We start from the raw sequence: 288,358 nt of genomic DNA, 5'->3' as shown, positions 1-288,358 counted from the left end.
TCATGAGGTGGCAGGCACAGCCCATGAAGTAAATGCTAGGTTGTCGTCTTGAGATGTGTCCCATCACACCTTTACCTATATCAGACATAACTGAAGCATTGTCTGAAAAAAAAAACTAAGACAGTTTTCCCATGAAATTTTCCTCTTTGTCAGTTCATGGTCCAAAAGCTTGAAAATATTCTTTCCCGTTGAAGCTTCTTTCCATTCCACCATTGTCAAAAGAAAACAAACAATTTTTCCAAGCAAAGGGTCAAGATATCGTACAACCACTGGATACAGTTTTGAGTCATCCACGTCTGTGGATCCATTTGTGGCTAAACTGTAAACACTGTCAGTAAGTATGCTTGAAATAATTTTGTCATCTTCACAGCCCAACATTTGAACAATGGCTGTAGTTTTGATTCTAGCACAGCCATATGTTTTCGCTATATCAGAGTCTGGGAACATTTTTCTGAATAGATGTCCTGCATGATCGGCTACAGCTAGGGGTAAATTATGAGCAATGACGAATTGCGTGAACATTACTTCTACATTTATGGTTTCATATTCTGAATTCTTACTCATAAATGTCGTCATATGCATCGTTTTTGTCTTCGCCTCAGCCTTTTGTTGGTGAGATGCCAATTTTGTATGTCTGGAACAATCGTTTATCCCGCCATGCGCCATCGGGTATTTTGCACTATATTCTTTCCTAAATTTTTCATTCACAGTTTTAGTCCTTTTATATTTGCCAGAAGCAAGACAATCTGGTGAACGAGGCCTCTTTTTTTCCATCTTGTGAACGATCGCACTGGTGTTTCTATGCCGCTTAAAAAACGAGAAATACCCATCTTTGCGAGCGCTGATTGGCTGACAAGCACTGATGATGCAACTATGGATTCCCTCACGTACCCAGTATGGAAAAGCACCGCACTCAAACTATTGGTAGACGTCGGAGATACAAATATTTTTATTATTATTTCAAGCACAAACATGATTATCTCAAGTAGCCATTTGGACTATGTCTTTTATTTATTATCAAAATTTATTTGTATCTCACTAGAAATTTTCTTTTCACCCCTTTCAAGCCATGGGGAAACAATTTATCACATTATTGTTTAGGCCTATATAATATATAATAATTTGAGAGTTGCAACAAGTCGTATTATTTGTCTGTACGAGCGTATAGTCGTAATGTATACACCAAAAATCGTAATGGTTGGCATCTCTGAGTTTCTATCGTTGTTTTGTTGCGTTATATACAAAAATGTACATGAGCATCGTTGATACAGGGATTACAGTTGAAATGTATACGACTGGAGTTCGTGTAAATATTATTGTATGCGACTCAAGTTCACATCGAAGAAAACTGTTTTCATTACGAGTCGTCTACAAACAATAAATTACAAACTTGTCCACTGAACAATAATCAATTATAACGCTATAATCACACCAAAAATATTAAGTTATTAAAGGCCTTTGCATTAAACCCTATAAAATTCGTTATTATTTTAAGTGAAAGATTAGATATTTTCCCGTTAATTTTAACAAGTATTACGATTTTTATATTTGAGACATGTAGTTAGATACGAGAAAATGAACTAGTTTGGCTCACGAAACTCGTCCATGACAATTTCTTAACCAGTAGATATATTTTAGTAAACGTACATCCATAAATGATGGTTTTGTTTTTGTGAATTTCGCACAAAGCTACTCAAGAGTTATCTGTGCCGTCCCTAATTTAGTAGTGTAAGTCTAGAGGAAAGGCAGCTAGTTATCACCACCCACCGCCGCCAACTCTTGGGCTACTCTTTTACCAACGAATAGTGGGATTGACCGTCACTTTATAACGCCCCCACGGCTGAAAGAGTGACCATATTTAGTGCGACGGGGATTCGAACCCGCGACGCGACCGTCGGATTAATAGTCGAACGCCTTAACCCACTTGGCCATGCCGGGCCCTCCACAAACGAACTACCAAAAGTAATTTACACGTCCGACATATTTTTCCGAAGGCAAGTAACTCTATTACACATGCAATATCTGCGTATCTACTCCTGCAAAATGATGGAATAACAACAATTTGTTCAGCTGTTTTCTCAAATCACCCTTTAAGGTAAGTGTCTGGAAAGGATAACCCTTGTATATATTTAGGGAATTTTAATTATATATTATCATAAATTATGATTGTATTCTTTCCTTGTGCCTTTTTGTGGTAGTAGTATATTTTTTTCTGTGTGCCTTTTTATTGTTACAGTTGATTTTCTCTATCTTTTTATGATAACACTTTCTCTCCTCTGGGCCCAGCATGGCCAGGTGGTTAAGGCACTCGACTCGTAATCCAAGAGTCGCCGGTTTAAATCTCCGTCATACCAAATATGCTCGCCCTTTCAGCTGTGGGGGTGTTATAATTTGACGGTCAATTCCATTATTCGTTGGTAAAAGATTAGCCCACAAGTTGGCGGGGTGGTGATGACTAGTTGCCTTCCCTCTAGTCTTACACTGCTAGCTTAAGAACGGGTAGTAGCGCAGATAGCCCTCGTGTAGCTTTGCGCAAAATTCAAGAAACAAACAAAACAAACAAACTGTTCCTTTTCATTAAATAACTCACAGAAAACCGACAAATTTTCATTACGTAGCGTAAAAGTAGTTTTATTATTCAATACCATCCATTCAGAAGTTGGGTAACATATCATTCTGTTGTAACACAAAGCTTCAAAATTCCATAAACTTTATTAAACCTTGTAAATATCTGAATGAATATAATTAAATAGTTACTCTAGGAAGCTGCATGACTGTTGGCTAACAAAAGAAACCATCGAACATACTTTGAGTTACTACTTGGAAATATTAGCAATTTTGTCAATAATTATTACTTCAGCTTAATATAAAATGTTTAAGAATGACTATTACGATCTTATTTAATCAACTGTAACAATGCGCCTGTTTATAAAATACACTGAATACATGTACCACACAATTGTTTGTTTTGAATTTCGCGCAGAGCTACTCGAGGGCTGTCTACTTTAACCGTCCTTAATTTAGCAGTTTAAGACTAGAGGGAAGGCGGCTAGCCATCACCACCTACCGCAAATTATAAACAATTGTAAACAAATACAAGTGACTAATTCTTCTGATTGGTTGAAAAACACAGGTTTCTAACTCTTCTGACTTGTAGACAAATACAGACTTCTAATTCTTCCGATTGGTAGAAAAATACAGGTTTCTAACTCTTCGGACTGGTAGAAAAATACAGATTTCTAACTCTTATGACTGGTAGAAAAATACAGGTTTCTAACTCTTCTGACTGGTAAAAAATATGAATGGAAAATTTATGAGGTATTCGGCTATAATGTTAGAGTTAATTGAAAAATTGGTGGTAAATTTGATTTCGCGTTAATACATCTTGTGTGTGAGTATACGGTACATTTAAACAAAGTGTCACCACTTTAAAATTTACCACAAGAAACTGATAGGGTATTTGACCACATGTATAGAAGTGTTTAGAAATGTTTTTAAACAAAATATTAATCCAAGAATATTAAAGAAGAAGGGTTGATCAAACCTTGAAAGATGAATTCTTTTAATTTACTCTAGATCGAAATGCTTGGAGTCCGAGACACGCACCTACTTTCAGCATCATAAAAGTAGCAGTCGATCTTATTATTGAGCTCAAATAAACAGACAGAGCACATGGAGCAGGAAAGCAGGTGCTGGTACATCGCTGTATTGCCTTTGGTCAGTAGTTCAGGATTATAAAAATTTCTAATCTAATCGTTTACCTTCATTCGTTGTCTAGTTTATTTACTCCAACTCTTGCCTTTTACTTGTTATTTTTGGGTCAAGTGTGGCAAAATACGTGTAAGTTCTAAATGTTTGTTTTTTAAATTTCGCGCAAAGCTACACGAGGACTATCTGCGCTAGCCGTCTTTAATTTAGTAGTGTAAGACTAGAAAGAAGATAGCTAGTCATCACCACCCACCGCCAACTCTTGGGCTACTATTTTATCTACTAATAGTAGGATTGACAGTCATTTCATGATGCCCCCACATCTAAAAGGGCGACATTTATAATGACAAAGTGGACTGATAATACATTGATAAGTAGGCAAACAACGAATTATAGGCATAAGGTAAAGTTTTATTGATGGAGGATTGTTTGTTTGTTTTTGAATTTCGCGCAAAGCTCTCGAGGGCTACCTGCGCTAGCTGTCCCTAATTTAACAGTGTAAGACTAGAGGGAAGGCAGCTAGTAATCACCACCCAACTCCAACTCTTGGGCTACACTTTTACCAACGAATAGTGGGATTGACCGTCACACTATAACGCCCCCACGGTTAAAAAGGCGAGCGTGTTTGGTGCGACTGAGATTAAGTTCTAAATAACCATTTTTCTCTGAATACACATTTCTATCTTATTACACATTTTTTTTATTTTAAAAAATATTTCTTGTAAATAATTTTTAATGTGGCTTCTATCAGAAGTCTGGGACAATGTCGACAAACATTAGATATTTTGCATGAAAACAGAGATAGTTTATTTTAAGTTTTTTCCATGTTCCAAGAGCAGCTATTACAGTCGATTGCACAGAGTAGACCAAATATATATCAGTGTTAATTGAAAGCTAATTCACAAAAGTTATTTGCGTTTTCTATGATAAACTTGCATTTAAATGATAAGTCATTTTTCTTTATAATTCGTACTTTACACCAGAACACATAGATAGTTTCCCGCTAGTACAGCTGCAAAATCAGGGTTAGGATTCCCCTCAGTGGACTCAACAGATACTCTGATGTGACTTTACTGTAAGAAAACACACACACACGGATAGATATTCTAATGAAGTAATTCCTTTAAAACAATGTATTTGGAATACTAGTTTGTCAACTCATAGCAGTAAGTTATATTCCCAGGCCCAGCATGAACAGGTGGGTTAAGTCGTTCGACTCGTAATCCGAGGATCGCGTGTTCGAATCCCATCACACCAAACATGCACATCCACTTAGCCGTGAAGACGTTATAATATGACAGACAATCCCACATTAGTCGGTAAAAGACTACCCCAAGAGTTGGCGGTGGGTGGTGGTGACTAGCTGCCTTCTCTCTAGTCTTACACTGCTTAATTAGGGACGGCTAGCGCAGGTAGACCTCGAGTAGCTTTGCGCGAAATTCAAAACAAGCAAGGTCATATTCCAAAGTAAAAACAACTAGGTACAATTGTAATCAACTCGTTTCTGGCACGCCGGTATCATAACCAAAAACTTCGTATAATCATAATTTGGATCAACGACACACTTAATTCTTCATACTATAATACACTCCGTGATGAAATAATAATTAGTGATGTCGAGAAACCCACTTGTTGAGAAATTTGGAAACACTTCTATGTAAAATATTTTCTCAACCCAAACGAGCCGTTTTTGCATATAATACACTCCGATTGTGAGTCGGTTGTTCTATGAATTAAACTGAAGAATGAATGCTGTGAACGTTGTGACACAAGAGAATCCTCACAATTAACATTAACTTTAGATTAGGAGCAACTTGTGGTTAAGAACTATTAAATATCATATAGACTGTTATTCTTTTACAAAAGGTATCTATGATTTGCTGGTGATAAGTTTGAACAATAAACAGACGGCACACAAATCACTTGTTTTAAAGTAATAAATTCGAAACAAGTGAAACATATGTACAAAAATTCTTTAAACTATAGGATATCACAGTTGTATCTAAACATCTAAATTATTCTATTGTTTTTATTGTTTTGCCAAAAAATCCCCCTGTGGCATGTTATTTTAAACTGCATATCATCATGGGTGAAAGCTGTCTTACTGGTCTAGAAACAATACATTTCCAAACAAATAAATTTGCTAAAAGACAAATACAATACTCATAGTATGTTGCACATGTTTTAGATCACGTTTCACTTGAATGTAACTGATGTATTTACGTATGTACAAGTAAGTTTCATCAGGTTTATTACGGTAAGCTTATGAAAGATTTTGTGTAGAGTACATGTGTAGGTATTCAATGTACATCGCAAATGGTAGATTCTTTCTTTTGATTACAATAAATGATAGTAAATAATAGCCTTTCTTATAATTTTATATGGAATTAATTAATATTTCATGGTAGAATATGCACATAGTTGTCAAGATTCCCAACCAGACAGTATTTGTTCCAATTTATATATAATGTTTCTTTATGTTTGCTTTCATTAGATAGCAGCCCTCATTAAACAGTCGTTGTTATAATGTACTTACATGTGTCTAAACATTCATTTTGTGGTATCAATGTATGTTAAGCTTATGATTACAACAGTTTTTGAAAGCAACACAATATATGGTTTCGCGGTATTGCATTTTCGGTAATGACGAAGCCACAAAAATGATTTGAACATACATAAATGGCACAACTTTGGATTGTTGTTAGATTAGCTGCGTAGAAATGAATCCATACCCACTATAAGTCTAGTTTTTGTTTCTTACTTTATGTTTGTTTGTTTGTTTGGGAATTTCGCACAAAGCTACTCGAGGGCTATCTGTGCTAGCCGTCCCTAATTTAGCAGTGTAAGACTAGAGGTAAGGCAGCTAGTCATCACCACCCGCCGCCAACTCTTGGGCTACTCTTTTACCAACGAATAGTGGGATTGACCGTCACATTATAACGCCCCCACGGCTGGGAGGGCGAGCATACTTGTCTACAGTGATATAACCTGCTAATTCAACGAATCGTAGGCCCGGCATGGCCAAGCGCGTTAAGGCGTGCGACTCGTAATCTGAGGGTCGCGGGTTCGCATTCCTGTCGTGCCAAACATATTCGCCCTTTCAGCCGTGGGGGCGTTATAACGTGACGGTTAATTCCACTATTCGTTGGTAAAAGAGTAACCCAAGAGTTGGCGGTGGGTGGTGATGATTAGCTGCCTTCCCTCTAGTCTTACACTACTAAATTAGGGACGGCTAACGCAGATAGCCCTCAAGTAGCTTTGCGCGAAATTAAAAAAACTTAAACCTAAAACCCAACGAATGAAATGGTTTTGCCATTTGGTGAAAAGCATATCAAGTCCTACCAAAATAGGTTACAGACTTACAACACTAAAACGTAGGGGTTGAGTTTCCCATAGTGTACAAAGAAGATAGCTCAATGTGGCTTTGCTCTTAAACAAACAAACCTGTCCAAATAACAATAATATTTATTTAGTTTTTAAGAAGCAAAAGTATCCAACTCCAGTGACGGAAAATGTTTAAGTTAATATATTAATTGTTATCATTGCATGGACTTTCAAGATTTTGTTTCATTCCTGGTTTCACTTGAAGTCAAACTTCTGAGCTACTTATAAAACTCGGTCGCACCAAACATGCTCGCACTTTTCCCCGTGGGGGCGTTATAAAGCAACGGTCAATCCCACTATTTGTTGGTAAAAGAGTAGTCCAGAGTTGGCGGTGGGTGGTGATGGCTAGCTGCCTTCCCTCTGGTCTTACACTGCTAACTTAGGGACGGCTAGCACAGATAGCCCTCGAGCAGCTTTGTGCGAAATTCAAAACAAACAAACAAACGTATAAAACCCACTGCGGAAAGTAATTGTTGAGCATTTCAATTATGCTAAGAGTTACTTAACAATAACATATGATAAATCTTCATTTTTATTCCGTAAGTCACGTCACATTTTAAAAGTTTATCAATAGCCTGATTAATTCCTAACAATTAAGTGTAGAATATCCTGCGTGTGAAACACAAGTTGACATCAACATTATTCGTGTCTGTTGTACCAGCACTTCAGATGTGAATGTTGAGCTTTGCCTGCGTGGTCATCTTTTGAAGTGGGAGACAGATGAACACTCAGACAATGTATTTGATTATAGCAAAAACATATCGAGCAATCTGCTGAAACCACCGAGGGGAGTCGAACCGCTGATTTTAGCATAGTAAATCTGTAGACCTACCGCTGTACCAGCAAGAGAGACACTCCGACAGACGCTACTGTTTGCAACATATAGAAAATAACCATTATCCATAGTCATGTTCATTTGTAGGGTTTCTCCCCAGTAGTACAGTGGGATGTCTGCGGACTCGGACCGGTAAAAACTGGGTTTCGATACCCGTGGTGGGAATAACACAGATAGCTTGTTGTGTAGCTTTGTGCTTAATTACAAAGAAACAAACAATTACTTGTAGGCGTAATTTCAGAAATACACTTTTCAAAATAAACTGTCAAACTATTATAGGCCCAACTTTAAAATACAACGTTTGAACAAAAAATTCCGAGAATAACGGTAGTTACTTCTAATTTAGATCAATAAACGGCCCGGCATTGCCAGGTGGGTTAAGGCGTGCGAGTCGTAATCTGAGGGTCGCGGGCTCGCACTCCCGTCGCACCACACATGCTCGCCTTTTCAGCAGTAAGGGCGTTATAATGTTACGGTCAATCCCACTATTCGTTGGTAAAAGAGTAGCCCAAGGGTTGGCGGTGGGTGGTGATGACAAGCTGCTTTCCCTCTAGTCTTATACTGCTAAATTAGGGACGGCTAGCGCAGATAGCCCTCGAAATTCAAAAACATACAAACAAACAGATCAATAAACAAACATATTAACTGAAAAACAGCACTCGTTTCTAACAATGAATAACTTTTCTAACACTGAACTGACTTTATCATCGTCGATTACCCAGTTATACATGTATATATATCGTGACCTTTTTTACATATTGCATTACTGTTCATGATTCTTAATTTTTATAAATCTCCTAGATCCTAATATCACACGTACTTTAGCAAACATATAAACTGAAACACATGGGATTCTTTGGCAACATAATGAACCAATGTGTTATAATCTTGATGACTTGCTAAATGTGATATCTGAACTTGAGTTTTATCTTTCAGATTATTACTTGATGACTTGTACATTGAGCGAAATGTATCGTTGGTAATGGGTATGGCGAATATAGCGTGGATTAAAAGCTTGTTTGTTTGTTTGTTTTGAATTTCGCGCAAAGCTACTCGAAAGCTATCTGCACTAATCGTCCCTATTTTAGCAATGTAAGACTAGAGGGAAAGCAGCTAGTTATCACAACTCACCACCAACTCTTGGGTTATTCTTTTACCAACGAATAGAGGGATTGACCATCACATTATAATGCCCCCATGGCTTAAAGGGCAGGCATGTTTGGTGTGACGGGAATTTGAACCTGCAACCCTCAAATTACGAGTCAAGTGCCTTAACCACCTAGCCATGCCGGGCCAGGATTAGAAGCTATTATACACTCTTCGTTTTCCTGAAGAACTGAATAAAAAATGTAGTGTTAAAAATGTAATAGGCCTAATTTTGAGTGAGAAAGTGTTCACACCATAAAGTTTGTTATTGTAGCAAACGGCTTTTTTCGCCCTTTCAGCCGTGGGGGCGTTACAAATCTACAGTCAATCCCACTATTATATTGGAGAGTAGCCCAAGAGTTGGCGATGATGACTAGCTGTCTACCCTCCAGTCTTACACTGCTAAATTAGGGGCGGCTAGTGCAGACAGCTCTCGAATAACTTTGCGCCAAATTCAAAATAAACCAAAACTTCTCACCCCATCCATCTTCTTTTCGGTTTATATCTCTCGTAGAAGCCAGGACACTGACAGCACATTTTGTAGCTTTGTGCTTAATTGAGAAACAACAACCTTGCCTTATCACCTGCTGGAACTACTTCTGGCGGAGGAACAACTGAACGCGATGAAAAATAAATAATAAAATATTAATTATTTTACTCATATTGCCAGTTTGTATTTATTAGTTGAAATCTGATTTGTTTAAAGGTAAATTAGAAAAACATATTGCAAGCGCTTTTTCGAAAATATAAAATTTAGTGTTAATGACACTGTTATTTGGTTTGTGTTAAGTGTCCTATATGTACGGTGATTTGTCATGGTTTCCGTAGTCAGGGAATAAGAATTAGTACAGAAAAAATGTCGGGAAGGTCGCATCTTTTTGTTGGGCGTTTGCCTATTGATGTTAGGGAGAGAGATGTTGAAAACGTTTTTGAAAAGTATGGACGGCTTGTGCGATGTGATGTAAAATATGGTACGTATATACGCTTTCTTGTTCTTAATGGTAATTTTATTTCTAGCTAAAATGTAGAGTAAATATGTTAAGCCTAAAACTGATAAAAGTGAAAGGTTGTTTGGCGCGCACGTGAGATCAGTCATTAAGCCTAACCTGTAAAAGTTAAATCTGATTTCTGGTTCGTAATCTGACGAAGACATACAGTTGTGACAGTCCAAGTTTAAATTATGCTGACACTCGTATTGATTCATAATAAATTAATTCAGTCGTTTATTCAAATTACTGTTCAAGATTTAAGGTGTATTGTATTATAACAGATTTTTATAATGACCTACTGCAAAGGTAGTTTGTTTTATTAAGAAATACTAAAATAATGCTAAAAACGCCTCTTCCCCACAAATATATAAACTTATACACTTAAATTGTACCTATTTTTGCAATGAAACAGTGAGAATTAAACCTAGGTATTAAATTTTACTATATGACTCTCACAAGACAGACATCTTGATGAAGTAACATTTTAAAACAATCTGTACTACTAAGCCAGCAATAAAGAAAAATGTTACAAATTGAAAATCTGCACGAAATATTGTTGTATGAAAATTAATTATTTGGAACATTTAAGTGTGATATAGTCAACTGTACTCTACAAGGTGGCCCGTAAGTCCCTACCCATCCATATATTTTGTGTATCTGTGTGCTGTCCCACATTCTCGCTGCATAATATTATGCGACGCCAAGTTCTGTGAGACATTTTCCTCAACATAGCATTTGTTATAGTTCCAAATGCCGTAGTATCAGCTGCCTTTAACTCATCATTAGTATTATAACATTGCTTAGACACAACATATGGATGTGTAGGAACTTATAAGCCATCCTGTACAGTAGTAGAGTTAAACTTGGTGACACAATTTTAAATTTTTTTCTTTAACATTTAGTAGCATGACTTTTCTTTATATTTTCTCTTTTTTTTGTACTTGTTTTCATGACAATTTACCTTTGAAAAAGCTGCAGGGATATTTTTCTAGAAAACAAATCGTCAACTGTGGATATTGGCAAGTACAACTGGCTAGGCTTAGAGTGGCAAACTAAACAAATGACAAAATTCTTTCTCATATTATTTACAGTCTTACTGTTCTTGGTTATTATACGGAGACAGTAACACCTTATTTGTAGAAAACAAATTATAAATACAAGTCAATCTCAAAACATAAAAAAAAGACAACTGAAAAGGATAATGGTGATGGCATTTATAAAGTTGAAGTCATTTGCCACTAACATTTTGAGTTATGTTTTTGTGATTTTAGCAGGCTTAGCTTGTTTTAATGACAAATCAAGTTGAAAAGTTTTCAGTTAAGTTTGAATTAAAATTTAAAATAAGCTTCTGAACCATGAATGGCATAAATCTTTATGAATTAATCTATAGTGTCCTGTCAGACACAATGAATATATCATTCATTTGATCTGAGACATACAATTTTAGTGCTAATAAAACTTGCAATAATACTTAGTGTACTCTAGTAAATACATAGTGAAAGGTTAGTATTTTTACCAGTTATCTGATAATTAATTCTGTTGACCTGGTAACTTATTTATTAGTATCATAAAATAATTGAAACATCAAAATTATCATTAAATTGTTTAATGTCATTAAAATAATCAAATGAACTGTATTAATGTTTCAGTTTATTACTGTTGTTTTTTTATATATAATTTAAATTATACAAGTTTTGTGAGAATAATTGGTTAATTGAATGTAGTCAATTAATGAATTCTATGATTAATTGATTTAACAAATTCCACTTATTTCCCTTCACTAAGAGTCAATTTCAACCTCTTTGAGAGAGATGTCTTCTTGAAACTTGGCCCCTAAAGCTGCTGTCAGATTGTTAATTTTGTAACACTAATAAATTACATTGGTATCTAATGAGTAGATGGCACAGATTTATTACATACTTGGTTGGCCTGATATCTCTGTGTGTGTGTGTGTGTTGCATGCTGCTTTAGATTGTGCATGGTGTTGTATATGTGTAGACTTGAGAAAGAGAATTGCATATTGCTGGGTGTGGAGAATTGTCTCTATGGGACATTAAACCCTTATAGTAGTTAATAAAAGCATTCTTCTTAAAATATTAGCATGAACTGTGACGACCCTTGGTTCAAGCCCCAGTTAGGGTAAAGTTATTAAATTTCTTGTAGAACAAAGAAACATCTAGATAGGTTAACACCTGTTGAAAAGCCCATATTGACATGAAATTATTATTAAAATAACAGCATTCATGGCAGAAATTAAGGTTTTAAAGATTGGCAGTTCAGAGATCATGTGACCCCTCTTTACCCTACTCTTTGCAATGGTTTGTTGGAAATATTTCATGAGGAAAAAAGCCAAAGTGACAGTTTCAGGGAGGGGGGTGATTTCAAGTAAGTCTTAGATTATCGCTTAAAACTGTTTACATTCATTCATATTCATTTCATCATTTTTTGAAAAAATTCTGAAAAGTAATTGTTAATGAATTAGAAATTAGCATAATTTGTTTTTATAAATTATTGATAACTGAACTTTTATTGAGTAGTATTCCATATATACATGTACATCTCTTACATTGTTTAAACTGCTGATATACTTATGAAATTTACTTTCTTTAATTACCCTGAAATATGCAAATATGATTTAATGATGTGTAATAAGTCTAAGTAAATTATTGTTTAATAGGCAAGTATGGAAACTCTTAAAAACCAACACTAAATTCAGACTTGTTAATCCTTTCCAGACAAGTAATGGATCAAAGGCCATGTCATTGTGTTTGTTTACTTGCATTCAAATTTTTATTTAACTATTTTATGAATTTATATCTTTAAGTTTTGTATCAAGCTTTAGATTACAATCAAAATTTTAGTACTGTATGTTATTTAATTTCTTAATTTAAAGGTAAATATTGAAAAAAAATCCTAAACATTGATTTTTATGTTGCATGGTATGTTGAGAGCAGCAGATGCTTGTGTTGTTAAAATACAAGTAGTTTTGCAAGAATTAGAAACTGAAATTACCAATATTGACAAGTTAGAATATAAAATAAAAACATTTTACCTTTTCTATTTGTTGAGCTATCATTATATTTAGTGAATCAAACACTGTAGCCTTACTCACCTTTCTATTTTTGGAAATTTTCTTCTATACTAACATCTATGTATGACATGTAAATAACCAATAAGAAGCTCAACATGCCCCATCAGTGATTTCCTCAACAATTTTCAAATATAATGACATTTTCTCTCTCTTTTGAGATGATATTTACTGTTCTATGTTTTATTAAGAAAAATAGTTTAAGAACATGTATACAGTTTATAATAATTGAAATGTGGATGTACTTTACCAAATACTGCTATACTAAAACACAGCAAAGGTAGGTCAATTTATAAAAAATCAAAGATTAGTTTTATATTATTGAATATGGTAGCATGGTGTCCATGTGCTGCATCATTGTAATTTCTGTATTGTTACCCAGGCACAGCTGAAAGGTCAGTATTGTAAAAATAATAAACCTGTATAAGGTTATGAAACTTAATCTGTTTAGTGAAAAGACTTTTGCTTTTGTTTTATAATCTCTAGTCATTCTAGAAGAAAAAAAAAGCATAATTTTTAATTTCAACTTGTATATGATTGTTACAGGAATTTTCAAATTGACTCAACCCATACAGATATATGTTAGTGAAAATAACATAAAATATAAAGTTTTTTTTTTAAGAAACATTTAATAAAACTTTCTGGACATTATAGAGATTTCACATATGAAATTAGAGAAATTTTCTGATGTATAAAGGTATTTTTAATCTTAAAATGAAAATTACTTTGAATATCAGACAGGCAACATGTGAACAAAAATAAAAAGATATGAGAAAAACATTGCTTCTCAAACCTTAAAACTCTCTAAAACAAATCTGATTTTACATATGAAAGCCTTGTAATGCTTACTGATAATCTGCCAAATTTCATGAATATTCACTTCATTTAAAAGTAATAGAATGAAAACTATAACAAGCACAAAATGGTTACAAAGTTGGTCTCAATGACCAACCTGTATTGTAAAGGCTAACTGTATTTAGTTGATGGTATAGTGGCATTTCAAGAACATAGTGAAAGGTTGGAGTACATACTTGAGAATGAAACTTACTGTGTAGATCTCTAGACATTGTTTTGAACATCACATTAAGATGGTTAATACAATCAAGGTTATTCATGTCAAAATGAAGTTAAGAAAAACTGTTTCTTTCTTTTTTGCACTATGTCTGTACCTTATTTGAACAATACTTTAGTATTATTTGCCCCTTCCTTTTTTTTACTTAGTGATATCTTTGTATGGTAAGAAAACCACAGTGTTTAGTTAATCTGGCTGGTTTTACAAAAGTAGGCACTTGTGTGTAATCATGCCAAAATGCTTGATTTAATTTATTCTAGTAGTTATTGTAAGTCTTATTAAAAGAATACATACATCCTTCAGAAATTTATAAAAAAAAATTGTATTTCTCGTAGGCACTGGAACGGCATATGCATTTGTGGACTATGATGATCGAAGAGATGCTGAAGTAAGTCATTAAATAAAAATAGTCATGATGTTAAAGCAGTTATTGTATATGTGATAATTTGTATATGTGCAAAGCTGAAACTATGAAGTGTTGTAGGGGATGAGGGTGTTAAGATATTTGTAATAAGTCATAAAAATTAACTTGTAAGCAAAACTATGAGATATTGATACTTCAGTTATAAAACATCATAACCAGTGAATGTTATGCACAAAAATTGAATTTTTTTATGCCTTAAGTTTATAATCATATAAAATAAAGGCTATAGAATAAACCATTTTGCAAACTACTAACTTTTCATCTTAAGAGCAGGTTTCACATGCTTATTACCATTACTGTGTGATCACAGGCTAATTGATGTAACAAAACAAGTTTTACTCAGATAATTTGGAAAGTTTGTATTTTTTATTTCAATTAATTTTGCTAAAAATATATAATAAAGAAACAAAATTTAGCACCTCAGAACTGAGATGGTTTGCTCTCGGGCATTGATGTTCATTAACCATAACTTTTTCTGGAGTTGACTGTATAAAATATGATTCGAGCAGTTTTTAAATATGCATTGTAGAATGCAAAAAAATATCAATCACAAGAATGGATTATCCTTAATTCACTGATTTACTTGACTTTCTAACTAATGTATAAATAGGTTAAAACGTTCTGTTAGCTACTCAGAGTTTAACATTAGTGATCACAAACAAAGCATTTACTGCCAGCTGTTTACATGTGTCTGTTAAAAAAAAATCATCTGTACAATAAAAACTGATTCATGCATAAGGATACATACCATTACAGCTCACGTATCAAACTTTGAACACAAAAAGTATGTTGACTCCTTTCAAAAAACTTTTGAGCATAAACCCAGTATTTTCACAGATTACTGCAAAATCTTGTGAATCTTTATTATGTAGTACAGTACTATTGTATAATTTTTTGGGGCACACAGTACAGTATAAATTTGGCAAATGGTTGACCATTGATATCTTATTCTTTCCTTGTCTTGCTTGCTGGCCAACCAGCAGGAAAATGATTTAACATTTACCTTCTGGATAGTAAACATTCTGCACTTTTTAGAATCACAAACAGGTAAAGGAGTTGATCTCTAAGAAATACTCCTTGATTCACAAACTATACAAGACACTTCGACAGATAACTTGTTGGTAATCCGAGGTGATGTATTCATAAGTTTAGCCTTGATAATAGGGAGAGATTGTCACATGACACACTGTAAAATATGTACCATGTGGATATGGTTAGATCAAACTGTAAATAACATTGGCATCAAAGTGTAGTTAATAAATCAAATTTTAATACTATACAAGTTTTGAAATATTTCAATAAATTTTCAGTCGTGACTTTTCTTTATGCCATTAGGTACAATTCTTTCCTTTGAGTTCTACATTTTAAAAACCCTTCTATACCTGTGTGTACTTTTAACTTTATGGAATTTCACACTTATATTAGATTATTAATTTGTAAAGGCAGTTTTCTGTAAGTATTTCTATTTCTGTAGCAGAACTGTTTGTGTATGAGTTAGTCTCCACTTGTGTGTTTTAAACCTTGTATCTTATCAGTTACTTAATGTAACAGCCTTTTTATGTAGAAGAGTATTTGGTTACAGACATGTCCAGCACCTAATTACATGCAACTGTGTAACTGTCTTGAAAGACATGATAAGATGAGAGGGGTTTCTCGGGTGGGTTGGGTAAACTTGTTAACATTTCAGCCAATCCAGAAAGTATTTAGATCCAATTTTATATTCTTTCTTGCAATTATGTATATTTTGTTTCAAAGTTGAGACAAGACATTTGTGTGTTTCACAACCATGGTTTCTCTGGTAAAACCATCATTATGGAGTTTCACCAAGTACTGATGGGTTCAAGTATCAATTATACTTTGTTTCTGATTGTTTCAACACTGAATGCTGTATTTTTTTGTATTTCCTTTTCAAACTACAGCTTAGATAATATTTAAGTTATAAACTACATTTTGATGTCAATTTATTGACGGACATTGATAAATTATGAATATAAAATGTTTTAACAAGCATGCTGGCCCTGCTGGCATATCTCATTGAGTTTAATAGATTTGGAAAATTCAACATTTTAAAGAATTTTGAAGGTTTTATATCTTGCAAATCTTAAATACTTAAGCATTCTGAAAATTTCCTGGTATTTTTGGATAAAAATAATTATAATATTCATTATTAATTTCTATAATAGAGTATGTATTACGACTTTCTATAATCCATGTAGATAATTTCTAATCTTGTGTAAAAATATTGAACTCTGTATTACCATAATTCACTCACTATCAAAATTTGTGACACTATATGACAAAGCCATTGGAAAAGTCCTGGCATATTGAAAATAGTGTTGAATATAATGACAAAATGAATGCTAATCATAACAAAAAATTTGAAATTTCACGAAGATTTTAAGTGCATTTCTGTAACAAACCAAGGTCAACATCAAATCTCGAAAGAATACATCAGATGAAAAACAATGTTTCATAATAAATATTTAAAGGCACTGTTGGGCTCTAGCCTTTGATCAAGAATTAACTTTTCACTTAAATTATCAGTAATTCTTACATTTAATTAATTTACTTTAAATTATGATTTAAAATTAGAAATATAGTTCACTCTTGACGTGTAGTGTGACTTGCATTTTCTATTAGTATGTTTTAATAGCAGAAAAATATACTGAAATTTTATTTTAAATTTAAAGTGGTTGAACATAGCTACTACTTTTTGTAAGGTAAAGAGTATTTCAATTTTACATCATTTGAAACAAGGGTGATACCAGTATTTAAGAACAAAAGTATTATGATTCTTTTTCACTGAATGTTACTGCTCTTATACGGCATTAGTTTTGTTTTGATTTTGACTTCCTATAGAAGTTCAATATTGTACAGGTGAAATATGATAAAGCTCATGTCAGAGGTTCAACTTAAAAAACTGCCTCTATATTTATGATTTCATCAACAATATTTAACTTGTCTAAGTTGTTGTTGTGTTTAAATCTTGAGGAAAATGCTAGTCTCTTACCTCATGTGTATTAATTGTCATCATGTGGAAGAATTAACTTCAGGACACACTATTTTTGTGATGTTATTCTGATTACTAAACTTGCAGCAACATGCTGTTTTTTTCACTTGTGGACTCTGTCCCGATATCAAATGCTACTTTCATGCAGTTCTTAAATATTTAAGTGGTTAAGTAAGATACTTGCTTGTTATTTGTTATGTAACTGTATTTTAAACTCTTTGAAAAAATCTAATAGAGAAAGTGTTTTTTTTATTTTTCTGCTTTTTAGATTTTTATTTGGCCCTCTATGTCTGGAATTTTTGCTGTAGGTTTTACAATCTTGCATGACAGTACTGTTAATAGTTTTATTTTAACACCATAGTTTTCTATGGGGAGACTAAAAATCAGCTTCAGTTGCAATGTATCAAACACTAAGCTGGTTAGTCAGCTCAGTGTGGTAAGAAAAGCTCTTAGATATGGGGAAAGCTTTAATTTATTTATTTTTGGTGGGGAGACTGGGATTTTTGAAAATTATGGATTTGCACAAGGTTAAATGGGTTAACACAAATGCTATAATACCATTTAATGTCATATTTCAATGTGGATGACAGTAATGGGTATAATTTGTATTAATACAAAACTGTTTCATGTGTTAAAACTGTCAACTTGATGAATGTTGTGGATGATACATCTCTTGTTTCAGAGAAGAAACATATGTACTACAGATTACACATCCACATTGATTTGGGTTTGCCTTGTTCATAACAAGTTGCAGCTTGCTTTATAAATTTTATGAAAAGAATTTTTGCAGTTGCATTTGTTTGGAAAATGACTATTTTTTTTTTAGTTTTTTTTTTTTAAAGAGCTAATTCCAAATTTACCTTTAACTATAAATTGGATTAATAAGTCTACCAACATGACTGTTTATACCATGTTTTTATTATAGTAACTTCCAAATTTTATCCTAAGTCATTGTATATACATTTCTCAATATATAATAATAATTAGTTTTAATTGTTCTGATACTGTTCAAAAGTGGGAGAGCAGAAAGAGAGACGGGCTGAGTCCAATCTTTTCTGATGCACTCATCTGACCATGAAGTGCCCTGAACCAGTATTCCTAGTCAAGAGTGATTGACATGCCTTTATCCAATGAAAGTCATGACTAAGCCTTGTTCACCAAATTACCTTTGCGACCATGCTGTTTTGACCAAAGGGTTTGAATAGAGAAAGAAAGCCCCATCCTGAACCTTAAATAGAGTTCAGATAGAGCCACTAGATTGAAAATCACCACCAGTCCAGGCACACAACATTTTTCTCATACCTGTTGACTTGACTAGCCTTGCGTATGTGGTACTGTGCTTTAAACTTTTATAAACACTGTGGCTCCTTAAACTTGTACATTTAGTATGAGAACATAACTTAGTTGTTTGCTGTCATGTTCTTAAGAAAAGCATTCCTTTAAACCATTAAAATTTTAAGATAAGAATAATAACTGATAAAAGTACCCACTGAGTTTCTTTTTAAAATGTGCTTTTAAATTTCCTTTCCTTGTGGAGGAAATATGATTCCAGGTAGTAAGTACTTCAGTGAAAATGTTTAATGTTACTTTTTGGTACACATAGAAAGTGGATAATGTAACAAAATCTCAATGTATGCTCCTTAAGTAATTGCTATGTATATAGTAAATGTTAAAATCTTTAGAAAGTATATTTTCTCACACTCGGACAAAGTATTCAGAACCTATTGTACATATTCATTCCAAAGAATTTTTTGGGCACTAGTGTTACTTTTCAAGAGTAAGGAGGATATGGGTGTGGTTTTTGGCCAAAAAGTGGCAGAGGAAGTGTTGGTGACATATGCAACAAATTATTCATCCCATCCACAACTTGTATATTTATTTTTGTTTTATTGTCAAGGTACATGCATGTTTAATATTTCATAGTATTTTGACATTTTGCTGGTGAAATGGATATTAAATTTTAGTAGCCTTTGTAATTTACAGTAAAATTATTTCCAACAATGATCCACATGTACTTGAAATTAAATTGTCTTGGAAAACATTTACTGTTGTAGTTACCTTTTAGGATAATTTAATATCTTCACAGACTAATTTATTTATTTATATCCTGCTTATGTTTCAAAGGATGCTCTTAAGTATGAAAATGGGCGTGAAATTCGAGGTCAGAGTATTGTTGTGGAATGGGCCAGAGGGCCGTCTTATCGTCCATCTGTAAGTACTGACTTCTATAACTGATTTAATGCTAGTAATATATAAATGCTATTTAAATTACCTTTTGTTTTGCCATTTCAATTCTAGGCTTCATTTGTTTTTAAAAGCTCAGATTGTTAACACACAACATTGTTAGTTACAGGATTTTCATGAATATGTAGTAACAAATAATGTAAACAGAAATAACTTTAGCACTACAGTCAACCCCACTCATTATTCTGTGTTTCCCTATAAATTTTTTTTTGTTCCCCTTATGTAATGAGAAATTTCATCCAGTTTTCTGGTTTCTTTACAGTGAATATTATTAAATACAAAAGTTTAAAAATTACTAGGGAACATTATAAAAATAAGCCAGTAAATTTAAGCTTAACAGGTAGAAAGTAATATGTATCCAGTATACACATTGTAGATTATTCAGTTTACAAGTAATTATTGTGAAATTAACAAAAATGCTGCACTTTGCCTAAACAAGAAACATTATATTTTTAATCCTTAGATTTGGGCAGTAGTTCTGAGGTTATATTTCTTTGGTGGCATTATCATCAAATTAATAGTTGTCATTCTGTGTAAAATACACATGTCAGAAGTTATTATCTACAATAATAATATTCAGTTTTTGTTTGGCCTGAAAATAGGCTTGCATCTTACTATCTAAATGCACGTGTACACTCTTAATTTCAACAAGAATAACATTATAAGTATTATAGTGTTAAGTACAGTAAAATTTATCTCTATAAAATATATGCCATGCATAATAAAAGCTTGACTTATGTTAGCCTCAGACAAATGGCTTGGTGCAGATAGCCTAGTTGCTTTGCACCATAAAATGCCAAACCAACCAACCAATTGGACAAGTGGACATGTAGATTTTGATGTATGGAATTTGAAATATCTTGTGTTATTCTAAAAATCCTGTATTTAAAGAAATGCTCTTGTGGTAAAGGCACTAATGTGACTGCAGCTATTTTACGAGTGTCTGCTGGCACTTACTAAAGCCTTTCTCACAGTCTGTCATGGAAAGTGTTGCTAGTGGGAAAACTGAAAAAGCTTGGTAAGCATAAAGCTACTTTTTAAAGTTTCTTGTTTATGACAAAGATTAGTACAAAACATTATGACTGACATTTCATATACTGTCTTTTTTTTTCATAAATAACACTTTCCCACCTTCTTATGATCACTGCTACTACTGGAGTTATTCTGGGGTCTTATGGGGTAATAAAATATTATGAAATTTAATATTTTGTGCTAAAGTGGAATTAGCTTTTGAGTTGTGAAATTAAAGAATGAAAATATTTTTCAGTTATTGAAAACAAATGCTTTCCTACCATTTAAATACTTATTTGTATAACCCAAATAGTGTTTTGTTTTTTTTCTATCCAAAGCAGTATCAGCCTGGCATGGCCAGGTGGTTAAGGCATTTAACTCGTAATCTGAGGTTTGCAGGTTCAAATCCCTGTCACACCAAGCATTCTTGCCCTTTCAGCTATGGGGGCATTATGTGATGGTCAATCCCACTATTTGTTGGTAAAAGAGTAGCCTAAGAGTTGGTGGTGATAACTAGTTCTTCCCTTTAGCCTTACACTGCTAAATTAGGGATGGCTAGTGCAGATAGTCCTCATGTAGCTTTGCGTGAAATTCAAAACAAACCAAAGCAATATCCCTCAAAGAAAGACATTAACCCAGAAATTTTCACATTTCTTTCTAAGTGTTAATTAAAATGCCTATGGCATTTTTTACTCTGTAAGTGGTGGATATTTTTTAACACTACTGACTACATAAAGCAGCTACAATATCTTCTGTCAAGTGGATAAAAATTAATAACTTCTCCAATGTTAAAAGCCCTACTATATTAATATCCAACATGAATTATATAATAAACGTGATGTTAGAACATCATAATTTATATGAATGTGGAATACTTCTTCATGAAGAAAGCATCATCCAATATCAAAACTTTCTTTAGCTTTCACTTGAGCTTTATGTGTCTGTTACGTGGCTCTTAGAGCTCTCTTTTGTTTTGAAACCCCCACTCTCTTATGGTTTTGAGTTGTTTTGGTTTTTTTTTATCCAGCAATTTTTTTAATTTAAAAATCAAAGTGTTATAATTATGAATTTATTGCTTAGAGAATTGTAAACAATATTTAAAGTTATGTTTTTCTCATGCAGAAAGTATATAAATTAAAATTAGTTTGTGGTTTTCTTATAATTAAAACCATTTTCTATGGAGAAAAAACAACAGTCTCTAATGATATAAACACATTTCAGATTCATATGATGAAGTCGGGTGGAGGACGCTCACGTTCAGTAAGCAATTTTACGTGTGATCTTTTTAGTACCAGAAAGTTGGGTTTAGACTAGCTGGTATAATAAAATATAAAGAAAGATGAGCCAAATTGAGAGAATTAAGGCAGGATTAGACATTCTGTTTTCAGTTATTTCCAACAAACTATAACAAACATTTTAAGAAATGAAATTTGAAATTATACTTGATTTGATAGACATGACAGTTTTAGTTTTGATGGGTGTGTGTTGAATGTTTTTACGTAGTGAAAGTTACCAACCACCTCATGAAAAGTTATTATATGTAATGCCTTTCAATAAGGCTTAATGAATTTCTTTACTGATGAAGTAATTCACGAAATAAATATAATATGCTTTTATTATGAAGCATAATAAATATTTTTACATTGTATGTTCAGTGCATTGGAAAAGAGATGTGTAAAACAACAATATGTTGACGTTCTTTAAAAGGTAAATATATAGATATTTTCGATTGTTTATAATGCTAGAGAATGGTATCGAGAAACTTAGTTTTAAAATAACTGATTCACAACAGCAAATTATGTGTGCAAAGTGGCATGTTTGGAATTTTCTAATGGTGAAATCAACTCTGTTCGAATTACAGTAACACAAAAATTAGTTGTGAAAGTTGTTGAAAATTTATTTTGAAGGTTGCTTTTGGCTGCCATTATGAGAGATTATTCTGATTACATTGACATGCTTTGTGCAGATTCACGATTGGCTAAAATCTTTTGCTAGTTATAAAGTTGTTAATCTGCACTCTGCAGATCAAAACATTCATCCACTGGCCTAATAGAATTAAGTCTAATGATCTAAGCCCTTCCAAATTTTAATATTCCTTTGATTATTATACAATTTGTGTTCTCTTTTTGTTAATAAACTCTTTAATTTAACAATGTTAGAGGATAGCTTTGTAAACCAAACTGTATGGCCTTTAGTTTCCAACTTAAACAATCTTCTAATGTGTTGTCTGAACTGTAATTCTTATACAGTATACCCTCACCTGTTCGCGGTTCCCCATTCGCAGGTTAGGCTCTTAACCCTATCGCATCGTATGCCGGTATACCGGGCTAACGTCATAAAAACGAATGCTTGGTAAATCGGGTTTTTGTAGGTCATAGAGACTAAAAGCGCTTTTCGAGGGAATGTCTGTATTTACTCTCTCAAGCAGTTTTATCGATTGACGTCTTTATCGAACAATGGACTGAGCTGCTATTGGCTGACTGCCTCAGCTTCCCCCACAACGCAAACGGCAAAGCACAGCCGGTAACGCACTACACATGCACACACACACACACAGTGCTCGGTCCCGAGGAGGCTAGGAAATAGGTTTGAATTTAGCCAATGGCTGACAGCTTTAGTTTCTCCTTCTTGCTGATTGGCTGGATACGCGTGCTGCTAATCAGCTGTTTCTCTCTTTCATTCGCGCGTGAGTTTTCAACGTGGTTGTTTGGACTGTAAATTCAAGTGTTTATTTTACAATATTATTTACACCCTACAATGCCATTCAAACGCCCTACACCTCCAGCTTCTGGCAAGGAACCTAAGCTCAGAAAAGGTTATGACCCTGCATGAGAAGGTACAACTGCTTGATATGATAAAGGAAGGAAAAGGTTATGCTGCTGCAGGACACCATTATGGAGTGAATGAGAGCACCGTCGCGCTGCATAAAGAAAAATGAACAAGCAATCAGAGCTAGTGTAGATACAAATTTTTGTGGAAGTGCTAAGATGGTGAATGTTGTAAGAAACAAGGCAATCGTGAGGATGGAATCTGCCTTAGCATTGTGGATACAAGACTTGCGAAAGAAAAATATCCCTTTGGACACCAAGATCATTCAAAAGAAGGCATTGAAATTATATTCTCAATTCACTGAAGGACAACCAGGACCATCAACAGCAGCTGATGCCGAAGAATTTCATGCCAGCAAGGGTTGGTTCGATCGTTTCCTGAAACGTTACCAACTACGATTTGGAAAATCCCACAGAGAAGCTGCAGCAAAGTATCCTGAGGCCTTTACGAAACTCACTGAGGAGAAGGGATACAAGCCAGAGCAGGTCTTCAACATGGACGAGACTGGGTTGTTCTGGAAAAAAATGCCTTCCAGAACTTTCATCATGAAGGACGAACTGAAAGCCCCAGGATTCAAAGCACAAAAGGACAGAGTGACACTTATTATGTGTAGCAATGCTGCTGGCTGGATGATGAAACCTGGCCTCATTTATAAATCTGCAAAGCCCAGGGCTCTGAAGAACAAAAATAAAAACACTTTGCCAGTCTTCTGGATGCATAATTCCAAGGCCTGGATTACGAAGCTCCTGACATCCAACTGGTTTCATCAGTGTTTCATCCCTCAAGTGGTAGAATACCTTCGCAAAAAAGAACTCGAATTTCGAGTGTTGCTGATCATGGATAATGCTGGCGGTCACCCTGTGGATTTGTATCATGAGGGAGTCCAGATCCCAACACAACATCCCTCCTCCAGCCTATGGATCAAGGAGTGATTCGTGCCTTTAAGGCACTTTACACTGGCAACTGTCTTCAACAATTAGTTGATGAAATAGATGAGAATGAGGACTTCCAGTTGAAAGTGTACTGGCGCAATTTCACAACTGCATCGTGCCTGACAGTCATACACAAGGCACTTCGAGACATGAAAAAGAAACATTTAATGCATGTTGGAAAAATCTGTGGCCATAATGTTTTCATGATTACAAAGGGTTCTCACCGGATGAAATTCAACATGATGCTGTTAACAAGTCAGTTAAACTAGCAAAGTTAATCGGTGGTGAAGGCTTTGATGACATAACTTATGAAGAGTTCAATGACCTGATTAACGCCCACTCTCAGCCTCTAACGGACGAAGATTTGGCAGAGTTGACGAAATCTGCCAGTGAAGAAGAAACAGAGGGCCAGGAAGAACCATCACAAGAGGAAGAGGACAAGGGTCTAACTCTAGAATGGTTGGCTGAACTCATGTCAAAAGCAAAGGATTTGCAAGAGACTGCCAAGTCATGGGACCCTTACATGGTTCGTTCGCTGCAATTCTCAAATGCAATTAACTCTACCATGTCAACCTACAAAACTCTATTCATCACTATGAAAAAACAACGGAACCAGCTGCCAATAACCATGTTCCTAAAGAAGGTACCCAAAACGTCAAACCAAGCCACACCTGAAGAAAGTGCGACACCTCCTCCTGACTCTCCTGAAGAAATGGAGCTTTCTCCTTAAGTGCCTGCAGAGGAGGAGTAATTACCTAAAGTGCTGTAAAGCAGCAGCTAAGCTGTGCCATACTGTACATTAGTGTTATCATCATCATCGTATGGCACAGCAAATTTCATCATCATTTTTTCAATTATTATTGCAATACAGTAATATTTTTTTTATAAATGCATACACTGTATGTACAGTGCATATTTTTGTGACCGTGTATTAATAATGTCTAATTGCATATTATTACTGAATTGTACTGTACTGTATTATTATTACCTGAACTGTGCATACTGTATTTAACTGTCTAAGTTTGCCTTTAAATTTGTTCTACTTTCTGTCAATTCTAATACATGTGTTGTACGCATAGAAAATGACTTTACGGTACAGTAATACAGTATGGGTAACTATACTATGCGGTGTTAGTGTCTTCCTGTACTTACGTTTCTTTTTGATTAAAATATTGTTGCAGTACAAAATTAAAATGTGTTTACATTATCATTACTACATTGGTGAAATACATGACTGCATGCAATATTACTACATTATTACTGTATTAATGAGTAAGAGTGTCTTTAGAAAGTGTCTGGGAAGCAGTTTTTCGCTATTCATGCATAGATGTTTTAAAACTGCATCCAATATTCGCGGCGCTATTCGTAAGAACGTAACCCCCGCGAATAGCGAGGGAATACTGTAATGATTAGAATTCATCATTTTATCAAGTAGGATACCCTTATTTCATCTTGCATTTTGCAGTATGTATTTGTCAAAAATAGTAAAGTTTACACAATGGTATGTATCAGAATACTGCATATACTTAGATATGTAACATAGGTATAAACCTGTTGTTTATCTTTAAAAGACTTATGATCAATGTTACCACTGTCAACGTTCTGGACACTGGGCTCGTGACTGTCCCAAATTAGAACGTGACCGGTACTATCCCAGAAGACGTAGGTCAAGATCTCATTCTAGAAGGTAAGTGCACAAACTTTTAATTGTACATGTGTATGTGTGTGTTTTTGTTCTCTTATGTAAAATAAACTTGTTGGTTCAAAGCACCTAAAGATGCTAATATTTATTATAATAATACTCAGTTTCTGTCTGTCTATGTATTCTCTTTACTACTTACACTTCATTTCAACAAAAACAAGCTGTGACTGTTTTAGTAGATATTTTGTTAGGAAAACGTAAGTTTATTTATTGATACTATTAAGTATTGTAAAGTTTAGCCCTAACTAAACTGAAGCAAAAAACGTAAGTTACGGTGTAAATTAATCTCTTATTGAACATAGGCCTGTATTTAATAAAGGCTTAACTAACGTCAGACAAGTGGACTTAAAGAATGTGGTGTCTACAATTAAGTTCTTGATGAAACTTTGTAGAATGGACAGCAACTGCCTGTTGTGGAGACACGAGTGTAGAGGACAACGTTTTGAAAGTCTTCCGCCTTTCATTTTTAAGTCAGTGTGTGTGTGTAGGTGTTGTCGGTCTTTTATAGTATCCTGGTAGATTTTGGAGAGAGTGTTATGATTGGTTGGATTATTACTGTTTCTGACTGGAGGAGAGATTTCCTGTAGATTCAACCAATGGCTGTCATAGGTTACTTGCATCTAATCTAGAATCTCTGTTTTGCGAAGGTTTAATATGTTAAATAAAATTGTTTTTTGATTTTTCTTGTGTTCCAGAATTTTTTTATGTCAATGATTCTAGTTTTCTGTGCCCAGTTGATGTGGCATGCTCTGCAATGGCTCAGTTTTGTGTTTCCATGAGCCTTGTACTCTCTTTATGTTCTTTTATTCTTGTTGTGAGTTTTCTTCTCATTTCTCCAAAGTATGTATCATTGCAGGAACACAGGATTTCACAGATAATGTTTTTGAGATTCTTTTTGATAGGTCACTTTTTTTTTTTCACCAGAATGGACCTTAAGGTATTGTAGGATTTCCACCGGACTTCTATATTGAATTTTATTTTGGCTATGCATTTACGTTTTTCGCTGAAATGTAGGTATGATAGGTAAATGGTGGTAGCGGTGGTAACTTTCTAATCTTTTCATTCTGTCATGGTCTTCAAGGAGTTTTTGATGAAGGAAGAGGTGTAACCATTCTGTTTAAAACTCTACAATCTTTAGGCATTCTACTTCGATGGATGTCTTATTACAAATGTTTTTCGCTCTCTTGTTTAGTCATTGGATTATAAAAAAAATAAGAGAATCTCAAAAAAAAATCATCTATGAAATCCCGTGTTCCTGCAACGATACGTACATTGGAGAAATGGGAAGAAAACTCACAACAAGAATAAAAGAACATTAAAGATAGTACAAAACTCACGAAAACAAAATTCAGCCATTGCAGAGCACGTCACGTCAACTAGGCACAGAATAAATTGGTAGAAAAATAGAATCATTGACACAGACAAATTCTGGAAGACAAGAAAAATCAAACAATCATTTTATGTTAAGATATTAAACCTTCATTAAACAGAGATTCCAGATTAGAGGTGAGTAACCTGTGCTGCCATTGGTTGAATCTACAGGAAATCTCTCTTCCAATCAGAAACAGTAATAATCCATCCAATTATAACATGCTCTCCAAAATCCACCAGAACACTATAATAGACCGACAACACCTACACACACATTGACCTGAAGATGAAAGGCGGAAGACTTTTGAAACATCGTGTCTTCACTACAGGCAGTTGCCGTCCATTCTACAAAATTTCATCATGAATACTCTGCCTAAACAATCTATCAAAGAATTAAGTTATTGTGAGTTTAAAAGAAGTGCAGTTGCAGTAAAGATATACTAATTTGACTGTGGATGGTTTGTTGGGTCTTCTCTAATATTACTTGCAATACAAAGAAAAAAAAATCAGTTTGTATGTTCTGTATGTTTGTTTTTACTTTCTATTATACTTCACTGAAATTGCTAACCCTCACCAGTATGAACACACTTTTTGCTTTTGTTTTAAATTTTTGAAGGACCTCTTGAATGATTCTGGTAATGATTTTTATGTAAGCTTTATTTTATCCCACTCTATTGCTAACTGCAGTCAAATGTTATATTTTAATGAAATTAATACTACCTTTTTTTTATCTGAATGTTTCAGTTGTGAAAACTTTTCATGTAAATTTTAATTCAGTAGTTTCATTTTATGGTTCATTACAAGCAGTTTATTCATCTGTTAAAAAACCAACAACATCATAGTTAGAACACATTAATGGATTCTCATATTAGCAGCATGATGGCTCACCCTTGGACTGTGCACTGCATCGGTCGTAACCATGCAGCACATCTTTTGTGGACAGCTATCTGACTAGAATTTCCCTCATTACTATTCACATTAATATCACTCTGAATAATAATAAATTGGTGTGCATGCAAATCTTATTACTGAAGTATTAATTAAGATTGACGAAAATACGTGTAATTTTTAGAATCTAACACAAACACGTTAATCTGTTAAGTTTAATATCGTAAAGATCGGCATTATAATAAAGATTAATTAAGATTAACGTCCAAAATTCGTGTAATTTTTAGAATCTAACACAAACACATTAATCTGTTAAGTTTAATATCGTAAAGATCGGCATTTGAAACACTTGACAAAATACAAAATTAAAGCTGATAGCCATAGTGAACAGCTTTAATTTTGTATTTTGAAAATGTACACTAATATTTTTATGCACAACAACAGAAATGGCCAATAGCTGATAATGTAATTTTTCTTTATTCTGGTGCCAAGTTCATAGCCTACTGATATATAGTATATTTTTTGTATAAACTTTTGGTGTAAGAATACTGTATGGTAATTAGTTATTAGAAGTGTTTCACCTTCTGTTGTTAAGGGAAAGAAGCTACAGTCGATCAAGGAGTAGAGACAATCGATCTCGACGTAGGTCTCGCAGCCGTAGTGGAGAAAACAGTAAAAGATATCGCAGTAAAACAAGGAGTCGAACTCCTTCTCACTCTAGATCAAATTCTAGGTGAGTATTAACTCATTTTGTTAGTAGTATGTGGTTGCTTCAAACAATAAATAGTTAACTCTACAAATAGCTTAAATATACTGATGTGACTGAGTTTTTGGAATGAAACTAGGTTGGCTTAAATTAGAAGCAGTTTGAACTATCTTTAATTTTGAATATCCATCTTTAGATGTTATCACTGATATTTAGTGATATATCTAAATTTCTCACATTTATACTGCCTAATTTAGTCCATTTTCCCAGGGGCCTGGTATGGCCAGATGGTAAGGATGGTCGATTTGCAATGGGAAGGAAGTAAGTTTTGAAGCTTCCATCCTATTCAGTATGCTCGCCTTTTTGGCCATAGGGACATTATAAAGTGATGGTCAGTCCCACTATTTGTTGGTAAAAAGAGTAACCCAAGACTTTGAAATGTCAGGTGATGACTTTCTAGTTTTTCACTACTAAATTATGGATGGTTGGTGCATATAGTCCTTGTGGAGCTTGGTGCAAAATTCAAACCAAATTAAAATAAAACCTTTTTTCCAATGTAGTGTACTACATGCATCAGGAAGTTTTACAATAATTAAGTATGTACCAATTGCAATGGTAGGTGACTTATGGTTTGCAAAGTATCATTGAATTTTCTAAACAGTTTATTTCAATACTTGAAATCCTGTTAAAAGTCCTTGAAAGTCTAAATGGCAGCAATCTTCAATATTTCATTCATCTAAGTTTTTATAAAACCATTCTGTTAAGTAATACTTGTACAAGTTGAAATACAATGATTTGACAACACTGAGCAGTAAGAGGTTTTGAAATGTGTACCTCTACTTGCAAGCAAACAGATGTCATATGACTATTTTTGAAAATTGTAAAATAAATCTTAAGACATGTTTCAGGATAAGAGTGGTCATTTCATATCTTTCTAATTTTTATCTTCAGCTTAAACATTTCAAAATAATGTTTGTAGCTTGACTTCCTCATTTATTGTATAAAGTTTGCTAAAAAAATAATAAAAGTGAAATAAGAATTAAGACATAACAATATAATATAAAGTGTGATATAAACCTAAACACCTTGTAATTGTTATCTCTTTTGGACTCCATATTCTAATTAATTTAGGGACAATTTTGGCCTTCATGAAATGAACAGGACTGTGGATAAAGTGTTGTGATATGAGTTATTAACATATATCTATATTCTTGTTGTTGCTTAAAGATAGTAAACTAATATAATTCTGAAAGTAATTTGTAATTTTAAATGCAGTTGTTATACTTTCTATTGTCTAACAACTATAATGGCACTCTTTATAAAGAATAGGATTTTTAAAAACAATTATTGTTTTAAATATTGTTTAATATCAGTACGTATTATGCAATAAATCTTGAAGGCTAAACTGCACACACTGAAAGGAAATGATTTTATTGGCATATAATTTTTTCCAATTTCTTGAAAAGAGTTCTTTGTTTAGGTGACATTTTAGCAGTAAACTGAGAAAATATTTAAAAATAATAAAACACAATAGTGTTGGGGGGAGATATACAGCACTGCTCATACTTGTTATATAACAACATCGGTATCGTTTTAGTAGCAATATGAATATGAATGTTTTTTTGTCTGGCTGGCTAGTTGAGATAATATATTCATTAAATATTTGGTTTTGATTACATGCTAGTGGAGTTTTTAACTCTGGTCAAAACAGATTATTTGGGAATAAGTTGCAAGACTTTATAATTGTTTAGTAAATACAATTTTGAAAATATAAAAGTATATTTAGGGAATAGTAAATGACAAAGTATTGAAATAGAAACCTACAACCCAAGCACTTTGGTTATAAGATTTGTATTTCACCTGTCATTCTTGAACCTATGTGTTTCTTTAACATCATGACGAAGTGTTTGTCTCAGTAAATCATGTTTTAGAATTTCTTATAATTGTAATCTGGTTGTGTAATCTCATCCCAGCTACTCCTGCTTAAGTGCGTTTTTTGTGACTTGTGTGCTGCTATTATCACTAGAACATTTTATGTGACATTAATTCACATGACAATTTCCAAGTTTACTACTAATATATACAGTAAATTAGTTTCAACAGTGACAAAATAAGGTTTTTGTTTTACTTTTTATATGAAGACACCCTTTTTGTAAGTGTAGTAATTAATCACCTTTACTCATTTAGCATGCTTGTTTGCCTTTGATTGACTGTGCTATTCTTTTTGTACCTCTATAAACAGTAAACTACTCAGCTTTAGAAATTCTAGGCGAGGAAACTGTAATCTAATAGTTTACTATTTTACACTTTCGTATAATGATGTGTAAACACACAAAGTCAAATAAATTGTAAATTACTCTTAGTTTAGCTTACATTTTAACTTTTTTTCATCCTTTTGTTTAATTATAAAGAAACATTTTCTGTTTCTTAATTATTGAGAGGGAAGGGGGCTAACTTTCTGTCAGGTTGGTGCTTATTGTTCATTTGATTTTTGTTTTCTGTTAGATAAAACTTCTACAGTGATTTAAAATTAGTGTCTCATAGAGTCTTCAGTTTAGAAATGTGGTTTGTTTTACAGGGAGCAAGATGGCGAGAAACGAAATAATAGCGAACGTGATTACCGCAGTAAGAGTCGTTCTCCCAGTAAAAGCCATTCACCATCACCTGAAAATAATAGAGAGAAAAGTCCAAGTCCAAGTGAAGAAAACAGTCAAGAGGACAAGAAGGTAGGACAATGATAATCATTGTTTGGTGATACAAAGATAATGGATAAACCACAGGAATTACAAAGTTTTATTTATTTCTTAAGTTTTGTGGTTATTTTAAAAGAAATGTACATATACAACTGAATATTTTTGTTTTTAAAATAAGATTTTCATGGGTTATTTGTTCTTGAAAATAAAAGTAAACTGTTTCTTTTAACAATTTTTTGACTTTAGGCAAGTTATAGATGATGTCTGTCTCTCTTACTGGTGGAAATCTTGAAGGATTCCAAATAATTTAAATTTCTGTGCTTTTGTGTTCTTAGCCTAGTTCCTGTTACTTTTCTGGAGTTTTCTTGTCTTCTAGCAGGTCTGCATGGTAGCTGTAATGCGACTGTAATCCAGGTCGCTGGTTCAAGGCCAGCTAAACATGCTCGCCCTCCCAGCTGTGGGGGTGTATAATGTGACGGTCAATCCCACTATTCGTTGGTAAAAGAGTAGCCCAAGAGTTTGAGATGGGTGGTGATGACTAGCTTCCTTCCCTCTAGTCTTATACTGCTAAATTAGGGACGGCTAGCACAGATAGCCCTCAAGTAGCTTTGTGCGAAATTCCAAAAACAAACAAACAAATTTGTCTTGTAGCAGAGAGAATAATCCAGATATCATTAGTTGAAATAATATAAAATATTTGATTTTATTAGTCAAGAAATATTAAAAGAATAATTTAAAATGAATTATTTTAAATATCTATAATTTATGAGTAATTTTGTATCTGCTTGTTTTCATTTATACTTTTGTAAATTAGGTTTTAGTATAAAGATACAATTGTATTAACTACATTTCTCTTGGTTTATTGATGTGTGGTGTTTATAAATGTATATAATATATGCAGATGTTGAATATTATATTAAAATAATTTTGAATATGCAAAGCATCAAGTAATGTGACAGCTACACCTGATGTAATGTTGTTGTATAATGACAGGTACCAGAACTACATTTTTAGATTGTTTGATATTCTGTACTTGTCACTTCCTTAAGAATTGGCCAGGCATGGCCAGATGGTTAAGGCACTCCACTCGTAATCCGAGGGTTGGAGGTTCAAATCCCCATCACACCAAACATGCTCGCCCTTTCAGCTGTGGAGTCATTATGATGTGACGGCCAATCCCACTATTTATTGGTAAAAGAGTAGCTCAAGAGTTGGTGGTGGGTGGTAATGACTAGCTGCCTTCCCTCTAGTTTAACAGGGACAGCTAGTGCAGATAGCCCTCATAAGCAAACAAGCAATCTTTGAGAATTAATTGTTCAGAGCAATCCAGTAAATCTCTGATTTTGTATTGATTCACTAAAAAGAAACTGAAATTATCATTATAAATGTTTAAGTACACGATAATCAGATAGTGATTTTTACGTGATAAAGCATTAAAAATACAGAATTTATCACAGCGTGATAATTTTAAAACAGCAATTTAATTTCTCAACAAATACTTGGGTATTTTACTTTCATATCTGTTATAAATGGATGAATTTGTTTGAAATAACTAAACTGAGAGTTTTTAAAGTTTGTAGTGCAAAGTGGAAAGTTGTATTCATTATTTAAAAAAAGATAAATAAAACACAACTTATTACTCCAGAAAACATTTTTGGTTTCACTTAAGCCAGTGTTTTGTTGTTATAGTTTCATCAAAAAACACATGACACTTATCTGATTTAGTCTTAGACAAAACAAAAATAATTTAACAAGTGTCTTGTTTGACCCGATGAAGCCATAAGGCCAAAACATTGGCTTAAATAAAACCAGTTATGTTTCTTGAAGCAATACGTCGTGTTTTACTTACCTATTTAACAATTAACATGAATTGGTTTATGAACTTAAATATTTTCTTTTCTTAATATGACACCTACTGATGTTAATCTTTGTTGTGTATTTTTAACAGCTGTTCAAAACAGAAAATATTTCTGTATTGTGATAAGTAATATGAAAACTATGCATATTAAACATCTATCCAATGTTGAAGTACTATAAAAGATAATTATTTTCTGTCAGTTTATTTAATAGGAAATGTCTGACATAAATGAAAATCCTACAGTTCATTTTTTTTTTTTTTTTTTGTGTACGCATGTATATCGGGATTCCCACAGGTCCTGGAAAATTTGGAAAGGTTATTTTCAAGTCATGGAAAGCCATTTATTTGAACAAAAAAAGTCGGTGCATATTATCAAAAACATCAGTAACATTTAGTGCTAATCTCTTCAAACAAAGCTGAAACCAAAATGTCGTGATGTGATATTTTCCTATTGCATTTGGCTAATCAAATCCATCATACCTTTATTTAGTTTCTGAATTAAAGTGAGGCAATTATTTGTGAACCACAAGATTCCCTTAAGCTGATGAATCAGCAATAAGCTTGTATAGGACAGTTGCATTCACTGCTTTGTCAGACTTGTTTTGCTGTGCAATGTTCAAAATGTATGAAAATTGTTATAATGCATGAAAAGAACCATTTGCAATTCTGGAACTCCTGGTATCATACGATAATAATTTTAATCCTGTTTTTGGATTATTTTTACATTATGCCAAGGAAGTGTCAATTTCAGGAGAACTGGAAACAGAATGAACTCTGTAGAACGTGGCTTGAGCCAATGCCTACATTATATACACATGCACGTTGCAGCATAAGAAAAACGACTTTCAGCCTTGGGAACATGGGTGAACCTGCCATTAACTTGCACATGGATAGGGAAAAGCATAAAAACAACATGATTCACATGAACAGCAATCTACACATTAGTCATTCTTAAGTAAGCATGCATGTGCTGATGTAACAGGACATTTCATCTGCAGATGTACTTAGAGGCAAAATTATTTGGGCTGTAAAATATGCAACATCCCACTTTATCTACAATAGTTGTAATAATATTTCTGAAACATTTAAATAAGTGTTTCCTGATATCAGTGTAGCTCAAAAACTCGCAGAGGTGAAGACAAGTGTGCCTATGGTGTTTTCTTTGGACTTGGTCCATATTTTGGTTATCATCTGGCTACATGCTTGAAACAAGTGAATAAAATTGTACTCATGTTTGAATCTCACAACTGCAGCTTGAATAAGGAACAAGTTGCCATTAATGTTAGATACTGGGATTCTGTTGATGATTGCATTGTATTACATTATCTCTGCTTTCATTGGTCATGGAAAGGTTAAGGATCTGCTGCCTATGTTATTGGAATCCATTTCAAACATTGAAATGAAGAAAATTATCCAACTTTTCATGGCTGGACCAGCATGTGTTCCTTACTGTGTGATAAAGTGAAGGAGTTTGAGACTGCATCACATGAACTAATAAACATTGGAAGCTGTAACCTTCATACAGTTCATAACTCCTTTAAAAATGGTTGTGAAAACACAGTTTGGTGCAGCTAAACTAGTTAAATCCATATACTGGTTATTCAAAGATAGTCCAGCCTGAAGAGATGACCACATCACTATTACTGGATTATCAGCCTTCCCACTTCAGTTTTATGGCCACCATTGGCTGAAGAACAGACCTGCTGCTGCAAAAGCTATTGAGATATGGCCAACTGTAATTAAATAAATTAAAGCTGTGCAAGGAAAGAAGAATGAACATTCTAGCTATTCATATCTTACTGTCAAAGAGGCAGTATCAGATAAGTTTACCATGGTTCGATTGGCATTATTTGAGACCATAGAGAGTACTATGACACCATTTCTAGAGATACTTCAAAGTTCACGTCCTCTGGTACCATTTCTCTGTGGTTACCTCAAACCAAAGTATCAAGAAATTGATGAAATGATTAATTAAAAATGACATTTTACACACAACTAGCTGAAGTGTTACAAAACTCCTGAAAATGGATGTACAAGACTTTAGCAATCATGTCAATTACAAGATTGATCTTGGGTTTAAATCTCAGTCTATATTGCAAAACATGCAGGATGTTTCAGAGTTTTTAGTCATGCAGGTCTGTATGAAATGTAAAGAATTTTTGTACATTGTTGTGAAACATTTAATTGAGAAAACACCAATCATCTTTACATTTGCACAATATTTAAACTGTCTCAACTCTAACAAAATCGTTCATAAGCCAGGTGTTTGCAAACATCATTTCAAAATTCTGTTGGAAAAGCTGATTGAACTACAGGCATCTGGATGAAAAAAGTGAAATTTCCAAGATAAAAGACTGCAACTTTATAGACAGTGTAAAAACCTTGCATAGTTCTGACCATTTATTATTTTAAAGATTATGATCCACTGAAAAATGAGTCAGTGGATATGTAAGGAAAATAAGCTTGGGTCAGAGTTCAACAGCTTGAGAAGTTTTTAATCTTTTACTAATTATATCTCTTGGATAAGCCAGTGTAGAGAGGGGAGGGTTTTTCATAAATAAATACATTTACTAATTATATCTCTTGGATAAGCCAGTGTAGAGAGGGGAGGGTTTTTCATAAATAAATACATTTACTAATTATATCTCTTGGATAAGCCAGTGTAGAGAGGGGAGGGTTTTTCATAAATAAATACATTTACTAATTATATCTCTTGGATAAGCCAGTGTAGAGAGGGGAGGGTTTTTCATTAATAAATACATTTAGTAATTATATCTCTTGGATAAGCCAGTGTAGAGAGGGGAGGGTTTTTCATTAATAAATACATTTAGTTGAGAATATGTGAGACGTTTCTCTAGTTGCTCAGAGAAAAAATATAGAACATTGATTTGATTTGTTGTGTATCTAGTTTCAAAGTAACACCATCTATCCCAGAGAGTCCAGCAGCAACCTGACAGAAGTACATGCAGTATTTAGAAGATAAAAAAAAAAAAAAAAAGATTCAAGTGCTACCTTTGACCCAAAAACGGAAAGCCATTGAGGATCAACTACGTGAAACTAAAGCTAAAAGAGCATAGACTACAAGATGTAACTGCCTTGATAGACCATGCTGACCAAAAATCTATAATGGCAGAATCCAGTTGGAAACTAAAATCATTAATTGTAGAATCTAATGTACTAAGACAGGCAACAACTAAAAAGAAATGTATAATCTGTACATGTTAATAAAAAAAAACATAGAAAGAACTGAAAAACAAAAGTTTGTTAAATCCAGTCTGTCTCAATGTTATGGCAATGATCTGAGAGTGTCTTTGGGTGCAAAATAATGACTGATGTTACTGTTTGACTCTGAAGCTTGTAAATATGAATTCTATCTGCAATTTGGAAAAACAACTGAAAATTGAATAAAAATATCAATTAATATTGAATTTAGTAATTTGAGGTGAATGTTTTAAATAACAATTACTATGTGAATGTCAGACATTGAGTTGATGTGCTGTTGCTTAGTAGGTATTGACTTAATTTGAGGTTCTAATTTGATATTGATGTTAATTTGTCTTGAAGAATTTAGGCTTAAATGTACATATCATAGAGTGTTTTGAATGTTTTTATTATATGTGTTTGAGGTATATAAAAAGTCATTGATGAATAGATAGACAAATCATTGAATATGGTAGAAGAAAGTCATGGGATATAGTCCACTTCTGTGTGCAGGAATCTTGTATATGTACTTGTATCTAATATTATGTTATTGGAATCGTTTTTCCAGGTAAGTAACAGGGGCGAGGAAAAAGAAGAAAACGACTGGAACAGCAGAGACGAGAGCCGTTCTAGAAGTAGAAGCCGCAGTGCTAGCAAGTCTCCAATTGTTAGTCAGAATGGGAGCATTGACCGAGACCACAGTGATGGTGATGTTGGAAATGAACATCTTGACAGACAGAGCTCGTCTCATTAACAGTTAAAACCAGTTGCCCCTGTTTTTTTGGGTTTTTTTTTATTTTTTCTCACACTCAATGTTATCAGTGTTATCTTCATTTATTGGTTTACACCTATGGAGGACTGTCTTGTTCTCGTTTAAACTAGTGGTTTGTGCATAGTTATCATAAGCTTAACTTCATACCGGAAACATAATACAATAAATTAGACATTGTCGTAAACTGTGTTTGACTTGAAAGATGTAAATTCATTTCTATGGCTAACCAAGAGTTCTACAAGATATTGGTATTAGTGGTACCCAGTACAAAGAATCCAGTACTTTGATGGCTTAAATTTAAAACAAATTGGTAAGGATTATGGTAAATGAGAGCTAATGGTAAAAGTGTTAGAAATATCTGTAGAAGGGTGATAATTAAGAACTTCTGAAATCAAAGATTATAAACAGGAGTACTTATAAGTATGCAATAAATCCTTGAATGGATCGTGAATTATCTCTCTAGCCCATTTAAGAACAAGACTGTGTGGCTTTAATTGCTGCTGTTGTAATTTTTCTGTTTTTTAAAACACACACACACACACACAACAAAAATCATTAGAATATTGAACTTTAGTATGCATTCACTGGTCATCTTTTTTTTGTGTTACATTGAAGGTAGACCCGACTATATCGTTAGTGATACTTGGTTCAGATGTGTTAAATAAAATTATTGTTATTTTGTCTCACAGCACGTTATTTTGTATACTGTTTTTACTAGTGTGTAGATCTCTAACTCATTCATTATATGAGATGTCATTTGAGTATGAGACGTCTCTTATTTTATGAACTTTTATAACTGTGTTGATAAGCCTGTATAAAATCAAAACGTGAAAATGCACTCGCATAAAATGAGTTTGTTTTTTTTAATTTGGCTATTAGGATTTGATTTTATTGAAATAGTAAAGAAAATATTTTTACTCGTGTACAAACTGTTTTTTAAGGTTATCAAAAAGAAACTATTTTTTTTACTTGCTATGGTTTCTGTAAAAGTAAATTACTACAAAAAGTAAACTTAGTTTATCTTGTTTCAGTTAATTCCTTCAGGGGATGTGAGGAGTGAAATAACACGACTAATTGATAGTTAGGAATAATAGTTCACGTGAGAAAAATATACAACAAAGCTATGATATCACCAAACTTTGTACTGTACGGTAACGTGGTTTCACTCTAAGATTAATTAATTAATTAATTAAAAAAAAAAGATAAGCGCCATCTTAATGGCCATTTAATACACGAGGTTCAGATCACACGAGCTATGAAACTTGCAATTATTACCAGTAGACTAAATAAAAATGTTAAGTCACTATAAAAATAATATATAATCTTACCCTGTTGTTGCATTTAAATTTGTAACGATACTCTAGAAGATTTGCGTGTAAGTTGAACGTAACACATACGAATCTCGTTACCGATAATCAGTTTGTTTTTAAAATCGCAAAGTTTTAATTGATACAACTTTCTAAAACAACTGCTGAAAGCCAATATGTTAAGGGCAGGATTCGTACACACCTTAAACTCTTTAGATTTTTTATTAATCCGCTTCAGGATCTAAACCCTTAAAATATGTTAAATGTCTTGTCCTTGAAAATTAACGGAACTAATTAGCGTTTGAATTTAACTAGATTCACTATACATATTTTGAAAGCTATGTTATGATAAAACTTCGTTTTGCAACACGTGCGACAGACAAGACCAGTTTTATCTTTACCATTTGATTTGCAAATCATAATTGTTAATTGAGACGAATATTGATCGCCAGTACTGAAAGTCTGTTTTATCGAATTTTTTTTGTGAAAAACGGCTAGTCAGTTTGGTTTATTGAATTTCGCGCAAAGCTACACGAGTCCTATTTGCGATAGCCGTCCCTAATTTAGCAGTGTAAGACCAGAGAGAAAACAGCTAGTCAACTCATGGGCTACTCTTTTATCAACAAATAGTGGGATTTGGCCGTCACATTATAATGCCCCCACGGCTGAAAGGGCAAGCGTGTTTGGTGCGACGGGGATTCGAACGCCTTAACTCACCTGATCGTGTCGAGCTGTCTACTCAGAGAAAAGTAAGAGATCGCAGAAGAGGGGGGGGGTGATCTTACCTTTTTACTTCCTCTAAATTGTAATCTAAAAGTCGCGGACCCGTCACACCAAACATGCACACCCTGTCAGTCGTGGGTGCGTTATAAGCGAATGTTAATCCCATTATTTGTTAGTAAAAAAGTAGCCCAATAATTAGCGTTGGGTGGTGATGACTAGTTGCCTTCCTTCTAGTCCTACACTTCTAAATTCGGGACGGCTAGCGGAGATAGCCCTCTTGGAGCTTTGCGCGAAATTTAAAAACAAACATTCTGTAAATAATGGAATTTCTTACGCTGGGAGAATCGATTCCAAAATGCGACGTGAAAGACAAAAAGCACTGCAACTTCAACAGGTGTACAGGATCGACGAATGAGACTGGAGAATTATGTTATTAGTAACCAACCGATAATTTAAATGTTTCTGTGATATACAAAAATATTCGTGTTAACACGTAATTTACACGTTTTCATTCTTAAATTGGAAGATACGAGAGAAACTGTTGCAGTGATATCAGTTCTTTACGCTGAGCATCTTGGTGAATAGTGAAATATATGGGTCTTATCTGTAGTTGGTTGTGGTAATTCGAGAGTTAAAAAGTATTAAATATTCACTCTTCAATTCCCAACTGTTCTTGAAACCTCAATTTGTTATGACTCTACGTTTACGCGGTTATGGAAAATATCCATTTTAATTCAGGAAATGATACGAGAACCGTGTATCCCGAGCGCTTTTTAATGGAAGGTGTGCTTTTGTTATCTTTATCGGGAGTATAGTGGAAACATTAAGATTTGTTGAATCTTCGCGTTTTGCTAACCACGTGAACATTTCAGTGTATGATTACCTTTATTGTGGTCAATATATTACAAAAAAAAAAAAAAAAAGTGGCTTGTAAGAATTGAAACGTGATGACTGAATATTACATCACTAAATCTACGAAAGAAATTGAAGGTTGTTTGTTGTATTTGTTCATATTATTATCATCTAAGTTGTTTTTGGCACTCCACGCAAAGCTACTCAAGTGATGAACTAAAAAGAAAAGGGAAGGTACCTTGTCAAAACCACCACCTACTGACAACTTTTTGTTTTCTCCCCCAAAAAATTCGATTTATCGTCTAAGTATAACGCCTCCATAATATTTGTTAAAATTCAACAATTTTTGTGCCAAACTAAAATAATTTTTCTATGTAATGTTACAGATTTATTATCTCTAGTCGACGCAGTTCTGGGCTTTTTTTTTTTTTTTTATATACAAAGTATATATTGTAGCCACGTGGCATCATTGCCCTTAAAGTAATCAAATGTTGGTGAAAATACTTCCACACATGTTTCAACTTCTTTCAATCTGTTCACTAAATAGCTTTTGATTTTCTTTTTACCAATTTACCATATTTGTTAACAAAAGTTTGATTTTATCCATACGGTGCATATATAACATAATATGGGAAATTTTAGCCTCGTAGAAGTCCAATTTGTTTTATTCACTTGTTTTATTACGACTTACTCAACAATTATAGGATATACTAGTAGAGGGCAGCACCATCAGTTCCTCTCCGAGTTGAAGTACAGACGTAGCCACATAGTTCTACTAGGGAAACTTATTATGTGAAGACAGTTTCAACTGGCGAGGAAGTCGATTAAATTATTTTATTGTCTTTTGGCAACTAACCACAAAAAGAGTTAACAAGAAACTTGTACATATTTGAATATAGATGCTAATGCAGAATAATATTGAACGAGGCCTAGTGGTTAAGGCGTTCGACCCACAATTTGAGGGTTGCATCCTCAAATTCTCTCCACGAAACACGCTCGTTCTCACAATTGAAGGGACGTTATAACGCTACGTCCAATCCCATTATTCGTTGGTAAAAATGGCGGTGGGTAGTGTTGACAGTCTGTTTTTCGTATACCATTATAATTGCTAAATTATGGACGATTAGCAGAGATAATTTTCGTGTAGTTTTATGGCGAAATTCTAAACAGTATTAATTATTGTATACAGTAAAACAAAAATAGGACAGCACCTGCGCCTTAATAAGAATGGCGTCATTGTTATTAGTATACAATTCTTTATGTATAATTTTGGAAGAGATTATTTAACCTTTTTACAAATATTAACTTGATTTAAATACAGTGAGAGCTTGCCAGTTAAGGCGCCGCAAAAGGCACTTGTCTTAAACTTTAACTGTGTTGTATTGAAATAAAAAAACAGTTTCAATGTGTTTAAGTTTTTTTTTTTTTTACTGCTTTAAAGTCAAACAAGGTGAATTACAGGAACCCATATTTGGCCCCACAATACATTTTCTGGCGATTTTCTTACCTATTAATTGGTAATTAGTATTAATCAGTGAATTAGAGGGCACTAGTTTCAGATAACGACCAAAAAGACACTCTTCGTGATGTAACGGAAAAATGCAAGTTGTTTGTTTTGGAATTTCGCACAAAGCTACTCGAGGGCTATCTGTGCTAGCCGTCCCTAATTTAGCAGTGTAAGACTAGAGGGAAGGCAGCTAGTCATCACCACCAACCGCCAACTCTTGGGCTACTCTTTTACCAACGAATAGTGGGATTGATCGTCACATTATAACGCCCCCACGGCTGAAAGGGCGAGCATGTTTGGCGCGACGGGATGAGAACCCGCACTCTCAGATTACGAGTCGCACGCCTTAACACGTTTGGCCATGCCGGGCCTAAATGCAAGTCAAATAAGTCTAGATACAAAGGAATAAACACCCTGTAACTCGAGCGCTTTTGTAAGATGAACCTTCCTCGTTGAAGAAGAAAATGCACTATTCGTTGAACCTGGTTTCTAATAGCGCCACTAAGTGGCGACACTGTATGATGAACATAGGATTTGTTTTGTTTTTGAATTTCGCGCAAAGCTACATGAGGGCTATTTGCGCTAGCCGTCCTTATTTTTGCAGTTTAAATAAGACTAGAAGGAAGGTAGCTAGCCACTATCGCCCACCGCCAATTCTTGGGCTACTCTTTTACCAACGAATAGTGGGATTAACACATTATAACGACCCTACTGCTGAAAGGGCGAGCATGTTTGGTGCGACGGGGATTCGAACCCGCGACCCCTGGATTACGAGTCGAATGCCTTAATCCACCTGGCCATGCCAGGCCTCGTTGACCATAGGAGGCAATTCCGTTTCGTCCGTCTTTGTGTACGTCTACAAGGTGAAAGTTTTATAACTGTCGTTTTCTAATTACTTGTAAACATGAGATTATAAACAGAAACAAACGTATTTGAATATGAACTGGAAGCAAGAAATAGGTTTTAAAACAAATAATAACAGATTAACAAGACAGCAAGCTCGTATAGCAATTTTATTCAGTTTTACTCATTGGCAAACAAAATATTTTTGAAATCGTTTAATAAGAACCAATCCCCAATCTGTGGCAAGAACTGAGATTTAACATAAAATGGAATATTTAAAATATTATTTGTAGTTTAAAAACAATCACAACTCGTTTTTACAGCTAACAATTAATACATACACACACATAGTAATAACGTTAACAGACTTAGCCTCAACAATAATCGGAAAATAACATATCTATATTTATACTTCGGGTTCGCTAAATTCGCGTCACTGTTTTCATCTACTCTAATGGTTCGTATTTGTCCATAGTAATACTTGGTGTATTAAAAAATAAAAATCACAATAAATAGTTCTTACCTGTATCCTAATAGGTATTTTTTAGCATACAATATTTAAAATAGTTGTTTGTTTCTTTCTTTTTTTCGGCTTAAAGCTACCTAATGACATATCTGAGTTTGTAATTTGTAATTCGCTGCTTTATAAATACAGCAGTAAAGGCACACGAACTTTCCTTTTCAAACTGAATGGGCCCGGCATGGTGAGGTGGTTAAGACACTCGACTCGTAATCTGAGGGTCGCGGACTCGAATCCCCATCACACCAAACATGCTCACCCTGTCAGTCGTGGGGGCGATATAATGTTAAGGTTAATACCACTATTTGTTGGTTAAAGAGTAGCTCAATAATTGGCTGTGGGTGGTAATGACTAGTTGCCTTCCCTCTAGTCTTGCACTGCTACACTAGGGACGGCTAGCGCAGATAGCCCTCGTGTAGCTTTGCGCGAAATTCAAAAATAAACAAAACCTGTGGGGGGGGGGGCACATCACTACATTAATTCTTTGTACTATGATTTGGCAACTTTCAAAGGCCGATAACGTTGAATGATTTTATTTAACAGAAACAAAATTACAAATTTCACCAGTATGAATTGCATTAGGTCATTTTATAATAGGCATTTTCAAAAATCATTTAATTCAGTACAATGCACAGGTCAACAATTCGCCTAGTTTATAGACGAACGCCACTTTTGGCCCTAATTTGGTGTGCTATTTATAACGATAAAAGAGTTTACTCGTCTTTTATGTAAAATCGTAATTCGGAGGCGATTCCTCAACAAACCTGGGTTTCTGATGACAGCTGAAGAAAAATTATCTATCACACGACACTTCGTTTAAAACAGTTTTTACTGTCCAGTTGAATAACGATCGATTGATAAATGAACATATATTTTTCTTTTACAGATATATATGATAAAACATGTGTCTGCCTTATATCTTGTTTCTTTGAGAGTGCGTAACGTCTTAAAGGGTGTATGTTCGAATGTCTTAAAAGCGACTCTATGGGCTATCTGCTCTCTGTCAAACAAAGAGAGTCAAACCCTGAATTGTAGCGTTAAAAGTTCATAAAATTATTACTAATCTATTATTGGAACTAAACTGTACAACAAGGTTTGTTGTACGTGCTTACCAGGCCCAACGAAGTTAAATTATATTTGAAAACGTTGCGTGCAATATAAGCCCCCCGCTAATACAGTGGTAAGTCTACGGATTTACAAAGCTAAAGTCAGGGGTTAGATTCCCCTCGGTGGGCTCAGCAAATAACCCAATGTGGCTTTTCTCTAAGAAAAACACACATGTGTGCTATAAAAAAAAATTCCACAAGCATTTTTTATTTTATTTTCAAATTCCTATTCATGACTGAACTCAAATAGATTTCGAGATCTCGTGAGATCAATCAAACCATTTCGCTTTCTGTTTAATCTGTATAATCTCCTTGGGTATAGCAGCCAACGTGGCACTTTTTAAACAAACTGGCGGAAGAATAAACATCAAGGGAGAAAACAAATCGATTCGCCTGCGATTGCGCTTATGAAAAATTCATCTCTGTTTTTGTATTTTAACGTGAAAAATCATGTTAATAGTGGAATCTGTGTTGTTGTCAGTTGTGATAGTTGATAATCCTTGATTTCAAGCAAAAATTTGAATATGCTTCAACATAAACTGAAAAGATTAAGTCAGATGAACGGTAAAACTTTAATCTGAACTTAGTATTCCAGACAATGAATCTGCAGTTCTAGAGTTCGCTTCCCTTTACTATAAGAAATATTTTTGCATTCATGCTTTCGAGCCATAGGAATCTTACAAAGGTGACAGTCAAATCACGCTATCCCTGTTATACTTTGTTTAATTTTGGAATTTCGGGCAAAGCGAGAATTATCTGCTCTAGCCATCCCTAATTTTGTAGTGTAACACTAGAGGGAAAGCAGTTAGTCATCACCACTCACCGTCAATTCTGGAGCTATTTTTTTATTGTTGATAGGATTGAGTGTTACATTATAACGCCCCACGGCTAAAAGGCGAGCATGTTTGGAGCTATGAGGATTCGAACTCGCGACCCTCCGATTAGGTGTCGAACGCCTTAACCACCTGGTCATGCCGGTCCTCCGAGTATATCATTCCAAGAACTATATTTTGAAAAAAGTGTTAAGATAGCATTTTGTCTGATATAAAAAAAAAAAACGAAAACAGAGTCTTTTAAAATTGCGAGCTAGTGTAGTATTCCCTGTTTTTTTTACAGGTAAGAACAGTAAACGTAATACATAGAGGTAGTGTAGAGAAGTGCTACAAGGTGTATTATAGTAAACTAAGTTTGAGTTTTCTGCTGGACTCAATTTAACATGCTCGCCCTTTCAGCCGTATGGACGTTATAATGTGCGGTCAATCCCACTATTCGTTGGTAAAAGAGTATCCAAAGTCTACAGGAAGGACATCTAGTCAACACCACTCACCGCCAGTTATTGAAATACTCATTAAAACATTAATAATGGGATCGACCTAACATTATAATGCCCCAACGGCTAAAACGACGAGAATGCTTTGTGACGGGTTTTGAAACATGCAGAGATTGCGAGTCGAGCGCCCTTAGTGACTATCAAGCCCTGCTAGGCCTCATTGCCAATTAATAACAGGTTGTGATACAACTCATTATATGAAGCTAAAGAAAGTAAATTTGATAGTTTTTATAACAGGAATAAAGTTTTCAAGAATTTAAATACTTGTGTCATAAGGTTTGATTCAGGAAAACGATTTTGTTTGTAATTGAACACAAAGCTGCACAATGGGCCATCTGTGCTCTGACTTCACGGGTATCGTGACCCGAGTTATAGCGATGGAGTCCATATACAAGCCGCTATGCAACTGGGTTGCTAGGAAAGCGATATATAAATAACTTTTACATAAAGTTTGTTTGTTTTAGAGCAAAGCTACCATAAGCTATTTGCTGTGTGCACCTCGTGGAATCAAACCCTGGACTTTAGCTTTGTATATATGTGTGTGTGTGTTTTATCGCAAAGCCTTATTGGGCAACTTGCTGAATTCACCGTGGGGAATCGAACCTCTGAATTTAGCTTTGTAAATCCTTAATCTCACCGCTGTCCCACCACTGAACATATTTCAGGACAAGTAAGATTTAAAGATACCCTGCTGGCCAAAATCTTAAGGCCAATGAACACAAAGAAAAAATATGCATTTTGCGTCGTTAGACTCAACCATTTATTTGAGTAGAGCTTCGAAAAATTAAAAAAACTTTTCAGCATTTAATAGAGAAAATGTGAACGCTATGAAATTAGCCTAAATACTAGCTGGTCAAAAGTTTAAGACCATACTGAAATGAAGCGTTAATCGGTAAATACATAACGAAATTTAGTCATTTGTGTTCAAGCATTAACGTTGTCAACATCTCCCACTGACATCTTACGTGTCACATTGGGTAAAACATGGCAAAAGCTAAAAAGTTGACAGAGTTTGAAAGTGGCAGAATTGTCGAGCTGCAAAAGCAGGGTCTCTCTGAACGTGCCATTGCTGGTGAGATTGGGCGTAGTAAAACTGCTGTTGCAAATTTATTAAAAGACTCTGAGGGATACGGAACGAGAATTTCAAGTGGTCGGCCCAAGAAACTTTCGCCGGCGTTGAGCAGGAGGATTCGACGGGTTGTCCGGCAAGACACCTACCAGAGACATTTTCTACACGACACAGTGGAGGAGGTTCCATCATGATCTGGGGTGCTTTCCCCTTCCATGGAACAATTGAGCTTCAAGTTATACAGGGGCGTCAAATAGCAGCTGGCTACATTGGCATGTTGGAGAGAGCATCCTTATCGACTGAAGGCCCTCGCTTGTGTGGAAATGACTGGATCTTTCAGCAGGACAATGCTGCAATTCACAATGCCCGCAGAACAAAGAACTTTTTCATAGCGAATAACGTGATTTTTTGGACCATCCAGCGTGTTCGCCAGAACTGAATCCCATTGAAAATGTTTGGGGGTGGATAGCAAGTGAAGTCTATAGAAATGGTCGTCAAATCCAAACAGTGCATGATCTTCGTGAAGGCATCTTCATCACTTGGAATAATATTCCAGCCAGCCTTCTGCAAACGCTTATATCGACCATGCCAAAGGGAATGTTTGAAGTTATTTGCAATGACGGTCATGCATTTTCTACCCTGTTTAGGACTTCTTTTTATATGGTCTTAAACTTTTGACCAGCTAGTATTCAGGCTAATTTCATAGTGTTCACATTTTCCCTATTAAATGCTAAAAAAGTTTCTATTTTTCTTTTTCTTATTTTCATCTTTCGAAGCTCTACTCAAATAAGTGGTTAAGTCTGAGAATGCAAAATGCATATTTTTTTTTATATTCATTGGCTTTAAGATTTTGGCAAGCAGTGTCTCTTAAATCAAATATTTTTCTTAAAATAAAATTAGGTAGTGATATTACGTTTGCTGAACAGAAAAATTGGGTGAAATAATGTCACAGAAAAATATCAGTGTAACATAACAAGAGCGAGCATTTGTATGAAAATGTATTTTTTAAAACAGTATGTGTGTGTTTTTAATAGCAAATCCACATTGGGGTATTTGCTGTGTTCACCAAGGGGGCTCGAACTCTGATTTTAATGTTACAAATCCTAAGACTTACAGCTGTTCTACCAAGAGAACGTTTGAAATACAGATTTGGTAATTTTCGCTCAAACTGTACCTAGTACAGTAAATGGGCTAAAGGGCTGGGTCAGAGAACTTTGAAGCTGAGGCCTGTAACCATACTTAATTTAGTTTGTTTGTTGAAGTCAAGCACAAAGTTACGCAATGAGCTATCTCTGCTCTACCCACCACGGGTATCAAAACCTAGTTTATAGCGTTGTAAGTCCGCAAACATATCGCTATGCCACGGGGGAGAGCACCTGGAATAGAGCTTTTGAAAAGATAAAGTTCAAATAGGAAGCAACAGGATTGATTGTCAAAGGTATGGTGCCTCCATATCTTACAGTGTCTCCCATGGTGTCTTCACATTTTATGATGCCTCCATATTTTATAAAGTCTCTTACGGTGTCTCCACATCTGAAAGTGTGGAACGTGTTCAGTACTCAAACTGCGGCTCAGTACGTTAATTACTAGGTCACACCCAATCTCTAAGGATATAGAGTGTGTTAACAACGAAGAAAATAAAATGAGAAGAAAGATGTAGACAACATAAAAAGTAAGAAGGAAAAGACGAAACCTTTATCTCCAATAATAGTCCTCCTCTAGCGGTAGTTAGAATTATTTTAGTGTTTTTATGAGTCGCCTATGAGGAAACGTTCAAACATATGCACTGAAAACGTGTCGTGTACAGTAACTTATTTTGTCGTGTAATCTTAGTAAACGCTCTTACATATTTTACGAGATTAAAAAACACGTTGATTAGCTGTATTAATTTAACACGTTATCTGTGTAGTGATTCATCAGGTGGGTATTGATAAACAGTGAATGATTTTTTTTTCTGGTTGATTAGATATCATAAGTGCTTAACACCAATGTATCAACGATATATTATTTTATCTGTGAAAGTAATTACATATCAGTTAAAGGAAACCAAAAGAATAAAAATGAAAATTACAATAAGAAAATAATGTATTTATAGGAATTTAATTTATAATGCCCGGTATGACCACGTGGTTAAGACGCTTGACTCGTACTCTAAGGGTTGCGGGTTCAAATCTCAGTCACTTCAAACATGCTCGCCTTTTTAGCCATGGGGGCGTTATAAAGTGTGGTCAATCCAACTATTCGTTGGTAAAAGAGTAGCCCAAGAGTTGGCGGTGGGTGGTGATGACTAGTTGCATTCCGTCTAGTCTTACACTGCTAAATTAGAGACAGCTCGTGTAACGTTGCACGAAATTGAAAAAAACCAAACAAACAATTCACAATGCTCTCTAGTAGCACAATGTATGTCTGCCGAGTCATACCGCTAAAAATCGGGTTTCGATATCCGTTGTGGACAGAGCACAGATAGCACATTGTGTAGATTTGTGCTTAATTATAAAACAAACAAACAATTCGCAATAGCAGATGTATTAAAATATACGTTTGCATACATTGGTGCTGAACATGATAACCGTTTAGATTGCCTATCAATATGTGTGTGACTTTACAAACGCACTTTTGCACTGAACAAGTGAACGTGCATTTTAAGCCGGTTTTACAAACGTTAGGAATTATGAACTTGAAATTTGAACAGTACCATGTAAGATAAACAGTCGTCAAAGATCACTAGAATTCAGGCATAGCTACTTCTATTTTTTTTTCTTTGTTTGCTTGTTTTGAATTTGGCGCAAAGCTACACAAGAGTTATTTGCGCTAGCCGTCTCTAATTTAACAATGTAAGAGTAGAGAGAAGGCAGCTAGTCTTCACCACCACGAACTGTTGGGCTACTCTTTTACCAATAAATAATGGGATTGGCCAGAACATTATAACGCCCCTACAGCTGAAAGAGCGAGCATGCTTGGTGTGACTGAGATTCAAACCCGCGACTCTCAGATTACGAGTTAAGCGTCTTAACTACCTGGCCATGCTGGATCCTAACTTTGTAAATACTGGCCAATGGGTAGGCAGCTAGTCAGCAATACTTGCCTCCTTAGGGCCTTTGTTCAGCTCTTTTCAATCAATTAATTAAATTACTGACAGTTTTATAAAACAGAAAGTGTAGAGGGGATTTTATGGCATCATGTGTCGAACCATAGACCCTTGTAACTGCTGCCCGACACATTGAACACTAGGCCACGCCAAACTTAACAGAAGCTATAAACTTAATGTACGTTAACTCTAAATCTGTAATGTGGGTGTAAAATTTAATTCTGAAATCCTGAGTAGTTTTGCATGAAGTTCAAGACAGAACAAGAAACGATGCGTTTTTCCTACCTCATTGCCTCTCAGATACAAAGTCGTTACGTCTTGTTTCACGTAGTAACAGTGTTCCATCCATCAAATACCGTTATAGATATTTACGACACAGTTTTTTGTTATTAAAGTATATATATTTGATAATCTAATTAGGTTTTAGAATATGCTTTTATCTTAGGTCCACGAAGATTGATGAAAAATATCCTTATCAAGTCATTAATGAGACTTGAAAGACTCGTGAGGAGACGTTTTTTTTTTTACACTGTTATCATCTTCAACGCTGCTTACGCGTTTCCTCGTAAAATTCTCTTCGAATTTTAATCCATAAAAGCGTTAAAACCTTCGCGGGAATCATTTCAGTACTTCGTATAAAATCCCTAGCGATTTAAATAATTCCTCTCGATTTCCAAGCTCGTTTCAGTTTTTAAATTCAGCCACGTTATTCGTATCATGTCTTTCCAAAACCTCGATACTTTCAGGAAAACGTGATACGACTCCTGAGTTTCCGTTGATGGGCTCTAATGCTGATGAATAACATTTCTGAACAACGATTATGTGGATATTTCTGGAAATCGGGTGAAATTGTAAGGTGAAAGGATGTATGAGATAGGGGTGGGTGGCTACAGAATAACAAGAGGTGTTATCCTTCTGACGAATCACCCTGTCTATCTTGTCAGAATTTTTTTACATCAAACAAATAGAATAGGTAGAGGTGATAATCCATGTTTATCCTTTAAATAAAACGGTCCTAAGTATGCGATATTACGTACAAGTGCCACTTAAAGTTAACATTACTTCATTTATTGTGGTTTTAACTGATACCTAGAAGGAAGACAGCTAGTCAACAATACTCAGTATTCTCTTGGTGTGTTTTTATACGACCGGAAAAATCGATTTGACTATCGCACCTATAACGCACCGACGTCCCTGTAGAGATGAGTGCATTTTTGAGACAACGGGGAGTGAACTAGGGCCGTAGGAAGCAGTAAGGCCAGTCAGACCACAGCCTGAACACTTTTTCATGGTATGTATAGCTACAACTTGTTTCTTTCACTTCAGTACATTACGTTGTGTTTATGAAGTATTTATATTCAAAATGGCTGAAGATTCGCTTTATTAACTGTAATTTTAAAAACATTTTCTGCTGAACGTGCCACCAGACTTCTCCCTCCCTTAAAAATGACAATCTAACAATGACAAGACCATTACAGAATTGTTTCACAGTCTTCACTTACCTTAACCATTAGGCCATTCCAGGCCTTTGTCGATCAGCAAATAATATGTTTTAATGGAATTTTCTATACTTCAAAATGTCAAAAATCCGATGACGAAAACAAAACGACATATATGAAACGAAAAATATGTTACTAAACTATTTGAACTTGTTTGTGGATTACAAATAATCTAACGTTTTTATCTGGTTATGAACAAAATTATTTGTTGAAGATGATTTGTGACTCTCGAGACAAGGGGAAAACAGTGTCTCAGTATTCAGTGTACCTGACTATTACTCTGCGAGTCCATCATTCACGTCACATTGTCGCAGCTGGTCATCGCCACCCACCGCCAACTCTTGGGCTTCTCATTTACCAACGAATAGTGGGATTGACTGTCACATTATAACGCCCCCATGGCTGAAAGGGCGAGCATGTTTGATGTGACGGTGATTCAGACCTGCGACCTTCTGATTATGAGTCAAGTGCCTTAACCACCTGGCCATGCTGGGCCTTGTTAAATTCTATTTGAATATTTCATGCAAATTATTGCTATCATTGTCAATTTTTTTAGATATAATTGAATCACAAAATTTATCACCCTAAAGAAATGAGCTTTTACGTAATTTTCAGACCAAGTCTAGATAACAAGAAATACAAATTCCAAACACTCAGTAGCAGGGCGCCCGGCATGGCCAAACGTGTTAAGGCGTGCGACTCATAAACTGAGGGTCGCGAGTTCGCATCCCCGTCGCGCCCAACATGCTCACCCTCACAGCCGTGGGGGGTTATAATGTTACGATAAATTCCACTATTCGTTGGTAAAAGAGTAGCCGAAGAGTTGGCGGTGGGTGGTTATTACTACCTGCCTTCCCCCAGTCTTACACTGCAAAATTAGAGACTGCTAGCGTATTTTTTTTCGTGTATTTTTGCTCGAAATTCAAAATAAAACAAATCAGATAGTTTACGGGATAGGCTCTTTTGGTCTAGTCCCTATTTTTTAAATAAATTATTTATTATGCAGTTACTTTTAACGTTGTAGTAATTTTAATTGTATAAATAGAATGTTGAATCAGTCAATTGCAATAATACGTCAACCGTAAAACCACGGGTGCAAGATTTAATTACGTAATACCTGACTTAAAGGAAATAGTACAAAAACATCCCTATTATACAAAATGAATCAAGGCTCAAGGCACGTAATGACCATTTATTCAGCATGCATCAAACTCACTGTATAAACACGCTGCGTCACTAAAGCTTTTCGTCGTTGGCCCGGCATGGTTAGGTGGTTAGGGAGCTCGACTGTCACAGGTTGTAATCCCGTCACACCAAACGTGCTCGCCCTTTCAGTTGTGAGAGAGGAATTATAATGTGACGGCTAATCCCACTATTCGTTGGTAAAAGAGTAGCCCAAGGGTTGGCGATAGGTGGTGATGACTAGCTGCCTTCCCTCTGGTGTTACATTGCTAAATTAGGGACGGCTAGCGTGTAGCTTTGCGCGAAATTCAAAAACAAATTTTTTTTTTCGTTTTAGAACTGTGCTCGAAGCTGCAAATCCGTTATTTTACACTGAACAATTAGAGGCACGGCAGCTAATTAATAATACCCACTGGTATTTCTTCGGTTAGTCTTGAGTTATTAAACAGTAGAATTTGACTGTTGCTCTTATAGTGGACCCCCACAGCTCTAACATACATGTGTGCGGCACTTCTCTGGATAATGGGTCGTGAAACCAGATCTTTCTGACCAAACTGACCACTAACTAGTCACAACCAGTAAAACATATCTCACACGCAAAGATACCAAATTTTCCACTCGCTTGCACATCTTTGTCATTTTCATTTGTTTATAACAGCTCTGTAGCACAAACGAGAACAATCAGAGACTACATACTCTCGCCTCGCCGTTTCCTTTTAGGATTGCACACGGTTATATCGGATAACATCAAATCTCACCTTCTAAATCTTGAAAAAATCTTTCTTGTATCCAGGATGATAAACGATTCGAATCAATTTTTGTAGTGTGTTATGTGGAGTTTTGACCTCAGTGTACCCATGGAAGTTTGTACAAAACCAACCACAATTCACATACTTACTAATCACAAAGATGACCCATCTCCCCATAATAAAAAAAAAAAATGTTTCAAAGTGATCCAGAATCCAGGTCCGGATTTGGATCCAGATCAAATTTGGGGACTGCTGTCCCGTACTGATTTCCAATCACATGTAAAAGTTTCGTGTACATTAGTAAATTAGTTTTCGAGAAACGCTCGTCGGAACGCAAACAGATAGACACACATATATTATATGCGAACTCGATTGCTAAACTGTAACAAACGCATATTGTTTCGAGTACAGTTAACTGTTGGTATGTTTTTGAATTTCGCGCAAAACTACACGAGGACTGTCTGGGCTAGTCGTCCCTAATTAAGCGGTGTAAGACTAGAGAGAAAGTAGCTAGCCATCATCACCCACCGCCAACTATTGGGCTACGCTTTTACTAACACATAGTGGGATTGATCGTCACATTATAACGCCTCTACGGCTGAAAGAGCGAGCATATTTGGTGTGGCAGGGATTCGAACCCGCGACTCTCAGATCACCACCTGGCCATTATGGGCATAGTACAGTCAAATCTCCATACATTGGTCTTCCGTTTTCCCAACTTAGACGTAAGCAAGAGGGTGATACTGACAACAGTATACAAGATCAGGTTAAGTGACAAGATTTATATGCGCATTTCAAACTGCAAAATCAACATTTTAATTAGACGTCAAATTTTCTAAACGTTTTAAGGTTATAATTGGCAACCCATTTGATAAGAAAGCAATAAACGCGTTGTTTAACAAAAAAAAATGTTTGGTAATGTTATTTAATAACAAGTGCCATAAACCTAGGATGTATCTGTTGCTAATCGAAAAACTACACAATGGGCTGTTTATGCTATAGTATCAGCAAATAAAAAGAAAAAAATACTTCAAATGTGCAGAGAATGGTTAATAATTAGCTGACGAATTCCACTACACAATAAAACCCTGTTACGTGTTTAATGGTAAGATTATAATTTCTATCATTAAATTTCACTTTGGTCATCATTAACTCCTTGGCATTTGAATATTACGGATTTCAGTCAATTTGTTCTGTTGCTCACGCTTTAAATTCGTTATTATATGAAGAGCTGACCAAGAATGATAAATGATGAGATGAATTCGTAACATTTAACCCTGTAAATGGCTGAGAGTCGAAACCATCTTCTTTCCCTTATCTCCATATTCAGGACTCAGGAAATCCCCAAGTGTAATAACATTGGGAATGAAATGGATTCCAAATAACAGTAGAAACTAATACTACCATATGGACCATACTACCATATGGATCCGTGAAGGTTAATCAAATTGGAACTTTCACTCAGCCATTAACCTTAGCTAAATACGTGAACTACGCCGTTTCAAATCAACATTGAGATATTTAACTGAGTATTAAGCTGTCTCTTTACTTTACTTTAAAATCAATAAAAGAATTCTTGGGCAATCTTACGTAATTTTAGTTTCATCAAAGATATTTTTTTCGTTTATTGGTATGTTTTAAAAAAATCATTAGCTCGAATAGTAGTTAGTAAAAGAGCAGTTCAAGAGTTGGTAGTGAGTGATAATGACCAGCTACCTTCCTTCCCTCTAGTCTTACACTGCTAAATTAGGGATGGCTACCGCAGACAGCCCTTGTGTAGCTTTGCACAAAATTAAAAAAAACAAAAAACAAGCAAACAATTCACAATGCTCTCAAGTGGCACAACAGTATGTCTGCCGAGTCATACCGCTAAAAATCGGGTTTCGATTCCCGTTGTGGACAGAGCACAGATAGCACATTGTGTAGCTTTGTGCTTAATTCTAAAACAAACAAACAATTCGCAGTAGCAGACGTATTAAAATATACGTTTGCATGCGTTGGGTGCTGAACATAATAACCGTTTAGATTGCCTATCAATATGTGTGTGTCTTTACAAATGCATTTTTGCACTGAACAAGTGAACGTGCATTTTAAGCCGGTTTTACAAACGTTAGGAATTATGAAGTTGAAATTTGAACAGTACCATGCAGGATAAATAGTCGTCAAAGATTACTAGAATTCAGGCATAGCTACTCCTAATTTTATTTTCTTTGTTTGTTTGTTTTGAATTTGGCGCAAAGCTACACAAAAGTTATTTGCGCTTGCCGTCTCTAATTTAACAATGTAAGAGTAGAAGAAGGCAGCTAGTCTTCATCATCCACCAACTGTTGGGCTACTCTTTTACCAACAAATAGTGGTATTGGCTGTCACATTATAACGCCCCTACAGCTAAAAGAGCGAGCATGCTTGGTGTGACTGAGATTCAAACTCGCGACTCTCAGATTACGAGTCAAGCGTCTTAACTACCTGGCCATGCTGGGTCCTAACTTTGTAAATACTGGCCAATGGGTAGGCAGCTAGTCACCAATACTTGCCTCCTTAGGGCCTTTGATTAGCTCTTTTCAATCAATTAATTAAATTACTGACAGTTTTATAAAACTGTCCATGCTGGGTCCTAACTTTGTAAATACTGGCCAATGGGTAGGCAGCTAGTCACCAATACTTGCCTCCTTAGGGCCTTTGATTAGCTCTTTTCAATCAATTAATTAAATTACTGACAGTTTTATAAAACAGAAAGTGTAGAGGGGATTTTATGGCATCATGTGTCGAACCATAGACCCTTGTAACTGCTGCCCGACACATTGAACACTAGGCCACGCCAAACTTAACAGAAACTATAAACTTAATGTACGTTAACTTTAAATCTGTAATGTGGGCGTAAAATTTAATTCTGAAATCCTGAGTAGTTTTGCATGAAGTTTAAGAGAGAACAAGAAACGATGTGTTTTTCCTACCTCATTGCCTCTCAGACACAAAGTCGTTTCGTCTCGTTTCACGTAGTAACAGTGTTCCATCCATCAAATACCGTTATAGATGTTTACGACACAGTTTTTTGTTAAAGTATATATATTTGATAATCTAATTAGGTTTTAGAATATGCTTTTATCTTAGGTCCACGAAGATTGATGAAAAATATCCTTATCAAGTCATTAATGAGACTTGAAAGACTCGTGAGGAGACGTTTTTTTTTACACTGTTATCATCTTCAACGCTGCTTACGCGTTTCCTCGTAAAATTCTCTTCGAATTTCAATCCACAAAAGCGTTAAAACCTTCGCGGGAATCATTCGTATAAAATCCCTAGCGATTTGAATAATTCCTCTCGATTTTCAAGCTCGTTTCAATTTTTAAATTCAGCCACGTTACTCGTATCACGATGTTCTAAAACCTCGATACTTTCAGGAAAACGTGATATGACTCCTGAGTTTCCGTTGGCGGGCTATAATGCAGTCTTATGTAATTTGAGTTTCATCAAAGATATATCTTTTAGTTTATTGGTGTGTTGTAAAAAAAAATCATTAGATCGAATAGTCGTTTGTGAAAGAGCAGTCCAAGAGTTGGTGGTAAGTGATGATGACCAGCTATTTTCCTTCCCTCTAGTTTTCTGCTGCTAAATTAAGGACAGCAAGCCCAGATGAAACTCACGTGTCTTTGCACGAACTTCAAAACAAACAATTATTTCCTTTTACAAAGCTTTGCAGTGGCCCAGCGCGATGTCTGAATACTCAAACCGCTAAAAACCGAATTTCGATACCCGTGATGGGCAATGTACAGAGAGCCCTTTGTGTAACTTTGTGCTTAATTCCAAACAATCAGTCAATAAATTAACGTTTTACAAAAGTTCTAAGATTGCTTGTGGTTTTAGCAGAAGTCGAATGTAAAATAAATTTAAACTACTTTCCAAACTTCCTATTTATTTAAATACCTTATGGTCACTTGTTGTTATGGTAATTTCCTATCATACACTCTTGGTGACAGATATAAATGCAATTTGTCTATTTGTCGCCAGACAGCCAATCAAGGAGTTTCTTATTTCTGTAGTGTCCATTTATCACTTGAAGAGCACGTTCGCCGATTAGCGTTAAACTTCGATCTAAACATCGGCATATACGAGGTCTGTTTCACTGTGTCGGTATTTGGGTATTGATGTTAAATACCCAGGAGGGTCAGGTACATTTGACCTCTTCCTCCCTCCCGAACGATTATAGCGTCTGTCTTTAGGGTTTTTTTTTGTTTTGTTTTTAAGCTTTGGGCCAGAGTAAAAGTATAACATCATACTCAGGCCCATTTCGGGGCACTGTCCATGCATGGACGAACAAGAAGTTTTTGTTTTTTTTTCCTTTTATTATTTCTCTTGTGTTTTTTCTTCATTTTTTTTTGTATTTTCATATATATATATATTTTTTTTTTGTATTTTTCTCCTTTTTCTCCATAGAGAGAATGCTACTACTGCTTGTAGTAACACACACACACAAAAAAAAAGAAAGTAATTATTATTCAATACTTGAATAATAATTCAATAAAAGAGAAAAAAGTAATAATGATTAAAAATAATAATAATAATAATAGTAAAAAAAGAAACAAGGACTAAGTGTCTAGTGCATAGTGGCCAGCTTGTGTTACATTTCTTAAATATATGTTAAAAGGGGAGAGGTATTTAGGACTATTTACATCATGTACGTGATATCTGTCGAGATCACACATTAAGTCATTTTTATGCCAATTCTTATTGAAATATTTTAGAGAATTATGTAAGAGTCTTTCAGATATTGTGTCTATGTTTGCATACTTGTGCATGAATGTGGTTGAGGTGCTACGTGGTACTTTATATGCTGAAGTTAGTACTGAATTTTGTATACGTTGAAGTTTCTGTACATGTGTGGGTGGTATGTTAATCCAGGCAGGTGATGCATATTCTATTGTTGGTCTAATGTACGTTTTGTAGATTTTAAGTATGTTGTCTGGTGATGTTCCTTGGATTTTACCTGAAAGACTTCTTACATAGTTTGCTCTTTTCCAGATTCATATCAGTATATTTTTAATATGTGGTAACCACGTTAATTTTGAATCATAGGTTAGACCCAGAAATTTAGCAGAAGTAGCAGTCAGTAAAAGTGATCCATTCATATAGAGTTTTGGTGGATCTTTTTTCAGCTTATTCAGTCTGCTGAATAATATGACTTGGGTTTTTGGAATATTGATTTTGTTTCTGTATTTCTGGCGGTATTCTTCGATGTTATTTAGGACTGGTTGTAGGTTCGTTGCTGCTATTGACGGAGTGGGGGCACTTTTCCAGACTGCTACATCGTCAGCGAACTGTGATGCATAACCTAAATTTAGGTCCGACAGAGGCATATTACTCACGTACATGATAAATAATATAGGGCTAATAACCCCTCCCTGCGGGACTCCTGTTTCGGGTGAAAAGGACCCTGAGTGGGCCCCATTTACATTTACTTTACACATTCTGTTATCCAGGAAGTTGGACAGCCAGCGAATAGTTTCCTGGGGTAATGCCATTTCAAGTAATCTATGACGTAAGCCATTATGCCACACTGTGTCAAAAGCTTTTTCAATGTCGAGAAAGCAAGCTACAGTGCATTCGTTTTTGTTGAAGCTGTCGGTAATTGATTCTGTAAGTCGAATCAGGTGGTCTGTAGTTTGGCGGTTTTTTCGAAATCCGTTTTGAATTTCTGGTAATTTTGAATTTTCTTCTAAGTAAACTGACAGACGATTACTAATTATCCTCTCTAATACTTTGCCAATACAACTGGTTAGGCTAATCGGGCGGTAGTTGTTTGGTTTATTCGCTGACTTTCCTTCTTTCTGGAACATTAATATTATTGCTTCCTTCCAAGAAACGGGGATATATCCTGCTGATAGTGAGAGATTAAATAACGCTGTTAGGTGTTTATATAATCTCTGAGTGCCTTGTTTTAGGAGGATAGCTTGAATACCATCTTCTCCATGGGCTTTGATTTTTGTGTTGTTAATAGCAGTTACGACTTCTGTTACAGTGATATGTTTTATCAGTTGATGAGTGCTCCAGTCTTTTGTTTTTTCTTGGTGTGTAATAGTGTTGACTGGAAATTTAGGTGTAAAAATGCTTCTGTTTTGATCAATAAAGTTGGTAACTGTATTATAAAAGTATCTGTTCATGTCTGGTTCATGAAGTGTCTTGAACGTGTTTTCTAGGTGTTTTTTAAATATCTCGGCTTTTTCTGTGTTAGTGTATGCTGTTTCTCCATCCAGTTCCAGTGGTGGATATACTGTGTTTGTTGTTCCTGTATTTGTAAATCTTTTCAAGTGTGTCCAGAATTGTTTAGGATCAGTTTTGTGATTTAGATCGGAACAGAAGGTGTCCCAGTTTTCTTGTTTTTGTTGTCTGATTAAGTTTCGTATTTTATTCCTTATTGTGTTTATCTGTGTTTTAAGTGTGGGGTTGCGATTTTGAATGTACTGTCTGCGGAGTATACGTCTGTCTTTAATTAAGTGTATTATGTCTTTATGTGGTTGCCATGAATGAGTTGTTGTGAAGTGTTTTTGTTTCGGTATCGAACTGTTGGCTGCATGTTTTAGACACTCAGAGATGATATGACAGTATGCATCTATATCTGATGCGTCCGCGGCAATATGTAGTACTTCGGGAGGTTAGGTTTCATTTAATATAGTTTGGAAAACTGGCCAATTAGCTTTTTTGTAGTTCAGTTGGTCTCTCACTATGATTTTATTTAAGTGGGGGTTGAGATTGAAGATACACCAAACTGGGAGGTGGTCACTATCCAAATCGTGACCAACATGAAAATTTACGAATTTGCGACTCATATTTGACGAACACAGGCATAGGTCCAGTATTCATTGGTGCCGTGTGCGTACGAGATATGTGTCGGTGTTGCATCGTTTAATAAAGTCATGTTTGATTCATCCAAAAACTGAAAAAGTAAATTGCCATTTGTGTTTGTACTTCGACAGTTGAATGCTATATGTTTACTGTTTAGGTCGCCGATAATAATAAGATTAGAATTGCTATTATACAATATATTCAATAGATTTACATCTAACACTGTACTAGGCGAGCAGTAGATGCCCGCCACAGTAACGTCTGTATGATTTTGCGTTTTTACATTAATAACTATAGATTCATTACTGGAAGGGATAGTAAGTTCCTGAACTATAAGTTCAGTCTTATACAATAATAAAATACCTCTGTTTGGATCTCTATTATCCTTCCTGTCATGTCTAATACGATGTCTGTTCAAAAAATACGAGGACTGTTTGAATTGCGCGGCTCCAGTTGGTTCCAGGGGAATCCGCTTGGTGTCGCTAGGTTTGCACAGATCAGCTGATTGCGACGCCATTTCCCGATAGCAGATATCTTCATTTGTGTATTAGCTACGCGGTTTTAAGTGAAGTGCGATTTTTTCGTTTGGCGTATTTCAGAATGAATGACCTGAAGGAGCAACGACTTGCTGTCAAATTTTGTGTTAAACTTGGAAAATCTGCGACTGAAACTTTTGCTATGCTTAACACGGCTTACGGTGATGTTGCTATGAAGCGTACGGCATGTTTCAAGTGGCATGAATGTTTTAAGGATGGTCGACAGTCCATTGAAGATGATGAGCGTCCTGGACGTCCTTCCACGTCAACGGACGACCCACACGTCGACAAAATCAACACCCTGGTGCGGGCAAATCGACGTTTGACTGTCAGGGAGCTTGCTGAAGAGTGTGGGATATCAGTTGGATCTTGTTACGAGATTTTGACCGAAAAAGTGAAGATGCACCGCGTTGCTGCGAAATTTGTGCCTCAGAACTCGTGAGTTTTTGGCCAAACACTCGATCACTGTTCTTCCCCCCCCCCCTCCTCACTTGACCTTGCTCCTTGCGATTTTTTCTTGTTCCCCAAACTCAAAAGACCCTTGAAAGGAAGAAGATTTGAGATGATTCCCGAGATTAAGGCAAATGCGACGAAGGAGCTGGAGGACATTACAAAAGAAGCGTACCAGGACTGTTTCAACAAGTGGAAACACCGTTGGGATAAGTGTGTGCGTTGAGGAGGAGAGTATTTTGAAGAGGTTTCAGACCTGTAACTTTTAAATAAAGTACATTTTGTTTTATGACGTCAGTCCGCGTATTTTTTGAACAGCCCTCGTATATATATATGTACATACTTTTAAAATTATTTGTATACAAAAGTCCTTGTGAGAAACAATGTGCACCTTGGCAAAGTCTGAGGGTCGGAGGGTCGGTATATTTTAACTCGTTTTCTCTACTTAAAACATGTTTGTAAAACATCACTATGCAAGACAGCCGAAGTTCGTTAGTTCGTAAAATTATCAAACTATTTAACAAGACAGAAACGAAGCCGTTTTTTTTTTAATTTTTAGTGGTAACTGGAGGATGAAAATTCATTGAATTAAGATGACAAACAGGTCCAGCCAGATAAATGTTTTTTATTCTGCCCAACGTCTCAGCTCATGTCTTTTCCAAAAATGTAGATCCTAGAAAAAGGCGTAAGCCTAAACGTAGGGTAGAATTAAAAAAACAAGTCTCCGTTGGAAACAGGAATGAAAACGAGCAAATTAGCTTTTAAGAAAACGCACACTAAAAGTTTCTAATTTTTAAAGATATTTTTATGTATTGAAAGTTCAAACCGATATGTTATTTAGAACGATTTCTGAGCAGGTTTAATAAACGTGCCTTCAAAAAACGCCAATTTCCTCGAAACAGCACGTTTTAAAATATTATAGATTACTATAACGCTATAGATCTCTTAGAGCAATATAGATCGTGAAAGTGCTATAGATTATTGAAATTTACTAAATTATTAAAAAACACCGTATTCAAATATTTACATCGTTATCTCTAAATTTATATGTTTGACAGTCCCCATAGCAACAAGGAGAAAATCGCCTTGTTCCCTGGCTACTTTTACTTTTTTAACCCGAAGAATTAGGTCTCTTGAAAATTCCAATCTGGCAAGTTGCCAAGCTCCTTAGAAAGAAAAATTGCGACGGAGAGATCACTGATAAAAATCAGGAAATTTATTAAAGCAAGAAAAACATGTGAAACATTTGACGAGAGGATTCTTTGCTAACACTTTGGAATTCCATTTCAATTGTGTTTCCCGTAAAACCAACATATTTTTAAAAGTTAATAGCTGTCCATATAGAAGAATATATTAATATAGCATTCAGCGTTCAAGAAATGAAAACAAGAGGGGTTCCTCAATACCCGCGGCACTTGAAATTCTTTCAGGTATGCTGAGAATAAATGGATCTATGAAACCATTTTTTTTCTTTTTATTAGCTACTAGCTGAAGTACCCATCCGTTGGACAGATGGAATAAAAACTGGTTTGTAACATAGGATAGGAAATTGTGCTTCTACATTCTTTCTTCACGTAATAAACATTAAAAGTGCAATAGAGATCCTTAAGGGTAATAACACTGAAAAGAAAGGCACGCTGTTTTTAGGCATTCTATGAATGTAAAATTAGAGGGGATCAAACCCTCTCACGTCATCCTTTGTCAGTCTGTGCTGATTGATTAAGAAATGTGGAAACGTATAAGGAATAGACACACACACAAAGATACATACTGACATTGAGGGTCCCACCTTCTCATGACCTTTCTCATGTCAGCCTTTATCAATGTGTAAGGTTATAACGATTTGACATTTTTTTGAAAATTAAATGCAAAATTAGATGGGGTCACCCCAGGGTGTCAAAGCCCCACCTTCCAGAGAAAACTTGGATAACAAAGCTTTCATTGATATTAAGAAGTGATGTTTCAGATATTAAACCTGAGTTCGTTGATTCCATGTCTTGATAGGCCTACTATATTATAGGGTGTCAATTTCATCATACACACATATGTATTTACACAAAATACAAATAATTATATACAAGTTGAGTAGTTATTTCAATACAAGTAAACATTTATAGATAAACTAATCGATAGAAGGAAATAATAAATTAACAAGAAGCATAACAATAATCATAAAAACAAATATAATTTACAATCTTACAAACAACACGAAGACTATGTACATCTCTAATTAGACAGTGATAGACTAGAGAGTAGGCAACTGATCAACACCACCTGCCGCCAACTATTTGGCTACTCTCTTACCAACGAACAGTGGTATTTACTTGCTCGCCCTATGAATCGCAGCGGCGTTATAATGTGACGGTCAATTCCACTATTTGTTGGTAAAAGAATAGCCCAAGAGTTGGCGGTGGGAGGTGTTGACTAGTTGCCTTTCCCGCTAGTCTATCGCAGCTGAGATAGGAGTCGTTAGTGCAGAAAGCCCTGCGTGAATTTAAAAACAAATAAATCTGTGAAAACTATAACAGGCTGATGTCCTAATTTTCCAAGATCATTCTTTTTCTGTGTACTTAGCCCGGCATGGTCAAGTGGTTAAATCTCTCAACTCGTAATCTGACAATCGCAGGTTCTAATACCCGTCTCACCAAATATGTTCGCCCTTTTAGCCGTAGGGGCGTTATAACGCTAAGGTCAATCCCACTATTCGTTGGTAGAAGAGTAACCGAGGAGTTGGCGATGGGTGATGATGATTAGCTGCCCTCCCTCTAGTCTTACACAGCCGAACTAGAGACGGCTACTTCAGATAGCTCTCGTGTAGCTTTACGAGAAATTCAATAAATCAAACCAATACCCTGTATCTGTACTCATGGAGAAAAGACGAATAAATGAACCACTTTGTTGGCAGACAGCAGTGAAACAAAGGGAAAAAGGTTCGATAAAGTTTTTCAAGTCTCTTTGGAAGTATGTTCGAGAAACAGAATTACGAAGAGACAGAAGAGGCCTATTTGAGATAAAATCCTTGATAAAAATCCACGAGAAATGTAAGTACTTTCTTCACTGGTTTTGTCTTCAGATATCAATTTACCACCCTTCTTCTAGAGTCATCCATTTAGAAACTATGGCTACTGGATGACATTATCGACATTTTATGGCGAAATTATCTTTTTCGCTGCATTTTCCTTGGTAAAAGGCAATCCATTGAAAGGTCCATTCTCAAAGAACCAGAATCGTTTCTTAATCATTTCAAACCCTTCGGAAATAATGACTTTGTTACGAAGTAAATTTACGGTGATCTTATGACTTCTACAAGGTGGCGTTAACACTAGTCTATGGATATAGCAAATATTCAGACGCCAAAGGAAAAAATAATCGGCGATAACGAGAAAACAATTTGATTTTTATCTTTTTTTTTTTATATTTCCTGCAGGTAATGCTGAAACTATTTAATAATTATTTACTTGAATTCAATTAAACTTTGAAACAAAATGAATTTAAGAAATTAAATGTTTGAAAAAGTCTCACTTGGATCAAATTCTGTGATGCATTCTAATGATAAATAACTATTGTATTAGGTTAGTCTTTGACTTGAGAGATGATTGAAATAAATATCCATTGTTGTAGGTTATTCTTTGGCTTGTCAGATGTTTAAAACAAATAACTATTGTTCTAGGTTAGTCTTTGACTTGTATATGGTTAAAATAAATAATTATTGCTCTATGTTAGTCTCTGACTTGTCAGATGATTAAAATAAATAACTATTATTCTAGGCTAGCCTTTGACATGTCAGATGATTAAAATAAATAACTATTGTTCTAGGGCAGTCTTTGACTTTTTAGATGGTTAAAATAAATAGATATTGTTGTAAATTAGTATTTGACTTGTCATATGGTTAAAATAAATAATAATTGTTCTAGTTTTGTCTTCGACATGTCAGATGATTAAAACAAATAACTATTATTCTAGGTTAGACTTTCACTTTTCATATGGTTAAAATAAATAGTTATTGTTCTAGGATAGTCTTTGACTTGTCATATGGTTAAAATAAATAACTGTTATTCTAGACTAACCTTTTACATGTCAGATGACTAAAATAAATGACTATTATTCTAGGCTAGCCTTTGACATGTCAGGTGACTAAAATAAATAACTCTTGTTCTGGGGCAGCCTTTGACTTTTTAGATGGTTAAAATAAATAAATATTGTTGTAGGTTAGTATTTGACTTGCCATATGATTAAAATATATAATAATTGTTCTAGTTTAGTCTTTGACATGTCAGATGATTAAAATAAATAACTATTATTCTGGGTTAGTCTTTGACTTGTCATATTGTTAAAATAGATAACTATTGTTCAAGGTTAGTCTTTGAATGTTTAGATGGTTAAAATAAATAATTATTGTCCCAGGCTAGTTTTTGACATGTCAAATGATTAAAATAAATAAATTATTATTCTAGGTTAGTCTTTGACTTTCATATGGTTAAAATAAATAACTATTGTTCTAAAGTAGTCTTTGAATTTTTAGATGGTTAAAATAAATAAATATTGTTGTAGGTTAGTATTTGACTTGTCGTATGGTTAAAATAAATAATAATTGTCCTAGTTTAGTCTTTCACATGTCAGATGATTAAAATAAATTATTATTCTAGGTTAGTCTTTGACTTGTCATATTGTTAAAATAGATAATTATTGTTCTAGGTTTGTCTTTGGGTTTTCAGATGGCTAAAATAAGTAAATGTTGTAGGTTAGTCTTCGACTTGTCAGATGATTAAAATAAATAATTATCGTTCTAGGTTTGTACTTGACTTGTTAGATGGTCACTATAAGTGTGCAAGTATGAATATTTAAATTATTATATTTTTGAAGTAAAATTGAGAATATTAAAAATTCGTAACATATTTACCTATTACCTTGTATCCGCTTTATCTTTTTTATATAAAATAAAAAACTTCTTTCCTTTTGTTTGTACTGGTAGAATATTATTAATAATTCAACTGTAAGAAAGCAAACTAAATAAAAAACTTATAATTAGATTCATAGTTGGAAAATTGTTCTCCCAACGAACATTTGTAAGAATGTTTGTTTTTAAATTTCACGCAAAGCTACACGAGGGCTATCTGCGCTAGCCATCCCTATGTGAGTAGTAAAAGATTAGAAGGAAGGGAGTTGTTCATCACCATCCACCACCAACTCTTGGAATAATACTTTTTTACTAACAAATAGTGGAAGTGACCGTCACATAATAACAGCCCCTCGGCTGAAAAGGCGAGCATGTTTGGTGTAGCAGGATTCGAACCCGCGACCCTCAAATTATTAGTCGAGTGCCATACCGGGCCTCGTTTGTTAGAGAAGAAATAACAGTTACAAGCTCTACTGTAAGACCTATTACGTGTAGTGCTCTTTCTTTCTTTTGCTAATGTTTTTGATAATGAAAAGAAATAAACCGCTTCTCATAAAATTTAAATATGATTCACACCGCTACTTACAATCTTCTATGTACAGTAAGTAGTGAAAACTACAAATATTGGATCTTATAATGTAATATAGTGTGGCAGATACGAATCAAATACTTGAGTTATTGATAAGAGTATGTGTAATAAAAAAAATTCTCAACCCTCTATTTTCATTGGGGGGGGGGAGGAACTGAAAATACGTAGAATCATCCAGAAAGTATTATCAGAGAAGAACAGCGATCAGAAACAGGAAATGTCTCTTGCTATTTGACTCGGGTTTTGTAAGGCATCTTTGATAAAGATTATATTTAGTGGAAAAAAAATCGATGTCATATTGGCGAAAACCCATTCTATTTCCGCATGCAGTAAAAGAATAGACTCGAAAACAAAGGAGAGAATGATACATAGATTCCAGGTTTAAAAAAAAAAAATTGCTATTGACTTTAAGAGATTAGCTGGCGAATTCACTTACATTCTGTTGAGAAACATATACTGTATTCAACGAAGTGAAAAATAGCTACTTTCACGTTGTCTTTTTCTTTATAAAGTAAGGAAATCTTGGAGTGGACAAAGAGTTCTAACAACGAAATGTAAGACGTTATTAAAGCAACAGTTCTTGTTTAGGAAATTAGTTTTCAGCTAAGAGAGAGAGAAACAGTAAGAGTTTGATTCACGACTGGCACTATCTAGTGAAGAAAATGTCCTGAACAGAATAAAATATTCAATACTGAATAATGGACACTATCTAATGGATTGAAATATATCGAAAATGAAATAACTTGGAGAAATAACAAAGTGAAAGAGTAGCCTATGAGTTCGTGGTAGGTGGTGATAGGTTTTCCTGTACATAGGTTATAGCAATAAAATATTCCTGATTAGTTTTTCATACAGAAATGGTTTCGCTGATTTGTACATAAACTGCCTTTCAGTTCTGGTCAAAGAATATTTACAATGACAAAGATTTAATAATTATAGTTATGTTGCAAGATATTTTAGTAAGTAGTCTCTGACTGTATATTGTAGAAGTATCTTAATAAAGGTAGAACTGAATATATAATTTTTTATCTTCGAGGTCAAAATCGCAACTCCACAATGCGGTCAAGGCTGTACTTAATAATTGATCGTATAAAGGTATAATATAGGATTAAAGTGTAAGAAGTGTAGGCAAAAATCAATACTAATCACGAGAGATTTTGTGTCATTTCTATAGGATCTCGATTCCTTTCAAGAGGCCCGGTATGGCCAGGTGATTAAGGCAATCGACTCGTAACCTGAGGGTTCCAGGTTTGAATCCCCGTCGCGCCAAACATGCTCGCCCTTTCAGCCGTGGAGGCGTTATTATGTGCGGTCAATCCCACTATTCGTTGGTAAAAGAATAGCCCAAGAGTTGGCGGTGGGTGGTGATGACTAGCTGCCTTTCCTCTAGTCTTACACTGCTAAATTAGGGACGGCTAGCACAAATAGCCCTACTGTAGCTTTGCGCGAAATTCCAGAAACCAAACCAATCTTTCCAAGAACTGTGATTGGATAAACAAACAGAATAGGTTCTAATGGAATTTCTAGTTTCGGTACGTTTGTAACAGTTTTTCAGCTCCCACTTCTCATAACAGCAACTTCTTTGTTTAGGAAAAAAAACAACTCTGAAAAGTTTGTATTAAATACATACATGTAGATACTTACCTGTGTAGTGTCTGAGGTTTTTGGCGTTTGTTTTGCGGAACGTAGTTAAGGATGTTTACATAAGATCTGACGGTTGCATTTTCTCAACAATGATCTTATTTTCTCGAATTCTGACAAGGTTCGAAATATAACTCCGCGAGAACAGAAATTAGCCACCAACAAAAGAAGGACGAGACATAACACTAACTGCGCTACAGACGTGCAGCATTCTTCTTGTGAATGACTGAAAAACAAAAACCTTTCTATTTTGAGTGCTGTTCTTACTCTGTTAGAGCACATCTGACAATCATGACAGTCAGAGAGATGTTTCGAATTGTAAGGGTAACTTTTTTTAAGACTGATCTGCCATGCCATTCTACGGTTGCTACCTGTTTGAATGACAACCTTTTAGGCGTCTGATACTCCAAAATTGGTAGGGGATCTTAATGAGTCTGTTATCTTCTTGGTTGTCAACGGTAACGTTTCACGTGTGAGACTTTTCCTTAGCGTATTCTAAGTGACTGATCGCAGCGTGAACGTTCAATCACGATAAGATACTGTTTGAACTAAAAGCGCCCCTTTATACAAGAAATCAAACGCTGAATTAAGTCAACTGAGGAAGAACTAATGGATCATATATATCGGAACGTTCGTTAGTGCATTACTAAAGAGTTTCTATACTTATAAAACAGGGAAATATTATCATTCTAGTCTGATGATGAATGTGTGCGTTGTGGAAAACGATGATTAAAACACTGATGTAAATATTCGCATGTGTCCTTGCTGGGTAATATAACCAGCAACTATATTTTTCACGTCCTTTGATACAAAAGAGAAACACGTCACGGTCTTTTGTAAATATCACAGAAACAACATTTTTAGAAAGAATTAAAACGCGTTCATTGATCCGAGGTTCGACATGGCTAGCCAGGTGGTTAAGGCGCTTGACTCGTAGTCTGAGGGTCGTGGGTTCGAATCTCCGCATCAAACATGTTCGCCCTTTCAGCCATGGGGACGTTATATGTAATGGGCAATCCCACTATTCGTTGGTAAAATAGTAGCCCAAGAGTTGGCGGTGGATGGTGATGACTAGCTGCTTTTCCTCTAGCCTTACACTGCTAAATTAGGTACTGCTAACCCAGATAGCCCTCGTTTAGCTTTGCGCGAAATTCAGAAACAAGTCATTTTGTTCTGTGTTTGTAACCTGTCAGTTAGAAATAAAGTTAATTATTAATAGTTTACCCTTTTCAATTTAAAACACATTACTGTAAATTACGTTATCATGACAAATATAGAAATATCCTATACCAGCGCTCAGTGTTTAATGTATAAACAGTAGTGGAAATCATAATGAAAACTTTCGACAAAATAGATATAAAATACTAACACAAAATACGTATGGAAATTATCGATCTAAGGGTAAAGACACGTATTGACAATTTACATTCTGATTGGCTATCATCTAGCCCAATCAGATAGTGCCAGATCATTATAATGCTTTAAAACTTACATGGACTCATACTATGTAATATTCCCAGAAGAAATGTAATGAACAAAGTCATGGCGCGAAGAACAGAAATTTTGTTTGAGAAGCGTACAAAAATCAAGATTTTTAGTAGTGAAAAAAGCCCAGCATGGTCAGGTGGTTAAGACGCTCGACTCGTAATCGGAGAGTCGTGGGTTCGAATCCCCGTCACACTAAACATGCTCGCTCTTTCAGCCGTGAGAGAGGGATTATAATGTGGCGGCCACTCCCACTATTCGTTGGTAAAAGAGTAACCCAAGAGTTGGTGGTGAGTGGTGATCACTAGCTGCCTTCCCTCTCGTCTTACATTGCTGAAAATTAGGGACTGCTAGCGCAGATATCCTTCATGTAGCTTTGCGTGAAATTCCAGAAACAAACAATACCAGTGAAAACTACTCTATACAATACATTAAGGCAAGGTTTCACATTTTATTGAAAGTTGTGTGGAATTCTGAAAAGAGTTCGTGATTTGTTTGTTTGTAGAATTAGGCTTAAAGCTACTCGTGAGTTCTGTGCGATTGCTGTCCATTTGATGAGTCATACATTGGAGGGAATTTAGATAGTCAAAAGCACCGGCACAATTTCTTGGACTACTCTAATTTAATACTGGTATTGACTGTTACATTATAACATCTCAGCTAAGAGAGAGAACAGATTTGTTGATGTAATTCGAGTCCACGACCTCTAGGTTCTGTGTGATTCGATTGATCTAACCACTAGGTCATATGAGACCAATAGTACTCAACTATAACAAGACCAAGAGCATTTAAAATTATCACTTTTAATAATAGAACAGTCAGTGAAAAAACATTCTATTACTTCAAACATGCATGAAGCAACTCAAGCTATTTACGTGGTAAATGACAAGCTTTTAGAGATTTTGCCAATGACGTAACTGTACGTATAAGTGTGAATTCTACTCTCAGAGAGTAAAATACAGATTAGCTCAAAGATAGAGAAAAAAACACAGTTTAGGAGAGAGAACCATAACAAGAAATTGAAATGAGTGTCAAACCTCAAATAACGAGATGGAAGACGTTATCTCTGTTTTGAATTTTGCGAAAAAGTACATGAGGGCTATTTGTGTCAGCCGTCCCTAATTTAGTAGTGAAAGGCTAAAAGGAAGGCAGCTAATCATCACCACTCACCATCAACTCTTGAGTTACTCTTATGCCAACAAATAGTGGTATTGATCTTAACTTTATGACACCCCCACGGGTGAAAGAGCGAGCATGTTTGGTGGGAGGGGGATTTAAACTCGCGACCATCACGTTAATAGTCAAGAGCCCTAACCTCTTGGCCATACCAAACCCGATTTATGCGCTTTACAGATAATTTAAGTTCAACGTGTTTTTTCCAAAATGCAACAATAATGTGGTCGATATGGTGACATCAGTATCTGATACTGAGAATAAATTACCATAACTACAGGTCGTGTACAAAGATATTAGTGTAATTTCTCCCTTTTTCGCGAGTGTCTATAAATGTTGACCAGCATTTAGTAAAGTTATAATAACACATATTTTATTCTACTATGAAACAATCCACTTCATGTTTCAGAGTATAGACATAGAAACTCAAACACTACAGTTCTACAGTTAATATGAAGACAAATTAGCACCGCTGATTGATTTCTTCTACGCGTGGCCAATCGTTTGACGTGGGTGTTAAATACAGAACACATACGTGCATTTTAACAATTGTTGCTAAAGAACTTTACGCGTTAGGATTTTATTTAATCAATCACGAATCAACAGAAGAGTAAAAGATTTAATATCACTTTGTGGGAAAGGCGGAAGGAAACGTCAAGACTAAAAGGAGGCCCCCGCTGGTACAGCGGTATGTTTTCGGATTTACAACGATAAAATCAGGAGTTCGATTCCCTTCGGTGGTCTCAGCAGATAGCCCCATGTGGCTTTGCTGTAAGAAAACACACACTAAAAGGAAAAACACTTGAAATGTTTTAAAAGTTTCAATATGACACAGTCTTGATAGTTAAAGTCACAAGTACAATAAAGTAAATCGTAAGGATATTTTCTACAAATACTAAAACTGTTGTATGTTTTGGCTTATAACAGTAAACAAAATCAGTTGGTTATTGAAGCTTCTTACACATACATGCATGTACAAGTTTTAGTCTGTTTTGAATTTTGCCCAAAGCTACTCGAGTGTTATCTGCTCTAGCCTTCCCTAATTTAACATTGTAAGACTAGAGGGAAGGCAGCTAGTCATCACCACCCACCGCCAACTCTTGGGCTACTCTTTTACCAACGAAAAGTGGGATTGACCGTCACATTATAACGCCCCACGGCTGGGAGGGCGAGCATGTTTGGCGCAACGCGGATGCGAACCCGCGACCCTCAGATTACGAGTCGCACGCCTTAACGCGCTTGATCATGCCGGGCCATTTGTCATAGCTTCTTGACAGCTACTATTTTTGTGCTTCTGAGCAAATATAAACATTCAAAACAGCAACTCCATATCTATCTCAGTTCGATTTGAACTTCACACAAAACTACACATGAGCTATCTGAAAATGCCGTCCCTAATTTAACAGTGAAATACCAGAGGGAAGGCAGTTAGTCATCACCCTACATCCCCAACCCTTGGGCTAGTCGTTCACCAATGATTAGTTGGATTGACCTAATATTATATCACCCCCCACGGCTGAAAGGACGAGCGTGTTTGGTGTGACGGGGATTTGAACCCCCTATTCTCAGATTACAAGTCGAGTGCCTTAACCACCTGGCCTGTCAGGTAGTTATTTTTACCATAATTATATCTCATACCGTGGTGGTTATTTTCTCACCATAAAAGCTAGTTTTATGGTGGCTTTCATAATTTAAGTATCATACTTTTAACATTTATACCACCTACATCCACGACTAACATGTTTCCACTCAAACGAATCCCATAAATTACTCATCAAGATCTCCAAAAGTAAATAATTGTAAATATCTTAGACACGTCATCCTTTATTTGTTATTTTATGCTCTATTGAAAAGCCCGTATTTTAATCATTTTATCATAGATCAACTTATTTAAACAAATACTATCATAGTTAAATATAACCAATATTTATGAGATAAAATGCACATTCTAAATATGCTGCATGTGTTGAAACATTTTGCATAACATTTTTAATTTGTTTATTTATTTTAGAGCAGAGCCACACTGGGATACCTGGTTGCTTCCACTGTGGGAATTGATCGCCGAATTTTAACATTATAAGTCCGAAAATAGTCCAACATGGCTAGATGGTTAAGGCACTCGACTCGTAATCCGAGGCTCGCGGGTTCGAATCCCCGTCACACAAAACATGCTCGCCCTTTCAGCCGTGGGTGCGTTATAATGTGACAGTCAATCCCACTATTTGTTGGTAAAAGAGTGTCCCAAGAGTTGGCGGTGGGTGATGATGACTAGCTGCTTTCCGTCTAGCCTTGCACTCCTAAATTATGGACGGCTAGCGCAGATAGCCCTCGTGTAGCTTTGCGAGATATTAAAAATAAACAGCAAACAACTCTTTGTAAACTTGAAAAATGAGAGGAAAAAAATAAAAACATTCTCATCAACTAAATTACCAAACACCATGAAAGAGAGACATGAATTATTGTATCTATATCAACCACAATAAAAGACTGTGAAAGAGAGACAGTCCGATAAGTGAGAAGACATGATTTATTCTTAACATTAATTTGTATCTATATCAACCACAATAATAGGAATATATGTTCAAAGAAGTATTTTTCAATAAAGCAAACCTAAAACCAAAAACAATTGTGATATACAATCGAGTTGTTATTAGAAAAGTTACACATGTGATATAAACTACTAAATATTTTGTTTCACAGCAACATATATCTGTAAAGCTCGTAGTGTTTTGGGAGGTAAAACCACCTTCATGTTTGAGCATATGTGTAAGATCTGAGACAACGTGCATTTGGTTCGTTTGATATTACAAATGCTCAGAAAATGTAGCTTTGTGACTGAGATTCAAACCCGCGAACGCCAGATTTCGAGTCGAGTGCCCACCTTGCTTTGCCAAGCCAGCGTTTTTATTTTTAAGGCGGTTAGACAGTACAAAGGTAATATATTAAAATTGTCGAGGGAAAACATTATAATAAAGTTAGCTCGTTATGTGTACGATTTAGTAAAACTTGCACAGAAGGCATCCACGAGGATAATTGAGAATGACAGACACTTTCTGTACATAAGTTGGTTTTATACTAATACTGGCAACAAATGAGAAAGTTAAGCATGTGAATGGCGTAGGGGGTTTATTTAATACAGAATATAATGTACGTCGCGAACGTGGATTAAAATGTTAAGCAGATAATTATAATTTGATCTTAAGACGATTTCGCAGCAGACACGTACTACAAGCTTTATTGCACATTTTCATTATAATTTCCATTAGCTTGTTGAAATATGGAGTGGAGGAGTACTTGTGGTCTCCATGGAAGACCTGTTTCTCCGAGTTCGTTTTCAAGACTACTGACTTGTATCAAATCGCTTCCACTGAGTCGAGAAACCATTTCACTGATTTAGATGAAAATATATGTAGAAGCTTTTATAATCTTGGAAAGTTTGCGCTTTAATAAAAGTGGATTGAAACCACTTACAAATTTGGATTGGAAACTATTTCGTGGACTGCGTTTAACTGTTTCGGACCTAATACTTCCTTGAAACTCTATGTAGCCTGTGAACGTAAAATACGAGGCCTGCATTTCTCACGTAATGTAAAAATATACTTTGTTAAGAATGTAGAGCTGTCTGAAGGGTGACAGTGTCCCGAAATACAGCGCCTGATTAAGAAAGAAAGACGATTTATTTGAGTTGGTTTGAATAAAAATAGATAATAACGAAAATAATTTAACAGGAAGAGAAAATGTTAATACGTTTTTTTTTTTTTTTTTTTAATTGTAGCTAAAACGTGTTACGAAAGCTTAATTACTTAAATGTTTCTACAAGCATTGGACATTTTTATTGCATCATAAATTTCAAAATAATCTGTCGATATGGTAAAGCTTTCTGAATAAATTCGTATTTCTTTTTATTCACAGTATAAACTATAACATTTCAAAACAAATGTTATATCTACAGACAGAGAAATCACCTAATCTAACCTGGCATAGCTAGGTGATTAAAGCACTCGATTCGTAATCTGAGGGGCGCGGGTTCGAATCCCTGTCGCACCAAACATGCTCCTCCTTTCAGCCGTGGGGGCGTTATAATGTTACGTACAATCCCACTATTCGTTGCTAAAGTAGGGACGGCTAGAGCAGATAGCCTTCGTGTAGTTTTGCGCTAAATTAAAAACATAACAAAAAAACTCCACCTGATCTATTTGAATGAGACAGTAAACATCTGGTGAAAGGAATTAGGCAGGTATTCATGTGTCTTAAGTTTTCAATGTGTTCTAGATTTGTTATTATTATTTGTAGATGAGCCACAACTAAATTTTCAAAATATTTGTAACATTTCAGAGGACTAAGTTACAGTTCTTGTAGGATATCCCATATGTTTTCAACTCTCGAAAATTCGAAACTTCATAATTTCGTGTATGTGAGCACATAGACCTTCTATTGTATGCTTTACCTACGCTTAGTTAAGTTTTTCGTTTCATTAAATAGAAGTCTCGTTTGCTTGACGTTTACGATGTTACGCGTGCATTCCACTACACGTAAAAGGTTTAATACGTTTAAAAGTTTATTACCACAATAAACCGTACGTGTCCATTTCCAGTCTATGTTTCCTAGACGTAGGCTAATAATGCTGTATTCTTGTGGTGTAATGCTTTTCTAATAGGAAAGTTATTTGTAAGACGTTAAGACTAGTTTGAACTTGGTGTAAGGAGATAATAAAACGAATTCGTTATGCTACATTAGGTGGTTTAATGTAGAAAATTGATGACTGACTGACTGTTAGTGATACTTTTACACACATAAAGCAGCAGAGCTTTTGGCCCATATGGATAGCACTGATTCCTTAATGTACTACTATTTTATTTGGTTTATTTGTTATTAAGACAAAAAAACACTTACAAATTTAACTATCTGTACTGTGCTCACCAAGGATTTTAAAACTCTATTTTTAGTCTTAAGGCTCCGACTTTCCTGTGACCCACTGTGTGTGTGTGTGTGTAAGGGTGGTATTTTGAAAACTGAAAAAATACCAAAAAAATGAATTTTTTCATTTTTTCAAAATGAATTTCTCTTGAAAACAACTGAGTAATTAACGTTCGTGGCCCGGCATGGCCAGGTGGGTTAAGGCGTTCAACTCGTCATCTGAGGGTCGCAGGTTCGAATCCTCGTCGCACCAAATATGCTCGCTCTTTCAGCCGTAGAGGCGTTATAATTTGACGATTAATCCCACTATGTGTTAGTAAAAGAGTAGCCCAAGAGTTGACGGTGGGTGGTGATGGCTAGCTGCCTTCTCTCTTGTCTTACACTGCTAAATTAGGGACGGCGAGCTCAGATAGCCCTCGTGTAGCTTTGCTCGAAATTCAAAAACAAACAAACATTAACGTTCTCAAACGTTATTAGTGAGGTATCACACATATAAGTTTTCAGTATACTATCGTTTTACGCATTCTGACGAAAATAGAAATAAAACTTCTTTATAACTGGTATTCAAAATTTTGCAGGATGGTCCATGAAGAGTACTTGAGAACGTTATCGAATATAACTGTAAAAAAAAAGAAGTTTATCCTAACCCATCAAAACACCATGGATATTTTAAGTATTTCTCCGTGTAATGTGCGAACTGAAACTGACACCAAAACATAAAACAATATTTGAGTATCTCTGGCCCGGCATGGCCAAGCGTGTTAAGGCGTGGACTCGTAATCTGAGGGTTGCGGGTTCGCATCCCCGTCGCGCCAAACATGCTCGCCCTTTCAGCTGTGAGGGCGTTATAATGTGACGGTCAATCCCACTACTTGTTGGTAAAAGAGTAGTCCAAGAGTTGACTGTGGGTGGTGATGACTAGCTGCCTTCCCTCTAGTCTTACACTGCTAAATTAGGGACAGCTAGCACAGATAGCCCTCGAGTAGCTTTGTGTGAAAGTTAAAAACAAAAAAAATATTTGAAGTATCTCTATTTTTCTCTCTATTTAACATTCAGATAAACGCAATGAATTATGGTAAAAAATAATATAGATGTTTAGTTAGTCTGTTTGGTCGTAGTTAGGCACAAGGCTACACAATGGGCTGTCTGTGCTCTGCCCACCACGGAGTATCGAAACTTGGTTTATAGCATTGTAAGCCTGCAGACATATCATTTTGCCACTGGGAAAACATAGTGTTAAGCAGCAACACAATTAACTTCACCTAATTATATTAGGTATGTATTAGGAATTACAGAATAGATAGAACAAATAAGTCGCTCACAAGGAATATTGAGGTCAGTTAATATGGAATGTTTGTTTGTCATTCGCATAAACAAGCTTTTGTTCATTAAGTTACTTATTGATCCCTGTTAATTAGTAGCACGTTTTTATTTATTTCTTTATAGATTAGTCGTACAGCAGCGTTTCAGTAGAAACGTCAAATCTTATATACAGAAACTTTTAGAGAAATGTTAAATGGGAGATTTATTTGCATCGCTGAAGGCTTACAGTGCAAACTAGCCAAAGGAATAGTAAATTACTTCAATATTTGCAGAGTACTAGTTGAACTTTCCTTTTCGTCAAAAGACTCTTTCTCGCCTAATTAATCACCTTTGTGCTTTGGTTTTGCCTTAGGAGAAGTTGAGTCTGTCAACATCTCGAAGCTGGTATTAACTCTTCAAGACTCTAAGACTTCTAAGTAACCCTTCAGAAACTTAACTGGTGGTTACCAGTATCACAGCTATGCCTGCTTTGCGTCACTGTTCTAATTCAACTTCTATTTATCACTTCCCAACTAATTAATTATTACTGGAAGTCTTTACTAAAAGTAATAGATTATCATATTTAGGTTCTGAAATCTCATTATGAGAATATTGATCACAAAATTCATATAGTTGATTGATTAATTGATTCATCGGGTATTAGTAAACACATAACTACACGATGGGCTAACTGTGCTCTGGACACCACGGGTATGGGAACCAAATTTTTAATTTTTAGTGTCGTAAACCTTGGAGCTGAGCCACTAGGGAAGCACATCAAATGATACTTGTAAACTAAAAACATAACAAAGAAAACAAAAATAAGTTTAATCATTACATTGAGAAACACTTGAATTAATTAAAATTTAATAATGTGCAATAACTGGTGAGCTACTTTTACTACGGAGATGGCAGTATTTGAAACTACACATTGGTATTGTTGTTTGTACACAGAAAGGTTTGATTCTACGCGGTGAATTTAACGTTTGGAAGTTACTCGAGGGTTTTATAACAGTTTAAGTCAAATAAAAAGAACGAGTTAGGCTAGAACGAGAAAGTAAGTTTGTTAATCAACTGACTACTTCAGGTTTGTGGTTATTGAATTTGTGTTGCGACAAAGAAGTACAAAATAAACAGTAAACGAGTGAAATTTCATGTTTGCGTTTACCATGAAGTTAAGCCTGTCAATAAAATCTAATTAAACTAAGTGTATTTTTTTTATTTGCGTTTACTATGAAGTTAGGTCTGTCAATAAAAACTAATTAAACTAAGTGTATTTTTTGTATTTGCGTTTACTATGAAGTTAGGCCTGTAAATGAACATCAGTTGAGCTAAGTGAAATAGTTGTATTTAAGTTACTTTTACTCCAAGCCAATACCAGAAACTATGTAATTTTATAGCATTACATTTCCCACAAAAGAACCCTTTAACCCTATGTTACAATTAAGTGACAGTTAAAAATTTAATCTGACAAGTTTATCACCAACTCATATCAATAAACCTCGCATAAAATTATAGTTCATAATTTAAATATTAATTTTAATTTTATTTTTAATATCTAACTTAAAAAAGGGGAGCACATCGTCGGATATCAATTTTGTTTACTTATCGTTCAGTAGTAATTATCCGAGTTTGCTAACTTAGTGAAAATTACAGTAAGTAGACATATACCAATAGAAACATCCACAATACATTTTGTGCCACAAATATTTACAGGAGATGCCCAGAGCAGTTAATCTGAATTATTTCACATAATATTCAAAACAAAAAATATATAATATTTTACAAAGTTAAAGGACCATTACACAAAACTGGGTCAGGTCTGTCTATTAGTAATTTTTAACAATCTTCTCTCCTTCCCTAGGCCTATCATGGCCAGTAGGTTAAGACTCTTGATTAACAGTCCGAGGGTCGCGAATTTTAATCCTTTTCTCACCAAATATGTTCGCCCTATTACCAGTGAAGAAGTTATATGTGACAGTTAATCCCACTATTCGTTAGTAAAAGACAAGGCAAAAAGTTGGCGGTGGATGGTGATGATTAGCTGCCTTCCTTGCTAAATCAAGGACAAAAAAAAACCAACAAAACAGAACCTTCCAACCCGGTGTTTGAATTTATTCTTTTTGTTGATAATAATTTAGACACTTTGGAATATTCACGTTTCAATTTAATCAGAAAGCAGAAAGCAGAACACATGAACACTGACAATTTTCGTCCTCTTCTATGGATGTGCGCTCTTGTGAAGATGGCAGAAATGAGAAAACGTAGAGCTCCTTATCCAAAACATTGAATGGATTTTGCCATCTTTTCAACGATCCTTCATGTTTATCGGTACCTATGTTTTTTCATTTCCTTCTCAAACACACACATAATTTATTATGTGGCATAATAACTGTAAATATTATGCTTTGTGAATCTAGCATCTTTTGTAATCGTTGCATACAAAGAATTTTTAGAATATGGAGTAAAATAAGATATAGCTTCTATAAATAACCAGCTATTTTGAGACCTTACAACAGGACGAGACAATATGTTCGTTTGGTACAAAAGAGGTTCGGTTTGTAGGGTATAACACAAGTGTTCTTTATAATTAGAAAAAAATAAATACAGAAATGAAGTAACTTATCAGTCGAGCATTCTGTAGAATTATTCCAGTGGAAAACAAAATTCACTGAAGTGTCCACTAAAACATGAAAAATATGTTTTCATAAAAAAGATTTTGAACATGTAAAAATAATCTAACTCATTAATCTCCAAGAGTTAATATTATTGCAACATATTGTTGGTTTTGTTTGTTCTGTTTTCTTGAATTTCGCTCAAAACTACACAAGGACTATCTGCGCTAGCCATCCTTAATTTAGCAGTTCAAGACAAGAGGGAAGGCAACTAGTCCTCAATACTCACCGCCAACTCTTGGAGTACTCTTTTATCAACGAATAGTGGAATTGACCGTAACATTATCACGCCCCCACGGCTGAAAGGGCGAGCATGTCTGGTGGAACAGGGATTCGAAACCGCGACCCTGAGGTTGCGAGTCGAGTGCCCTAACCACCTGGCTATGCTGGGCCCCGCATATGATTGGACCAGCATTTGTGTTACGTATTATAACACTCTCATATAGATATTAAAATATCTTTCAGTGGCACAGCGGGATATCTGCTGACGTACAACGCAAGAAATCCGGTTTCGATTGCCGTGATGGAAAGAGCGCATATAGCCTATTGTGTAGCTTTGTGGTTAACTTCGAAAACAAACTAACTAACTAATTTACATTTGAGAGTGAGTAATTTCGTTTTGCAGTCTCAGTTCTTTAATTGGGCTGCATCAATAAAGATTTTAATTTACTTTAAGTAAACAATACAACTTTTGAACATTAATTCAGATTATTTTTCATTTTTTCATATTTCATATTTTAATTAATCAGTCAGTCAATATTGTAAATCAATAAACCTACCAACTTTATAGAAACTTAAGTAAATTTTTGAAACGTAGTTTGAACTTACTAGTTTTAATATGATAATAATCAAGTCAAAACCACCGGTGACCTTTGCTTTTTCATGACAGATATTGTAACGATGATGTTTCGTAGAGTATTTAGGAAAATCATACAAAGTTACATAAGGGCTATTTCTACTTAGCTGTCTACGATTTTCAAATGATAGACTAGAGGGCCGGCATAGCCAGGTGTTTAAGACACTCATCTCGTAATAGCCAGTTGGATAAGGTAATCCGAGTGTCGCGGGTTCAAATCCCCGTCACGCGAAACATGCTCGCGCTTTCAGCCGTGAGGGCGTTATAATATGGCAGTTAATCACACTATTCGTTGGTAAAAGAGTAGCACAACTGTTGGCGGTAGATAGTGATGACAAGCTACCTTCCCTCTAGTTTTACACTGCTAAATTAGGGACGGCTAGCGCAGATAGCTCTCGTGTAACTTTGCGCGAAATTCAAAATAAACAAATAAATGATAGACAAGAAGGAAGGCAACAAGGAAGTCAAATCGAACTGCTGCTAATTTTGAGCCTACTCTTGTGTGACCGGATATTCAGACTTGACTGTTACCACACCTATCTCTTCAAATGCGTGGCGCTTCTCTGTGGCTACGTATCATGAACCATGAAACTTCGGGGTACATTTATGGGACGATAAATACTGCCCTCCCCCAGCTTTTCTGAAATGAAACTAACCCGTTAAAGTAAAAACTTTCACATCGTCATAACTTTATTCTTCCTATATTGCCTTATTCATGCAAGAAAAAAAGAAGTTGAAATTACCAAATGTCCACTATTGTCGGTTTTTTGCCCACATGTATTTGTATGTGTGTGTATATATATATGTATATACACCTTTTCCTTATTTTTTTCGTGATTTTTCAGAGATTTAAAGCTTTTAAATTCCTGAAACTATATCTTCTGTGGTATTTTCAGGTACATTGATTTTCTTTAGGAGTAATTGGACAGGAACCGCAGTACAACTGGAAGGAAATGTATCACGAAATACGTCAGGGTTCTCTAATTTCTAACTGAGTTTAACAAAGAAAGTAAAACGATGTGAAATCATCTTTATTCAGATGTTCAATCAGAGTAAGTGTGTTTACTCAGGACAGCATACTTACTAAAGTTTCCAGCTACCTCTGTCAAGAAATAAAACTATCCCTAACTGAGTAAGTATAGCATTATATACCTGAAAACATAATGTAATTTTTGCTCGGAGTATATTCGTCACTGTTGGGTTTTTCCATCGAGAAATAAGAGAGGGTGTAACTTTAGGATATCACCCAAATTTTCCATAGGAATGTTCCATGCTTACTGTAATGTAATTTGCTCACTATTAAAGAAATATTTCCCATGTGAAGACACGCATAGTGACCCTGAAGAATACTGAACTAGGAATAAAGTAAATCCCCACTTCATTGGCCAACATTCTATATTACATCTAATATGCATAAAATTAGAGTTACGTGTGTGTGTGTTTTATTATAGTAAAGCCACATCGGGCTATTTGCTCAATTTTGCTAAAACCCATGATTTTAGCGTTGTAAATCCTTAGACTTACCGCTTTACCAGCGGGTGACCATTAGAGTTAAACCGAGTGGGTAGAAAACACCTACTATGCAAGGATATTACAATCCATCTTCCAACTTAGATCTCTTTCGCTATTTTATAAACATAATTGTTAACAACATATTGTTCATTAATTGAAAATTTATAACTGTCTATATTTTGTCTGTTTAGATAACTTTCCAGATATTAAGTTATATATAAACATTATTTTGTACGTTTTTGTTTGTTAAGAGTGTTGCAGTCACCAACTCTTCATATGGGTTTAAATTAATATTGAACTGTTGTCTTTTACTTTCATGTAAGTTATTGTACTGTTCTTTATTAAATATTTTACTTTCAGGTTCTACTAAACATAGCTTAGATCACGAGACTACAGATGATTTACTGTCAGTACCTACTCCGAATTTACTAAACATAGCTTAGATAACAAGACTACAGATGATTTAATGTCAATACCTACTCCGATTCTACTAAACAAAGCTACTTAAGTCACGAGACCACAGATGCTTCAATGTTAGCACCTGTTAGTTTACTTTACAAGGTTCGTGAGAGTTGAATCTCTTTGGAACATATCCAAAACTTACAAATCTTTTATGGTGTTCAGAGGTTGGAAAGTTCGAAAATATTCGTTACAAACAGACACAAGACATTTTGTAGTTAACAAGGCCACTATATTGTTTGTTTGTTTTTGGAGCAAAATCACTTTTGGTTATATGTTGTATCCAGCGCTGGGAATCAAACCCCGGATTTCGCTGACGTAAGTCTATTAACTTATCGCTTTATCACAGGGGGACCATTGTACAAAATAATCAGTATCAAGAAAGGAAAACAGGGTGAATATTCTAGAACTCCAGTTCACAGTTTAGTATGTCATTATCCAACTACACCAAAAAGAGGTAGATAAATGAACTTTCTACTTATCACAAAATAAAGTTGTTATATTTTATATTTGTATATAATATATGTTATTATTATAGGTATTTTATGCCAATAGTAAAATAAAAAATGCTTTGTTATTAAATGTATATTTCATAAACATCCAAACCATTAATGTATTCTTTCTTAGTTTCCTCTGCATTTCGCGCAAAGCTAAACGAGGGCTATTTGCGCAAGCCGTTCCTGATTTAGCAGTTCTCTCTCTCTCTCTCTAGGTGTTTGGGTATACATATTTGTTTACCCAGGAGGGTCAGGTACACTAGACCTCTTCTTCCTTCCATTATTTAGTTGGAATGGCCTGATTAATACATTTATAGTAAATACAGAATGGCTGAAGTAAAATCATAACTTTATATCTGGTCCTTTTCAGGGCAATGCCCATTTACATTGTTCTTTTTTAAAATTTATTTATTTTTAATAAGTCTAGAACGTAGGTGGCCTGTTGTATTTTAGCACTATTTTATTATTATTATTATTTTAACTTTGATTTTATCTTAAAGACCTGATGTACAAATTTAACGGGGAGAGGTGTTTAGGTCTCTCTTTATCATATATGCAATATCTGTCTAGTTCGCGTAACAACTCATTTTTTCTCCAATTTTTATCAAAATATTTTATTGTACTATGTAGAAGTCTATCTGGTATTGATTGTGTATTTGAGTAATTGTGCATAAACTTTGAGGAAGTGGTTTTAGGTACTCTGTATGCTGATGTAATTAGTGTATTCTGTAATGTTTAGAGTTTGGTTTGTATTTGTTTTTCACTTACATTGATCTATGCAGGAGCTTCATAGTCTATTACTGGTCTAATGTATGTCTTCTATATTTTAATGATGCTTTCTGGTGTTGTTCTGTAGTTTTTACCAGTTAGACTCCTAGTATAGTTTATTCTTCGCCAAATTTTGGATTTATGTGATTTACATGTTTTATCCAGATAAGTTTAGAATCATATGTTAATCCTAAGAATTTTGCAGATGTAGCAATTTGGAGAAGCTCTCCGTTCATGTAGATCTGGGGCTGAACAATTTGATGTTTCGTTGATTTTGAAAATATTAGTAATTGTGTCTTCGCTGTGTTTATTTTAATTCTATATTTTAGCAGTATTCACATAATCTGTTTAGTTGTGGTTGTGAGTTAGTGGCTGCTATTTCTGGTGTAGGGGCACTTTTCCAAATTGCTACATCATCAGCGAACTGTGACGAGTATCCATGGTTTGGATCTTTGAGTGGCATATTATTTACATGCATGATGAAGAGAATAGGACTAAAATTTAGCAGTGTAAGACGAGAGGATTTGGTTTAAATTTCGCGCAAAGCTACGCGAGGGCTATCTGCACCTAACTTAGCAGTGAAAGACTAGAGGGAAGGCAGCGAGTCATCACCATCCACTGCAAACTGTTGGGCTACTCGTTTATCAACTAACTGACCATCACATTATAACGCCCTTGGTTAAAAGGGGCGAGACGTCTGAAAGGGCGAGCATGTTTGGTGCTACGGGGATTCGAACCCGCGATCCTCAGATTATGATGTCAGTTGGGTTTTTTTTTAACTAATTGTCTTCCTTCTATCACTTCAAAATTAGGGACGATTAGTGCGGATAGCCCTCTAGTAGCGTTGCACTTAATTCAACAAAAACTGATATCTAATTTTGATCGAGTTGTCAGAAAGAAAAAGCTGAAAACAATGTAAGACACGTAAAAAACGTCCTTATTCAATTTTCAAAACAATGAAGAACAAGGAGGGTAAGGGAGACAGTTTCTGTATTGGAGGTTTAAGAAAAGTGCAAATGTTTGTGTGAAGATTTTATTTTTAAAAAATATTTTTAGACTAAAAAGATTACATTATATACACAGTTCTAGGATTCTATTATTCTTAGGGCACGTGCGCTACGAACGTCACTGCCAATCATTCTAATGGAAATTAATAGAGAGTATATAACCTCAAGGTATTACCATAGCCTCCAGTTCAAAAGTTCATTGATCTTTGGGCCATGTGTTCTACCTGTCAGCAACCTTTCCCACAGTAAGGCATTTGTGATACATGGAACAACTCAAATCAATAGATAATTAGGGTAAAAAACTGTAATCACTTTCTTGGCTTATATTTTGCTTTTATGCTTGTATGAGCGAACATTTTGAAAACTTTTAAAGTCTCAAATTAAGGAGATAAAAACGCTTAGTATGCCTTCGTATTACAAACATGGCTAGGTGGTTAAGGCACTCGACTTGCTATCCAAGGGTCGTGGGTTTGAATCCCCAAACTCTCGCCATGTCACTCCAAACATGCTCGCCCTTTCAGCCATGGGGGCGTTATAATGTCACGGTTAATCCTACTATTCGTCGATGAAAAAGTAGCCCAAGAGTTAACGGTGGGTATTGATGACTAGCTGCCTATCCTTTAGCCTTACACTGCTAAATTAAGAACAGCCAGCGCAAATAGCCCTCGTGTAGCTTTGCACGAAATTCAAAAATCAAACAAACAATTACAAACAAATGGAAATGCTATTTTTATTTCACCTTACATACATATACATAAATAACTGAATGTAAGTAAAAAATAAAAAAATGAAAGCTAAACATATGCCGTTTAAAATAAGTTTTTATTCCTATATCGTAAAAGGGCCGGCATGACCAGGTGGTTAAAGTGCCCGATTCGTAATCCAAGGGTCGCGGGTTTGAATTCTCGTCCTACCAAATGTCTTCACTATTTCAGCTGTGGGGGGTTTATAATGTAACAGTCAATCCCACTATTCGTTGGTAAAAGAATAGTCCAATAGTTGGTGGTGGGTGGTGATGACTAGGTATCTTTCCATTAGTTTTCTTGCACTGCTAAGGTAGATACAGCTAACGCAAATAGCCCTCGTGTAGCTTTGCGCGAAATTCATAAACAAACATATTTGAAAGTCCTAATATTTTATATTTACTGAATAAAGGTTAAAAACTGTTTATGGAGCAAAAGAAATTTGAAATAAGATTACTCCAAACGTATCTGTGTAACTCATAAAAAATATCAGAAAACTTATACGGAACTTGGAAGAATAATGTTCATAATTCTTTGGCTTACTGTATACATGAATACCTGATGATTCATTTAAAAGAGATATTGAATCAATTAAATCAGACTTAAGTCTCTTTTGGTGTATCATGAATATATTGATTGGAACTCTCTAGGAATTGTATTAATAAGTACATACGCACCACATTGAAACAAAAGTAGTTGAAATGGTACTTTGAAGTTGTTATGGAACTGGTTTTAACTGCTACAATAGACAACGTAGAATAAGCATACAAAAAGTAAAATAATTCACATAGGGATTCTTATTTAAAATTCAAATTAAAATTAACCTTGCAGACACACTGACATGGGTTGATGGTTAGTGTGCTCGACTCCCAATATTTCGGTTAGAGGTTCGAATCTCGTCACCGAACATTCTCGTCTTCTTGGTCATGGAGGCATTATAATGTGATGATCAATCCCTCTTTTATTTGGTAAAAGAAGAGCTCAAGTACTTGGCGATGTGTGGTTTTGATTTTCTGCTTTTCCTCTAGTCCATCATTTCTATATTATGGACGGTTAGCGCAGATAGCCCTCATGTAGCTTTGCACAAAATTCAAGAAACGACTATTGAGACTATATCAGGAAAGTTATCCAGATTTTTAACACGCTTCAAGTGTTACTCCGAGACTGAAAACAGAAGTATCTCTGGATAAGATAAGCTGCTTCAAGCGTAATAAGGGAGATTGTATCAATTACTGGATCTTGTGTTACTGTAATGAAATAGTACACTTTGACTGTCGTTATTATAATGCACACACAGTTCCAAAGTACACAGCAAGTTTTGGATGCGAACTGTGTATTTGAGGCACGCTAACCACTGGACCACTTCAAGCTCTATATCTAGTGGTTAATTTTCATGATTTGTTTGAAAATATTCATAGATTTGGTAGTTAATATATCCAACTGAACGGCACTTGATGCGATACACGAGCTAAATGAAGCAGGCTAGAGACATCAAGGCCCGGCATGGCCACGTGGTTAAGGCACTTGACTCATAATCTGAGGATCGCAGGTTCGAATCCCCGTAGCACCAAACATGCTCGCCCTTTCAGACGTGGGAGCGTTATAATGTGCTGTTAATCCCACTATTCGTTGGTAAAAGGGTAGCCCAAGAGTTGGCGGTGGGTGGTGATGACTAGCTGCCTTCCCTCTTATCTTACACTGCTAAATTAGGGACGCCTAGGCAGATAGCCCTCGTGTAGCTGTGCGCGAAATTAAAAAAAAAAAGATATATCAAGTAAAAGTCATTGTCGCTTCTCATTTAGGACTTGCTAACTAGAAGGTGGGCAATTTATAAGAACCATCTGCCGTTAACACAGATACACGTGACTGAATAAAGGGGTTGATTTTCAGATTCAAATTAGTTCTATAAAACCCTGTTTGTATTTAAAAAGAGAGATGGCACAACCTGTTTTCAGCTGAACTACAAAAATGTCAGCGAGGTCATAGAGATATATTTTTTGCCTATTAAGTATAAGTTTTATTTGTATACAGTTTCGCTTTGTTTTCAGCTGTGGGCTTGAAGAATTGGTAATGACAGATTGTTAGGCAAATGAAGCGGAAACAGGATATCATTTGCAACAGTTAAAAATTTGGATAGTTTTTGTATCAGTTAATATGTTCAGTCCTCTAAGAACTTTTGAAAGTTAATGTAGTTCAAACCTTATCTGTATTCCATCAAATAACGTCATAGTTTACCTTAATAAAATTCTAGTTCTTTTAAAGATTTTCATGCGGTGTAGAAAACATGTTTTGCAGATTATGGGAAGATGGCGAAAACATGAAAAATATCGTAATGTATCAATAAATCCCACTATTCGTTGGTAAAAGAGTAGCTCACGAGTTGGCGGTGGGTGGTAATGGCTAGCTGCCTTACATTTAGTCTTACACTGCTGAATTAGAAATGGCTAGCGCAGATAGCTCTCATGTAGCTTTGCGCGAAAATTCAAAACAAACAATCCTCATATCTACATTTGCATAAAAGCATGACAACATGGTCAGTATGAAAGGCGCATTGCTGGTTTTGTTCTTAGAAGCACTTTTAGAAATGAAGCTCATTAATGGTTTATCGTTGTTCAGAGACTTCACAGAAGAAGGATAGAAACTTATACTGTGTATCGTAACTGATTGTGTTAATCATTAATACGCAAGCATGTGAGAAACCTGGTGTTTGATGTTACGATTTTCTGAAATCAGATTATTAAAGCTTTTATGGACAGGAATATAACGTATTAGTAGCATCCCCTGGCTTGAAAAATTAGATTGCTGTACACTTGCTGAATATTTTAGAAGATTAGTGTAACGTTTTACGTTTCGTTTATTTGCTTTCAATGTTTTACGGCAAGCAAAGACTGTGATTGAAGCATTTCCTTTATCTACTTAAGTAGACAAATGTGTTAATATTAGCTTCGATATATCAACACATAATAACAATCTAATGAGAGACTTCTATCATATTCAGGGGTTACTGTACTGTTCAATAGTTTTCAACACCCTGAAATATTCCAGAAGACTGTAGTTAGTCCTCACTATATGAATATTTGGTTTGTTTTCAATTTCGCGCAAAGCTACACGATGGCTATCTGCTCTAGCCGTCTCTATTTTAGCAGTGTAAGGCTAGAGGGAAGGCAGCTAGTCATCATCATCCAACCCTAACTCTTGGGCTACTCTTTTATCAACAAATAGTGGGATTGACCGTCACATAATAACGTCCCCACGGCTGAAAGGATGAGCATATTTGGTGTGACAGGGATTTGAACCCGCGACACTCGGATTACCTTATCCAACTGGCTATGTCGGGCCTCAAAGTAAAGAACAAATAAAGAAAAACACTTTTCAAAAAAGAAAGTAATGATAGGGATGGCTGATATTAATCCTGTAAAACAATGAAAGCAAGATAGTAAGGATGGCATTCGCATCATCCCTACATAAAGACGACACATGTAACTATTCAGTCACAATTGGATGAACTTTATTTTATTTTTGTCTGTGCCCGTTATCGCTAGGTGGTTAAGGCATTCGATTTGTAATCTGAGGGTCGCGGGTTCGCATCTCCGTCACATCAAACATGCTCTTCCCTTTCAGCCGTGGGGGCGTTATTATGTGACGGTCAATCTCACTATTCGTTGGTAAAAGAGTAGCCCTCAGAGTTGGCGGTGGTTGGTGATGACCTTCCCTCTTGTCTTACACTGCTAAATTAGGGACGGCTAGCGCAGATAGTCCACGTCTAGCTTTGTGCGAAATTCAAAACAAACCAAACATTTTTGTCTGACATTTTAGACATTTTATTACACTGTGTGCCTGTGCTATTATGTTGGGATGGTGCAGTTACTATCCTAACTATCTTTCTTTCATTGTTTTAAGGATTAATATGTGCCATCCCTACCTTTACTTCCTTTTTTAAAAAGTTTTTCTTTACTTGTTAAAATAATACAAATTGAGTAGTGTAATAAAAAGCACGCAATGCTATTTTTTCATTTAATAAAAAGTTTACACTATTTTAAATTATATTTTTTACTCGTAACCCTTAACAGTTCTTAAATTTTGTCTGTTGGTTTGAATGTAAGCACAAAGCAACATAATAAGCTATATGGGCTCTTTCCACCATGGGTGTCGAAACCTGGTTTCTAACGCTGCAAGTCCGTAAACATACTGGAGGGAGAGGCACGTATTAAACACCAGTAAGTTAGGATAATTAAAAGTTTAAAAAATATGTGTTAGGAAACATTCTATATAAGTTGCAGTTGCAATATCCTTATTTTCTTCATCAACGATTGTTATATTACTCAGTGCAATTATTTAAAAAGTATTTTTAACATAGCAACACATAAAACTCAGAGTTATCCAAATCATTTTATTTAATATGGTGCTCAGTAGTTTTATTTTTTGTGTACACTTTAACTAAAACATTTTGAAACTCTAGAAAATTGTTTGTTAGAATTATAACGACGGCACCACCCTTCACTGATGTGGTCGAGACATGAAATAACTGTGCCCTAACGCGAGTGCGCTGTTATCTTAAAGCTATGAAGTGTTAGAGCTTTGAGTTAAATGCCATAGTCCTGTGCCATCTATGGGTAAGACTGGGTGTGAAAGTTTATAAAGTAGATGACGGTTGTGGAGATGAGGTCGTTATGCTATAACTACGAATGACAGTGTAAGGTAAATTCCTCTAATTTACGAATGCCACTTAGGGCAGTCGATTAGATTACGTTTTTTGTTTGTTTTAAAACTACTGTTTGTCGTTTTTTGCTCTTTCACTTAAATTGCTTAATAATTGCTAACAACTGATAACATTTTAAAATGAAAGATTCACCATGTTACATATATTGATAATGATGTATCCTGGCCATACGAGTATCAAAGTTGGAGAGTGTAATTGTAAATAATTTGATCCACGATACCAACATTAGAGTACTCGGAGTAAAAATATTCTTAGTATCCTATTATTAGTAGTATTACTATTACACTAATACAGCCGAATAATAGGACACTATGTATGTAATTAGTCTAGGCATATATTTTATTTATATATACTAATTTCCAATATATTACTGTATATTAAATAAGTTACTTAAGTAGAAAAATATCGGATATATTAATATAAAAGTTAGATTATAGTTTTGATAATAGTTATGTCGTTAGTGCAATTTATAACAGTAATACTTGTGCATTACCTTCAAAACTAAAGCTGGAGATAAGCCTGGTTGAAAATTGCCTATAATAGTTTAACAGATTAGTAATTATTAGATTTTTCGTTTAAATTAAAATATTTTAGAATAAGATGTATAATGGTACAATTAATTCTTAAAACATTTAATTAGAGGTATAACATTAATTTAATGACTTGTTGTGGGTAGGCCATAAAGATTGACATTATTCAGATTGTTAAATATTAAAATACCCCAAATATGGTGTTTTGAACTTTGTACTCTGTTTGGGTGTTGCTTGAAAGTATATAAATAAGAACAACTGTGATAAATTGCATGTGGCACCATACTATTCATGAGTGTTTCCTTGATGAAAAAAAAATAGTATTTTAAATTGTGCTATCAAAAATTTACTTTATAAGTTAGATTAAGGAATTCATTTAAATTTTTTACTCATTATTATTATTATTAAGATTTCAGTATGATAGTGATTGTTTGGCTGGTAAGCTAGCAAATGAACAATTCTGAATTAGAGCCAGTCCAGTAGTATGTGCATAAATGTCATCACTAAATAACACAATCCTGACCTAATTCTTGGACTAATAACATTTGTGTTAAGAAAAACCTACCAAAAACCTATGTAAGAAAACTGCTGTTTTTTAACTAATTTTATATTTCAACTGTAGTAAGTACAAGGTACCACATTATCAAACAGTCTCGTGAAGATGTGTATGACAGGCAGTTTAGGGTATCTTTAGATAGTTAAACCTTGGTTTAAAATCACTGTAACAAACCATGCTAAAGAAAAAGGTCAGATCTGACTGAATTGTGTAGCAATAAGTAGAGTAATTAGATAGTGGTTTTTCAACTGAGATATTAATTTATCATATGTCCTAATTGTCCTGTCTTTTTGTTCAAATTAAGATTAGTTCATTGTACACAATTAAATATGTTCTTTCTTACAGGTCAGTCTAGCTTAAGTTTAAACCTGCAATTCAAAAACCAAAACAGTAACCTAATGTTGAACATGGATTCCTGAGAATAGCTATAAGGAAAAATTAATTGTGGTCAGCATTTTGGACCAAAGCTTTCATGAGTTTAAGTGTTGACCACATAATTATCTTTTTGTTTCAGCAGTATTTGACAATTTCTTTTGTTTTTCCATGTGCTGTGGAGCAGCTGCATGTGATTTGTTATTTATTATTATAAGTTAAAAGAACATCTCGGCTCTGGTTGTTCCTAAAAGGTGAAAGAATTGCGCTGATTGCCAGAATAAATGCTCTAGGAGGTTAAACAGCCATTAACTTTATAGATGACCATTATTTCCTGTTAATTTTTTCTTTTATAAATATGAACTATAAATATTACACACAATTATTAGAAATAAATTCAACAACTTACCATCATACATCTTTCTCCAAGGTTTATAATTATTTTTGTACAATGGTATCTTTTACTAGATCCCTACTTTAAGATAGAGATGGAATTGCACTTTATTTTAATATCAAGATGTACTGTAGTACAGACAAACATAGTATGTTTCTTATTACTGTTATGTTTCAGTTTGAAGGTATATTAGAAGTACATGTTTGTATAATTAGTTTAGAGTTAAAATATGATCATGTTGGAGTGAGTTAAACATTGAAGTTTAGTACAAAAGTATACTGTGATGTTATTATGTAGTTATTTCAAAGTTCCTTCCAAGCTGTTGGTTTACTTATCTCTCACATTTACACACTGAATGAACATAAATTATGCCATCTACTAATGGACTTGCATGATGCTGCACTAAGCTTTCATGTGTGAGTAAATTACAACTAGAAACCAGTGCTTATATGATCAGATGATCAGTTCTTTTGTTTGATGAAAATGTATACATCTCTGTACATTACTGTGTACACTATTGTGTAAGAGTGGATGTCAGTTAGTGGTGCCTCCTTGGAGGAAGGAAGGGAGGCTGTGCCTCCTCATAGATTTTCAACAGATAAAATATTTCTTATTCTCTTTATTAGTACCCAACTCTGGATTAAGGCATGAGCTTACTAGGCTGGAGCCCAGGGTCTTACTCTTAATTAGGAGGCTTCAAGCTATTACCAATCCCAGATTAAGGCATGGGCTTACCATGCTGAAGCCCAGGACCTCAAGCTATGACTATAAGTATATTGTATGTAGAGGTTCTGTTTTGAGGGTCCTCTATAAATTGAAAAACTTAAGGCCAATAAAACCTTTAATCCATCCTTATTAGTACCTCTTTTTTTTTCTGTTTTGGGTTTAAATTTCATGAAAAACTGCATGTTTTTGTAACATAATATTTATAGGTATTCATATCCCACTCTGTGCCATTTTTAGAAGTGCCAGTTTGTGGAATGTGGGCTGAGAGTGGTTTATCCTTTCTTCTGCTTTCTTATCTGTACAATTTTTTACACTGTGATGGAAGCAGCTGAGAGGAACCAAGCCTCCTTACTGATTTTAACAAGCTAATGAGGTTCAACATTACCATGTGATTAAGGATGCTAGGGATTTGACTTACAAACTGAGGGTTATGGGTTCCCCATATTGCCAAATATGCTTATCATTTCAGCCATGGGACATTATAATGTGACAGTCAATCCCACTATTTATTGGTACAAGAGTATTCCAAGAGTTGGTGGTAGGTGGTGATGACTAGCTGCCTTTCATCTTAGTCTTTTGCTGCTAAATTAGGGATGGCGAGCACAGATAGCCTTTGTGTAATTTTGCATGAAATTCAAAAACAAACAAGCTAACAAAGCCAGTAAGAATCTAGATCCTAACAACAATTATTGAATGTCATTTTTAGATAAGTTTGCAGCCATGAGGAGTATAGAAGCCTCAAAAGGTTGCAGTGATCAAGGGTTAGTACAAATTTTATGATTCTGTGACTATTCAGTGTTTTAAGCATATAAAAGTGATCTTAAGTTTCTTTAAATGATGATAGTGACTCAGTTAAAAATTGCAACAGTTTATCTTGACTTGGAAATTTTTTTTGGATTTTACAGTGCAAACATTAGTTAGGCCTTGTCTGACATGATGATGTTCCCAGCATGTTTCTAGTTATGAAAGACTATTTATTCATTCATGTGTAAAGTAAGCACTTGTTTGGAGGTGGGGTCAAACTAATGCTAGTCTATCTTCTTTAATATTAACTGCAAGCCATCACTGATATGTTGAAAAATATGAATTATTCTATAAAGATAATGATGGCTGATGTTGGTCATTTATTATTTTTCATATGTCTCTTATTATTGTAAGTATGTTGAAATAGTCATTTTTACATGAACATATTTTACATGTTTTGTAACTTTTGGTATGGCACTTTATTGTCAGTTAAACATTATCTATCGAAGTATGTCTAGGTTGCTTAAATGATAGAATGACATGTTTTGTGAAATAATTTTATTATCTTATAACCAGGTTTGTTTAAAAGTATTTGCAGCAGGATGCAACATGTGTACATTTTTTTTTTAATACAAACTACCAAAAAAGAATAGAACACAAAACGGACATTGTATTCTAGTCTAATTAGAATTGTGCAATTTCACACATTGGTTCATTATTTGGGAATGCAGGCTTTCTATACCTTTATGTTCTGGTAACCTCCCTCTATAGTTAGTGGCAAACTGCGTTTTTCATAATTAACTAGGATTCGTGAGGATGAAAGACCACTAGCACATGTATTTGTTTTGTATATAAACAGATAGATAGAATGAAAAGTTGTTATAGAAGAGTTCTGTGTTTTTAGTTAAATAGATTGGTCATAAAAATCACTAACATTTGTATGAAAATGCTTAAACTTACATTTAGTGGCTACGTTATTAGGAACGTCTGCTCTTTAACACCTGTAGCCAAATGGCAAATTGTGTGGCTGCAGCTCAATATATAAAGCATGCATACATGGTCAAGAGGTTCAGTTGCTGTTTGACCAAATGTCAAAATGGGGAAGATGTATGATCAGGTGACTTTGACCATGGAGTGATTGTTGGTTCCAGACATGGTGGTTCTTGCATCTCGGAAACTGCTGACCTCCTGGGATTTTCACACACTACAGTCTCTAGAGTTTACAAATAATGGTGTGAAAAACAGAAAACATCCAGTGAGCAGGAGTTCTTGGACAAAAACACCTTGTTTATGAGATAGGACAGAGGAGAATGGCCAAACTTGTTCAAGCTGGCCCCAACTAAAGTAAGGCCCCAAATACTCAAATAACCACTCTTTACAACAGTGGTGTGCAGAAGGGCATCTCTGAATGCACAACATGTTGAACCTTGAAGCAGATGGACTATGGCAGCAGAAGACCTTGCAAGGTTCAACTCGGGCTAGCTAAGAACAAGATGAGGCTACAGTGGACACGGGATCACCAAAACTGGACAATTGAAGATTGAAAAAAATAGTTGCCTGGTCTAATGAATCTTGATTTCTGCTGCAACATGCAGATGGTAGGGTTATAATTTGGTGTAAACAGCATTAATCTATGGATCCATCTTGCCTTGTGTCAACAGTACAGGCTAGTGGTGATGGTGTAATGGTGTGGGGAATGTTTTCTTGTCACACATGATGCCCCTTAATACCAGTTGAGCATCATTTGAATGCCACACCATACATGAGCATAGTTGTTGACCATGCAGATCTGTTTAAGACCACGATCTACCTGTTTTCCAATGGCTACTTCAGTAAAATAATGTGCCATTTCACAAAGCATGCATCATCTCTGGCTGATTCCATTATGTGACAATTACTTCATTGTACTCCAATGACCTGCACAGTTCACAGACCTCAATGCAGTTGATCACTTTTAGGATGAGGTGGAACAGCATGAATGTGTGGCCGACAAATCTGCAGGAACTACATGCTGCTATTGAGTCAGCATTGACCAAAATCCTTAAGGAATGTTTCCAGCACCTTGTTGAATCCATGCCACAAAAAATTCAGACTGTTCTGAAGGCAAAAGGGGGTCTTACCTGGAACTAGATTGGTGTACCTGATAAAGTGGCCACTGAGTGTATATTATACTTATTTCTGTACATCCAGTAAATCACTGCAATCATAATTAAAAGAGGTATGTTTTAAAGTAATTACTTAAACCACAGCTGCTGGTAGCTTCTAACATAAGTAGTTTTCAGATTAGATTGACGAGTATAAATAAATTTTTTTTTAAGAATAGAAATATTAAATATGTAGTGATATGTAAGGGGTAAGAACATCTTTGAATTAGAATAGTGTAATGTCAAGTGTATGTTAGATAGTGTCTTGATAGTTTTAATTGTTCTTAATATTTACACTGTAATTCATGATTAAAGAACGTACATCATCAACTACAGTATTAGTATTGCTGTCTATGCATGTTGATAAAATCTAAATTTATGTACATGAAAATTTATGAGAATGGCTAAACGTAAGAAGTGTTAATGTACACAAAAATTCTTATTAAATTCATAATCAGGTTACAAGAAAGATTAATGTAATGTATGCACTTTAAATATCCTTTGAATTTTGTGTGTATGTGTGTGTGTACAGGCTGTGTAGCATTACTGTACATTAGAGTAGGATATAGAGCTGTACATAGAAACAAAAATTGTTGGAACATAGCAACAGATTGATATCAGTGTGTATTGTATTTATGACAACACTGTGATAATAATACTCATACAAGTGATAAAAGTATATTTTATGCCTCATTGCAAAGTAGAGCGAGTCATTAGTTTTCTATTCATAATATTGGGATAGGCAGAATATCTCGAGACTGGATGAATTTTGAACAAGCTTGTGAAACGGATACTACCAGCAAAATTCCAGACCTATTTAACGTATCCAGTTCATATGTCATGGTCAAAGTAAGGTTGCAGGTGCTAATAAGTTTTCACATGCTTAACTTTGTATTGTCAAATTGTAAATAGATCTAAATGTTACGTGTACAAAATAAAATGTGTACTTAACAAAAGTGTTTGTGTGTGTGCATGCATAAGTACATGTATATGCCAGTGAAAACGTTTTTAACAGTTATATTTTCTAAAAATAAGTTTTTACAGGAAATTTGGGTAATTATCCAGGTTCTTACAAAGTTATCAATCAAACAATGAAGGTTAATTGGAATCTCCTGTTTTTATTGTTTTTTTTCAAATTAGCATATAAAAAAACTGATTGTTTAAAATGGTCAGTATTCAAAGTAATATTAGTGTCAAGTCATTACCTAAGTAGTTTTGACTTCCAGAAAGTATATAGGTTTATCCTTGAGTGATCTAAAGATTCATGAATTATCTGAAAATGAAGTGTATGTATGAAATACCCTATCTTCAAAGTTGAAACTAAATATATTGATATATCACTTTTTTTAATAATGTTTAGGGACAGTGAGGAATGTTTTGCTCCATCTCAGCTGTTCCATCCTTTAACCTAATCCAAAACTATTAAATAAATACATTTTAAAAGCAATCTTAAACCCAGTTGTCATCATTCATATAGTTATCAAGCTTTCTCATCAATTTACTGCCTTTACAACATCCAAAAAAACCTATTCCTAAGACCAGCCACCCCACTGGAAAAATAAAACTGTCTTAGCTGTAAATGACTCCTACCTTACCAAAACTTTATATTGTGTCTCCTAGTGTGTTTATTTATATATGTAATATATTTACATATGAAACAGATTGAGCATGATATGTCAGACAGTATTAAGCCCTATTTGTGCAGAAATGTGGTTATGTTATGATTAGTTTAAATGACAGTTGGTAAGACCAAGGATTTGTTTTAGATTTTAAAGGGGTATGAGAGCAAATGCCTATCTACTTGGAGTGTCGAATCAAAAATTATTTTCCAATTTGTTAAAAAACATCTGTTACCGTAGTCCATCACAGATGAAAATCAAATAGAAATACATCTACTGTTATGGAAAATTGTGACTGGTAATCACTGCCATCTGAAAGAAAAGAACAAATGGGTAGTATTGCAAAATGCAGCAGATGATCAAGTTGTGAAATAATTTATCAGTTCCTTTAACGTCGGTCCGGATTTTATTAATCAACTCATGAGAAAGATATTTCAAACACTGCCATTGAGCATACCAACAATCAGACTGAAAATTACTTATCTTGTAATTAAACAGTAGATTGTGACTTCATAGATTAACTTAGAGTAGTGTAATTTGTGGACAATAAATGAGTGGAAGCATGTCTTCCTTTGCTATACTAAAAATGAGAGAGAGAGAAAATAAAAAGAGGTGGTGTAATGGTATGGAGCATTTTTATTTCATATATTGTAGCCTTTGATTTTCTTTAGAAGAGTGAATAATATTACTTTGATATATAAACTGCAATTAAATGATGTGAATGTATACCACAGAAGAGTCCAGACTATTATAGTAGAGAATGTTGTTCTCATCAATATTAAGTAGACATAACGATAGTGGAAAGGTTTTAAACAAAAAAAAATATTTTCTTATATTCAAAAACATTTTTTATAGATTTAAGAATGGTAGGCAGGTTAATTTGGTTTATGTTAGAAAAAAAACAACAAAGAATAGATTCTAATCCTGCAGTTTGTTGTACAACTCCACAGACACTATGGATGAGATACTGCATTAAAATAGTTAGCTGTAAAATTCGGTAATAAAATCATTTGTGTTACATTTTATAATTGATGTATATTTATTTATGAAGATGAAAGTACATTAATAGTGAGAAGAAAAGAATCGACATGGCAAGGTTTATACAAAGTTAAAACAAAACAACTAACATTTAATAGGGAGTCGTCATACTGAAATTTCAGTATGTCATTAAGGATGGATGGATGTATTCATCTTAACTCTTTGGTAACTAACAAAAATATAAACTTTTTTTTTAATATTAACAGGTTACATCAGTAATCCTATGTGAAATAATTTACAAAATTCATATTTTGTTTGAGGCACAAAAATGTTGTGCCACAATTTGCTTGCATAATATGCAGGGTAATACGTTACATTTAAATTTTTGTTTTTTAATAGTTGTTAGAGGTGAACTTGGTTTTGCATACTTTAGTAGATGTTGGTTAGTTGCTCATTCGTCATGTTTTTGAGCATTTGTAACAAGCAAACTGAGAAAGAATAAAAATGAGACGGGATCTACACACCATGACTCAGTATTGTAATGATCAGCCAAGAACATCTTATTGAAAGCCACCTAGAGAATATACTTATTTTATAGCAGTGGTTCTAAGCCTGTGGTATGTAAACTAGAGGTACATGGAAACCTTTCAGGGGTTATGTGACAGCCTTTGAAGTACATTAAAAAACAAAACAAAATCCAAGCAACTGAGGTTGAGAATTAGTGGTTTCTGGTATGTAGTTCCATTTGGTTTCCAGATCTTGGTGTAACACTGAATATTTGGAAAAGTGTTAAACATAGATCTCCATGTGCTCTCAGAGCTGACCCTTAGCTTGTTTGAAGTAAGTTTTATGTATCCATGCTGCAACGTAATGGTTATCTTCATCTCAAATTTCTCTTCGTCTGAATTATGGTATTGAAAGAAAGGCCTCCTACTGGTAATGGCTTCGAGCAGAAAGAAGATAGGCCTGAAGTGTTATTTTCATATTTATGTGGTTGGAAATTTGTATATAAATATAGTTAAAAAGTGTAGTATGTGCATGTGCAGAAATGTTTTCAGGGGGTTGGGGGCAATGTTGTGTGAATTGTGAACTTGAGGAAAAATTTATATGTATATATATATATATATATATATATATATATATAAGGTGGGGCCGATGATACAGGTCCACAGTCCCGTATCCGAAGCTCCGAAAACCGAAGTTTCTTTCGTGGAGTGTGGAGCATAAGTATAACAACTAACCCAACTCCACACTCACTTGACCCACGTCACTCACGTGTGACATGGCGGCATGGCCCAGCCGCCCAGCAGTTTGACAGGCGCGTCAGTTGTGTCTCAGCGTTTCTACTAGTGACACGTATGTCTGCTGTTCGCTGATATTATTTTCTTGCTTTTATTTTGTGACTTTGTGTTTTTATTTCACTGTGAAAATGTCAAAACGAGCTGCAGATACCCCTATGTGTAACGGTGAGAAAAGGAAACATCTAACGTTATCAGTAAGGCAGAAAGTGTAGTTATTGTAGAAGCTTGATCGTAGTGTGTCTGTGCGGTGTCTTACTGAATTATATGGTGTCGGAACTATTTTTATTCCACAAAGTCATTTACTGGTTTATTATTACAGCATATTAATAAACTGTAATACTCTTTATAGTTTTTATTTATCCCACTTAGTATGAATATTCATACGTTTCTCTGCAGAAATATTAATGTATGTAATTACTGTTCGTTTGAAGTTGTGTATGTTTAAGTTTCACCTGATGCTTTTGTTGGAAATAAAATGTTTTAGAGAATTTATGGTCTGTAATTAACCCATTATTTCTATTTATCAGTATATTAGTGTATTGTTGACGCCCTTGGGTGTATGAAGAATAAAGATCTACAGTCACGTGTTTTTAGTTACCTTTTTAGATCTTTTAAAAGCCTCGGTACCTCCCCAATTTTAGTATTCTACAATACCGCAATAAATATCTTGTACAGCGTACACACAATATTTCATGTACAAGTGTAACTGCTATAGATCCAGTTTATCAGATAGGTTGGATGAGGCTTCTTATTGGATGATTTGTGGCACGTATAGAATAAGGCTTAAAATGCTGTTTTTAACAATTATGATTAAATTATGACTGAAAATTATTTATTGATAGTTATATGAATAAAAACCAAAACATTTGCAATCAAACGTCAATTTATTCACTTCTGGTAAGCCCAGAAGACAGCGTGCTACATCTTGCCATAGCATACTTGATTACGGCCACCACTTCCCCTGCACATATCCAGGTGAACTAAACTAACGTTAGAGTTACTGATTAGTAATTTAGTTCGCTAAATAACTGGAGATTTGTTGTAGTTATCGATTATAAAATAGTCCTAAGTCTCGTGCTTAGGTGGGTTGATGATAAACGTTATAATGGGCCTAAGTACAAATCATGGTAAAAAAAACGTAATCATTCTACGCACTAGACTCGATCCTCTTAAGATATTTTGCACTATTTTTAGGTATTATCGTTTCTGGCAAAAATTATAATTTTACAAAATGAAATTGTTGGGTAAGGAATTTAATGCTGATTGTCCATAACGCACTTGCCTTTGCTCATTAGGACTTATTAAGGGCTTATGACGCTGATATTCGGAGATTCGATACCTGAAAAGGGTGCATTACAAGTCAAGTTTGTTCCCCCCGCGAGTACAGCGGTAAGTCTACGGATTTGCAACGCTAAAATCAGGGGTTCGATTCCCCTCGCTGGGCTCGGCAGATAGCCCGATGTGGCTTTGCTATAAGAAAAACAAACAAGTTTGTATTTAACAACAATAAAAAAAATTACAAACTTACAGAAAGAAATTCTGTCTTTGTTTCTTTGGTCCAAAGATAAATATGCGATAGAAGTTTTCATTCTAGATTATTCCCGTGGGATTTTTTACTGATTATTAGTTTTAATTTGCTTTTCCTATTTTTTAAATCCTTCATGATTTTCATAGTTTTAAGTTCCATTTTGTTTTACATATAATATAAAGAAGTCCTTGGCTGTTAGCTAAAATATATTTCTTGTCATTGCATATTTGTATGAACATGTTGGTTACTAAATAGGTAAAATACGTTGTTTTTATACAAATTAAGGAGATGTGCGTTTAGAATGCCTTGTTAAACACGTGTTTGAAACCTTGCTTTGGTAGATCGATGTTGTTATGTTAAAGAAAAAATCATTGAAGAAGAAACTGAAAATTCGTGTTTTATAACTACGTTCATCACGCATGTAAACATTCGTGAAACATTTAATAAAGTTTTAAGCAGTTTCTTAAAGTTGATCTCTATGGTTTTATTGGTGAATAGTTAGTTACCTTGGACTTTTTGGAATTGTTGGTATACATTTGTTTTGGAATATCGTTATCTATGCTTATTTTTCTTTCTTTTCTTTTACTTATTCAGCGTACATATCGTGTGTTTGTGTATATACACAGAATAAATTTCTAATTTCAGACTTGCGTTATTCAAGACATACTAATATGTTATGAAACTATACTTGGGTAAATCCCCGCACACCTTTTAAGTGGGAAATTATCCGTCTAACGCGCACTATTTCATGTTATCGGGAGTTTAGTTTGTTTGTTTGTTTTGAATTTCGCACAAACCTACTCGAGGGCTATCTGTGCTAGCCGTCCCTAATTTTGCAGTGTAAGACTAGAGGGAAGGCAGCTAATCATCACCACCCACCGCCAACTCTTCGGATACTCTTTTACCAACGAATTGTGGGATTGACCTTTACATTATAACGCCCCCACGGCTTGGAGGGCGAGCATGTTTGGCGCGACGCGGGCACGAACCCGCGACCCTCGGATTACGAGTCGCACGCCTTACGCGCTTGGCCATGCCGGGCTTCGGGAGTTTAGTCAGTTTTATTCTTTTCATAGCATATGGTGGATATTTATATAATGTTTTAAACCTTTTTCGGGAACTGGAAGTGAAAATGACAAAGGAAAAGAGACGCGCACACACACACACACATTTTCTTATATTATCACACTGACATTAAGAAGGTCATTTGTTGTACAAAAGTCGAATAGTACATTACGTCACTATGGCCATGCAGAGAATGTCTGGCAAGGCCCGATAATTAGGGCATTCCACTCGCAAGCTGCAGATCGTGGCATCGAATCTCATCACCTAAAGCTCTCATCCTTTTTTAACCGTAGAGGCATTATAATGTTACGGTGAATTCCCCTTTTTGTTGGCTAAAAGTAGTCCCAGAGTTGGTAGTGGGTGGTGTTGACTAGCTGCCTTGCCTGTAGTCTTTCACTGTTAAATTAGGGAGGCAATCAAAAATGCATTTATAGAATTCGTACAACGGTACAGTAACCCCAAAAAAAACAATACGTAAGGCCTCCCCTTCTTTATAAAAATAGCCAAAACGCACTTTATTTTTGTTATGCCACATATACACTTATTTGCAAGCCCTAACTCCACAAAATCAACTAGATGCATCTGTTGAGTAAAATCGAATAAAAATTATCCATTACCAGCTTCACCTATACCAGCCATAAGACAACATTCGTGGACCTAGTCCTGAAAAGGAATGAGTAGTAGAAAATTTAAAACGGTTAATCAACCAATGGTCAAGGACAGTGGAGCCTGATCCTTCCTGGTTATCCTGATCCTTCCCATCCCTAAATCCCGATTATTACATTTGATCGATGTAGAAACGGCCAGCGGAGATAACACTATTATGTTCGGCTCATCAAACAGCTCGTGCATATTTTAAATTCGTACTAGACTATTAGCGACAGCTTTTTTTTTTTCTCTACAGTTGACATTTAAAAATAAATGTTAAGTCGTGGTTGAAAGTGGAGAGTGTTGTAGGCAATGATAAAATCAGCTGTATGTGTCAAACTTTCGTGCGTGTTGTATTATATAGTAGAACATGGTAAACTCTTTGTTAGCGTAATTTCGACTTATTCAAGCTTTTATTTGTTCATTAAATTAGCTGGTTTTTTGTGTGTGTATGTATGTGTAATATATATCATTTCAATGCGTTTATTATGCTGTTAAAAATTGAGAGTAGTTTACTTCCATTAGACGTATGTTTGGTAGTGCGCAGGGGGGCACTTCCCCATAGAAAATCTAACCTATATAAAAGCCAGTATGTGTCATGTCACGTTTGATTTCTGGAAATACGAAGTCATAAAAGCCAAAATGCACTTGTACAGTAGAATAATTTGTTTAGTGTCTGCCCATTACAATTTCAGTGAATAGAGTAAAAGTGTAGCCTACATACAAATATTTTGGTGATACTTTACCACTTTTTTTTCGAAAACTTGGTGAGAATTTTCCGAACATACATTGCCCGTATTCCTAAGTAAAGACAGAGTAGTGCATCATCTATTTTAGAACTAAATGCGTAAAATTTATCATGAAAATAAAAATGTTAATTCAATTTTAAATTTAAATCGATTTTGAATTAAGATATTTTCTGCTACATTATCAAAGTTTTTAATAAAAATCAAACTTCTTTAAGCAAACGGGACTGAAAATTTTTTTTCCAGTTTTGTTGTATGTACATGTTATTTTATACACTCGGTACATGGACTAACAATAATATTAGGTTGAACTTTTGTTGCCAAGTCACATGACATAAAAGCCATTGTTGGAACGTAGTTTTACAACACGCAAAGGCTTTGCTATATATATGTATTAGAAGTTAATGTAAATTATTTTTAACAATAATTATTCTATGAATGCGCCACGAATTAATTTCGTGAATGATTTTAATTTTGATTGCTCGCAAAAGAATTAACCGATGATTGACTGCCTTAACTTGATTTCGTAATACATATTTGGGCCCGGCATAGCCAGGTGGGTTGAGGCGTGCGACTCGTAATTTTAGGGTCGCGAGTTCGCATCCCCGTCGCACCAAACATGCTCGCCCTTTCAACTGTGGGGGCGTTATAATTTACGGTCAATCCCACTATTCGTTAGAGTAGCCCAAGAGTTGGTGGTGAGTGGTAATGACTAGCTGCCTTCCCTCTTGTCTTACACTGCTAAATTAGGGACGACTAGCGCAGATAGCCCTGGAGTATCTTTGCGCGAAATTAAAAAAAGAAATAAATTAAAAACATTATGTATTTATTTCGGTTATCTGTAAAACGAAATGTTAGGGTGTATTGTAGAGAAATTTAGTGTGTGTGTGTGTGGTAGTACTTGCCCCGTCGTTTTTGACAGCCTATGCGCTGGTGAGAAACAATTCTTTCATTAGTCAATGTATATCGATCCTTCCTTTATTTCGACTTTGCCTCTTCCCCCACCCCGAAACAATTTCTGCCCATGAAAGTGTGTACAATTTTGTTTAACGTTCGAACCTGGGTAGAAAACATCATAGGACAGGCTGTTTTGTTTTGTTTTTACAGATTTTTTTGTTATTGTTTGTTTTCAAGCTACCCTTCATAACTATCTATTGCATGCATTACAAAAATACAGCGAAAAAAGAAATACTTCCTTTGCGTTTCTTACTTAGATATTTTTACGAAATATATTTTGGTAAGCTGTAAATGGGTATGTATTATAGAAGTAACGTTTGTCAACTCGGGGAACCAAAAAAGTAATTCCGTGGTTGATTATATATGTTACCCAGAAATAAAAAGAATATTCAACTGTAGAATTAAAGCATCTATGTGAATATTAAGCAACAAAGAGAATTTGTTTTCTGTACGTGACACAGCGAAATACGGGAACTGCACTTTCGGAGGTGGTTTAATTAATAGGACAGAATATACGTCTGGTCATTCTCACGTTCTATGTTTGCTGACATTGAATTATCTACGCTGACAATGTAAATAAAGTTTGTTTGATGATTGTGTTTGTTGAATGTATGCTTTGTGTCTCTTTCCAGTAGTATATCGGGTAGTCATTTTATCCAGTTACCTGTATTGTTCGATTCAGTTTGAGGCGTTCACATCTAACATTGTTTAGTATGAAACTACCAACAACTACGCTGGAGATATTACGTGTAGTTTAAAACACATACAGTTGTGCGCCTATGGTAAAGAATAGCGTGTACTCAATTTGATGACGTGCTCTTCACGTTCTCTTGTTTTTATTTTAATCTTGAAAATAGCTGATGCTGTTCCGAGATAACATATATATTATCGCATACAAATAGTTACTTAATCAAATGGAAAGTAACGGAAACAGCATACGGTAAAAAGGTTTTATAGATTTTGTAGAGAAATTTAGTGTGTGTGTTGCACTCGGTTATCTTTCATAATTCTTTAAACAATTGTTATTGACGTAAGTTTATATTAAAATACGTCAAGCGCAGGGGCTTAAGTAATAAGTAGGTTAGTTAGCTTACGTGTAATTATTTTTAAAAGATAACTCTGTTTCAGTTTCTAAGGAAGATTTATCTTCATCTCTTTTCTTTTACCACAAAATTGTCACACTGGAAATTTATGTATAGTTTACTTCGTAATACGTTGCTTAAACTTTTAACAGTAGACCACATTTGTATCGTTATCGGTTGCCGTACATATTTGATCAGACATCGCTATGTAGGCCTAGCGTGGCCTGGTACAGTGGAGCGCCATTAAGCCGCGGACCAGTAAACTGCGAAATCGCTTAAGCCGCTGTAGCAAGTCTTGTGAGCGAGGATTATCGCGGCTCACCGCTAATTTAAGAACGTGTAAAAACGCGGCTTACGAATTTAATCCTGGCTTTATAACTTCAAGGGGATATTTAAAAAGGATTTGCTTTAATTTGGGAAATAAATAAAATATATTACAATAGAAATCGACCGTTAATCTACCTTAACCGCTCTCTATGTCAGCTTTATGGAGGCCGCCATTGCTACCGAATCACACCTCTCCATACATTAAAGTTAATCCGCGGTAAATCCGTGAAAAAAGTGATCAATAATTAAAGTATTATTTTTAATTCGATAATCCGATATTTTTATGGAATTGTATAAATATTGGCCACAAACCCAATAGAAATCACTTCAGTTTCTGAATTAATAGTGAGCATACCATATTGACAAATTCCTGCCCCATGAGTACCAAACGTAAACATGCATCGTATGACGTTCAGCAAAAGCTGAATGTCATAGAAAGAATACGAAACGGCGAAACTCGCGCTAAAGTTAGTAGAAAGTTAGGCATACCTGAGTCTACATTGCGTGGGTGGATTAAAGATGAAAATAAATTAAGAGCATTTCTTGATGAACTTGATGAGGGTGGTTTGAAACGCAAGAGAGCTAGAACAGCACAAGATCCTGAGTTAGACAAGGCAACGTTCAATGCATTTTGTGAAGCCAGAAACAATGGAATTCCCATATCCGGACCAGTTATTCAAGCACAAGCAGAGAAACTACACAAGGAACTACATGGCCTTAATGCAGATCCAGAGTTTACTGTTTCAAGTGGTTGGTTAAGAAGGTGGAAGCAGCGACACGGCATATTGCAAGTAAAAATCAACAGCGAGATCAAGTCACAAAGGTTTAAGCCGCGGTTAAGCAGGTTGATCCCCCTAAATACCGCGGCTTAACGGCGCTCCACTGTAGTTGAGGCACTCGACTTGCAATCTTAAAGTATTGGGTTCGAATCTCCTTCAGCAAACATTCTCAACCTTTCAGCTATTGGGGCGTTATAATATTACGGCCAATCCCATTATTCATTGGTAAAAAGTAACCCCAGAGTTGGCGGTGGATGGTATTTGACTAACTTTCTTTTGATCTGGCCCTGCCAAATTAGAGATGGCGACCACTGATAGCTTTATGCGAAATTCAAATCGAACTGTCGTTGTTAATGTTATCACCAAATGCGAGTGCTGCATTTTTTTGTAAGGTGTAGATTATTTTTAGCTGTCGGTATGTATGTTTGTTTGTTATATTGGCTTTTTTATGCTTCGATCTTGTGTGTGTTTCAATGTGAACCTTGTTTTACCTTGCAAATGTGTGCACGTTCCTGACACTAACACAAGTCACTTATGTCTACATTTAAGAAAATTGAATGGATTTTTCACAATCTAGCGCGTTGATTGACTGGATTTCGGAGATGGACTCAAATCTGTTTGAAACCACAAAATATACCTCCATTTTAAGTTGTGGATGCGTTATAAAAGTGACAGTCAGTCCTTAGCATGTGTGGTAAGGTGCTGTCTACTGGGTCTGTTTCCTCATTTCAGTAATTAAAAATTAGGGATAGCAGCGAATATTCTCGGTTGCTTTACCATAAAATACAAATAACACTATTTATATATAAATAAATAGAAGAACAAGAACAAATAAAAAGCCAGTGTCAAGTTTTATTAGTTTTACGTTTGGGACTATATGGACATAAATATTTTGAAGTGGTGGCAGTAGCTTGGAACTTCAGGTATGTAGTTTTTGTTCATAATTTGACGATGTGTTGAGAAATACGTTACTTTATTCATATCAATTTTTGTATTTTATTGCAAATAGAAACAACATTCGTCATTTACATATTTTTTGTACATTTTGTTGCGGCCCCCCGCTAGTACAGCGGTAAATCTACGGATTTACAACTCTAAAATCACTGGTTCGATTCCCCTCGGTGGGCTCAGTCGATAGTCCGATGTGGCTTTACTCTAAGAAAAACGCACATTTTGTTGCGAGTTTGGTTTAATTGTGTATGTATTTAGTCTGTTTTTAACATTTTAGGCCAAACGTGGCTAGGAGGTTAGGGCGGTCGACTCGCAATCTGCGAGTCACGGGTTCAAATCCTCGTCCCATCAAATATTCTCGCTTTTTCAGCCGTGAGGGCGTTATTATGTGACGGTCAATTCCACTATTCATTGGTAAAAGAATAGCCGAAGCGTTGGCAGTGGGTGGAGATGGCTATATGCCTACTAGTCTTTCATTAATAAATTAGTGATGGCTGGCACAGATAGCACTCGTGTAGCTTTGCGCGAAATTCAACCCCAACTTAAATATTATGCGTTATCGTAATACAGTGCGCAATCACGATTTTCTGGGAATCCAGTATGAACGTTTTGTTTACCTATAGAAAGATTGGATACGTGACAAGTTGGTATAAATCATGGTTTATTTCTATGCATTTTTCTGGCATCGTATGTCTTTTATATATCTCTCGACTATTGGCACTGGATCACACACTTGGAAGATATTGGAACGCAACAATGATAACAATCATAATGAAATTATTAGGATAATTCTTCTAAAATTTCTCTCTCCCTTCCTAAAATATCTAATATTAGTTTTCATGTATCCTAAATAGTGAATATTTGACAGAAGAAAAAATCGTTTTAGAAATAAAAACGATTGAGCTACAAAAACTGCTTCTCTTATCGACATTTCAGCTTGCGTCTTCCTGTTGTAAAACTTTCACATGCTGTATCCATAAGAAAACATGTGAAATTCTTTTCTCCGTTATTTAACTATTAAAATTTAATACTTTTCTTTTGTTTTATGTATGTGGCAGTTTTCGCGTAGCATGTCGTCAAGGAAGTTAATTAATTTTATCATTTTAACAACTTTGTTATTTTTAGTTCCCTTGAAGATAACACCTGTGGTTTGCATGCAGTTCGACAGTGTTGTCTTCCGGTCACATGGCATTTCGAGGTTAAAGTCTCCCTAATATTTGACTGAGAATGACCATTCACTGAGTAGCTAGTTGCTCTGCGTCAAGCTTGTGTTATCGATTCAGTGCAGGCCCAATCTTGTCAGGTATTCCTGGGTTAAGGGCCAAAAGCTGCTAGCGGCGATGGTACCCAAATTGATGGCTTAGGGCAGAGTAGCCATAGAAACATTTAGTTTGCCTGTAACTCACAATTAAGACTAACTATTTAACATTAATCGTTATTATTATTGTAGACTTTCAGCAGCTCATCTTGCAGAAGTTACCACATAATTGGACATCTAGTCTCGAGTGAGTCTGACATCTCGGAAATAAGTCTTCAAGTAGTTGATCAACTCCAGTAGATAGGATAGTCCAGCTTCCATAAAGTGAAATATAGACATACTTCATTTCTGTAGCGTTTAAATAAAGATTTTTTTTTCTATGTAGATAACACTTTGTCTCTGGTCCATTTGTTTCTTAGTTCAGACCCAGTGGATCTTTGTACTACTTATCAACACATCATGCCAAACCTCCGTTGAGATATCACAAGATAATTCACTATTTTGGGAAATCGATTTTCCTACAAATATCACAAGTTGGTAAAATAACTTTTTAATAGAGTTCGGGTTATTTTTATTGCAGAATGAATGATAGGGTCTATATATCAGTGATAGAGTGAATACTGGAGATTAGCAATCGAATATAAATACGAATACTTTTATGGATATGAAAAAAGGGGAACAAATGCTAAGTATTCGAATACTAATATATGGGAATGTAGTCACGAACTCTTTGTCAGGTAATATGGAATAATGATAGAACAGCAGATGATGAGATTTCAATATTTTTATTTTCAAAGTGCAATAACAAAATTTTAGAACAAAAATATATTTAAAAATGCTTAATATAAATACCCATTGTTCTTTACGAGGATGTCTTGTCAGTGACGCTGTAGCGATCAGGTCTAAAGGTTTTGCCTTCGATACAAAACAAACGCTCAACAGAGACAGAAGAAATTGGAACACACAGATAGTGTTTGGCTGGTATAGGTATTGTAGGAAATTTGTTCTCGTAGGTCGTTCAAAACAATTAGAGGGTTTCTTTCTTCAGAAATCCAAAGACCGTCGAAGTAGGTGTTGATTTCTGTGTCTTCTGAAGATTAGGTAGCTGGTTTCTTGGAGGCAGCAAAGAAAGAGCTTGCGTGTTTTGCAGGATAAAGGGGTTAAGTCATCTTTTGATTCTGTAGTTGTAGGATTATTTGCTAAGGAAACTTTCTCGATTTATTGCTGCAGGAGAATTTGATTGGATTCATAGACCATAAGTCTAGTGATATAACAGTAAAGTTGAAACCTAGGGTCCAATTCAATTGCAGCCAACTAGGAGACATTTTGCTCATACTGAGTCAGCTGGACATGAACACATTTCTTCAGTGCAGAGACGAGATTAAAATTATATCTGGACTACATGCTGCCAGTTTTAGTCAGCAGCTCATAAACACATGATACTACATAACTGGAAATACAAAAATATTGTCTCTGCGTGAAATCTGTTGTATTTTCAAAATATGTCTGTATTATCACCAGATAAATCTGCTATCACAGTTCGATCGTCAAAAGTAAGCTTCGATTTACCAGTATCTAGGTTATTCAAGTATATCGTTGCATGTGTTGATTTTAGAATGTCGGACATGATGGCTGACGCTTTGAAAATTACTTTCACCAATGGTCCAGCTGTTTTCATGCCATCCTTGAACACAGACTTTAGCGTGTGGGGGGGAAAAACAGAGGTCACGTTAGGGAATAAACTCGGATAAATTGTCTGATTTAGATTCATCCAAAAGTTCATCTTTTGAGTTACTATTATCAGTAGATTTGCTGTCAACCTCTCTCACGGTATGAAGTGTTTTTGGTTCAAATCCAGACAGGTAGAAAGCCTTGTTCGTGTTAGATTTGTTATCAGATGCCACATGCAACACCATGTTGTTGAGATATTTCATTGTATTGAGATGCAGTGTTATAAGATGTATAATGACCCTTGAGTAAACGCCAACAAGATTTCCCAGTGAAGTGTAAAATGAGCAGTGACTCCAAGAAAAAAAAATGCGCATTTCTCTGCTACTTCGGATTTCCAGCAGTGACATTGATTTGGGTACAAGTTACAGTAGAGAAGTGACTCCTTTTATTTTTTGGACTTCATTGAATCTGCTCTCGATCAACATTGTGAACAGATGCTTACGAGTAGAAAAAATATACTGGAAATCCATGTCTGCCATTAGATCTTCAAAATCCTTTTTACTGCATCACTGAGGATGGTTGCAGTGTACCTGCAGTGGTATTGACGAGTCTGTTAGTTATGTGCTTCTGACGAGGATATGTAATTGGTTTCGTACAGTACGCTACTGCACCTGTGCGGAAGTACCAGGACCAGATATAGGCTACTGTAGCTGTACTTCGTGGTTATGCTAAAAATACAAGAGTGTATATCAGTTATATAACACAGAATATAATGAAAAAAAAAAAAAATTGTTTAACACTCATGAAAAATTCATCTTACCAATGTTATACTTTATATTTTACATATAATGTAAATCATGTTAACAAAATAGACCCGGTATAGCCAGGTGGTTAAGACACACTAGTCGTAATCTGAGCGTCGCGGGTTCGAATCCCCGTCACACCAAACATGCCCTTTCAGCCGTTGGGGCGTTATAATATGACGGCCACTCCCACTATTCAATGATAAAAAAAAAAGTAGCCCAAGAGTTAGCGGTAGGTGGTGATGACTAGCTGCCTTCCCGCTAGTCTTACACTGCTAGATTAAGGATGGCTAGCACAAATAGTCCTCGTGTAGCTTTGCGCAAAATTCAGAAATGAATGAAGTGCTCATATACCGCTAAAGGCACTGTCTTAGCCATCTCTAATTCATTTAAGTGACTTAAATGGATCAATAATCTTGTAATACAATAACTTTTAAGGTGATTGGAGAGTACTGACCTAATTTAACCCCACGGACATCCTTTAATGTGCATGCCACGATGTTTTTAGTAAGTCGTATTCAAAAATAAATTAAAATGCTTTTTTATGGTATATGAGGTGGTATAGCATAAACTCGTAACTAATAAATATTTTAACAGTATACAAATCTTAAGTTCTCAATTTTGTAAGGTAATATTTAAGAAAAAAAGTATTAAATTTCTCCTGCAGAGAGAAGTTTTTCTTTTGTCTAGGCATCTCCTCTTCATTAGTTTACTTACCACTCCTCCGAAAAGTAAGATATTTAAGTAAATATAAAGTATAATTTTCGTAGTGTTCAATTTTATTTGGATACACAGCCATCAAATAGAAAATTGAACCCCTCTTTCCACATCCACCTATCATATCTTCTCGTTAAGGATTTGTCCGTAGTTTTCTTTGTAGTTGAATATCATGCTATTAATAACCAATAGAAATTCAGGGTTTTCATCTATCAAATGACGTATTCTGTTACGTTGTTTTCTGCACAAAAAGAGAAGTTAACGTGCTGCGAGTGTAATAATGACAATCTAGAAAGCCGAGTACCAAAGTTGATATTTACTCTCACTGTATAAAGTTTTCAGTAAATGGGAATACTATTCCATTGAATGCTGATACTATAACTTTCCCTGCCAAAGTATTTGAATAAAAAAACAAATACTTCAGAACCTATGTTCTATACACGGACCGATAATAAAAATAACCTCAAATTTAAAACGATATTATCGATTTCATGACTTTGGGAACTACATTGTACTAGAAACTCATTGACAATCAATATATTTATTTTGGATATCTTGGAAATGGCACAGTGTATATCGGAACTACTACAGAAGGTGTTCAACATGCTTTCAACCACTTTTAGCGTATCAAGCACGTCTGAACAGTATTTATTGATTATGAACATATTCTACACGTATGAAACACGATTTCTTTCAACAGTTCTTCAATCATGAATCGAATCCCAGTCACAGCAAACATGCTCGCCCTTTCAGCCGTGGGCGCATTATAATGTGACGGTCAATCCCCACTATTCTTTGAATAGTTGGCGGTGAGTGGTGATGACTAGCTGCCTTTCCTTTGGTATTACACAGCAATATTAGGGACGTCTAGTGCAGATAGCCCTCGTGTAGCGTTGCGCGAAATTCAAAACAATCTTCAATCATTATTGACCACATGTAGACGTATTTTATTTAAATTTCTAATCTCATACTGTCGAAATAGAGGACTAATGAAGACAGTATAATATAATTTCGATATACTGTGTACCATATCTGTACTTTATTAAATAAAACTTTTAATTATTTCGTTGTATTTATGGTGAAATTTCGCCCTAGGTAGAGTACTTTAAAAATAACTGTTTGTTTTTTTTAACCGTAATGCTTCAATATAATTTTTCACGAAAGAATTAAATAGAATTATATAATGAAAAAAATTAGTCAAAGGAGGAAAACGTAGCCGTTCCGTTTAAAGATAACGAATTTATTAAATTCGCCTGAACGTGCAGTCAAATATTAATACTTCATTACCTAAACAACGAGTATACATGCATCTGTCACTAGCATCATGCGTCTGAGCCAATGGAGTCCTTAAGATATACATGAGATTGAATAATGTATCCGAATATTTTCTATTCCTCAACAGGATAGAAAAAAGTACAATATTTAATTATCTTCGTTTTCTGCAGTATTTTAGTTCCATTAAATACAACCCTGAAATAGAAACACATTTCAGGATTATTGATATTTTGGTGTGTTCGTTTTTTTGTTCTCGCTAACCGTGTCGCAGATGACTTTTTCTATAGAACGTTACACGGTTGAACTGTTTTTACGTTTTGTTATTAAAATACCAATGAACGTTGAGGACCACTTATTCTCAAAATTAGCCATGCAGTTAAATTAACGTTTGTGTGGTGACTTTTTACAACCAGCGCATTAATATATATTATTTTTTCCTCAGCTAAACTAACATTGCATATTCTAAATCAGAAACGTTCGTGAGAAACGGTACATTATTGTTTCTTTTCCCCTTCTGGCCAAAATATAGATGTGTGATATAAAGTGAAAGCTTTCTGTTTCAAAAGTTTACTGCTTGTGCAGTGGCAAGTCTTCGGATTTACAACGCTAAAACCAGAGATTCGATTCTCCTCGGTGGACTCAGCAAATAGTCCGATGTGGCTTTGCTATAAGAAAATATACTGTTTAAAAATAATAAAAAAAGGCCAACTGATTATAGCGCTCTACTTGCAATCTGCAGTTCGTGGGTTTGAATTCCCGACCCACCCAACATGCTTGTTCTGTCAGCCGTGGGGGTTTCATAATGATACGGTCACTCCCACTATTCGTTGGTAAGAGAGTAGCTAAACATTTGACAGTGGGTGATGATGACTAGCTGCCTTCACTCTAGTCTGACACTGCTAAGTTAGGGATGGTTGGCGCAGATAGCCCTCGTGTGTCTTTGCGCAAAATTCATAACAAACTAAACTGTTTCAACACTTCCCCCAAAAAATCAACAATATAAACCTCTAATTTACATTTCATATTTTTCGTTATATTTGCATTTCCATTCACAGTAAATTTTGTAGGTGATAAACTGCGTTCAAATAACATAAAAAATATCTCCCGAATTTTAAGCTGTGTGTGCGCGTTATAAGAGCGATAATCAACCATTTAAACAGGTATTTCCGATTGGCTGCATTCCCGCTGGTTAGTAGGGACAGCGAAATATAATAGTAGCATTGATATGAATGTAAGTAGAAGAAAGTAAAACTGTGAAAAATAAATACTTCGTGGATTTTCAAATAAACTATTCTGTGATTTCGATTATGTGCATTTATTTAAAGTGCGAAATATTGTTTGGGCCCGGCATGGCCAGGTGGGTTAAAACGTTCGACTCGTAATCTGAGGATCGCCGGTTCGAATCCCTGTCGTATCAAATATGCTCGCTCTTTCAGTCGTGGGGGCGTTATAATGTTACGGTCAATCCCACTATTCGTTGGTAAAAGAGTAGCCCAAGAGTTGGCGGTGGATGGTGATGACTAGTTGCATTCCCCTTAGTCTTGCACTACAAAATTCGGGACTAACCACCTAGCCATGCTGGGCCGAGCGACACGTGCTAGAAAAACTTTTTTACCAACGAATCATTGGATTGACCGTCACATTATAACGTTCCCACGGCTCAAAGAGCGAGCACGTTTGGTACGACAGGGATTAGAACCGGCGATCCTCAGATTACGAGTCGAACGCTTTAACCCACCTAGCCATGCCGGGCACGAAACACTAACACGTGATGCTTGTAATACCCTACAACTATATGTTACTTGTTTTACAGCTCAAGACGTAGTTACTCTAGAGTGATTACCGTACCGAAATGTGGACCCAAGACTTTTTTTTGTTTGTTTTTTCCGTGCCACGTTGCGGTAAAAATCGTACTTCTCACTTAACCAAACCCAATAATTTGTTAGAGATGCCCAACAGGTGGCAATGGTCTTGAGTAATCAATCTCCTGTTCTCTTGTTTATCTGTTTGGAATTAGACATGGAATATCTAGTTTTTCACGAGTATCCAAAACAGTCATTATCTTAACTTTGTCAGCTTTTAGTTTTCCTACAGCCGTAATATTTTAAGATAACCCTGAATTTTTCCCTAAGAGTGATAAGGTAGGTTAGCAGAGTAACAAGATTCCTTCAGATAGTTACTGCAAAACTATTTTGTATTGTATGACTAATGCGGCCGGGTATGGCCAGGTGGTTAAAGCACTCCACTCGTAATCGCGGGTTCGAATTCCCATAACTACAAACATGCTCGCCCTTTCAATTTCGCTATAACGCGTGGCCTGGCATGGCCAAGCGTGTTAAGGCGTGCGACTCGTAATCCGAGGGTCGCGGGTTCGCGCCCGCGTCGCGCCAAACATGCTCGCCCTTTCAGCCGTGGGGGCGTTATAATGTGACGGTCAATCCCACTTTTTTTTTTACTACTCGTTTACGAAGGAACAAAATCTATTTAAACAAATGCAAAAAGTGACAATTTTATCCACTTGCAACAACAAATAGACACCGTTACGAAAGAGTTGGCTCTTTACTCGATTTAATACAACACCGAACAGTTAAATACAATGAGGTCGTAAAATCTTCCTGTTTCGTCTGCTCGCAATTTTTTAGCAAATTTATGGGTTCTCTAAAGGAGTCTTAAGTTGGCAACCATCGATAATAATTGGGAATGTCATGTTTGGGCAGGAATTCTTCAGTGTTTTGTTTGCGTTTCTGTGTTCAGAATGTGGCCTGTTCATTTGTCTGTGTCTACTGAATAAGTCACATGTTACTCAATTCGTTAATGTCGGAATTGTTCACTGCGACCCATCTGTCATGTTACGTCCTTGTTAATATTAGAATTACTCATTGCAACTAGTGTTACTACGTGACTGGTTATTCTCAATGAAATATAGGAGAGATCACAACGTCAAGAAATCTCCGAATTGGACTGCCAGCAGAAACGAGAACTGTCTAATTTGACATATTGCAGGCGATATTACAGATGTCTTTTCCATAGGAAGATAAAATGTTCTAATTTAAGAGAATGACACAGAACAATAGGCTGTTAGACCAAAAGTAACTGAAAAAAACCTTTGACCAATGTGTTATTTGGACACTGCACATGCATAAATAAATAAAAACATTGTATATTAAAACGTGAGTAGAACACATATGATATGCATATGCACCACTATACAATGATACCAAAATCAATAGAGAGGGTCAAGACATTGCTTAAATGCGTGTTTATATATTCGTTGTTATTTGAAATGTAGAATCATATATATATATAAGATTAGTTCGTGGAGAGAAGCTCAAAATGAAAAAAAATATGCAACATTTGTTTAACATGAGTAAACCCTGTAAAATCTTGCACATCCATAGACAAAATCTGCGTAAAACAAATATAACATGTTAACAGTGTGTAAAGTGTATAATCTTCGCGTAAAGTTCAAATTTCTTGTATTTAGTGTTTTTTTTATAAAGTAGTGTAAGAAAGGATTATGTGGAGGACATTTACCACCATTGACTGAAAGCATATTTGTATCACTGGTTTCTGTTATTTGCATTAATTTTTAGTTACAGCACTTGAATATCATATCAGAAAATATACTTATAATTCCAAGGACTCTAAACACTGCACAAAATATTGAAAACATAGTTAAATATTTGGAGAAGCTTATATTAAACGAATATACCAAAGTAATCTAGAATGTGTTACAATGTCTTTGCGCAAGGCTGGGAAACTAACCAAGCATCTGTAGTGTGGTGTTTGCGATTTACTGCATAGAAATTGATATAGTGATATACCGTACTGTTAAATTAAAAGTGGGCTGTGTTACAAACCACGATTCTGAAGCTTAGTAATCTTCGGGTCGCAGGTTCGAATGCCCCATCCCACCAAATTTGCTCATCCTTTTCAGCTGTGGGAGCGTTAAGTTCCAGTCAGTCCTACTATTAGTTGTTAAAAGAATAGCTCAACAGTTGACGGCGGATGGAAATGGCAATCTGCTTTCCTTGTAGTATTTCATTGCTGAATTGGAGAATATTAACGCAAGTAACCCTTGTTTAGCTTTGCCGAAACGTAAAACTCATCTACGATACTGTTAACGTTTTACCTGTGCTATAGACCTAGTTTTCCGCTGCATAAGTGGCAGGACTGTTGAATCTGTTCATATGATAGCGGCTCGATAAACAACAGTTTATAAGTATAATGATTTTCTTTATTATTATTTGGAAGTTAAAGCACTTTATTACATTTATAAGTCGTTATTTGTCAATTTACTGTATATTAGCGTAATGTGTCTCCACGTGCAAGCATGCTTATATGCTTATGTGGAATGAACTTCTATTTTTTTCTAGCAATTTGGAATACCGTGTGTCATGCCTGTTTTTTTCTAAACTACTACAATCACAAGTTTTGAGAAGGCCTAAGAAACTTCAATATTAACGGGGAAAAGTGATGATTTAATAACTGTTTTGGTGGGAATTGTTCAGTGTTTTGTCAGCATTTCTGTGTTCGCATTGTGGCTTGTGCGTCTGTCTACTGAATAAATTCTATGTTACTTACCTAGTTGTTAATGTCAGAATTGCTCAGTGTGACCCACCTGTCACGTTATGTACTTCTTAAACTTAGAATTAATCAGTGCACCAAATACTGCTACGTGACTGGTCATTCCGAATATGATATAAGAGAGTTCATAACCTCAAGCGATCTCTAAATTGGAGTGCCACTGTACTGTCAATAATTATACGTGCACATCCTAGATCACTTGGAATTGTATCGGCAGTGGTATTGCTAAAATTATCAACCAACAAACATGAGTCCGACCAATTTCAACACAATAACTACGTTTTGCAAACTTGGCAAAATGACAACATTTTGAGTATATTTTACCCAGTTACGTACTTTATTTAGTAAAATATTTTTTCATCTATTATACAACACAGCTTATTATTCTGGGTATAATTTTCCTTCACAGTTGTGTATATTTCAGTATTATTAAGTTATAATTCCCTCTTCAGTTGTCTATGGGTACACTCGTCAGCTGGCTGTTTTCCCAGCTACGTATTAACTTCAAACAGTATTATGTATCAAATGTTGCTCAAGTCTGTCGCTGTAAGATTTAAGACAGTTTTAAAGAATAAAAAAATAAAACAAAACTCACTGACTTTAACATTTATTTGATGAGCATGTCAAAATGTATAACTTCTATCATATGCGTGAGTGTCCGTGAGGAGGCACTTGCCCCTTATTGGAAAATGAGAAACGTAATTTTTTCTTTTCATTTACATATAGCAAATAAATATTTTTTATCAGTTTACAATTTCACACTACTTCGCCTCTCGTGAAAGAATTTCTACAAACGTCCCCGATCAGAGATGGTTTATCGTAGGTGGCTAATAGTTTAATCGAAGCTCTGATCTTTGTATGAAATGTCGCAAAATTTATAAAGCATGTGAAAGTATATATGTTTTAGGTTTGATTTAAATTGTTATTAATGTAGGAATGTAACTTAATTATTTAAGATAGACACAATTCTCTATATTTTTTGTTTCAGAATTCCGAAACGTTTATCTGCATCTGTTTTTGTTAGTAATTAACATTGCTGTTCATCCTAAGTATTATGATCCTTCTTATTGTATACTAGCTGGAGTGTGCGCCCCCTGGACGGAAGTTGTGTAAATTCATGATTAATGAAAGGCTATCTTATAACATGAAAAGTTGTTTCCCTTACGTAATTGTAAAAAAGGACCATAGAAACAGCAAAACAAAATTTTGTTTTTGTTTTTGAATTTTGCACAAAGCTACTCGAGGGCTATCTGTGCTAGCCGTCCCTAATTTAGTAGTGTAGACTAGAGGAAAGGCAGCTAGTCATCACCACTCACCACCAACTCTTGGGCTACTTTTACCAACGAATAGTGGGATTGACCGTAACATTATAACGCCCACACGGCTGAAAGGGCGAGCATGTTTGGCGCGACAGGGATGCGAACCCGCGACCCTCAGATTACGAGTCGCACGCCTTAACGCGCTTGGCCGTGCCGGGCCTAACAAAATGGGAAACCTCAAGTTTGCACGTATCTTCGCGTTGATCCAACAAATCTTCAGGCCAAATTTATTAAGATCTATCAACAGGGAGGCGAAGTACTGGTTAAAAACATCCATTAAAAAAAAAACGCTCCAAAATACAAAACTGAAAATTCACATGTGTCTCACCATGGATTCAATGAACCTTCAACCAAATTTGGTGAAGTTTCATTTTCAGGGGGCGAAGTAATTACATGGATATACTCGTACGACAGGCAGCACTGTTATATTTGTATGTGAGATTGTATAACGGTGTTATATCTGAGAAATACAATTAGAAAGTAAATTTACATATATTTTCTACGGAAAAAATACTTTAACTAACAATGTCATTATCGTCCTTTGTCTCTAACCAGCGTAACTAGTGTTAAGGGTATCTGGTATTAGGGTAACAGCACAGTGTTACAAAGCTGACTTAAATGATCCACACCATTTCAGTGAATTGCATTCGTACACATATTAGCATGTATGTAATTGTTAGTTGATAGATATTTCAACAAATAATTGTAGGAAAGAAGCGCAATACGTACTAGTTGATATTTTTTATTAGGAGGGGGATGTTTTTACAGCCTGAAATATTTTCAAAGATAGACCCATCAAAACAAGTTTCGAACTATGAATTATAAACATAAAACCACCTATGTACTTAGGGTATAAACATCAGTTAGTGGCCGTGGTAAATTGTTAAAAGGGGAAAATGCTGTTTGTTCCTATTTAAATATAAAGCGGCTCTGAGCTGTATAAGTTAATTTTCTGTTTTATTTTTTAATTTTTCGTGTTTCTTGTCTGTAGAACTGCAACTTGTATATGATTGAGCCAAAGCAGAGATAACTTCTCCTTCATAGCCACTTCCGCCGTTGCTGTGTGGAATCGCAGGATGCGTCGACGACGGCTTAATGTTGTAGCTTTGTTTATCCTATGTTGTGTTCCCGCATTGTTGTTTGTGTACCTAGCGTCATCTGACCGAGGTAAGTTTTTAGATCCTGCAGTGTACTAAAATCTAAAATAAAAAAAAAAAAAAATCGAAACTTTTTATGTAACTTCAAATTAGAAAAAAATATATAGTTTCAAAGTTTGATAAAAAGTCTAATTCTAATAATAAATGTTTTGTTGGTTTGGAACTTCGCGCAAAACTACACAAGGGCTAACTGCACTAGCCGTTTCAAATTTAGTAAAGACTAGAGAGAAGGCAGCTAGTCATCAACCGCCACTCGCCGCCAACTCTTGGGCTACTCTTTTACCAACGCATAATAGGATTGACCGTTAAATTATAATGCCGCCACGGCGGAAAGGGCAAGTATATTTGGTGTAATGGGGATTGGAACCCACGATTCTATGATTAGGAGTTGAGCCCCCTTACTACCTGGCCATGCCGGGTGTAATAGTAAATATAACAAAAATTATTTAAACATTTGTTTGATCAGTTATACTTTGGCTTGTGGACCCATAGTTACTCATTTCACATTTCATTTATGCATTTGTAATTTTTATGAAAAACTGACTTGAGAATTTTGAGCTTGACTTCTTTTTATATATATATAAATTTTTATATTTTTGAACCTGAGGTTACAAACTGTACTTTTGTGTTGGTCAGCATCTCATAAGCCTTTTAGGATTTCTTTAACAAATTTACCACATTATTTTAAAACACGTTTGCCCTATTGTAGACCGAGTTTACAAACTTAAGAGTTATAAGATACAAATATGCTATACTGAGTTACTTGCTCAGAAATATATCGACAGTAGTGGGGGCCCTACCCCCCTTTCTTTTTAATCTGTCCCAGTGAAAGTACATCAAAATTCGAAAAATTATTTTCAAGAAAAATAGGATAATGCCTAAAATTCACTACTAAACTTGAAAACTTGTAAGGCCCTAAGGCAAACCTTGGACCCCAGCCATAATGAGAGCACCTCTCTCACATGTTCCCTTGCTTGCCTCAGTCAAATAAAAGTTACCTCACTTTCTTTAATTTGCCTCCTACACCTCTGTTGAAGTATTACAAAATAAGGTTTCAGTGCGGTACTGTAAACCAAACCAAAACCCATTTTGAAACAAAAATAATTGGGCCTGGCATGGCCAGGTGGTTAGAGTACTTGACTTGCAATCTAGGGTTGCAGGAGTGAATTCCTATCCCACCAAAGATGCTTGCCTTTTCAGCCAAGGGGCATTATAATGTGATGATCAATCCCACTATTTTTTGGTAAAAGATTAGTTCAATAGTTGGTGGTGGGTGGTGATGACTAGCCACCTTTCGTCAAGTCTTGCACTGCTAAATTATGGTCAGTTAGTACAGGTAGTCCTCTTTTGGCTTTGTGCAAAATTCAAAAAAGAAACATCAATCAGCATAATTACAAATATTATTATTCACCCAGCCTTTCTTAACGGGATGGCATTATCTTTAGGGAGGCTAGTGACATCCCTTCCCAATCACCGTTCCTGAATTTACCTAAGTATATTGTTGTACATCAAAACCACATGTGACTGTAAAAACTTCAAAACTGACAACAGATTGTTAACAACAACTAATGCTGTTGTTTGATAAATCATAACGATTGCAATAATTCATAAACTTTCAAAAATCTTTGATTTATGTTGAAATCTCATGACTGATATCTCAAAACAGGGTTTGAATGTTGTGTTTTATACAAACATCATGACACTGGATGATGTGCATGTTAATTTGAAATACTATAAACATCCAACTAATGTTCCTCTAGTTATACAGCATTAGAACTGTTAATGGTACAGAGCTTGTCGTGAAAGCTTTCCTAAGGAATTTTTTATATTTGCAGCTGTAATGGTAAGTTAAGCATCCAGAGAAATATAAACAAAATACTTCAAGGTGAACTTTGCACCCTATTGGGCAAAAATAATGGCTCTGCCATTTCTTAAGGAAATTCCACCTTCTGTATAGACTTGATGGCAAAAAGTTATGGCTCCATCAAATCAAAGCAACCAGCCACACATCAAGAAGATTGGTATGACCATTAATTCCTGCTATAATACTTGGACACTTCCTATTGACCTGTGTCATTGTTTGCTGAAACAAACCTTTGGAATTAATCATCTGCACAAAATTGATGACTGCATGTAAATGGGTGTGACCTTAGTGTATTGCACAAATACCTAGTTCAGCACAATTTATACAGCAGCATAATGAGGTAAGAACTTCTCCTTGCCATGTGTTTTTTAACAAATCTGAAGTTGTATATCACTTACACTTGAAGGGTTTTGTTATTGAATTAGTGATAAATTTTTATGAATGAAAATTTGAATATCTAAATGTTGTACTTTAGGGTTAATGTTGTTGTTGTCATTTGCTCCCTAAACACAACTGCACTTGTTTATAACCAGGGTTATCATTTAGAAAACCAAAAATATTGAAACAAAGAGGCTTGAATAGTGGAATTCTTTGTAATTGATGTTCATAGTGTAAATAAATCAAATTGTGAATGTGTATGAACTTTCACCCCACTTTCATATTTAAAGTCCATCTGTAGCCTCTGAAAAGGAAAAAAAAAGAGCTAATTATAGATGAAACTTGTTTGTCTTTTTTTACATTTTTTTTATTCTTGAATGCTGAAAAGTTCAATGATATTTAGTTCCTATGGAGAATGATTTTTAAAAGCTTGTGATTCGAATATGACATATTTCAGTGAAGGTTAAATTAATATTTATTTTTATTTATGCATTTGACATTCTTCATTGTGTGTAATATTTCCACATTCTGGTATCCAAACTGTAGGAAAATTCCATTGTTGAAGTCCTTACTAAATACAGATGAAAATTATAACAGTTTTCTTCCATTTAACTTTGGAGTTATTCATTTACAGATGTCACCACTGACAATCTGTTGGGGTTTACACGGCGAGAGGCCAAACTGGCAGAGAGAGTGAGAGAAGTTGAGGCGCAGAACCATTTGTTACGAAGGCAGCTCAGGCATGTTTTCAAAGATAGTTTTTCATTCCACATTTACAATTCAAAATAATGTTCTTACTCTTTTTAAATAGTGTTGTTTTAATTTTACTAAGCTTACACAACTGCAGAGAAACTTGGTAAAATGGGTTTAAATGTTATATACCAATTTTAGTATCTTCTGGCTATGCTAACTTCAAATGTAATGTTCATTTTTATTACTTCTTGGGTCTAGATTTTCTTTTGCTTTCAGATATTCATACTTTGTTTACTTTTGATATATAAACAATAGTAGTTCTTAGTTATCTATTTCAAGAAAAAGGCTTAAATTGTTTTATCATGTAGTTAATAATTATATTTTAGCCATTAGAGAATATATATAAAATTAAGAGAGAGCCAAGTTTTTCCACGTTTATAAACCTAGTAAAAATATTGGGTACAAAAATATTTGAAACAGCTAAAATTTTATTTGTATAATTTTTTTTTATAAAAATTTTTTATCTTTTTTCTTGGATTCTTTTCATGGGACAAAGAATGTATTTTTGTTTAAAAAATGGAGATTTAATAATTTTATTAATTTTGTGTAAACAATTCCAAATTCATCATAGTATTTCTATTAAAAAAAAGAAAGAGAAAAGAGAGAGAACTATTTAAGTGTTTTTATTTGTTAGCATAATCTGTATTCATGTTAAGTAAATATTATGCTAAGCTGGTTAATTTCACATATTTGCTGCAGGAGTATATTTTAATGTATGCAGCATCCAAACAGTGTTTGAGTAGATGGCATGCTGCCCCAAGAGATAAATACTACAAAGATGGTATAATTTGATAACTGTCTGTCAGGAAAAAAAAAATTGTATGAACCTAATATGAGTAAATTTAGGATTTTTTTTAAAAGTATTTATTTTGACTGTTGTGACTTTCCATATGTGTCTGTCGTATCATGAAATCAATTCGGAAAACTAATGTTTATAAAACTTATAATGGTATGTCTATATAAGTTTATCATGCACTTTTTATGAAAAAGGGGCAAAAAAAGGTAACAGTTGTCTTCTGTTACCAGCTGCATGTTCATTAAGTGAAAACGAAGTCTGTTTTGTGATATTTTAAAGTCATTGATTTCTCATACAGCAATAAAATAGGTAACTCAGTTCATGGGAAGGAAATAAAAATAATGGACACAAATGTACAAAAATACAATTTATATTATTTGCAAACAAACACATAGTGTGTGTACTTACATAGGGCCAATGGGCAGTTGATTTTACTGGATTGAAACTTTGTCTCTAAACTGCCCTTTGTGAGATTATGTATTCTAGACTTAGCTCTCTCAAGAACCATTTCAGAATGACTAAAGTTCTCCATATTTAGCTAAACGAATAACATCAGACTTATTCAAATTTGTTCATATTACCCATGTAACTTGTTCACATTCTAATGTAAAGAAGGCTGAAACCTTAAGGCATTGCCTGACGTACCATTTTATTGAAGGTACTACTGTCTATGTTTTTGCAGAGGATGCAGCTTTACAAAGGAATAATAAATAACAAAAATAACACTATGCAACAAAAGTTTTACTTTTTCTTGTTCCTGGGCAGAAAGTGTTATTTCCCAATTGCTTATGCCTGAAGTAAATGGAAAAAGACCAATTTTTCTCTTCAAACTTTGCTTTGGTGACCTGGGAGTGTATAACAAAAACATGATGAGACTCTATTTGGGGGTTGATATGTGAAAGTGATTTACATTACAATTGCAAGTCTGGATAAACTACTCACTTCTAAACATTTTTGTATAACTTTAGTATAAATACATGTAAATCGTGATTCATATGTTGCTTTATTCAGACCTTATGTAAATGAAAATGTGCAAATTTGTCCGTTTTTACATAAAAAATAGGTTAATTTCTAAATTTCATTATCCAGGTCACAAAAGCAAAGTTTGAAGGGAATGATGGCCATTTTCTGTACTTTTAGAACATAAGCAATTAAGAAATAACACATACTATTCAGGAACAAAATTTGTGTTACATAGTATAATTAGTAGGAAAACAACTTAATGACTTTATTAACCAAGTGTTGTATGAAGAGTGCATTGATTTAGGAAAATTCCACATTACAAGAAAATGGCATTGTTTGTCTGCATACCACAATGTTGCTGTGAAGATATTGCATCCATGTGAATGAAAATGGACACATGACTACATTTTTAATTGCTTTTATAACTTGAATTTGCTAGGGCTACAGTGTAATAACATTGACATAAAATCTGTGTAATAAAGATTGTTAGAGCAAAATTAAAAGTTTTTTTATCATTATTATTCCATAGAACTGCTTTCAGAAGTGCAAAATATACTTTCAATATTTTGCTGACATAAGATAGTAATGAGAAGCTCAGTCAGCATCGTCCCTTGCTTGAATTTTTTTTAGTTTTACATTGTAGGTACTACAAGGAATTGCTCTGAGTGTTGCATTAGAGGCTTTAAAAGTAAAGTGTTCTATACTGAAGTGATGTGATTGTTACGTACATACACTGTGATACTATATTAAAATCAAATGCCCTAATTCACAAAATTTTGATATTTGAGGTGATTTTGTTATAATTTAAGAAGATTGAATGTGCTGTTAATAAAATTAGAAATGTAACTTTATTTATTTATTTATATAATTAAGAGGTAATGAATGCGTTAAGAATTATCTTCACTGAATTATGTTTTATTTGAAATAATTTATTCCTTTACTGTATAGTATTTCTCAAAATCATCTCATGAGTATTATGGTTAAAGCCCAGCAAAATGGAAGCAGCATCCACACAGGCAAAGAATCTCTGGAGAGTACTGCAACACAGGAAAGTGAACAAAAGTCATTTGTGTGTGTTAACCCTGAACCTGAAGTGCCAAAATGTGAAGTGATACAAATATCCATTGTTTGTGCTGGCTACAATTCTAGTAGATCTGTTGTGACACTTATAAAGAGTATTCTTTTCTATCGCAAAAATCCTCTACACATTCACTTTATCTCTGACTCAGCAGCCCAGCTCGTACTACAGACGCTGTTTTTTACGTGGAAAGTTCCTGGAGGTATTGCATTTTGCTTGTAATGTTCATTTACCTAGTTCAGCAATCTGTACTTCAATTAGTGTTTATTATTCTAATGTTTGTGGTACCTTTTATGTGCCGTATGTAGCTGTGTAGGTAATTCTTCATTCATCCAAGTGTAAGTCAAAAGTGAATAAATTGGAACGTTTGTATTGGTAATTATGCACATGCATTTAACTGTTATGATTATATTGAGTTATAATAGTACTACAAAATTATTTTCTAAATATTTTGAGGGTTTTAAAATTATGATAATGAACAATCTAGCATTTCAGACAACATTGATCATATGAAATAATTTGATTTGAAATTAATTTCAAAAAATAATTCAATTCTTTTGGAATTTTTCTAAGAGTACTATGGATTTTATACGTGTGTGTGTGTGTGCCTACTTTTTCTGAGGAATATTGAAAATTTAAATCTCTGTATTTTTCTAATTATATGTGTTGTTAAGAGTACTCCTTTATAGAATTGTATTTGCCTTTCTTGAACTTATTGTTACACTTACACATAGTGCCTTAGATTATTTCTTTCTCCTGGAAAGGACCTTTGCATGTAGTATACATACATTCAAACATAAAAGTTCAGATTATAAAGTTCTTTGGATTTCATCACATAACAAATGTTTTACATCATGAAGCAGAGTAAAAGGAATTAAGTTATTCGTTTAAAGTGTCAGTAATCAAAGTGTCATTCCTCTGCTAGTTGGATTGAACCTATAAGTAAAGAAAGTTTCATACAGACTGATCTGAGTTAAACTACCACAAACTTTCACTCTTAAGAGTAAGGCTTAACCTTGAACCTTATCTCAAGATCATGTGAAATATTCACTAGCTGGTCACCAATTTTTCTGAAACAATGTCGTTTTTTTCTTTTCATACATCAAGCAAGTGTTCTGTTAGTTAAGTTAAAGGGTTATCTTGTTAGCTACTTCTAATTAGGCACATCTTAACAACACAGACTACCATATTAGTAAAAGTATCAGTTGTGGAGTGAGAAGGATTATTTTCAGTAACTGTTTTAGTGTTGTTGTTTTTTATGAGGTTTAGAACATATTCTTACATGTCTTGAAATTTCTGTTTTTAATTGTTACCAGTGGACGTTAGTTTTTACTTAGCTGACAATGTACGAGGAGAAGTTGCATGGGTTCCCAACAAACATTATTCGGGTGTCTATGGCTTGATGAAGCTGATTTTAACAAAAGCTTTACCCGACATATTAGAGAAGGTAAACCTACACTAATGTAACAGTTTGTTTTTTATTACTCAGTGCATTTATATGTAATTTGAAAATGAACTTTGATAGAGTAAAAGAAATATTTTCAAAGTTATATTTTTAACTATGCTTCTCAAATAATTTTAATTTTTCAGTAATGTTTCTATTGTAACACTACAAGTAAGCAGTTTAATAGAGCAGGTGTTATTTTTATTTTTTAAATTATTGCTTCAATCCTTTGTGGAAACATGGGCATTTTATTGAATCTTACTTCTTTTCTTACAGATAATTGTTTTGGACACAGATGTAACATTTGCCACAGATATTGCAGAGCTTTGGAGAATTTTCCATAAATTTTCTTCAAAACAGGTATAGTGAAATTTTAATATTTGTAAAATTCATTTCATGACAGTTGTTTTTTTTCTTTTGGTATACTTTATGGCAAAAACAAGAGTGTCTTATACAAAACTATTTATGGAATTTGCTTCTTTGAGTAAGCATAAGCAAAAGAAAGAAAAAAAATGTATGATGGATCATTTCAATTAAATCCAATAATCTGTAAGTGTATGGATTTACAACACTTAAATAAGGGGTTCAATTCCCTTCTGCAGACTCAACAGATAGCCTGATGTGGCTTTGCTATAAGAAAACACATGCACCTGGCCTACAAGAGATATGGGTAAAATGGTTATGTGCATGGAATAGCCTAGGCCCAACTTTACCTGATGGTTTAGGGGATGGCTCTCCAACCCCCATTTAATGTTGGGGTTGGTAATACCTATATGTGTGTAGCTCTGAAAGAACTTCTTGTGAGAAAATACCATACAATCCAGAAAATGGTACATCTGTGCACAGTTAGTTTTTCTGGCCATTAATATTTCATATTTTCAGCATTTTAGGAGAACAATATCTTAGTTATTCCTCATACCGATGATGGAAAATTTTCTTTATTGTAAGTTGTTTTGTTTTCTGCTTAGCTCATTAAGCAAAATTTTTATTTTTCATTATAAATATGAATGTACTGTAGGCAAAGCAATGGCTCTGAAAAATCTTCTTCCTGGTGTTTTACAATCTAAAGTTATAAAACAGATGCAGTCCTATGCAGGAAACCCACAAAACTTGATAAAGAATGTATCCCTTTGTTTGCACACAATATTTTATTTGTTCATATATTAATTTCAAATCCTGTTTACTTCTTTAATAAAGTAATAAAGTAGCAAGCAAATAAAACAAAATTGATACTATAATATTAGTGAAAACCGTTATGAAAATAAAAAACCAACACTAAAATCTAACTAAAAAAAGAGGTACTTAAGTTTTAAAACAAGTGAAACTAAAATGTTAAAAATGGAGTATTTCATTAACTTTATGTTGCAGCAGCAGATAAAAACAGTTTTGTCACTAATACAAGTTCATTGAGCATATACTGACATATGCATGAATATTTGATGTTGCTAATTATTTTCTTGTGTTTTTACCTTCCCTAAGGCAATTGGTTTAGTAGAAAATCAGAGTGATTGGTATTTAGGAAAACTGTGGAAAAATCATCGGCCATGGCCAGCTCTTGTAAGTCTCTGCTAATGGTTTTCAGCTGCTTTTCAACATAGGAACATTTTAAAGTTAAAATGCTGGTTTTAAAGAACTTGTCGAAATTTGAAAGCTTTTCCTCTTTTTTTTTTTTTAAATGAGTGCTAATGAATTATATATGTGAAATCTACATCTTTTTGTAACCATGGTTAAAGTTTACAAGTTTTATGTAACATAATAAAGTATGTTTTTGATTACTATAACGTAATAGTTTCATTATTCATATCAGACATCTTATCATTGTTATATCATGAGATTGAGTGTAATTGATGTATAGTCTCAGAAATCTTGATGTAATATTAATGTGCTGAGTAACTGAAAGAGTAAAAACTACCCTTGTTTAAAATGAATAAAAAAATTGCAAATTCTAGAATAGTGTCTAAATTTCAAACTATTATTTTTTTTGCTCAAAAACCTACCACTTAAAAAGAAGCCATATTTCTTTACATTGTGTTAATTCATTGTGATATGTATTTACATGAAAGTTCCTGGCTCCTTTTAATTTTTGTACAAACAGTTTGAGCAAAAAAATATAACGTCCCAGAAATTTCTATTTCTTACATTTGATTTAGTACATGCAGAATTTATAATTAAGCAAACATATAGTGTAAACATATTTGCAAAATACCCAAAAGAATTTTTAGATGTTGTACTCACCATTATAACGTTTTGTAAAATTTAGAAAATGAACTTTCAAATGTCAACTAAAAGATGCTTTGGTGTTTTCCCATTCTGTTTTACAGATGTATCATTATAACATTTTCTCTTTGTGGACAGGGACGTGGCTTCAACACTGGAGTCATTCTTCTCCATCTGGACAGGCTGCGAGAGGTTTCTTGGATGCAGATGTGGAAGTTGATAGCAGAGAAGGAATTACTGAGTATGTTATCCACTTCGCTGGCTGATCAAGTGAGAATTTACTGTTCTGTCCTTCAGTTTAACCTATACTGTTTTGTAACTTCATTAGGATTCATACCACATTGTAGATAAATTTTCTATGAAATAGTAAAATAATAGCATTACTAGTTTTCCTTAACTTTATTTTATCTATGCTACATGTGTGTGGATCAGGCTAATCCTTATGTATTTTTTTACTTTGTGTTTCAGTTTGATTTTTAGCTTATCTTTTAGACTTTTTTCCATTTCCGTTAAGTGGTATGGAGAGATAAGGTTATTAGTTTTGTAGTAACTATGTTCTTTTTGTAACATGTTTTTTCTGTAAGTTTTAATTGTATTTGTTATATTTCAGTTTTCTTTTCATTTGATTTGTTGATCTTGACTGAAGACCATGGCTTGACATGGCAAGATGGTTAAGGCACTCGACTCCTAATCCGAGGGTCATGGGTTTGAATTCCCATCACACCAAACATGCTTGTCCTTTCAGCTATGGAGGTTTTATAATGTGACAGTCAATCCCACTATTCGTTGGTAAAAGAGTAGCCCAAGAGTTGATGGTGGGTGGTGATGACTAGCTGCCTTTCCTCTAGTCTTATACTGCTAAATTAGGGATGGCTAACACAGATAGCCCTCATATAGCTTTGTGCAAAATTCAAAACGAACTGAAGACCATATTGGTGAAAGTGATAGTGCCAAGTTTAAAGAGATTTAATCATCTATAAATTTTTAAAACTTATAATTAGCTAACTGTACAGTAGTTGAAGAAAGGGTTCACTGGAAAAAGAATCATACATGCAGAATTACTTTTGATGGATCGTTTGGCACAAAATATAATTACTGGTCGCTTTCCTGACTTTGATATTAAGTCAAATAATTGTGATTTTATTCATGCCTCATATTGAGTTGCCTCACTGCCTTCATAATTACTATGCCACAATTAAACATTAAACAAACTGTGGCAGTGTGGATAACAAATGAAATATCTCAATGAGTAAAGTCTAATTATTTCTATAATTCATTTCGTACCTTTACTGCAATCAGAGTATATGGCAGCTCATGATTTCTTGCATCTGGTGTTCTCAAAAAATAATAATGTGTGTATAAGTAAAAGTGTGTGGTGAGATCTCATTATCCAGATTAAAAAAATGGTGCATTTCTCTTACAGTGTTGTTCCTTATTATATTTCTTTATCTTTCAGTTTCAGATGAGATGGTGCATTTCTCTTACAGTGTTGTTCCTTATTATATTTCTTTATCTTTCAGTTTCAGATGAGATGGTGCATTTCTCTTACAGTGTTGTTCCTTATTATATTTCTTTATCTTTCAGTTTCAGATGAGATGGTGCATTTCTCTTACAGTGTTGTTCCTTATTATATTTCTTTATCTTTCAGTTTCAGATGAGATGGTGCATTTCTCTTACAGTGTTGTTCCTTATTATATTTCTTTATCTTTCAGTTTCAGATGAGATGGTGCATTTCTCTTACAGTGTTGTTCCTTATTACATTTCTTTATCTTTCAGTTTCAGATGAGATGGTGCATTTCTCTTACAGTGTTGTTCCTTATTATATTTCTTTATCTTTCAGTTTCAGATGAGATGGTGCATTTCTCTTACAGTGTTGTTCCTTATTATATTTCTTTATCTTTCAGTTTCAGATGAGATGGTGCATTTCTCTTACAGTGTTGTTCCTTATTATATTTCTTTATCTTTCAGTTTCAGATGAGATGGTGCATTTCTCTTACAGTGTTGTTCCTTATTATATTTCTTTATCTTTCAGTTTCAGATGAGATGGTGCATTTCTCTTACAGTGTTGTTCCTTATTATATTTCTTTATCTTTCAGTTTCAGATGAGATGGTGCATTTCTCTTACAGTGTTGTTCCTTATTATATTTCTTTATCTTTCAGTTTCAGATGAGATGGTGCATTTCTCTTACAGTGTTGTTCCTTATTATATTTCTTTATCTTTCAGTTTCAGATGAGATGGTGCATTTCTCTTACAGTGTTGTTCCTTATTATATTTCTTTATCTTTCAGTTTCAGATGAGATGGTGCATTTCTCTTACAGTGTTGTTCCTTATTATATTTCTTTATCTTTCAGTTTCAGATGAGATGGACAAAATTGTCACTCAGTATACATTTTAAATCCAATGGCTGTGAAAGATTGTCAGAGTGCAGAGATTTTGGTATAATCATACTGAGCTGATCAAAGTCACTGAAAACATGTTATTTTCACCTCCTTTAACCACTCGCACCACAGTCTATCAGTCAGTAGACACTAAAATGTCATCACATGAGGAATGCTTAACATTGCAAGTTGTACTATCATTACAAATGTTCTACAGTCCTTGAACGTTTTATTAAAGAATTCCTAATTATTGAGGACCACCTAGATCTACAAGTAAGCACAGCCCTTCTCAGGCCTTCCCTCAACACCATAGTAGAAATGAAAGGACCACCTGGAAGGGGTCACCTCTTTTAACCACTTGCACCATTATACAGCAATGTATTGTTTGTCAGTTAATCAGTAGACTCAAATGATGTTGCATAAGGGACACTTAACATCACAGTTTGTGCTATCGTGACATCAATAAAATGTGTACATGCCATGAATCACGAGAAGAATTATACACTCTGTAGAATACAACACAGCATGACACATAAGTTTGAAAAGCATGAAAAAATATGTTTACCACTCTTAATTTTTGTTTTATTTACTCTTGAAACAATTCTGTGGGGGGACCCTGCAAAAGTACATCTAGAAGATACTCTTTGGTCCTTCAGCTCAAACAAGGACAAAATTGAAGAGCTACTGCAAAAATGGACAGTGAACAATGTTCCCTTAAAGCTTACAAGTTCATTTTTTGTGGAACTGCAAGGACACTATCTGGGTACACAAGAAGAGTGTTCATTCAACAGCAGAATTACATTCAGCTACTTCATGCAGTGATCACAACAGAATTGTTGCAATGTTGTACAACACTGAAGTATTGATTACATTGTTGTTATTTTGGTGTGTTAACAATTGGCATGATACTTGGGAATGGAGAAAGTCGTGTTGATGACTCTACATTATACCTGCCCCTACACCTACACAATGTATTGCAAATCTTCTAATGTCTAAGAAGTGCTTCGAGCAAGCCACATGCTGATTGCCTGTGATTCCATCAAGTGAATCTGAAAGTAAATCAGTCACACTAAAAGTTGGTTCGAAAATTTATCTGAAATGTTTTGAGGATGATTCAAATTACTCCAACATTGAAGGTATTACTGTTAAAATTTGGGAATGTCTGGTTTGAGTGTATGAAAGCAGTTAAGAAGACTGTCAATTCAAGTTGAGGACTGAATTCTTGAATTCTGAAGTGTCATAACATACCAGTGATTGTGAGTAAAGAACATATTTTGAAAGATTAAAGCAGAGCATTGACTGTGTACTAGTTAAATAACTGTGAGCTATTCTTCTGATACTGAAGCCATGCTAGCTTTAAGATATGAATATGGAAACATGTTACATTTTATGATTAAATAGTGGTGAATTTACTCTGGATACATAAGTATTTAGTGTTTTGTAATTGTACTCAGAATTACATAATAAACTGTGGAGATAATTCATAACATGTACTATGTCTGGTTATACACCATGTTCCTTCATTAGATAACCATATTAACATAATTTGTTTGGTATTTTGTTATGATATAGTAACTTGGAAGGCACTCAGACAACTTGACAAAGGATGTTAATGAAATTGCAATTTTCTCGCTTACTGGTGGAGTACAGCAATGGTACCCTCAATTTTGTCTGTTGGCCATGATAAATCAAAATAGTAATTCTCTATACATGATTTTCTTTCTTTTCACAAAACCCCTCTGCACCCCTCAGCCACTGCATTGAAGAGATTATTAGCAACAGTGATGTGTAAAGAAAAGTGTTTGTGTATTTATCTTTTCCACAAAGTTTATAATATTAAAACTTCTTCCCACTAAAATACTTGATAATCAGCAATTCAACATAATTTTTTACTAAGCCGATGTTTTTTTTGTGTAATGGAAGGAAAGAAAATATCTCAAAATTTCTAGTAATCACAAGGGCAAAATTTATCTTAGATAAAAATGTATTAATTTTTTCTGTGAATAAAACTTGTTTAATAATACACTTCTGGTAAAGCTTTATTCTGCTGGGATTAATTTTAAGATACAGTGATACTTTATTTTATACGTAGGTATTATGTACTTGTGGAAAGTATTAGAAGTAGATAAAGTTATGTGAAAGGTTTTAGTTTGTAACTTCTTTTGAATTAAAAGCTGTTGCTGTTAATAATGTTGTCATAGAGAAATGATATTCTAAAAATAGACAGAATTATGTGAAAGGTTTTAGCTTATCTCTTTTTAAATTAACAGCCATACATTTTTTGATGCTGTTGGTAACTTTGTTATTTATAAATAATATTCTTGTAGTCTGTTTGCAAATAATAGTCATTAGTCTCACAACTATTAAGTTTTTAATTGACATGTACATGTGTGGTTTAGAATATACATAATGCGACTTCATTTCCCTTAATTCTGTATTTTTTACTGAGAAATACTTTTAAATCACAAGCTAATATAATATTATAGTTCTTAAAGTATTTTATTTAAAGTTCCTCTCTCACTGAAATTCATATGAATTTCAGTAATATAAGGGTTAGTAGTATATATTAATGTTCATAATACAATTTTTACTCTCTGAATTCAGGATATAATAAATGCTGTGTTAAAGCAGCATCCATATTTGATTTATCGTCTTCCTTGCCAATGGAATGTGCAGTTAAGTGACAACACACTGAGTGAGGTGAGTGGTGTTGTTCAGCTCTTCTAATTTAGCTGTTTTAATCACCATTTAATTGAGTTGAAATCTTCTAATTTAGTTGTTTTAATCACCAGTTAATTGACAACACACTGAGTTAGGTAAGTGTTATTTTTGAGTTCTTCTAATTCATTTTTAATTACATTTTCCTTCAGCTGAATTTTAAGCCATTTCATTTCTTTTTGAAATGCATTGAAGGTTATTGCTATAGAATTGACCTTAAAAATAAATATTAGAGATGAGATCTAAACATTTTCTAGTTATTTCCTTTACATTTCATGGTTTATTTCAACTTTTTTTTTTCTACCAGAAATGTTTCCATTTACTGGAATTCACAATGACACACAATAGTAAATGTATCTGCATATAACATTTATTTTGTAGGATAGCATACAAGCATGCCATATGCCAAGCAGTTGTACTGAGTATAGGCCATTGGCAAAGGTACCCATGATATGCTTTAATTTGGTTCATTGTTGTAAAAGTGTCATTCTCTGCTAAATGTGAAATGTTTGTTCAGTTGCTTATCTTTATAAATTTGATCTCTAGGGTGCCCAGCTGGGTTTGTTTTATTTACCACATTTCTTTAATGTTGGTTCCTCACAAACTTTTGCCAAGATACTAAATAAATGAATAACTTCTTTAAATGTTGATATAAATGGTATAACTTGGTTTTAAACTATGCAAAGGTAAAAGGAAGATCCATTGGTTAGATAAATATTATTCTACAGTTTTATCAAAATGTATTCAAAGAGTAAGTGGACATGTATATAAATGTATTTCATGTTTAACCTTTTCAGTTAGATAGAGAATATGTTAACATCCATTCCTTTGTACTTGATTTTAATTAAAGTTTTTAATATTCTTATGAACTGTCTGTAGAATATGAAAGTATTATATCAGTTTTAACAAAGATAGTGACTATTTCTTGTTATAAATGTACATGTTATCAGGTATGAACATTTCTGGCATAACTTTATTGTCAGATAAGCATCATACTAAGTTATGCCAAATAAGTGTATTGAAAACTTTTTTCAGTGTATATGTATGTATTAATTTTCTTATACTCTGCATAATCATTAATTTTGTATACTGTTACAGCTGTGTTATACAGAAGTTCAAGATTTAAAGGTAAGTTATTTCTAAAACACGTGAACTGTGCATTTTAAAACATTTAACAGATGTACAAAACCTTCCCAGTTTGGAAGTTATTGTGTTTCAATTTACAGATATAATTACTGAAAATGTACATTTGGTCCAGACTTTTCCTGTTGACTGTTAAGAACAAAAATAAACTATGACTTCATACTCATAATAAAATTTATAAAATTGTCCAAAATACTAAAATAACCAACACAACCATCAACTTGCCAAGTTTGTTGTACAACTTAATTCACTATTGTTTTCCAAAAATCATATTTGTGGAAAATTTAGTTTTCTGTAATTTGTATAAAGTAACCACATATATTTGAAAATTCAAGTGTCTGTGTAATAGCCATTCTTCCAACAAAATCAATATGGACAAGGTATGTTTTAAAGATTTTCTGGAGTACAAAAATTTAATATTTTATATCTAAAACACATAATATTAATTATATAACCTTAGATCTCTCAATAAAACATTCAAAAGCTATAACAGTCTGTTTTTTTTCCTTTATTTCCTTTTTCAAAATGCATTAAAAACATTTTAAAAATCTATAATTTTGAAGGTAAATTTGATAAATTAATGTGTTTATCATGATTGGCCATTGTATAATGTATTTCTCTCCATTTTTGAGTTGGGACAATAAATTCAGTTTTCGTTACCATAATTTTTAAAACTTGCATAGTAAACTCTCAGTCACACAGAAGGTATTGCATTTCTTACAAACGTTTCATGGACTGTTAGAGAAATTCACATTTATTTGTGGTCAAATATAAATTATTTAACTATATTTTGGTCCTTGAAACCACAGTTTGCTGTAACCTGGGTAGTGGTATACCTGTAACCATGATGAAATATTTGGATTTATCATTTCCATGTTGTTATGCACCAGTATACAAATGAAGAGATATTTGATAGCATATCTTTATTTTTATTATTGTTTGGAATTAATTGATCCAAGTATTTCATGATGTTGGGTAAACATTGGTTCAAAAGTACAAACTCCTATAACCCAAGAACTTTCAAAAGATGAAATGCTCTACATCAGAGGCATATTGGGAAAGTTTGCCTCTGATTACAGAAGGTTTTTCTCTTTTAAGTACCTAGATTATAGGGTTTTGTTTTTTGTCTTAAATTAATCAAAGTAGTGAGCATACAGCAAAGTTAAATATGTTAGATTAGTAAGTTAGAAACTATGGCTCTTATTTATAAAAACAAATGTATGAAAAACTTTTTTTTTATTATGTTTTTACCATATTTTCTGATTACTGATTAAAATTGTAAAGATAACATACAAAATAAAGCTGAATACATACACTAGGGTTGGATGACAAAATAATCGAAAGAGCTGTTAATTGATACCAACATTCTTCTCATTAATATGGAATTTGTCTCCAATGATCAGACAATGCAGCATTAAGATGATGTTTCATGATCATCTGATTGTTGAGATGATGATGTTAGTGTTGAAAGTAGTTTAGTTTCAAGAACTAATCAGAGAGGCTTAGTAACACTTAATTTGTTATCTTTGGTGGCCAACATCTTCTTTGTATTAAAGTCAGTGTTTAACAATGTTAGCAGCATGGGGGTGAATAATGTGGACTAGGTGTACCCTCTTCGTAATTTATCACTTCCATATTAGGGACGTCTTTTGCCATCACTTGGAGTTGGCTAACTCAATTACCATAATGTGGTAAACTGGAAACTGTCTGGTGGTGTATGTTATACTTATTTCGTGTTTCAGTTTTTGCTCAAAAAGGGGGCAATAAAAACCTCTGAAAAAGGGCACATTTCCATTTTTTTCTCAGCACATCTCCATTTTTTTTTTCTGAAAATAAACTTTTGGCTTTTAACTTAAAGACAAGTATTTAATTAATTATTACTTTCCAGGATAATGTTATCTGAAATTGTCTTTTATACAATTTTTTTTTTAACAGGTACCTTCACCTAGTGTATGTTTGTTGCATATAGTAAAGTCTCAAAAGACAGTCTTTTAAGCATTACAATTGCAATTTAAATATTATGTTAGCTTATCTTTTTGCAGGTGATCCACTGGAACTCTCCAAAAAAACTGAAAGTGAAAAACAAGCATGTTGAATTTTTCCGTAATCTTTACCTAACGTTTCTTGAGTATGATGGCAACTTGTTAAGGCGAGAGCTGATAGGTTGTAATAATACCAGAAATACACACCTGCAAGACGTGGCAAGTGGTTTTTAAATTTTTTATACGTTACTTGCAACAATTGTCAAATGATATTAAAATAGCACTTTTTTTTTCTCAAATATTATTTACATATATGAAACTATTTTAGGTTTTAATTTAAATGCTTCTATGTTTGTTTAGCTCTAATATATATTAAAAAGAGCTGCTTTTGGAACTCATTCAAACTTGACCTAAACCTGTTTGAGTATGTATGAATGCTGTCTCCAGGAGGGTCACAGGGGCTAGGGCCTACTCACTTTGCATTCCGATTTTGCACCCTCACATTTATAATGTATTAAAAATATATATGTATATATAATAAATGTTTTAATTTTTTAATCAACTCTAGAGTCTGCCATAAGTAACAAACTGAGTCACTGCTTATAAAAGCATTGCTTCAGTGGAGTGATATGTAAACTATGATTTATGCTGTGTTATAAGTTCTGCAATCTAAGGATATAGAACTTTTATTACTTTTCTATAGGAACTCGTAAATAGTCATTCTCTCTTGATGTGTTTTGTGTGTTTCAAATGCAGAGGTGTTCAACCACATCTATTTTAATTCCCATCTCTTTTATACATAGAACGTATTTCAGTACATAGACTCAGATATACACTTGATGTTGACAATTCACTGTTAAATTATTTTATTTTGTTACTCTTGGTTGTTTGTGTGCTTGTAGAATGCTATTGTTATAAGCCTCTTTTTGTTGTTGTTTTAAATTAAATTCCATTAACCCTAGTTTTTGTGTGTTACCTGATGATGCCACCTAAACCTGTTGAAACATTGTGAATAAAATAAACGAAAGTTTTACTACATACAACTGAAAAATTTGACTGAAATTTAAAAAAAATGTAGTTCTTTTCAATAATTATTTATGTGAATATTTATATACAACAGAGAGCAAGATATCTCCAGAAAACTTCTTTTAAATTTAAAGTGAAGATAACTGAATGATTTTTTTGATTTTTCATATTTTGCTGTTTATTTGTAAATTCATATGCAGCCATAAAATGGTTTTGATCTGTTTTTTTTTTATTTGTTACTTGCTATATTTCATTTCATAGTTGAATGCTATTGATGAAGATGACCCTTGTTATGAGTTCAGAAGAGCAAGAGTGGTAGAGCACAGGACCCACTTGTATTATATTGAATATGATTATGAACCTGTAAGTGTACAACATAAATTATGTTCTAATGAACATAAATAATATAATCAAATAAATGATCTTGCTATATGTTTCTTACCCTTTATACTCTAAAGTTATCAAATGGTTTATTCAATATGAAGAGGTAGCATAAACTTGAGTTGTGCAAATTCAGGCAAATGAGTAAATAAGATATGAAAGTAAAACATAATTGAATAAATTTTGGTTGTATAAATAAGCTAAAAAAGTTAAGTTTTAAATTAAATTTAAAAAACAGTGCTTAATTTGTGGATCAGAATTCATAATCTTCTTTTTTTGTCAAGCTATTTAAATGTTAATTTGTTTTTATTGCTAAACATAGGATAAAATTGTATAAAATGTGTCAAAGGTCAATGGGCATAAGGTAATTTTTTGTTGTTCAACAGAGCAGCATAGTACTGATTCTGTTAAAGATGTCACACTGTTAGAATTGCAAAAATTTGCATTTCTTAATCAATACTACTTTATAAAGAACAATTATTAATAAATCAATATTCTCAATTTTTACTGATCACTTATTGATTTTTGTTCCATATATTGAAGAATAGGCTATTAGTTTATATGTAAATTATTTGTTCTCAGTCACCTGAAGGGAATGATGTCACTCTTGTAGCTCAGTTGTCTATGGACAGATTGCAGATGGTAGAAGCTCTGTGTAAACACTGGGATGGTAATGTATCTTAATTTGTGATGTACCGAATATCTGTATTACTATTCATAGGTAAACAAAATTAAAGTTTGTGTCATCACTAACTATGTGTTTGATGCTTAGAATCTACATTTGTACAACTTAGACACACAATATTGAGGTGATATGTGATAAATGAAGTTGTAAAGGCATTTGGGCATTCTATTTTCATGTTTTTGTGGGGCATGAGATAGCAAATACAGAGTTATTATGACTTTTGTTTATGACTTCAGGCATCAAGTATTTTTTACTTTCAGAGATTTCATTTATTAAAATTCTGTTTCCTTGGTACAATTAATTCTTAACAAATATTAAGTATTAATACATTTGTTAGTTTAAAATTAGTTTGTTATATTCATGTGTTTTATGTATATATATATATATATATATATATATATATATATAATGTATGTGTATATCTGTGTTTAGAATGTAATATTTTTCAGGTCCAATCAGTTTAGCTCTGTACATGTCTGACTCAGAAGTCCAGCAATTTTTGAGTTATACTCTGAATTCAGAGGTCCTTCGAAATCGCAAAAATGTTGGTTATCATATTGTTTACCGAGAAGGGGTGAGAATGTGATCTTTTATTTTAGAATAATAATTTTTATTTTCTCATTTAGTATTGGAATGTAATGAGGCTGTCATATTGTTTACTCTGATGAAGAAATGTTATTTGTCTTTGGACTTGTACAAAGAAAAGTTTAAAATCTGCCTCTGATTTTGTGTATCAAGAATATATTTAATGCACAGTGATACATGTTTTTAAAATATCATTGCTTTTAAGTTCTTATATTCTATCATAAAACTCAAGATTAAAATCAGTCAACATCTGATAAACTGTTAGAATTCTCAGTATCCTTGTGGAATGAGAGAGAATTTTGAAAAATATATCATATTGGCAATAGGCTTAGAAGAGTAGGGCTAAACATAAATGGCTTTTTTATTTCATTAGAAGATGTTAATGTGATATTCCATATGAATAATTTTTCAATTATTACAACTTCTATCACAGTAATGATTTTTAGCTTTAAAATTAGTGTTAAATCATTTTTGTTAATAGTTCATGAGAGAAAAACAAAAAGTTTATGTATCATGTTACATTTTCACATGATGGATGTGTTCAAGTAACGTAAATGTCAAGTCTCTACAAATTGTTACTTATCTGAAGTAACCTGTTCAGGTCTGTTCAACATTTTTAGTTGAATGTTATATTGCATCCTGAAAAATTAAAGCATGGTGAGAGATAACAGAATTTGGATTTTGGAAATATGATTTTTGGTTTAAGAATTATTAAAAAAAGGAAAGTAAGACATTTTTTGACATTGGCTAGATGTTTTATGACTTGTAAATGAATTCAACTGTTTATTTAATCTAAAAGGTTAAACAGTCTGTGGCTTCTCTATGTTTGTTTGGTTTTCTTTCAGCCTTTTTATCCTGTAAATCTTTTGAGGAATGTGGCCTTACAACAGGTCACAACTCCTTTTGTTTTTCTCACGGATATTGACTTCCTTCCTATGTATGGATTATACGACTATATGAAAAAATCCATCTCTGCACTGGGATTAGAATCTTCCAAGAAAGTTAGTTGTTATTTTGTTGTACTATTGCTGTGTTAGATTCTAATTGCTTGTTGTATAGTGTAGCATTATTTGTTGTGATATTGAAACTGAACAGTGTAAAAACTGAATTTATATTTTAGAATTGTTGTTGAATTTTTACTGACTGATAAAGTCATTTTTTTGTATGTAATAACAATACTTTCAACAACATAAAGTATTCAAGCCTCTACAGTTCATTAAAATAATCAAGTATACCCTTGAAAATGATGTGAGTAGTGTATTAAAACTAGTCAGGATAATCAACTTCACATTTTGTAAATTTGTCCTTTGTTACTTACGTTGTGCACATAAAGCTGTTGACCTTTACAACAATTCACTATGATATTCTTTGCTTTAGTAATAAACTTGTTTTTATTCAATCTACAACTGCAAAGTAATATAAACAGTAAAAATTGCTAATTTACATTGGGCATATGCTAGAACTTTATCAGGTAAAAGGGGTTTCTGTTACAATGTTAGTAGACAGTTATCTATATTTTATATTTGTAAAATACAATCTTTACAATGTTATTGTAACTTCAATTGTTTAATTAATAATTCTACTAGGCACTTATTATCCCTGCTTTCGAAACTCAACGCTACCGGCTATCCTTTCCTAAGTCTAAAGCTGAACTCCTTTCCATGCTGGACATGGGTACATTGTTCACTTTTCGGTATGCTAATTTATAGTTCTCTAAGTTCCTGTAAAAACATTCTTTCTCTTCAGTTTCCAAACAAGAGCCCTTTTTATTAAATGATGGCATTTTTGTATTCTGTTTTTCAGATAACGAATGACTGATAATATTTAAACAAGAAAAGTTCCTGAAGTAAAATATTTAATATTATAGTCGATTAAACACTATTGTAATATTACAATTAAATTTCAACCATCTTTATGGAACTAAAGTTTGTAATACATAATCATTGCTGTATTATTGATGAAATTCTATAGATATCACGTATGGATCCGTGGTCATGGGCCAACTAACTATGCAAAATGGAGAACAGCTACAACTCCGTACAGAGTTTTGTGGGAGCCTGATTTTGAACCTTATATTGTAGCTTCCCGAGATCTTCCAGAGTATGACAGACGTTTCGTGGGGTTTGGATGGAACAAGGTGTCTCATATCATGGAGCTTTATGCACAGGGGCAAGTAATTAAAACTTTTTAAACACTTACATTGCTAACCTTGGAATCTTGTATACCTAAAATTATCATTATTCAACAGTGGTTAACATAAGCAAAAAAATTTGGATTTTACTTGTAATTTAAAAGTTAATTATGTGACTTTTTCTTTTAACATTTTATTATGTTTAAGTTTGATTTGTCATGCACATTTATTGGGGTAGCTTTCAGACTTCTAATTTAAAATTATTTGTTTCATTTTGTTAAATGGGTTTTGTACATTTTAGTTGACATTTTCTGTTGAAGAGATAGAACTAAAAAAAAACTTGAACAGATATTCATTAATCTCTGTACTAAATGTAGTTAGTTAGGGCCCTCATGATGATGAAAAACCCACTTGAAGTAAAAATGTATTCTAAAGATGTGATCTATAGTATGTGGCTGTTTATAACTGTGACTTATAAACTTATTGATAATGTTAAAATGTAAATGATTTTGTAGTGTTATAGAGACATAAACCACAAAGTCAAATCCATTTCACAAACCTTTCTATCACGTGCTGTCTTTAAAAAAATGTTAGTAACCCTTTCTCTGACATTTGCCATTACATTATTTATAACCAACAGAAAGAGAATATTTTAATTTACTGATTTGTATATATGACTAGTTTGATCTGGTGACAGCATTTGAATTATTTGCTATCACTGAGTATGGGGTTGACCTGGTGAGACTTTCTGTGGATATCGCATATGGGCCCATGGCCACTAACCATATTAACTATGTCAAATGGAGAACATCGAGAGAGCTATTTCAATTTTAACTGTTATAGGACATCGTATTCTTTGTTTGTGTTATTTTGTGTTCTATGTTAAATATTTGGAAAAAATAAAAAATCTAAAAAGTAGTAATAAAGAAAAAAACACACCAAAAATTTGGCTTAACTTTTATCCAGACTTTAACTGCAGAAATGTACAAGATTCACATGTAATAGATTTCTTGTTTTTGTGTACATTTTTTATTCACTATTATGAAAGACCCCCCTCTCTCAGTCTAATTTCACAATGATAGAAATCTTGAAGACAGTTTTGTTGTCAGTTTTGCTACTTTTATGCATTTTTAATATTTATGTTAAGAAAAAAATAAATAAAAGCACAGTTCCTATCCTTTGTTGCAAAAGAGTTTGTATTTCACCCATACAATTGAAAGGAACTAGAGCTATTAAAACTGTAAGAGATAGCAAAAAATGGCACCATTACATCTAAGATATTTTGAACACATAAAGGTTTACTGGTGACTTATGCTTTATTTATAAACCTATCCTCTGAGAATATTAGTGTATTAAATAAGGCAGATAGCAATTCATGAGAGAAATATATGTATCACAAATTTTTCTTCCAATGTTAACGAAAAAGAAACATTAAGAATACCTAATTTAGTATGTTTCACATCCTTTGATTTTGGATTTCTTAATCCAGAAGTTAAAAATAACAATAGTTTATTTTTAATCTGTATTTGCAGTCTTTATATACTCTGCTGGCCAAAATCTTAAGGCCAATGAACATAAAGAAAAAATATGCATTTTGCATTGTTAGACACAACTACTTATTTAAGTAGAGTTTCAAAAGATGAAAATAAGAAAAGCAAAAATAAGAATAAAAAACTTTTTTAGCATTTAATAGGGAAAATGTGAACACTGTGAAATTAGCCTAAATACTAGCTGGTCAAAAGTTTAAGACCATACTAAAACGAAGCATTAATCGGTAAACACGTAACGAAATTTAGTCATTTGTGTTCAAGCATTAGTGCTGTCATCATCTCCCACTGACATCTTCTGTGTTGCATTGGGTAAAAACATGACAAAGGCTAAAATTTTGACAGAGTTTTAACGTGTCAGAATTGTTGAGCCGCAAAAGCAAGGTCTCTCTCACGTACCATTGCTGGTGAGATTGGGCATAGTAAAACTGCTGTTGCAAATTTCTTAAAAGACCCTGAAGGATACAGAACGAGAATTTCAAGTGGTCAGCCCAAGAAAATTTCACTGGCATTGAGTAGGAGGATTTGACGGGTTGTCTAGCAAGACACCAGACAATCGTCGAACCACATTAAGGCCCCTACGGACGCAGAATGCAACTCAAGAACAATAAGATAGCATTTACGAGAGAAAGGCTTCAAAAACCATAAATGTCTTCAAAGGCTACATCTTCTTCCACACCACGAAACAGCTCGGTTAAACTTTGATGAGAAGTGGAAGAAGGTTTTGTTCTCTGATGAGAATAAATTTCACCTGGATGGTACAGATGGCTTCCAACATTACTGGCATGATAAGGATATCCCACCAGATACATTTTCTACACGACACAGTGGAGGAGGTTCCATCATGATCTGGGGTGCTTTCTCCTTCTTTGGAACAATGGAGCTTCAGGTTATACAGAGGCATCAAACAGCATTTGGCTACAGTGGCATGTTGGAGAGAGCATCCTTATTGACTGAAGCCCCTCACTTGTGTGGAAATGACTGGATCCTTCAGCAGGACAATGCTGCATTCCACAATGCCTGCAGGGCAAAGGACTTTTTTATGGGAAATAATATGATTCTTTTGGACCATCCAGCTTGTTTGCCCATACTGAACTCAATTGAAAATGTTTGGGGGTGGATGGCAAGGAAAGTCTTTAGGAATGGACATCAATTCCAAACAGTGCATGATTTTCATGAAGCCATTTTCACCACTTGGAATAACATTCCAGACAGCCTTCTGCAAACACTTATATTGACCATGCCAACGTGATTTTTTGCAGTTATTCACAATTACGGTCATGCAACTCACTACTGAGACCTCTTATTGGGCATTTCCTACCCTGTTTAGGACTTCTTTTTGGTATGGTCTTAAACTTTTGACCAGCTAGTATTTAGGCTAATTTCATAGTGTTCACATTTTCCCTATTAAATGCTAGAAAAGTTTTATTTTTATTTTCATCTTTCAAAGCTCTACTCAAATAAGTGGTTGAGTCTAACAATAAAAAATGCATATTTTTTATTTGTTCTTTGGCCTCAAGATTTTGGCCAGCAGTGTATGTAAGGTTTAACATTTTCATGTTTAATTTGGCATGCTGAGGATGTTCAAAATTAGTTTACTTTTCTGAAATGTTGGCAGGTTGTGAATATCAGTTTCTCTTGTCAAGACCATCTAGTTATTTTTTATAAATATAACTGCAAAATTTATCAACAATTCTACCAAGAGAAGTGAATTTTACTTGTAACTAAAGTACTATAACTTTGAATGTAATTGGTATATCTTTACAGGTGTGACTGGTTTTTATTAAATACACCAAAAATTGGATTTTTTTTAACTATTTATTTTTATTAAAATTTTTCTGTGAGTACAAGGTTATTTTCATGTTAAAATGAAAAAGTATTTTTAATTTCTTAACTTTCATTTGCATAACCTGTATGACAATGTGTGCACAACATCAGGTTACCAGCACTCAAACAAATTGCAACATGCTCATACTATTGAGTTTCTTTTGTTTTTTTCATTTAGTTTTTCTTATCTAATGTAATAAATCTCTGCTTTTACATTTTAGTTATTTTCATAACAAATAAATAGAAATTAAAAAATATAACACAAGAAATTTAATACTTACTATGGGTCTTGTACTTCATGATTTTTAAGTCTTACTGATTTGGTAGGGGTGTCATTAGTGCCTTACTGAATTTTTATTTATTTCAGATATGCAGTTTGGAAGATGAGATATTAACATGCAATAATGTGTTAAAACTATTATAATTTAATCAGCTTTCTAATTGAGCTATATGTGCATCAAAATAATTTCTTTATCTGGTTGAGGTGACCTGGGTGATAGCAAATCATGAAACAGATGCAAATAATCATAAGAAAAGTGGCAATTTAAAAAAAAAATTCTTATTCATTATAAATAATCCAGTAGCAAATTATGGAGAGAATAACTGATAGTTTAAGTTTATAGTATACAAGAAGAATAGAGGTAATAAATTTTCATTTTAGCTTGGGAATGACCTGCAAGAACATAAGCTCTTGACTTTGAAAGTAATATACAGGTAAAGAGAAAATGTATCACATGAAACATAAGTGAGAACTTGTATTAAAATTTGAATTATGAGCTACAGTTTGATGCCAACTTTATTGATAAAAGTCTGATAAACTGGCTAATTGAATCTGTATTCTCACTCTGTAACATAAGGTTAAAAGGTTCTTTAATTGGTAATGCTATAAAATTACATAATTTCTGGTATTGGCTTGGAATAAAAGTAACATGCTAGTTATTGCACATGAGACTTTTTAAATTTTAAATAATTCCAAAGTATTTCTCAATATGGTAATTTAACTCAGTTTTTAGTTTTATATATTTAGTTGACAAGTTGGCAGACCACAGATAGTCCATTGTGTTGGTTTGTACTCAACTATAAACAAAAATAATTTGATGCTGGTAGTAATATGCAGTAGATTTTCTGCTCACATCAAAGTCTCTTCTGATAACATTAGTTAAACTTAAGTGATTTTTTATTTCCTATGTGGGAAATTAACAGTGAGGTTAATTTAATAAATATTGGTACATTGTTCTTGGAGAATCTAATAAACATAACTTTCTTGTGATTTTTATTTTTAGTACATGTAATAATATATTTGTTACTAGAGTTATAAAATGTTACAGATAAGTTCAATATTTGATACAGACAGGGGTGAAATTTTCAAAATAAACATAATTACTGAGCTGGGTGAAGTGGATCTTTTTTTTAAAAAACAAAATTAAAATTTGTATGTAAACATAAAAACCAAAAAGTTGTTTAAAGTTCTGGTATGAGTAGTGTCTTAAAACAACAACAACTGCTACTCAGTACAGTTGAATTCTACTGGCAGAATTTCACTCAAAACAACAACAACTGGTACTCAGTACAGTTGAATTCTACTGGCAGAATTTCACTCCTGAATCTGTAAGCTAGGTGAAACAGAATCAAATTATTTGAATTAGTTTTAAATCAAATGCTAACAGTTAATATGAACTTCTGTCAATCAGGGACTTTAAATATCTATACAAAACATGCATTTGTTTGAGACTGATGTTGTATTTCTTTAATCACACAAATTATAATGACAGAAATAAAAGGAAGGTTCATAATTTTCATCTGTGATTTGTATACTCTGTCTTTCAGGTACGAGTTCATTGTACTTCCTAATGCTTTCATTGTTCATATGCCTCATGCACCAAGTTTTGATATTGCAAAGTTTAGGTCAAGTTCTCAGTATCGGAAGTAAGCAGAAAACCTTCCTTTTTACTTTAAAATATAAGCTAAAAATCATAATTAACTAACAATACCAAAAGTTAATCAAAAAATGCTTTGACTGATATTGTTGTAGCATTCTTAAAGCTTGTGTTTTTACAATGGGATCTGATATTCAGTTTTGACAGTTTTTTTTTAAACAAAAAAACATTAATTGTTTAAAACGTTATCCAACTAATGTTGTTTGTGCATTAAGTGAAAAATTAGTTGTTAATTTGACTTGCTATGAAAATATCCAATTGAAAATCTCATGTATGTTATAAAGAACTTAGTTCATAACTTAAAAAATAAAATTAAAAAAATTACACTAATATTGAATTACATATACAGTATTTGAATATGTTATCTTTAAACAATTCATTATACTAATCAGTAATAAGTAACTTGATAACCACAGCCCCAATAAAGTCACGATGGAACAAATGTATCAGAATTACATTTAATGTACTTCATTTTTTAGGGAGTGTGATGTCAATAAAAGTTTATCACAGTCCTTTCCACTAAAATATACTCATATTCTCAGAACACAAAGATGTGTTCAGGTTGGAACTTAAGAATTCACAAAACAAGTGTTTTTTGTACTTAATAGACCTGGGAAATAAATGAATATGGATTAACTTGGGAGGCTAGGATTATCCAGATGGACACCTACATCAAATTATACCCTAACTGTGAGTAGTAAGCTAAAACTTCCAGTTCTAACGATCATATGCCTAAAGCAGGTGGACAATAAAACTGGTATTCATTCCAATTCATGCGAAGACATACCATTTTCCATTTTGTTAATTCAGACTGTTAAAATGGGTCCTAGAAAATTGTCTTCCTCATACACTAGATACATTATGGAACGTTTGCAGAGAGATGTGGTGGGCATTTTACATAACAAACCTTATGCTAGAACCATTTGCATTGAAGACTATGCTACCTGATGCATGGTTGTTAGAGCACACAACTGGCGACAACACGTACACAAAATTGTTTTAGTTTAATCAGTCCTCTGTATATATTGAATTAATGTGACATGACACTGCATTTTATTAATTTCCACTGTTTTTGCAGGTGTTTGAAGATTTTGAAACAAGAGTTTGTCAAAGATTTGTCAAAGAGGTATGGTAAACAGTTCACTGTTGAGAGGCGCAAGTTAAAAAGGTAACGGCACTTTTTTTTTATGAAGTGTGGTTCTTTTTTAAATCATCCAGCACAGTGGGATATTGGTGCTTACATTTGAAAGTTCTTTAGTTTACCACATGTGGATCATCTGACATTCTCAAACAAGTGGATTTATACTCAAAATATCACATTAGGTATCAGAAGAACAAAGTTTACTGTGGGTTTTCATGTCCCCACCTTTCCTTCTCTAAAGAACCAGTGAACAGTGTCGGTAAAATTGTCATGGCAAAATCATTCAAGCACTCATCATACAACATTGAGAGGAAGCAATTATTGAAATTATCATTATTGTAAAAACTATATTATCAACACAAAGTACTGCTAAGTTTGTCATAAGCAAGAGGTTGTATGTCATGGAATAAAACAGCTTGTAACATAAGACAGTGGCATTTACATCCAGACAAATCTTGTATCAGTGTGTGATAGTCAATACTTCATATTAACAACTGTGTAAGATGTGATTGTTACCTTAATTCTTTCTGTTCAGACGTTGAAATTGTTTTAACGGAGGTACATTTACAACAAAAGTGTTGCTCTTAGAGTGCAGAGAATTTTATGTCAAAATTATTTAAGTTCTTGTGTTATGGTTTTAGTCATTGTTTTTAATATCAAAGCTTGACTTTAAGGGTTGTCCTTCCATTGTAGCTTTTTATAAAACAGATTTCTTGTTAAATTTGTACCTGGCAACTGAAACTATTTTAACAGCCAGCATGATTGAAATGATAGTGTAAGAAACAGAGTTAAACAAGACTCTAATCAATATTAACATTTATGATTTGGTTGTTAAAATGGCTACACACTCTACAGTAAAGAAAGTAACAAAGGTTCCCAATTGCTTATTCATAATTACTTTGTTGGTATCTAAGGCTCATGTTTTTAGGAGGAAAATTCTAAACTTCCTTAAAACAAAAAAAATACAAAACTGCATAATATTAAGTTTGTAAATATAATTTTCTTAACTATGCAACAAAGTTCAGTATTAAGAGATGGTTCATTAGATAAGGGTTGTTTATATAAGATAGATAGTAAATGGTTTATATATTTTGTTTTTTCAAATTATTAATGAACAATATACAGAACAGTTATAACAATTATAGTTAATGTTAATATTACATATATTTGCAAGTTTTCAGACTTTACGACAGAAGATTTATCAACCTGTAGGTAATTGTTAGGTAATTAACATAAATTTAGTTGTCTGTACACTTAAAAGGGGGGGGGGATTGGGATTAGCACTTGAACATTGCTGTTAAATTTAACAGAATCAGGAGAGAAACTCATAATTTTATTATTATTATTACATGTATTTTGTTAAAGATATTTATTTACTTCAAAACAATAATCAACCCCAATGTTTTAGCTTATCCTTCAAGTTCTTAGAAATTGAAAAATTTGATGTCTCATAATTTTGGTAATTTATTGAGAATTAGCAGCCTATTTACTCGGCTCCAGCTGTGTTCAGTATAATAACGTTTTCAGCTTTAATAGAAAACAGATATTTGTCGAAATCCAAGTAGGAGTGGTTCTTTCAGAACAAGGACACATGAATTTGGAGATATAACCACAACCTGCTCTTTAAATTAATATGTTTAAAAAAAAGTGTCTTTTCTTAGCATAGGTTTAAACAACGAATTTGTTTGTGACATGGATCTAACAATTCCACATTTTATGAAGAAAGTTTTTAATTTAAAATGTTAAACAATTATAATTCATTGTGTAACAAATATTGTTTGCACTTCCATAAGGAACCCTATTATACGATGCATGTATAGTTACATCTTTCTTTCGTATCCCAGTGGCTTTTACAACAACATACGATGTAAAGTGTTTTATTAAGGTAATTTTTGTGTTCAAATTACTTGTTTGTGATGATAATATTAAAGAAAAGTTGTTTTTCTGTTTCTATACAGAAATTAATAAAACAGTTAAAATGAATTATCTATTAGTAATTCTGAATCAAAACTGAAATAACTTGCATGTGCCACAAATATGGATAGGAGGTTCATTAAAAGCAGACAAAATCTTGCTGGAATATTTTGAAAATGTTGCATAAGTCAATAAAAACTACATAAAAGAAAAATATGATAAAGTACATCTTATTTATATACCTGAAACAACACAAGATTGGTATTTTCAAAATCGCCATTTTGTTTTCAATTTCTGTTAAATCAATATACTGTCCTTTTTTCTCTCTGTCCTACGTATCCTTGCACTATGCCTGCCATGGGCAGGTGGTTTGAGTGTTCAATTCATTCAGTGGGTCATGGATTCACATCCCACCAAACATGCTCACCCTTTCAGCCTTAGGGGTATTATAACATGACAAACCATCCCACTGGTGAAAGAGGTGGCAGTGTGTGGTGATGACTAGTGCAGAGAGTCTTCGTGTAGTTTTACACAAAATTGAAACCAAACTTGCGTACCATATTTATTTTGTTGCATACTTCAACAAATTCCAAAAACTATTCTTTCTGAACCAGTCACTTTTCATGCACGAATATGTGACAAAGTAAATACGGTACATTAGTTTGGTTTCAGTTTTGTGCAAAACTACACCAGGGCTCTCTGCACTAGTTATCACCACCCACTACCACCTATGGGGCTACTCTCTTTACCAGTGGAATTGTCTGCAGAATACTGTAGCATTTTTGTTAGTTTTTTCTTCTAAACATGAAGACCTGAAATGCACGAGTTAGCATTTGTCCTAGGCATTGATAATACATTCATTCAGGTTCAAAAGCAACTATCTGCATTAGCCTAAATCTAACCATGCACCAAATATAAATAACTGTTCCAGAATTTAACATGTCGTGTACCTTCCACTGTATTTGTAATATCGGCTTGAGGTGCTCGTGCAGTATTCCAATTATTATTTCCAGAAACTGTAATCTTAACATTCCCTGTATCATCGATTCTGCATTTACCATATAGCTACAAGCCATCCTTTATTAATTTTGAACTACTGACCAGATGGAAAGTAGCCAGTCGCCACTACCCTTCTTCCATCCACGCTAAGGTATGGACTGTCACTCTTATAACGCATCCACCGCTTAAAGCGCGGGTAATGTTTTTGTAATATCGCAAAGAAATAATCTAGTGCTTGTACACAAAATATTTCGCCCTGCTAGGTTGTCCCAAATATAATTAAGCATTTAATAATTAACAGTTGAAATTTCCAAACCGATACAACAGACAAAATGACCACTTGTTTAAAATCGTTTATTCACACTAATAAAATGCCCTACACTACACGATACAGAATTTACAACGTAGCATGCACAGTATTATTAGATGCTAGGACCATAATCTAGCTATACCGTTTCCCTTACTAGTATTCAGTTATAGCATCTAAAACGCTTTAGCCAACAAACGGATGCAATACTGAAAAATATATCTAGTGTTCAGAAAACGAACTTGCAACTAGACTATTCTAATATCGACAAAAGTTTGTGTTGTTGTTGGTATCACAAAGTTAAAAATACTACGCAGTATGAAACAGGCAAAAGAGGTCAAATAGTGCATTTTCTAAAAAAATATGGCTCAGTGTTTGTTTCTTGATGAAAACCTGAAGATTTAACTGTATGAAAATGCCTTGCGAAATTCGCAAGTGTCCGTCAAGTAGAACCCCCTGCTTAAGGTTTTTAATTATAAATGTATAACTATCCTTATTGAACACAATTTCGCTTTTATAAACAAGGGAATCGATTAGTGGACTTTGAAATTAACTGTATTTCTATAATATACGCTGTTCGCGGTAGTCATGTACCAGATGAAATGAACAAGTGTGTAATGCATTAAAACAACACTACGAAAATATCGTTTACGTGCGCATGCGCACACATATCATGAGAGGGGTTTAAATTAAACTAGTTTTGATGTCGTGAAGGTTAATCCGAAAAAGGATAAGAAATAAAAGATGGCGTTGTCTCCCAGGTTATGAGGTTTTAATGTGTTATTCATAATTAAATATAACAATTTATGAAATCGTAAAACATTTTAATGACTGTCTTAATTCTCTCTATATATTTTTTGTTAGAAATAGCCGTGCCATATTTTCAAAATTCCCTTTCTAAAGTTCTTAATGTATTTTTAGGTGGTGTGAAGAATCACGCATAACAAGGTTCTAACTGAAATCTAATTTTAAAATCTCCTTTCAGTTACTAGCTTTAATGCTCGATAATACTAAATAAATGTATGTTACTGATCGAGCATTAATTTATTTTAAATTTAACCTAAAAGTTAAAATTAGCAAAATAATAGCCACGAGATGCAATAAGAAAATTCAGGAAAAAAAATCGAATCTCGGAATTTAAAAACAACCTGAAAGCTTTTTTTTTTGTTGCAAACAATTTCAAACAACTTAAATCGTTCATTTTCTTTCTTTTTGTCTCGAAATTTAAGATACTTACGCCATAAATCCAAATTATTTCACACGTATAAAGTCCAATAAGATATGAAAACCTTTAGTTTCACTTATGACACTAAAGTGGAATTAACGGCGAATATTTCTTGGTGAAGTAGAAATTTCTACAAAACCGTGCTAAATGTTAGAGTTAACATATTTGAAATAAAACAGTAATCAAATTTACACAGTTTATCACTGAAGCAACAGTTATAACTTAGTGTGAATTTTTAACAGATTGGATAGAGGCACTTTCTTTGCAATTCTCGATCTGACTAAGAGATAGTTTCTTTGAATCCAAAATTAAAACAAATCAATTTAATTTTATGGCTAAACACCCAGATGTTGCTGTTGTAACTTGAATTGAACGCTAAACTGTTTATCTTCCTATCATCCAGAAAAGAACACAGGCGAAAGCCATGCCCACAATCTGAAAAAATAACAAAACGGGAAACAGATTAGACTAAGACAGTTGAAATTTCTACATGTTATTATACAAACACCCCTTTAGTAAGAAACGTTCGTAATTTCCAATGTTTAAAATCGTAAACAAATATGGAATAATTAGGGTCTTTATTTCTTTATTCCTTCAACTTGTGAAATAATTTACGAAAAAAGAATTTCCAATAATAGAAGAATATATTGTAATTTATGCAATCGCGATCAACTGTTGCAACTCTGAGTATTTTTATCCCTTTGAGTAACATTCTGAAGATGAATGTATCATTCTGAAAATGTCGCGAGGAGGCGCCTCTAATTATAATTGGGATTTATATATATACAAAATCCGATGTATTAAATCAGGAGCAATGTTTCGAAACCATCTCGTTTCCAACAGTTAACGTATATAGATATATCTGGTATATCGATACCAGAATGCAACCAATGATCCTCCAAATGGTCTTATTTAGAACGGGCACCCGTAAAAAGAATTTGGAGTGACATCTAACCATCCTTATTTATTGTCAAGCATAAACCTACACTATGTGGGCCGTGCTAACTGCTGGTATCTAAACCAGATTCTGAGCGTAAAAAACCCTCGGATTTGCAGCGTAGCCTGAGCAGAGCTCCCAATTTTGAAGGCGAGTAGTAGTTACTGGGAAAATACAAATACATTTTTGAGCATTCAGTTTAACAAACGTCTTGACGTCAAACATTGCATCCGAGCATGGTAAGCAATATTCTATCTTCTTGCTTTTGAAGAACTGGAAATGACTTCCACGAGCTTTTCAGAAGGATATTGACCTAAGAAATTAATGTATTTTTCCAAACCTTGCATAATAATAAAAAAGCAAGACAGATACCCCACAGTAGGATGACAGAGATATATTTTGTAGCCTTAGACAAATTCCACTGTGTAACACTGGAAAAGATGAAATCTACAAAATCGCTATGCTTGTTCATTAATATAATAATTGATATACCTTGGCTATATACGGTTGTCCACCGTTAAGTCTGTGGGCTTACAACGCTAAAATTCGGGTTTCGATATTTCCAGTAGACAGAGCAACAAAGACAGCCCTTTGTGCTTAACTATATACAATTTTGAGCTGTATAATTTCGAACATAATTACTTACCAGAATACAAGCGATTCCAATCCCTATTCCACCAATGATAATAGCATGTTTCTTTACAAATTCTTTTACTTCATCGTAGCATTCCTATATAACAAAAATAAAAAAACACGTGATTAATTAATACACAATGTACAGTATATTCTCATTATACACGATACGTAAATACTGCGAGATAAAAAAAAAGGGGGGGGATCTCCGAACTCTCGTTCGTTATCTGACAAATTAGGTTGGAAACTTTCTCGCCGAATATCGAACGTGAATATTAAAAATCATAATTAATACCATTTAGATATCCGAACGCATTTTGTCAGTAAGCTTATGGGCTCGAAACACTGATATGCAGTATTAGATTCCCCATGTCGAACCATTAACCTTGTAAGTTTCTAATTTGATTACAATTTTCTAAATCACGTTCACGTACCATTGCCGTCAAACGCCATTAGGTAAGTTTGCCGAGATTATCACGTTACTATTAAAACTACTTTTGGACAGATTTACGACGATTGCGCCACTTTATCAGAACTCTGTACAAATAAGTGACTGATAGATGAAAAAAAACAAAACAAAAAAAACTTTAATGTAAAACAAGGTCTAAGTGTTTAGTTTTTCGGAGAACTTCAAACAGACACGTTTCGAAGTTTATTAAAGCACGTGACGAATGCTTACGAAAATATTAGTTTGAAAATTTTTAATTTTGTCATACTATTATCAAACGACCGACAAAAAAGTAGGCTTAAACATACAGGCTGATTCAATATAATTACTTTGCGATTTACTTTCTTTGTACAAATCACTTATTAATAGTATATTAAAAAGAAAAGAAAACTGGAAAGGTAAACAAGTTTTTCGATTCGCATTTATAATATTTGGTAAATATTTAATACACATGGGGGCACCTCTGTCTTAGTGCATAAGATAAAATAATGTTTAAATTTATGGACGTGTTTAAACAGTAGTAACTACGTAGTATGGTGTGGAAATTTAGGATTTAGTTTTGTTTAAGCGAGAGTTACAATTAGTTATCAACTGTTGGTCTTACTTTCGTCCACGTGGTTTCCTTAGTTGGGATCTTTTGACACAACGGAACCACCTTTTCTGATTTACAGCAGCTAGAAGGAACTTGTGGACCTGTGATCTTGAAGTTGGGGTTCACATCCACCCAGATTCTGTATGGCGGTCGCGAGCTTCCTTCATATTGTTTCATTCCACAGCATTTAAACTTTAAAAACAACAACACATTAAATATTTTTATCGATGTTTACTTCCTTACAATCAATGTTTTACTGTACATTTTAATTTGAAACCACTCCTGATCCATTACATACACAAATAAACGGATATGCAATCAGAATTAATATGTTAATTACAATTAACTATAAAGGTCTCCTCGAGGGGTCACTTAATTTAACCACTCGCTCCAGTATACGGTAGTGCGTTTCAAAATATTTTAGTACAGTTAAAATGGTTATATATTCTTGAAGGAAAATTCGAGATTACAGCCGAAGGTATATATTTCCTCGAATGTTGAAATAATGCGTTCTAATTGTTTTAAATAAACCCTTGGGAAGAGGATATTAAACTGGTAATATTAATCGTTGAATTACGTTTGGTTATTATCTATATTACCTCCCGGAAAAAGAGGGCCGAATAATCCAGGTCCCTCACTAAACCACTAGAGCCAGTATGCAATAGTGTGTTGTTTGTTAGCCATTCAGTACATACTAACAATTACGTCACATAACATTAAATTCGTACTGTGGCGACATGTGTAAAAACTTTTAAATGCCATGAATTACAATAAATATGCATTCTCTAGGCTACAATACAGCATATGAGCTTGAAATGCAAGAAATAAAATGTGTTACTCTTAATTTGGGGTTTATTTACTCTTGAAATGGAATTCTTTGAATGCGGAAGTGCACGTAGAAGGTGGAGAGATTTAATCGAAAGTTCATACACAGCATATTATTCTTTTAGGTCATATGCATATGATCTGAAACAATAGCGTGCTATTTACAATGATTGATGTCTTTTTAATTTCTAACATATATTCGTGTATTATAATCACGAATAAATGTACTACGGTCAAATACAAATAGTTTCATGTAATATTATACCGTTCATTTAACATTTCCAAGTCGGGATAATTTTCCAAACAAACACGTAATTGAAACACAATGCCATTAAAAATAATAATAATTGAGGTTTTGTTATTATTAATGTCAAATTTATGATTATAAATATAAAACCTTATCTACATTCCGAAACGTGATGTCTATCCAAACATTCTTGTGACTCCCGTGAGAAAAGCTGTGCACGCAGGCAAAGCTCAACATTCGCTTTTGAAATGCTGGTAGCACAGACATGAATATACATTGAAGCAAGTTATGTTACACGAGCAGGATATTCTACATTTAATTAACCAGATGATCATTCACGTTTTAAAGTGGGACGTAACTTACGGAATAAAAACGTAGATTTAGACTTTACTGTTTAGTGGTTCTTAGCATGAATTAAATGCTCAACAATTACTTTTCACGGTGAAGAGAGCTTTGGAACAGAATGGAACCAAGCGTTAAAACACAATTAACCTTTATAAAGTCGATGAAATAATTTAAATTGACCGAATAATCTTCCCGTCACTGGGGACGGATACTTTTATTGTGTGTGTGTGTGTTTATATATATGTAACACGCGCACTGAAGTATATACAGACTTTTACGATTTACGATGACAATTCGATTGTGTCAGGACCAGGTGGTTGAGGCACTCAACTCGTAAGCTGGGGGTCGCGGGTTCGAATCCCCATCACACCAAACATGCTCGCCATTTCAGCCGTGGGGGCATTATAGTGTTGCGGTCAATCCCACTATTCTTCGGTAAAAGAGTAACCAAAAAGTTGGCGGTGGGTGGTGATGACTAGCTGCTTTCACTCTCGTCTTACACTGCTAAATTAGGGACTATTAGCTCAGATAGCACTCGTGTAGCTTTGAGCGAGATTCAAACCATACGATTATGTGGACAGGTAGCGCTATAAAAAAACTTACCTTTTTGTGTACCAGGTCCCAAGCTTCTGTTATTGGTGTATTATTCATGTACTGTCGTACTGTTGTTAACATCTCCTTGTGCATATGATCATCCACCTGAAAATAATGTCACAAATATATTTTGGAGCAGAATTTTTTTTTTTAACGTATACGTAATATCCTAGTTGGCTTGTAATCCGATTATTCTAATTTTCATGGAACTTTATAAAGAACGGCTATCTGCGATTTTTTATGATATTCAGTCTTTAATACAATACTTACAGAAGCTAAATACCAAACTAAAACACGCTTCTCTCAATATCTGTTAAATAAAACAGTTCAACTTAAGTTATCAAGTGAATGATATTTGAAATTACAGAGTTAATATTTCAGGTCTACTAGTCCACTTTATATTGTCAAAAACCACTCTTAAAAGTTCTATGAAAGAACATATAAAAAGCTCTTTTTAAAACATTCCTATTTTTAAGAGATTTCGAACAATATGCCATACAACTTCAGTTTACAACTGCAGCATCAAAAAATACATTATTGCTGTGGTGTCCGAAACCTAAATACACACTGCCTTAACGCCCGAATAAAATATAACACAGAGCCAATGTTGTATATAATTGTTTATTGCTGCACAAAAATGGGGCAAGTATTTCTTACGACTTTTGCAACAATAAAACGTTTGGTGAAAATTATTACTATCACTAAATCCATTCAAGCATAGTGTTCCATTTCACTATTTCTTCGAGTTTTTGTTGTTGTTGTTTTTAATTAGTTCCTTACGCACAAAACTTGCAGCAAAAACATTTTGTAAAAAAAAATGTATGCAAACCATAAATACATCAGTATTTTTATACTCTGTATTTAAAACAAACTAGCTTATTTACAGTAGTGTTACGTATGAAATATAACTTTCACGAAAGCACTTCTATTCAGAGTTAAATTGATTTCATATACTAAAATACGAATACAAAAAAGGAGACAAGACTGATTGGTTAGTTTGGTGTTTTATGGCACAAAGCAACTAGGCTATCTGCGTCAAATATCCGGTAAAAAATTAAAATTATTAAAAAGAAATTCAGGTAAAACAAAAGTTTAATTTTTAATTAAAAAACAAATATCATTAAAATCAATGTTTACATCTAATCTACAGCTATAAGAGAAAAACTACAGTAATACAAGTTGTAAAAGACTTTCTCTAGTATAATTGCAATTATTATAACTCGCCACGAAAACTAAAAGTAAGTTAAAAAATGAGCATTAGTCATCTGAAGTTGGCCTTTCCAGTCCGAGTTATTTGACGTAACGGTCATTTTCTAATTTCAAATCGAACTAGATGGACATTAAAAAAGGTCTAATGTATAACTTTAAAACCTTAAATAGCATTAAAAAGATTAATGGCCTTTAAAAAAAACTAAAAACATTTCTTTGGTCGACAATGTCATCGTCACTAATAACACTAACATTACGGATAAACCTTGGGCCAGAACATACTTAAAATGGTGGCGTCCTTGACAATCGAAACGACGACAAGATAGTAAAATGAAGCTTACTGTGGTTCGAGTGTCACACAGACAACACATTGTATCAGCTCCAGATAAAAGAAAACGATGAGTTAAAAAACTGTAACCAATGCGTAGTCTAGTTAGAACAACTTCCTCCTTCCGATCCTTACGGAAGCAAGATGGCCAAAGACCAGTATAGGGTTTTATTTGGAAAAGTTTGTTTTCACGTTGCTCACTCTGAGTCGACTGCCAACTGGCACGGAGCCGAGCCTTAAATACAGGACCATAGTCCATGTATGGAACAGGCATAGCAGTGGTAGTGCCAGAACAGATAGATGTAGCTGCGGTGTCAGCGAGCTCGTTACCGCGAATACCAACGTAGCCCGGTATCCAGAAAAACTGGATAGAAGTAGATGATAAAGAGAAATGGGCCAGACGGTTTTGAATATAGGCGAGAACAGGGTACGAACTAACGATCCAGGGCCAGAGAAATGGCGTAGCAGTGAACACACAAGCTGTAGAGGGGATTCTGCGCGCAACCACCGAACCACAACAAACCATAGCAGAACCCATACAGTCAACTGATTTTGAACCATCTGTATAAATAGGAATGGAAGGATGGTTCGAAAAATGTTTAGCAAATAACAGACAGTATTTCCAATCAGGAGTGTCTGCTTTTCTCAGATGACAGGTCACATTTGGGTACTGTAAGAAGCCATGATGGGATGGGCTGACCAGTGGATATAGCAATGTTATCCAAGGACAGACCCAATACATCCAACTACGCCTGGAAACGAAGGTCAAAAGGAGCAATGACAGATTGTCTGTTCTAAAAAAGTACGCCCATCGAGGAAGGAAAACACAACCCCAGGTGGGATGCTTTGGTAAGGAATGAAGTTTTGAAGCATATAGTAAAGACAGTTGCAAATGGATGAGGTGCAAAGAAGGTCCATGATACTCTATGTATTAGCTCTGAACTGGGGAAGTGCATAGCCGAAGTCCTTGATGATGAACGGCGTCCAACATCTTTAAGGCCGAGGTTCTGGCAGAGCCACAGACCAGTGATCCATAGTCGAGTTTTAATCGAATAAGAGCACAATATATCTTTAACATAGAACATCGATCCGCTCCACAAGTAGCGGAAGAGAGAACACGGAGGATGTTCATTGCTCTTGTACATTTGACCCGTAGCTGCTTGATGTGTGGTATAAAGGTCAGCTTACGGTCAAAGATAAGCCCCAAGAACTTTGGCTCAGGGACCACAGGTAGCACAACTTCATGATCAGTTCAGGATCAGGGTGAATACTACACTGGCGGCAAAAGTGCAGACAAACGGTTTTAGAGAGTGAGAAGTTAAAGCCGTTTGCTGTGGTCCACTTTAGTAAACGATTGAGGACAGCCTTTAGCTGCCGCTTAATATACCTCATGTTCGACGACTGACACAAGATGTGAAAGTCGTCGACATAGAGCCTGTTTACAACAGTAAGAGAAAGTCGTTCAGTGATAGCATTAATCTATATACTGAAAAGTGTGACACTCAAAACACAGCCCGGAGGGACTCCAAGTTCTTGTAGGAAAAAACGGGAAAGTATCGAACCCACATGAACTTGTAATCGACTGTCCATTAAAAATATTTAATAAAAATGATCAAACGACCACGTAACCCATATCTCTGGAGGTCTCGCAAAATGCCATATCTCCATGTTGTATCTTAAGCCTTCCTCAATGTCAAAGAATATTGATACAAGATAGTGTCGTTTGAGAAAGGCTTCTCTGATTGACGTTTCAAGTTGAATCAGGTGATCCACGGTGGAGCGCTGTCGTCGCAACCTACAATGAGTGGGCGAGAGGAGGTTGTTTGATTCGAGGAGCCAAACAAGACGAGCATTAACCATCCTTTTGAGGTTTTACAGAGACAGCTCGTCAAAGCAATTGGACGGTAGTTTGAAGGAATATCGGGATCCTCAGAGAAAGATTGGACAATAACCTGGTGCTAGGCATCAGTAAAAACATTTTCATGCCAGATCCGGTTAAAACCAATCAGAAGAATAGCAAGAGAAGCAGGAGATAGATGATGTAGCATCTTGTAGTGTATATAGCCAGGTCCAACTGATATACTGCCAGATAAATGAAGGGCCAGTTTGAGTTCCACCTGTATAAAGGGACGATTATAATAGAGACCATAACCTCGAAAGAAAAGAGGTGATCGCTCTGCCCGAGTCTTGATGGCTAAGAAGGTGGAGGAAGAAGCAGAAGTGCTAGATACCCGGCAAAAGCTTTCACCTAGACTAGCGGCAATGTTCCAGGTATCAGCTATTTCCTGGGCGTGAGAGAGCAACATCGAGAGGGGACAGAATTATATTGCCCACTGACCTTTTGGATTTTGTTCCATATGACTTTGGAACTGGAGAGAGAAAATATGCTAGTTGTGAACTTAATCCAAAAGTCCTTCTGGCTTTGACGTCTTACCCATCGACCATGGGCCTGCTGGAAAGCAATGCAGTATGAAAGTGTGGGATACCCACAAAAAGCATCCCAGGCCAATTTTTGAGTCTTCCGTGCCATGTGGCAGGTAGGATTCCACCACAGACGAGTATACCGTGAAAAACGTGTCGAGGGACACATTGAACAGCTGCTTGTATAATACAGCCAGTCTATCTCAAAATTATAGGAAAGTGATCACTGACTCGTGGATTATTGTCAACCCTCCATGAAAAATGGGAGAATGGTGTGAAGAGGAGCAAATTGAGAGATCAATAGCAGTAAAGGACTGATTAGGTGCATTAAAATAAGTAGAAGAACCAATACTGAAAAGAGAAAGGTTGTGATCAGAACCTCTAACACTGGAAACATCCGAGAGGGTTTGGAATGTATAGCTGTACCCTGCAATTAAGATAACCTGTCTTAATGGTGACAGGTGGACGTGGTGATGTAAATGTCAGAATGATGACATTGGTCGGTATCGTAATTCCATGTTTGCAAGTGGAGATACACCTCAGTGCAGAAACTCCTTGGATGGAGAAACCAGCGAGAATCTCTGACTCGGGGATTTTCTTCAAATCCCTCTCAACAATAACTACTCGTGATGAATTCAAAGTAGCATGGGTGTAACCTCAGTAGGTATATCCCCAACTGCCTATGAATGAAGTAGGAGTTCATTGTGTTGAGATATGGATGTTTATACCAATATATCACTAGAGCAATATATATCAATATATCTTCTTTACTAACTTTGGAGAGCCAGCAAGTCCCTTCCGAATGAAAAATGGTGATATTTGCCCTAAAGGTTTGTCTGAAAGAGAATGTAGTATAAGAAAATGAGGTACAACAGGTGTTAGAGGTGTTGAAGATTGCTACTCAGAATCTTCAAGACGTGGTCGTTTACCTACGGACTGGTTTTCCACTATTTTATTTAAGTTTTTATTTGGAGGATCTATAACAAAAAAGGAATATTTCGGTGCCCACTGACCACACCCACCATGGAGCCCTACGAGGGGACGCACTACGATGCCAAACAAGGACACTGCAGCAACGCCAGGGTTTCGTGAGCACTATACCCAAACACCAGCAGATACAATGTCCACAACACCTGTTAAGAACATCCAACACTGGTACTTGGTTGACCCCAGCCCAAGTGGACTAGTCGATTGACCCAAGGCCGCCCATCTTCAGGATTTCAAGGCCAAAGTGGTGTGTTAGGGTTGGACCCTTCAACCAACAGGATCCTCTCCTCCCCTTCACGGGTCACCACGCACGGCAAACACGTGGGTGGATGTTTAGATCCCAGAGCAGGTAAAATGAGAAAACAAACCCTTACCTGGAAGGTCCCCTCACAACATACAGGAATACACACCGAGGGGAAGGAGACAAGAGAATGAGGTGAAATAGCAGATATTAATAAAATAGAAACTTGTTTGTTTTATGAAATCTAACTCGGACATCAAATCTATACGTAGGTATTTACTAACACATTGAAACACCTTAAAAACCTATTTTTAGTCCTAGCGTGTGATTTATGTATAATTTTTCAAACTATAGGATTTAAAGAGGATATGAATAAACAACAGGTGTTTTATATCAATTTAAGTAGTTGAGACACCTCAGGTGACTTAACAGCAAATGTGTTTTGTTTTAGAACAAAGACACATGTTGTGCCCATCGCAAAAAAAAATCGAATCCGAGATGTTACGAACTTTCACAACACCAAAATTCTGTGTTCGAATCTTTTTGACGGACACAGCGCAAATAGTATAAATAAACAGCAACTGACTTTAAGTAGTACCTCGTTTAGGTCTAAAGCTAAGGAATTATTCCTGAGAACACAGCTCTAAACGAATCAACTCTAAAAAATAGGGTCATTTTAAAAATGCATCTCGGAACGTCTAGTATGGGTATTAACACTTTCAAGTGGGTCATTTTAATATTATACAAACATAGAGTCACTGTGGTGAGAAATCAACTTATAGGCTTATTGAACCTTAGATACGTTTGTAAACATTCCGTAAACTTAAAGGTTTTCTTTACCTCACTTCTGAAGACATAACCAAGGATTCCACCCACTAACATCACGATGAATAGCATGAAAAGAATGATGAAATACTGAAAAGAAACACAAAAGTTGCAGTTAAAAATATAGTCACGTAATTAAAAACAAACTATTATAATTCACTTACAATTAAAACGTTAAAATAAATATTGATTACTATCCAAAAACAAAGCTATTTGTTTTTTAATTTCTCGCAAAGCTACAAGAGGGCTATCTGCGCTAGCCGTCTCTAATTTAGCAGTGTAAAACTAGAGGGATGGCAGCTAGTCATCACCACCCACCGCCAACTCGTAGGCTACTCTTTTACCAACGAATAATGGAATTAATCGTCAAATTATAACGCCCCCACAGCTGAAAGAGCGACCATGTTTGGTGCGACTTGGATTCGAACAAGCTATATTAACTCGCGCGTTGATAAGCTGTACAGGGGAAGAAACCGTTTCATACAGAGTTTTAATGTCTAAAACAACTTCTTAAAAAATATTCAACCGTTGATTTAATGAGTTCTAATCATTCTTTATTCAGTTTTCTTTTATATTGATTGAGTTTCTACTCAGTTAGTTTGTAGAGAACTGATTTCGATAAGAATGTTTCACATTAAATAGTTATTTCATCTTCTACAACCATAAACAACAGTGTGGAAAAGTAACGGATTTTTAAGTGTAAAAGCCTTTGCACTTATATATTACACGTTCATGATACGAAGCCCAAAACACTAAAAGCAGCATCTTTTTTTTCGTTTGACCTTAAGAAAATATTGCGAAATTCACGAAGAAGCTGAACCACTTATTTTTATACCTTTAGTAAATAGGGAATGGCCCAAAGCCAATATCGCAAGGAATATTCATTTATTGTTGCCCTCAATTGACTGGCGTGACTGGTCATTTTTAAAACACCTTTGAGCTAGATTGTTAGTTTTTGAGAACTGAGTATATTTGCTTCAAAAATTTATATAATCATCCCTCAAGTTGTAACGGATTTGATGTTATACATTTATATTAATATCTGTGTTTAGTGTACGAGGTCTGTTCAAAAAATACGCGGACTGTTTGAATTGCGCGGCTCCAGTTGGTTCCAGGGGAATCTGCTTGGTGTCGCTAGGTTTGCACAGACCAGCTGATTACGACGCCATTTCCCGATTGCAGATATCTTCATTTGTGTATTAGCTACGCGGTTTTAAGTGAAGTGCGATTTTTTTCGTTTGGCGGATTTCAGAATGAATGACCTGAAGGAGCAACGACTTGGTATGAAATTTTGTGTTAAACTTGGAAAATCTGCGACTGAAACTTTTGCTATGCTTAACACGGCTTACGGTGATGTTGCTATGAATCGTACGGCATATTTCAAGTGGCATGAACGTTTTAAGGATGGTCGACAGTCCATTGAAGATGATGAGCGTCCTGGACGTCCTTCCACGTCAACTGACGACCCACACGTCGACAAAATCAACACCCTGGTGCGGGCAAATCGACGTCTGACTGTCAGGGAGCTTGCTGAAGAGTGTGGGATATCAGTTGGATCTTGTTACGAGATTTTGACCGAAAAATTGAAGATGCACCGCGTTGCTGCGAAATTCAGCCCTCAGAACTCGTGAGTTTTTGGCCAAACACTCGATCACTGTTCTTCCCCACCCCACCCCCCCCTACTCACCTGACCTTGCTCCTTGCGATTTTTTCTTGTTCCCCAAACTCAAAAGACCCTTGAAAGGAAAAAGATGTGAGACGATTCCCGAGATTAAGGCAAATGCGACGAAGGAGCTGGAGGACATTACAAAAGAAGCGTACCAGGACTGTTTCAACAAGTGGAAACACCGTTGGGATAAGTGTATGCGTTGGGGAGGAGAGTACTTTGAAGGGGTCCCAGACCTGTAACTTCTACATAAAGTACATTTTGTTTTATGACGTCAGTCCGCGTATTTTTTGAACAGCCCTCGTACATTTACAGATGCATGTAACGTATATCCTTAAACGTGTTTTGGGAAAGTCTCATCTGTTCTCTAAATTTGTAGAAGATTCTCGAGCCAAAGAATCGACAACGTACTATGTGTGTATGCAAAATACTAGTGATATCCAGCTGAATTTCGAGAATCTCGCCTGATGAATAATAAAAGGTAGCAATCGCAACACGCGAGGAGACAGTTTAATATACTGTTGTATCGCTACAGTCAGTATAATTATTATAAACTTCGGAAGCTATAATCGTGATAAACGCTTATTAATCCGGAAACTACGAATATTTGACCAGGAACGTTTCTAGATTTCGAACATCACAAACTATTGGACTTCGGTGAATTAACTTCAGGAATTAGCATTTCTGCGAGGACGTTAAGTACCTTCGTCGGTAAAAAAAGTCAGCTTGTAAGTGGCGTGAGGCCAGCCAAGAACAGACAGCTAGCTAGCTTAATTAAGAGAAGTATGATAATTTCAACTCAAAATTAATTTGCTCTCCGTGAGCCGTATATAAAATATTCAGTTCCAGAACAGATAAAAGACTGAATAATCTTTGCAAAGTTGTTATATTTTTTATATAAATAACTTTGTTTATAGTGTCAAAATGTTTAGGGAATAAAAAAATAAAAACTCATACGACTGTAACTGATACTGTTAACCTCAACCAACTACTGCTCTAATGTTTAATTCAAATTTTGTAGAGTGAAATATTTGTATATTCTTAAACATTGCACTTTAAAAAATTTCTTTGTGCATTGACATAGGTGAAATGTTAAACTATTACAATAATCATATTTAACAATAATAAGCACGTTGAAAAGTATACAATAATGACGAAGTGTCAATTTCGGTTTTGACGAATACTTTAATCTCTGAAATTAAAATAAATAATGATGTACTCTTTTTCATAAATTAGTTTCATTATATTTGTTACCATAATTAAAGTAGTTTTAACGTTAATACTAATAATTAAACTTACGAAGAATACTTTGCATTATTAGTTTAAATGTGAGGATTTTGAGCAGTCTAAATATCCACAGCTCATCGACCTACGCGAGATACTTCTGAGATTACGGTCGAAAATGTTGATAACTTTAAATGCATTCTAACCACTAAATATTTTAATTTTATTTTGTATTCATTTATTATAGAATAAGATACCTTTTTAAGTACTTAACCGTATAGGTACCTTGCCATTGAAAATTTTAATAATCACACGTGAAACCAAATCAATACTTTTTTGTTTGTTTGTTTGCTACAGTAATAACTTACCTTCCACAAATCAATATTATAGGAGGAAAAACTTACCGACAAGAGCATACATTTTATTTCTTTGACGGCTCCCATGCATCCAAGGAAAGCAACGATGATAACTATTACACCACTTGCAATAAGAATTGCTGCTGAACTGACGTATAGGTTACTGCCTAGCAAACTTTCCATAAATGCTCTGTCTGCTAACGTCCATACTCCTATGGCGAACACTATAATCCCTCCGACCTTGACGATTAAAAACACAAAACAAAATTAATGTCATGTATACAACAACAAGTAAATTCAACTAATTCGAAATCCGAGTCTAATCACTAAATGAGTATTTTTAATGAAGAATGAGTCAGGCATGGCTGAGTAGTTAACAAGTTGGACTGTAGATCGAAAGGCCCAAGGTTCGAGACACTGAAAAAACTTACGGACTTCAGCTGTGGATGCGTTATAAAAAAATACTCAATACGATAAAAAGAGTTGGCGGTGGGTGCTGTTGGTTGGCTGCCGCTCATCTGGTTTGTTGTTCAAAATTAAAGTCGGTTTTACCGAAGTTTCAGGAGTCTTTGCTCTGGCTCTGATTGCCCATGAGGTACCATACAGGTTAAATTCTTATACATTACTTACAACTATCCACGATCATTAAACTCTTGTTTCATTCAAAAAAAAAAACAATGAAAGCATTCATATGTACAGTGTGGTCTTTTTTTTTAGTTGTAAAAGCTCTAGACTCTTAAACACTAATTTTTTGCGTTTTTACTGTTGGTAGTTTAATAATAAAAGGTTTTAATATTATTTACAACAATATATTTTTGTTGCAGATATGAAGTGTTTGTACGTTACCTCAGTTCTTCTGTGTGTAATTGAGCACGTGTTGCGCTTCAAGATTTTGGTTTTTTTAATCCCCATTGAAAGCTGGTATGACAGCTGCATAATTTAACCACAGCTTGCGAGGTTGCACAGCTTACCACACATACAGAATTTTTAACAAGAAACTATTTACGGATATCGTCGATTAATCTAAAAAAACCTCGATTTTTTTTTGTAGTGGGAGGGGTAGTGGCGTATATTAATTACGAAACCCAAACATTTTTAGGTAAAAGATGCGGAATGTAAATGGATGGCTGAATTCGTCAACTCGAAACATATTTATCAATGGTTGAATGTATAGGTTCGTAGCTAAACCAAAGGAAATTAGAACCATATTAAAAATATAGAGAGAGGCCAATACTAAAAATGCAAAATTAATATACGAACAATGTCTGTGCATTCCTCTAATCGTAACATCAAGATAAATTTCTAAACGTTTGAAACCTTACTGTTCTCTGTACCCCAATATCAAATTTCAAAATATTCTGAGATGTCTTTTGGTTTAGTTTTATCTCGCGTGTCTCGACCAAAATTTATACATTTTGTTCTATATTTTAGATTACTTTAACATTCATTTTCATATAAAATACTGTACTGATAAAAAAGTACTGTACTGAGCGTAATATTACGTTGAAATAGTATGAACAATTAAGTCACCTAGCTAGAAAAAATAAAGTGTTATATTCAGAACAGCGCCTTTGAATTGTTTCGATTATCACTAGTATAGTTTATTTTCCCTATGAAACTCGGAAGCAAAATTTTAATTTATGTCCAACTGTAAAGAAAAAGAATACAACGTTCAACTACGAATAAATCGGAGTTCCTAGCTATTATTACACAAGTTTATGCTGGAAAGTAAGTGTAAGGTACACATCTGTGAATACACGCACAATACATATACGTGTCAGTGTGCGTTCTTTTTTTTGGAAATGACTGCGGAAGTAGGACCCATACTGGGGTGGGGATACACCGTCTGTCAGTCTTAAGGATACATTTTATAATCCCACGTTTTTGCTTGTACCCTAGAATCCCCTTTTTTAAATGTCCAGCGTATTTTTAAAAAAATTATGTTAATGTGTTTTGGTTTATGGTTTGAATATTTTGGCACGTGTCAATATGAAACTGTATTTAATAAGACGCCGACTGCATAAGTACTACCACAAGATACATCACTCTCTTTGCTAGAAGTACAACGAAACGTGTTTTTCTCTATCTGAGGTTTTAGGAAAATATCACTTCCTTATCGTTTGTCTTACCGGGACTGTGATTTATATATATATATATACGTATAACATTATATGAATGAAGTTAGGTCTTTGCTTTAACCAAAAGGTAGAAATTCCGCAATCTGTAAAATATGGTACTCAACCTCTTTTGCATGCCTAGCAGGATATTTATTTTTTATGTTTCTGTTAAACTTCAGATTGCAATTCAAACAAAAGTTAAATCCTGGATTGAGCGTTTATGTGCACAAGCTGGTTCGTTTACTTTGATGCCACGTTTCTAGCACTTGACTTTGAGTTATGCGCGACTTTTTGGAAAATGAATAAACGATGAAGTTTTTTTGTCAAAACTCAAAACCGACGTACAGAAAGATTAGTGGTTCCCTTGTTGCCTCTCACCCCCACCTGCTTCCATCTGTCATATACATTGTTTTATCCGCAAAGCATGTGGCTGATTAATAATGCATCAGGGTTGGGGTCTGCCATGGGTGTGCACACGCATCCTTGCTAGTTCTGAACCATTTTTTTGTCATCAGTTACTAAATTTATGAAAAAATAGAAAATGCCGTGACTATACAGCTTACAAGTTTTGCCAGGGTTTAGTACAACCCATATACTTTCGGCAGTTCAATTTCGTATCAAAATGGGTTTTGTTTGATGGACCCAGCAGGGGTGTATTTTAGGCCTTTCTCAACACGAAATTTACCTTAATTTTTTTTCGAATGAATTGATTAGATAATAGTTGCTTTTTTTTTTTAAGACTATGTTTCGACGTATCATTTCTACCATTCGGTTATGGTGTCTGGGTAGGAAAAAAACACAGTTTAAAGAGGACAAAATGCACAGTCATCTTGTTTCGACGACAGTCGTCCTTTAATATCCGTTTAATTAAAACGTTTCATCGAATATGATTAGGCTCGTTGCAAGTGGATAAAATTAAGTGATTTGGTTTAGAGAAATGTCTAGAATCAATAATAAAGGAAGAGTAGACCATGTGAAGTCATCATGTTACGTTCACAATTACTAAAAGAAAAAAAATTCATTTAAACGAATGTTATTTTCCTAGAATAATATCATAAAGAGATCTTTAATTGTTACGAGTTTCAAAATATCTGTATACAAAATACATACTATAGGGTGTCCCAAAAGTCTAGAACCATTGGTAATTTACATCTTTTCTTAATTTCAAATACGTAACTGACTATATGACGCTGTCAAAAGTTTTTTGTTTTTTTTTGCAGTGAACTAACTACCTGTGTTCTGCCCACCATGGGTATCGAAACTCGATTTTTAGCGGTATGTCTGCGGACTTATACCGCTATGCCACTAAAGGTGGGGTGCAGATAATGGAGTAGGAAAGAGTTACAAAGTGGGAGTACTCGGCTAGACGTGTAGATTTAAAAGTATAAGCTAAAAGCAGCTCGATGCTGACAAAGGTAGCTCTATCTCGGGAATGTCTGGGGACATGCGCCCCCCAGAAATTAATAATTTATATTTGCTATATAAGGCAAATACGCAAAAGTGGGGGTGCTACAAGAGGTCAAGTTAATCTTGCTCTCAGCATAGACATATTTCGAATGACAACATATGGATCACACTATAAAATTCGTTGAAGTGTCTGTGGTTCCAGACTTCTCGGACACCCTGTATAAACAAAATGACAGTTGTTAAAATATGCATGAAATAATAGAATTAATTTATTTTTAATAAATAACTTTTATCTTTGAAATAAACAACTAAACCACCCTTTGGTAGTAAATTATTCCAATACAGAACAAACAATGTAAGGGTCCTAAAGAAAGTAAGTTTTGTCGTGGTGGTTTGAAAGATACATCTTTAGATGGAAATAAGCAACAAATAACAGAATTATTATTACAATGGTAAAGAAAAACGTCACAAAAAGAAAGCATGGTGGAAAGTAAACGCTATACCGCTAACAATAAAAAGTATAGAAACTATTATAATATCTCAATTTTAAAAGCTACTGTTTTCCAGTTTTCAAAATGTAACTTACCAAAATCATTAAGTTGGCCATAAGCATAGCATATTTGATGATTTTTCTACAGCCTTCAACCATCCTGAATCTGTAAATAAAATATTATAGATATCTATCACTGAATAAAACTACACTTTTCAAACGTTTCTCAACCATTCGGCCCGGCATAACCAGGTGGGTTAAGGCGTTCTACTCGTAATCTGAGGGTCCCGGGTTCAAATCCCCGTCGCACCAAACATGCTCGCCCTCCCAGCCGTGGGGGCGTTATAATGTGACGGTCGATCCCACTATTCGTTGGTAAAAGAGTAGTCAAGAGTTGGCGTAGGGGGGGGTTGATGACTAGCTGCCTTCCCTCTAGTCTTTCACCGCTAAAGTAGGGATGGGTAGCGCAGATCACCACCCACCGCCAACTCTTGGACTACTCTTTTACCAACCAATAGTGGAATTGAACGTCACATTATAACGCTCCCACGGCTGAAAGGGCGAACATGTTTGGTGTGGCACGGATTCGAACCCGTGATTACGAGTCTAGTGCCTTAACCACCTGGCCATGCCGGACCTACAATGACTTAAATACAAATTTTGTTCAGGAAGATTGGTTTGTTTTGAAATTCGTGCAAAGCTACATGAGGATTATCTGCGCTAGCCGTCCCTAATTTTGCAGTGTAAAACTAGATGGAAGGTAACTAATCATTACCACCCACCGCCAACTCTTGGGCTACTCTTCCACAAAGTAATAGTGGGACAGGCTATCCCACTATAACGCCCTCACGGCTAAAGGGACGAGTATGTTTGGTGGGACAGGATTCAAACCCGTGACCCACAGATTGCGAATCGAGCACTTCAGGCCAGCTTGGGGAGAAACAATTACATTAATGACGCAACGCTTCAGTGCAAATTAATTTGTACAACTTGTAGGAATACGACACAATTTGTTAGATCAATATGTAAGGTAACAGTGAAAGTTCATGAATGATCCGAGATATACTTACATGGGATTTTGTGTACTAAGAACTATTCAGTGCTTGAAATATTAAAAACGAAAGGGGGTCAAATGGGTTCGTTTGTTTTGAATTTCGTACAAAGCAACACTAGGGCTATCTGTGCTTGCCGTCCGTAATTTTGCAGTGTAAGACTAGAGGAAAGGCAGCTAGTCATCACCACCCACCGCCAACTCTTGGGCTACTCTTTTACCAAAAATAGTAGGATTGAGCGAACTTTATGACGCTCCCACGGCTGAAAGGGCGAGCATGTTTAGTGCGATGGGGGAGGGGCAATTGTCACGTAAAGAAAAACCTGAAGTGCACGTGCCTTCTACAAGTGACCAATCAAGAACGATCTTGCAGAATAGTTTATTGTTCTAACTCGTTCAAACTGTACGATAAGCGACAGATATAAGTAACAAATTAATTGGGGCAGATAGCCTAGTTGTTTTGCGCCATAAAACTCCAAACAACCATCAAATTAATTTAATTAATTATAATTACAAGGTGTTCCAGAAGTACGGAACCACTGGCGATTTGTTGCTTAATTTTAGGTTATGACTGATTATGGCGCTGTCAAAACATGAGAAGACCGAGTTAATTCTTCCGTTAGTCCAAATTTGTTTTCATTTACAAGGACAGCACGTGCAATACATTTTTAAAAAAATCGTTGAACTGCCTGTGGTTTCAGACGTTTGAAACATCCTACATACCAAAATATTCCAATTCACGTAATATCATGCAAGTTTCAGTTTCCGAAACAAGGTTAGTAGGAAACACAAAATTACGACAATTTAGAAAGTAATTGCAAACAAACAAACGTCAATAATAGTAACAAGTTAAGGCATTTTCACTGCACAACACATGACTTGACTGAAAAAGCATTATATACACACATTGTTGGTGCGAACGGTCTGTATAGTCCCTACTAGAAAAAATATATATACTATTATATCTGATATTGTGCGACTATACAATATGAAGAGTTAAATAATGGCTAACGATACTTTCCTTATTTCACCTGTCCAGTGTGCGAGTTGTCTTTGTCCCCACCCCCATAGTAACTACAAAGCACGTTCACACCAATGGTACCTTTGATACTTTTCACTGTTTATATAGTTACGGCTTTCTTACCTTTGGTTAACTTGTGTTTAGGTTTACTGTTGAGGAATGGAATTATTTAAAACCAGTATAACCCAATAATACACGTTGACCAAAGAGTAGATAGAAATGGAACTTCCTTGAACTTAGACTTCAAGATTAGACAGTTTTCGGAATACTAAGTTTATTAGAGACAAAACAAAGGGGCAGAAGTGTACCACATAAATAGCTTTAAAACCACAAAAGAAAGGGTGTCCCAGTACAAAACGCTGAGAATATTAAAACACGTTATTTAACATAGACTTTTTGATTTTTTAATTTTCAATTTAATCAACCGTCGCAGTCTTTAACCGATTTTATCATAAAGAAACTACAATATTTTGTCGTCAGGCTGTTTGTTTGTAGCTAAGCACAAAGCTACATAATAGGCTATATATGCTCTATTTACAACGGGAATCGAAACCCGGTTTCTAGAGCTACAACTCCACAGACATGCTGCTGTGCCACTGAAAGTGGTCGTCAACCAGAACTTATTTGTTTTTTTAATTTCGCGTAAAGCTACACGTGGACTATCTGTGCTAGCCGTTCCTAATTTAGCAGTGTAAGACGAGAGGGAAGACAGTTACACATCACCACCCACCGCCAACTCATAGGCTACTCTTTTACCAACGAATAGTGGGATTGACCGTCGCTTATAACACCCCTACGACTGAAAGGGCGAACATGTTTGGTATGACAGGGATTCGAACCCGCGACCCTCAGATTACGAGTTGAGCGCTCCAACCACCTGGCCATGCTGGGCCCTACCAGAACTTCAGATAAATATACTACACAGGTAATTTGTGACACTGATGTAAATATAATTCAAGTAGATACCTAAACTCTGTATTTATAAATTAAAGTTTTCCATTCCAATACGAATTATTTTTTCAAAATGTCAATAATATTCCAATGCTTTAAAATTACGCGTTTTTTTAATGAATATAAATGGGAGAAATAAAGCCAGCAAAGGTAATCACACTAAAATCTCTATCCAATGTTATCTTCAACTTTTAATACAAAAGTGCATCAAATATGGATAGAAAAACTACCCTTCCTTTTTCTTCAATTATCCAATTTCTTTCACGGAAATTTAGCTTAAATTGATAAATTCTGAAGGAGGAAAATATAACCTGGTATTCTTATTGTGCGTTACTAACCCTAATTAACAATTTGAAGCGAAAGTTAGTTTCTTCCTTCGATATAAATAAGTGACATCAATTCGACATTTAATGAGAATTATTGCGTCCTAAAAGCACGTGCTCACTCTTTCACAGCTAAATCTCTTACTCAATTGTGTCACAAAATTATCGGTGAATTGTAGCTAACGCCCTCTAGCAGGTGGGTTAATACTTATCTTTCTAGCCTTAATCTAAAATCTTTCGAATTTCTCAAAATACGAGTAGTTTTTAAAACCAATTCCATTGTAATACACTTAAGTAAAACAAGGAATAATATGCTGACGATATCCAACCGGTTCAAACTGAACTCAGTTGTGTACCTACTATAAAGGTATCAAACCACGGGGTAATACGAGGGCGACAGTTAAGAGATTCTTAGTTTACGTCAAAACTAGTTACTGTGTTAAGCATTTCTAGAGAAAACTATCAATGCAATTAGCATCTAAGGAATGTTTGATTTGTTTTTTTAACTTCGGGCAAAGCTACACGAAGGCTATCTGCGCTAGCCGACCCTAATTTAGCGGTGTAAGACTAGAAGTAAGGCAGCTAGTCATCACCACCCACTGCCAACTCTTGGCCTACTCTTTTAACCAACGAATAGTGGGATTGATCATCACATTATAACGCCCCCACGGATGCAAGGGCGAACGTGTTTGGTGTGACGGGGATTCGAACTCGCGACTCTCGGATTACGAGTCGAGCGCCATGACCACCTGGCCATGCCGGGCCCGAGTAAGTTGATTGACTGGTTATTTGGAATTAAACAAAAATCTACACAACTGGCAATTTTGCCCAACACGAGTAATGAAACTCAGTTTTTAGCAAGGTGAGTCCGAAAACATACTGCTGTATCGCTGGGGGCAATCACTCAGGACTAAGTGTTAAATAAAATACTGATTTACGCGCACACACACGCGACACATTAAAATAGTGATGGCATTACGCTTTCAGGGCCGTCTCTAATTAGAAATTAGACTAAATTTAAGTGAGATAAGGTAATATCGAGATTACAAAGAGTGGCAAAGGAGGTTATGTAAAAAAGAATAGTACTACTTTGATCAGTAACAGAGAGTTAAAGACCAGTAGCAACAAACCACACCACACTACTTTCATAAGGAAAGGAGTTTGCTTTCGCGACGAACATTTGACCCCGATTTTAAGCGCTACCTAAAGTCCATAAAACTTCCCCTTTGTTTTATCTTATTGAATATACTAAAGGTTCCTTCTTCCATGAACTGGCAAAGTTTATTTCTTAAAACAAACACTCGTAACAGCACACACACCTGCACAAAAATTCACCCGAATTTGGAGTATAACGACACGCTCATGTAACTACTGTTTTCTTTTTCACGAATGTGGTGGTTGGAGAGAGGGTGGCCAGAAGTAAAGTCACGTGAAAAAAAAGAAAAAGAGAATCACATTTTTAATACCCAAATATATAAAATAATACAACAAAAAGACATTAAGTTTGTTAGTTATTACAATAACAGCATGATGTATTATGTGTAACGTTACGTGAAACGTGCCGAAGATATACACATTAATAACACAACTTATATAACTGTTGCATAGGATATGTATAAAATTTGATGACGAACACGGTAGGTTAAAGCGTTCGACTCGTAATCTGAGGGTCGCGGATTGGAATCCCCGTCGCAACAAACAACGCCAAAATCAGGGGTTCGATTCCCCTCGGTGGATTCAGCAGATAGCCCAATGTAGCTTTGCTATAAGACAAACACGCACCAAACATACTCGCCCTTTCAGCCGTGGGTGCGTTATAATGTGACGGTCAATCCCATTATTGCCATAAAAACTGCCACGACTTCTATATTGGAGAAAGAAGCAGAAAAATGGAAGAACAAAAAAAAATACCTTCACATGTTTTTGAACACTGCAAATCAAATAAAAACAACATAACCATAGAAAACACCCAGATAAAGTATGGAAACAAAACAAACAAATGCAAAATTAAAGAATTCCTACTTATACAACAACTAAAACCAAAATTAAACCAATATAAAGAAACACCTTTATACCTGTACTTGGGCCTGGGAGGGCGAGCAAGTTTGGCGCGACTCGGGCGCGAACCCGCGACCCTCAGATCACGAAGCGCACGCCTTAACGCGCTAGGCCATGCCCTCTAGTCTTACACTGCTAAATTAGGGACGGATAGCACAGATAGCCCTCGAGTAGCTTTGTGCGAAATTCCAAAAACCAAACCAAAAAACCTATACCTGTACTAATTAATAACCTAACATCAACGCCCTCTACAATCCGTTACCTGTTTATACTTTCGTCCCTAAGACGGTCACTTAAGATGACCTATGACAGTCGAAACGTTGTTCTCTGCTTTATTAGTAAAAGTGTTAATACCCATACCAGCCGTTCCGAGACACAAACAGTATTACTTTGGCAAGTGTATTTATATATAATACATAATCAATTGCAATTTTCGGGTGTATACTGGTCATAATTAGGTCAGTCATAATTTGTAGAATTAATTTTTCTTTGAAGTTGAAACGTTATTAACACAAATTTCTAAACTGCGACTTTTTTTTTCGTACATTTGAAGAGACACCTAGCTGTTTTCAGAATAGATAACTAGGGAGTAAGAAATTTCCTCCGCTAGAAGGGTGTAAAATTATTTAGCTGACCCACAAGTACGTCAGCATCTTGAACGCCTATTTTATTGTAGGAAATAAATTCATCAAACGTTAAGTTATGGATCTTTCTTGTCCTTCGTGTCTGTTTTGAGCGCCCTATTTTGTCACTTCTCTTTTTCTATTCATGACATTTATACTTCAAAATTTTATGTCTCTTATCTCCAAATTGTTAATCTCACTCTATGGATATTTATCTTCGAAAAAACATTTTATATGTCTCAAGTCATAGGGTTACCATGCCTGTCGAACCGAATACATTAGTTGATAAACGCGAGGCTACACAGTGGATTATCTTGTGTTATGGCCACTACAGGCATCGCAGTGACGGTCAATCCCATTATTCGTTGGTAAAAGAATAGCCCAAGAGTTGGCGGTGAATGGTAATGACTAGCTTCCTTCCCTCTAATCTTACACTGCTAAATTAGGGACTGCTAGCACAGATAGCCCTCGTGTAGCTTTGCGCGAAATTCCAAAAAACAAAACCAGACATCTTTCTACTTTGTGAAAGGTGTGTCTTAAAAAAAAAACATTTAGAAAATATGCAAATAACATAGGATGAACAATCAAAAACTGAAATACGACATGACTGAATTACTGAACACCAAACAAACCTGAAGGCTTGGTGAAGTCAAGATTAAAAGTAATGTTTACAGCACCACACATGAATATGAACGTCAATACATTGTAGAAACAAAAACCTTAATAAGAGGAAATTGGGAAGCAATGTAGACACAAGAAAACTTGAATATAAAACATTAAAATAAGCTAGTTGATTCATATTGAGGTATCCAAGTCGATTGGTTATATATAGTATTAGGATTTCAGGGAAAACCTAGGATCAAATCCCAATATATACAACCACAACAGTCCTTACGAGGGCTTCCTTGACGAAATCAGCAGATTAGCAGTTCGAAACGTATGGTATAGACTAATTAACATACAGTAATCGTAAAGCTAAATTAGTAACTAATCGGATATGGGTGTTCGTATAGGTTACTGCCAAAGACAACAAGAAAACAAATTGCGACCAGCGATTAAAAAAATACATTAAAAACGTTTTTGGTTGATTGACTAAAATTTCTGAGAGGCAAATGTTTTATTTTTGAGATTTCATCCCTAAAGCTTCGTTTTAATGTATAGTGTTTTTTTTTTTTTTTAATTTGCTCGTGTTTAAGAACACGTCTCTTAAATGCAGTATGAAATTTTGGTAAAGGGTGGAAACTGTACGGTCATAGTAAGTTATGTTAAAGCACTTTTGAATACTTAAAACACTAAATCATATAGCAAACACAGTCAATATGAGGTTGCGGTGGAACGGGACGTATCAGAACTACATCAACGTTTTTGTCGTTTAGTAGGTAGTGTGAAGCCGCTGAAGATTGGTCGCTTTTGGGAAAGTTATGAAAACGGCCTTTCTCAGACTTAAAATATTCGTGTTTTCAAGTAAGAAAAAAGTCTTCGCACGGGAGATTTAAAATTTGCAAGATTAGAATACCCGTTGTATTTAATGGCATCTAAAACAGTGGAATATGGAACAATTTGGGTTGCAGGACCATCCAAAAAGAGACGTGTAAAAAAGTCGTACTCCAGTTGTGAAGAATCCACGAACACAAAGATCCTTATTAGAAACTTAGCTAATGAGTTTCTTAAAGCAAAATTCCTCCTAAAACTCAATTTATGTTTAAACCTCATTCACTATTGGTAAATCTTCTGATTTACAACGCTCAAATCAAGGGTTCGATTCCCTTCAGTGTACAGAACAGATAGCCCGATGTGGCTTTACTATAAAAAAACAAAACGTACTCGTAACCCACGCATAATGAAAGTGAGTGTACGTCTAGTACAGTGGTTCTTAAACTTGTTGGGAGGTACTGAAACCCGAAAGTTTAGTACTTGGATTTATTGAACCCTTCGTAATTGGAAAAATAAAATATGATTTTTTTTTCAAATTCAAAACATAAGTAGCTATTTTATTAGTGCACAAAATGAACCATGCATCAGTTGTACACAATATCACTGTGTTCAAAGAACAAAACTAACAAAACATGAATTTCACACAAAATCAAAAACATAATTCAATGAATATTTACTGCAAATCAATGTGACTTTTGCTGTTGCCTTTCAGAGACAAGTTCAGAAATGCGCGGCTTCACCTTGGGAAGTGCCACTCTCATATCTCAACAAAGTGTGTTCCTTTTTTTCGTTTTTATGTCTACCATCCTCGAAAAGATTGCTCGCAAAGATACGTTGTAACAAACGGTATGAGTATCTCAACGGCTTTCTTAGCAATAAGAGGGTACCCTACGATTTGGTAACACCAAAACGTTGAAAGCGTTGTTGTTCTGAAAAGTTGCTGTTGAATCTGACTCTGCTGAAGTTCAATGATTTCTTATTTTCATCAGCTTTTCCCAGCATGATATTCGCCATCTTCAACGCAGCTGGTTTTACGAGTGCTTCACCAATGGTGTGTGGTTTGTCCTGCTTTGCGATCAAGTACGCAACTTCGTACGATGCTGTGAGGATCGGTTTGTCGATGGGTACAAAGCCGAGAACAGGCAAAGTCGCCTTTTCATTGCAAATCATGCATTAAGGACACGGACTCCCATCATGTTCCGTTATACACGTGAATCCGTATTGAGCGTATTCGTCCGACCACTTTCTGTTTTTGCTCGACATAGTTGGTATGAAGGGATTGAAAGATTAGAAAAAAATGATGGCCAATTGGAGCATGACGTCAATCATACGAGTGGGGTGAACGGAAGGAGCACACACACAGTGTGTGTGTCTTGACCTCCACCGAACCCCTGAGACTAACTCATTGCACCCAGGTTATGAACCACTGATCTAGTATGATGACGTCACAAATGACGAAGTGATCAGTGGCAGAACACTTGTGTATTCTTCCTGTATAGGTGGTCATTGTTGTTTGTGTTGTTTTTATCTATAGTAGCATAAAATCTATGTATATTTAGGTCTCGTGCCTTTGTAAGCTGTGCGTGTTTTATAAGCAAGTAACATGTTTTATAAGTTTATATGAATGTAGGCCTAACAGGGCGTTGGTTTTGCCCAGTGATGGGATCCTGCATTTCAGAGCTGGGGAGAGACAGGTTCGAATTCGTGTGATACAATAAAATATCTTCCGCAATTTAAACTGTGAATGGGTTATAAGAGTAGCAGTCAATTCCTTAACGTGGTTCATTGATGGTAGGCTGCTGCTGCCTCGACATCTTCACTTCTGGTCAATAGTTCAAATTTAGGAAAGTTATCAAATAACTTTAGTGTCTTTGCCATAAATAAAAAAACTAAAACTAACACCCATCCCTCTAAGGTTGTGAAACTTCCCGAGGTATTACTTGGAATGAGACCGAAAATATCATTAACGGCGCAGGTGTCCAACAGAAGATTAATTGTGTTCTGAAAGCTTTAAGGTTTTAATTTCCTTGTCTATTGACTTACAAGAGTATGTAGTTCTGGAGAGTTTACTGTAGAAATGTGAGTTTATTAACTTAAGTTACTTTGTAGTTCTGCTATATACAGTTAACTTATTTCATTTCAGATGTTATGAAAAATATGGCTACAATTAATAAAAGGAAGTAGCTTACATTATTACTTAAAATGTATTATATTGTGAATACCTCAATACAAGTAAACTGTACTTCCAAAGAACAGGGTTAAAGCTAAAAAAAACGGCAGTGTTTGTTTTTCTAACTTCGCGCTAAGCTACACGAGAACTATCTGCACTAGCCGTCCTCAATTTAGCAGTGTAAGATTAGAGGGAAAGCAGCTAGTCAACACCACCTACCGCCAACTCTTCGAGACTGTTTTACCAACGAATAGTGGGATTGACCATAATTTATAACGCCCCCATGGCTGAAAGGGCGAGCATGTTTGGTGTAACGGAAATTCGAACCCGCTACTCTCGGATTACGATTCGAGAGCCTTAACCAGCTGGACATGCTGAGCCATAAAATGGCAGTATCACTTCGAACGTTATATGTTACACACAAGTATTAAATGAAAACCCTTAATGTTTATTTCAAACAATAATACTTTTGGGGTAAATTTGAATACTTGGAACGGTAGTAAACGTTTTCTTGTTTGAAAAGAAATTAAATTTTAAAGAAGTTCGAATACGTAAGGAAGTTACATGGTGGCGTAAGAATATGAAGAAATATTTGCGCGATTTATTTTACGTTAAAAATAAAAAAATAACATTTAATTACTTTTATAAATTAAAATGTGCGTGTAATATTAGTTTTATCTTATCAATGGTTTTGTATCAATTCACGTTTAAACTCTTTTACATATAAAAGAACGCTACTTACTAAATCTAGGTAAACTACAGTAGCAAATGAATAGATTACGAGAAAGCATCTAATTAGATAATATCGTTACCCGCTGACCAGACTAGTCTTACAACAAACGTAACTACTGAACCTGAATTAATTTTTCGTCACTTTCACTTTCCGCCGCCAGGCTAAACCTGCTATGTTTTTATAAAAGTAGAATGGTCTCTACCCGTACCTGAATAACCTGACCTGTTTTTGGTCTTTCGAGTAAACCTTGTACAACGTTTTCGGCCAGTTGTCCTCCTCGTTTGCAAAGCGTTGGACTAAAAGAGTTAACTCGTACAGTGCCTAAAACTAGGCCTTTCATTAAAAGAGTTTGTAGCCCGTATGTTAGTAATACTGTTCTATGTTCCACAGAGTGGGGTGTTTGTTTTGTTTTTGAATTTCGCGCAAAGCTACACGAAGGCTATCTGTACTAGCCGTCCCTAATTTAGCAGTGTAAGACTAGAGGAAAGGATGCTAGTCATCGCCAACTACCGCTAACTCTTGGGCTACTCTTTTACCAACGAACAGTGGGATTGACCGTACATTATGACGACCCTCTCAGCAGTAGGGTCGTTCGAATTCCCATCGAACCCGCAACCCTCAGATTGCGATTCGAACGCCTTAGCCAACCTGTCCATGTCGGACCCCGGGCCCCCCAGACTTGAGTGGAAAACAAACCTAACGATTCGTCACTACTTCCTTTAGACCACGTTATTTTCTTTGTTATCAACTACATATCTAGGTCGCTAAAAAACAGTGGGATAAATTCCACCCGTTTTAGCCTATAATTCTAAATTTTGATTTTGTTATATCCACCACAATTAGGCCAGTTTTTAAAGCCTAAACATTCAAAATAGACAATTTTCGCAAAATCTGCAAATATCAGAATGACAGTTCCGGCTTTAAACACGAGTAAAACAAACGATAGCTTTACAATCCTTGCACTCGTCAATTAGGCCTAATTTTTGGAAATCTAATGTATTTGTATTCCCCTTCCGTTATAAAGTTGCAACAAAAAAGTAGTTAAGTACGGTCTGAGTTCTAACAACGTTTTCCACATCATGATAGAACCAATGAAACAACGTTTTTAATATACATTATTATTACACATATTCACACACTTCAGTAGTTCTCAAACTAAATCGAGGTGCTTTTAAAAATTAATTTCAAGCTTGTTCAGGCTTATCGGATGATGTTTCTATCACGTATTTTAGTAATTTAATTCTCTTGAGTTTCGATATTCTTTTACTTAATCTATTGTAGATTTCAAATAAAAAATGTAAATGTAGCATTTCAGTTCAACTTTTTTATTCTCCCATGATTTAATGCCTCAATTTTTTTCTAAGATACTTGTTTTATAAAGTAATACTCGGTAATAAGTCGGTAAACAACGGTTTATTAGCTCATAGAAGTGACTTTTGGTTAGGAGGACACACATACCACATGTATCCAAACATTTAATATGTTCCACCAAAAATAAATCAATCAATTAATTATGCCTATAAATCGTTGTTTTCAAACATATTTTTCTGATTCAAGTTATTGTTTTCGTTCATTAGATGCAAGTAATTTGTACAAGTCTTTTTTACATTTATCATCAAGAGAAGGTACATTGAAAACATACAGCAGGGTGGAAATTTACTATCTGAACAACAACACGAAACACCACATGAGATGGAGGTGTTCCTGACCGAAATCGATTTGCTGGGTCAACAACGTTGGCAAAATAGGTGATTTTAACAGACGCACTATATTCACAGATCGAGGGGTAAAATTCGGGTGGAACGTTCCGGAACGAAGTTCTGTATCTTTAGAACTCAAGCCATTGGCGTTCCTGGTCTTCTGATTAAAATTTCAGGGTGGATTACAAAAATTCCACTTCTTTTAAATTCTGCATTTAACCACTACGTAGATCAAAACCAATAACGTATCCCCCTCACGCATTGTGTTACTTATGAATCTTAACACAAACTAAAGTGCGTTTTGTCCTTAAAATGTGTTAAGTCTACAGATATATAACGCTAAAATCAGGGTTTCGATTCCTTTCGGTGGACTCACCAGATAGCCCGATGTGATTTGCTATAAGAAAACGTACATACTTTGGTAACGCGTTAAACTTGCACAAAATACTTTTCGCTATTATTTGTTATTTTAGCCATTGTGAACTTAAATGTCATATCGAGTTAAATAGTTTCGCCTTTGGTACATTATAAATGGCGAATTTAAGGATTTCCTTTCTTAATAATAAGAGGTTAACAGTTACTCATTTGCGTTAGCTTAGACTACGATCAGAGCTTGAGACACGTTATGAATTAATATTTGCAATTAATTCACGGTGACTTTATTGCAGGCAACAATACTTAGCGTTAAGCCAATCAGACCCAAAGTCAGCGACACAAAGAAATATCGAACCTCGATGTTTAGCTTTATAACTTCTCGAGACTTGCCACTGAAAGGGGCTATTTTTTAAGAAAGAAGACAAATAATAAAAAAATGATTTGTTTTTGAATTTCGTGCAAAACTACACGAGGGTTATCTGAGCTCCTCTTCTCTAATTTAGAAGTGCAAGACTAGAGGGAAAGCAGCTAGTCATAACTACCCATCGCAAACTCTTGGGCTACTCTTTTTCCAACGGGATTGACTAATAGATTAACGCCCTCACTGGAAAAGACAAGCGTGTTTGATGTATCGATGATTCGAAACCGCGACCCTAAGAATACGAATCGAGCGCCCTAACCACCTGGCCATCCCAGACCCTCCAGAATGTAACCAGAAATGTTTGATTGACATATAGTTAGTTTTTCATGCCATGTGCAGTGTTAAACCGCATAAGAATAACGCCCCTAACATCAACCGTTATAACTACACACCAGGAAATTTTCATTGAGGGTTGCGTTTGTTTTCCTGCTTAGTAACATGTATAACAAAAGCATTTAAATACGCATGGTTTAATAAGCGACTTTGAATCGCTTCACAGCAACTCTAAATAAGTACAAGTTTTAGAGTCGTCGATACAAAGTTTTATTCATGCAAAAGGAAAAGACAGACACGAGTCAAAATAAAAAACAAAAAACTGGAAATTTTGTTTGTTTGTTTTTGAGTTTCACGCAAGGTTACACGAGGGTTATCTGCACTAGCCGTCCCTAATTTAGTAGTGTAAGACTACATGGAAGGCAGCTAGTCATCACCACCCAACGCCAACTCTTGGGCTACTCTTTTACCATCAAATAGTGAGATTAAACGTCACATTATAACGCCCCCACAACTGAAAGGGCGAGCATGTTTGGTGCGACGAGGATTCGAACCCGCGTCCCTCGGTTTACGACTTAAACGCCTTAACCCACCTAGCCATGCCGGGCCGGAAATTTTATTCTCTTTATATTGTAAGTTTCGCTTATTAGGCTTCACGACTTTCGAATGTTGTAACAGATTAATGCCACAGCAATTCCAAATTACAGTTTTTATAAGACTTGCGAAATTTGATATTGAATTGACCGAATATGTTATTTATTATTGATATTGTTGTAAATCGAGAAAAATGCACAAAATATTGCATGTAACAAATTATCAATTTTTATTAGCGGATAATAACTTTATTTAGAACAGCGGTAAGTCTATGGATTTACAACGCTAAAATCAGGGGTTCGGTTCCTCTCAGTGGAATCAGCAGATAGTCCGATGTGAATTTGCTAAAACACACACACACACACACATTTAGAACAAAAATATTTATTACGTTCTCACTTCTAAATAAGGGATGGTTAGCGCATTTAGCGCTCGAGTGGTTCTGAGCGAAATTCAACAAAAAACAGTTCAAATATCATTTGCTTAATATGAAAATATTCTCCAACTAATTACTAGTCGAACGTGTTGTCTTCATGCACAATGTTATATTTTATACCTCAATCGTTGGAAGCTTCCATGAAAAGTGAACCTGCCTCAATTAAAGGTTGAACACGAAAAGTGTTGAACGAAAAGAAAAACCCGCTATGTCCGTTTCTTTGCTCTTTAAGAATGAGGTTTATCTATTCTGAGCCAAACTTCTTTTATCATGTTAGGTCAAGCTCTTGAAAATTTGTTCTATTTCAACCTCGTAGACGATGGACTAGGGGGCAGTCCCCCCTTTTGACTAGTTTGCGTAGTGCCCCTTTCAATAAGAAATAGATACTTATGTACAATTATCAAGAAAATTCAACATTTAAATTCTGAATTAATTGGCCTTGGTTAATACAAAAAATTAAGGTGACTCCAAATTAAAACCTGCTCCACTAACTATGGATCTACATTTGGAATAAGATACTCAAGACTTTGGACAAATCCTAAACTGTCCTGATGAAAGTAAGATTTATTTTACTAAATAACAACTCGACAGAAATATAAATATAAAAAAAACAAACCAGATAACACAGACATTCATGAGAAATGCAGCTCCAGGTATATTACTGGAAACACATTAAAATACAAATCGTTGGGTAAACCTGAAAGAAGAAATAATTTCATCCAGAACTTTGGTTTTTCTGAACTTGGAGGCAAGGAAAGACAATCAAACATAATGGAGTGAAATCCAAATAAATCTAAAGTTGGATGAGTAGAAAATATGAGATAGGGAATGTCAATGACTGTTGGGGGGGTTCCTATAGTTATATTATTAGCTTTCAACTTTTATAAGCAGCTTTAAACACACGTGTGACTATTATAAATCTCATATTCATGGTAAATAAAAAAGTTACTGCTTTACTTTATTTACAGAATAAAACATGTTGTGAAACTAGTGTTTTCAGCTTCAAAAATAACAGTTGTTGGGTAAATTTTTCTAACTAAAAAAATATAATTTTCAGTCAATTTCTAACATTTTTAATCTTATTAGGTTTGCCAAGTTAGAATGTCCGAATGTTTCCTTCTTTGGTAATATAATGACTACTCAGATCCTCACGAAACTGGGTACCCAAAGAAGGCATTTCTATTTAGTTTCATTATCTGTCACAAAGAATATGTAAAGTCGGAGGCGTAGGAAATAGCCAGGCCATGTCTTGGCCACCTTTTCATGGGATGCATAGCTACAACGTAAGAATTAAAGCATCCTTATTTCAATTCAATAAATTACGTTGCGTGAATCGTGAGCCATTTTAATTAGAAATAGTGCACCTATCATTTTCAAACATATCGCAGATTTAATGCCCAAAAGAAATGGTGTGCTCTGCATACCTGTAGTGTGATTTCCACAAATCGTGTGTCGAATTGTTGAACATTGGCCATGACGTCACCACTCCAAATTTGCTTTCTGCAGAATGGAAGTTGTTAAACCATCTACAAATGGCATTCTACATAGGTTATCCTGATCAATTAGAACTTCCTTGATGAACGAATACACAGGAAGAATACAGCAAGAAACTGAATCTCGGCCTGTAGTAATACGAAGTTTTCTTTGTCATTCTGGTTTGGTTTGGTTTGGTTTGTTTCGAATTTCGCGCAAAGCTACTCAAGAGCTATCTGCGATAGCCGTCCCTAATTTTGCAGTGTAAGACTAGAGGAAAAGCAACTAGGTTTGTTTGGTGTCCAGTAATTCAGTCATGTCGTATTTCAGTTTTTGATTGTTAATCCTATGTTACTTGCATATTTTCTGAATGTTTTGTTTTTTGACACACCTTTAATAATGTAGAAGGATGTCTGGTTTTGTTTTTTGGAATTTCGCGCAAAGCTACACGAGGGCTATCTGTGCTAGCAGTCCCTAATTTAGCAGTGTAATATTAGAGGGAAGGCAGCTAGTCATCACCACCCACCGCCAACTCTTTTACCAACGAATAGTGGGATTGACCGTCACATTATAACGCCCCCACGGCTGAAAGGGCGAGCATGTTTGGCGCGACGGGGATGCGAACCCGCGACCCTCAGGTTACGAGTCGAGTGCCTTAACACCTGTTAAGGTACTGATTCATAATCTGAGGGGCGCGGGTTCAAATCTCCGTCGCATCAAACAACGCTAAAATCAGGGATTCGATTCCCCTCGGTGGACTCAGCAGATAGCTTAATGTGGCTTTGCTATAAGACAAACACACACCAAACATGCTGCGTTCGACTCGTAATCAGAGGGTCACGGGTTCGAATTTTTGTGGCAATACAACATTTATAGTAACCTGATATGATGGAAAGTCAGAAAGCATGTTTAATATGATTTATTTTAGTAAACCCAATTTTTTTCCCGTAATGTTTGTCGTGAGGACAACTCGGCTCTGTTGCACTGACTGACACTCGTTTTTTTTTTTTGTTTGACGAGTGTCGTCACGATATCACGGAACGTTGTTAGCAATTAAATATTTTTCTATATGTTTAACTTTTATCAAAACTTGAGATTTCCCACGTATTATTCCCAATCTTTGTTATACGAAAATTCCAGCTCTGTCCCGCCTTTTAAGAAATCACCCAACTTAATCGAAGCTCACCACATTTTTCTTGTGTTATTGCAGTATGGAGGAGATAGGACAAGAGTATGAAATCTTGAACCCAGTGAAGTTCAATATATATACATCGAACTCGTTCCTAAATATTATATATATTACAGCCGTTAGAAGTTGTCGTAAAACTGAAACATTTTCTAGGCGGTTAATGTCGAGATTAATTTATAGCCTTCAAAACAGAAAAAACAAATTGCTTTCGAAACGTTGATGAAGTGTTTCAGTAAATTTATCTCAGCATTATATCATGCTTGATACTAAAAACACATGTCGTGGCAATGATTTTCACACATACACACACACACACCCGACATCTCGCACGCCATTCCAAACTAAGTGTCCCTTGATGTAAAATTAATCCCCTTTCTCTCCCATCCTCACATGGAGGGTGTGGCCAGACTAATCGACTTACAGTAAAGAGGTCCCATGCTGGTTACTATAGTAACTTCTCAACTGTCCTGTTTAAAGTTCTCATGCTACGACTTGGGCGAGGTCCACTCAGATGTACACGCTGTTATTCCGAAAGCTCACAACATTGAACCAAATGTTAAATACGGAAAAATCTATTGTTCTATTACCAAATAATGAAAATAACATGTTTTAATCGCTTAGCAATGGAAGAAATATACAGATATGTGCTTTAAAGCTTATTGATAATATATCGCATACTATTAGTTACACATTAGTGTTGTGGCTTGTGTTTCGCAGAACTATATGAAACATTATCTGGCACAAGTTGAATTTAGGTATTTGTAAGATAACCACATTTTTTTAGATCATTAAATAAAGTACAAGTTTCACAAACTCAACACAAATATTTTCCAATATAGTTTATTTGGTATGTCTGTCTACCACGGGTATTGAAACGTGGATTTTAGCGTTGAAAGTCCGCAGACTTACCGCTATGCCACTGGGAAGCAATTTTTTTTTTTTTTTAAATAGTAACCCAATCTTTAGAATGCTAAGTAGTTTTGATTCAAATAATACTTTGATTATCAGGCTGCAAACTGAAAGGGTCCACGGTTCGATACATGATGCAATTCCTTTGTTCAGTTCAGAAATGTACGATATATATCACATATCATCTTAACCTATCGTCGTCCAAATGTTTTTAGCAGCGGATGGTTCTGGCTGCCTTTTCTTGATGATCATATAGAAATTAAAAACAGCTACATATGAATCATAGGTTTAGCTGATGCGCGGAAAAGGTTCATTTCTAGTTGAAACTTATAGTTCCAGTTCTCTAAGATAACTTTTTAATTTGATTTTGTTTTTAAATATTGTCATTACCTTCTGTCACGTTACTGTATCTGTACACATCGAAACTTGGTGTTCAAAACACGTAGCAAACAACTTTTATATGAATACGATGCAAAAAAAAAAACAGTAACAAAAAACATCGTAGCAGTAAACCATTTATAATTCTGAACAGCAATGACCCGCTTGCTTAAGCCCAATTTCAAATAACAATAACATACTTAAAAAATCACTATTAATATTAGAGAAAATGTCACGGGTTAAGATACACTCCTCATTCGGTCTGGGAAGGGCTTTCGGTTTAGTTATGACTAACAGAACTAAAAACAAATTATCGAAGGACTGGTTTTATAAAGAAACTACTTCATGTTAAAAGTGTTTTTGAAATAAAATTTTAATGCGAAAGAAGAAGAATAAAAACAAGAGAAATCGTGTTGTTCTAAATCTTATAGCCCCGCCCAAATTTATCAAACATGTGACGTCTCCATAAGGATAAGGATCTTATAGGTCACTTTTCTTGAGTCTATTTCAAATAAAGAAAATATATTCGCTAATCATTTCAGACTGTTTAAAGATAGATTAATTTCTCATGTAGTAGTGGGAGAAAATACGCAACTTAAACAGCAAAGAAAAAACAACAGTAACAAATGTGTACCAGATAAAAACAACTAATATCAAAATAAGTTTTAAAACCGCATATCTTAGTACTATACTTTAATACACAGGCCTTAAATGTTTATACCTTGCATGTCTCCTATCCTTCCAACAAAACTTTCTAACAACAAAATATCTTCCGTTATAAAATACAATTAATTTCAGCTGTAAACTGGGTAACTTTCTAAACGTATATTTTTAGTTTTTGAAGTGTTGGGCTACGTCTTATATTTGTTTACTGCACCGAGTTAGGCATATTTCAAGTCAGCCTCAGAAGTTTATGGTTCCAATAAGTATATGGTGTCGCCACCAAATCGCCACTGAAAGCATTATGGTTGACAATAATTCTAAATCAGTTAAGTATTTCCAATTAAATTTGACGTTCAAGTTTTTAAAATCTCAATGGACGAAGTGTTTTTACCAAAACAAACAAACTTGCTTTATCTATAAATTTACACTAGTAAACTGAAACAAAGTACATAATTATTCGTTCAACGGTGTGTGTTTTTCTCCAAACTCGCCGCCTAGGAACTCGTTATTGAGACTGTCACGCTAGGACACGATTAATTTGTTTATTTTTGAATTTCACGCAAAGCTACACAAGGGCTATCTGTGCTAGCCGTCCCTAATTTAACATTGTAAGACTAGAGGGAATGCAACTAGTCATCACCAACCACCGTCAACTCTTGGGCTACTCTTTTATCAACGAACAGTGGGATTAACCGCACATTATAACTCCCCCACGACTGAAAAAGGGCAAGCATGTTTGGCGTGACGGGAATATTAGTAAGAATAATTAACATACTAAATTATTACTTTAGACTGATATTCCACAACCCTTGAATTACAAACTTCTACAATCATTCTCATAGTTCAAAAGATATGAAACACCCCTTACAGTATGATCTCACTCCAAGAGGACATGACCAAGAAATAGGAACAAGCAAGTATAGTCCCTATGTAACATTCGTGGTGCTGTGAAATTTTTGCCAAGTGACAACGGTATCTGATTTAAAAGGATGTCACTGACGACATGCAGAAAAGCTTCCCACAAACAGAAAACAATATGTAAAGAAATTTTTTACAAAACAGTGAAAGCTAAAACTTAGATCGAACCATTTTAGATAATCGTAATTATATATTTTTTGTAACTTAATATGAACTTATGGATGACCGTGTCACTGGACATAATTGTTGTCGTTTTGATATTTAATACAAAACAACAAAATCCAAACTCCCTTTTACCTGTTTTGAATGTAATGCACACTTTTGGATGTAATGCACATTTTATTTCCTTAATTGTAGGAAATAGTGTTCCGTTTCAAGAGTAACTCACACCAAAATTCAGAGTAACAAATATTGATATGTTTTGCTTTTTACGTCCATATGTCATGTTTTGTTGGAATATATAGGCATACATAATCCTTCTCGTGATTTATGGCATGCACACATTTTACTGACGTCGGGACAGTACAGATTGCAATGCTAAGTGTCCCTCACAAGACGTCATTTTAGTGTCTACTGACTGACTGATAGACAAACAGACAACACATTGTATAGTGATGCAAGTGGCTAAAGTAGGTCACCGCTTCGGGCGACCTTTGTTCCCCTTTCGTGGAAACAAGTTACTAGTAAATGTTAGATAATTACATTTTGAACTATCTAAATATATTCCTTTAGTTAAAAAGCACTGGAATAAAACGCAATTAAATAGCTAATCTGGCAGAAATAAACGCTTGCGAGTCGGACGTGTTTCAAAGTTTATAGCAATTACACATTTGTCTGTCTGCGGCAACTTAGCTAAACCTAATAATGGTTAAAACATTCAAAAATAAAATTAGTCCACTTATAGTTGTTCTGTTTCAAATGAAGTTATCCATAAATAAATTAATTTTATTTTAATATTAACTCAAACCCAATAACGAAGGTAGTAATTTTTAAACCGATGATAAATAAAAACAAACAAATGACGTAATAAGATTATAATGTGTTTTTGGACCATTATTATTTATTGAATCTCGAAGTAAAGCTAAACAAGAACTATTTGTGATAGCTGTTTTAATTTGGAAGTGATAGGCTTAGAAAAAGGTGACTAAATCAACATCACCCGCCGAAAACTCTTGAGCTGCTCTTGTCAGGTCCAATTGTGGGAATTGACTGTCACTCTTACTTTTCTTGGTGGTAACGAGATGTAAACCATGGGACCTCGGACACACAGTCCGCCGGTACGTTAACTAATGATCCGTGTTCCACCCTGGTTTTGTTTTAAATTTATATGTACGTTTTTAATCAAGCTCATTTACATACGTCGAGTAGGAATACTTTTGATGTTCTAAATCGAAAAAATAACTTGTATCCAACGCACACCCAAACAGTACCATACAAAATACGATCGTATTCTGGAAGTTATGTTTGGTAATACGTATCGAACCCGTGATCCACAGATTGCAAGTCAAAACCCATAACACTAGGCCTATTTTACCGCCTGAAAATGGTAGCTCCAGGTGTAAAAGTTTTGTTTCGGTAATAATGGAGAGTGTTATTTTGTGGTATAAGATCGTAAGTGTACATTATCAAATCTCTCTCTCACACACACACATTCTGTATATCAATAAACATGAATTTGAACCTTCAATATCGAAACTTCCCTGAAGTTTCGCCCTCTGGGAACAATGACAGTGGAAGAATAATTAAATGAATGAAGTAATTCAAAGTTAAATTTACGTAGTAGTGACAAAAGAAAATGTCCGTTTTATCTGAAGAGATAACTACAATAATAAGTGTTCATACACGTAAAAATGTGCAATTTCAAAGCTACCTTAGTATTATAATATACATGTAAGTGACCATATCACAATAAAACTAGTTTGTTTCTAGTCAAGCGCAAAGTTACATAATGAACCATCCTTGATTTATCCACCACCACGTGTATCGAAACCCTCATTTTAGCGTTATAAGACTGCAGACTTATAACTCAGCCACCAAATAGTGAGCATAAAACCCGAACATATTTAGGACTGGCCACACTGAAAATAATATGTAATAAATGTCCTCATAATGATAATGGTTAAAATGTCTTGGAAAACGTCTACGATTTTTCGAACTATGCGTTTTCATCAACAATGATTTTTACCTTTTGTTACAATTTATTAGCATGTCGCGTTGTAAAGTAACACTGTCGTTGACATGTGTAATCCACGTATATTTCGAACCGTTATAAGCACAGGAATTAATGAAAATTATGATGGCGCACTATATATTGCATCGTAATATTACCTGGTTCTGTATAATGCACTTTTCTTCTCGGTAATTATTTTAATGATACAATGTTAAAGCTTCCGCCCACAGACCTACGTAGTATATAAAATGTGACAATGAAATACGAATTCAATACATTAAGCTGTTTCTGTGGCAGACCTAAACCTGTATTGTTTGTTTGTTTAGAATTCAGCACAAAGCTACACAATGAGCTCTGGCCATCATGGGTATCGAAACTCGGGGTCTGGCGGTGTGAATCCGAAGACATAGCGCTATGCCACTAGGGGGCAAACCTATATATAAGAAGTAAAGAAACACGATTGAAATTGTATTATATTAAACAGCTTTCTGTGCTGTAAATGTGACCACTACAATTTTTTTAGGTATAAGTGTATTATTCTCAGATTAACCTGATTTGTTCTAAAAGTATTATAGGTAGGAATTCTTTATAACGGTAAGTTCAGCAGAATAAATTATGAAGTTTGATTTTAACTGAACTGAATTCAAGCAAAGAGATAAACAGATTAGACACTATTTATTATACAAAATTAAACGGTCAAAAAGGGAAAGTGTTCATACTTACATTAGGACACCGGACGACCAACTTTTACTGCACTCGTCACGTGCCTAACTTTTTTCCCCTCACGATGTCCTTCTTACTTCAAATCTTGTCTAACCTCAAGTTTATAGTTTTTTATTTTATGGAAAACATACAAGTTACTAGTATTTTCATTCAATATAAGAGAGGCCATAACCTACAGATATCATCTTCTCGACCAATGAATGACACTACCATAGTCAACCTTCTTGAACAATATGCAGCGGTTTTCTGCGAGTGGCGAACAACAAAAGAACAGGGCGATCAAAAGGAAGCCAACGTTTCCTGAATCAGGTGTCATGCAAAAAAATTACACGTTCAGCATAAACGAAGATTTCTAAATTAACTTGAGCTCTCACAAAAAAAAAAGTGGGTGTTTTAGGTAATTTGAGTTATAGGCCTACGATAGTGGTATTGTAATACAATGTTTAAGAGAATAGTTTTAAGTCGAGTTAATTAAAGCTACAGCTGCTTTCAAACTGACCATTGTAAGTGATTTACAAATCTGATTTCTGGTCCTTCCTGCTCACAGATTAATATAATCAAGTCCTAAGCAGGAACAATGTGTAACATGTTTGAAGCTGTACTGGTATGACATCAAATGTTCGATTCCAGATAGTGTTAATTAGCAATTACCTTTGCACAATAACTAACACCAAAATCGTAATAAACGATTTTAGATCACATACCAGTGTTTATCACCGAGAACTTTTATTTAGAAAACATACTGCGAAACAACTTTTTATAAAATAAATACATTATGTAAAACAGGATTATTTTTTTATTTAAAAGAAGGTTGTTTTGTATATAACTATAATTATAATTCAAGAAACAATGAAATAAGAGTTATTGTTGTTCATGATAAGTTTGTTTTTTTTTAATTTCGCGCAAAACTACACAAAGGCTATCTGCGCTGGCCGTCTCCAATTTAGCAGTGTAAGACTAGAGGAAAGGCAGATAGTCATCACCACCCACTGCCAACTCTTGGGCTACTCTTTTACCAACGAAGAGTGGGATTGACCGACACATTATAATGCCCCAACGGTTGAAAGGGCGAACACATTTGGTTTGACGGGGATTCGAACCCACGACCCTCAGATTACGAGTCGAGTGCTTTAACCATCTGGCCATGCCGGGCCCATGATGACAAGAAACCCACATGAAGTAAAATGTATTTTAAAGACGGCTGGTATAGGTATTAAAACATTTTGACAGAACAGCGATTTAACCTTCTTAGGTCATTTTCAGTTTCAAACGGTCTTTGTTAACCTACATATGATCTAAGAAGGTCGAAACGTGGTTTTGTACTTTATTTTAATTAAAGTTTTTAATACCCATACTAGTTGTCTTTAGAATACAAGAATTAAAGTCAGACTGTTATCTTAAAACTTTGTAATCTTTACTTTTATAACAAGTGTAACAACTTTGAATTCCAATACCCTAGTGGATAAAAAATTAACTTCACTGATTTTATGAAGTAATTACATCACATTGATCAAAACAAGTATATTATCTCTAGAAGATAAACAGATGTTTTGGAAGCTACTTTTGGTTAAACGTTAAAGTACCAGGTTCTCGAATCGTGGTCAAATATAACTTTTCATTGCAAGATTATTATACCAACAGCGTATATTCTGTTTGTTTGTAGTGAAGCAAAAGTTATACAACAGGCCAAGTGTACTGTGTCCATCGTGGATATCGAAACATGGACTTCAGCGTAATAAACCTACAGACGTTCTGCTGTGCCATTGCACGGGGTGCGGGTGCATAGTTTGAAGCACGTTTTTATTCGTTGAAAACGAACATAATGTACGATAAAGTGATTTAATGATTTTTCTTTAAGTAATGTTAATTTACAGTTATTGCACAAAAACATTCCAACTGACTATCAAACTCATCATGAAATAATTAATAATAAGAAAAATAATGAAAGGATAATATCTTATAACTGATGAATTGAACTCACAAGGTATAAAACATATTTTAGATATTTCAGGCTTAGTATAAAGATGAATTATTTAAGAACAGGTATATTAAAATAATTAGATAACCCTGGCATTATTTCATGTTTAGTATAATTACACTTCACCTAGTGAGAGGTCTTGTTTCCTAACCTAGTTCTCAGCTAATCTGCCTGAAAGTATGCGCCGAAATAGTCACAGATCTTGATAACACAACGGAATATGCAAATGAGTCTTTTTTCGACTAAAATTTAGTCAAATAACTCGTAAAATAACCTTCAGCACTTATCATCGTGTAGATACAGGATGTGATGTTTGCTTTCAGTTTCAGATGAAAATTACTTCGGTTACACGTTCAGAATATTAAAAATTCTCGTCATCAAGAAAGTTGAGATTATTCGGTGATAGCAACATACAAATAACACCATACAGGGGCTACATGTTACTGATAGTATGCAAAAGCAAGTATCTCTAAGACTAAATACAAACTTGCTACTTGTTTTGGCAAAAATATTGGAAGAACGTTACAAATATTCCAATTTAAATGGTTATTGTAACCCTAAATCTGGTGTATTTGCGTATGTTTATATAAATATTACTTATATTCAGTGTTAATTCTCGATTAAATGAAATCCAACTGCATACACCAGAATTAAAAATAAATTCAGTAAGCGTATAACAAATTTAATACACTGGTTCTTATTTTCTTACCTATGACGGATAGAGTACATATTTTTATCAGTTGAGAACCACTGATTTTAGCAATGAATTTCAGCCAAGATTTGGTCAGTAGACGAAATTTAGACTAACCAACTAATCATTGTTAGATATAGATTCGTATTAAACCTGTAAGATAACAATAGAAAATATGTAATAATATTAAATTAATATAATAAATGAATTTATTAAATATTATAACTAATAACGTTAATAAAACTAATGTTAAATAAATGATTCTACACACAAAACAAACATTAGAACAAACAATGTTAAAGTATCTAAGAAACGTCAGTGATCAATTACATTCAAGATGAAAAAAGAACACATATAAATTAAAGCTTCATTACATTATTTTACTATCGGTTGCAGTATTGGTCCTAAAATAGAATACTCCCTATTTAAAAATAGATTTGTTTTATTAGAAAGCTTTCTTCAGATTTTTGCGATTGTATGCATCGGTCGATAAATTTCAGTCACATATGACAAAGAAGAAAGTTTTCAAATTAAAGACACTAATATGAAAATAGTGTCTAGGCGTAATGGACCTTAGTACAACCTTACCAAGTTTCAAGTCAGTCTGCAGAGATATGAAAGAACAATTTCAACTGAAAAGTGTTCAGAATACTTTTCTGTGACGACATAATAAACCGATTGATTGTTTTTGTTTTGAATTTCGCACAAAGCTACACGAGAGCTATCTGCGCTAGGTGTCCCTAATTTAGCGTCAAGACCAGAGGGAAGGCAGCTAGTCATCACCAACCACCGCCAACTTTTGGGCTACTCTTTTACCAACGAATAGTGGGATTGACCGTTACATTATAACGCCCCACGGCTGAATGGGCGAGCATGTTTTGTGTGACGGAGATTCGAACCCAGTAAACCGATTGTGTAGCTTCTGCTCACAGAAATGTTACTTGTAGGCAGATACAAACAGGCGGAACATATGGACAATCTTACAACCCGAAAACTCACGAAATCAGAAAAATAGGCCTATCTCATATTCAACCACCAACTTTCGTGAATGTGGGGGTGCGAACCATACTACGAACAGAAAGAATAAAAAAAACAACAAAAAAGACCGTATTTTGTTTCCCATTTTTAATAATGTGATGGCGTGAAAAGTATGAAAAAATCACTAACTACGACTTGGAAATTTCGTAAGTTCAATGATGGACGAAACGAGAAATTAAATCAGCTGCATGACTTCGAATATTTTATTTATTTTAGACTTACGAAAATTTAAAACACTTAATAAAGATTTCAAAGTTCGATTGTTTATATTTGTAAGTAGTGTATTTATTAAATTTAGAGTTTTTAAATGTTATTAGGAGGGGCTGTTTGGTTTTAGAACAGAGGTACACAATGGACTTTGTACGCTCTGTCCGCTATGCTACTATAGAGGACTAATAACAAGATTTTTAAGATAATGTGCAAACGCGGTTTCAATTCAGCCTTGATAAACTGTAAATCACGTCGATCTTTACACATTTGCATACGTCTGGGGTTGAGGTAATCATTCTTCACTCTAGAAGATTTTTTCACCGAGAAATGAAAATGAGCTCAACATTTTACTCTTAAGATGAACCATTTGACTTAGGTTCGATTTTAGCTTTCAAAACAGATAGTTCTGTCATAAGAATTCGGCAAAATTTATATAGCAGAAAAGTTCGGAATTGTTTAACACCGACCAACAATTACTTACTTTTTGGCAGTGACAGATAATTAATAGTTGACAGAATGTCTTTTCGAGTTGCACGAATAGTGTATTTATACCCTGTTAGTATTTATGTTAAATTAATTTATGTTGAACTGTATGTATGTGTTAATTTTATGTGGGTGTTATAAACTTTTAGACGTGTAAGTACGTCTCCGATACGTTCAGTTGAGATACTCGTGCAAAGTTACAGAAGGGATATCTGCCCTAGCCATCCCTCATTTTGTCCTCCTCCCCCTATGGGACAGCGTTAAGCCATCAAATGTAAAATGCTACGATCCTAAGTTCGATTGCCGCAGTTGGCATAGCAGACAGCTCAATGTGGTTTTACCCTCAAGTAACCGAACCAACCAAATCACAATTTTCAACTGATAAAATAGAATAAAACGAGCGAGCGAAAAACACCAACTGTCCACTCATGGGCTGTGCTGATCAAACAGAGGGGTTTGATGGTCACTCTTATAACGCACTCATGTCTAATTAATTTGTATGACAACGGAACTCAAGCAACAGACTCTAAAATCCACATTCAAACACGCTAACTCACATATTACGCACGGGCCTAGTTCCAATATGAATATACACGTACCTGAAAGATATACATGTAATACACTCTTGTACAAAGCAAGTTGATAATACCCTATCAAGTAATTATTAAACTATTGATGACGAGAACCCCACTTGAAATAGAAATGCATCTCAGAATGGCTGATGTGGGTATTAACACTTTTACTAATAAAGGAGAGAACAACGTCTCGACCTATATGTCTTAGGGACGATAATGCAAATCTGAAGATGACCTAGGAAGGTCAAAAGGTTGTTCTCTGATTATCAGTCAAAGTGTTAATACACATACCAGCCGTTCTGAGGTAAAAGTAATTAAACTCTCACTGTGATTGGCTACTAATAAAAGTAACGTGTCAAAGAAGGTGCGAATACCATATAAATCAACTGGAGTTTAAAACCTAGATTTTGTTATAAGTACTGAAATACGGATTTGAAAGCGTAAAGAAAACGTTTGAAGCAGAATAAAATACATCACTTTTCACACTTATTGTGTGATACAAGGAGACTGATTTACAGTTAACATATTGCAACAGTGAGGTTTAATCAGCTGAAAGGTTGGTTTATTTTGAATCTCGCGCAAAGCTACACGAGGGCTATATGTGCTAGCCGTCCCTAATTTTGCAGTGTAAGACTAGAGGGAAGGCAGCTAGTCATCACCACCCAAAAAACTAAGAATAAGGTTGTCTCGAAGTTTTAGTTTTAAAGAACGAATACACTTCACAGAGTGGTTTGATTTATGCAGTGAAAATTAAAACTGAGTATTGGATGAAATACACTTGTTAATAACAATTATAGCATACAAGTTATTAATTAACGTAAAAATTCGTTGAACAATACGTGTATGTATTATAGTTTTTAATGTGAGTACAGTATCAAATAACAATGGGTAATTTGTATGACATAACATCACAATAAACGTCATTGTTTATTAGCCCAATCAAAGATTCCGGTTTATTTCTTTTTCATCACAGCCAATAAGAACGACGTTTTCTAAACCATTATTGCTTATCAGTGGTTGCGTGATGTAATTTCACACGAATAAGATACTGACGAACAATCACGCCTTGCCAGATCAGACGTTAACCACTACAAGTATTAAACAATAAATTAAAAAAATACGAACCTGAAACAAATATCAGCATAACACCAGTTTCTGTTGTCTCTAAGTTGATCAGTTTTATTGTAATAAAAGCAAGAAAACTTATGTGTATATAAGGTTCGACATAGTTTTCTGAAAGAACTAAATATTATTAAACATTAAAACAAATATGTTGATATCTAGCTTTCCAAGAGAAACATTTTACAATCTACGTAAATTAGCAAAAACATTATCCTTAAAAACAACAAAAACATTACAATTGGTGTAACAAGTGATAAAAGAAACTGTATGCTTAGAATGAACACTAAGTCGGTAGACGACAATTTTTTGTTTTCTAAACAACATATAAGTAGTTAAACACTGAATTTACCTTGATATTTGTTGATGTTTATTTCCAGTATCCTTTTCACCCCAAGAAAATTCCAGTTTTCTTTAACTCGTTCAGTTTCAAAGCTAATATACTTCCACTTCTTTCGACAGTGTAGAAAGTCCGCTTTTGTACGGACACTGTTCACCAAGTTTTATAAAATTTAACCCAAATTGGAACGACCATCTCGATCATATGTTATCTTACAATTGGCCAATCAAGAGCAAATATTTCAAATTCACTACCACGTGTTTTATTGACGTCATAGGAAATATTCTCTCTTACACCGCCCTCATGATGTCACGTTTCTTGAATGAAAGTCGCTTGTAATGGGATTGCATTCGTAAGTCGGAAGAATCAGAACACTAAAAACCTTGCACATAAACTACCGGATTATATTCGTTTCGTTTAATGTTCTCACTTGACACTTTCATACTGCCCCACCTCACTTCATTGCCTCAAATAAGCCAAATTAAAATATAGGAAAACCTTCACGTACAAATAAATAATCTTCCATGAGCGGGGACGAAGAGGGAACTACAACGTTCCTGAATACCCCTGTTACGGAGAGAATTTATCAGAATACTCTCCCTCCAAACTAAACCCTGCCAAGGTTTCGTTCGTTCGTGCCTAGCCTGGCATGGGCAAGTGGGTTAGGGCGTTCGATTCGTAATCTGAGGGTCGCGAGGTCGAACCCCCGTCACACCAAATATGCTTGTCCTTTCAGCCGTGGGAGCGTTATAATGTCATAGTCAATCCCACTATTCGTTGGTAAAAGAGTAGCCCAAGAGTTGTTGGTGGGTGATAATGACTAGCTGCCTTCCCTCTTGTCTTATACTGCTAAATTAGGGACGACTAGCGCAAATAGCCTTCGAGTAGCTTTGTGCAAAATTTAAAACAACGAAATCAATCGATCATGCCGGATTGTACTGTATTAAACTTCTTAGGATACAAGTCTTTCTCACGTCCGAAAACAGACGAAACAAGACACTTTTCAAACCACACTGCTTAAGTATTAAACAGAAATGTTCTAAAAAATAAATGAATGTACAATAACGAATAACAAACAGGACGATGACGACAAGAACAAAAGTTCAACAACCATGTATTGTTTTCCCACCAAACAGTTAGACAGCTTTCATTCAAACCTGTATCTCAAATCGGTTGCTATGGGTATTAACACTTTCAGGCCAGGCGAAATGGGTGTCAGGGGGAGCCATTGCCGCGGGGCCCGAGAGTAAAGCCGATATATGCCTGGCCAGTTGGTGTGTGTGTGGGAAGCCCCTTAATGCTTGCAGCCCTGGGGCCCATAATAGCTCTCGACGACCCTGAACACTTTTATTGATAAGGAGAGAACAACGTTTCGACCTTCCTAAGTCATCTTCAGGTTAAGAAAGAGAGAGTTTGAATGTGACCGTTGACGGACACGTGTTAGGGACGAGAGTATAAACGGGTACCGGATTGTTAGGGGCGTTGCAGATGGATGTTAGGTTATTAATTAGTACAGGTGTAAAGGTGTTTCTTTATATTGGTTTAATTTTGGTTTTTGTAAAAGTAGGGTTTCTTTGATTTTGCGTTTGTTTATATTTGTTTCCCTACTTAATATCTGGGTGTTTTCTATGGTTATGTTGTATTTATTTGATTCGCAGTGTTCAAAAATGTGTGAAGGTGTTGTTTTTTTTTTGTTCTTTGAATCTAGTTTCCATTTTTCTGCTTGTTTCTCTAGTATAAAGGTCGTGCCAGTTGTTGCATTCTATTTTATAAATTATGTTGGTGTTGTATTTGTCAGCGTAGTTTTCACATAGGATGGACTTTAGTTTTGTACCTGGTATTTGAATAAATTTGGTGTATACTGGAATGATTTCTTTTGTTGTAATTTTTTCAAAATGTTGGTTATTTTTTTGCTAATATCGGGAACATATGGTATGCAGCAGTATAAGGTTTTGTAGTTTGTTGTATCTTGCGATTTATTGTTGTTTGTTTGTTGTTGATCTAGGTGTGTGCGCATAATTTTTTCCACGATTTTTTTGAGGAAATTTGTTGATGTTGATGAAGCGTTGTTTTATTTTGTTGATTTCGTCGTTAATTGTATCGGGTGAACACAGTTTTGTAACTGTGTTTATTTGATTTCTTAATATGTTGATTTTTGATTTTGTTTCATGTGCCGAGTCCCAGGGAATATATAATCCAGTATGGGTGATTTTTCTGTGGAATTCTGTTTTGAATTGTGTATCAGTTTTAATGATTTTAGGTTAAGAAATGCTATTTGTTTAGTTTTTTCCTGTTTACAGGTGAACTTAATGTTGGGGTAAATCAATTTAAGGTGATTGAAAAAACTAAGTGTGTGTTCTGTAGATGTGATTCCAATAATTGTATGATCAAAATACCTGTACCAGTATAGTGATTGGTGTAAGGCTGAATTGATTGCTTCTGATTCATTCTGTGTCATAAAAGTGTTGGCTAGAACTAGTGACATGGGATTCCCCATTCTTGGGCTATTTATTTGTAGTTAGTTTTGGTTATAGCGAATTATATAAGGGTTGCTAATTCGTTGCTGGGGTTGTGTATCAATAGTTTGGGGTCTTGTATATAAAGTTCTTAAGCTATCTTGCAGGCTTCAGTTGTTGGGACTTCTGTGAGGAGGGAGATTACAGCGAAACTAGCCACTAAGGCTTTATAATTTAGTTGATTAAGAATATATTTAAAGTTAAAAGAATCTTTGAAAAAGGAGCCGACTAGTGTTACATACTTATAAAAATGCCCACACAATATATTTACCGAGATTGTAGCTGAATGATTCATAGGTCGACATTTTGGGTCTTAGTGAACAATCGGGTTTGCGAGATTTGGAGGTGCCGCATAGTTGTGGCGTGCGCGAGTCGGTCTTGCGCAGGTAAGAATAAAAATTTCCAGAGATTTTATTTTTCATTCGTAGTAGTATTTTGTTTAATTGTTCCTTGTGTGTTTTTGTTGAATTTGTGTTTATTAGTTTAAATTTGTTTGTATCTCACAAGATACTGTTTATTTTTTGGATGTATTCATTTGTGTTCATTATAACTATAGCATTGCCTTTATCTGCTTTTAGAATTTTGATGTTGTTTCTTGTTTTAAGTTGTTTATAGAATTAATATATTTTTATATGAAGTTGTTCTTTAGATTTCTTTTCTGTGAAATTATGTTGATAGTTTTGTGTGAAAATTCTTTGAAAAAAGTTGTTTAAGATACTGTTTTGAGGTGTTTCAGTGAAATGGAGGTTTTCAGTTCTACCTGGAAAGATGGATTGTTGGTTGTCGGTGGAATTGTTGTCTTCTTTCTGGTGGTTGTTTTTCGTTGGTGTTTTCAGTTTGTGTATAGTGGATCACGAGTCGTCTTTCATTCAAACCTGTTTACTATTAATAACCGAAAACACTACCATGCAGTCACCGACCCATTAGCAGAAAGTTGAAAATAAAAATTGATTCACACTATCGTAATAGTTAATACAATTAAGACAAGAGGAATTATATTTCAACGTAACCTTAATAAAGATTTCAGAAACGTTATGCGAGTTAAACTAAATTTTAAGAATACTGAAATAATATTACACCCCCCTCTGCCAAGTTTCTAAATGTAACCTTCAACAACAGTTTTAACTTACTTGGGCCGAAAGTTTCAGGAACGTACCTACTCCATAAATAAACGTGTAGCTTGACTATCAAAAATCTATTCAGCTTATTTACATACGTCTCACAAGTCTATTTTAATCCACCTCTACAAGTAGCTTAAATACATGAATAATCAGTGTGAGGTCATCATATCTACCATTCAAATAGCACATTAAAACAGTGAAAATAAACACCTTAATTGCCACCCTCCACACGATTAGCACTTCATACAAGTTCCCACACAAAGAACACTTAGCTTCGAAACAAACCTAATTATACTATAAAGTTGTTTTCTAATCCACTCGTGTTGTTCTAATTTCAGCTCTGCACCCAGGACATGTAGATTATTGAGCGCCTCTCATGTGTAAATGGGTTTTCTCGGAAATTTCACGTTTCTAAAAATCAACTCGTCGTTTTTGAAAACTCTAACTAACATGCAAGATAATGACAGTTATGAGACAGATTATTACCAGTTGATGAAGTTCAAATAAATTCCAGTCAAAATACGAAGAGATACGTAGTTTTGGGTGGTATTGAAAATGAGGACATCCGGTCAAATACACAACTTCTGCCATCTACAGGTTAAATTACATCGTGAAATACTTGAACTTACTCAATATCGTTTTAAAATTGTGGTCGTACTAATATATCCTCTTGTTTGTGTTCTGTTAATTTAGACAAGTCTTCAAACTGAACTAGCAGCAGATATAAAAAACGTAAGTGTGTAAGCACGAACATTTTTCCTATGAGGCTATTCTGGCCATCAAGTGGATTGTAAACGAACAAAAATTTCGTATAGAACAGAAAATGGCATAAAAAGGGAAAAGTCGAAAGGTGCTTGACTGTAACATTCTCAAAAAGGTGACTTAAACAGCTTCATGACCTCCTGTATTCTTAGGGGAATTCGAAGTTCCGGGGTCACGTAGGCACTGTTGCCCGATGGTTAACAGAACACAGCTCATGCAAATACTGTAGGATTTGCTTGGAGTGGAGGGACGGGGGCCTATGTCTATAAAATAACTATTACCAAGTTCAAATGCCCTCTTTTCCCGTTTAATCGACACTCGTGACAAGTTCAACACAAGTTTTTTTTTTGCTTTTTTTTTCTTTCTCCTAAGATTTGATATAATGTTTTTTATTACTGTGCTGACCGTAATTCAGAGCTAAATTGGGAAATAGTACCGGACCTATGATAATATAATATAGCTTCTTGAGTAACGGAAAAAAAAAGCAAAAAAAAAAACTTTCTCATGTTGAACTTCGTCACAAGTGTTTAGTGGTTGCGCTTTGACAAAACAGAAATCTCTAACACGTGCAATAATATATCACACCCATACACACCCTTATATGATATTTACGCTATTATTCTACCAAACGAACACAGAAACGAAAAAGTTGGTGTTTAACAAATGAATATATTTATAACAAATTGCTGAAAATTTTATCAACTAGAACAAAACAAATGAATTAACAAAAATAAAAGCACCAAATGTATAATGAAATTTTATTAAATGGACGGTCAACCGACTGTTGTAGAAACACTATAGCAATTTGAAATCTTGTTTGTTTTGATTCTCGCGCAAAGCTACACGAGGGCTATTTGCGCCAGCCGTCCTCAAGTTAGCAGTGTAAGCTAGCCATTTCCACCCACAGACAACTCTTTAGCAACGACTAGTGGGATTGACCATAATTTTACAACGCCCCCACGACTGAAAGAGCGAGAATGTTTAGTGTGATGGGGATATAACAACATTTAATCACATTAATTCCACGTTTGTAATCCGAAGGTGCGATTTATATTATGGCTTTTATTTCATGGTTAATTAATATTTTAAATTGGTTTACGTTGACGTTACATCAATGTTGGCGCAAATTATAATTGTGCTGGTCTTATATATAGACACACACACACACACACACACACACATTATATAGTAATAAACTATTAAGACAATTTCATCTTGACAATGAAGTTGAAAGTTAGTTTTCCTGTCTTCACTTATTTGTGGTCCCTCACCTCCCACTCCCAAAACAAATTACGTCTAAAACGAAAGACTTTCGAAATGTCGTCCTCTATATTCGTGTTTCTAGAACAGGCGGTTGACCGTCCATTCAACCAAATTTTGTAATGACTATTCTGTCTAAACAACCATTGAAATTTATAGTTTAAAAATGGGATGGCGAATCTTTTTGAGTGCGTGTGCCTAAACTGGAGATAATATTCTAAAACAAATTCTCACGCGTGCCCATAGCGATGTTCAATAGCAAATTATCATTTATTATTATTATTATGAATTATTTTAAATAAAACAGCTTTAGGAGTTACAATTCACAAGAAGTAAGATTCGTGAAATAGTAACAATAATTTTTTTAAGGAAAACTGAGGAGTCTTCTTTCTTATTTATGCTTATTCATTGCTTTATTATTAACAAAAATCATTTTGTGAAATGATAAGCTTTGGTTCTTATTATGTAACAAAAAATAAAACAAGGAAAGGAAAATAATCATATTTTACTCTTAGTGAGACTTTTGCTGTTGCACCGAGGATGACATGCTTTATATCAGATTTATATTTGGTTGTTTTGAGAGCTACGCATGCAGTACTAGTTCCCTCAGAAAGTTTATTTCTGTTTCTTTGTTTTTGAATTTCGAGAAAAGCTACTCGAGAGCTATCTGCGCCAGCCGTCCCCAATTTAGCAGTGTAAGACTAGAGGGAAAGCAGCTAGTCATCACCACCCACCGCCAACTCTTCGGATACTCTTTTACCAACGAATAGTGGGATTGACCGTTACATTATAACGCCACCACGGCTGAAAAGGCGAGCATGTTTGGTGCGACGGAAATGCGAACCCACGACCCTCAGATTACGAGTCGCACGCCTTAACCCACCTAGCTATGTTGGGCCAAGTCTATTCCTATAATTACACTTTATGAAGTTCGTCACTGAAAATAATGATTCGTATAAATATGTTGATGAGATATTGTTAATTCTGCCATTGTGACGTTTTCCAGAGAAACGTTTTAGGAATAGAAGTTTCAGAACCTCGCAATTTTTTCGTTATTCCAGTTACTATCCGATTTCTTTCAATATTTTCTAGTTCAGCTCTTAAGTCGACAAATATCTGCCTCCAAATTGAGCTGATTTGTAATTCAATCAGTTGGATCTCAAAATTATCCAAGTCAATCCACTGCAACATTTCCAAATTCCGTTTGTTTAATGTTAAACCGTCTGCATACTTTATGAATATTGCAGTTTATTCAAATAACTTGAACTTATTAAATCTTAAAATAAAATTGTTCAAAAGCTGAATTAATGATGCCATAAGATCGCATTTGTAAACTCCAAATGTATATTTTCTCATGAATTTCCAGATCAGTCATGTGTTTTTTAGGTTTGGGAAGAATTTTAAAAAGTACCATTGTAAACATCGTGTTTAAAAATTTTCAGTTTGATATCAAAAGTTTTTATGTTATCAATCATAATATCAAATGTTTTGCCAGATACTTGCAATTTGGTGTTCAAGTCATTTAAATGCAGGAGAAATGTGTAAAAACATCAACAAATCCACACAACATCAGATAATTCGTGTCAAGAAAATTTTTCATTTGTCAAAAATTGAAGTATTTCACACAAACACTCAAATCGCTAACCTCTACTTAGCCAACGAACATTGTCGTACACAAATATTCCTTGGTTCTATCACTTTTTCATGCTCCTTAAGGCCAGCTTTTGCACACAAAGCCTCCTCGTGTATAATACAATGAAAGCCTACCAGTGGATGTCCAACGTATTTTGCGAACATATTTACAAAACCTGTTTCTTTACCAATCATGTTGGATGCACCATCAGTTGTCACGGAAACTATTTATGAAAGGTCTGCCTGTGGATTGGAGGATTCGTTTACAACTGCCCTACATATTTTAGCCCCTGTGGTATGTTCAAGTAATGTTACCAAGTTAACCAGTTAGTCGCAGATTTCATCACCCCTACAAAATCGAGCAATAATAGCTAGCCTAGCTGATGATGTAACATCAGTACTCTCATCAAGACAAATGGAAAAAAAATTACATGAACTAATATCTTTTGTTAGCTGTTCTGCTATGTTTGTTTCTATCTTTAACATTCTATCTTTTACTATTTCTACTCACCGGCAATTCTCTAATACATTGAATTTTCTTCATTTTCTGGAAAACCGTCAAAAAAGGAAAGGAACACATTCTAGCTACGATCCTCTAATATACTCCCTAAGTGGTTTTCCACGTTAAGCAATAATCTATGAAATCTCAAAACTGGCAGCAACTAAGTTGGAACTACCTCAAACAAATTTCATAAAAATATTTTATTGCATGTTACTGTTGCCGATTTCGATCTCTCGAGAAATGTGTTCTGTTTGCTCTTGCTCACTCTTATCACAAAGCCATTTATGAACAGTTTCATAAAGCCGCTTTACAGAAGAAGTTCTTCATACCACTGTTTCAGAACATAAGATGCATAATGCTTTATCACTCTTTTTAATCATGTAAAATCTTTCAGTCCACCATTCTTGAAAATCTCTGCTGCTGCTCCTTCCACTTGAATATTTTTGTTTCTTTGGTGGTTGAGCTGACATTCTTACAAGCTGAAAAGGGTAAACACAATTTTAAAATATCTCACCAATTTATTTAAAAACAATAATTTAAATTTACCGTAAGATAACAGAAGCTGAAAATTTGTCATTGATATAAAAATAGATATTTAACTAAATGATAAAAACATATGCATGCCATGCCAAATAACAATTTTAATAATTGATACATTTACTGCGAAAAAATAAGGGCATATTTACTGTTATTATCATTAAATATCCAGTAGTCTCTTACAAACAACAGAAGAAAAATATAAGCAGAGTGAAGCCAATACCAATAGTTTACTTCTATTTTTACTCGAATACTGATGTGTACACCGAGTACCTGAGAAATCCAAAACGTGTCATCCGATGTCACACGTTCCCGCAACCGCACAGCTGGCACCAAGAGGGCCAAGACGTTTTCTGTGAAAAATTCTCACTGCTCCCAGGTTGGAAAAATCATTCGCTACTGCATTTGGTAATAATGATAATCATCATACATATATATTTATTTATTAGGGGTTAGCACTAGTGTTTAATGAATCAAGAAGCAGCCATAGGTTCGCCATCACTGACTTAAGTCATACTAATTGTATCTCTGAAAGCAGGGAAACTCTAGGCTTAAAAGATTTTTTTCAGGAAAGCTTGTGAAATAATTTTTTAAATATCTCGACATCAAGAAAACCTGTACTTTGTAGTGGTTGGTAATGAATAAAAACCTAAAATTAGCATAGTATTATTTGTACTTTAATGTCAAACGCCATCTAGTGAGATAAGTACGAATTTGAGTACGCAAAATTAAAGAAATCCAAAAATTTCGAAGGCTAGATTTTTTTTTTTTATATTTTGTTTGGAAAAGAAAAATCTCGAAGTGAAACAAATTCTTGTTGTCGGAGGTTAGATTCCAAGCTATAGAGACAGCATATAGCCCAATGTGGATTTTCTGTAAACAAACTTACTACACAAAATTTAATGACCTTAAACGGTGTAACGAACCTACAATAGTTCTTGTAATTTTGCTTTTCTCTATTTTTTTTTGCCTTATTCAAAGACCATTCATAACATAGCTACCTAAACTAAAGTGAAGAATGAAGGATTATTATGTTATACTAACAAAATTATGGAATAGCTTAACTATGGCTTACCAACTGAATATAGTTAAAAACAAATAAATGCAGCGTTCACGATATGAAAATGGCATATAATTGTAAGTTTCACACAAGCAAAAGCTTACAGGGACATTCCAACGTTTGATACACAAACTTGAAAACTCATTTGAAAAACGTTTTGTGAAATATATTTACTTCAGATACCAGATTTAAAGTCACAGTGCTTGATCTTTATTGGATTTTATTTCTTTTTTTATGAAAGGCCTGAAAAACTTCTATACACCGATAAATTATCGGATAATAGAATATTAGTTGTAACCATAATTTATTTTGAAATGTCTTTCATAACTCAAGAATAATTAAAATCCGATTTTGCTGTATTTCTATTTCTCGAAAAGCACACACAATAACGTGCTACCTCTCAAGACTCACTGGCGCGCACGCACAATACAAGTTACTTGCATTTAAAAATAACAGTGTAAATTAAAACAATCTACCTGATTCTGTAGTGTTAGTACTTAATACATGTTTAAATGCTTTACAACCTTTTGTTATTAACTAATATTGGAGGTAAAGTTGAAAGTAGCAAATATAAAATTAACAACCAAATATTACTCACCTTAAGCTGTACGTGCTCGTTAACACGAATTAAGTTCGTGTTAGTCCTAGGCTAGTAATTACCTGGACTCAGTTCAGAAGAGATTTTTGCCCAATATTTGCTTTATTAACAGGAAAAATGTTTTGTCCGAATGTTCTCTTAATCTTCCCAAACACAATACGTTACACGTTGAGTGAGTCTGTGTAAACAAGTAACTTTTAACACACCTAATTACCCGTTGAACCCTTTTTTATAATGAATTGGTACTGTGTACAATTGTTTTCCGCTTGGAAGCAAATACGCTGTGTCAATAGCTGTTCGAAAGTTACGTAGTTCCAAGAAAAGCTAACCGAACAGGACAAACTGCTCTAGGTACAAAATATATTATAATAATCATTTTAATATAATAAATAATTTATAAATAAATATTAAGTTATATTATCAATCCAAATAAAAGCCTCTTATCTATTTAAAGGTACGTTAAATGAACATTTATTATTCACAATTAAGAATATAGTCAAAAATGGCCTCACGAAACCTTTTGGTTTTTTAAAATCTTGATATTGTAAATCCAGTGTACTACGGATAAACATGACGGCTTCAAACTCTAGGTTGAGCTTATATTTACTTAAATACGTATTAGTTAGTAACAGAGTGAAACAAGTTCACCTTTCACATGTAGTTGAAAAAATAAACATTTTCGTGACCACAATTTATGTAAGGTTCACTCATATTCGCCAATTCCACATGGTTGGGTTCCAAATTTAGACTATTTTTATCACACTTTAGTTGATATTCCTATTAGATATTCATTATATTTATTGAACTCCAATAACTTTATTGAATTAAATGTACCTACACTAGAGAAGGATCATTAGAGCTGTAGATAGAAGCGCCCTGAGCTATATAAAATACATAAAAAAATTGCTCAATGCCCCCTGTCATTGGATACTTGACGCCTATTTATGCAACTACAAATGGACGCATAAAACTCAAAGCACTTCCCTTAATGTATTCTCGAAACGTTGTTCTGTACTTTATTTTAATTAAAGTTTTAATACCCATACCAGTTATTTTGAGAATAAATTTTTACTTTATGTGGTTTTTTGTTGTTATGACGAATTACATTTCCCATAATGCCTCAAATAAATTGTCTTTTATCAAGCCTTATAGAAGACGTGGCTGAAGTGGTTAATATTTCCGAATTTCATTAGTATGGAATATATCTTTATTTAGGAGGTTAGATTATTTAACTAAATTTTATTCTGTGATGACGAGAAAACCCACTTGCAGAGAAAATTATATATTTAAAAACGGCTGGTATGAGTAGAGAAAGCACTAGTAGAGAAGCGAACAACCTTCTTCCATTTTCGTGTAACAATGACATTTTGCAAAACAGATATCGAAAAGTAATAAACGTGTTAACACTTAGGTATAGGTTATTTACTGTAAAATGCTTCTGTTTGTTTGTTTTGAATTTCGGGCAAAGCTATTCAAGGTATATAAACGCTAGCCGTCCCTAATTTAGCAGTGTAAGACTAGAAGGGAGGCAGCTAGTCATCACCACCCACCGCCAACTCTTGGGCTACTTTTTTACCAACGAATAGTGGGCTTGACTTTTTCATTATAACGTCCCCACGACTGGAAGGGCGAGCATATTTGGTGTGACGGGGATTCGAGCCCGCGACCCTCGAATTACAATTCGAGTGTCTTAACCACCTGGCCATGTCAAGCCAAAAATTTAATCTAAAAGTAGCATATACGCATTTCCGTATGGACTTATGAGAAGTTCTCTTATTCAGAAGAGATAATTTAAAAACCGGTATAAATTGGCTTGGAAACTTTGACATGCGAACATATTATACATTTTCGACAGTCTTAAGTAATATAGGATTTTTGAAAATTTTTCGTTTAATCAGTTTCTGTACAGTTTTGATATAAACACATGATCCTTTAATCGTCAGTAAAAAAATTGTTTGGTTTCTTATAGCAAAGCCACATCTGGCCATCTGCTGAGTCTACCAAGGGGAATTGAACCCCTGATTCCAGCGTTTTAATCCGTAGATTTACCGCTGTATCAGCGGGAGATCAGTAAAAAGTTATCCAACTGTTAAATTATTGCATTTTATTCTGTTTTTATTCTCTCACAGTATTACATTACCAATTGTATTATTATTATCATTTCAATTCACCTGACTCGTCGTTTCATGTTAGTCCTATTAAGTAACAATGGCGCAGATAGCCTAGTTGCTTTGCGCCATAAAACATCAAACCAACCAACCAATCAATAAGTTAACAAAAGCCTATATTATAAAAATATTGGACACAAAACAACAAGAGGCCGCTGCCCTCCAATGGCATAGCGGCATTTCTGTGGGTAGATTTAACGCTAAAAACTGAATTTCTGCCATCGTGGGCAGATCAAAAATATCCCTTTGTGTAGCTTTGTGCTTGATTACAAACAAACAACTCAAGAATGGAAAAATCATGTTTCACAAGAGGATCACATTTTTTGAATAAAATTACCCAGTGAGTTAATCCCTGTTGTTAATATGTGACTGGACTCTCTTATTACCGCTTGCTTTTAATTTTTATTCCCAATTTGATAAAATAGGAGGACTCTTCCCACTGCCTACTTCTTTTGTCACATATCGGAGATGGGCAAGAAGGAAGACGGCTAGACAATACCATCCTCCAGCAACCTTTGGACTACTCTTTCACCAACTAACAGTTGGAATGACTATCACATTATAAAGTCTCCACGGAACTAGTCATTTAAAGTGTGAACTTGACTATATCTTATTCTTTAGAAGTAATAGTTCTAACATTCGCATGATATGTTTTTTCTAGTCCAAGAGCCACAGTTTTGTTAAAACAATAGAACACAAGCCGAAAAAGTACGTGGTTTAGGAGCTACGACCTGGTCAGGTATGTAGTGTAAAATACGGTTGTGATACTTCAACCAAGAAAAACTTATTATTGAATGATTTCGGTCAAACGTATATTGCAAATTGTTTCCAGTGGCACTTAGACTTTAAATCGGATTTGATATAACAGATCAAAAACATGTTTCAAGCAAAACACATGTTACTACTCTCACAAAACAATAATATAAAAATAACTCCAGAAGTATAAAAAATATATTCAGTATTTTATTACTTAATATAATATCACATAACAATATTAAACACAGAACAAAAACAACAACTTTACATTTGCATAAAACTTTGGTTTGGTCTGAAATTTAAATTCAGTAACTAGTGTTATCGCTATTAAATCTGAACATGCTTCATTGTTTAACTTATGACTCCATTCAACAGTCTTAACAGAAACAGCTGGTAAACAGTCCCTCCTGAAGAAGTTCGTTAGTACCAAAAATATCCGCGTGGTGCACAATGTTTTACGTAACACACGTTTTATTTTTATCAATAGCAACCTGCGTGCTCAACATTGAATGTAGACCTTGAATAAAATATTACCTCAAAGGTGAATGAAAAGTTGCAGTAGTTCATTCATATGGCTTCGCATGACCTGGTGTTAGGCCGCTTGCAATTTACAGTTTGCGGGTTAGAATTCCTGTCGCCGAACTAATTCAGAAGGCCTTAAAGTTTTTATAAGTTGTTTTCTTTAGTCGAATACAAAGTTATTTAAATGGCTATTTGTGCTGTATTCACCATATGTCGAACCTCGATTTCTAGAGGTTTACTGCTGATCCAGGGTAAAAGTGTTTTTTTTTAAAACTAAACTTTCTTGATTACGAGAAACCCACTTGAAATGAAAATATATCTCAAAACGGCTGGTATGGGTATTAATACTTTTACTTATAAGGAGAGAACAACGTTTCGACCTTCTTAGGTCATCTTCAGGTTAATAAAGAGAGAATATTTGAATGTGACCGTTGACGGACACATGCCTTAGGAACGAGAGTATAAACGAGTAAGGTCTTGTGGAGGGCGTTGTAGGTCTAAACTTTGTCTCGTCCTGATATGAAAAACATTTTTATTTGAAAATTATGTGCATTCATTGTTTCTATGCAAGGCACTTAACTTTAGAGGTCATATAAGCATTACTTTGTGCTTCAGGTTTACTTAATTTGATACATTTAGTGAACTGAAATTACTTGATTTGTTTGCTTTGTTTTGAATTTCGCGCAAAGCTCCACGAGAGATATCTGCGCTCGCCGTCCTTAATTCAGCAGTGTAAGACCAGAGAAAAGGCAGCTAGTCATCACCAGCCGCCTCTAACTCTTCGGATACTCTTTCACCAACGAATAGTGGGATTGACCATCACGTTATAATGCCCCCATGGCTGAAAGAGCGAGCATGTTCTGTGTGACAGGGATTGGAACCCTGAACCCTGAAATTACTGGGAACTGCAGAATCACAGTTTTTTTACAAGTTACTTTTCATTGGTGTTTTAAGAGTACGGTTTTTGGATTATAGACATCTCCTTGTAAGATTATTAGTAATGACAAAACAATACAATAATAAAAGATAAATACGACTCCTGAGTGTGTTAAATCAAGTTCTCCAATTTCTTCAGTTTCAAAGTACTTGTGTGTCTGTTACTTTGTTGGATTTAGGGTCACTAATAATATATAAGTTACATAGCGAAGATTAAACAATTATCGTAATTAATATCACGTGCTTCTTCTTGGGAATCTTATGAAGAAAGTATTCTGGTCGATTCTTTACGGCAAGTCATTTCCAGGTGGTTAAAGCGCTAGACACGTAATCTGAGGGTCGCGAGCTCGAATCCACGTCACACTAAACATGCTTGCCATTTCAGCCATGGGGAGTTACAACGTGATAGTCAATTCCACTATTCGTTGGTAAAAAAGTAGCCAAAGAGTTCGCGGTGGGTGGTGATGACTAGCTGCCTTCCCTCTAGTCTTACACTGCAAAATTAGGGACGGCTAGCGCAGAGAGTCCTCGTGCAGCTTTGCGCGGAATTAAAAAACAAACAATTATTTACACTGAGTATTGTAAGAAGTAAAAATACAGAGTTCCACAATGATGCAAGATGTGTACTTGCACCACCATTAGTCCTGATGAAACTATAATGGCGAAACGTTGGCTGAAATAAAAGTTTATTATCACTATTATCACGAAAGCTACTTTAGGTTATTTCCTATGCCTATCACGGGAAATGGAGTCCCGGGTTTTAGTGTTGTAAGTATGTAAAGTTACTTCTATCTCACAAGGTAACAGTCGGAGAGTCGAGCCCCTTAACCATCTGGCCATGGCAGGCTCACGATTGAACGTATAAGTCGAGTTTTCCATTTTCTACATACAACCTTTTTCTAACAAACTATACATAAAACTAATTATTTCAATATTGACGTCATTTAGCGAACGAGATAAAACGTCAAGATCGAAAGATTACTGCTTTTCGGTAACGAAAGTTCATTTTCATGTTAAGTCTGGCAAAGAGCAGGTGTTCGAAATGTGATTAGATAAAATTAAAGTTGCATCTATTTCAACGCTGTGTATCTTTGAAGTAATTTTTTGTTTTTGTTTTGCAGTTATTCTGGTTTTTAGATGCCAACCTGACATCATTCGTGTGGATGCCGTATGTCCTTTTACAAATAGTGCCAACTGTTTAATAATATAAACTTTAACGATGTCATTATAACTCTATTCATAGTATTAAAAAGTATGTGTTCAGTTTTGTTTTTTTAATTTTACGCAAAGCTACACGAAGTATATCTTTGCTAGCTGTCCCTAATTTAGCATTGTAAGACTAGAGGGAAGGCAGCTAGTCATCACCACCCACAGCCAACTCTTTGGCTACTCTTTTACTAAAGAATAGTGGAATTAACCGTCATTATAACGCCCTCACGGCTAAAAGGGCGAGCATGTTTGATGTGACGGATGTTCGAACCTGCGACCCTCAGATTATGAGTCGAACGTTTTAACCCACCTGACCATACCGGGGTCACTAAAAGATTGCCATCATCACATCGTCTTCCAACGTGGTCACCCTCCCAAGTACTAGCCGGGACGTGTTCAGAAACAGACGTCTTCCCAAAATACTTAAAAATTCTCGAGCGTGTTCTTTTAATCACGATTATAAATAGACTAGTGAGTTAGAATCACATCTATCAATGACTAAAGCAAAAAAAAAAAAAATGTGTTTGATGGTGTATTAACTATATTGAACATTTTGTGTTGTAATTGTGTTCAGTTATTTCCTGTTGTATTAATCTCCATGATCATAGAAGTAGTGGAATTAATATACACACTGCATCAACAGGGGCGTCGAGAGGCAGGTCGAGCCCGGGGGAAAATTATGGCACCGGGCCCCTTTTTGAAGTCTTCATAAATTCCCGGTACATTCATGGGCGCATGAAGAAATTTTCTGGTGAGAGGAAGCCAAATGTGTTGAGAATTTACATTTTTTGAGGCAAAGCGATTCCATACAGTACTGCAATATTTCCTTAAGTATAGTATGAAAATGAGAATACATTATTTTTTATCCCATATTTTACCATGCCCTGGAACTGTAGCCCCCCTGACTCCCACTCTCGTCAGTCTTGTGCGTCAAATTAAATTCTAAATTTATTTGCTTTCGAATTTGACTATTTAAACGGAAATTAAGTATTTTGAACTCCCTGCTGCTCTGATCCCAAAAATTGTTTGTTACGTGGGGTTTGTCTTGGAAGAATCTACTGCACTACGAACTATGATACGAATCATGCGATTGCTTGAGGTATGTTCCATCCTTTGTTAAGAGGAGAGTAGCCCTCATTTGCATGAATAGTGCATGTGCCTGAGGAAAAAGAACTGTGTTTATATTATATCGTTTTACTTTGTCGTGATACAGTTTGATTCTGTAAGTACTTTGATAGAAAATGTTATTCTAAAATACAGAAAAATGCTACTATCATTTCTAAAGACTGAAAAAAACGACACGTAAGGTACTCTTGATTTCAGATTTGAGTTTAACACAAACTAAAGTCTTGCTTAATAGAACTAGAGTTACGACGGTGAGAAAATGTAAATGAAGCTCTCTTTCCCTGAATGACTGCAAACACTTGTTAAACTGTTAAACCACATTGAGTTTTAAATTTTGGTGCAATAAATATTATAATTCATTGTAACCCTGCGGCCAGTCTTTTTTTTTTTTTTTGAGCGAATGAAAACTCAGTTAAAAGTAAGTTGAAATACGGCACTATTCTGTAATATAGCATTTGTCGAATCCTTCTATTTCTGAGACTTCTGCAGGTTATTTTTAGCCGCGGCATAACGGCTCATATAATGGCTCTGACATTTTCAAATATAAACTTTCAGCCCAGAACTTCGTCATTCTTCGAACGATTTGAGATCAAATAAGAGTTTTGGACTCAGGATTGATGTATGTGACCACGCCCAAAGACTCTTAGATTAATTCTTTGCTTTCCAAACTGTGTGTTGCGAAATGTTTGCGATTATTAAGTAATTTTTATTTAGTAACGTAAACTTATTATCAGTTTATTACATTATGAAAAGTTCTAATTTGATCTATTTTTCTGTTTGATACACTGTATAATAGTAATTTTTGCTTGCTTTTGTCAGAGGGAAGGGGGTGTACTAGGACTGCCATATGGACTTATTTGCATTGCTAGCGGACAAAATATAGCAAATAAAAGGGAGAAAGGACTCATAAATTAATTTACACTAAACGGATTTCAAGTGCCGCGGCTATTGAGAATTCTCGCTTGTTCTAAAGGAAATTTGAGAATGCCACAAAGTAAAAAAAATTTGAATGAAAGAGATTTGTTAGGGTTTTTGTTACTTGTTGTCAACCGATTTACTAAGTCTACAAAGACTCGTTTGAATTTCACGCAAAGTTACATGAGAGCTGTCTGCGCTAGTTATCTCTAATTTAGCAGTGGAAGGCTAGTCACCACCACCAAGTCTTAGGCCACTTTTTGACCAACGACTAGTGGGATTGACCATAACATCAGAACGCTACCAGGGTTGAAAAGGCGCACATGTTTGGTGAGAAAGGGATTCGAATCCGCCACCCTCAGATTGCCAGTCAAGTTTCCAAACCACCTGGTTATGCCGGGTCTTACAATAATAGTAAGGCCTACACTGAATATTGATAGTGATTCACCTATTTATGCTACCTGAGGCTAGCTGTGTATTTTACGATTTATAGGAACATTTAGTTAGTTTTATAATAAAAATTCAACCTTCCTGTTCTGTGAAGGGTTTGCTAAGATAACAGTGTCAGTGTCTTTAGATGAACGTTTTTCGTAAAAATTTTATTTGTATTATTGTTGTTTCAAAACAAACATATTTTTACATTACGTACCGGCCTAATGAAAACAGTTATTTAAACGGATTGCATAAATAACTATTGACTGGATAGAAGATCTATTAGCATGGATACTTCCTTTACCTTGAAGATGTCACATGATAAATGACCTCTACGTTTATTTGTTTGTTTGTTTGATTTAAATTTCGCGCAAAGCTACACGAGTGCTATCTGCGCTAGCCGTCTCTAATTTAGCAGTGTAAGACTAGAGGAAAGGATTTTAGTCATCGCCACCCACCGCAAACTCTTGAGCTACTCTTTTACCAACGAAAAGTGGGATTGACCGTCGCATTATAACGCTCCCACGGCTGAAAGGGCGAGCATGTTTGGCGCGAAGGGGATGCGAACCCGCGACCCTCAGATTACGAGTCGCACGCCTTAACACGCTTGGCCATGCCGGGCCCACGTTGCTATAAGAAAAAAAAACACACACTGTTTATATTTGAAAGAAGTATACAGAATTTCATCTGATTTTGAAGTCTGATATAATGTATCGTAGAGAACTGCTGGTGAATGAATTTTCGACATCTAAGATTACATCTTGTTCGTTTTGTAACAATATACCATTTTAAAGTTCGTTTTTACCTGCAGTATAACTCTTTCTAAAAATATCAATCGAGTCATTTCTTGATACAAACAACTGATGAGACATAAAAACTGCTCATTTTGTCTGAGTGAATCACTCACTCATTATTCTCTTACATTTGTTGCAGAATGTGCAATCAGACATGAAGAATTAGCATTAACAATGTGAACGTTTAAATATGATACTGAGTTGCTTATTTTGTTCTTTTAGCATTTGAAATGTGAACCTGTAAATCTGATGCTGAGTTGCTTTTATACATACATATGTATATATAACATGGATGATCTGTGTCAAAGATTGGCGACACATATAAAACAACAAAACATTCGTGACATAAATACAGAGCACATACACCAGAAGGGAATCTAACTAAAAACGACACGCGTTGTCTCGATTCTTGCCATCTGTTACATGTATTTTTGATTGAACTATGTCAGGAGAAACATACAAAAAGAAGCTTTTCGAAGATAATATTTCATACACCATCTGTACTTAGAAATCAATATGAACGTTTTTGCCGTCATGAGTGCTTTATCCCTGACTATTGGGATGTTAGGAGAAACAGAACTTCAAATGGAAAAAGGGACTGTTAGGAAATTGTTAAGTTTGATGTGTGGTGGGTATATTTAAACATTTTATATTACTACGTTCTCAGTAGTACGTAAAATATTATACATTTCTTACAAAACGTATTGAACTTGCCTTCTATTCCTTTATTTAGATCTACTTTGTATAATTCAATAATTTACATTAAACTGACCAATAATATGTGATCATAAGAGTGATGCTATTTTCAATCGTTTCACTGTAGAAACGTTCATTTCCCAATATTGGCCTTTCACATGAACTGTACCATACTGTTCGTGACAGTTTGTTTTGAATTTCGCGCCAAGCTACACGAGGGCTAGTTGCGTTAGCCGTCCCTAATTTTGCAGTGTAAGACTAGAGTGAAGGCATCTAGTCATCATCACCCACCGCCAACTCTTGAGCTACTCTTTTACCAAAGAATAGTGGGATTAGCCATCACATTGTAACGCCTTCACGGCTAAAAGGGCGCGCATGTTTTGGAGTAACGGGGATTTGAACCTGCGACCCTCAGATTACGAGTCGAGTACCTTAACTACTTAGCCAACTTGGGCCTGTTCATGGCACTCGAAGGTTATGAACTATATCGTAATGTTCATGGTACTCGAAAATTATATACACTTGTCATTCCTAAGTTAGAAATGATAAGTTGGGATTTTGATTTTTTTGGTGTTTTTTTATATCATCAATCACCGCTAACTCTTAGGTTACTCTTTCACCGTCGAAAAGTGTGATTGGTCGTAACGTTATAATGCTCCCATGGCTGAAAGGGCCAGAATGTTTAGTGACGGGAAATCAAACCCACAACCCTCAGATTGCTAGCCCAGCGTCCGAACCACCTGGCCATGTCGGGCCAGTAAGCTAGGGCTAGAGAGAAAACAGCTTGCCAATAACGCTCATTAATGAACGGAGAGTGGGATTGAACGTCACATCATAAATATTCCCATTGCTAAAAGATTGAGCACAGTCAGCGATAAAATTCGAACCCGCCTCTCACAGAGTCGAGCGCCGCCTTCTAAGCACCAAGCCCGCCACGTTATTCACTTCTCATACTGAAATTACAAGACTTTATTGACAGCGTTTATGAAACTGCTCTCGGTTTGTTTACTCAACTTAACCTTTTTTTTTTTTTGGTAAATTTTACACTACTTGCCAAAAATTATTAGATCAATCAAGTTACGCAATGACGCTAACTTCTGAAAACCGTTATGTTTAATACGTTGATTTTAACTATCAGATTTTATCTTTAATGAATGAATACTTTCTACGTGTTGGACAACTACATAACTATAAAATACTGATATCATACAGTATTTTTATTTTTTTTTCTGCTAAATTAGCACCTGGTACTTTGCTTTCTATTTAGAGTAACCATTTTTTCCTAAATATAGTTCCAAATTCCATATTTCAAAGCTGGCTTTAGTGGTTGACATTTCCTAACCACACCTGCTCGCCCTTGAATACAGCTGTAATGGTTCATTACTTTAACGGTAACAAACCAAGGCAATTAAAAATTTGTATCGTACTGTCATCAAACCCGTGAATTCTTTTTTTCATTACTAACTTACTATTGCTTTGGAGGGGGGTGTTAGAACTGGGCAGTTTAACTGATACCTATGAGCAACAATTACATTTATTACTGATATATAAATTAATCTGTTGTATGAAATTACGATTAAATCGATTGTAATGAAAACCACCAGTTATCCAAAATTAAGATTGTAACGGTCCAAAATAAACACGCCGCTACTATCAAAGATCAACATCGACAAAAAATAACAATAACAAAAGAAGTTAATTAAACTACCACTGAATAGCTCTTCCAAAATGACGGTGTAAGTAATATTAGCCCTATCCCACAGTTAACCCTAACCTTATAGAAAACAAATAAAAGTAACTTTTCAGGGTTTTAACGGGAGTTCTCATATTTGTATTACGTTTTTTGTTTTGTTTTTATTTTTAAAATTAATGTTTACGTTTTCAGCTGAATTACCTAAGCCTTCTACAGGTGCGAGACAAATACATTTTTAAGAAATCAAGTCGAGGCAGTCAAAGGTCGGTAAACTCCTTTATTAGCTAATTAAAACTAAAATCAGATTAACAACTGCTTATACATATGCAGAAAAGCCAGTACATTTTGGTAACACTGTTCCAACAAAGGATTTTACTTATTGTTGCTTAGCAACAAAAGTATAACCAGATATTGATGTTAGTCTGTAAGTGATTTCTTATAGCAAAGCCATATTGGGTTATTTGCTGAGTACACCAAGAAGAATCGAACCACTTATTTTAGAGTTATAAATCCGTATACTTACTGACCGGCGTGGCTAGATGGGTTAAGGCGTGCGACTCGTAATCTGAGGGTCACGGGTTCACATCCCCGTTGCACGAAACATGCTCGTCTTTTCAGCCATGGGGGCGTTAAAAGTGACGTTCAATCCCACTATTCGTTGGTAAAAGAGTAGCCCAAGGGTTGGCGGTGGGTGGTGATGACTAGCTGTCTTTCCTCTAGTCTTACACTGCTAAATTAGGGACGGCTTGCGGAGATAGCACTCGAGTAGCTTTTCGTGAAATTCAAAAAACAAACAAACAACGAACAAACCGTAGACTTACTGCTGTACCAGTAAAGGACTAGTCCGTGTACCAAAATTATAAAAGGAAATGTAGAGATAACAAAACTGAAAAAAATATTTGTTGATTTCTTAATTTGAATCTAGGTTGATTAAAGAAGTTTGATTATTGTTACAAACATTACTGATCTAACAGAAAATATCTTGATTCAGGAACAATTTAAAACTGACTTGAAAATTTCACTTTTGTGATAAATGTTATACACTTATGGAGGGGTGGTGGTAGAAAGGCCATTTTTAGCACGGGCCCCAAGTTCAGACAAATGATATTTTTCTGCCCATTCAAACCAATTATACCAAAATGTGACACATACACACACACTCTTAGCTTAGAGCTGCAAATTATATATACAAATTAATTATTTAAATTAAGTTTGATATTTCTGTTAGGCGATTGTCTTATTTTGGTTTCATGTATCGCCATTTTTTTTTATATCTATTATAGTCAAAGGTTTCAAAAGACAGTGTCTCGGCCCTCGCTGAACCTCATGTATGCTTATATAATATTTTTGTTATTATTTCAATTAGTTTCATTGATTTGTTTTGAATTTCGCGTAAAGCAACACGAGGGCTATCTTCCTTAGCCGTCCCTAATTTAGCAGTGTAAGACTAGAGGGAAAGTGAAGCACTGTGAAGCAGTGGTAAGTCTTCGGAGTTATAACGCTAAAATCAGGGGGTTCGAATTCCCCTCGGTGGACATAACATATAGGTTGGTTTGAATTTCGCGTAAAGCTACACGAGAGATATCTGCGCCATCTGTCCATAACTTAGCAGTGTAAGGCTAGAGGGAAGGCAGCTAGTCATCACCACCCGCTGCCAACTCTTTGGTTACTCTATTACCAACTAATAGTGGTATTGACCGTCACATTATAACGTCCCCACGACTGAAAGGACGAGCATGTTTGGTATAACAGGGATTCGAACCCTCGACCCTCGGATTACGAGTAGAGTGCCTTATCTACCTGGCCATGCCGGACCTTATAGTTTCATTGAACGTGCGTTGTTGTAAATACATAGACGCTTATAGAGGTTTCGTTTATTGTTAACAAGTGGACCATGATAATTAATGATCAAGGTTCACGTGCTTTGTTTTATTTTCAATAAATTAATACTTCTTTTACTATTTTCTAGAGATTTACGTATTTTAAACTAATTTTTTAATATTATGAAGGTGTATCTCGGCTCAGCTATAATAATATCATTGTTTTATACAAATGTTAAGTTTTTTTATTTATTTATAAAAATATTTTCTCTACTATGACCATTGTTTTCCATTGGAAAGTTATCAACCTTCTCGATGGTAGGGGCCGGCATGGCCAAGTGGTTAGGGGTGTTCTACTCGTAATCTGAGGGTCGCGGGTTCAAATCAGTCTCACAACAAACATATTCGCCCTTTCGGCTGTGGGGGCGTTATAATGTTACGTCCAGTCCCACTATTTGTTGGTAAAAAAGTTGGCAGTAGATGAGGACGACAAGCTGTCTTCCCTGTAGTCTGACATTGCTAAATGAGGGAGAACTACCGCAGATAGCCTTCGTGTAGCTTCAAGCAAAATTTACAAAAAAACAACAACAAACAGCTAGGGACCGGTTATTTGTCTCGCTACACTACGATGGGCCACAAAAGTACACGTAGAACGGAAAACCTTTATGATATGAATATTATGTCAGTTTTTATTTGTTTGTCTTTTCGTTACATCATTGTTCTAAACAATAATTATAAACGTTTTTACATTTTGATCAATATCTTTATTAACAGTTTGAAGGTATCTTCAATCAGTTTAAAAACAACGACAAAAAGGGCCAGGCCCGCCATGGTCAGGTGGTTAAGACACTCGAATCCCCGTAGCACCAAACATGCTCGCCCTTTCAGCCGTGGGAGCGTTATAATGTGACAGTCAATCCCACTATTCGCTGATAAAAGAGTAGCCCAATAGTTGACGATCGGATGATTAGCTGCCTCTCCTCTAGTCTCACACTGCTAAATTAAGAACGTATAGCTCAGATAACCCTCATGTAGCTTTGGTGAAACTCAAAATAAAATAACATTCATTGTGAATATCGAACTTTTAGAAATTTTTCAGAAGAATTTAAAATAAATTTGAGTATTAAATTGTAATTTTCCTCAAATGCATTTTTTAGTTATTGAATGAAACTTATATATAGTTTTAGAATAAAACTAGGGAGCGTGTGCTAAATAATCTAACATTCGATAGTTTAGTTAGAATAATGTTTATATAGCACTTCTTTTTTTTTCTTCAGAGAGTTTGAAATCTCAAACATTGCTTAACAAAAATGCGTGGTTACTAGCAGCGAAGAAAGTCGTAACTTGTTGGTGGATACTTGCAGATATCAATGAACTCATGGTTCGTACAGCTTAGATGTTAACAATTATTTTAATATACTTGCCATTGAAGTAAAACTAAATCAAACATAAGCATTGTTTCTTTTTAAACATCTGAGCAGTTTGTCGTGATTTTAGTAATGTTGTTACTTTGAGATATTACTGTTTGTTTTTTAAGGTTCTATTACAATATGCTGTTCTATTCAGTATGTTTTACCTAAGACAAAGTTGTTGAGAGTCAAAAAAATATAAGCCTATAAATACAATAATAATCTAACTATATAGTTAATGGTAATAATTATATTTCAGGAACTAAATAGTATAAAGAAAATTATGAAAACCTCCACTCAATAACTTTATTTCAAAAAAAAAAATTTTCAATGACTAAACAGAATAATATATTCATGACATCTTTTACCATTTGATTGTAGAAAATATTTAATCTAATAAACGTTTAAAGCCCCAAGTCGTATGTTATCTTATATTACTCACGTTTGATTTCTTTATTTTGATTTCAGTATCCCGTAGTTGTAGAAAAATGTGAAAAAGATATGATCAGATTTGACAAGGACCGTGAAGAGTGGGTAGACATGTGCATTGACGTAGATTTGATGGTAAGTTTACAAACCATGGCCTGGCATGACCAGGTGGTTAGGGTACTCGACTCTTAATCTGATGGTCCTGAGTTCGAATCCCTGTTACATCAAACATTCCCGTCTTTTCAGCCGTGGGGGCGTTATAATGTTACGGTCAATCCTACTACTCGTTGGTGAAAGAGTAGCGCAACAGTTGGCGGTGGGTGGTGATGACTAGCTGTCTTCTCTCTAATATTACATTGTTAAATTAGAGACGACTAGAGTAGATATCCCTCGTGTAGCTTTGCCCGAAATTCAAAATAAACAAACAAGTTTACAAACTGGATTTTTTATGCAACTTATAACAAGACGTATAAATTGTTGAATGCTTAATTTTAAGACGACACGTATTATTCATTCGCTTTCTTAAAGATATCGTGATGGAAAAGAAAAATAAACACCGGAGTCTTGTCAGTTATTGTGCATAAAAATAAGAAAGGTAATATTAACAATAAGTAGAAGTATTTCTAAAAGTGGATGATACAACTTTATTTTCAGTTTTCTACCACATAAAATTAATTCTTTAATAATTATATACAGTAAGAATAGCTTTGACTTTAAGATGTTTTTGAGACACTATTAAACCCGTTTTCCTCTATCCTTTGTTCTGATACTGAGTGTTTTCTTTCTTATTTGACAAAACATAACATAATAAAATTGTCAGTTATACTTACTTTTTATTAAAATTGATTTATAATTCGTATGTACATATATATGTCGTTTAATGTTATTTGTGTAATAATAACTTATTTACAGAATTCGGCTGAATCCTGTGTATTGGACAAACTTCTGGATACAAGCATTAACTTGGATTTTCTCTACGCAACTGTTGAGGTGTGTAATGGAACTGATACTTTGAATAATGTATTTGCTTAGAAAATCTGAGAAAGATCACATTAGCTGATAGCTTCTGAAGGTTCTTTTTCCCTACAATCTTCTATGAAGCAACGGTATGTCTACCGACTTACAACGCTAAAGTCCCGGGATCGATTTCCCTCGATGAACTCAGCAAATAGCGCAATGTAACTTTTGCTCCAAAAGAAACAAACACAGTACTCTTACTCTGCCCATTTCAGATTCAAAATAAAAAACAACTAAAAGTAGCGTCTTAGATCCATATTTTATCTCTCACAAGTCACTTCCCAAGAGGCTTTTCGTTCAATACCAGAACTCGTCAAATGATGTATACAATGAAAGCCAAAATATTCTCTGAAACACTGTTTATGTTCATATGCAATGTAATACATTGAAAGTCATGATTTAAACGCTGATAGCTGGCGAAGAATTGGAAACTAATAGGCTTAAAACTTGTGATAAAACTCACGTAAGCATTTAACGTATTTTATTGCATATATTTATATATGGCGTTTCAAATAATCTTTTGTCTTTCATCGTCAAGCCCAAATGACGAGATTTGGTGCCATACAAAACTCTCGGGCAGTAACTTATAGTAGACTAGAGCTAGATCTGAAGTGATGCTTCACATGCCTCTGATTTACAGTACAAAATACTAAAGAGAAATAGGGGGGAGAAATGTTTCAATGCACAGGGTATTTGTTGTAAATTTTAAGTCTGTTTCTAGAGCGTTGGCATATGTCAGCGTCTAAACCATAAATTTTAATTTGTTTGTTGTTAAGCACAACGCTGCGCTATGGGCTATCTGTGCTTGTGCTGATTACAGATATCAAATCCTAAACTTAGACTAGCCCAATATGGTTAGGTGCTTAAGGCTCTCGACTCGTAATCCGAGGGCTGCAGGTTCGAATCCCTGTCACACCAATCATGCTCGCCCTTTTAGCCGTGGTGGCGTTATAATGTGACGGTCAATCCCACTCTGCGATGGTAAAAGAGCAGCCCAAGAGTTGGCGATAGGTAGTGGTGACTAGCTACCTTCCCTCTAGTCTTACACTGCAAAATTAGGGACGGCTAGCGCAGATAGCCCTCGAGTAGCTTTGTGCGAAATTCAAAACAAACAAACAAAATTTACGGCTGAGCTATCAGAGGGCAATTAAAATAAAGTCTGCGATAAATTCATTATATTATGATATTATTAAGTAATTATTGTGATTAAATTTTTACTTGTTGGAATCAAAGCTTTTAGAACGTGAACTTAGGTACGTTTCTGTATTGTTATACGTTACAATCTATTGACTTGCTGTTCAGTGTTGTGCACGTGTTATAGAAATCTGTCTGTATATTTTACCCATTTAGTGCTATTGTTGTTTGGAATATTAATGATATATGTATATACACTACATGGCCAAAAAAATGTGGACACCCCTTCTTATTAGTGGGTTCGGCTAGTTCAGCCACACTTATTGCTAATAGGTGCATTGAATCAAGCATACAGCCATACAATCTCCATAGACAAACATTGGCAGTAGAATGGGTCCTACTGAAGAGCTCGATGACTTTCAATGTGGCACTGTCAGAGGATGCCACCTTTCCAACAAGTCAGTTCGTCAAATTTTGCCCTGCTAGAGCTGCCTCGGTCAACTGTAAATGCCGTTATTGTAAAGTGGAAACATCTAGAAGAAACAAAAGCTCAGCCACGAAGCGGTAGGCCACACAAGCTCACAAAGCAGGATCGAAGAGTACTGAAGAGCGTACCGCGCAAACATCTTCTGTCTACAGTTGCAACACTCATTACCGAGTTCCAAACTGCCCATGGAAGAAACGTAAGCACAAGAACTGATCGAGCAGCCGCACACAAGCCTAAGATCACCATGCATAATGCCAAGCGTCGGTTGGAGTGGTGTAATGCACACCGCCATTGGGCTCTGAAGCAGCGTAAACGCGTTCTTTGGAGTGATGAATCACGCTTCACTACCTGGCAGTCTGATAGATGAATCTGGGTTTGGTGGATGCTAGGAGAATGCTACCTGCCTGAATGAATGGCGCCAACTGTAACGTTTTGTGAGGTGGAATAATGATCTGGGTCTGTTTTTCATGGTTTGGGCTAGGGTTTTTAGTTTCAATGAAGGGAAATCTTAATGCTACAGCATACAATGACATTCTAGAGAATTGAATGCTTCCAATTTTGTGCCAGCAGTTTGTGGAAGGCAATTTTTTGTTTCAACATGACAATGCCTCGGTGCACAAAGTGACGTCCATAAAGAGATGGTTTGCCGGGGTGTGGAAGAACTTGACTGGCCTGTACAGAGCCCTGACCTCAACCCCATCAAACACCTTTGGATGAACTAGAACGCCGATTGCGAGTCAGGCCTTCTCGCCCGACATCAGTGCCCGACCTCACTAATGCTCTTGTAGCCGAATAGGAGCAAATACCCGCAGCCATGTTCCAAAATCTAGTGAAAAGCCTTTTTAGAAGAGTGGAGGCTGTTATAACAGCAAAAATGGGACCAACTCCATATTAATGCCCGTGGTCTTGGAATGAGTTGTTCAACAAGCACATATGGGTGTGATGGTCGGGTGTCTAGTTACTTTTGGTCATACAGTGTATGTATCCATGCAAAAAAAAAATTGTTTCCTTTTTTGTCTTTTTAGGGTGATTGCTTGGATCGTAATTTAACTGATTTTGGTAAGTATCAAATAATAGTTTGTTATTCTTGTTTTTTTTTCCACATTTTACTTTTTTAATGGCTTACTTATTCTAGGTAGCGACGGGTAATTTTTTACCCGCCATTTTGTCTTTAGTTTCATGGGCTTAATTTATATTTATAAATTATTCATTATTTGCTTTGAACCTTATATATTGTTGTTATAAGAAAGAGTTTGTATATTTTCTAAATCGCACCTCTCGTTGATATCAGTTCGTACTATGAGTAATCTTTTTTTTTTCTGTTGTGAAGTTTGGAGTCACGATTTCACTTCACTTTAACATTTAATTAATATTACATATTTCGAAACAATAATTTTGGCGATAAATATAAAATAGATTATGAACTACTATCACAACTGAGTGAAGCTAGATTTGTTTTTCTAGTTCTAAAAGAACCAATATCGGTTGTTCTCATGTAAATATTTCTGTAAAACCAATTATTTCAAAGCTTTTTCGATTGTATTGGTTATCATCTTGAACACGTGAATATAAGTTACACTATAGCGTGCCTGTGTAAAACGAAGATATAACTTTAGAATCTGGATAAAATGAATGAACGTTAAATATGTATATAAATATGTAAAAAAAGCGCTCGACTCTTACTCGGAGAGTCGCGGGTTCGAATCCCCGTCACACCCAACAGACTACAAGAGTTTGGGGTGGGCGATGATGATTACCTGTCTTTTCTCTAGTCTTACTCTGTTAAATTTGAATGGCTAACGCAGATAACCCTTATGTAGCTTTGTGCGAAATTACAAAAAAAAAAAAAAACACGTATAATTTGCTAATATTTAAAAATGGACAAAAAAGAAACAACAACAAAATATAAGTTTATGTAAGCCAAATGAACTTAGATAGGTAACAATAATTTTATTCGAGAAGTAGTTTCATTGTTATAATGAAGGTTTTGTATTGTGCTCTGATATAACTCATTAACTCACTTTTCTTGAATATACCAATAATTTTTTTCATTTTTATCATAATTAGATTTATCTTCCCTGTATACTGTAACAAAAAGAAAACTTTACCACAAGAAAAATATCACCACTGTTAGGAAAATATCTTTATAAAATATTTTATTTTTAAATTAGTTTGACCTTTGCAGCCACTTAGGCTCACGTAGCGCCCTCTTAACTCTCAAATAGCTATTAATTACATAAAATGAAAAGCTCTGTTTATTTAAAATGTTTCGTATTATAATTTATTTTTCAAAATTAAAATTCAATTAGGTTTCAAGCTATGCGAAATTTGTAATACGTAACCTAGAGTTAAGTACTCTGAAGATACGTTATTAGTATTTGAAAAAGATTGTACGAAATCCGTTAATATTTACTTTTGAGAATTAGACTACACTTACACTGCACAACAAAGTTTTTGCTTCTTGAACACTGTTGGGTGTTCCTTATAGGTTTTTGGATGCTGATCACGAAAATCACATCCAAATTTTGCTCATCACGTACCGTTTCATCGAAATCTTCAGTTTTACTACAATGGAAAAACGATATCAGGGCAACTGGAATCTGTCAATGCTTGCTGACTACTGTTGGACACTGCAACGTGATGCACCGGACATTGAATACAAACGAAAATCAGGAACAAAACACTTTTAATTATGTTGAACTTAATAGCGTATTAGAAACATAAACGCAATTAAATACGTTATTGCCGGTAAACAGTTAACTGTCTATTTCTCAGAGTTTCTACGTGATGAAGCAAAACCAAAACTATATTTGTGCATACCCACCAGGTACCTGTCACAATCAGCGAAAACTTTTCAGGAAGCAAAACTTTTCAAAACAATTGTTGTGCAGTGTTATCGAAAGAGTAAAGGTGCTATGTTTTAAAAGTATTGCTATAACTTAGTTGTGCCATGAAAACCACGATAAAGCAGCTGATAGCTTTTGGGATTTGTTTTCATATCATAATTATATGATGATATAATACAGACACGTAATATTTTCTTTATTCATGAAAACGTTATTATTTACTTTAATAAGTTCTCCGAGTCTTTGTATTCATGTATCATGTTTGTTTCTGTTACCTCTTTATGAAATGTCCAAATAATAAAACTGAAAGTCGGTTCATGATCTACATTTGTTAGGTGAAAACAGTCTGTTATAGAAGTATTACCCTTGGACCATGACTACAGGGATCTATGATCAGCACAGCAGTAAAGCACAGTAAGACATATACGGAACATTTATGAAACTAACTCTTCCTGGATGCATATTGATGTCGTTTTTAATTTTGGACATAAATATGATAAAGTGGGAATCAAGTGGACCCCACGTTAGTTTAAAGCATTGCACAGAGAGTTGGTTTGTTTTATCCCCAAACTACACAATGGGCTATATGTGCTCTGCCTACCAAGGGTACTAAAAACAGGTTTCTAATGTTGTAAGTCCGCAGACATGCCACTGTGCCACTAGGGTAGGCGGGAATTGAACATAGGATTTTAGCATTACCATTGATCTACTGTGAATGTGTGTGCCAATCGGGAAAAAAATAGGGAAGAAAATAATTTTGTAAAACAAAAATTATTTAATGCCTTTCCAAATAAAGTCACCAGAGAGAAAATGTAACGATTTACAAATAGGAGTTAGCAGCACTTTTTACGGGCTTCCAAAGCTAAAATAAGGCATTCATTCCCTGCGTTGGTCAGAGCGCAGATAGCCTGTTTTATAGATTTGGGCTAAACAAAAGACAACAAGAACAAGATAATGTATTGGGAATCATCGCTATTTAACTGGATCTCATATGGACCTTGCACGAGTACTTGAGGGTTAAGACGAGGTAATGCATTTTTGTTTTGCACGTTCATTTGAGTAATACGAGATCAAGACTTTTCTTCGGATTAAAAAAGAAACAAATAATTAAATCCTGATTAATATCTCTGAGTTTCCAATTCTCAGATACTGCAGTTTCATGTACTTAAGTGTATTGTATTGTACTATATTTAATTCTTACTATTTAATGAATAAAAAAGGCAACTGTACATAAATGACTATTTTCAGATCATATTTCTTGAATCAATACTTTTATTATTTCAAGATATAATAGGACCTGTACTGCTTAAGAATAAAACACTATATTTAATTGGATATCGGATACTTTTTGTTTTTTTACTGAATACCAAGGTAAAATAAGAGAGTAACAACAGGTGTTATGCAACAAAAGACTAAACAGGAAAAACATATACAATATGAATCATACTTCGGTGTAACTGTTGTAAATACATTTTCTTAGATTTTTTTTTCTAGAGAGGAGTTTCTTTAGTTCACAGAAAAGCTGGTCTGCCAAAGACATATTTTATATATTATAACCATCTTTTCCAATGAGCTGTTGCTACATTTATGAGTAAGCATAATTTTGTCGTTGTACATTCGAACTTTCTTCATTGTTTTACGAAGTAATATAGATTACTACGTTAATGACAAGAAAAATATAACAGAGACTGACTAGATGTTTGCCAATAACGTTTGGTCAAAATAATGTAACACAATTGAAAAGGTGCAATATTATGTTAAAGATGGATATTTCAAGCCTTGCTTTGACCAGGATAAGAGTTCAGAGCCAACGAATCGTGAGGAGATAGGAGATGCTGTTTTGGAGCGTCTCGGATCATATGACAAGGAAAACGATACTGAGAGTATTTATTTGGTAGTGCACAAGTTAGAAGTTCCTGAAAAAGGGCTGGATATCTCTAATGGTCAATTAAAATACAGATGGCCTCCTAATCATTATAGTTTTTTAATTGCTTAACCAGCAACTAGACCAATCGTTTGGTTGAGAGCCCAATAATGAAAGGAATTGTGACCTTTGTTTTTCACGTTATTGTGCAGTTTGACCCAATAAAGTGTAGGAACTATATTTTGTGACTACTACTTGACTTTCAACAGCTAAAACTGTCATTTGATTTCTGGTTTGTTAGTTGATGTTATCTGACAAAATTTATTAACTGCATTCTTTGAGTACCATTCGATTATCACTGTTTAGGATGGCTGATTTAAACATCTTCAGTGGCAACAGTTTGCACATCTACAGATGTTTGCTATGGGTTCGACAACTCACCTAAAAGGATGTTGTAATCCTTGTTTCCATATCTAGTCAAGTAGTAGAAGTTTTCTGGAACAGACTGTTTGGCGCTCAAGAAGCTCTCAACAGCATATTTTAAATGCATGTTGTTACCCATTATATCTTGAGGTTGAGGGTATTTTTTGTAAGTGCAGAATATAACCTATGTGACTGTGAATCTAAATGGAATAGGTTTGATTTCATTGGATTTAACCCAGATTTACTTTTCTGTTATATCATTTGAACTGATTGGATCACCTCGTTGGATGGTCCATGATCGGCAGCCAATAGGGGAAGAACAGTAAAAGTGCGTGTATTATGTAATATTGTACTTAGTTGAGGCTAGTGTAAGTGTGTCTTAATATCTAAGGTAGAATAAGCATGAATACTAATTATGTTAATGATTATAATTGTAGCTGAGAAGTTTGGCAAAATCATGCCATTAATTATTTATGCTGAGATGCCTATAAATGAAAGTTGAGCTTCACAACCCGCACGTAGTGAAACGTTTGTTCTATAGCTACATATATCGGTTGCCATGGTAATATTATTATCGTAAGAAATTAAGTAATTCTATTATATATGCAAGTGGACAATTTTCAAACAACTAAACCTGATTATGAATCAGTAAGATGTTTCACAGATATAATATGTATATACTTTATTCAAGTGCAAGATTTATCGTTTAATTCCTGATGTAGTACAAATAAAAAACACAGATAAAGAAAGTTTCAAAATTATTCATCAGAAAAGCGAATAAATGATAATTTTAAAACTATTTAATTCATGTTGTTACGTCTATGAAACAATGATAAAGGTCCGGTATGGCTTGTGCGCTTGACTCGTAATATGAGGGTCGCGGGTTCGAATCCCTGTCACACCAAACATGCTTGCCCTTTCAGTCGTGGGGACGTTATAATGTGACGGTCAATACCACTATTAGTTGGTAATAGAGTAACCAAAGAGTTGGCAGCGGGTGGTGATGGCTAGCTGCCTTCCCTCTAGCCTTACACTGCTAAGTTATGGACAGATGGCGCAGATATCTCTCGTGTAGCTTTACGCGAAATTTAAAAACAAACAAACAAACGATAATGAAGAAATTTAAGTTGTATTTGACATGCAGCCATGCAGTGTTGATAATAGGCACAACAACAGAATTATAACAGAGGTGAGCGTGTCCCAAAAGTACAATGCTCCACACCTTTGAAACTGTGGGTGAATTATAAGAGTGACTATCAAATCCAATTATTCTTTTACAAAAGCCTAAGATTAAAGGTGGGTTCTGTTAACTTTCTACTTTCTATTTATTCTATAAGTTCAAAATTAGAAGCGGCTTGGTCAAAGAGAAGGCACGTGCTCGTCCTAGATTCATTCTCAAATTATATTATCATCTTCCACCTCATCTTTTTCTTCTGCACTTTAAATCTAAAGTGGTCTTAGGAAATGCTTCTACATAACTACGGTTTAAAAAACTGGTCAAACAGAAGACAGGTATTAAAAATAAATTAATCTAAAACACATTATTTGTCATGGCACCAACTTTCTTTGTGATATTTTGTGCTGCAACTGGCTAACAATGAGGTAGTAAGTGCAACAGTCAGATAAAAGTCCGTAATTTTAGAATGTCTTCACTGATAGCAGTCTTCATTACAAGTCCAGAGAAGGTTAATTATGAACCTGTACAATCTTATACCGATCATTGCATCAAACATTCATATTCGGGTTTAGTCCACAATCAAAGAGGAAGATGATACGTAACCTTGGCCAGGCGATTACAAGCTTTTGAGAGACCACTGTTGCAACCTTAACTAAAAGTAATGATTTATGCAAGTTCATGACTGCTTGTTTGAAACATTTAAAAAATAATTTCTGAATATGCTGGTATAAAACAATAATCTCATTTTAATTATAGGAAACAAAATATAAAGTTTTCCATTTTTACATAGGGAATTAGCTGTTTTCTCAATTTATAAGAGGTTCAAATAGAATTAGTTGGTGTTTCTATATTCACAAAGTAGCAGTTAAACACTTGCGAGCTGTTGAAGACGGAATAGTGTATGTTTGCACAGGAAATACGCTAAAAGTATATTGTAAAACAGTTTTGATTGGATAATTGTCACAGTGCAGTGTTTCACAATAATAGATTACCTACTTAACTATTTTTTTTACATTAAACACTAATGGAGACCTGCAAGACCCTTTCGCTTAGGTATAAACTGCACTCGAGATAACATGTGACAAAGAAGCTTGCCCATATTAGTATGAGCTTCATGAGATGACCACTATGGCATGTAGAATTAGCAGCGAGCTGTAACACATTTGAGGCCAAATTAGTATTAGTTAAATCTTTCTTAATACTAAAAAATTATAATCGCAGACACTGAAATCTATAAGTCCAGCCCTGCATGTCGCAACCAACATTCTCACCCTTTCAGCCGTGTAAGAGTTATAATGTGACGGTCAATCCCAATTCGTTGGTAAAAGAGTAACCCAAGAGTTGGTGGTGATGACTAACTGTCTTCAATATAGTCTTACACTGCTAAATTGGGGGTGGCTAGCGCAGATAGCCCTCGTGTAGCTTTGCATGAAATTCAGAAACAAACAAATTATAAGTCCACTTGTCTTAGGCCCATCTTTAATTAAGCATTTATTAAGTATGGCCTATGTACGATAAGGAGAAATCAGTACTGTAACTTGTGTATTTTTTTTGCTTAAAGTTTAGTTAGGGCTAAATTTCCTTACTTCTATTCTACGACTTAACATTAGACCTTTTTAGAAACCTTAATAACCTTTTAATATGTTGCTGTACAAAGTGTCTACTGAAGTATATTTGTATTCACCTTTTGTTTGCATCTGTTGAAATGAAGTGCGCATGCATGTGCTTTTAGGTGATAAGATGCATGCACATTTTCTGGACAGGCAAAAGTCGAGTATTATTAAAATAAATTAGATGCAGGCGAAGATTAAAACAAGCTATACGAAACATTCTATACCTCTGCTGGGGTATCAATATGCGTTCAAAATTTCGTTCGAGAGATAAATAAATTTAGCCTGTGTTATTGTGAGTTTAGCCATAAAGTGACAGTTTTTAAGGTGAAAGTATCACAGACTGCATTGCAGCAACAGAACAGAGAAGAAGAAATTGTTTTGTTTGTTTGTTTTGTGGTTGTTTTGAATTTCGCGCAAAGCTACACGAGAACTATCTGCGCTAGTTGTCCATAATTTTGCAGTGTAAGACTAGAGGAAATGCAGCTAGTCATCACCACCCACTACCAACTTTTGGGTTACTCTTTTATCAACGAATAGTGGGATTGACCGTAACATTATAACGCCCCCACGGCTGAAAGGGCGAGCATGTTTGGTGCGACGGGGATCTAAACCCGCGACCCTCGGATTACGAGTCGAATGCCTTAACTCACCTGACCATGTCAGGTCAAATTGTTTTGTTAATTGTGTTCTAAAGCAATTGAGCTAGCCTATGTGGACTTTGACGAAAAAGATACAATTATGGATGCAGCTGTGATAACCAACAGTGCAACGAACATTTGTATATACGTTTGACTTGTTTTAGTATATTATTTTAAAATAAGTGGACTGTGTGCTGTTTGTTTATTGTTAAGATTTATTGCCGACAAGTTACAGACATCTATTGCAAAGAATGTGGCTCATACGAAGCCTGAAACTATTGTTACAATGAATATTTTACAGTATTATTTACGTTAAAAGACATATCTATTAAGATCATGTTTATATGAAAATGTTTTGCAATAAAATCTTGAGCAAGCCCATCATTAATATATTTGTACAATCCTTATTTAGAAAGCAGTGTTCGTTTGAACTTTTGTCGCCAATGGTGTACTCTAGCTTTGTGTTTGTAAAGTAGTTAGTTGTTTTTGTATGTTATATCATAATATAATTTTGAATTGTGTTTCATGTTTAAATGTCTATATTTAAGCTGTTAATTAACTGGTTTGTTTCACACTCAATCTTATTTTGATCTACATTTGTTCTATATTTGTTTAAATGGTTAATGGTTTGTTTTTAAACTTCGCGCAAAGCTGCACAAGGGCTCTCTGCGCTAGCCGTTTCTAATTTAGCTGTGTAATACTAGAGAGAAGGCAGCTAGTCATCGCCAACTCTTGGGCTACTATTTTACCTACGAATAGCGGGATTGACCGTAACATTGTAACGCCCTCACGACTGAAAAGGCGAGCATGTTTGGTGCGACAGCGATTGGAACCCGCAACCCTTGTTGTTAAGCACAAAGTTACACAATGGTTTATCCGTGCTATGCCCATTACTGGCATCGAGACCGAATTTTAGCATGGTAAACATTCGGACTTATCATTGAGCCATTGAGGAGCTTGTATAGATGGGGTGTTGTTATTCTGTTATATTTTATTTAGCAATAATTAATTTCTCCTTTAAATTTTACCATTTTACTCTTTTATACCAAAGACAAATTAAATGTTTGTTCAGGCATATTAAAAATATTTTAATTGTCCTTCTATTCAGGTATTGTGTATTTGGTTAATGTGTTAATATACTGATCTACGTTTACTTTGTTTTTAAACTTCTATTAGGTTTTTATCCTAGAAATTGAGAGATGTGTAAAAACCTGAAAACATGATGCCCATGGGTTATATTAAGACTTTTAGACTTGACACATGCACCATCATTGCCATGGTAATAATGCTAAATGCTGTGTAACACTGTATTATTTCATTCTATATTGTCTTTGGCTGCAGGACACGAACTTGAAGTGTTGTCAATATATTAAATAATTCTTAATTACTCTTGATGACGAGAAACCCACTTAAAACAAGAATGTGTCTCAGAACGGCTTTTGTGGGTGTTAACACTTTTATTGATAAGGAGAGAACAACGTTTCGACCTGAAGATGACCTGGGAAGGTCGAAACGTTTTTCTCTTATTATCGTTAAAAGTATTAATATCCATAACAGCCGTTCTGAAATACAATTTCTAATTACGTTGGATGACAGTGATATCTAACCTGTTTTATCTGATGGCATTGCAATGAAACACATTGGACTTCCTCTAGAATTAAAGTATCATTCTCTTTGGCCCTGATGTCTTAAACTAACATCTTTTGAAATCTGATCTTTTTATTGAACACCTCAGAGTCAAATAGAAACCACTCCAGTAAGTCCCTGGACTTTTCGGCTTATTCATACTACCATGATCCCTATTTTCAACCCTGTGCTCCAAAATACAGAAAATAACAACTAGAGGTTGTGTCACAGTTGCCTGGAATTGCCCAGTGCGTTGCCTATCAACCCCACAATCAATATAACAAAGCAAGAACACAGACATAACTCCCACTATTACCAGCAAAAGCTTTATGTCTTACAGACTTTTTCTCTTAGACTTTGGCACATTCTTAAATAAAGTTTAACTTCAACTGCAGTTTCTTCCTCTCAACTGTAAGTTATATATAGTTCCAAAATTGATCTCCCCATCGTCAAGATTTAAAAACATAATACCTTAGTCACATGGAAAACGAAACATGATTAAAATAAACAAGTCTTGTTTTCAGAATTATTACTGCTTTAACCGTACTTTCGTAGCATGCACACTGATAACCAACAGTAGCCAAAGTACAGCAAAACAAAAATGAGCACACACAGTCAAACTCATTGAACAAAATTTTGTTTAAGAACACTGTTTGTGCATTAAAGATCTCTTAACTTTTGCTGAATCAGTGAACTGGTCAATATGGCTACAATAGAATTTTATAAATCCTTGTATAAAATATAATAAAGTACCAATACTTCCTAGTTAGAGGGGGCCTACTGTATTATCCCAAATTTTTTATATGACATCTGTTAATGTCTATCCTTAGTAGCTTATTTAAGCGACAGAACCCTTTATTCATAACAATTCTATGCTGCCCCTTGAGGTGGGCTTGGTTTACCTCAGGAAATGGACAAATGTACAGACTCAAAGCAGTACAGTCACTCATGAGGTAGATATAAGTTGACGCATGCAACTTTTACCTTAGCAAGATTAGCACGTTTAACGCCTACGTGTAAAGTGAGAAATAAAATGCCTGAGAGATACTTCACAGTCTTTTATGTGTGGCAGTTGGAAACTTAGTGTAACCCTAATTTTATCCATTAATACTTTAATATTACTCCATTTCTTTCCATACTTCAAGCAACGCAAAAATGTATTTAAAACAATTTATTAATAACTAAGCATCAAGCTATGCCTAATATGGCCTGATGGTTAATACGTTCGAATCACTATCGCGAGTTCAAATCTCCGTTGCCAAATATGCTTGTTCTATATGATTACCGTTTGGGTCAACCCTCCAGGTGAAAAACTTTTTGGCTTACAAACAAACCAGTACCAGCCGACCTCAACGTAGTTAAAGATAAAATCATTACGTTGATTTTTTTTTTTTTTTGTTATTTTAGAGCACAGCCACATTTGGCTGTCTGCTGGGTCCATTGCGAGGAATCGAGCCTCGAATTTTAGCGTTCTAAATTCGTAGACTTAACACTGTCTCTTCAGAAAACCGTTACGGCGAACAAGAATAAATATAACGTTTAAACCACAAGTACGGCCATTCTCAAGTGCAAACACAGAGCAGATTAGATTCGAATGGCTCTATAATACTAATGCAGTAAGATAAAAAGGCACTCGTGAACATGTTTAAAATTAAATGTGAAAAGCATGTTGTCCTCAAATAATTCGTGAAAAATCACCAACTAAGTTGATATCAGTAAACTTAATAGAATAGATGTAGTTATTTACATAAAGGTGCGAGTAGGAAGTTAGTCTCATAATTTAACTTACAGAAGTGAAAAAAAAGGAACAAAGAGTTATTCCTGGATGTTTGTTGGTTTAGTGATTGTGTGTTTTAATTAAAATCTTCCACAATTTTCTTGTATTTAAAAAAGGTTCATGTTTTGATACGGAGACATTGTGTATTCAATATATATATATACACACACACATACTCAATTTTCCCTATTACCCAGCGTAAAGGGTCAACGAATTGAATATTACTATTGGGTGGTAAAAACCCTTCTATATATGCATTTTTTAATTTCGTGAAACAAACTGCAAATTCACAATTATAGGCATTTTTTCAGGTGGTGATTTGTTTTGGATAACCATATTAACATATAAGAGTGAAAAGCAGCTTATGCGTTGTTTTTGTTTAATCAACAATATTTTTTTATAATTTCACTTGATATTAGATCTCGACTTTACTGACAACTATTGTTTTGTGGATAAGTCATGTTTCCGGACAGCGTATCTCTATAATAAATATGACGTCAAGGGATTGCGTAAAAGAACATTTTGTTCGATTGTCCCGCCCTGAAGAGTTTCTACTCTCTAACGTACACAATTTTGTAATCTTCACAAAGGATGTACAAATTAGAGATTGTTTATTTACTCTGTGTACAGATTAATAAAGACATTTTGTCGGTTTATACATCCAGTTGCTCGTTTTAACAAGACAATCGAACATTCCGAACCGTAGGCACGTTAATCGTGATTTAAGTTGTAGGCGAATTCTGGGAGTAGGCAGCAGGAAGAGTTGAGTGGTGAAGTATTAGATCTTAGCGCTTTTACAGATTGTCAACTGGGGTAAAGGACGCTCGTTTCAAAAATGGCACTCAAAGGATGTAATTTGTGCATCAAATATTTGGTTATTATTTTCAACTTGCTGTTTTGGGTATGTAGACTTTTTTGGTGATATCTAGCATTTCTTATTTGATATAACTATTTTGATTTTTTAATATATTTTTATTAAGCAGTGTTAGTGTTAGGCTTAAGGTTTAACTATTTCCTGTTGAAGTACGGTATGTATATCCTGCGTGACATTGAGGTTTGACTGTACGTTGCACGATTGGACTGTGTATGAGTAATAATAACAAAATATAATGTTACACTTATAAGTTTTAGCTAAGTAGTAACATGACTTTGTGCCATTATACTGTGTGAGTATCAATGTAAATTGTTACTGCTGCTTATAGTAGTAGTATTCTGACACCGCTCTGTATAGTATTATTTTCGTACTCGTACTTGTAGAGTGTTAATAAATACAAGTAGTTGTATTTTCTGCATAATTTAAGTTTTAAAGAGAAGATATCTCAAATTAGATATTACTATTAACATTTTGTTGCATGATAAAATGGAACGTATATGGCCACCTGAGGTCATTGAGTTAAATATGGCTCAAATGTGGTGTTTTAATTATTATGAAGCCCAACCTTTTAAAACTTTTTTGTCCAAACCTTTAGTTGTAAGCAAAACAGAATAATATAAATTTTCGATTATGATTTATGATTTTAAAATGTACTACAGTACAATGATAGTAAATTCGTTTCTAGTCATATGTATAAGATAAAAACCCAAGTGATGGCAATATGAAGGTGCATAAGAAGTAGTGTAATTAAATATCATTGGAAACAAATGATTAAAAAGAGAAATGCCACAAAAGAAGAGATATAAAACAAAAGACATTCTTTCTCTATAAACTAAGAAAAAACCCAATTCAAGTAAATTAAAACCACAGGACGACAAACTTATCTTGCAAAAAATTATAATCCAAGTAGTCATGCAGAGAAAATATGAATCTAGTATTGAACTTTGCAAAAACCTACACCACAAAACATTAAATGCTGTGATATGCCCAGACATATTCAGGAGGCTACTGTGGGTGAATCCAAGTAAAGAGCCATATATCATGTAATTAAACAAAGAAATTGCATGGAACCCTATCAATTTCACACAACAATTATTAAAAATCATGGAATATTTAATTTTCAAATTCAGTTGTTTAATGTTCATATATATGATTGGAAAAACTGAAACAGGATAAGATTAAAGAGTTTACATTCTTTTGCTTAAGGGTGTAAATATTTTATTATAATACATATACTAAATAAGCTTTTAATTTACTGCTGATATTTAGGTTCTTATAGAAGCTAAAGATCTATATTTATTAGGATAACAAATGTAAATGATTTTATTCCATTGAACTTGGGTCTGTCATGGCCAGGTGGTTTGGGTGCTTGACACGTAGTCTGAGGGTTGCAGGTTTGAATCCCCATCACACCAAACATGCTTGCCGAAAAGGTTATGGGTTTGATTTCCCATAATCTGAAGGTCACGGATTCGAATTCCTGCCACACCAAACATGCTTTTCCCCTTTCAACTGTGATGGCATTATAATGTTACAATCAATCCCACTATTTTTTGGGAAAAGGTTTGCAGTGGGTGGTGATGGTTAGCTGCATTTCCTCTAGTCTTATGCTGCTAAATTAGTGACAGCTAGTGCAGATAGCCCTTGTGTAGCCTTGCACAAAATTCAAAAACAAAAATAATTAAAGTTTAATGGGAACATTAAAACTTTTAAGTTATGTATAATGTGTCACATTTGGAGATCTAACTTTATTTTGTGTTCAATTTGTTTCACAGTGTAACCAACCCATTGAATGGTTGATTTCTGGGATAAAGTATTCTTTTGGATGATGCTGGTGTTAATACAATTTTTGTTTATATTATATTTTGAAAGGTTTTTTTGCTGGTTGTTACTCTGACATGTATGTGTAACACATTGATTACTCAGTGATTTATTTCATTATATTCAAATATACTAAGTTTTTCACATTGTATTCTATTGATAAAACTTATAATTCACTGTGCAGTTACTATGACAGTGTGAGTCTGTAGTTATTATGATTTGATGAGTTACTACTTCAGGTTCTTTTCTAGCTTGGTGCCATTTTAGGGTGTTAACTAGCTTTTACTCTAAATACAAAGATTTATCTGGCAAATCCTATAATTTTAATGTTACGCTTGGGCATTTTGACCCATTTCTAAGAATAAATATTCAGCATTACACACACACACACACACACACTTTTTTTTTTTGCATTGTCACCTAGTAGCCAACGAGACTTAGTGCATCTATTACACCAAGGTTCAAAGATGGGTTTGTTAACATTGTAGTGGACTATTCTTGGTAGTATCCAACACACAGGTTTACTTTATGTAACAAAAAATCCCAGTTTTGACTAATCAAAAAGTTGGAAGAAAGGTGTGGGTTCATGTGATGCCATCCATTGTTTAACAAAATAAAGGCACCTAGTGTGAATAAGTGTTATGTAATCATTCATGCAAGAGTATAAGTTATGCAAATATTACTGTATCTCAAACTTTTTCATAATAAATGTTTCATTCTTGTATTGTATATGTGTCATTTCTACATGTGCATTGTACAAACTGTGTGATACTTGGGCTTCAGGAGTACATAAGGACACATGAATAACTATATAACACTTAAATACTAAATGGTTTTAAATATCTGTTATAAAAGGGGGGAATGTATCATTCAAGAATGTCATTAATGTTACAACTCGTAACATTCCTAATAACACAGCTTTCTGCTATGTCAAAAGTGATATCTAAATTTAAAACATAAAATAAAAAAATTGACTTTGTAGGAAAACCTGTGTTTTTAGGATTAACATAGATGTTACAGGTGTATTTCTAAGGTGAAAATGCTTGTGGCTTTGGAAGTGCTAGTTATTTTTAATATGGTCTCTAATAAGAGTAGGAAGATAAGCAGGAACTAGTTCTTAAGTGTTTATTTAGAAACAAAGAACTCATTTAGTTTTCACCCCAGTACATTTCTTATAGAATAGTAATAACGAAGAGACAGTGAAAACTTTGTAATATATCTAATATGATCTATGAACGATGGTATTGAAAGCCACTTGACATATAACATAGTGTTGTGTATTTACATCCTAGATGAATTGTTGAATAAAAAACTGCCTTTGAATTTTTTTAATTATTCTTATTTTATTTTATTCTTTTAAGATTAGATAGTAACAACACTGTTACAACTTGTTTTCCTGCTGAAAATAAGTTACCAACTAAATTACACCAGCTCACAATTAATATTGGAATATATACTAGTTGTTGTTTGGGTAAACTTCCACATTAGCTTTGATGAGACGTGGTTAAATGTAAATTAATTAATAATTAGGTTAACATGAGTATCTTAATACATTGTCTTACAAACATCATTTACACTTCCATATTTTGTGTATTTGAGATTCGATGCATATGTACACTTATTTCATACAAGACCATGTTGTTTTTAAAAATATTTTTGAATAAAATTCTTGTGTAATAATTTTATTCTAAAACCTTCATAGCTTTGAAAGATGAAAAGTGGTAAATATTAGTATTTTTTGTAGCATTATGTTCTCTTAAATTTATTAAAATATTCGTAAACAGGATTGTCTTGAAAATTGAGCTTTGAAATTGCTTTTGATACATGTATTAAGATAACTTTCAGTGTACATACATGGGAAATTTAAATTTATTCAAATGACGTGAAAGTGACTGACTTACATGTAGAATGCTCCCTTCTTGCCCAACCGTTATCTCATGTCACAGTAGCTTGTTTTGTCAAGATTCTTTGACATCTTTATGATTGAAATAAAAAAGCTGCTGCACAGATATAAAGCAGTTCAATATGTGCTTATATGCAGTTATTGGAAATTTGAAGACAAAAATAAGCTCATTGTGTCAAGAAGAGACTGGCTTCATGTTTAAGAATGTAGTTAAGTTAGCTATAATTACATGTAGAATCTGAAGAAGAGCAAGAGACATTCAAGTATTTCTAAGAAAAATTAATACTTACTGTGAAAAAGAAAGATGTCAAAAGTATTACGATTATTGTATTTTTTCTTTTTTACATACACGGCAAACAATTAGGAGTGGCTAACTGGCAAAAAGCCAGTGAGTTTGAGTGTTTGATAAGTAGCAGTTAAGGGCAGAAAGAGACCTGTTTGTCCTTCTAGGCTGTTGTATCAACGGAGCTAAACTCTTTGATAAAAAAACTTAAAGCCAACCCTTGTATAGGATTAAAAAAAAATTTTTTTTTTGCCAATTGATGGTTCACACATGATATAATATTTAGAATAATTGTATGCAATGGTTAACTCACATAAAGCTGGTTGCAAGTATGACATTTATGAACAAGTCACACTAGTACAATTGATGAATAAGTGGTTAGTAGCTTATTGCATGCTCTTGCTTCTCTTTTAGTGAGATTTCATAGTATTAAAATGGTGTTTATATCATTTTATTTCATATTAGGAAATGTAATTATTGTCCCAAACACAGATATGAAGTTTGATAGTATGTTAAAAATTAAAAATGCAGTTTTTAAGAAAATGTAGCTTTGAAATTGGTGACTAAAGAGAGTTGATTTTAATTCATCAGTTTTAACCCAGTATATTTCAGGTGAATGACTCGTGTATCACGATTTCCATTTCAGCATTTAATTTGGTGTTCCAAGTATTTTTTCTGTGAGCAGTAATTGCTTCCAGAGTTCTGTCAGCTGGAGTAATTTCAAATTCCTTACAAAGTTCAAAAATGTAATTTAGTTAATTGTTATTATATAGCACAGGATTAATTTAGCACATTAATCTGCCAGATATAATAATCATTGGTGTTCCTTCAAAGCTGTGTGGTTGTATAACAACCAGTCAAATGCTGCTTACATTGTTACTCCAGCCATGCACATTCTCAGTAACATGTTGATGGCCTTAACAACCCTGACCAGTCAATAGGCCTTAATACAAAATAGTCAACTGCAGAGTAGCCTGATGATTCAATGGGGTCAATAGTCTAACCCTTCTCCTATAAAAAAAAAAAAAAAAAAAAAAATATATAGTAGAGCACATCTGCAAGTTGTCTTGATAGATAATGGTGCAGATGGATAAATTATTTCTGTACATAGATTGCAAAAAGTTGAGGCAGCATCATAATCAACACAAATGATAGCATTACAACTTTTACTTTCATGTACACAAAACTGGATTATTCATGAGTACATCAATAAAACACTTATTTTTGCAGCTCCACTGAAAGGAGCCATATTTGTTTTTCAGTTTTTATAAGCTGTAAATGGCTGATTTTTTTTAATCTATTTGTTGTTCGTAATTATTCCAATATGCTTCTCATCAGAAACACTGATAGTTAAGATCTACAAATATTCAGTTGTACATTGTTTTAGTAAATATGATTTGGTCATATACCACTGTTCTCTATGCTAATCTTTTTTCAAAATGTTATTACCAAATAGTGACAAAATCGCTTGATGATTTGTAAAATATGGGTACTGGGTGAAGCTAAGAAGTGTAACGTACCGATGTTAAGAAGTATTCAGTGCAAATTAATAATTCCTAATTAACATGAAGTTTTGTATTGATGTTTTATAACATTATGCCGGTAGGGTTTAAATCTTAGCAATACCATTTTGAACTTAAACTGTTTGTGAACAAACTCTTAAAGGGAGTTGATGGTACAGTTGCATACCCAAAGTAACAGCTGGTGAGGACATAATGTGACACAGATTATTGAAGAATAATACAATATTTAGTTTGAATTTATAAAATTTCAAGAGATGGGAATAAATTTTCAAATTACAGGAAATATTAAATTTCAAACCTAATGATATGTATTACCAATACATGTTTAACTATGCAGAAGTGTTAGGACAAGAGAATATATTGTCATTCTTTCCATGTTATTATAGAATGTAAATTTCAACACTGTCATAATGCTTCACTAATCTCCATTGAGAGTTGAATGAACCAGGGTGAGAATACTTGTTTTTTAGAATTTCTGTATAGTTGTACTAAGGGCATGTCATAAGAGTTCTGTTTGAATGAACATACTGATTAATTTAGGGTCTGATGAAAAGTTTAATGCACATATTGGTTTTGTTGTCAAGCCATAGCCCAAAGAGCATAGAAAATTGTAAGTAAAGCAAAGGGTTCACATAACAGCTTTACATGATGGTGTTTGGACTCCAAGAACTTGTTTCTGGCTTGAAATGCTTCCCAAGCACTAAGTATGCCTTGGATCACGAGACCAAGACGTAAGTTTGAAAACAGGAAAGAATGAGGCAAAACACTTGAACTCAATGATACTGATGTTATTTATCTTAGTTTATGTAGCCTTTGGGATAGAAGGAAGACTGCCACTGATCTCAAACATGAGATAAATGACCATGCACTAAATGGTAGAAAAGTATCCAGATCTACAGTATCAAGAAAACTCAATGAGAATTTAATATTTGATCATGTAACAGTTAAAAACCTTTTCTTTGATCTCCAAATATTGTCAAGAGACAGAAATTTGCTAAAAAGCAAAAAAACCAGACTGTTGATTGGAAAAGGGTGTTATGGATGGATAAGTTCATGTTTGAAATATGTAGTTCAGACTGCAGATTGTATGTTCAGTGGAAGAAAGGTCAAAGAGAATTACTTCAATTTACAGCACCTACCACGAAGCATGTGGGAGACATTGTTATGATTTTTGGTTGTTTTTCTGCTATGGCAACAGATGATATTTGTAAAGTAGATGAAATAATGGACCAGTGGAAGTACCATCAGATAATGACCTGCCATGGAATATTATTGGCAAAGGATTCTTTTAACAAGAAGATAATTATCCCAAACACTCATCCAACCTATACAGAAATTTCTTAGCTAAGAAGGAAGCTGCTGGAGTCATTCAAATGATGCAATGCCCTCCACAGAGTCCCAATATCGACCCAATTAAGCAGATCCAGGATTTGATAGATCAGAAACTTGACAAATCAAAAGCTACATATAAAGCAACTTTATGGGAGTGTATTAGAGACATTTGGAGTAAATTCCCAAAGGACATTTTGATTAACTATCCTGCAACCATGCCTGAGACTCTGAAGTTAAGGGGGAGACACAAAATATTAACTGTTTGCTGAACTTAAGCATTTGTACTGAGTTTCTGTTGTACTAAATATGAATATTAATAAAATTTTGATGGTCATTTGTGATTTACCTTTCATGTAGCCTGAAATATAATTTTTGACTTTGCTAACAGTTTTGCACAATACTGTGAAAACATGAAACTGTGACTTCATTCACGTATTTTAAATATTTCTTGTAAAATCAAATTGCAGTAAAGATGTTTTTCAACCTGTTCTGAAAAAAAGTAATTATACTTGTAATAGGACATTAGTAATAATGTAACAGTAATAATAGGTCTAATACTAGTGTGCAATTTAAAGTATAATTACTTTTTTCACAACAGGTTGAAAACATCTTTTATCATTTGGTAACTCAGTGATTTAAGTCATCCCCTTGTTCTACTGCTAACAAATTATACAAAAGCATTTGAGATGTCAGTTGTTATATCTAATCATAGTTATTATACCAATTAGTTGATTAAAAAAATTACTCAAGGTAGCACTAAATAACTATGAACTTGTCAGTTTTTTATATACTGAAATGTAATAATTCCCATGAATGGACATTTTACAAAGGAATTTCATACTGTTATCAAATTATTGCTTCATGTATTCTTTAAAATTGGTGTCACTGACCTGGTTTCTCAAAATCATTGTACAGTATTTTTAGAATGCTGAAGATTTTTTGATTAAAACAAGTTTGTCCAACATTGTGAGTAGTATGTGGTAAGACTGCTTGTAATAAAGTTCTGTATAAAAGAACTTTAAGTATTATCTTTCTGATAAAGTATTTAAGGGAATTAAAACATCTACTGACTTGCATGGAAGTATTAACTTATGTAATAAAAGGTAAAAAGATGTCACAAAGTAAATGAAAAAAATCATAAAAAACTCACTAGGCTTAATCTCTGTTTGTGACTTGTTTGGACGTGAGAATTGGATATGATGTGCAGTAATATTTAACAGATAACAAGAGTTATTGAAATACTGAAGCTGTTGTTGTACTTCAAATAACCTCAGATCTAGCCTTGGCATGTAATATAATTATCAAGCCTTTCCTTCAATTCACATCTGAATTTAACCTATGCCAAAAGCCAACTATACTGTGGCAGATGATTTCAACCCTGTTAAAATGTGTATTTTTGTCCTACCATTCTCACTGTTAAGTACACCAAAAAAAATCTATTTATTGTATAATTTCTATTTAACTTGTTTTTTTCTCAAAATAAGTTTCAGACAGTTTTCTAACAATTCATTCTTCTTAATTAAGGTGAGAATTCTAAGATTGAGTACAATACCTCTTTAGACCTATATTCAATGTTTCTGTAAATTCAACCCCATATCTTATTTGTCCTACAATAATAGTACTTGGATTGCTCAAAAGACTGTTTCCCCACCCCCACAACAGTGGCACAAAGGTAAGTCTACAGACCTAAAATTATAAAAACTGGGTTACAACATCCTTGATGGGCACAGCACATGCCATCCATTGTATAGCTTTGTGCTTGACTAGAAACAAACATTAACAGACATACAACAACAAAACACTGAGATCCTTTTCTTTCATAGTAATGTTAATATTATTTCCAACAAAATTGTTTATAATGTACATTATAACCCCCATGTATTACTTTGAATTTGTTGTAATTAAAAGGCATTATTTACCCAATTAATAAAATCAATTTTTAAAGCAGCACCCTCCTCACAGCCAACAACACCAAATACTTTAATTTAGTCCATAAATCTAAGCAGTTTATTGTCCATTTCCTTATTTTTGTCATTGATCTAAAAAAAAATGAGCAAAGGTTCCACCATAGATCCTTGAAACACTCTACTTGTAACATTAATTCAGTTTGTTTGACTTCCAAACTAGTTTTCTTCTACACCCATCGAGATAATTGTTTAATCTTTTTCATGCAGAATCTTATGAAATGCTTTCTGAAAACCAGTTATATTAGCAAGTCAATACATTTATCTTCATCAGCAAAGAAACTCCTCTTATAACAACCCTTCCATCCCAAATACCATTCTAGTAATCCTTCTCTGAACCTTTTCCAACAATTCAATATTTTTCCTTAGGTAAGAGCCCAAATCATCTTAGTCATAACATATAATGTCCATGGTAATAGCTTTCTAAATTCATTGGGGATATCCCATCTATCAAACAATATTCAAATGCTTATATTAAACTAGCCAGCAAACATAGAAAATCTGTTAATGGTATGGAATTGAGTGATTACACGTACATCTCAACTCCCATAGCCCGTTATCCTTAAAAGTTCTTGTAATTCTTAAAGGTAAAAGTGAAACCACTGATATTTTTACTGTATCCAACTCTCAACCTCTGCACTTACAAAAGAAATGAAAGAGTATAAGATCTTGAGCAAAGTGATCTTAAAAAGAACTATGATCCCTACCTTTGTATGTAGTTCATATTCCTATTCTTCTCACTTTCTTTTAAATTTGGTCACTTATAACACAGGAAACCAGAGAAGTCCAGCTACTGGAAGTTGGTCTTTCCATTCCTTTTGGTGGACTCAGCAGATAGCACGATGTAGCTTTGCTGTAACAAGTACACTTTTCATCCTGGTATATTGGATAAAATTACGATTCTAATGTTAGTTAGTTAAAAGTAATTTTTAAAAGTTATAATTTGTTCCTTGTTTTCTATATCAGTCAATTTACATGCAAATAATCATTGTTATGGCCATCTCATAAGAATAATTAATTGAATGTCACCAGTTAATGAGCCCAGTGATTGATTAATTAGCAAATTCCAGTTGTTACCCACCTTTAGTTACTTCTAGTCTTAGTTATTGTTTTAGAAAATCAAAATCTTTTAATTTTGTTAAAGCATCTGAAATTTTACTAACTTTAATAGGAATACCTTTGTATATGTTATGTTACAATTAAATGTTTGAATTTAGTCAAATGAAAGCTTACCAAAAAATTGACTGACACAGTTAAATAAGGGAGTGTTTCTGCACTGTTTAAAAAAGAGCAACATTATATAGTATATTATTAACAAATTGTCTCAAAGAAAACCCCACACAATATGCAAACGTACAGTAGCAATTACAAAGTTATTGTTGATACTAATATGTAATTAATTGTATTTTTTTATTTTCTTTAGCTTGCAGGGATTGGAGTTTTAGCAGTAGCAATATGGCTGCACGTTGATAATGCTACGTACCTTGTCCAAGGTGATAATGCAAATGCCTACTTTACTGCCATATATGTTCTTATGGCAACTGGCTCTATCATGGCAATTGTTGCTTCTTTAGGATCTTGTGGTGCAATCAGAGAGAGTCCTTGCATGCTTGGCACAGTAAGTCACTAGATTAGTAATGGACAACACAAAATTTACCCTTTTCCAAGTAGTCTTGTAACAGTGTATGAAATATCATGAAAGTTTAATCCTTTGATTGCATAATTAAATTTTTAGGTAGGTTCTCAAAAAATTTTAGTCATCCACTAAGAATGTGAAATTTGGAATTTTTTTAGTACTTTTTCAATTTCAAAATCTACTAGATGTGCTTTTCTGCAGTAGTGTGTGTGTGTGTATATTATACTAAGACTGGAAATTCTAGATGTGTGTACCCTGATTGTGACACAGTGGGGTAATTCTATTTCATACACCAAATGACAGTGAAGGTCATTGTTCCACAAATCCAGTTATAGCTCCCAAAGGGTTAAATATTAATTTTTAAATTGTTAGAATTGTGATTGTTTGGAGTTAATTTCCCTGTTTTAATAGCTGAAAGAAGTGAACATGATTACAACGTTTCAGTAATATATGGAAGTTTGATGTTGACATCATTTGTGGTTTTATTAAACATCACTTAATTATTCTATCAGCTATTGAGAAATCCATTTTAAAATTTTGAGATGTAATATTTTTCAATATTGCAGAACAGTAAAGCTTTATCTTGATGAATCATAGTGTCTCAGATTAAGTTGTTTCTTAGAAGAAAATGTTTTACAGACATAATTATTTTTCTGTTCTAGTTTTTTGTGTTTCTGCTTGTGATATTTGTGTCGGAATTGACTGGTGGTGTGTGGGCCTGGATGAATAGAGATAAGGTACTGTACATTCAGTTATAAACAGTTTATTAGTAGTTTATTATTATACTAAATATAAGAAATTAAAGAGTACATATATTTTTTTATACATTAACAATCTGGAAACATGCAGAACATTCAGAACTTGGAAGTTAGATTTGGTTATCACATTCACAAAATACAGGTCTCAAAAAGAAAAAAAAAAGACAAGTTACTGTTATAGTTCAGCTAGTAAAACTTAGGAGACACTAGAAGAAATTTTCTAATAAACATTGTAGAAGAAAGATTTTGACTGTTGAATGTTAATACACCTCTGATATGTGGATTTCAGTCCTATTAAAGAATTCTGTGTGCAGAAGGTCACTCAGTTTGCTAAAGCTATGCTTGTTTTGAATTTCCATTTAAGCTGCAGTGCATACCCAAGCTTAATGTCAGGAAATTGATGTAGTAAGACTAATTTAATCTAATTTGATTGGTTGTCAAGGCAAGGTGCCCACCATCTGGGGTGTGCAATGTAGTTTTTATTGGCAGCATGATTAGAAATACTGCACCTTGGTGGTTAACTCTTTGGAAGTAATAATTAAATAGAAACCATGTAAATTGCAGATGTTTTTAAAATTCCTCATAATATATCTATGAATTAACACAGTTGTTTGGCTTATTAGCATTTAAGTTGTAAAATTTAATGATAAAATATGTTTCTAAGTATAGGGTCACTTTAAGGTGGCTGTCAACTGTTGAGTGCTGTAGATGTTGCCAGTCCAGGTGCTTGTATCATAGATACACCAGATTCAGATCAACTGATGCCTCTGCTAGCACTTGTTAAACAGTTAGACTGTTACATGTAATTAGTGTTTTGGTAATAAACAAAAATGATAGTGAAACATAGCTTTGAAGATTTATTAATAAATATAGTTTATATAGCTTATATATTTATTAATATTTAATACATGAAAGTATTAATTATGATACAGTCACAGATAATTCTAAAAAAGAAAAATATTTCTAATAGCAGTAACATATTTCCTGGGGGTGGGGAGAACAATAACTATTTGCTAGGGTCTTTAAAAGTTAGGGTTTAGGCCTGAATTAATGTAGAACAGTAGATTAACAAGTAGTTATTAACTTCAAAGGTTTGATATCACCATGTTTTTACCATAAAACAAAATCTGTGCACATTTTATTCATATTTTATGTTTATTTCCTGTCCAACTTTAAAACAGTGTTTGAGTTTGTGTAGTGTTTTGTAAGTTTAAGAAACTCCATACCAGTAATTTGTCTTAATAAATATAACCAAATCATTCTGTTAACCATAACTAAAATCTGGATTTATAGTACATAGTGTAAATATCACAGCCTGAAAAGTTCTGCGGGGAACACAAGTATCCAAGTGATTACTAGTCTAAACCACTTGCTTAAGATGTTGCCAAGCTACAATGCTATAATGGATAGAAATTGCATGCAAAACTACCAGAGTGCTTGTTCGAGAATCATTTAAACTTTTCAAGACATTTATAGTTTTTGTTTTAACAAGTGCTGTTTCTCATTTTGAAAGTGTTTGTAAAGCTTTTGTATCAGTGCAGAGATGCCAACCATTACGATTTGAGCATAATCATTACGATTTTGTTGTATAAATTACGACTATAAGCTCGTACAAACAAATATTACAACTTGTTGCAACTCCTGAATTATTATGTATTATATAGGCCTACACAATAAAGTGATAAATTGTTCCCCAGGGCTTGAAAGGGGTAAAAAGAAAATTTCTAGTGAATTACAAATAAATTTTGATAATAAATAAAAGACACAGTCAAAATGGCTACTTGCAGTAATCATGTTTGTGCTTGAAATAATAAAAAATATTTGTATCTCCGAAGTCTACCAATAGTTTGAGTGCAGTGCTTCTCCATACTGGGTACATGGGGGAATCCACAGTTACATCAACAGTGCTTGTGAGCTAATCAGTGCTTGCGTGGATGGGTATTTCTCATTTTTTAAGCAGTATAGAAACACTAATGTGATTGTTCACAAGATGGAAATAGAGGCCTCATTCACCAGATTGTCTTGTTTCTGGCAAATCTAAAAGGACTCAAACTGTGAAAGGGCTCTGTCTACAATCATTACGCTCGGTCATTTGAAATAGTTGGCATCTCTGCTATTGTGCTGAGTGTACCATTCAAAGAAATATCATATTACATTTCTTCTCTAATATTGATGTTAAACATTTATTATCTTGTTACATGTAGAGAACTGTATGAAAAGATTTTATGTAAGAGTGCTGTTACAGTTTGTTACTAATCAACTGTTTTTACAGGTAAATGAAATGATTCGTTCCTCTGTGACTAGAATGGTAAAGGAAGAATATCCAAGAAATGAGCTTGTAAAGAAAACCATAGATGCTACTCAAAGAGATGTAAGTATAATTTCACATCATTTTATATCCATTTTAGTGCTATGTCATGCTTTGACATCAGTATTCTTCATGTCCCAGCTATTTAATTTTTTTTAAAGTTCATTCTGATTAAAAATTTGCAAATCATGTTGTGCTGTTTGATGCCCTATGATAAAAATAAACAGTTTTGAAAGTATGTTGTGAGATCTATAATAAATAACTTCCTTATAATGTGTACCAATTAATACTACATGTGTGTATTATACAAAAATCATAGTTTTGTACCAACTAAAGAAACCTTTAAATATTAATTTTGTGTTTAGTATTAGACTAAAAATCTGATACATGGTAAAGTTGGTAGATTGTAAGTTGCTGAAGGAGGAATACATTGTGATGTGTATGTTTTGTTTTTCTTGTAATATTTTTGTATAGCTGAAATGTTGTGGAGCTAAAGGAGTCTATGACTGGGCTCACTCCCTGTATAATAACAAAGATGGTGGCAGTGAGACTGAGCTGGGATTTACCGCTGCAGGAAACTTTCAAGTGCCTGAAAGTTGTTGCTCTGTTGAGAAAACTCTGTGTGAGGTTCGTCGTAGAGTGACTGTAATAGGTCTTGCTCTTCTCCCAGGTCTGCATCAACAGGTAACTGAAAGTTTAGTAATGAATTTAGTCATTTGTATTTTAATTTTGCTTAATTTAGTCTTAATCATGTGTATTGATTTAATTAACTTAAATTTTTAGGGTTATCCATGTCATTTTACATAAAGTATTTGTTTAGAGTGTTTAATATATTTTTGAGACAAGAATTGTGAAAGTATTATATTTGTCATGTACATTATTATGACAATCTTTTAGGAGTAAGATTTGTTTATTAAATGGTGAATGTCTTTACATAGTTTTATTGTTAATAGAAATGCTGTTGTATAGTAACAATATTTTAAATTTTTCTGTACTCTGAAACAAGGTAGTTCTAGTATACTTGCTAAAGAGAAAATTAAACAAAAATATGTTAATCTATTTTGATTAAAGGAGAAAGAAAGCAGTCTAATTTGTGAGGGATTTATGGGATTCATTTGTGGAGAAATTAGGTTGTCAGGTAGTGTATATCTGGTTTAAAGCTTTCATTTGTATCAGATAACTGAATTGTTCATGTGGAAGTGGTTTGGAATTAAGGATGGCACCATGCCACCTGGTCTGTACACTGACCATGTGTTGTGCCACCATCCATTATTGAAGTGTGGTGACCCTATGCTTTGGTGGATATTAAACTTTTTCTGTCAGGTATTTTATCATTTAATTTAATCTGTGTAATGGTTTACAAGCAGTTGTTAGGATTTTTATTTTTTTAATCTATTAATATGTACCAAATTAGTACACAATTAGATTTAATTACATTGTTACAAGCTGCTAAGTTATGGGTGTTGGTACAATACACCCTGTGCTAATTTTAAGTACATTTCATAGTTATAAACTACTTTGATTTGGTATTAGTGACACTTAGTTTGAAGTGTGGAGTTTTTGTTTTTCTACTTACAGCATTATCATGTATTCATTCAAGGCTTAATATAGTTATTGCATGCTGGTTATAGCTCTAGTATTTTACCTATTTTAGCTGCACTGAGTTGAATTGTACATAAAAACGTACAGAAAAACTTAATTTAGCTTTAGTATATTTTCAGGCATTAGTTTGAGATGGAATAATCTATAGCTAAAGTGGGAGACAGTTTTGTACATTATTTGCCAGTGTCCATCCATTTCAAGAAAGGCAGCTATAATTTAATGAGCTACTGGCCAGTCATTACTCGCATGTTCTGTTAGTGTGGACCAGTGATTGGGAAGTGGCCTAAACAGAGCTGGTACATGATGGGTACATAAAAAAACAAAAATTTGCTTTTATCTGCCAATCTTGCTTTACGATAGGTTACAGCAATGCCACGGGAATCAGAAGAAGCAAATGAGAAACTCTGAATTTTATGACACTCGTGCTTTTTCAAACACTAACTCTCAGACCTAGAGGAATTTACTTTCAATGGCTTTAAACTTTTATCGCATGCTAACCCAAAGGTTGGTATGACCATTGCAGTTTTAAGTTAGAAGTATCCATTATGAGTATTAGGACAGCTCTCAATCTCAGTGGAATTGCCACTACTGCAAGCTACAAGACATCATTCAGATGTGCATACCAGTGATACTCAAAACGTAATGCAGCACATGGTTATGACAGTATTATGATATATTTAGTAATAGAAGACTTGTGCCCAGCTGGAATTCAGGTGTGGAAACACTGAAGTGAAAGGTTTACATTCTGATCTCCACTGTATAGACATAAATCTTATGCTGCTAAATTTTGGTGATCCAATAAGAATTACTTAGTGCTGAGGTGTAAGAGACTCATGTGTAGACTTTGTTTTAACTGGCCCCACGTTGAGTGTCATCCCTGTGTAGTATAGGGGAATAAATGCATAGAGTTATCACCTCGTGTGAAGACTGGAAGATTAAGTGATATATAACAATTTGGAATCTCATGGAAGAATATTTGTTTCCACCATTGAGCAAAGTCAAATCAACATTTACAAGAGGAACACCTCACACTGTGGGAGGATAGTGATAGTTATATAAAATCTGTATAATGAAGTCTAATTTGAGTTGTTTATGCAGATAAGGGATGAACTAGCCCAATCAGAGGAGGCAAAGAATGAACAGAAGAGAGCCTATACCCTCTACAGTTGATTATCTCCCAAAGTATATGACATGAAATGCAGCAAGGTCAATCTTACAAGTACATCATTCTTGAACTTCTACAAGAACCATAAACATGGTGATATCAGTTGCATACAATGATGATGCTACTCTCATTTCATAGGCAAGACCTTTAAGACCTTCAAGGAAGATTAAAGCAGTATTCTACATCTTGAACAGCTGATAAATGAAACAAGATCAAACAAAATGACTGCATTAATTCTGAGCTGGTTGAGAAAAAAATTGGCAAGTTAAAAAAAAAAGGTTCTTGGACAGATATTTTCCCCAAGAGTTTTGAAGGAGGTTGAATATTGTATAGGTGAGTTACTTACTACTAATTTTGTCAGTCCTTGAATAGTTGGCAAGCACCAGAGGATTGGAAGCTAGCTAATGTAATTCCTCTTTTCAAAAGAAGTGACAAAAATTTTCCCAGTAGTTAAAGGCCTACTAGTCTTGTGTCAGTTGTGGGAAAGGTTTTGGAAATTCTATGTTTTGCTAAGTTATTTAACAAAGCTTAGAGTTTTACTGGATAATCAACATGGTTTTACAAAGGGAAAATCTTGCCTTACAAATATTTTGACCATTTTCAAAAAAAGGTGAGGGTGTAAATTTGATGTATCTGGGTTTTCAGAAAGCATTTGACAAAGTGCCACATCATAATAAGCTTGTAAAAAAAAGTCTATTGGTGTGGGATACAAGTTTGTAAATGGGATAGAAGAGTGGCTGGATGGAAATAAGCAGAAGATTGTCACAAATGGAGTTCAGTCAAACTGGATTAATGTCACAAGTGGATTTTTTGATTTATGTCAGTGACATAGATGAAGGAATAGTCAATAAATTACTTAAATTTGCAGATGATATTAAGATCTTAGGTGTAGCTAGCTGTGAAGAAGATGCTGCTGATTTACAAAAGGATTTATATCATTTAGTAAGTTGGGCAAATAAATGGTAGATGGGTTTTAATTATAATAAATGAAAGATAATTAAATGGGTTATCGTAATTTGAATTATAAGTATAATTTGGACGGGAATAACCTTAACAGTGTTATGAAGGAAAGGGATTTTGGTATAATAGTCAGTTTCTAAAGCCATTCAAGCAATGTGCTGTTGTGCTAGTGGTAGGGAAAATGAGATTTTAGGTTGTATCAACAGAAATATTGAATATAAGTCTAAAGAAGTTAGACACATTTGGAATATTGTGTTCAGTCTTGGGCTCCTTATTTTAGAAAAGCATGGAATTATTAGATAGGGTTCAGAAAAGGGTTACTAGAATGGTACTTGCAATGGAAGGAGAGGCTGAAATCTCTTGCATTGTTTTCTCTTGAAAAAAGAAGATATATAGGTGATTTGAAGTGTTTAAGATTTTAAAAGAAATTGATAATATTGATACATCAATATTTTCTTAACAGTGAGAATTAGAGAACTAAGAGAGAGAGACATTGATTTAGGCTAGGTAGAAGTGGTTGGCCTGTGGAATAGGTTGTCTTATGATGTGGAGGCAATACATTTGAGAGAGTTTAAAAGAAAGCTTGATAAATACATGAATGATAAGGGCTGGCTTTAATTTTTTAGAAATTTTGTTTATTTAGTAGTTTTAGTTTGGGTTAGAAGGACCATGGTATATCTTGTTGTCCCAAAATATTGTGTTCAAAAGACATTAATAAACCTGATTCTGATGACACACAGGATAGGTTCAAGCTACAGCAGTTGCTATCTGAGCTATAGCTACTTGTAAATATGAAAGTCATCATTTGCCTGGACATGATGCACAGAGCCATAAATACATCTGAAGATGGAGTTCCACATTTCGACTGTGTACAAATTTCTCCCTTAAGCTTACAAAACCCAACTTGTTGAAGTATCCATATAAATGGTCAGTGTGTCGTATCTATGAAATACAGACTGATGCCTTTATCAAATTCTTATCCAAATTCATAATGGATTACTCTTGTCATAATGTTTATCAAATCATTGTCCTACAAAACATTAATGAGATCCTAGAGTAAGCCATAGGTAGAAGGCTGTTCTGTCAGATTAAACCACTACTATCATCATTGTTATATGGTTAATTATTGGAGTGAAGATGAAACCTACATCAACGTTGCTGAATTTCAAACTTATAAATGAGAAGGCTTTGAAACTAGTTTACATTTTGGCAGTAGCTCCAGATGTCTTTGCTAGAGCTTAGCGTTTCTATTTTTGCTGGAAAAATGCTCATGATATTTATCATTGTACTATGTGTAAGATGAATCATAGCTGCATGAATTATCAGACAGTGCATCTTGAAGTGTTGAAGCTGTCAATCTGAGATTACCACCATCAGTATTAGTCCATATCAAGGACAGCTACTCCTGTTGAACATCTTCAAAATATGTACCATGGAATTAGCTTACCTTGACATTCTATCCAGATCCTTATTCTAACATTTGCTGTCAATATTCTGGTGTATTGCAGAAGTTTCAGAAAAGCTGCAATTGAGAGCAAGAAGCAACCATCTCTTAGTAAATTAAGCTAATGGTACAATGGCACAGGAATGTTCATCAGTCTTGCTGCAGCTATGTTCTTTTTGCATACCGAGTAGACATTCTGATAAGAACCACTTTTGAGGGCATTGCTATCCAAGTGGAAGAAACATTGAAATATATAGAGATAAAATTTAATAGACAAGCCATTATCACCAACCATATTAATACCATTATAATCAGAGCAGCCAGAGACATCAGTACATTGAAATTTGGAGTAGAATATAGAGCTGAAAAACATAACCTGATTCTGCTGTACCAAGGTGTATTATCTGCTCCATCCTGAATTGATTGGTGTCAGTGCAACACAGATACAAAACTTGTTTGATCATGTAATATGCTTCACTCGTTTCCATGAAAGCTGTATTACACTTGACAAACTTCAGAGGCAACACAGAACATCAACAGTGCTTAACAATCAAGTCTTTATTAAGGTCTTTGAATGTGAAGACCATGTATTCTGATGTTTGAGCAACTGCTTTCTTTTTAACTGGGATATTCCAGCTTCACAGTAGTAAAGCACATATCAACCAAGCAGTGGATTGCCTAAAAGATGTGTCAGGAGACAGTTTGTTACCACCAAATCTCAGATTTCTCCATGTTGTAGGATATTTGGTGCTACTAGGATCTATGGAAATCTGTCTGTATAATAAATATTGAAATTAAGAAAAGTGTGAAGCACAAAATGCTTGTCAGCATATATTTAAGACTGTGGTGGACATTTGTATATCATCATACCTACATATGGTTCCTACATCAAAGAGAGAGAGCTTGTCTGGTAGCCATCTCGTGGAGCAGCAATGTTTTATGAAAGCTGGTGAAATATTCAAGCTTCCAACAAATAGCACAAGGATGGAGCTGGAAACCATAAAACATTGTCTTTTCTGGATAGTTTAAAGCAACAAACCACAAACAGTGCTACATACATAATAATTGGAATTGATTCATTGTGCAATCAGAATTTTTGGTCCCTAGACGGATGATGGAAAGAAAAGCAACTGTATGGTAAGACCAGCACCAGCATATATGTGCAAGGCCATATAAGGATAAACCTAATTAAGTAAGCTAATACATTTCCAGGAAAGCCTCTGTGTGCAATACAGCACAAATCTATTGATAGGATTTGACTCTTATCTCTTCATTGCTGAATTATTGTTAACTCTACACCCCAACATTAAGTTCACCTGTGAACAGGAAAAAACTCATCAAATAGCATTTCTCAACCTCAAAATCACAAGAACTGATACACAATTCAAAACAGAAATCCATAGAAAAATCACTTATACTAGGCAATATATTCCCTGGGACTCAGCATGGAAAAGACAACAAAAAGTCAACATATTAAGAAACCAAATCAACACAGCCACAAAACTATGCTCACCCGATCAAATTAACGATGAATTTAACAAAATTAAACAATTCATTAAAATCAACAAATTTCCTCAAAAAACTGTTGAACAATTACACACACACACACACACACACTAGACCAACAACAAACAAACAACAATAAATCCCAAGATACAACAAACTACAAAACCTTATACTACTGCATACCATATGTTGCTGACATCAGCAAAAAAATAACCAACATTTGGAAGAAACGTAAAACATTCTAGTAAATACCAAATTTATTCAAAAACCAGGTACAAAACTAAATTCCATATGTAAAAACTACACTGATAAACATAACACCAACATTATTTATAAAATGCAATGCAACAACTGCCACAACTTCTATATTGGAGAAAGAAGCAGAAAAATGGAAACTAGATCCAAGGAATACAAAAAAAACAAACAAAAAACACCATGTTTTTGAACATTGCAAATCAAATAAACAACATAACCATAAAAACCACACAGATATTAAGTAGGAAAACAAATATAAACAAACACAAAATCAAAGAAGCCCTTCTTGTACAACAACTGAAACCAAAATTAAACCAATATAAAGGAACACCATTATACCTATACTAATTAATAACCTAACATCTAACTGCAATGCCCCTACATTTCTGTACCCATTTATTTTCTCATTCCTGAGACGTTTGCCCAGTAATGATCAGTTGCAAGCTCTTTCTTTGTTAACCTAAAGATGCCCTAGGAAGGTCAAAACATTGTTCTCTGCTTTTTTAGTAAAAGTATTAATACCCATACCAGCCATTCTGAGATACATTTTGACCTCTGCGTTGGTCTCTCACATGAAGGTTCAACAGCTACCAGTGGAACCTCTGTTTTTTTTCTTAATTTCTAAAACAGGCCTTACTTTAGGATGCTATAAACATATTAAAGTAATTGACATTAAGAAATATTAACAGAATAATATGGTTTTAATTTTTTTTATTTCAAGGGCTGTATAGAAGCTTTGGAAGAACACCTGGAAGAACATACTAAGATTGTTGTTGGTGTTGCAATTGGACTTGCTGTTATTCAGGTATGTAGTTTTTACATTGTTAAATTTAGTACTTTTTAAGTTTTGTGGTTTATTATGATCTGTGATTTGAAACAAGCCTGAAAAATGTGACACTGTAACTGGACAACTGGGAGTAAAGTTAAGTTGAATGTTTTTGCATTCATTATAGATGTTGTTGAAATACAGTTTACTCAAGTTTTCTTTTTTATTTGAAACATAAAAAGTATTTTAATAGTATAAACATAAGTCTAAAAAGGAATCGTATTTACTGAATTCCAGTGTATGAATGGAACTTGGTGTACAAAGTAAAGAAAAAATAAGTCTGGTTATTTCAGATTTCTTAATTTTGCATATATGATTTGTCCAGTCAGTGAATGTATATGTAAGTAGTCATTTTTATAATGTTTGATGTCAATGATGTAGCAATATACCATTGATTTATTAAGCATAGCCACACGTGCACAAAATACCAAATGTGTTACGGTGAACACTTGAACCTTTTATGTATCTATTAGCACTTGATTTGCTGTATACACAGTGATGAGCTACTAGAGTTTGTAAATATTTTACTCTAAGATCCTCAGAAATGGAACTGCAAGAGGGCTGAAAAGAGATGATATATATAGGCTGGAAAGAAGGTTTGTTTACCTACACAATAAGGATCCTTACCAACTCCAAACCTTGTAGTACAGGCAATGTACTTAATCCTCAAGTAGGTTCTAATGTGAAGTATGAAGAAAAGTGCTGAACTCAGGGGGTAGAAGATGATAGATAGCTGCTCTTCATGCTGGCTTGTGCTGAGGTTAATGATGCAATGCAAGAGCTAACTGAGCTGAACTCTGACACAGGGGAGCAAACATGATAAAGGCTAGAAAAGCATGAGATATGAAAGGTGCACATATAGTTCTTAGCTATCTTCAAGAGAGAAATTCTTTCAGTACTGATCCAAGTTTGCTGATTGTTTTAGCTGGCTTTTACTCATGCAGCCAATGTTTATATGATAATATCTATTGTGTACAAGATTCTAGGTTCCATGGATGGACAGACAGCTACAGAACACACATTTAAGAATCAAGTCATAACTTTAGATAAAAGATCTACAGTGATGACTGAAGGAGAATGCATACATGTTGATCATCAGCTGCTCTTGCAGCAACTGATGATTGCTTTAAAGACATCATGTGACTAAGAATCAGTTTTCAAGTTATAATTCTGCAATTATCCACCAGTTCTGTTTGATTCTTCATTGTTGTTTTGAGAGCCAGAGAAACCAGTATTAGCATATACTATCCAAATCCTTAAATCTTGCATTCCAGGGATGACATGTTGGGTTCTCTACATGTTGGATGGTGAGGCAATACTTCAGCATATCTTACAGACATGTAGCTATAATTCAAAGGCAGTCTGGACTCTTTATACTGAATATGTCACAAGAAAGTATAAAAAGGCAGTTTGATGGCTATGATAGTACTTCCACAAAAAATGACAGATTCGATACAATTAAAATGGTGTTTTGGATCAACTATGACTTTTGATGAGATGTACATTCTACAGTGAAGAACCAATTCTCGGCCAATAAATCAAACAAACAAGTGTTTATCAGTATACTCAGTAACTGCTTTGGAGGGTGAATTGCTGGATGCACCATGTTTCTGGTGATGGTCTTGTTGGTCATTGTGTAAAAAGCACTAAAGTTGGAAGTCATGACCAACACTGTGCTAGTTGACAATTACTGAGATTGCTCATGTACCACACCATCCTAAACTGACATGTTCTTCTGATTTGAACCACAAAAATCACGTGTGAAACATAAAACTTGTCAAGCAACAACTAGGCTGTGATGTGTGAACTCACATCCTCTTTTTGTATGCCATCTTTGGACCCAATAAACATGATGAAATCTTAAACTTACCGCACAAACTTCCATTCACAGATTAGGCACTTCAATAAATAATTTTTTGTTTTACTTTTGAGGTCTTTCTTACAATCTATTACCATATTGCATTATTGGATTGGAATAAGTTGAATATGCTTGCATATTTTCCAAATACAACTTTAAGAATAACTGTAATCTGTTGCAAAATTCATTTTTGACTGGAGTAAATTGAATGTATTTGCATGTTTTCCAAATACCACTTTAAAAAACTAATTTGTTGCCAAAATACAGGGTGTTCAGAAAGGCACTGTGCACTTATATATTTATTAACACAAAACTGCACAGTGACTTTCCGAACATCCTGTACATTTCGAACTGGAATAAGTTGAATATGTTTCAAGTTTTGGAAAACAGCTGCTTTAAATGTTGGTTGACAATGAGTGACTGTACATTTTTTTTGTTATCAATTTAAATATTGTTCAAGTTCAATATAGCTTAGAAGTAGTTAGTGTTTGGAAGGTCAAACTTGTACCAGGATCATGAGAACCCAAAAAAAATTCCTATTTGTTAATACAGGAACCTTTTTTCACACTATTTTGCTCCATAACTTAAAATATGATTGGATTTTGATGAAACTTTGTGGATTTGTGTTGAATGTTATTTCTCATAGCCCTGCCAAAAATGGTCCACAGCTGTTGATAATGACCGAAACATACACACACACACACACACATTTTGTATTGAGCTGAATTTAATCGAAAGTGCGAATTTGTATTTAAATTGCTTGAAGATGGATTAGTTACTATATTGATTTCAATCTACTAGTGGGATCCTCATCTTTTAATGATTGTCAACAAGTACATTAGAGATTTTTAAAGAGATGTTTACACTACTTCTGGACTACATTTGAATGTACATGTAACATCCAGTCTCAGCTACTTATATTAATTTATTAATTCCAGCTATCAGTATAAGCAACTACAGTGGTATAATTAGTAAACTCATCTAGATAGTATACATTTATCTCTGATGTTTTTAATATCAAATTATTCATTGTTAACTGTTCTCTGAAATAACACTATGAATCAAGATATTTAACAATGCAGGTGATACTAGATATTTGTCTTAAAATAATGAAAGTAAACTGTTTTAATGTATAGAAGTTAGAGTAAACATAAAGTTATTTGTTATGTAAACAAGTTATTTGTTCTTTAGATTTTGGGCTTGATCTTCTCCATGGTTCTTTGCTGTGCTATCTCTAGAGAGAGGAATCCGACATACAAGGCTTGAAGCTGCTGGATTTTTACTTCTTTTTTTCTCAGCTTTCTTCAACCAGCATATTTTGCTCATATAGAATCTCACTCATTCTCTTGGAAACCAAAGATCAAAAACAGGTTGCCAAATGCTGCTACAGTTGTATCTTGTACATCATAGTTTATTGTACTGAGTAACTGTTGTAGGCTAGATTTCTGTGTACCTAGCCAACTTATTTACATTCTTTGATGTTCTTGTTAATTGATGTGTATATAGCCCAACCTACATTCAAGGTGTTTGCTTGTCCAGTTCAAATTTTCTTCTAAATACTTATTGTAATCATCCATCCAACACTTAGAAAGTTGTTCTTCCATCAGTTTTTTTTAATGATTCACTTTAAAGGATTTTTGTTGTTACTTTTGTTATTAGATGTGGAAGTCAAGACTGATTATTTTGCTTCTATTGATAGGTTTTTTAAAGTTTTTTTACAGGTTAATCGTATGTGTCTGTAATGTTACATCAGTTACAAACTGATCTAATTAAAAATGCAAGTCCAGTTTTTATAAATGCACCTACAGTATGTGGAAGAAAGTTTTTTTGTTTTGGTATTAAAACATAATTTCTACTAGGGAGTCAGTCTCTCTCTTACAAACGTATTTTGCAAATGTGTATTAGTATTTGTTGGTATTGGAAAGACTTTAAACCTGGTAGATTTTTGAGTAGGTTATTTTAAAATGACAGTTAAACTTTGTATAGTTACAGCTTTATGCACTTTGATCTCTAGGGTTTTGCTAAATAAAGCTACTTGAATTTGATATTAATCACGGGGAAGTTTTTCCCTACAACTCGTGGCCAGCTGTGTAAATTTCTACATGCTGTCCTGTTTTGTATTCAGTTAGGAAGTTTACTACTGGATATGGTTTGTTTATTTGATTTATAAATATTATATATCTGGCTACCTTGTAGTTGTTTCTTTGGTATATTTTAACATGCAGATCTGACATGATACATATATTTTATTTGAAATATATTGTTTTTTAACATATCACAGTTTAGAAAATATAGTACAAAAATTACTGATACTAAACACAACTTGCAAAGTTTTTTTCTGATCTGTATCGTGCAATTTTTAGAAAGTGACTGATTCCTGGGCCAAAATCATCAAAATAAAAATTCACTTTGGTCTCTGTGGATAATTAGGAAGATATGTAATTAAAATCCAGCCTAATTGCATCTATGACTGGGTATTGAAGGCTAGAAGCTTCTAGACTAAAATAGTAGTTTACCATTTGTAAATATTTTGAATCGTTGTGAGAGCTGATTTAGAAACGTACTGCTTTCTAATGTGTAGGTGCAAGACTTTGGTATTTCTGCATGTTGGAGTGTCTATAAGCACAAAATATGTTTAAAAGCAACATTATCCACTTAGTTTTTTAGTCTCTCTACGATAATTGTTTTACAAACATGTAAAACACTTGTGTTCACAAAGAAAAAAGAACTTTATTAACTATATTGATAGATGGCGCTACGTGTATTCATTGAAAGAGTAAAACGAAAACAAACCAGTATGATATTTTTTACAGCAAAACATACACATTTATCTTATTATTGGTGTCTCTACAGATAATAATTTTTTATTTTAACCATTGTTTTGCCACTGTGGCACTTAGTGAATACTTGTAATAAGTTGTCTGAAATACGTTTTTTGTTGCTATTATGTACAGAGCAAAAATTGTTATTTGAACTTTATTGCCAAACTGTAAATCCCCAAGCATACACTATAAATTTTGAAAACAAAATACTTCTCTTCATTTTTCTAGGGGAAACAATCTTAAATATCATCATTTTCTCAGAGTACTTAGGATGTAAACATATTGGAGAGAGCTCAGATGATTAGTAGTGAAAAAGATACCATTAGTTTATTTTATGTTGGTATTGCTGATTTAACTTTTGTATTCTATTTGTAACTGGAAGTATAACTTTATTTATTTTCTGATTAGTATAACCATACATCTTTAAAACAAACAGTAGAAGGGGCATTTTTCTTAATCTGACTTTGCTCATTTGTGGCAATGTACAACTTTGATATTTTGTATTCTGATTTGAGATGTTTAATTAGAGGTTTGTAAGGTTAAGTCCTCTGACAACTAATATAGATTTATGTCTACTTTTAACACTATGTTGATGTACTGGCCGTAGTATTTTACTGATAGTTTTAAAAGGAGGTTACTTTTATACTTACCTGTGTTTTAAATTAGACAAGGGTATAAGAATGATAAACATCCAAAGCATAATATTAATACATGAAACAATTTTATGTTCTGTGTAGTTAACAGTGGGATTTAGTTCACTATGATACATTTCCTGTGGGATTCAGTTAGTATGATTATTTGCGTACTGAAATAGTTTTTGGGTGGTTCTTTAAGATATTTTTTTGTATGGTAGTAAAAAAATAAAAGCTTATAAGAAACTATAGAAGGTGAGTAACAAACTGTTCTCATGCATATGAAATGCAACATGAGTAAAGAAGTTTGGGAAATAGTTTTATGTGAATGTGATGTCAGTGGCATCTAAAATCATCCTGTTGAACTATTTGTCAGCAGAAATGACAAAACAATTACAGTACTTACATCTGGCTCAGATTATTTTTATAACCTGATTGTTTAGTTTATTTTACCTTCATGTATTTATATTTCAGCTTTTAAATAGTCACTGTTATGATTCACGCACTAATGGTGACTATGCATTTGCTTTGGAAATGTTGTAGTATTTGTAATGAAAAGATACATCCATGTTTCCTACTGAACTGCTTTAGTAATAGCTATAGATGTAGCTTTTTATTTACTGTTGGATGTGTCACAGTGATAGAAACAGGCCAGCGGTAACTCTAGACGTAGCTTTGCTTTTCTAGATGGTGCAGTGATGATGGAATCTGATGTGGGAGCATCACGACAGTAGTTTTGTCTCTATCTTTTAGATTTAGTTAATGTTATATAGTGACTTTAGGTCAAATTGTAGTTATATATCCAGATGTAGTTTTGTTACTATGCACATTGACAGCTATTTGGGTGGTATTTAAACAGTCTGTCAGTAGCTTCAGTTGATCTTTCTCTGTTCCGATAATGACTTTGTATCTGGTAGTGTTGAAACAGTGTAGTAGTAGCAGCTGTTTCGAGTAGTGTTTACAAGGTGATGATTTTAACCTTGCACTGAACAATCTCTCAGTAACTCATTCTTCTTGGCTTTGTTCTAATGAGCGTTCCATGTTTTATTTCAAAGGTGCTGATACTGTTAGCTTGTAAAATAGTCTGCTGGTAGCAAGTTAATAAACCATAAATAATGTTTTCTTTACTCAGTGTTGGAGACAAGTTGTAGCAGTTATCAGTGCTTTTAGAGCACATGAGCTTAACTGATATTAGCACTAATATACATGTAATATAAGTTCATAGTTAATAAGGATATTTATGGAATTGTCTAGTAGTATAATGAGCATTTTTATGAATAATATTTTGCATAAGGCAGTGATCAGTGGATTAGGTAAACACATGGCTAAGTCTAGATAGTTTACTAATGAGAACCATAACCACATATATGTTAAATTTTAAAATGGAATAAAATAGAATATTGGCTTTATTTCATTGGAGAATTTGGTGTGGAAAATATCTATTTGAAATCATAAACTTGATTAGGTTGTTTTAAAACTGAAAATTATTAAAATCTGTAACTTGCTAGTGAGTAAAAAAAAATAAAACATTACAGAATTGGTCATTTTTTTACATTTAAAGGATGTTGCCCATATTTATATTAGTGTAGTTTATCTGATTTAAAAGTGAGAACTCTTACTAAGAAATGATTGTAATACAGTAAAACAATGCTTTTGAAACTCAATTTATCAAACTTAGGAATTTTTTATATTACATTTCCTTAGTGTACTTATTGCTGTGAATTGTATACATTGTGTATTGAATTGGAAACAGTCGTAATGTATACAGGTAACTTGTATATGTATATATATCATTTTATAGTAGCAGTGTGAGTGTGCAAAGGATATGTTTTCATTAAGTATAATGTATACGCTGTTCTAATTATTCATTGATACAATTTATTTTTATTTCTAGTATATATTGGCACACAGATATTAATTTGAAATTCTTTATTATTTTTTTGTTGATATAATGTTTGAAGATTTAGTAACTTTGACAAAAATTTAATTGAAAAAGGCAAGAAAAACTTAGTACAAACCCAAATACTCAAATCTCAAAATAAAGTTTTTACTTCTATATGTTATGACAGTTGAGAAATTAATTTGGTTATTTAGAAAGAATTAAAATTTGTAAATGTGTAAAATGTTCTGAACAAATTTTTTTCCTGATAAATTCTTTTAATAATTACCAACAACTTTAGATTGAAATATAAGTGTAAATGCGGTTTTTTTCTTAAAGATATTTAATTACTTTTCACAAGATAAGAATTTAAAAAAAAATAGCAGTTTTAAAAACAATCCATGCGAAATAAATAGTTTGTAGACGTTTTGGTGGTAAAAAAGTTTAATGTCTGGGAAGCAGAACTAGGACGAAAAATAGCTCAAAATTGAATACATCAGATAAACTGTACAAGTAAAGAATAACAAACATTAATTTGTGATGTCTTTTTTTATTTGATATGTATGTTCTTAATATTTTCATAATACTCTAATATTACGTAATACTAGACAATACTAATTGCATATAATTTTCTGTTGCACGTTTATTCAGTTGGAGCACATTGTTTGAATTTAGTAGTAAAATTGCTCAGATTTTTTACGATGAAAAAGGTTTATTAAATATCAAGGTGTATTCTTATTTCATTTTATTTATTTCTTACAAAATATTAAACACGTTTAATGTTATACGTTGTATTTGTCACGTATAGAATTTTGCTGACATACTGATTTGTATTTAAAAAAATTCTGTATCCTCTTTAAAAGGCCGCAAAATGTTGAGTATTTATATATAAATAGATATAAAATTTAACTTCAAAAAACTATTGTGTCCTTAATTTTTTAAATTCGAAATATATTAATATAATGTGAACTTTCATATTTTCCGATATAAAAACTAATCGGATACGCACATTGTAATGTAAATTTTGTACGTATGCTATATAGTTACTTCTATGTGCAACCAGAATTTGTATTTTATTTTTTACCAACCAATGAAAATATTTGAAAGGGAAGGAAATGTTGTATAGGAAAATGCAACCATTTGGCTGAAATGGGAAAACGAAAGTGTCTCATGTTTCTATACCTAGTTCCCAGAGTTTTTTGGTTTTTATTTGTAATATTTAAAGTTTGGAAATAGAACTCTAATTTTAATTTGAAATACTCTAAGAATTGTTTTTCAAGCATTAAAAACGTGTTTATAAATCTCATTCTATGTGTACTTATATTCATCTATGTAATAAAATACGGATATATTGTCTCTTGATTCAGAACTTTTTATTTACGTTCTAAAATTCGTGTGCATTATTGTTCACTGTGATAGAACAAATAGGATTTTAGGTTGCATCCACACAAATATAAACCTATAGAGGTTATGGTATAATTTTATGGGCCAATGGTTAGGCTGTATTAAGTCTTTGACTTGCTTTAAAGTAGGATGGCACTGCATGGCCAGGTGGTTAAGGCACTCGACTCGTAATCTGAGGGTCACGGGTTCGAATCCCTGTTACACCAAACATGCTCGCCCTTTCAGCCGTGGTGACGTTATAAAGTTACGGTCAATCCCACTATTTGCTGGTGAGAGTAGCGGTGGATAGTGATGACTAGCTGCCTTCCGTCTAGTCTTACACTTCTAATTTAAGGACGGCTAGTGCAGATATCCATCATGTAGCTTTGTGCGATTCAAAAATAAAACAACCTTTACGGCCAAACGGCACAATAAATATAGCTTAAGATGTTAAGGCACATCAGAAGATGTACGAATACAAAAATTCTTTAAAAATTGTATACAAGTATTCATTTATTCGCTGCACATTTGCACTCAAAATGCTTATGGCTACTGAAAGAGGTATGCAGTTTTTCTTTGATTTGGAAAGCAATATTCTAACCAATAAGATAAAATTACTCATGAAAAGTTGGAATATGCGACAACTTGGTCAGCATCATGGTACACTAGTTTAAGAAAACCGGAACACATCGGAATCGTAACTATTCAGATCCTGGTTAAGTGCGAATTTATGGTTAAAAAACAAAACTGTTAGAAGCTAAATACGACACAAATTATTTTCGAAAGAAATCGTGCAAATCATATTTTAACTTTTAAACTGTATTAAATGTGTAGTTTCTTTTTATAGCTATTGCTTTATGAAATGATGTAAATAGGTTTTAAACAGTGTCACATTTAGTTTTGTTAGTCAGTTGTGAAATAAGCGAAAATGAAGCTCAAATTCAAGGTTACGAAATTAAAAGTTTTAATATCTTTTCAGTTTAATTAGATACTTTTGTTTCGTTTTAGTGAAGGATAATACATATATATGTATGCCCGTGGACATGGGAATATGCAGATAAACTTTGAAAACGTCCATTTTGGTCATCCAAAGACTCGGAGAAAACGCCCACTGCAGAGCAAGTTTGTTTGCTTGTTTTGAATTTTGCTTAAAGCTACATGAGAGTTATCTGCGCTAGCCATCCCTAATTTCACAGTGTAAAACTAGAAGTAAGGCAGCTAATCTTCACCACCCATCGCCAACCCTTTTTACCAATGAATAGGGGGATTGATCATAACATATAACGCCTAAACGGCTTAAAGGGCGAGCATGTTTGGTGTGATGGGGATTCGAACTTGTGATCCTCAGATTACTAGTCGAGCGCCCTAACCACCTGGCCACATCGGGCTGTCCGAAGAGTGAGGTGAGATTCCATGGTGAAGAATGTGGGAATGAACATTATCGATTGAGAGGGATGAGTCGATGATCAATCTTTAGTCCCCTGTCTATTTTGGACTTGCAAACCAGCGGGAGTAAATCCTTTGAAACGCGTGGAGCAGGTTCGATAGCCTGTTATATGAGGAGGTATTGGCCGAAATGCCTGTAGTGTTCGCAACTCTAAATATTTTTGAACATGGAAAAGACGAAGCTAACGGACACTGATAGGCCTACTTCTGGTTAGTTTTGTCATTGTGTTGTACTATAGACTTGAATCGTCACTGTCGAATCTATGGCACGAGTGGTAGTTTCATTATGCCAAGGAACTCTGTTAAAGGTAGCAAACGGGCGTTCCTGATATAAAATGTTGTAAATTCCATCAAAATTTACGAGTGTAAACAATAATGAAGTTTACGTTTTACATGAAAAAACATAAAAATTGTTAAGCCTGTTGCGCTGTGAGTGTAGAGTTAGTTGATGTGTGGGATGGTTGTTCATTATATCAAAAACAGCAGAGAAGATTTGATTCGTATTAGACGAACTGCCACAGCCTCCACCTAAACACCACCTTCTAAAACTGGTTTGTGGAATGTGTTGAATTGTTAAGCTCTTCGCTTTGATATCCAAGGGCATGTCCAGACCTGCCTCAAAAGAGACGAATGGTTTTTTGGGTAGGCACAGTACTTAAGGTTTATGAAACATTGTTTCTGGGAAGATGAATCTGTTGTCTACCGACAACAAAAAGTGTGGCGTCCAGGTTCGTTCTGCTCTTAATAAACTCCAAATAAGTGATAAAATCAGGGTCTAAATCACGAAAACTATAGATGTTATCAGTTTTGTACTTGATATCTAAGCCTATACCGCGATTTTATTAAACTTTTAATTAAAATAACTTCTAAATAACACAACTGATAATTTATGTGTGTGTTAAGGTTATAGTCTAACACATGTTAACAGCTTTATCAAAAAAAATGGAAACAGTTTTGTCCTTCTCAAAGGAAACTTTTTTTTCAGATCTTCAAACTAGAGTATAAATTTTACATTATAATTAATAAATACAGAGATTCGATACCCCCTTGAAATCATTTAAAGCCAGTAATTGTAATTGTATGCACGAGAAATATAATGCTTTTCAAAGTAGTTTTTTGAAAACTTGCCAGATACAAACTGATTAATTTGACAAATAGCTGCACAACTTTATTGTTAGTTGTAAGTTCAACAAAAAGGATACGTTCGGTTTCTCAACTGGATTTTTTTAAACGAAAACAAAGAATTCGAAACATGTTTGATCTGATATTTTCATAAGGCATACGATGTTCTATCCCATCCCCCCTGCAAAGGGCCGTTAATCAAGTAAGTCTATAACACCAACCACTATGACTCACCAGTGGCACAGCGGCATGTCTACGGTCTCACACCGTTGCAAATCGGGTTACCCTTTCAGCCGTGGGGACGTTATAATGTCACGGTCAATCCCACTATTCGTTGGTAAAAGAGTAGCCTAAGAGTTAGCGGTGGGTGGTGATGACTAGCTGTCTTCCCTCTAGTCTTACATTGCTAAATTAGGGGCGGCTAGCGCAGATAGCCCTCGAGTAGCTTTGCGCGAAATAAAACAAACAAACAAACAAACTTATTTTATTGTTTGTTTTTCTAATGTGTGTTTCTCCAATCTTCCGAACAAATAGACACGGTATATTTATCTTATAAACCATATATATTACTGTGCCACTTGTGTTCTTCATCATATATAGTTATATGCAAAGTATTTATTGAAAATATTGTCTAGTTCAGGTAATTTCGAGAAACTTTCCACTTCGTCAAAAATATCAATGTGATTCTTAACCAATCACATTGTTTAATATTTCGTAAGTGATATCTTGAAAATTTTCAAAACGTTGGTATTAAATGCGCCAATGTATTGGTAACAACAATCAATGATTGTAATCATGACACTACATAAATAACAGTTCAATTGGATTTTATTAGGCGACGACCGTGTATATAAAATGTTATCTCTACCCTCTTTGTACTTTTATTCAGAGGTTGGTTAATGTTAAATCAATGTATTTTTTTTATAAATTTCGGTGGACAGGGATTCGATCCTGTGACTCTCAGATTGCCTGTCAACAACCATAGCCACCTGGTCATACCAGGCTCATTGCCAGAAAGCGGGTTTCGATATCTCTGGTGGGCAGAGCACAAATTGCCCATTGTGTAGATTTATAAACAGTAACAGTAACCACTTTGGTTAGCTCACAAAATTCTTGTATAAGGAACATCTTTTGAATCTGGTCATTTACTAAAGAAAGAATAAAACATCTTGGATAATATTTTGATGACCAAACAAAACAGGTGTGTCCCAAAAGTGGTTTCACTATTATTATTAATAGTTTACTGGAAAACTATAAATAATTTTTATTGTTGCAAACTGGGATATCTTTAGTAATTTTGCATACTACTTAATAATGATTTCAAGGATACATCTCTATTGGTTCGATGAGGGCGCTTTGTTCGTTAAACAAATTTCTATTTTTCAACGATAAATAATTAAATATAATAATACATTATAATACAATACAATATAACATTAGATCATTTAACGAACCTAATTATCTTGATGTAGTGTCTTTCGTGCATAATGAAGTATTACATCATTCATCTGGCTTGTGATATCGTTGATATATTAAAGATATAATCAGCTAGATATTTACGGGAGAGAATAATGCATTTACGGAAATAAATGTGGTTAAATTTCAATAGAAACAATAATCTACAGTTCTTATGTCGTTCCAACCATACAAGTGATAGTTAAATACGTCCATATCAAAGGTAAGTTATAGAAGGTCATTAGGTTGAGTGATGTGTTAGTATTTCGTTTCTTACTAGTATAGGCATTTAAAACAAAAAAACTAGTCGATCCAATGATGAGTGAAATAATCATCGCGATTTATTTCTTATTGTATTATATGTTGTTCATTTAGAATATTTGAACTGTTTTCATTACATAAATAAAAAAAGCTTATATGATTTTTTTCGAAAGTAAGAAGTCGTGTTTGTTTGTGTGTGTTTACCGAGTGGAATCAAATTCCCTGATTTTAGCGTTTGTATATCCCAAGAGTTACCGCTGTCTCATCGAGGGAGAGGCTAAGAATTCTATATCATTCCAGTTAAATGTAACTGCTAATTAAAAAAGAAACGCTTATTTATCTTAAAATATTTTAAGAAATGTTAATTATATTTCAAACGCAACCCTGACAAAAATAATCAAATAATAAATATTACTTGCTATGTAATGCTTAAAAGGAAAAATATTTTTTTTCTTTATTTCTTTCCAATATCATGTAAAAGTTCCTGAAGTAGAGGCTTTCTGTTTGCCCATCCATAAACTAATTCCTGCTTAATGGGCCTCAGAAGTTTCATACAACTACTCATTTAGCCTGGCACGGCCAGGTGGTCAAGGCACTCGACTCGTAATCTGAGGGTCGTAGGTTCGAATCCCCGTCACACTAAACATGCTCACCCTTTCAGTCGTGGGGTCGTTATAATGTGCAGTCAATCCCACTATTCGTTGATAAAAGAGTAGCCTAAGAGTTGGCGATGGGTGGTGATGACTAGCTGTCCTTCCTCCAGTCTTAAACTGCTAAATTAGGGACGGCTAGCGCAGATAGCTCTCGTGTAGCTTTGCGCGAAATTCAAAACAAACAAATTACTCAGTTTCACGATATATAGAGAATATGTTGCAGTCGATTAATTACACAGCATAGCCAGGTGACTTAAGGGTGCTAGACTTGCAATCTGCGGACTGTGGGTTTGAATCCTTCTCGCCCTTTCAGCTATGGGGGCATTGTAATGTGACGGTCAGTTAGTTGGTAAAACGTATCCCATGGTGAGGGGTGATGACTAACTGCCTTCCCTCAAGTCCAGTGGTTCTCAACCAGGGGTGCTCGCATCCCTTGGGGGTGTGAGATAACATTTTAGTTTTTTCTTTATGTTAAGGGTACTGTCCTATATATTCAAAAATTATGTTCGATTTTTATTTCTTATTTTTCTTGTTACAGACGTAGCTTTTTACTTTGCTACGATAAACTATCGTTTCTACCGTCACCGGCACAGACCGAAATCTTCAAATTCAAAGAAATTTCATGCGTGGATGAAAATTTATTTTTTTGTAGGCCATGTAGGATTTATGCAACTTTTAGTTTGTTGTAATATTTTTTCTTTTTCAAATGTTTCGTTTTTGTTTATATATCATTAAAAACTGATTATAAAAATTTGTTTTGATCACCTTCGCCTTTATTCTTAAATAAATAATTACTGTGAGGGGTGCGAGAACATATTAAAATTTTTTTAGGGGTGCGGGGCATAAAAAAGGTTGGGAACCACTGCACTAGTCTTATAGAACTAAATTAAAGACGGCTAGCACGGATAGCCCTCTTGTAGTTCTGCGCAGAATTCAAAAACAAACACTTCACAAATTAGTTTTTTTTTTGTTTCATTTTAGTTTGATATCATGATATAAATTGAACGTTCGAGCTCTCACCATTCTTAATACATTTTTCTTTTAAACCAACTTACGAAGCTTAAACCTTTGTTACATAGCTAATTCAGTGTATAGCTTCATTATTTAAGTAAGTTTATTCTACCTAATAAGAGGTACAACCATATTAATAAAGATGTTCTCATTAGTCCTCAGGACCAGTTTCTCCGTCAGTCATGCTCCAGAATTACGCAATATTGCACGACTTTGCAATTTCCTCTGAACGCGCAAACTTCGACAGAGGACAGAATGGTTAACTTGAACACATTTCTTTATTCGATTTTTCACGAATCTTATATTCTACATCGACATCCGAAGTTACCTTTAAGCGAGTCGCAAAATACACAAATGTTTATTAGAGTACAGTGGAGAATTTCATAGGTTAATTAAAAAACAAACAAACCCAATCACTAATGTTCTTTATTCACATTTTTATTGTTTGTTTTCGAATTTTGCGCAAAACTACACGAGGGCTATCTGCGTTAGCCTTTCCTAATTTAGCAGTGTAAGACTAGAGGGAAGGCAGCTAGTCATCACCACCCACCACCAACTCTTGGGCTACTCTTTTACCGTGGGATTGATCTTAATATTATAACGTCCCCACGGCTAAGAGGGCGAGCATGTTTGGTGTGACAAATATTCAAACCTACGACCCTCAGATTACGAGTTGAGTGCCTTAGCCACCTGGTCGCACACATTTTTATTATTATCATTTTTTATTGATATTCATTTTCATTACTATATTTTTACATATTATCTTCTTTATTCACGTTGTGAATAGGATGGTAGTTATCGCTTTTGTATCTTTTAATCTTTTAACTTGTAAACTTTAAAAGAATAAAGTACTGTTGTAGTGTTATTGTTGTGTATCTGTTGTAGTGTTTGTTGTGTATCTGATGTTATTGTTGTGTATCTGATGTTAACAATATTCGCGTTATTGTTGTGTATCTGATGTTAACAATATTCGCGTTATTGTTGTGTATCTGATGTTAACAATATTCGCGTTATTGTTGTGTATCTGATGTTCGCCCGCCCCGTTGATTCTAATTTTTAAAGTAACTAACGCTTCTCTTTCAAATATTAAAAAAAAAAAGTGTCGTCCCGATAGGCCTTACATGACCAGATGTTTAAGCCACTCGACTTGCAATCCGAGGGTCGCGGGTTCTAATCCCCGTCACACCAAACATGCTTGCCCCTTCAGCCGTGGAGGCGTTATAATGTTACGGTCAATCCCACTATTCGTTGGTAAAAGGGTAGATCAAGAGTTGTCGGTGAATGTTGATTACTAGCTGTCTTCCCTCTAGTTTTACATTGCTAAATTAGGGACGGCTAGCGTAGATAGCTCTAGTGTAGCTTTGCGCGAAATTCAATCAAATCGTTTCGATCGACTGCTCTCCTCTTTTAATATGAAAGCGTTTGTGTAGATTTCAATTCTTTTGTTTGTTTGAACTTGAGCACAAAGCTACATAATGGGCTATCTGTGCTCTACTCACTACGGGTGGTGAAATCCGGTTTCCAGCGGTGAGAGTATACCTCTGTATTACTGCTGCGTGAAGATTGGGTCCCTAATGCCGTAGCTACACTAAATATTTGAGTGAAATAATAAGTTAATTATGGGGTAACATAAATTAAATATTTAAATGTGAACTCTCAACCCCAAGTGTCGCTAAAATATTTAAAATAAATACAAGAAATAAGTTTTATTTTCTTGCTATGGATACTCGGACTAGAGGAAACACTTGATTTGGTTTGAATTTCGCGCAAAGCCACACAAGAGCTATTTCCACTACCCATCCCTAACTTAGCAGTTTAATAGTAGAAGGAAGGTAGCTAGTCATCATCACTCACCGTCAGCTCTTGAGCTACTCTTTTATCGACGAATTGTGGTATTGACTGTCACCTGATAACACCCCCACTGTTGAAAGTGTGAGCATGTTTGATGTGACGAGGTTTTGAACTCGCTACCCTCAGATTACGAGTCGAGCGCCCTAAGCATCTGGTCATGTCGGGCCTACAGAAAATAATGACAGGTTTTTATGTTGGCAACCATGACATTTATTAATTTAACTTATTGTTACAAATTTTGTTGGTTGGTTGGTTTCATTTCGCAGCTGGCTACCTCAATTCAATTGACAAAGAACCTTACAAATGTGCTCAGCCCTGATCAATTACAGCATTTCAGAACCTTAGACAACCAATAACTTGCTATTCTTTGTTCATCTTTACGCTAGTGACATTTACGTGTATCGTGAAATCTATCATGTGTCTCGTACAATGACACTTACTAACGAGAGCAATTACCTCAAGCCAGTGAAGTTTAAGTATCCTGGTCAGGTCGGAGGTTAAATCATGATGTTATGTACAGCCTTATGAATTCCTGATATAAACGCTTCACCCGAGTATGACCCCTTAGATGAACGATAAAAGGTGGAGAATATCCCATTAAAATCATGATGTATAGGCGTCCTTTTTTCAGAGAAAACACGCCCTCTGGTGAGGATGCTTTTAATAAGAAATGAGCTCGGATTCGTTTCTAATTTTTGGAATATGAAAACAAAATTGTGTAAATAATATGAGGCTTTGAAAATACATTTTAGGTTATCATATGGTTAATACTAATATAACAACATATAGTAGTGAGTTACTACAGTATCACGTTTCGAAAATTAATACTTTTATTCTTAGCACCATGTTGATAAGGGAACACGGTTTTGATGTAACTTTATTTAATAATTTCATTCGTTAATATATTAGTAAGCTTGAAGAAGATTAGTTACGTATCTTTGACGATAAAAGAACAAAACAGGATATGTTGCTTATCGACTTGCACATTTTTCAAATATTCTTTTCACACTTTCAGCTTCTAAATTTTAGTTTCTATTTTTCAAATGAACATATTTCAGAAGATACTGTACTAACAATGATTTTTTTCATATACTTGAGAAAGTTAGAATTCGAAAGAAAAACTTACACATTACCAAATGAGTATTAAATACTTAATTTTGCATCAGCAATGCCACTCACCCACCCTCTCCAGGTGCATAGCGGTATGTTTGTGGACGTACAACATTAGAAATCGAGTTTCGATAACTATTGTTGGAAGAGCACTGATAGTCCTTTGTGTAGCTTTGCGATTAACTACAAACAAACACATTACGAACGCTTTCTATTAAATTGCTATGCACTAGAAATACCAAAATATCACGAGGTTATATATCGATGTGTTAAGCAGGGGTGATAGGGATTACTTTAAAATCTTTTACCAACGAATATTGGGATTGATCGTCACGTTATAACGCCCCCACGGCTAAAAGGGCGAGCATGGTTGATGGTAAGGGATCCGAACCCGAGACCCTCGGATTACAAGTCGAGTACCTTAACCACCTGGCAATGTCGGGCCTCTAAGGAAATTTTATATCGATATTTTGTGAAACTTCAAATCTACCACAGTATTCAGTTTGTACGACTGAACATATTACATTAAAACCAAATAAGACATTGGTATGGCTACAATCTACCCGTTTCACTTTTTACAGATGATTTCACTCAGTGCTAAACATTTGGATTAAATCAAACTGAAAAATTTCCTTCACAATATTTTACAAAAAAAAAAACATTTGGTAAACAGTATTTTCCTCAAAATGTTATTCATTATATGAAACTGAAATCTTCAAAACGATTTTGGAGTCTCACCACGTCATTACATACAAAGGTGCCTTTCCTTGGTCATGCTCCATTTGACAACCATGCATCTCTACCACAATCCTGCAAGAGACATACCCAGTCTACCTGCTGGTTTACCTAATCAATTTAGTGCATGAGGAAGATGTGTTTTAGTGCCTTTTTCAGCAGACTACTCTGACTTTATGTGGAACAGCATGAACGTAACGGTTTAACTGATATGATATAAATGTAGCTTGGCAACAGGTAATGTGTTTCACTTAACTAAATGAGAAACGTTCTTGATGTTATTGGGTAATGTTGACTGTGGTGCTTGGAAAGCTTTTGCCACGAGCTTTTTAGGTTGTAATTATCAAATGCTAGAAAATGTCACCCTTACTTATCATATCTGGGGTATAGTTTGCTCTGTCTGTTTTTGGATAGTCCTGGTATTCAAAGTGATCCATGTTCTATTGTTTTACAATATCGTTCTAAACCTCAACTGTGGTACACAAACTCTTTGTCTCTTTCATGCACCATTATCATTATAACTAAAATGGATTTACTCTTTTAGATATGTTTGGATTACCGCTGTTCACCTTGGAGCTGAAAAACTGTACTCATTCTAAACGTGATGAAGTAATTAATTATCAGCACAATTAAGGTTTTAACATAAGTGTAACTCCTTCAGCAGAGAGCAATCTTTGTGTTATCCTTTATAGCATACATCAGTGCACATCCAAGCTTGCACAAGTAAAATATGATACAGTGCAACAAAATACGTTTCCTACTTAAACAGCCATAGACACTAACAGCTAAACTAATATAATATTATAGTTTCGTTCTTCAATTAACAAAACTCACTTCATATGGCATCACTTAAATATATATAATGGTAGAATCCAGCGAAACGTATCCACTTAGATTCATAACAACGTAATTCATATTTTTGGTCAGAATATTCTGCAAATATTTAAAAGAAAGTTGCTCTTTAAATGCTCGAGAAGCAGGGATCAAAATGTTCTTTCTGCATTCAGATGCATTAGAAATCATAGCTATGATTTACAGTCCTACAAACTGTTAATGTTCCATCCATTGCATCTAATAATATCAATTATTACAGTTATGAGTCTCGTTTTTATTGTATGGTACAAAAATTTCTCAGAAAGTAAGGCTTAAAAACATCTTTCCACTTCACTTTATCTTGTAATGAAAAAAACCTACCCTAACTTTATAAAATATAATAAAGAGGAAATTATACAAAATACAAGAAACAACATGAAGTACGTGAATGATCAGAAAGTAAGGAATGCCGCTTGCATACAGTAGTTAATTTTATGATCAAGTGAATGTTCTAACTACTGGCTCATCAACTGCATTTTGACGCAGCATCAGAGCTGACATACACCTTTGTTGGCGTTGCTTCATCTAAAACATTCGAATTTAATGATAACCAACTGAAAAATCTTCCTACCGACTTAAAAAGATCAAAATAGCTCTCTTCCACTATCATCTGAATGTTGGTTTCAATCTCTGGTTCCTGCCTACCCAGTACAATAGAGGCTCATCAGTAACACATAGCTACAGCTTTTTAACATTTTAAACATAGCTATGAATGTCACGTGACTACTGCAGTTCATAGTGCGATGGATGAAGTTCTTAGAAAACAAGACAAAGATCTATCCAGCCAGAAAAGATTTGCTTCTATGCTACTGGTATATACAGTATCAGAGCCATATCCAGTCTCCACCTTTGAATTGTCTTGCTGTTTACTGTCTTATTGTAACATTTATTCTTCCTCAAAGCTTTCTTACCTACCATAAATCTTAACCACTCCACATATTTTTGTGGTCAGTGTAGAATATTTATATTCAGAGACAAACCTCACATCATGTCCAAAGAAAGTTTTCTTCCTTCGTCAAACATGAATATATTTGGCAAACAAATAGACCTCTATTTATTTGCACAATATGTCACCATAAAGTTATAACAGATGTTCATTCCAATTGATTTTATTAGGATTAACAATATTTGTAGGCATACCTTTGATAGTTTATAATACCCATTCTGCTAAATTATTAAAACTAGAAGTGATAACGTGAAGTACTAAACACAGTTAAAGGGTTGTTGAAATTGGCTCTTTGGCCACATAGGTTTCTTCATGTATAATTCAACGTGATATCCAATGCTTCACCAATACGCCAGTGATAATTCACGCCAAAATACTGACCAATGGATAAAGTTTGACCTACTTGGTAAAATAGTTGATAATGAACAACATATATGGATTACATTATTCAATTTACAGCAGATAATCAGCGATATCTAAGTCTGTTTTCTGAAATAGACAATAAACAATTCTCTCTGATAATTTCTTTGTCTCATCAAGGTTACCTATTGGCAGCACTTACCATACAGTGTTTCTAGTCACCAATCAAAGTCTTGATATGATCAATAGAATTACTCACACATAGACATGTAACACTTTAATGGCCTCCAATCCTTGCATTATGAAAAGTCTGAAGTATTTTCTGCCTGAGAGTTCTGTTAATCATCAGTTGCAAGACTGGATAAAAACTACATATTAGTGGTTTGTACATCTTCCCGTATTTGTAGTTGTTTTTTTGCGAATGCCACTGGTTGCGTGTAATGGTGCTAGGGAAGGACTTCAAAACCAAAACAAATGCTTCAAGTAAGCGTTCTCACTAGTTAAGATTTCTTATGAACCAAGCTATGGATTTATGGACGTTTCGCGAAATAGTAGTCGTGAATGCTAATTAAAGGTGAACGCTGAACACACTTGTCAAGAAAAATTCACAATGTTTTAAACACCATTTGCATATCAGTGATAGTGAGCGAATTCTCACGCACGGTTATTCTAACTAGGTTATTTTGTAAGTTTAAATATGTTTACTGATGTGAATGTATCACCAATTGTTATCTGGTTGACAAGATGTTTATTCAAGACAGGATGAGAAGTTGTATACACAGGCAACCTTTCCCGTAACCTTTTTACGTCATTTGACGTCTAGTTATGAGTCAATGAGCACCAATCACTAAAGAAAGACAAGTTCACTCTAGTTGCTTGACCAGTCACCTCGGAGTCTACCCCCAGGAATTTGGATGGACTATGCTGCAAATCTTTTAAAAATATACATGCCTCTGGACCAAAAGCAAGATTGTCCGCGACATCATGGTGTTCCAGCCTCGAAGTTTCTTTAGTGTTCCAGAACGGCAACTTACACATACATGAAAGACTTTCACTACATTAACACTGTGTAAGTTTTAATTTCTAATTTCCTTTGACTGATGATATTGTCATGAGGAACCACAATGTATAATGCAAAAGTTGTTAAAGTTAACTAAGTATTGTAGATAAGGTGTTACATTTAGAAACATTATGGAACTAAGAAATGTTACTGAAAGTATAAACCTTTATGTTAATAAATGTTGGCGAAAGTATAATCCCACATGTTAATAAACCTTAATGCAGTATAAACCTTCATGTCTTCACGTTCACAAATATGTAGGACGTAACTCAGTGTCATTTATTGCTCTACTTGTAAATTTCCTCGAGTTGGTTGACTTGTGTTCCCACTCACGACTGCTTATCTTGGGTTATCAAATAAATCACTTGTAAATGGTGTCTTGTCGCTTTAAACGATGCTCACTCGTTCCCACAATAGAGCAGCCTGTTACGCTAGTTGCTCAGTCCTCACTAGCAACCTTTCATTTCGCTGTTCAACAAGAAGTGCCCATTCGATATCTGTGTTTTTCATTTGTTCCTCCCCAAAACACTTCAAGAATAATGATGGTATCCAACCATTAGTGGAATCTCCTATTGAACACTTTGTTTAGTATACAGTAGGAACTACAATCTGATCATGGATTTATCAACACCAAATCTTCATAGGATATACAGAGACACTTTGCAACATGTCAAAACACTTATCTGTCCATTGAAGCAGAAAGACACTAATAGTGGTCACTAAATTAATCATCTTACGATTAATACAAAACGTGTATCATTATTCTTCCTGACAATTACCACTGGACACCTTCATGGACACTGTATGGTCATTTCTTCCAACATTTGCTGTATATCAGAGCTGGATATGTCCAGAAGGGTAGCCTCTTAATTGGATGCTTAGTCAAACGTCTATCTCTGGTATTTATGTGTTGGTAAGTTACAGGTCCCTGACCCAATTGACCATCTGGTGAAAAACGCATCAAAATATTTTATCAACTATTCATTAAGCTAGAGACACTGTACTGAAACAAAGTTTTATCCATTTATTCGCTCTTCGTTGTAACATAACAGAAACAACGTGAACAATACTTCTAGTTTTGGTTATCTCAGTTTCACTTATCATACCAATAACAGTTACAGCAGTTTGAATAAAGAATATGAAGACACATTTTCTAGATATCCTCCGACCTAAGAATAGAAAATACCACCATTTACTAGTACATAGTTCACCTAGAGACATGGTATTGACTACAATTAAGTTAAGAGGTTGAAAAAAAACTTTTCTGTAACTCTTTGTACAGGACTGGATTTAAGGTCAAATGTATGATACTGCTACAGTTGTTTCAAATGATGCTGTTTTTGTGTCTTTGAACATAATCTAAACACTATTAGATATCAGTAACAACAGCAGATTTTTATATATTTTTAGACTAGGACAAATAAAGGAGCAAAGAAAAATGTTAAAAGTAAGGTTATCATTGAACCATGCCCTCGAGCATGGTCATACTTTCAGCTGTGAGGATGTCATAATGTGACGTTCACTTCCACTATTTGATTAGAGTATCCCACGAAATGATGGTGGCTTGTGTTGATTAACTAGATACTTTCCCTGTTATTTCTAACTCGGAAATGACTAGATCGTATAGCCCTGGAGTAGTTTTGCGTGAAATTCTACAAAGAAACAAGTAATCCTTTTTGAAGAATCAAAAGATAAAGTAAACAAAAGTAAACCAACTGGACAATACATTTCATAGGTAAATGTTAATCTGTTTTGATAATTTTAATGGTGAGCTACTTTCCATCACTAACGGCTAAAGGGCCTAGGAACACTTTGAAATGAAACGAGAGTATGGTGGGGTTGTCCAGAATGCTACTTCTGTGATGATGGCTTTCTTCTGCTAAGCCGGACTGCCATACCAGTTTTTTAGATCCTTATTAACACCAACATGATTACTATTAGCCCAAGACGATTTTTTTTATTGTTAATCCAAATTAAGAAGGATATGTTTTTTTTTGTGCTTAAGTACAAAGCTACACAATGAGCTATCTGTGCTATGACTACCACACGTATGGAAACTCGATTTCTAGTGTGCTAAGTCCTCAGATTTACCGCTATGCCACTGACGGGGGGCTGAATTTATATTGCTAAACCAGATACAACAACATGATACCTGATATCTCAAACCTTCAGCTACTCTACTAAGTTCGTGGCGGGCCTGACATAGCCTGGTGATTAGAGTGCTTGACTCGCAATATGAGTGTCACGAGTTCGAATCCCTTTCACTGAAGCTAGGGTTGCCGATTGGATCAACCACCTGGGTGTAACGATTATTGATCTTACAAACAATTTCTGCCGACCTCAAACTAGTTGGGATTAAGGGCATGAAGAAACCAGGCAAGTGGTAACTAAGAACTTTATTGTGGTCCTTTTTTATTTCTCCCCCTGTGGTACCGTGGATGTCTGCGGACTTATACTGCTATAAGCTGGATTTCGATATCCTTAGTAGGAAGAACACAAATAGCATACTGTGAGGCTTTAAGCTCAATTACAAACAAACAAGCATGGCCAAGTGTGTTAAGGCATTCGACTAGTAATCCGAGGGTCGCGGGTTCGAATCCCGGTCGCACCAAACATCCTCGCCCTTTCAGCCGTGGAGGCGTTATAATGTGACGGTCAATCCCACTATTCGTTGGTAAAAGAATAGCACAAGAGTTGGCGATGTGTGATGATCACTAGCTGCCTTCCATCTAGTCTTACATTACTAAATTAGGGACGGCTAGCGCAGATAACCCTTGACTAGCTTTGCGCGAAATTCAAAACAAACAAACACTCTTGACAAACGACAACATTTTATTCAATCTAATTGGTTTCAAATCCTACCAACAGGCAATGTTGAGCAGCGCATCGGAATAAAGAGGGCGTGTCGTTTATCATCTGAGGCTTGAACTTTCGGCAAGTCTTTTTTGCTATTACACAATATTGTCGTTTCCTGAGGACGAAAATGTGATTGTGTTAGAAAACAATACTTTCAACTTAACTACTCAAACCTTGCACAAGGACATCTGCAGAAGTTCTAGAAAACATTGCACTGAGATAGCTTAATAAAGTATTACACCATTTGAAATTGTAATAATTTCAGTATATTTTCTTTGGTTCCAATTGGCTGTTTTATTTCACTTCAAGACAGTAAAATATGCACATTTCTCTATTCTTTTTTGAATAGCATGTTAGTGATCACAAAATGGCTGATTTTTACAGTGTTAAAACTCAGAAGAACAATGTTTTATTTTTTTTTGAAAATTATATTTTTACTTATGGGCTAAGTGAAACTGTTTAAGGATTATTGCTGTTTATTTAGAGGAACAATAATACTTTGTTCAATTCAGTTGAGTGGTTCACATGTTTCATGTTCAACATGGCAATGCTCATAAACTTTAACCTTTAGTTCATTAAACTCGGACAAACTGCTTTCCATAAAATTTGTAATAAAGATCAAAGAATAAGAGAATTTAACAAATTGCGGTTGTAGACTGTACATCTGGTGGCTCTTATCTTAAATTCCTTTTCTGTATCGAGTGAGTTCGTGGTTTAAAATGTGTAATTCTGATCTTATAACTGTTTTGCGTGACGTAGATATGTGTTTGTTGTCCACTTAGATATGAGCAAGAGTTCATGAGTCCGCCCACGTAATGATGTGTACGTCTCCATTTAAAGTTTTATTAACACTATTATGCGCTAGCGACATCTAGTGGGGTCTGTCAAACATGTAGATAACAGATAATGAAGCTCATTGTTATGTCGACTTCTTCTAAGTCATTACAAATTCCTTGTGACCAATACAATGAAAGCTTATGTAACATTGTGGGATTGCTTCTTTGTAGTTAAGCTGAAAGCTACGCAATGGGCTGTCGAAACCCGATTTTTAGCTCTGTGAGTCCGCAGACATAGCGCTTTGCTACTGATGGGGAGCAACAATGTAGGGATTTAAAAAAAA

At 34.5% G+C, this 288,358-nt stretch overlaps 5 protein-coding genes and 1 long non-coding RNA gene across 12 annotated transcripts; 4 read left to right on the top strand and 2 right to left on the bottom strand.

The window, feature by feature from the left end:
* The first annotated feature begins 9,865 nt into the window (after positions 1-9,865).
* LOC143247392 (uncharacterized) lies at positions 9,866-38,551 on the top strand. Its single transcript, XM_076495391.1, has 8 exons — positions 9,866-10,044; positions 14,558-14,610; positions 19,781-19,867; positions 22,133-22,171; positions 26,244-26,359; positions 29,229-29,366; positions 31,918-32,065; positions 37,660-38,551. The coding sequence occupies exons 1-8, from the start codon at positions 9,930-9,932 to the stop codon at positions 37,843-37,845; spliced, it is 882 nt and encodes a 293-aa protein (XP_076351506.1). The 5' UTR covers positions 9,866-9,929; the 3' UTR covers positions 37,846-38,551.
* A 51,547-nt stretch (positions 38,552-90,098) lies between these two features.
* On the top strand, positions 90,099-152,042 carry LOC143247390 (xylosyl- and glucuronyltransferase LARGE1-like). Of its 7 annotated transcripts, none has more exons than XM_076495387.1 (19): positions 90,099-90,202; positions 120,774-120,949; positions 123,816-123,921; positions 126,642-126,973; positions 128,088-128,218; positions 128,492-128,575; positions 129,695-129,772; positions 130,571-130,702; positions 135,416-135,511; positions 136,628-136,657; positions 138,715-138,873; positions 139,942-140,043; positions 140,644-140,731; positions 141,196-141,320; positions 142,177-142,332; positions 142,918-143,024; positions 143,303-143,500; positions 148,664-148,762; positions 149,852-152,042. In XM_076495387.1, the coding sequence occupies exons 2-19, from the start codon at positions 120,859-120,861 to the stop codon at positions 149,943-149,945; spliced, it is 2,208 nt and encodes a 735-aa protein (XP_076351502.1). In that variant the 5' UTR covers positions 90,099-90,202; positions 120,774-120,858; the 3' UTR covers positions 149,946-152,042. The 7 variants fall into 7 exon arrangements, 6 of the variants coding, with proteins under 6 accessions (XP_076351502.1, XP_076351499.1, XP_076351503.1 ...); XR_013026539.1 differs by lacking the exon at positions 90,099-90,202 and adding an exon at positions 90,458-90,683 and having other exon boundaries at positions 143,303-143,504; XM_076495384.1 differs by lacking the exon at positions 90,099-90,202 and adding an exon at positions 90,458-90,683.
* Positions 152,043-153,167: 1,125 nt separating this feature from the next.
* Positions 153,168-201,853, bottom strand: LOC143247391 (CD151 antigen-like). Its single transcript, XM_076495390.1, has 8 exons — positions 201,284-201,853; positions 172,348-172,417; positions 168,286-168,477; positions 165,007-165,081; positions 158,990-159,085; positions 156,982-157,161; positions 155,943-156,026; positions 153,168-154,794 (listed from the first exon to the last, which is right to left on the bottom strand). The coding sequence occupies exons 2-8, from the start codon at positions 172,408-172,410 to the stop codon at positions 154,744-154,746; spliced, it is 741 nt and encodes a 246-aa protein (XP_076351505.1). The 5' UTR covers positions 172,411-172,417; positions 201,284-201,853; the 3' UTR covers positions 153,168-154,743.
* Positions 201,854-209,247: 7,394 nt separating this feature from the next.
* LOC143246125 (uncharacterized) lies at positions 209,248-212,145 on the bottom strand. The gene is made up of 2 exons (XR_013025806.1): positions 211,260-212,145; positions 209,248-209,543 (listed from the first exon to the last, which is right to left on the bottom strand). It is a non-coding gene; the product is annotated as an uncharacterized LOC143246125 (long non-coding RNA).
* An 8,481-nt stretch (positions 212,146-220,626) lies between these two features.
* On the top strand, positions 220,627-232,826 carry LOC143246124 (uncharacterized). Its single transcript, XM_076492342.1, has 6 exons — positions 220,627-220,744; positions 225,603-225,706; positions 226,203-226,298; positions 227,076-227,153; positions 229,827-229,860; positions 231,983-232,826. Exons 1-6 carry the CDS (start codon positions 220,633-220,635, stop codon positions 232,000-232,002), a joined length of 444 nt encoding a protein of 147 aa, XP_076348457.1. The 5' UTR covers positions 220,627-220,632; the 3' UTR covers positions 232,003-232,826.
* An 8,517-nt stretch (positions 232,827-241,343) lies between these two features.
* Positions 241,344-271,472, top strand: LOC143247389 (CD9 antigen-like). The gene is made up of 7 exons (XM_076495383.1): positions 241,344-241,666; positions 251,889-252,083; positions 252,764-252,838; positions 255,132-255,230; positions 255,642-255,851; positions 262,821-262,904; positions 265,975-271,472. Exons 1-7 carry the CDS (start codon positions 241,601-241,603, stop codon positions 266,047-266,049), a joined length of 804 nt encoding a protein of 267 aa, XP_076351498.1. The 5' UTR covers positions 241,344-241,600; the 3' UTR covers positions 266,050-271,472.
* The last annotated feature ends 16,886 nt before the right edge of the window (positions 271,473-288,358 follow it).

This window comes from Tachypleus tridentatus, chromosome 3, assembly GCF_004210375.1.
Source record: "Tachypleus tridentatus isolate NWPU-2018 chromosome 3, ASM421037v1, whole genome shotgun sequence".
In the NCBI taxonomy this organism is placed as follows: Eukaryota; Metazoa; Arthropoda; class Merostomata; order Xiphosura; family Limulidae; genus Tachypleus; species Tachypleus tridentatus.
The sequence above is the reverse complement of the archived record's forward strand: the minus strand, read 5'-3'. Positions and strand labels throughout refer to the sequence as shown.

Excerpts from the sequence above, each read along its gene's own strand:
- LOC143247392 (XM_076495391.1), top strand. The coding sequence starts at position 9,930 with ATGTCGGGAAGGTCGCATCTTTTTGTTGGGCGTTTGCCTATTGATGTT. Across the intron at positions 10,045-14,557 it reads GCGATGTGATGTAAAATATG|GCACTGGAACGGCATATGCA; the intron begins GTACGTATATAC and ends TATTTCTCGTAG. Across the intron at positions 29,367-31,917 it reads CACTCTAGATCAAATTCTAG|GGAGCAAGATGGCGAGAAAC; the intron begins GTGAGTATTAAC and ends TTTGTTTTACAG.
- LOC143247389 (XM_076495383.1), top strand. The coding sequence starts at position 241,601 with ATGGCACTCAAAGGATGTAATTTGTGCATCAAATATTTGGTTATTATT. Across the intron at positions 241,667-251,888 it reads TTTTCAACTTGCTGTTTTGG|CTTGCAGGGATTGGAGTTTT; the intron begins GTATGTAGACTT and ends TATTTTCTTTAG. Across the intron at positions 255,852-262,820 it reads TCCCAGGTCTGCATCAACAG|GGCTGTATAGAAGCTTTGGA; the intron begins GTAACTGAAAGT and ends TTTTATTTCAAG.
- LOC143247391 (XM_076495390.1), bottom strand. The coding sequence starts at position 172,410 with ATGGTTGAAGGCTGTAGAAAAATCATCAAATATGCTATGCTTATGGCC. Across the intron at positions 165,082-168,285 it reads TAAAATGTATGCTCTTGTCG|TATTTCATCATTCTTTTCAT; the intron begins GTAAGTTTTTCC and ends GTTTCTTTTCAG. Across the intron at positions 159,086-165,006 it reads GTTATGTCTTCAGAAGTGAG|GTGGATGATCATATGCACAA; the intron begins GTAAAGAAAACC and ends CATTATTTTCAG.
- LOC143247390 (XM_076495387.1), top strand. The coding sequence starts at position 120,859 with ATGCGTCGACGACGGCTTAATGTTGTAGCTTTGTTTATCCTATGTTGT. Across the intron at positions 140,044-140,643 it reads TTGAATATGATTATGAACCT|TCACCTGAAGGGAATGATGT; the intron begins GTAAGTGTACAA and ends ATTTGTTCTCAG. Across the intron at positions 143,025-143,302 it reads GGTACATTGTTCACTTTTCG|ATATCACGTATGGATCCGTG; the intron begins GTATGCTAATTT and ends GAAATTCTATAG.
- LOC143246124 (XM_076492342.1), top strand. The coding sequence starts at position 220,633 with ATGAACGTTTTTGCCGTCATGAGTGCTTTATCCCTGACTATTGGGATG. Across the intron at positions 227,154-229,826 it reads TTCTCTACGCAACTGTTGAG|GGTGATTGCTTGGATCGTAA; the intron begins GTGTGTAATGGA and ends TTGTCTTTTTAG. Across the intron at positions 229,861-231,982 it reads TCGTAATTTAACTGATTTTG|GTGAAAACAGTCTGTTATAG; the intron begins GTAAGTATCAAA and ends TACATTTGTTAG.